General features: G+C 43.6%; 1 protein-coding gene and 4 long non-coding RNA genes across 12 annotated transcripts in view; 2 read left to right on the plus strand and 3 right to left on the minus strand.

Moving 5' to 3' along the window:
- Positions 1-5,313: 5,313 nt before the first annotated feature.
- On the minus strand, positions 5,314-191,035 carry Gm26843. Of its 6 annotated transcripts, XR_003947433.1 has the most exons (10): positions 184,374-186,346; positions 127,217-127,287; positions 124,808-124,897; positions 97,578-97,732; positions 91,611-93,592; positions 74,966-75,759; positions 72,584-72,901; positions 66,808-71,026; positions 27,537-27,658; positions 5,314-6,789 (listed from the first exon to the last, which is right to left on the minus strand). It is a non-coding gene; the product is annotated as a predicted gene, 26843 (long non-coding RNA). The 6 variants fall into 6 exon arrangements; XR_003947432.1 differs by lacking the exons at positions 5,314-6,789; positions 27,537-27,658; positions 66,808-71,026; ... (1 more) ...; positions 74,966-75,759; positions 184,374-186,346 and adding exons at positions 83,489-87,917; positions 93,731-93,809; positions 121,666-121,695; positions 139,639-142,679; positions 142,830-144,651; XR_003947435.1 differs by lacking the exons at positions 5,314-6,789; positions 27,537-27,658; positions 66,808-71,026; ... (1 more) ...; positions 74,966-75,759; positions 184,374-186,346 and adding exons at positions 83,489-87,917; positions 93,731-93,809; positions 121,666-121,695; positions 190,311-191,035.
- Gm30606 (predicted gene, 30606) lies at positions 146,344-159,304 on the minus strand. Its single transcript, NR_154559.1, has 3 exons — positions 159,088-159,304; positions 151,644-151,708; positions 146,344-146,908 (listed from the first exon to the last, which is right to left on the minus strand). It is a non-coding gene; the product is annotated as a predicted gene, 30606 (long non-coding RNA).
- Gm39224 lies at positions 171,033-186,545 on the plus strand. The gene is made up of 3 exons (XR_879102.3): positions 171,033-171,216; positions 176,998-177,105; positions 186,009-186,545. It is a non-coding gene; the product is annotated as a predicted gene, 39224 (long non-coding RNA).
- Positions 191,036-249,481: 58,446 nt separating the features above from the next.
- The window catches only part of Gnao1 (guanine nucleotide binding protein, alpha O), a 159,236-nt gene continuing 120,359 nt past the window's right edge, over positions 249,482-288,358 (plus strand). For 2 of the 3 annotated variants that reach the window (NM_010308.3, NM_001113384.1), the window contains exons 1-2: positions 250,167-250,782; positions 250,980-251,022. In NM_010308.3, coding sequence (NP_034438.1) covers positions 250,665-250,782; positions 250,980-251,022 — 161 coding nt within the window. In that variant the 5' untranslated portion in view covers positions 250,167-250,664. Of the gene's footprint in view, positions 250,783-250,979; positions 251,023-288,358 lie in introns of all 3 variants that reach the window. The other variant, XM_011248311.3, reaches the window with a different exon arrangement.
- On the minus strand, positions 251,023-252,884 carry 4930488L21Rik (RIKEN cDNA 4930488L21 gene). Its single transcript, NR_026888.1, has one exon. It is a non-coding gene; the product is annotated as an RIKEN cDNA 4930488L21 gene (long non-coding RNA).

The following is a 288,358-nucleotide window of genomic DNA, read 5'->3' on the forward strand; positions in this document are numbered from 1 at the left end:
AGATTTGGACAGGTTTGGGGCACACAGAGAAAAGGTAGTTAAACTGGGGTAAATATGTTAGTGACTTTATATTACTATAACCATCTGAGATAATTGACTTAGAAAGAGGGCGAGTTCATGTTAAGTAGCAGTTTTGGAGATATTTTTAGCTTCCCATGAGTTGGCCTGGCTGTTTCATGACCTGCAGCAAGGGAGTGCATCCTAGTGAGAGTGTAAGGTAGGGCTAGCCACATGCCTGCCATATAGCAGCCATGGAAGCACAAAGAACGGGAAAGAGACTCTCGGGTCCCAAATAATCTCAGGACAAATAGCCCATCAAGGTGCCTCTTAGCACACCCAAGCACATGCTGGTCTCTAGGCTTTCTCAGCAAGTACCTGTTACAGAGTCATACTGGCTGGTAATAACCAGCCCCTACCCTAAATGTCTACAACACAGAGGCTTTCATTTTGGTCATGCCCTCCCTTGGTTCTCTCTTTCTGCCCTCTCTTCCCTCTACTCTCTCAGTCCTCAGCTTCCTTCTTGATCCACATGACCTCTTTCCCTTCTCTCTTGTCTTCTTCTTTTGCCACCCCTTCCATGCCATGTCTCTCATCTCATGGCCCAGTTCATACTGCTGACTTCTTTCTCTCACTGCTCTGGACTCTTGCAGATGCCTCTGGCTTTACTCTCCCCTCGAGTCCTACAATAAATCCTTCTCTTTAGACCTTAGCATGGTTATGTCCTCATTTCCATGCAGAGACAGTCTCCTTAGAGGACACACCTCCAGTGGTTTAAAGATATCCTACTATGCCCCACTTCTTAAAGGTTCTGCCACCCACGGGTTGGAGGAAGCCAAGCCTTGAAGCAATATCTCAGATCCAATCTAGAGCAGAAACCCAGAAAATCTGTTCTTGGGTTCCACACTCCTACTAGTAACTACCAGATCCATGGCTTCAGGCTTCTTTCGTAGGAAGTTCCCAACCCCAGGCAAGTTTTACCACAGTCTTGAGGATACTGACCATTCCACTTGACCTCTTCAGCTTCAAAACTCAGAGGTTTCAGAACCACATAAAACAAGAAAGTGTGTTTCAGTATGTATCTAAAGGGAGGCGTTATGGTTTAGATGCAGTGTCCACTAAAGGCTTGTGTATTGAAGACTTTGTCTCCAATGTTGCAATATTCAGAGGTGGGGGGGAGGGGTCTTAGGAATTTATTGCATCATGGGGACTCTGACTTCATTAATGCTATACATATAAAAATTGATGGACTATTGGGTGGTAATAGACATTCAGGAGGTAGGACCTATTTGAATGGAGTAAATCCCTGAGGACTGCCCCCTCTCCCTTCCTCCCTCCCTCCCTTGTTCCTTTCCTCCCATCCTCTCTCTCTCTCTCTCTCTCTCTCTCTCTCTCTCTCCTAGCTTCCTTGCTTTACCGTGTTTGTTATGTCCTGCATGGTCACAGGTCGAGAAACGGAAAAACAGAGTCAAATAACCTTGGACTAAAATGTTTGGAATATGAGTCAAGTCTTTTGTCCTTAGGTTGACTCTTAAAGCAGCAGCATAGAGCTGACTAAAACGCATAAAGATCCTGGGTCCATGGGGAAGTTTCGAGCTGAGAGTATTGAAACTCTGAATGTACAGAGTTTGAAACTCTTTTTCCTGAAACCCTGGTTCACCAGAAGACCACTGAGAGTGGGCTTTTGTTTTTAACTGAAAACCTTTAATTAAACTCAACCCCATCCTTACAGATGTAAGAATGTGGCCCAGAGAAGGCCAGGGATGTCCCAAGATCACACAGCAGAGAATATGGATGCAGATTCAAAGGCACTACCCCTTGCCCTACTTCCTTGGTGGTAGTCTCATTCACCAATCACAGGCAATGGCCTCTTCCCCACCAGCAGTTTTAATGTCCTGCCCAGAAGTTTTCAGAGAGGGAGTTTTTCCCTAAAAACTGCAGATGACACCCACCCAGAACTCAAAAAAAAAAAAAATTACTTGCTTAAAGAAAAAAACAAGGGAACAAAAGAATCATGTCTTCCAGCAGCCGTGCTGAGTGAGGCCAGCTGCAGGGAATTAAGGGCGATTCAGACCCTCTCACATATGTTGACAGAGAGAAAAGGCAGCTGAGATACTCAGTGGGAAGTCCACGACTCTCCTCTCCAGGAATAAAAGTTCTGCCCCAGATAGACAAGGAGCCTCGAAGTCTGGAAGAATGAGCTCAGTGCCATCCCATAATAAAATCTGGGAAGGAGCCTGACCGAGGAGAGGAGAGAGCTTGAGTCTAGGAAAAATTACTATGTGAAGCTATAGGTGCTTCCAGGGGCTTGAGCCCAAAGCCCAGGGCAAAGTCTGGTTCCCAGGGGAAATGGAGCCAGCAAACGAGTGGGGTTAGGCTGAGGAGATACAAGCTCACCCTCCTTCAGCCAAAAGCCAGGAAGAGCTGTGTGGGTGCTCACCTACCAGTGTGAACTCAACCTCTGTACCTTGTGCTGGCACCAGTATTGAATCCTGAGTACCAGTATCTCTGTCCAATAACAGAATATTGTTTTTAGAAGTACACTTCTAAACACTAAAGTATACTGGCAGTGTAACTAACTATACACATTCATGGAATGACAAGGAAACCCAGGAAATAAAGAGGGTCTTTCCCCAGACAGAGAGATAGTACATACTATGTTGAGAACACTGTAAGAAGTGTATTTTGTGCAAGCTCCAGCACGCACGTGTGTTGGTTGGCTAGACTAACCGCCAAGCTCCAAGGATTTCCCTAACTCTGCCTGTTCCCTCTGCACTGAGGTCATAGGTGCACCACCTGGCTTTGATATGGATACTAGGGATTCAAACTCAAGCCCCACTTTACTGACAGGGCCATCTCTTAAGCTCCTCACTTGGTTTTTAAAGCTTCAATGGGGAGCTAAAATTAACCCCACGTGTCCAAAATACACCAAGCTGCCCAGCCTTACAGTTTGGAGAAGAGATTTCCCCATTGCTGGTAAGATGCACCTGCTGTTTGGATCTGGCTCCTCCAGACTTCTCAGGTGTCACTCATCTTTCCTGTGCACTGGGTGCCAGCTATACTGTAGGCTAGAATCACCTGCCAAGTTCTACATCCTCCCAGCTTCCCTCCGGCGGTTTCCATGGCAAACACGGGCATCTCATGTTCTATGTGGGATAAAGGCAAACCCGGAATATCTGAAAACAGTACGCTGACCCCGCTGGAGCTGTCCTTCTTTAGTTCTTCCATATCAATAGCTTTTATTTTAGTTTTGAAGCCAACAATCAGGTTCTGGGTGTTCTGGGACTGTCTGCCAGCACAAGACAACCAACAGCAGCCAAAATTCCTCATCCCAGTTCCCGTAAATGGCAGGACCGCTGTATGATGACCTGAGAATTGACTTCAAACAAAATGCCTTCCCTTTGATTCTGAGCCTTCTGACTCTACATTTGGATGCTGAGTACAGCTCTGATCCTTCGCCTGCCAAAAGCTACTAAAGATGCCTGATGTTCTACTTATAATGAAGCAGAAAAACCTCACCAACTAACCAGCCAAGGCAGGTTCTGAAAAACGTGCACATCTACTCCCGAAAGGTGGCTGCGCTCACCTGGGGGGAGGACATGGTCACTGGGCGTGGATTAGCAATAGGGACTTTCTTACCCGATACTTGATGTGACATTTGGCAAGTCCTAAAAATGGCTGTCGCCCTTCCTTGGGTAGGAAGAAATGGCATGTTGGCACCACTGTCTACCACTTTCCTCCCCCTCAGAACTGACATCTTAAGGACCTGCCCATAGAAGACATGGAAGAGTTTGGGAGAGGAGCCCACTTGGCTTTTTTTCTCTAAATCCTGATGCTATAGTTTAGATCTTAAATACTCTCCCGTACCTCAAAGGTTGGGGGAAGGCAGGGCTATTGGGAAATGGTTGTGACCTAGCAGAAGAACCTCGGATTCTCACCCAGGTCCCTAACACATTCTCAAAGAAGTCTCAGAGACCTCAAATTATGATCGCTATCAGGTGCAATCTTAACATCCCTTAATTTATAGGAAACATGAAAGGCACCACTCAAATGTCCGTCTCCCATCTGAAATGCCAACATTGACAACTCCTTTTTTACAAAACAACCTCCCAGAAAGGGCATGTGGGTGGTGGAATCCGAGGCCAGGGCATGAGTGTACCAGCACAGATCATTATCAAAGTACTGGGGTCAAGGGAAAGGTGCAAGTGCAGAGACAAAGAATATACAGGAAGTAGAGGCAAGTAAGAAACCTGCCTCCATCAGGGCTCTGGCACCAGACCAGCCTGGAACAGGCCATTCTACTTCTGTTGAGAGAGCTTGAACTGGGAGTTCTTGACCACAGAACCCCGAACCAGTACTTCTTTTATAGGATGGGGAGAAGGCAAAAGTACATTTACTAAACTCAGGGATAACTGCCTTTGGTGAGAGAAAAAATAAGTTACTGCCTGAGCTAAAAACCACCAGGGACTTGCAAGCCCCTCTGTCTGCCAGAGTCAGTGTTTTGCATATGTACAGTCTCAGGGGATATCTGCTCAGCTTGGTGTATGGAATCAGGACAGAGGCCCAATCAGCATCTATTTAATTAGGGACAGCATGTAACTCAGTAGTAGACCCTTCCTTGTCTACCACTAGTCCTAGACATATCTGGGATGGAGAACTCTCAACTGAAAATGTGCCTCCTTCAGATTGGTCCCATACCAGTGAGACTTTTCTTGATTATTGATGGATTGACATGGGAGGGCCCAGTGCACTGTGGGTAGTCCCACTTCTGAGTGAGCAGGTGGTCCTCGGATATATAAGTAAGGCAGCTAGGGAGGCTAGAGAGATGGCTCAAGGATGGAACAGTGGATGTTCTTCCAAAGGACCCAGATTTGATTCCTAGCATCCACATGACTACTTATGCTCTTCTGTAACTCCAGTTCCAGGGGATCCAGTGCCACCCTCTGGCCTCCCAGGGCACTAGATATATATGTGATACATAGGAACACATGCAGGCAAAGCACCCATATACATAGAAAAAAGTAAACAAATATCTAAACACAAAATAAATAATAAACAGGCACCTGAATGTAAGCCTGGGAAAAATTCAGTAAGCAGGTTCCTCACTTGTTCCTGACTCTGCTCCTGCTGAGGGCCTCCTGACACTTTCCTAAGTGACAGGCTGTGACCTGAAACTCTAAGTCAAATAAACCTTTTCTCCTCAAATTGCTTTCTTTGGCCATGGTGCTTCTAACAGCGACAGAAAGCTAAACTAGTGTACTACCTCACATATCACCCAGCAGAAGGGTGACAGCTTTGTCTTCTCTGGGTCCCCAACTCCCCATGCCATCTCTCACCCAAAGTAGACAGGAGAACGTTTTACTAAATTGAATGGAGCAGATTTACAAGAGTGATTTAAGCTCCGTGCCTAAGCCCCATGCATACACACAAGGTTGCCTGGCTGCTTGCATATACGTTTTTATAAGCATTTTTATTTGTTGCTTTTGAGGTAGCATGGTCAAAATAGCTGGCAGAAACAGTGTATGTAAAGGGTGAAAGAATTCTTTGGGCTCATGGTCTCAAGACATTTCACTATGACAGAGAAGGCTTAGCATGGTGGTTCAGGCCACAGCAATAGGACCCCATCATAGGAGCATGTATGGGAAGCTATTCGCATCACGCAGATCAGGAAGCAGAAAAAGTCAGGAACTAGGGACCTTCCCATGAAAACCTGTCTACCAGCTAGACCCATACCCTTCCAAATTTGCTCCACCAGCTGGGAACCAAATGTTCAAATCAAGAGCCTATGGTGGGCATTGCAGATTCAAACCATACCAATGTTCTTTCTAACCAAGCCACCAGGAACCTAGGCAAAGAGCTCTTCTCCACTAAATTTCTACAGGGACAAGGTCTTTCCCTCACCACCCATGATTCCTCCCAAAGTAGTGTTCTAAAGTTGGTGGAACTTCATGGTTGTGTGTGTGGAGGTGTCTTCCAATTCCCATTGCTCCTGCCCTTTTTCCCACGACATCCCAGCCCCCTACAGAATCAGTGTGACTCGTCCTCACACTCCAGTCTCTCCAGGATAACCTCCCTGCACACATTGCTTTTGGGTTCCAAAGGAGGCCTAAAATGTAGACAAATGTGTAGCTTAGCATCCACCTGCTGATGCAAAGCCACACCTCCAGCCGAGGACAAAGAGCTGGTGATTAATTGCTGAATGAGGAGGAAAGGAAGTTCCATTAACAAATCACCATAGATCTCTTTTGGCACTTTAAACACTCTATCTTGCTGAATCCCTGAAGTCTCGCATCACTCATCAGAACATGGAGATGTGGAGAGGTTAAGCCCGTGTGTAGGTTCACAGAGAGAGGAAGTAGCATGTGGGATCTGAATTGGGGTCTGCCTAACTCTGGGGACCTACAGTCTCAGATCATACAGGTTATACTCTTCAGACTTGGTGACAGACGATCAGCGCTGGTTTCCCTCTGGAAAAGCACACACATCCTGGTCCCCAGAAAGACACTGGGCTTAAACCAGACAGCATCTTTCAGAGAGCGTCCCTGTTTCTTTATGAGAGCATTCGAGGAGAAGGCTGCGCTGATTGACGTGGGTTGTAATAATACTCATTTGGCTGTAATTACTCCTTGAATTCCAGCCAAAACGGGCCACGCTGAGATGCAGCTGTACACAATGTCTGGATTCTCCTACACAGCACAGTCAGGAACAGGATGGTCAGCAATGAAAGCTGGTGGGGGCTGAAAGAAGCTTCCATGTAATGCCCGTCTGTTTCATCTTAATCTGCTCAAGACCCTAGAGGGAGGGAAAAGAAAACTTGAGGTTGAAAATGTAGTTCCTTTATGTCTGCTGCTTATATTAGCGGGAACAAAAATAAGAGAGTGGGGCTTTGCTCCTTTGAAAGAAACCACAGGCTCATGAAGGAAAACCAGCAATGGGATGTGATTGGGCTGTGCCGTGGGAGCTGAGGAATGTCCCCAAATCAGCCTCACAAGGGTGTTGACATAAACTACTCACTAGGTGGACCAGCTTGGGAGTAGTAGGGCAGATCTTAGCCTTGAGAGAAGCATCGGGAGGGCTGAGAGGCAGAGCCAGTGTCAAGTCTATCTACTGTTCTGGCACAGGCTAGCAAGTGACCTCGGGCAAGTTAGTAGGCCTGTACCATTCCAGTTTCTCCTACGGCACATGGAAAGGTGAAGCACTCATCCCAGGTCTTCCTAGGAGAGGAAGTAGAGGGATGTTTGGATTCTAACCAAGTTGAAAGAGCAGTTTTCATTTGACTGAGTTTATTTTAAAGCTACATTGTCCTCTCACCTATGAGAGCCACTGCCCTCCACTTCCATTCCATGCTGAGGATGACAGGCAACTGGGGAGCCTACCTGAAGTGCCTTCACACTTTCTTACATGTCTCAACCTACAGGGGGAAGCAGGCAAAGCTGAAAGCTGTGAATACCAAGAGTCTTTAACTACAGGCCCTTTCCCATGAAACAGAACAGCAAATATGGAGGCAAGCCTCCTGACTGAGTTCAACCCTCTTCCAATCATCACACCAACCTGTGCCTGGAAATTAAACCAAATCAAACAACCAGTGGAGCATCCAGGTACCAGGATGAGTGGGAAGAGCACTGGGGTAGAACAGAGAGCAGCTATCGGTTTCTCAAGGAAAGTGAAAGGCATCACGGGTATCCTGTGGACCCACTAACCTCTATGTTGGCTGCACTGATCACCTGGAGGTCAGGAAATATGGATTCTGTTATGTCTTCTAGTTTCTGAGCAAGCTGATTGTTTCTATGAGCTCTGTGTCACCATACTAAAAATCGAAGGACTCTATAGGCTGGGAGATTCCTAAGGGTGTGACTTTGGGCTACTGGCATTCACTCTGCCCATAGCATACAGAAGACTAGAAGTTGCAGGGTACAGATACTCCCAGGAACTGATGAGTGGTAGGGTAGGATTGCTTCAGTTTCCTCTCTCACCCCTTAGGCAGCAATTAGAGCCAGGTGCTTCCCTATTCCCAGAGATTCCCTATAGAACACACCTCTGCCCATCCATTGTGGTACCTACCTGATAACCCACCAGTGCTCAGACCCCTCACAAAACACACTTTCCCTTCATCCTACATGGGTTGAGAGAGTTGAACTAAGTCCAGCACAGCCCAGGTTCCTGCCATCTTCTTGCTCTGCCATCTCATCCGTGTCCCTAGCACTGCCTTCCACTTTGTTTCGTCAATGGGTGTCCCAGGCAGAGCTATGCCCTGGGTTACAAGAAACTCTAAGAGAAGCAATTTCCTGAAAGTGCATGAGATAGCAGGGGTACCCTTCTCATTTCTTCAGCTGTCTTTGGTGGGAATTTTGTTACACGGAAGGCTGGAGTCATGCCCAGGTTCAAGTATGTTAATAAGACAGAGGATAAGTGGTTACAGAAAGCTTACCTTCTCTGCTTTGACATTTATTGATATCTACCTATTTTCTGTGTTGCAGTACACACTTAAATCAAAGTACTATTTTCTGAATTCTCAAAGAACGATAAGAACAAGTCTGTCTTTCACAAAAGAGACTGTGTCTCTGAGGCGTCCCTGAACTCACTCACAAGCCATAAGAGGCAGAGGGAAGATCCAATGCCAAGTCCTAGTGACAGATACCTGTACTGTGATTGTTTTGCCTTCCTTTATATGATTGTGTTCTACATGGTTTGACACCCTAACTTTGGATAGGAGACAACTAGAGTCCAGAGAAAGGCAGACAACTCAGACAGAGAAATATAAACCAAGTTGGGCGAGAGCCCAGGAACCCCAGCCATCTGCCTCCTGCTTCATTCCAGGGTTCCTGCTCTAGACTGACCGTTTGCCAATAGCCCATGTCCAGCTCAGGCCCATCCCTGCTGTGCTGTGGCTGTGCTATATCTGCTCAGTGAGTGCAACAGCACCTGACCTTTCTAAATAAAAGCCCTACCCACCAAAAAGACATCAGTACCCACTGTCTTTGTTGCCTGGACAACAAAAAGACATTGGTTCCCACTGTCCTTGTTGCCTGGGCAGTCCCCTCTGGGCTCAGCTCAGGAACTTTGAACTGAATTGAATTGTACTCTCCCAGGTTAGGAGTGTTTATTCTCTTGGGCCCGACTGTTGTCACATAAGAACTAAACAGTGCAGCAGGACTGAGCCACTAGAGTCCCCAGATCCTCCCCTTGCTGTCGTCAGTGTCAGTTGCTTAGCAACTGCCTTTGGCAGATGGTGGTAGAGAGAGCATGCCAATCTCTCACAGGGCTAAAAATACATTCCAACAACGACTACAACGACGACAACAGGTCTATTTTAAAAGATACAAGGCGCTCCCAACGTCCTCCCTTGTCTGCGAGGAACCGCAGTATACCAGTCCCTCCAGGCTTCTGGTTCCATCTGACAGTGTGGAAGGGGGCGTTCAAGGAAAACAACAACGACAACAAAAAGCAAAATGAAATAAACAAAACTGAAAGGCCAAGCACAAAAGGGGTGCTCAGAACACTGTCATGGGATAGGAGAGATGGGAGGAAGAAAGGAGAGAAGAAATAGCAGAGTGGGAAGAAATATCTAGGAGCCAGCAGCGAGCCTCATTCAGCTCTATTTTTAACCTATTCAAGAGGGTGGGGTTAAGGAAGCAAGATCATAAACCAGAGAAACTTAGCTACGGGGGAGACACAGTTTCACAGCAGAGGAAGCAGAGGTGCTAAGCATGAAGATGAGGAACTGGCTCATAGCCCATGCTCATGGGGTGCAGTCTCTGGAGACAGGAGACCTCCAGCTCCTAACCAGCCTAACTGTTTAACCACCATCAGTGCAGAAGCCAGTCCTTCTGAGCATGTGCATAGCATTTACTTATTAACTGTTCGTCTATACATTTATGCATGGAGCCCTCTTTTATACACTCACTCGCACACTCATATCTGTAGTCACCCATTGATATACTAATTATACACACACACACACACATACACACACACACACACACACATACACATATACTAGTTACTCGCTTACACACTCATGTCCGTGGCCATTCATTTGTACACGTTCATGGTATGTGTATAATGCCTGTGGCCATTCATACATTACATACATGCATGTGATTCTTTATACACTCATATATACATTCATGCTCATAACCATTCTATTCATACATTTGCTTGTATAAGCACTCACGCGTGTGACCACTTATTCATGCAGCAATTATTTATTAAGTCCCTGCTGCCCTATTGTCCCTACCCTGGAGACACGGTAAGGGACAACTACACATGATCCTCCTGTTTCTTGTGGCCTCCCAGGTAAGATAGGCACTGGGCAGTTAAGCACTGGGGTACCTCTTGCTACCTCCTTTAGTGGCATGCCCATATCTGAGTCTACAGTCTCTCCAGCCACAGGCCATTGCTTAATTGAGACTGAAGATAAAAATAGGAGCTTTGGCTACATTTGACCTTCCAGTGTGAGTAAAAATATTAAAATATATTCCAGTACCATATCACCTGAAGTCCAAATTTAAACATGCCTCTTACATTTTCTTTCCTAGTTCTGCTCTATAAAATGAAAAGAACCCTGATCTCCTTGCAGGGTTGTTCTATGGATTAAAGGACAACATCAAGATTTCTGCCCAGGCACAGAGGTCCCAGTCGCTGGCCTCTCGAAGGAGAACTTGCATGGGGATTTTGCTCAGGCCAACTGTTAACCACCTCAGTGGTGGAAAGGGGAGAAATGCATGCAATCTGAGCCCCTTCCCTACAGATCTGGCTAGGGGTGATGGCTGGAGAGAACACAGCTTTATCCTAAGGCTAAGCCAAAAGATGAGAGACACCACATGGTGCTGGTGACAAGTGAATTGGCAAAGAAATGGAAGAACCCTGAGACAAGATGACTGTGCTTGGGGGTAGGGCAGGGTCGGCATCTCTCTGTGGGCTGCTTGTTAAGGGTAAGGATGCCAAGCCTGTAGCAGAGACTTCCCGAATCGGAATGTCTACTGAAGGATGTGCCCTTTAAGCAAAATCGCTGGTACAATTATGATGTATGAGAGCCACTGGCTTGGGGACTGGGGAGGAACTGTTCTCCCTGGGGAATCAAGATCACAAAAGGCCGCTGTGGAATGTGAGGTCCTGGCCTGGATCCTAGAGCCGGAGGAAAAAAAAGATCTTAGTGAGAAACTGGGTGAAATCCAAAACACATCAGTAGCTTAGTTAATGGGATTGTGCCCATGTTAATTTCTTTGCTTTGATCGCTGTTCCGTAGTTACATAAGACGTGAGCATCAGCAAAAGCTCAGGGAAGGTTATGGGGACTTGCTGTGCTAGGATTGCTACTCTTGTGTAAATCTCAAATTATTTCCAAATTAAAAGTCTGGAGGGAACAAGAAAAAAAAAAGCCTGCTTCAGCTGAAAGCCCATCGTGGGCCTTCCCCCAATCCCCTGACCCACCACAAACACTGTGTGAAAGCTACTCCAAGCCAGCTTTAGCTAAGCAAGCACAGGTAGCCGAGAGCCCCCATCTCAAAATGCAAACAAAGCACCTGAGGGTGTTGTTTCTCTCCCCTGCTGCTCCCACTGGGGCCTAAATGTCAAGCCCAATGAATTACATTTTAATCTGTCTGTGTTATCAACCTGGCCAAGGGCTTAATTGGATGCCAGGCACACCCGCTGGAAGGGTTTGCATAATTCATCAGTATGGAGGCTGAGGAGGCCTTTCATCATAAGCCAGGGAGGGAGGAAGAGAGAAGAGGGAGAGGGGAAGAAAAGAGCAGGCCATCAGGAGAGGACAGAGAGGAGAAGGGGAGAGGGGAGGGGTGGACAGGAGTTGGTAAGGGAAAGGCCTCAGAGGAGAGAGAGGAGAGAAGCTGAGGAAGAGAGAAGACAGAGAGGAGGCAAGTCAGGGAGGGAGAGAGTAGGGAGAACAGGAAGAAAGAGAGAGAGGGGGTGGGAATAGGAAATGGACCCCAAATGACCTCCTCCTCTCTGCATTGAGATCTCCTGGGAGTCTTCATTCACTGCCAGGAAGACTTTCCAGGCTCTTCTATGGGACGCTAGACAGACTGTTAACATTTTACTGAAAATGTAAACCAAAATATCTGCTTGTGCGGCCATGAATCCTCTCCCTCTGTAGATATCTATTACCTGGAAGGAGTCTCCGTTCAATGGCTAAAAGGTGATTTTTTTTTTAAAGTCAGGCTGTGAAAAAAAAAAAAGTAAAACAAAAAATGTCTCCATCCACTGACCCATTACAAAAAAAGTATCTCCATCAACTAGCTCAAACAGGATGCGAAAGCCTTCTACCACTCTGCCCTCAGACCTGCCCCAGCTCTGTCCTGTTCCACACTGGCCCACCACACCGCCCATTCTTCTTTTCTATGGTAGACGTCTCTGCCCGATTACACATCTACGTTTGTAGGAGGCAGCGAGGTCATTATGCTCACAGAAAGAAATGCATAGCCTGTGCTCTGCCCAAAAGGCTGGGTTATGTGTTATCTGCGGACAAGACCATACTAGGTTCTCCCTCAGACCCTTGATGTAAGCTTGTTTTTCTCAGTCTACAGAGTCCGTCATTATAGAAGGGGTCGTGTGAAGTCAAGCTGTAGAACACATCTTTAGGGAAGGGGTCACTTGGACCTACAAATAGTTTTGATGTCATGCATACAATCTTTATTTAGCTCATTTGGTGCTTTGTTGTGCACAGCGGATTGAGTTAATTATCACCAGGAAAAAATCACCATGTTATGCTTAAATCAGCCTAAAATAATGCCAGTTACCGAGTTGTATTGAACCAAACTATCTTTGTGCCTCCTGTGGAATGTTACTTTGCTACAGATGCTAATCTGTTACAGAAATTGTCTTCAGAGCAATACTTGTAGTCACGCTAGGTACGAATGTAGTTGATTGGAGGAATAAACCTTATTAGCCTCCTGTATATGTTTTCAATGTTAAACAAAAACCAAGTCACTAGAAACAGACAAGTTATACACACATATATCTTGAACAAAAATTGAATCATGTATACAGTATGTTGTAGCGAATATTAAATATTAAATTCCTGTCATGTCAACCTAAAATATTTGAGACTTGTTGCTTTTTGAGTCTAAAAGGGGATACTCTTAATCCACTCTTCTTTTCTCTTTCATTGCCCTCCCTGGTTTTACCCCCTAACACTAAACAGGAGAGAAAGAAGGATAAAGGGGAGAGAGAAAGGGATTCCTTTCCTTTGTTTTATCCCTGACTGTAACCATTAACAACCCCATCATCCCCCTTCCATGACATCAATTATCCATGACCCACTGACTGAGCAATAACCACCTACCCCACCTCCTGGGAATGAGAGTGTTGTGTTCTTTAGATTACCTCCTGCTGTCTGGGGGCAACTGCAGGCTGGCCCAGGAACAGCAGGTCTTGGGCTTGACTCATCACTCTGCTTTCCTTGTCCAGACAGAGTGAACAATACCAAGCCAACTGAGAACCCAGGGATACCCTTTTTCATAGCCAGCAAATACAATATTTGCAGGTCATCTCATAAGTCTCTAATCAACCTGAGGCCTGAAATGAAGACAGTACTGAAGTGAAGTTGAGCAATGCCCAAGTCCACCTTCGGCACAAGGAGGTCTTGCAATAAGGTGACTAGAGTTATCGAGACAACAGGCAGACAAGCTTATCTATTTAGGTATACTTTAGACATGTAGGTAGTCCTCAAATACTTCCGTGACCTACAGAATATGCTATTTAAGACGTTTTAATAAAAGAGGCTTTTCTAACGGAGAGACACATCAGCTCCTGGAAGCACCCCTAATCTCCTCCAAAGAAGATGACTGGCCCAGAAGAACCCCCACCTGGATCTTGCTTCAAATGTGGTAAAAGTTGGTCACCGGGTTATAATCTGCCCTTTACCTTCTCTGCTAACAGCATGCTGTCCAAACTGTGGACAAGCAGGACACTGGGCAGTTGATTGCCCTACCTTGCCTAGACAAAGTGGGATAGTCCACTCAAGTTTCTGCTATACACACACACACACACACACACACACACACACACACACACACACACACACACGCCTGTTAGATCTCTTGGACCTGGCAGCCAAAGATGGATGCCCCACTGAGGAACCTTGGGTGACTGTCTAGGTAGCCAATAAATCTCTATCATTTTTATAGATTTGGAAGCTGCTACAATAAACCCTTTCCAGGGCAGCATCCCGAAAACCTCATCACCTTTCACTGTGCCCCACCACACTAGGGGTCGAAACACTGATCTTTGAGGGGCACATTCACACTCTACTCAAACTGTAGTGCTCCTTGGAGCTGAGCGCGTGCATAATCATCCCCTGATCTCGTTCTAAAATGAAGCAATACGTACTTTCATTCTGCAACCTGAGGAAAGGCCTGAGGTGTCTGTGTCTAACAAGTTCCTAAATGATGTCAATACTGCTAAACCACAGACCACACACTGAGTAGTCACGGCTTTACATTGCACTGGCTCTTTAAAGGGCCCTCCTCCTCCATTTCCCATATGGGGCTCACATGGGTATCCGGGCCCACATAATCAAGAACCATACCTGCTACAACACTCCACAGAAAACTCAGATCAAATCTTTGCTTAAGACAAAGAAAAAGAAGAAGAAAGAAAAGGGGAAGAAAGAATAGAAAAGAGACAAGAGAGCAGTTTACCGGCTGGTAATCAAGAAGTCCTGGTTGCATCTTGGGGTACCATTGGAGTATCCAGATTCCCTCCCTTATAACTGCTCAGCCTCGTGCTTCTCTTGGCTTCACTTTCGGATCAGCATAGTCACAGGAAGGCTGTTCCAAGCTTAAAAGCACAGTGGGATGTGCCCTGAACAAACTGAAGCCTAGGCTGGGGAACTGAAGACATAGCAAGAAAAGATCCTAAGGAAGTCTGCTGAAAGTGGCCCCTGAGGACCTCTGAGTGCCTGCTCCAGCACCGGGAGACTCCAGGTGTGTCTCTATCCCTTCACCTGTCCAGGAAATCCTTGAAGTCCAAGTTGAATACAAATGTCAAGGCTGTCATCAGGTTGAAGACACTCAGCTAAGGAATGGGAAGTCAGGAAATTGACCCTGGTAGATTTTTCATAAACTGGAAGCAGAGATTCCCTGGGCTGTAACTGCAGTGGATCAAATGGGTACTCGACAGAAACATGTGAAGTCCAATACCTTAGAACAACCCAAGGTATGCCCAAGACAACAGGACAGGCTTCTTTCTCACCCTCCTGACAAAGTGGTTCCTCAACCTCACTGAGAAAGTAGGTGCTTGGCTCAGGAGCCTGCTGGCAGGCATGCTGTGCAGACGCCATGCTGAGAGCACCCCCTCCTTCCAACCCCCCTCCTCAGAATCCTCAGAATGGGGAGCTAACAGCAGGTCTGTCTACCAGCACATCCCTCCTACCTAAAGTGCTCAGAGCCTGGCTGCATCTCAACCTCAAGTAGTTATAATGCTTGGGGTGTGTGTGTGTGTGTGTGTGTGTGTGTGTGTGTGTGTGTGTGTGTGGTATATATACATGTGAGGGATATAAGTACCTATGTAGTTTGCATGTAGGGAGATCATAAAAGGATGTTGAGAGTCCTAGTGTACCGATCTCTGCCTTATTCTCTTGAAGCAGGGTCTCTCGCTGAGCCTGGCGCTAAGATCAGGTGTTCAGAAAGCTCCAGCCATCCTCTTGTCTCTCCCATCGAACTATACCCCAAGTGCTGGAGTTCCAAGGACACATGAGATCACATCCAACTTATTACATGAGTCCTGGGATTACATGAGTTCCTCAGGCATGTGCAACAAGCTCTCTTCCCCACCCAGCCCCTACGATGCGTGATATTTTGATGGTCCACATGTGGCCTCACCCTATGCCAGAGTCTTCTGTGGGCACTCTGCTCCAACCACACTGGTACTCTCAGTGTCACTTCCAATTGTTGATCCATCTACCTGTCCCTGCCCTGGTTCCAGCCATTCCCATCTATCCACTGGATGACTGAAAAGTAAGAGCCAGTGGGGCTGGGGAAGGGATGGGGTAGTGGGGGAGACTTAAGCTAAAATAAGACCAATTTGATCATCCCTCTGCAAGAAAGTTTCAAGTTCTCCTATCTGGAGATAGGATTGTGTAACTTTCTTTCTGGTATATATTGTATGTTGAACATATCCCTCCCCCCTCCAGGTCCTACTCACCCTACCTTTTCTCCCCTTCTCCCCTCCCCCTAATCCACTTTATTTCCCTAGGCAATTTCCCACCTGCTTTATAGATACATACATGATTTTATGTATAGGAACAACAACAAATGAGAGAAAACATGTTCACCATTATGAGACTAGCCTCATTCTCTTCATATGATGGTCTCCAGCCCTATCCCATTTCCTGTCCCCAACATAACTCCATTCCTCTTAAACCTCATCTCTCCCAGTGTTCCACAAGGTCCGGCGTGCTCTGACCTCTCTCACTTCTCTTCTTGGACTCACCTCCGTTTCCATGCTCATCCAGCCCCACCAGATTCATCCCATCCCCCTCCTCAAATGCACGGACCTTTGCACGTGCTCTTTCCTCTTCTAGGTCTGCTCCCTCCCTCACATCCTTCTTAATTCCCTGCTCACATTTCCTCTTCAAAGCGAGGGCTCCATGATTAACCTGTTTGAAGTGGCAACCTAACCCCAAAGCTCAATGCCCATTACTTAACGTTATTACTTAGCAATAAACTACCCTCAAGCATGCTTCATGCTTAACTTGAATGTTTTTTTTTTCCATTTTTTATTAGGTATTTAGCTCATTTACATTTCCAATGCTATACCAAAAGTCCCCCTTACCCACCCACCCGCACTCCCCTACCCACCCACTCCCCCCCTTTGGCCCTGGCGTTCCCCTGTACCGGGGCACACAAAGTCTGCGTGTCCAATGGGCCTCTCTTTCCAGTGATGGCCGACTAGGCCATCTTTTGATACATATGCAGCTAGAGTCAAGAGCTCAGGGGTACTGGTTAGTTCATAATGTTGTTCCACCTATAGGGTTGAAGATCCCTTTAGCTCCTTGGATACTTTCTCTAGCTCCTCCATTGGGAGCCCTGTGATCCATCCATTAGCTGACTGTGAGCATCCACTTCTGTGTTTGCTAGGCCCCGGCATAGTCTCACAAGAGACAGCTACATCTGGGTCCTTTTGATAAAATCTTGCTAGTATATGCAATGGTGTCAGCGTTTGGATGCTGATTATGGGGTGGATCCCTGGATATGGCAGTCTCTACATGGTCCATCCTTTCATCTCAGCTCCAAACTTTGTTTCTGTAACTCCTTCCATGGGTGTTTTGTTCCCACTTCTAAGGAGGGGCATAGTGTCCACACTTCAGTCTTCATTTTTCTTGAGTTTCATGTGTTTAGGAAATTGTATCTTATATCGTGGGTATCCTAGGTTTTGGGCTAGTATCCACTTATCAGTGAGTACATATTGTGTGAGTTCCTTTGTGATTGTGTTACCTCACTCAGGATGATGCTCTCCAGGTCCATCCATTTGGCTAGGAATTTCATAAATTCATTCTTTTTAATAGCTGAGTAGTACTCCATTGTGTAGATGTACCACATTTTCTGTATCCATTCCTCTGTTGAGGGGCATCTGGGTTCTTTCCAGTTTCTGGCTATTATAAATAAGGCTGCTATGAACATAGTGGAGCATGTGTCCTTCTTACCAGTTGGGGCTTCTTCTGGATATATGCCCAGGAGAGGTATTGCTGGATCCTCCGGTAGTACTATGTCCAATTTTCTGAGGAACCGCCAGACTGATTTCCAGAGTGGTTGTACAAGCCTGCAATCCCACCAACAATGGAGGAGTGTTCCTCTTTCTCCACATCCTCGCCAGCATCTGCTGTCACCTGAATTTTTGATCTTAGCCATTCTGACTGGTGTGAGGTGGAATCTCAGGGTTGTTTTGATTTGCATTTCCCTGATGATTAAGGATGTTGAACATTTTTTCAGGTGCTTCTCTGCCATTCGGTATTCCTCAGGTGAGAATTCTTTGTTCAGTTCTGAGCCCCATTTTTAAGGGGGTTATTTGATTTTCTGAGGTCCACCTTCTTGAGTTCTTTATATATGTTGGATATTAGTCCCCTATCTGATTTAGGATAGGTAAAGATCCTTTCCCAGTCTGTTGGTGGTCTTTTTGTCTTATAGACAGTGTCTTTTGCCTTGCAGAAACTTTGGAGTTTCATTAGGTCCCATTTGTCAATTCTCGATCTTACAGCACAAGCCATTGCTGTTCTGTTCAGGAATTTTTCCCCTGTGCCCATATCTTCAAGGCTTTTCCCCACTTTCTCCTCTATAAGTTTCAGTGTCTCTGGTTTTATGTGAAGTTCCTTGATCCACTTAGATTTGACCTTAGTACAAGGAGATAAGTATGGATCGATTCGCATTCTTCTACATGATAACAACCAGTTGTGCCAGCACCAATTGTTGAAAATGCTGTCTTTCTTCCACTGGATGGTTTTGGCTCCCTTGTCGAAGATCAAGTGACCATAGGTGTGTGGGTTCATTTCTGGGTCTTCAATTCTATTCCATTGGTCCACTTGTCTGTCTCTATACCAGTACCATGCAGTTTTTATCACAATTGCTCTGTAGTAAAGCTTTAGGTCAGGCATGGTGATTCCACCAGAGGTTCTTTTATCCTTGAGAAGAGTTTTTGCTATCCTCGGTTTTTTGTTATTCCAGATGAATTTGCAAATTGCTCCTTCTAATTCGTTGAAGAATTGAGTTGGAATTTTAATGGGGATTGCATTGAATCTGTAGATTGCTTTTGGCAAGATAGCCATTTTTACAATGTTGGTCCTGCCAATCCATGAGCATGGGAGATCTTTCCATCTTCTGAGATCTTCTTTAATTTCTTTCTTCAGGGACTTGAAGTTTTTATCATACAGATCTTTCACTTCCTTCGTTAGAGTCACGCCGAGATATTTTATATTATTTGTGGCTATTGAGAAGGGTGTTGTTTCCCTAATTTCTTTCTCAGCCTGTTTATTCTTTGTGTAGAGAAAGGCCATTGACTTGTTTGAGTTAATTTTATATCCAGCTACTTCACCGAAGCTGTTTATCAGGTTTAGGAGTTCTCTGTTGGAATTTTTAGGGTCACTTATATATACTATCATATCATCTGCAAAAAGTGATATTTTGACTTCCTCTTTTCCAATTTGTATCCCCTTGATCTCCTTTTGTTGTCGAATTGCTCTGGCTAATACTTCAAGTACTATGTTGAAAAGGTAGGGAGAAAGTGGGCAGCCTTGTCTAGTCCCTGATTTTAGTGGGATTGCTTCCAGCTTCTCTCCATTTACTTTGATGTTGGCTACTGGTTTGCTGTAGATTGCTTTTATCATGTTTAGGTATTGGCCTTGAATTCCTGATCTTTCCAGAACTTTTATCATGAATGGGTGTTGGATCTTGTCAAATGCTTTTTCTGCATCTAACGAGATGATCATGTGGTTTTTTGTCTTTGAGTTTGTTTATATAATGGATTACATTGATGGATTTTCGTATATTAAACCATCCCTGCATCCCTGGAATAAAACCTACTTGGTCAGGATGGATGATTGCTTTAATGTGTTCTTGGATTCGGTTAGCGAGAATTTTATTAAGGATTTTTGCATCGATGTTCATAAGAGAAATTGGTCTGAAGTTCTCTATCTTTGTTGGATCTTTCTGTGGTTTAGGTATCAGAGTAATAGTGGCTTCATAAAATGAGTTGGGTAGAATACCTTCTACTTCTATCTTGTGAAAAAGTTTGTGCAGAACTGGAGTTAGATCTTCTTTGAAGGTCTGATAGAACTCTGCACTAAACCCGTCTGGTCCTGGGCTTTTTTTGGCTGGGAGACTATTAATAACTGCTTCTATTTCTTTAGGGGATATGGGACTGTTTAGAAGGTCAACTTGATCCTGATTCAACTTTGGTACCTGGTATCTGTCCAGAAATTTGTCCATTTCGTCCAGGTTTTCCAGTTTTGTTGAGTATAGCCTTTTGTAGAAGGATCTGATGGTGTTTTGGATTTCTTCAGGATCTGTTGTTATGTCTCCCTTTTCATTTCTGATTTTGTTAATTAGGATTTTGTCCCTGTGCCCTTTAGTGAGTCTAGCTAAGGGTTTATCTATCTTGTTGATTTTCTCAAAGAACCAACTCCTCGTTTGGTTAATTCTTTGAATAGTTCTTCTTGTTTCCACTTGGTTGATTTCACCCCTGAGTTTGATTATTTCCTGCCGTCTACTCCTCTTGGGTGAATTTGCTTCCTTTTTTTCTAGAGCTTTTAGATGTGTTGTCAAGCTGCTAGTATGTGCTCTCTCCCGTTTTTTCTTGAAGGCACTCATAGCTATGAGTTTCCCTCTTAGAAATGCTTTCATTGTGTCCCAAAGGTTTGGGTACGTTGTGGCTTCATTTTCATTAAACTCTAAAAAGTCTTTAATTTCTTTCTTTATTCCTTCCTTGACCAAGGTATCATTGAGAAGAGTGTTGTTCAGTTTCCATGTGAATGTTGGCTTTCTGTTATTTATTTTGTTATTGAAGATCAGCCTTAGTGCATGGTGATCTGATAGGATACATGGGACAATTTCAATATTTTTGAATCTGTTGAGGCCTGATTTGTGACCTATTATGTGGTCAATTTTGGAGAAGGTACCATGAGGTGCTGAGAAGAAGGTATATCCTTTTGTTTTAGGGTAAAATGTTCTGTAGATATCTGTCAGATCCATTTGTTTCATCACTTCTGTTAGTTTCAGTGTGTCCCTGTTTAGTTTCTGTTTCCATGATCTGTCCATTGGTGAAAGTGGTGTGTTGAAGTCTCCCACTATTATTGTGTGAGGCGCAATGTGTGCTTTGAGCTTTACTAAAGTTTCTTTAGTGAATGTGGCTGCTCTTGTATTTGGAGCATAGATATTCAGAATTGAGAGTTCCTCCTGGAGGATTTTACCTTTGATGAGAATGAAGTGTCCCTCCTTGTCTTTTTTGATGACTTTGGGTTGGAAGTCAATCTTATCAGATATTAGGATGGCTACTCCTGCTTGTTTCTTCATACCATTTGCTTGGAAAATTGTTTTCCAGCCTTTCATTCTGAGGTAGTGTCTATCTTTTTCTCTGAGATGAGTTTCCTGTAAGCAGCAAAATGTTGGGTCTTGTTTGTGTAGCCAGTTTGTTAGTCTATGTCTTTTTATTGGCGAGTTGAGACCATTGATGTTAAGAGATATTAAGGAAAAGTAATTGTTGCTTCCTGTTATTTTAGTTGTTAAAGGTGGCATTCTGTTCTTGTGGCTGTCTTCTTTTAGGTTTGTTGAGGGATTACCTTCTTGTTTTTTCTAGGGCGTTGTTCCCGTTCTTGTATTGGTTTTTTTCTGTTATTATCCTTTGAAGGGCTGGATTCGTGGAGAGATAATGCGTGAATTTGGTTTTGTCGTGGAATACTTTGGTTTCTCCCTCTATGATAATTGAGAGTTTGGCTGGGTATAGTAGCCTGGGCTGCAGTTTGTGTTCTCTTAGTGTCTGTATAACATCTGTCCAGGCTCTTCTGGCTTTCATAGTCTCTGGTGAAAAATCTGGTGTAATTCTGATAGGCTTGCCTTTATATGTTACTTGACCTTTTTCCCTTACTGCTTTTAGTATTCTATCTTTATTTAGTGCATTTGATGTTCTGATTATTATGTGTCGGGAGGAATTTCTTTTCTGGTCCAGTCTATTTGGAGTTCTGTAGGCTTCTTGTATGTTCATATGCATCTCATTCTTTAGATTTGGGAAGTTTTCTTCAATAATTTTGTTGAAGATGTTTGCTGGACCTTTGAGTTGAAAATCTTCATTCTCATCCACTCCTATTATCCGTACGTTTGGTCTTCTTATTGTGTCCTGGATTTCCTGGATATTTTGAGTTAGGATCTTTTTGCATTTTCCATTTTCTTTGATTGTTGTGCCGATGTTCTCTATGGAATCTTCTGCACCTGAGATTCTCTCTTCCATCTCTTGTATTCTGTTGCTGATGCTCAAATCTATGGTTCCAGATTTCTTTCCTAGGGTTTCTATCTCTAGTGTTGCCTCGCTTTGAGTTTTCTTTATTGTGTCTACTTCCCTTTTTAGGTCTAGTATGGTTTTGTTCATTTCCATCACCTGTTTGTATGTTTTTTCCTCTTTTTCTGTAAGGACTTCTACCTGTTTGATTGTGTTTTCCTGTTTTTCTTTAAGGACTTGTAACTCTTTAGCAGTGTTCTCCTGTATTTCTTTAAGTGATTTATTAAAGTCCTTCTTGATGTCCTCTACCATCATCATGAGATATGCTTTTAAATCTAGGTCTAGGTTCTCAGGTGTGTTGGGGTTCCCTGGACTGGGCGAAGTGGGTGTGCTGGGTTCTGGTGATGGTGAGTGGTCTTGGTTCCTGTTAGTAAGATTCCTCCGTTTACCTTTCGCCATCTGGTAATCTCTGGAGTTAGTAGTTATAGTTGACTCTGTTTAGAGATTGTTCTTCTGGTGATTCTGTTACCGTCTATCAGCAGACCTGGGAGACAGATTCTCTCCTCTGAGTTTCAGTGCTCAGAGCACTCTCTGCTGGCAAGCTCTCTTACAGGGAAGGTGCGCAGATATCTTGTATTTGGACCTCCTCCTGGCCGAAGAAGAAGGCCCAAAACAGGACCTTTCTCAGACACTGTGTTGCTTTGGCAGTTCCCAGGTGGTACAGACTCTCACCTAAGCAGACTAAATTCCTAAGTTCCTTGGAGTCCCGGGACCAAGATGGCGACCGCTGCTGCTGTGGCTTAGGCCGCCTCCCCAGCCGGGTGGGCACCTGTCCTCCGGTCCGGAAGGTGGCCGGCTGTCCCCGGCCCACACAGGGTGCTGCCTCAGCGCCTTTGTGCTTCTGCCTGTTCCAGAAGCTGTCAGGTTCTCTGGCGCACCCTCTCACCTGTTCAGACTAATTTCCTAAGTTCGGCGGGTCTCGGACCAAGATGGCGACCGCTGCTGCTGTGGCTTAGGCCGCCTCCCCAGCCGGGCGGGCACCTGTCCTCCGGTCCGGACGGTGGCTGGCTGTCCCCGGCCCACACAGGGTGCTGCCTCAGCGCCTCTGTGCTTCCGCCTGTTCCAGAAGCTGTCAGGTTCTCTGGCGCACCCTCTCACCTGTTCAGACTAATTTCCTAAGTTCGGCGGGTCCCGGACCAAGATGGCGACCGCTGCTGCTGTGGCTTAGGCCGCCTCCCCTGCCGGGTGGGCACCTGTCCTCCGGTCCGGAAGGTGGCCGGCTGTCCCCGGCCCACACAGGGTGCTGCCTCAGCGCCTCTGTGCTTCTGCCTGTTCCAGAAGCTGTCAGGTTCTCTGGCGCACCCTCTCACCTGTTCAGACTAATTTCCTAAGCTCGGCGGGTCCCGGACCAAGATGGCGACCGCTGCTGCTGTGGCTTAGGTCGCCTCCCCAGCCGGGCGGGCACCTGTCCTCTGGTCCGGAAGGTGGCCGGCTGTCCCCGGCCCACACAGGGTGCTGCCTCAGCGCCTCTGTGCTTCTGCCTGTTCCAGAAGCTGTCAGGTTCTCTGGCGCACCCTCTCACCTGTTCAGACTAATTTCCTAAGTTCGGCGGGTCCCGGACCAAGATGGCGACCGCTGCTGCTGTGGCTTAGGCCGCCTCCCCAGCCGGGTGGGCACCTGTCCTCTGGTCCGGAAGGTGGCCGGCTGTCCCCGGCCCACACAGGGTGCTGCCTCAGCGCCTCTGTGCTTCCGCCTGTTCCAGAAGCTGTCAGGTTCTCTGGCGCACCCTCTCACCTGTTCAGACTAATTTCCTAAGTTCGGCGGGTCCCCTTAACTTGAATGTTATATCTATTGTTTATTGTTCAACATTGCCTTAGCTACAAAGTGAACTTCGAGAGCTCATGGATTCTTATCTTGTTCAATGGTACATTTCAGACATTCAGTAGACAGACACCCAGTAAGTGTTTATTGATTAAACAAATGAACACGTAAAATACATCATCACTGCAGAGCAGACTAAGTACACAATAAATATTTGTTATTTATTGATCCATGGGCTAGATGCAGAAATGTGGCTCCTGGCCTGAGCCTGGGGACTCATAAGATATACAGAAAGTGCCAAGTCCAGGGCTCACTGTGTCTTGGTTTCCACCATTACCTTCTCCATCTGATTGGCTGGGGTTCTTTAGAGAAATAAACAAATAGAAATGTGTGTGTGTGTGTGTGTGTGTGTGTGTGTGTACATGCATGCAAGAGAGTGTACACACATACAGAGAGAGAGAGGGGGAATAGGGAGAGGAAGAGGGAGAGGGGGGAATTTGGAAGCTGAGAATCTGAGATGTTCTGAGATCAGCTACTGGAGACCCAGGAGACACCACACACAACCCCCATCAGTCTGGAAGCCTAAAGATGAGGAGGGTTGTCTGAAGAAAGTTCCATCTGACAACTGGCAAGCCAGAGACCCAAGAGCTGAGTTTGAGCTTATCCCAGAACAAAACAGTCAAGAGAGGAGACCCCTGCTATCTGTGGTTTATTTACACTTTCAACTAACTGGACAAAAGCTGCCCACATTGTGGAGGACTAACTTTCATGTAAAAGCACCTTTGCAAACACATCCAGAATGATATTTGACCGAATATCTGAGCACCCCGTTGTCCAACGTGATACATGAAAGTAATTGCACATCCTTCTTGGGCTCTGCGCCTTCCCTTTTCGCTCACCAATGTCCTGCTAATCAGCAAGGCCCTGCCAAGAATCACTTCTCCATAGCTCATTTGCCTCAACTCTGAGGTCTACATCATTTTAAAAAAAATGGCAACTCAGATTCTCTCGCGACAATTGACTGAAAACTCCTTTTGGGAGTTTTCCCCCTGAGTTGTTTGGCCAACTGGTTTCATTGATTGGCTTCATTGATTAATTTCTCTCCTCTTCCAGAATATTGTCCCTCCCAGACACACTCCACCTCCTCCTCCTCCTGGGATTCTAAAAGATGTGAGACTGGTGTGCTGCTTGACAACCACTTCACCACAAAGTTACCAGGGACAGAATGTAGTAGACAGAAAGCCACATAGAAAAACCCTGAGTCGGAGGTGACAGGCAAAAGTGGAGGTTGTCACTGCTGCTTGAATTCCAGTCCTTCACAGTCACTCAAGTGCGGAGCCCTGGGCTCAGGTCCCCATCCTCCTGGCTTCAGACAGCATTTGCTACTGTGTACTCTGCTCCACTACCTGCTTTGGGCCTCTCTCACTTCCCTTCTTCTCAAGGCCATCCTCAGCAGCATGACTGGATCTCTGCAATATATGGGGACAGCAAGGGGAGTCGTGGCATGGCTTTGCATAATCCTGTCATTGCAGCTTTGCAGGCTAGAGCTTTCCCTTCCTCTGTGTACTTGCTAGAATACGCATTTGAGACTCCGCTGGGTTAGTTGTGCCAACAGATAACTCCCCTTTGTACAGCCTCCTTGGGATGATGTTCAAGGGTAAAGCATCTGGGCCAGCAAGAAAGGTCGTCCCGGTCTCTCCTTATGAATAGATCCAATCACACACTGTGTCCCTAGCTGGCCCTGGTGTCTTCTGCCAGCACTGAATCATCTTCTTTGATGCCCAGGGCTTCTTAAAGCCTAGCTATTCTCTATGCACTACAATGCCAGCATAGTTCAGACAAACCAGCCTACTCACGTCTAAGTAGACATGAGCTCTAAGTAGATGCTGCTACATGCTGGGTATTTGTCCCCTCTAAAATTCACATTGCAACTCGGTCCCTAAAGTATACATCAGTGGATCTGTAAACAGAGCATTTGGGCTGCATTAGGATGAGATGATATTATAAGACTGGACCCTTGACGAATAATGCAGTAGCTTTATAAGAAGATCCAGGCTAGCAACTTGCTGTCTCGCCACGGGAAACCCCGCAGCACCTGGGGACTCTGACCCCCACCAGTAGTAAGCTCTTCCCTGGATGTGCTCCCTCCATCTCAGACCTCCCAGCCTCCAAAACCCTGAGCAGAATAATAAACCTTTATGCTTTATTAATTACCCAGAGTATGGTATTCAGTTATAGTAGTAGACCAAGGACTAGGACAGATGCCCTCTGGGAGTGGAGCATGAAGCTGCTAGAGGTTTCCAGCAGCCAGAATAGAGACTTTACTTCAGACAATGAATGTCACTTGAAGTTAAGGAACATTTTAATGAAGAGAAAGGGGGTTGAACACCATTTGTGCATTAACTATTGTAGTTCATTTTTCACGGGTGCTGGCAGAAGACATCAGGGCCAGTTGGAACCAGCCATAAGGAGATACTGGGATAACTCTTCTGGCTGGCTCAAATGCCCTTGAACATCACCAAGAGGCTGTGGAAAAGGGAGTTATCTATTGGTTATAGCTAACCCAGAAGAGTCTCAAATGCGTACTCTAGCACGTATGCAGAGGAAGGGAAAGGTCTGGCTTACAAAGCTGCAATGATGGGATCATGCAAAGCCATGCAAGGACTGAGTACTTATTGTACATAGAATGTCTTTCTATATGCTTTATTTATGTCTCTACACACTAAATAACTATCGAGAAGGAATGGTGTGATCATACTCTCTTGACAAAATAGAGAAATGAGGCACATGGCTGTCCAATACAGCTACAAAGGGGCTTTGGGAGACCAAACAAACTGGCAGTGTTGACACAAAGGCCACTGTAAGATAAATGTCACAAAAAAAGCAAGAAGAACATTCGCCTGACTCGGATTCGGTAACATGCCCCACTAACATGGAAACCTCAGAGTGTACTTCAAGATCTAACATGAGACCTTACCCTTCTGGAGAAGTCTCTCTAACCAGCCGCTGTCCCCAGCAGGGCTGGGCATCCCCTTCTTTGACTTATCCTGCCAGGAGCATAACACTAGTCCAACCATAGCCCTAAGTAGCATGTGCCTCTGAGTCTCACTCTCCCTGGGCTGGGAACTCCTGGAAGGCATGGACCATTGATTGGGCTGCCAAGTTCTTCCCAACACAGTGTAGGACATGGAAGCGCTCAACCCACCCCCTCCCCTACCCCCCACCCTCCCCTGATGATGCTGCCAACACCTTCACACCTCAGACCTTGCCTGACAAAAACTCACTTGTACCTCAGGGACTGCCTGAGGGAAGAGTGACAGAAGGAAGTGACTGTACCACAGGGGAATATCCACGGCAGGAAGATCTGCTGCAGAGCATAGCTGCTACTCTGCAGTTAATTCCCCACATGACCTTGAGAAGAGTCATCCCCCAAGGGCCCTCCTCTCCATCAGCAAAACTATCCCTATGGTCCCCGGCTCCTAATAATCTGCTAGGCACATGCTACACCTATGCACCAAACAAGTCACCTTTCCCATAATTTAAGATTTTAATTTAATTTTAACAGATATAGCAAAATACGATGGAGAAACTATATTCCTTTTCCCATTCCTGTTGTCTTTTCCCCCTCCACTTCAAATCATTTCCCTCTTTTTGAATATTGAGTCCCATGAGTAAATACACGTCATCATCTCTGAGCTGCCAGCAATGTAGATTTTGTAGGTACCAGCAAAAGAGGGAGCAGCCATCCTTTCGGTCCATCACTGGACACTGTCTTACCTTTCAAAGTAGGATGAGTTCTGGCCATCGATAATAGGCCCTGGAGCACCGCTCGCCTTTCATGTCAACCTCGCCAGCTTCTCTCTCTGCTCACTGTTCATGCTGAGATTCTCCAAGGACAACTGTGTTTGGAGAACCATGAAATAAGTTATTTGCCCTTTCAAGGAAGTGAGCGCTATTCTCAGGCTTAAAGAAGGCAATGGATTCCTGGAATCCTGGCTGGGAAACTTACGGAGTTGAAAGGAAACTTAAAACACACAGATGCAGTCAAGGAGACTGAGACTCCTTTATATGAAATGATAGAAATACCAACTAATTTTGGCTAACTTGGAGAAAATGGTTCGTTGTCCGATCTGGCTTGGTTTGGTTTGGTTTAAAAGCCAAAAATGTAAGAAACATCTACTGACGTCAGGAATGACATGAAAGGGAAAGAGTGAGAGAGAGAGAGAGAGAGAGAGAGAGAGAGAGAGAGAGAGAAGAAACAGTGTGGGGGTGGGTAGAGAGGTACAAAAAAAGGATCTCAGAGAAATTTGGGGAGGGGAAATGATTAAAATATATTATATGAAAAAATCTTTTCAAAACATAATAAATAAAATCAGAGGAGAGTCTGATTTTAAATATGAAGAAAATAAAAAAATCTTCAACAAATGGATAGCTCCCATGAGTGGTTACAGTAACGTTCTCCCTAACAAGGGAAAAGATGCATTCTTTTTAAGAGTGCATTAAGCTCATGCCAGTGGAAGCCAGAGGCATGGATCTTGGAACACACACTAACCAGTTCAGAATAACGGCCACATCAAATACATTCCAAGCTGTAGCAGAATTTATTTGGATTATCAGTAAGAAAGATAAGAGAGGGAGAGAGGAAGGGAGGGAGGGAGGGAGGGAGGGAGGGAGGGAGGGAGGGAGGAAGAGAGGAAGGAAGGAAGAGAGGAAGGGAGGAAGGAAGGAAGGAAGGAAGGAAGGAAGGAAGGAAAAGAAGAAAGGAAGGAAGGAAGAAAAAGAAGGAAGGAAGGAAGGAAGGAAGGAAGGAAGGAAGGAAGGAAGGAAGGAAGGAAGGAAGGAAGGAAGGAAAAAAAGACTGTCAAAAAGAAATTGGAAAATACTTGAAGTGAATTGAAATTGACATACAGCATACCCAAGTTGGCAAAAGGCATCTAAAACCTGGGGAGTGTAGGGTTGATGGATGTTGTCTCCTTAGATGTGTGTGTGTTAGGAAGAAGAAGCATCTCAAAGAGGTAGCCTGGGAGTCTACAAGAAATTTAAAACAAAACAAAACAGACTAACCCCAAAAAATCAGAAAGAAAAGAGCACAGTATGAAGAGAAGGCTAGAGAGACTGCTCAGCAGCTCTGAGCTCTTCCAGAGGACCTGAGTTCAGCTCCCAGCACCCACAGAAAGTCCTCATGGGCACCTACACATGTGACAAACAGACACTTAAAAGGAAACAAAGATAAATCTTTTGGAAGAGCACAATAAAGCTACTGTAAAAACTAAAAATTTAAAAGGAATACAATAGATCGATCAGGCTAAGAGTTCTTTAGTTAATGCCTCTTATGCCCTGATCTTGGGAGCTACTGTATGTTCAGTAATCTAGGCAATGTGGGTCAATCAGCGGGCACATGGGTCACGGGCTACTGTAATGTTCCATGTTTAGTCTAGGGGGTATGTGTCAGCCACAGGCTGACATGAAGACAGTGTGAAGGAGGTTTGAGGACATCGGACTCTTCTGCATTTGATTATGGCAGTGGATATATGAATCTATACAGGAGTTAAAACCCATGGGATTGTATAACTCCTGAATAGTTGGTGCTGCTGTGACCTGTATAGCCTTGGTTTCCATTTAATTTACTTAGCACAAGCTTTTTTTTCCTCTATTACTTTAAAAAGATTTTATCTTAAAAATCAACTCCCAAAGTGTTAAGCCAGCTCAGTGGGGATAAGAAAATGTTTTTGACAAGTGATGCTCGAAGGACTCTCATCCGTGTGGAATCCTGAGTCCCCCTTCTCTACCCATGAAAATAACTTCAGGCAGATCACCGGCCTAAGCACAAAGCTGAAAACCATGAAACTTCCCAAAGAAAACGCCAGGGGAAATAAATACCTGCAGTCTGAGCCTGAACAAAGATGATCTGAGAACATTAAAAGAACCCTAAATGTGAATCAAAACAGTAGATCACGGGACTTAGTTCTTTTTTTTTTTAATCCGTGCTTTTAAGAAGACATCATCTGGACAATGAAGTAGGAAACCTCAAATTTGGAGAATGAGTTGTAAAACTGTATACCTGACAAAGTTGTATCAAATATATAAAGAGCTCCGACAAATCAATAATAAAATATCAGGACAGCTTTTTTAAAAGTGGGTAAGAGCATGGAGGCTACCTCACAAAGGAAGATTATTAATAAGATTAATAAGACACAATTAAATCCATGGCATTTTAGCTGTGGGTGTGAATCCTTACCCACCATTAATGATTATCATGGAAAACACTGGCAACACAAATATGGAGTCTGTGGGCCAAAGGGCACTGCCATGCCTCTATTAAATGAATACTAAATGATGCAGCTGTCTCAGGCAACTGTTTGACAGTTTCTTCTGAATGTATGCTTCTAGGGATCACGTGCTCACAGTGGTGAGCCGGACTGGAAACCCTGAGAGGAGAGCAGAGCGTGGTCTCCCATTGAGGATGCTCTATCTCGGGTTTTGGTTTAAGATGATTACAATCAGCCTGGCACGCGCCACTTAAGAGACACAAGCATCTGGTGACTATTAACTAAACTCAGTCATGAAAAAGGAAATAAGCCATTTGTGGATACAGTGCGTTGTGCAAATCACTTTACCCATTCTCCAGTACTCTCATTGGTTCTTCCTAAGAACCCAGAGATGGTTTTACAAACACAGAACCTAGAAGATCCAAAGGCCAGCGTGATTCCCAGAGCCACACCCCAAGCTTTGGCCAGAGGACCGCAAGAAAGTAGGAGCTGGGACCCCACATCTGAAGTCCCTCACATATTGCCTTGGTTTCCAAGCTGCATCTCCCTCGCTCTCGGGTGTTGCAAGTTTGCCCAAGGGGCACAGTAAATATCATTCTCCGCAGTTTCCATTACTTGACTCTGTCCATAAATTCAAATTCTGCGTAGTTTCCCTGAAACGTTTGAGAACGGCAGCCGCCGGAAATGCCAAAGCATGAACAGGTGTGGCTTCCTTCCTCGTTTGAAATTTCCCGTTTTCACGCTTGCCAAGCGCTAAGAGACTCCCGACATAGCTACTAATGCTGAGTGTGCATGAGAGAAAGAGGACTGGGAAGGGACAGGCTAAAGTCAAGGTCTGCCGCCAGCCACCAAGTGACGTCATCCTAGGCATTCCCCATCTTTGACGTCACCCTAGGCGTTCCCCATCTTTGAGTGTCAGTTTCCTCACCTGCAATGCAAGGAGCCTGGACCGGAGGGGTTTTCTGTAAGCATTTGTGGCTGCAGGTTTAGTATTCTGCTATAACCTCTCATACTAGCATTTCTTAGACCAAAGGAAAAATGAGGTGCCATTGGGCTGAAAGAGACTCGCCTCTGTATATCCTTGATTGATCATCTTCCAATCCCGTGTCCAAGGAGAGATAAGGAATCAGGCAGTCTCACTGTGTTGTGTGGGCAGGAGGGGGGAGGGTTAAGAGAGAGAGAGAGAGAGAGAGAGAGAGAGAGAGAGAGAGAGAGAGAGAGAGAGAGAGAGACTTGGGGGGATTTATTTGGTTTGTCTGCCTGGATAAAGCCTCTCCCCAGGCCCAGAGCATCTTTCTCCATGCCGGTGCAGTGCCGTCTTTACCACTAGGTGGCAGTAGCCGTCACTTGACAAAGAAAAGGGTGTGGGAAGAGCCAGGGGACCTGCCTGCTTGGAGAAAACTAGGCCAAAGCCTGCTTGTTACATCACTTCTAATCGAAACAGCAGGTTACGTCTGGATTTTTCTTTATTACAGGCAACAATGCTAGGAAGCTTCCTGGCTCCTGTGCATTTCAACACTAAATGTTCGACCTGAAATCAGACATGCAATTCCCAGACCCTGGGCTTGGCAGCAGCAGCCCTGCCTACTTTTCCCTGTGTGCAGGTTTCCCTTCCCGAGGCTTCTTGCTGCCTGCCCCATCACGCTCACAGTCATACTTAAAATGTAGCTCTTGCCTTACATTTTAATCGGTTTCCTTCACCAAGTACTTACTGGCTAATACCACTTAGAATGGAGTAGTTATTTACTGAGCACTGAAGTGATTTGAATATAAAATGTCTCCCACAGGCTCCTGTGTTTGTTAAATGCTTGGTCCTCAGCTGGTGGCACTATTTAGGGAGCTCCTCCCCCTCTCCCCAAGTAGTAGGTCACTGGGAAATGCCTTTAAAGGTTATACTGGTACCAGCCCCTTGCTTTCTCTCTGCTTCCTGTCTATCAGGAGGTGTACAGCTTCCTCCTCATACATTCTAGCCATCACCATGCTCAGAACAAAGTCCTTGGGACCACACAACCATCAACCATCGGCTGAACCTTCTAGAACTATGAGCTAAAACACATCCTTCCTCCTCAGACAGTGTCCTCTCAAACAGTTGGTCAGTGCTAACAAGCTGTCTAATAAGTGTTCTTACTAGGTGCAGAAGCATCATTTGAAATAAGGTTCATATTAATGGCCCTGAGATCAGTAGCTTCCCTATGGCCCTACAATAAGGCAGTGTTTGAGCCCTGCTCTGTGTGCTTCCAGGGACTCGCCCCCTCCCCCCATCTGCTCTTCCTACAAAGAGAAATTGGGCTGCCAAAGGCAAGGGGGCATCAAACACTCCGGGAACCTATAAGTTCCAATGTGGCTACAATTCGGCCACCTCAACCCATGCCATTCAGATCTCAGTGGGTTTGTTCTGTAGTTAGATCCGGTGCTCACTGAGGCCCTGTGATGGAATTCACTGTTTGTTGAACCTGAAGCAGCAGCACCCCTAAAGCAAAGACAGTTTAATTGGTCAGTATTTGCCATGCCTGCCTAGTTACCTAAATGACCTGGGGGGGGGTAACCTAAAAGTGTCGGTCTTTGGACCCCAATACAGATCCGCTGAAACCACATCTGCCTAGCAATCTAATTTTTTTAGCAAGTGAATCAGATGATTCTAAAGGATCAGAAAGTTAGGGTACCACCCTGGGTGGTTGTCATGGCTCCCAGCCCTGTCCCAGTCGATCCCACCACCACCACTGGATGGACTCTTGGCCCAACTCTACAGACTCTGCAAACCTGCCCTCTGCCTCCAGCCCAGCTCCTCGAGCCTCCCCAGCCCACAAGCATGTGAAAATGCCTTCCTTCCTGCTGGGCACTTAAGTTCTCAGGGGAGCTGAGATGGCTTAAATAATGAATGGAATTTTCAGCAGCATTTGGAATTCACTTAAGCAAAGGAAACTCAATAGCCAGAGCGCTCCTTAAGATCCATCCTTTCTCTGGGTGGGAAGGAAGCCGGACAGCTTCTCCCTGATTTCCTAACATACAGATCAGGATACTTCAGTCAGACTTGACTCCTGGCTTCCATATTGCTCATCTGGAAGCTATCATTTCTTCCACTGCCCTAGTGGAGATTTTGAGAATCCCTGAGTTCAGATGGTATTTCAGACCCTGGGGCAGGATGACTGACCCCTATATCTCCATGGAAATCTTCATAGAAACAAACAAACAAACAACAAAGAAGCCCCCAGGCACCACCTAGCCCAGTCCTCTGTCTTCTGATCGAAATCTTTCTTTGCTGTTCCTAATTAAAGTTATCAGAAAGCATTAAATGAGCACAGTTTGCTGGGTGGTGTATTTGGGTTGGTTGGTTAGTTGGTTGGTTAGTTGGTTGGTTGGTTGGTTGATTGATTTTTTTGGTTTGTTTGTTTTTGGTTTTGTTTTGTTTTGTCTTTTGATTGTCTTGTGTTTTTTGTTTGTTTGGTTGGTTTTTTTGATTGTTTGTCTTCTTCCTGCCACAGTCTCTATCTCAGGCCCCGGAAATAACCTCACTCACCAGAACCAGACCTGACCTTTATATCGCTAAACCAAGCCTTTGGGTTAAGGAAGTAATGTGTGAAGAGTTAATATCCCTGCCTGGGCTGAAAGACTGCTGTATCAGTCAGCAATTGATGTAATAACAACACATAACAACTACCCCAATACCTGGTGACTCAGAGCACAACACAAACCAGCCCCAGTCCCACTGCAGTGCCCTCCTGGACATCTTTCCAGCCCTTGCTCCCCTCCTGTTTGCAGACTCATCAAATAGTATCACAGAACAATCTTGCCAGCCTGGTGATTCTCTTTCTGGTTTCAGGCACATGACAAAAAATTCTAAGACACGATGAGACCATATAAAATTAGAAAGAGGCTGGAGAGAAAAAAAAGACAAAACAAAACATGTAAGCTGCAGAGAAACCAAGGACAGTGACAAACTGAAATGCACAGGAAGGGCTGGAGGATGGAAGGGGGGAGCACTGTACCCAGATCTTAATTAAAATATACAAATTGTAAAAAATAAAATTTTTAAAAAGTCCTAAAAGAAAATTCTAACTAAAATCCTAAGGTATATAAGGATGTAAATGCTCAGACAGAGAAGAAGGATAATCCTGTCAGAAAGCAAGAAATAAAAGAAAAAATAACGGATTTTAATATTTTCACCAGAGAGAAACTGGACACAAGTCAGCATAGGTCAATAGCTCAAAGTGCATCAGCCTTTTACGATGGGTTAAATGTACGAGAACACAACTTAATATGAATAAAATGTGCTCAACACTGACAGAAGGAAGTGTTTCAGTAAGTGTGAATGGGTCAAAATTCCTACTGAGTGACAGAGATTGTTAAAGTAGAATCTTAATATAAAATACAGCTAAATGTGGCTTATTAGTCATATACAAAGCAAAACCTCACTAAAAGAGTGGAAAATGTATTTATGCCAATTCTAATTAAAACAATGTACTCCGAGGATAATTATGAGTTAAGGTGAAGATGAAAGGAGCTAGGGAAGAGCTATTCCAACTTGATGAAATAAACTATCAAGGGGTTGGGTGTAACTCAGAGGCAAAGTGTTTGACCAGTATCAACAGCGGCCTTTGTTTAATCCTAGCACCACAAAAGCAGATATGCAAAGAGCATGTAATATTCATAAAGACAGCTCTACTCCTGCGCACCTGAAAGCATAGATTTACTACATAAAGGAAAAACTAAAATGTCACGAGGAGAAGGTGGCCATTTCTCACTATGGCTATGTGTCTTATTCTCTAGCTCTGAGAACTATACATCAAACAGCTGTAGGTCCTGCAAAGAAAGGGGAGACCTGAATATCACAACTTGGAAGTGTGACTAAGAGCCTGGGATATAGGTCAGTAGTGGCAGAACACCTGCCTGGTGTGCACAAGGCTCTGGGTCCAATTGGCAGCACTGTAGGAGAAAAAAATTACTCATATACTAAGTTACAAAGGGAATGTCAACAAATCCTATCAAGAGGCAATCAGATAGGTTGTCTTCTATGGTAGAAAGCAGAAAATATAACAAATAGCTAGCCAACCTGTGTGACTTAGACTGTTAAACACTTTTTAAATGACCCCTGGTTAACAAATAAAAAATAATAAGCTATCTATAAATGCATAATGAGGAGAGGTTGTGTATCCAACAATATGAAGGTATATACCGAAGCTAGGAAAACATGGTCTTAAATTTCATAAAGAAGAGAATTGGAAGAATGAAAGTGAGCCTTTTTCTAATTCATTAAGTTAGAGGAAAACAAGTAAACCTAGTAGAATTGGAGGCAAAGAATAAAAAATATAAAATGCACAATTAGCAAGCTATGAAACAAAAAAAATAATGGCATAGATCAATTAAAAAGCTGGTTCTTTGAAAGTATCAATAAGCTTGGCGTATAGCTTATGAAAGACTGAGGCCATAAGAATAGGGTGGAAGATAATAAAACAACATTAGGATGAAGTAAAGGGGTATAACAGGCAAGATATTTTTATTTTAGAAAGATTCATTTTTATTTAGAAATTCATATAGCATACAACTTACCCCCTTACACAATTCAGTGTGCCATTTAGGATTGTTATGTATATATGTGTGTATACATGTTCACCTATGTGTGTTGTATGTACGTGGGGGCACACATATACATGTACACCCATATGAATATAGGTGTGGACACCCAAGAGTGTCTTCTTCAGTCATGTGCTGCATATACTGAGATTTGGTCTCCTGATGGACCTAGGGCTTTCTGTCTCTTCTAGTCTGACTAGCCAAATTGCCCTAAGAAGTCCCTGTTTCTGCCTTCCATCAAAGTCATTGGCTTTTTCATGGATTCTGGGAGCTGGTTCTCACACTCACCAACACTTCATTTGGATAGCCATCTTCCCAAGCCCTCATTGATTTTGTTATGCTATTGCCAATACCAATTTTTCAACTTCTTGACAATGCCATAATGTAAACCATGTATTGTGGTCACAGTGATCATAGCAGGCACCCCCTTACCCTCTTATGTCTTCCCATACATGCTGACTTCCTACTTCCCAACCAGTCCCCCTCCCACTTCTATGTCACATTTACATGTGTGCATGTGTGCTTGTGTGTGTGTGTTTGGTCCTTCACCAGTACCCACAGCTGCTGTGTGTGTGTTGATGGCGGCAATGGCCACGTCCTATTCAGAAGACAGTGTTCCCGATTCTCCTACCTGTCCTCCAGCTCTAACAATCTATCTTTCATGATGGTCCCTGGACCTTGAAGGACATGATATAGATGCCCCCACGTAGGATGGATCACTCAACAGCCACTTAGTCTCTGCAGCACTGTGTCCAGTTGAGAGTCTCTGCATGAGTATATGGTGTCTTCGCAATGCACCCTTCACCATTGCTTTGTTAGGCAAACAATAGGAATGCTAATAGGAATCTCTGAGGCCTCAAAATATATTTCTTTTTTTAATTCAAGAGTGAGTGCATACTAATTTACACAAAAACATTTCATGTGTAGATGATTTGAAAGCTTTCTGGGAAACAGTACACCAAGAAAATTGAGAAAGACCACCATCAAAGAACAATAAGTCAAAGCCATGGCAACAAGAGAGGGTCTACCCACACCCATCCCACGCTGAGGTGTACAGATGGGAAGAGTTAATGGTCCTATTCTACCAAACATTCAAGAAAGCTGTAATTCCATTCACTGCACTATACCAGGGAAATAAAGGCTACTCAGTTCATTTCATGTGTCTAGCACAACGAAGTACCAAAACTAGACAAGGAAAAGGCAGTGGATATGGGGTGAAAGACACCATTTTGTTTAGGAGTAAACATATAAAATCCCTACATAAAACATCAGAAAATCAAAACCAGTAGTTTATTAGAGCCAGGATGTAAGGCGAATACAAAATTAAAAAACAATCCAGGTGACTCAATAGACTAAAATCATCTCAGCGAATGATTTTAACACGCTGAAATTTGATAAACTTTTAATACTTTTTTTTTTATTGAAACAACAAACGACGCTTGTTTGCCCTGGACTCACAGCACAGGTGATAGCTGGAGACAGGATCAGAGCAGATGCTCAGAAGCACTGCTACTTATTAATGTTGTACTCAAAGCTTGCTCAGTGACAGACAAGAGAAGGAAATAAGAAATTCAACACTCAACAGAAAGAGACAAAGCTGTTGATATTTGCAATCAGTATAATGACCTACATCAAAAACATACAAGCGCCAAGATATTCATGTAATTAAACATGAATTCATCAAAAGAAGTGTGTGTGAAATTAGCAAACAACATTAATAGTTTCCGTGTAACACGGAGATAACTAATTAGAACACGTATTGTTATAATTTTTTAACAACAACAACAACAAAATAAAACAAAACTGAAAAATATACCAGATGTGAGTTTAATAAGAAATGTCAGCAGGAAAAAAAGGTGGACTACTTTAAGATGTGAAAGAAAACACAGAGTGAAGCCTAGGATTTGAACCCAGAGCTTTGTACACAAAGTGCTCTACCACGGAGCTCCGTCCTCAGCTAAGATACTATCCTAAGTCCTATTTCTCTTACAGTGTGCCAGCTTACATAATCAATGCTGAAAGCAAAAGCCCACCTTTGAGCCAATCCACTACGATCTACAGATCTGGTACTTCATCAGCAGTTGAAGAAGTTGAGAAAATGTCTTTTCAAAAAACCAAGATGAGGCTTTGCATGGGGAGCAGAAAGAGAGGCTGAGGTAAGTAAAAGACAAAGGTTGCAGTCTTGGAAAAGTTTCTCCTTGCTGGCCCTGACCAAGGTGACACCCAGAAGTGGGAGATGAGGCTCCCCCCCCAACCCCACGCATGCCCCACAAAACCTCTGTGGCCAAACAGATGGTGCAGCACATTTTTTAAACTGCTTTTAACACAGTAACTGTTCTTTGCTGCTTGCTCTTTATGCCTTTAGTCAAAAGTCTCACCAGCTGTCACCATCAAGGAAAATGTCAGGGGCTGTGTCTGCCTATGCCTGTGCTCAACGCAGGGGGGACAGGGAACCAGGAGCCTCACCTCGCTGTAGGCACAGCTGGTAAGGTGGTAAAAGACGTGGGATCCTCACAGAATGAATGTAAATAAGTACGTGGCAAATCCTTCCCCACCTTTCCAGGGACTAAATGTATCTCCTTCCTATTCCCGTTCTTCCCTGGCACATCTCACTGAGGCCAGTGTTAGTATTCCCACTCCGTAGAAACAACAGTGGCGAGGCCTGGCAAAGAGCCCCGCAATCGACCCTCGTGTGATCCTTTCCTAATCTGGACCTCACTGTCACAATGAAGCTGGCCAGATGTCCTCTGAAGGCGCTCTGAGCAGGGCTCTGGATTCTTGCCTGATGTCAGCAAAGTATTCCTGAGCCCTCTCTGACCACCACAAGGACAGCCTACTAAATCCCAAGAAATCCAAGCCTCGGGACTGCAAGAGGCTGCCAAACTCCTGCCCCTTGTTTCTTCCACACCCATCACTAGCATGTTGAAATGGCTACCAGACAGGGAAAAGAAAAGAATCTCGATTAATAATTTGCTGAACCAAATCCCCACAGCCTTTCAAATTACACAGACTGATGGAGAATTTGGGAGATGTGTTTAAAATTTCCCGTTTAACCATGTAATTGTTTTTACTCCCAGTTATCTTCTCTTGGAAACGTATGCTTGACTTACTGAATAAATCTTTCTCCCCATTTGAAATCATCCATTAGCAGTAAGCAACTGACACTCCATTGCGCACAATGAATTTCATTGCCGCTAAGTTGCCACGTGCTATGTGGTGGAGAAGAGGCACTGCCGGCAAGATCTCTCCATGTCAGGGGCAGGCTCGGAGCTCAGCCCGGAAACCTGCTTCCAATCTGCTAATCTCTGCTCATTATGCTAGCTCTGGATTCTTCCAGCATCGAGGTGGCCATTCTGGAGGGCTGATCTGAAGAGACAGTCTCTAAAGATGTTTCTTTCTTTCTTTTTTTTTTTTTTTTTTTTTTTTTTTTTTTTTTTTTTTTCTGTTCCAGGGATTGAACTGGGTTCCGGGCAATAGCTGCGTCTGGCTACCTACCTTTGGACCAACATACACAGTAAACCTAGCAAGAACTGGGCTTGCCCTTGGGCTTGATGCGAAGCCTCAGTGAGCCTGCTGCCTTGACACAGACATCCGGTCTTCTTGAGCATCACATATGCGGCATTGTCAATAGAGAAAAGTCAAATGTGTTTACTTCTTTCTGCACTGCTGCCAGCTGGCCGCACTCTCGGGGGACACTGATGCTGAGCTTACAAACAGTGACTTCTCTTGAGCTTACTGTCAACAAGTGGCTCCAGCATGGGGAGGAGGGACTGAATCATTGCCCCTGGGGACCTCCGAATCAGAGCTGAAAGACCTCAGCAGCAGCAGCCAGACTCTAGGATTTCTCAGGCTGCTGCCCTTGCATCATGTATGAAGCCTTCCGAACACATTCACGCCCCTTCACATGATGGGAAATGCTGACTTTTCAATCACACATTTAAACAGATCAGAGAACCTGGAAGGAGCATTTAAGTCTCTTCACACCTAGTCCAATTATAGTATTATTTACGCTCATTGTCTTCATCACTTGGAGACGGAAGCTTGAATTACTGAGTAAATCCAAAGCTGTAAGCTGGCCCTGCCCTTCTGACTCTCCAAGGATCACACAGCCATTGCTGGGGTATCCTTAGTTCTGAGAACAGTCATGTGGCTGGCTTGCTGGCTATCAACACTGCCTATAAGGGAAACAGAGGTTAATGGAATTAGAGCTAGATGAACTACTATAAATTTAAGTTTATTCCATAGATGTGATCTACCAAACGTGCCAACTTAGCCACACAGGCCACTCCAAAATATTTTTGATTTCCTTTGTCTGACACCATGATAAGAAAATACCATCATTGACTTGAAAAAAGGTCGGAAATGAAAAAGGCTATTTTTTGGTTTTGTTTTTTGTTTTTGTTTTTGTTTTTACTAAGTATATATCACTTTTTGCACCATCAAAAGGTCAAAGCCATATGTCCAATCCAGAAGTCAGGGATCAATTACTAAGATGTGGGAAATTTATCATTTAACACAGATTTACTGGCTGTGGACCTTCAGATATCAGAATTACTTTAAAAACAAACAAACAAACAAACAAACCTCTGGGCTGTAACAATGGGCAGCTAAGATTGAAAATGGCTGATTTGGGCATTTTACAAAAGGAAAATGACCCAGGGAAGTATTAGGAATTATTATCCCAAGTCACAGAGGAAGGCAGTGGGGAGTGTCAGACCCCAAGTCTCCATCAGCTGTGAGCTCCCGGCGTATTCTGAGATACATGTGGACTATGAACTAACTCAACTCCAGAGCGTTGGCACCATCCAAGGTCTAGCACAAGACCCTGGAAACACCTGTCACCTGGCAGGAGACCAGCAGCTGTCAGTGCAGCAGATCTGATGACAGTATGTTTAGCAAAAAGAATTCAGATCCTTCCTGTTTTACCTCCTGCCTGTTAAATCGCACCATCGACCCAGCAGGTAACAACTCCTGGGTTTACTAGAAATGTTTTGAGAGTGAGTCCGAGGTCCTTTCTCATATCCCTCGCTTGGAGCTAAATACAGACAAGCAGATGAAGACTGAAAGTGTTCAAGGTTCTCCCCTCCTCTCTCAGGCAAGTTGCTTCCTTGCAGAAATCTTGTCTATAAACCTGGCACACCGCAGGCTCACTTTATGCATCTATAGCCTCCAGGGCCTCGAGCATCTGCTTGGAGCTAAAGGGCCAACAGAACACTGCCATCTGACTCTGCTGGTCCTTTACTGTCATATGAAATCTCGACTCTCTGCTAAACTGTACTAGAATGTTTCAGTAGGGTGGCTCCTTTGCCCCAGCCAAAGACCTGAGTTCTGAGCCATTTATCTTGCCTCTCCTTCAAGAGGCAACATAAGCAGATGAGGAAAGCATCCAACAGAAGTCCTGCAGTTCTCAGGATGTTCATGAGTTGGGCTGTGAACTGTCATAGAAGTAGTTTGGGAGCGTTCTATGAATGGAAAAAAACAAAACAAAACAAAACAAAACAACTGTGGCTCTTCAATTAAAAGGTCAGTAATCTCATTAAGAGAATATTTTGTCTACTTCCTGTGTTCCAATAAAACTTTATGGACACTGAAATTTGAACACTATTATTTTTGCCTGTAATGAAACACTCTTCCTCTGATGTTCCAATGAATGCAGCAAAACTACTGAGTGTCTGGGATGCACACAAAAGATGGAGACTTAAGGGACATTCCTTCCTTACGACAGTCTTTTGAATGATGATAGTTCACCATCGTGGATACTTGAGCACCCACGAACTCTAGAAGAACAGAAGACCACAAGACTACTTAAAAAAGACTCATAAAAAAGCAAGGGCCAGCAAGTGATCAGAATGTGCTAAGCTGAGTCTTCTATCCCACTGTGCACTGAGCATGTAAGAGAAGCAAAATACAGCCGGAGATGTTTAGATGGAAGCACACATCTCCATGACTCAGGATTGCTGCGAGGAAGGGGAGCCCTGGAATCAACCCTAGCTCTGCCCAGGCTCATAACCATGTCTTTTTCAGATGCATACCCCCAGCATCAGATACAAACTTGCTCCCTGGCCATCATGGATGCTCAATGCTTGTTTGAGGGGGTATCTATGAGAGTGGACTATCATAATGCAGAATTGTCTTGAAGAAGTCTGAGAATGTTTCCCAGGGACTATCAAAATACAGACTCCAGCTGCCTGTGTATGTCCCACAAACTCAATAAATTTCTTTTTTGCCTTATTGGAATTGAAACATCAAAGGAAGAAAATTTCATTGAAGGCAAAAATGATACCATATTCAAATGCCAGTGTCCACTGATAATGTTTTATTGGAACATAGCTACACCCATTTGTTCAAATACTATCAATGACTACTACATCAAGAGATAGCCGTGAAGGCCCACAAAAATCTAAAATCTTTATGATTATGCCTTTTATATTTAAAAAAATTACCAATAAAAAAGACTTTAAACTATGTGAATAGCTAGCCAAGAGGTAGAATGAGAGTGGGTGAGATTAAACAGAGAGGAAAACTCCTCAGGCTACTATAACACATTACCATGGGCTGGGCGACTTAAACAATAGGATTTTATGTTCTCAGAGTTCTGGAGTTTGAATGATGAAGATCAACGCACCAGTAGATCCAGGAGACAAGTTTCTAGCATCAGAGAGATCTCACTAACTGGGGATGGTATGAGCTTTTAAAACCTCAAAGTCCACTCGAAGTGACATGCCACCTCCAACAAGTTCACATCTAGTCCTTCCCAAGTAATTCCTCCTTAGGCTGAGACAAAATGCTCAATCATCTGAGCTTATGGGAGCATTCTCATTCAAATCACCACAAGTCTGGAGAAGAGTTGAAAACTCCATGGGGACCAGGACTCTTTCAAGTCTATGTGAACCCCAAGACCTGCAAGGATGAATGTAAAATGGAGCACAGATGGGGGATTAATGCATGCAAGTCCAAGGGGCTGGGAACAGACACAGCAATGGCTCTTCTATCGCTGTGGAATGACCCGTCCAGCAGGTCCAGTTATTCGAGGATCTCAAGGGGACCTCCTCCTAATAACCAAATGGGGGGTAGAGAGAGACGAGGGTCTTGTACGAATAACGACACGGAAACCGTTCTGAAGTTGTATCAAGACCCCCATGTATTGAGAAAGGCCCAAGGTTTAAATGCACAAGCAAAGGGGGAAGTACAGATACCTATCAGTGGGAGGGGTAGGGCAATACAAGCAAAAGGAGAAGTACTTATGGGAGGGGGGGCAATAGAAATTCTTTCTTTTGACAGCTACACGGGGAAGCAGGAACTTGGTGGTGTCAGGGTGTGGTCAGGAGAGCAGTGATGACCCAGGGCTGGAACATCCCGTAGTTCTCGGAATTCATGTGTCGGTGGCCCGCTTTTGACCCTCTTTTCTTCTCAGGGGGAGAGGCCCAATTCAGAGATCAGGACAATAGCGTTGCCTTAATGGCTCCCAACAGTGGAACAGAGACTTTCTACTGGTGTTTCACATTTAAGAATTTCAGGTGAGTACAGTATTCACATCATAGATATCCCATCTTCTCTTCCTTCCAACTCCTCCCATGTCTCCCATTCTCTCTCAGATTTATGTCCCCTTCCTTTTTAATGATTGCTGCATATATACATGTATGTATATGCATATACACACATATATGTATACATAAATTTAGTGTTGCTTATATGTATTTAGAGTTGACCACTTAGCATTAGGCAGTCTACAAGAAAGTTCATCCAAGGAAACAGCTAATTCCCCACCCCACAAGCAGCTCTGAATTGCATATAGCTTTTCTTCTAGAGATGGAGCCTTGTGAGATTTTGCCCCCCTCAACACTTGAATGTCAACTGGTTTGTCCTTGTGTGTGCAAGTCTTGTTTAGGGAACTGTCATGTTCTGATTTCATGGGTGCTTCTTTGAATAGGAACTTTGGGAAGGAGATTTATATCTGGGGCTGGGCTGCTGATGAGACAAGTCAGCTTCAGCACTGGTGGGAGAAGCTCGCCACATGCTACAGGCAGTCACAGAAAACACCATCACTTGACTTTTGTGCTCATTTCCTGTGGCCACCATCACAACACACTACAATCAGGGTGTCTTAAAATTTCACACACACACACACACACACACACACACACACACACACACACAATCTATTCTCCCACAAATCTGGAAGCTAGAAGTCCAAATATCAAGATGAAAATAGTGTATCCTTCTCACCAAAAGATGTAGGTCTAAATCTTTCTTCACACTTTTCTAATCTACGGTGGCTGCTATGGACCATTGGCATTCCTTAGTGTGTGGGTACATCTCGACACTTACAGTCTCTGCCTCTAAATAGCCATTTTCCTGTATATCATCTTCTCTGCCCAAATCTTACCCTTCCTACTAAGATAGCCATCATGTGGCTAGGATCCACCTCAATCCACTAAAATCACATCCTTACTAAGCTAAAATCCTATGGCAAAAGAAACCAACACTCTGAGCATCTAAGTAGATGAAGGTTTGGGGGAAGGGGCATAATGAACTTGGCACCGCCTCCAAGAATTTCAATGGGGTGCTATCCACTTAAGGGAGAAGCTGGATGGGTCTCATAAAGCCAAGTCCTCTGTCAGAAATGTTTACATATTTATTCTTCCAGTACTCCTGGATACCTCTCCCTCCCCCTCCCCCTCCCCCTCCCCTCCCCCTCCCCCTCCTCTCCCCCCCCCCCCACACACACACATTGCAGTTACAGGTAAACAGTAGACTGGTTGATTGAGGAGTTGCTTGCTCTTCTCCATCTCTTCGGAGCAAAGCATCCCATGAAACGTTTATACCCCAGAGAAAACACAAGGGTTTGAAGCTGCCTGAACTCATATGAATGAACCCAAGAGAGGAAGATCACTGATGTCAGCAACCCTGTTCCCCACTCCCTTGATGTCTTACCAAGTTCCTCGCAAGGGTATCCTGGACCCTGGTTCCCCTCACAAAGTGAAGCAGTTCTTGCTCTTTCCTATCTCAACAGGCAATACTCACAGTCAATCTTAGAAGAGGTGTGTGTATGTGTGGTACTTATATATGTATATATCCGTCAGTGTATCACTCCCCCACAGCTTGATTTGATGCAGGTAAAAAGGGAAAGAGTTGGAAGAATCAGCATAGAAGGACCCAGCCATCTCCAGTAGGCAGTGGAATACTATTCTGTGGGTTCCATGTGATTAATCTGAATTGCCTCTTCACTGTGAGATGAACAGGCCTTAAAAAGCCAGCTAATGCAAGATAATGACTCCAACAAAATGCAGCCTATGAAAAGGGCCATAAAAGAAAGTGAGGTTAATGGTTAATGATTGTGCTGCAGAAATCGAGGAAGCAGCTTCCAAGCCCTTCAACTGAGAAAACCTCCATGCCTCTTCTGACAACCTTGGGAAGGAGACAGAGCAGCAGGGTTCGCTCTCCCCACTTCACAGATGGAGACATAGATCCTTGGAGAGTGTAATTACACCAGACTAGAGTCATATAGCAGACAAGGTTCTCAGTCAGAATTTTGGCTCTAAGTCCAGGCCTCTTATCATGGTAGCATCTAAGGATATAATCTTGTGACTCTTCCTGGTTCCTATCATTACCAGGATTTAAATACACTGGGCTTCTTCCCATTTTGATCCATCCTCTTCCCCAATACAAATTCCTGGCCTTAAAAGAACATGTCACTGCTCTTATATAGTCACTTCAAGCACTTGGCAGATCTATGTAGGAAGGATGAGAGACCCCTTGATAAGCACCCACTGGAAGAATGAGCCCTGACACTTACCATAGGATCAGGCTGTGTTCTCAAAGTGGGCCAAGCATTTGTTGTTCTGAATCCACTCTGAATGCTGAGTAGCAAGAGAAAATGGGACGCTTTGGAACTAGCTTGCCTCTGTGCCAACGGGGTGTCAGTATTTTAACTTCATTTGTATGATACAAATGAGGAGATAGTTGTCATATCCCAGCAAGAGTTTACTAGTGCCTATCAACTACGACATGGAAGGATCGCACATCCTGACCATGTTAGAGGCTGGATGGAAGAGCTACACCCAAAATCTGAGCCTACATTCTTTCTAGCAGGATCCCTGCATTGCGCATCCACTGGTTTAGACATCTACAATCAACTGAACTATTTTTATTTTGTTGGCACATGTCTATGTTTGTGAGTGAGTATGTGTGTGGGTGCTCTCTTAACCATTAAGCAATCTTTCTGCCCCTGGATTGTTATTTGTTTTCATTGATGAATTTTTGTAAAGCAAACTTACTCACAGCTCTAGAAATTCAGATGAACACATTACCAACTCCCTCATTCCCCTTCCCATTCACTACTATGCCTCAGCCCTAAGAGAGCCAAAGTTTTCACCTATAACAAATAAAATTTCAGTCTTTTAGCTTTAATCAACAGAATCATTCACACACACACACACACACACATACACACACACACACACACACACACACACACACACACACACTTTCTTTGTGTCTGGCTTCTTTCAACTTTTTCTTAGATGTTGTAGAATTGTCCTGTGCTGCTCTGTCAAGCAGCAAGGCATTCCTTTTTATTGTTGTATGTTATTATGTGAAAATACCTTAATTTTTTCATCTATTCTTCTATTGAAGAACACATCAATTGTTGTCAGTAGAGGCTGAGAGAAACAGAGCTATACAGAGTACTCTGTACATACCTGTAGATAATCATATAGATTTATATCCAATATATAAAAGACAATAGACTGCTAAGTGATAGAGTAACTTTATCAAGTATTGACAAGCTCTTTCTAGAGGTCTAAGTTACACTTAAGCTAAAGTATGATGTCCAAACTGCACCCTTGCTTGACTTTGGAAGTTTTATTATTAATATCAGCTCTGTTGGAATAAATGATTAATGTATTAAAGTATTATGTATATTAAAGTATTATGTATATGTAATCAATATAATCAAGTGGAATGCATACCCCAAGCCACTGATTGGGGCAATAGCCTCATCTCAGGCATCAAAAAGCTAATACTACATCAGTTAGCTCTTCTCCTAGTTCTTTTTAATTCCTTTCCCAACCTTCTGTTTTTAAGTATGTAAAATTCATAGAAAACTGGAAGACTCAAGTAACGAACCCATACACAACTTTTACCTATTTGAGAGTCATTGATTGCTAACTGGTCACTTTTACTTTGTACTGTATGCTAAGGTAGGTGACACGCACCATAACACTTTACTCCCTAATATGTAAGTGCATATTTTACAAAAGACAAAGCATTTTCCCATATACAAAGAACATTATCTTACTTACTTAATATTGACACTATTCTAAAACATTTAGTCTATATTCATATATCCTTCATTTTTCCAACTGTGCTGTTATTGCGTCTTTTATCCTAATTTTCTTTAAAAAATTTGTGTGCCTATACTATATTTACATCATTTCCTCCTATCTCTCTTTTCTTCCCAATTCCTTCTCCTGCCTCCCCTTTCAAAACCATGGTCTCTGCTCCTTTAAATATTATTACACCTATATGTAAACAAATTGATATACAAATGAATAAATACCACCTGCTGAGTCCATTTTGTGTTGGTCATGTGTGTATGTTTTTAGAACTGAACATTTGGTATTGAATAACCAATTAGCTGGCCTATCCCTGGAGAAGACAAATCCCCCTTCCTGGAATCCATTACTTGCCTGGAGCTCTCCGTCTAGGGGTCTTGCTAGAGTTCCCCCACCCACATTAGCTGATCAACTGGTTTGTCAACAGCATCTTCTCAGATAGTGCTGGGAAAACCAGACATCTACGTGTAGAAGAATGACATAAGAGCCATGTCTATCACCCTAGCCTACACAACGATTGGCACCAAATGGATCAAAGACCTCAGTGTGAGACCTGAAACACTGAAAATGACAGAAAAGGAAGGGGCACTATTCTATAAGGTGTAAGTATAGGAAAGGACTTTTAACATTTAAGATTTAAGACTTACTCAGTGATCATACACTGGATTTAGTTGACAACATCCATTTCTTCTCTTTCCATCTAGAACAGTAGTATTATTTTCTTCTATAAAGATTACTGATATTCCCTTGTCCCATGGAAGTGCCATGCTACAGAGTTCTTTGCTTTCTCATAATCAGCCTTATGAAAAATAGTTTTGTTAAGCACACCCCTACATTGCTTCTACTTAGACTTCTTGTATTTCCTGATGTGTGACCACTAAAGATGGTTTTATTCCACCAGGATGATTTTAGATGTTAGTTTAAATACAGATTTTTTTTTTGTAAAAGAAAAGCGTTAGTTTTTGGACATAAAAATTTTACCAATTTAAAATACACAATGCAATGGATTTTAGTGTGTTCAGAGTTGTTCAGCTTTAACCACAATCACCTTTAGAACATTCTTTCCACCCCTGTGAGGATCCATAGGGGACTTACTCTTTACCCATCAATCCCTATCTTGCCACTGCTCTTCTAGCTCTTTAAAGCTATTCCCATTTCCATTCTTAGTTCTAGGCATTGATCTACTCTATCTTTACAGCCTTATGTAGTTGAGGCCTTCTATACTCCTATCAGCACTGAATGAAGTTCCTAATTTCTCCAAAGTTTCATCAAAGCAACTCTTTTTGTTTTTTTGTTGGCTGACTGGTTGTTTTTGTCTTGTTTTTGTCTTTTATACTGAGGTCTTCCTACTTGGTATGAAGTGACAGCTCCCTGTAGCACCCATCCGTATTCCCTGATAGCTGGTGATGTCGGCCATCTTTTCATATTCTTTGTCCAAATTTTAACTCGTAATTGAATTATTGGAGAAAAGAGATGCACTTGCCTATTTATCTGTTTACAGTTGAAAAAAACTCTTTCCTTCCCCATTACTGTGTCCTTGGAAATTTTACTCTCACACATAATTCACAGAGATTCTCCAGCCATTGGTCAATTGCAAGTTGGGTTTTTCTCCTCCAAGCCCTGGGTCCTAGAGGTTTCCATTCATGACTTTAAGCTGTGCTGAGCTGTGATTCACTGATCTCATCTGTCTTCCCAGATTTGGAGGCAATAGTTTGACCAGTGATCTTCATTCTCTGAGAATCTAAGAAGAGTTGTTGGGTTTTGTTGTTGTTGTTTTGTTTTGTTTTGTTTTTTGGTTTGGTTTGTTTGTTTTTGTTTTTGTTTTGTTTTTACAGCGTGTTCAGGTTTTTACTTACTGTTAGGATAACAAGCTCCAGGCTTCTTTTCTGGCAGGAGACTAGAGATAGGTAGACACATACCAAGATGAAAATATGAACAAGCCCAGTTTTGATGGCTATTCTTGCTTGTCAACTTGTCCACATCAGACATTAACTAAAAGGCAATGCAGCAGGACACCTGGGAGAGGAATTTTTCTTGATTGGATCATTTGATGTCAGAAGACCTTCCAGAACTCTAGGCTATACCTTCTTGTAGAATCTGATATAAAGGATGTAGGAGGGGGACAGGGGGTGGGGGTGGGGAGCTTTTGCCTTTGCTTGATTTCCCTCACTGTCATTGACAAGATATTACACACCAGCTACTGAGGCATCCCTTCACTTATACTAGAGCCCAGCATTTACTGAAGACCAGATAAGATATCCAGAACCATGGACTGAACAACTATTGGTCTCTTGGCTTCTTCTCAGGAGATAGCCATTGTTGGACTAGCTGGACCACAATCTGTAAGCCACTCTAATACATCTGATATGTTGAACCTAGGCAACATGTAAAAAAGTACACCTGAAAAAAAAGATCCCTGTATACAATTTGGAGAGGAGACGGGTACTAGGCACCCCATCTATAAGGGTCACAAGGCCTTGGACGTATGCCTTTCCCTAGCTTGCTCACCCACTCCCAAACCCAGGAGTATCTTTCCTTTTCTTTACAGAGTGTCTCTGTTTCTATACTATGAATGTTTCATTCAATTCTCTGTCCTGGGACATAACAACCTGGAAGACCTTCCAGAACTCTAGGCTATACCTAGCTGGTACCCTCAACTCATATCCATGCATATAACAGTTCTTTATAGAATCTCTGCTGTCAATATTTTCTTAAGTAGCTTCTAGAAGGTTCTTCCACCGTTCCTTTCTACACTTTCGTATCCATAGTTAACATTCTAATCCATCCTAATTTGCTCTCTATTGCTGTGATAAATACCATGATGAAAGACAACTAAAGAAAGAAAGAGTTTTATTTGCTTAGATAATTCCCACTCCATCATTCAATGAGAAAATCAGAAATTCGGACAGGAACCTGGTAGGAACTGAAGCAGAAGCCATAGAGAAATGCTGCTTACTGGCTTGCTTCTCGTAGATTGCTCTACTTGCTTTCTTGTACAACTCAAACCCACCTACCCAGGGGTGGAATCACCCACAGTGAGCTGGGTCCTCCCACATCAATCATTAAAGAAGAAAATGAACCACGTGCCCCCTTACAGGCTATATGATGGACGCAAGCCCTCCGTGAAAGTTCTCTTGTCTCAGGTGACTCTACCTCATGTCGAGTTGACAAAACACCAGCCAGCACAAAGACTTGAAAGCTGGAATATTTCAAAGTGGTGACATGAGTTCTCCACTTCCATTTATTGAATTATCCTCTCATTTGTGATGTCATCTTTGTCATGTTTTGAATCACCACAGAATTTTTTTATCTATTATATTAATGTCTCTTGAACATGTCTGTTTTTTACATAGTGTCTTGCCTTATTACATTTTAATATGTCCTTATACCTGATAAGACTAATTCTTATGTATCTTTGTATTTTATCACTATTTTAGTGTATTTATTTGTCAGGTTAGCCATGAAATCAGCTCATTGGATGTATAACCAGCCACATCACCTACAGACAGGGACAGTTTTACTCTCTCCTTCAAATCTTATTGTTGGTTTCTTTCTCTTTTCTGTTTGAATACAAGGGTCCACTTGGTATAATTCTCAGTGAAAAAGACAGTGATATAACACTTCTAACCAGCCCTTGCCTGTAACCAAAGAGCTGGTTGCCCCAGTAATCATGCTCATGGCTTTTGGGATCCATTTCGCCACATTAAGAAAGTGGTTCAGTTAACCAGCGATGGAACTTTGGAACATACTCCTTCAAAGCTGTAGAGTTTATCTCTGGTACCATCCTTCAAAGGCCATTTTTGGTTCTTCTTCTTCTTCTTCTTCTTCTTCTTCTTCTTCTTCTTCTTCTTCTTCTTCTTCTTCTTCTTCTTCTTTTTCTAAATTCTTATATGGAAGACAGTTTATTTAGATAATTTACCTCTTCTAAAAGTTATTACTGATCCAAAAATTCCTATCATTTACATCTGCCTAAAGCCGAAATGAGCGATTTCTTATTGTTTTAAAATCGCTTTTACCATGTTGGGTTCCCTTTCAGCTTTTGTGGGTAAGCATTTCATCTTTCCTTGTTGTGTTACCGGATGAGATTGGACTATTGATCAGAACTGTCAATATATTTTATAATCAGTTCCCACCTGTGTCATTACTAATGATTCCATTCTACTATCTCTGGACTTTTGTAAATATGATACTTAATTCATTTTTCCCAATTCTTGCTGTGTTATTTAAGGCAGTGGTTTTCATGAGGACAAGAGAGAAATTGACTATGCAGTTTGGGGACCCCCAAATTGGATCAGTTCTTGTCCCTGTCCAAAGCAGAAAATGCTCTTGGTTCTGTCAGCTCAGAGGCCAGAACTATCCTGGGAATGTCTGCTTTCTTACCTCTCATACCCTAAAACAGTACTTACCCAAAGGCCATGTAGGAGGGAATGGCCCAAACTTCAGTCCAGACACTCAGCCCTTCCAGTAAACAGCTTTGAAACTGAAAATATCTTGATCTTTTTTATAAAAATGGGTTACCTATTCCCCAATTTCAGCCCATTTCCTGAATTATTTTAGGATCTCAGTTCTTAATGGTTAAAAGCACAGTAGCCTCTGAGGCCATTAAGGATGGATATCAAGGCTCTATGGAGGAAATTAAAGGAATAAAATCTACCTCTGGCCCTGGGTTGATGACATGACATCCTGATCTGCTCCAAGATTAAAACATTATATGCTTCGGTCTTCTCAAGACTTAATCCAGCTTGGCTTGTCAATCACTAGGAATCCATCTCTGTCACCAACCTCTATATCTCTCACACACACACTCCCACTCCTACCAAAACCTGACTCACCTAAAACCATGCTAAAGAGATGGAGGAATAATGACTCCTCTTCCCAAGGTAATGGACTTGTCCTTCCCAGAAGCTCCACCCTCAATGCAGTCACCTGGAAAGACTCCACTATGCAGCAGTGTAGACTTTCCTGAGTTACTCAAAGGGTAACATTTTCTATCTGTGCCTTTGTCCCTCTCCCTTTCCCTCCCCCTCCTCCCTTTTCTCCATGCCTTCTCTCCCTCTCCCTTTATCCCTCCCCTCTCCTCACAAGTGACTCCATCTCCAATGTCTTCCCTGTGGCTGCTAACAAATCCTATGGGCTTTATTCTCCTCCTGTCTCTTCCTGTCTTCCTCCTTCAAGCATCTTGCTCCCCCCCCTTGTTTTTCTCTCAAGCAGTGATGCATCTGACCTCAAGCTTCCTTTCAAGTCCGTGTTTGGAATTATTTTATCAATGAGAATAAAAACCCACAAACGAGGACTGGAAATAGTCTTTTCTCCATATATGGCTTTAACTTGAAATTAATTGGTTTCAAAATTTCTGTCATGAAATACCACAGGCAGGGTGACTTACTACCCGATCGTTCTGGAAGCTAGAAGTCCAAGATGAAGATGTGGGAATACCATGCCTTTTAAGCATCCCTCTGCTGGTAGAAGCAATCTTTCCTCTCATCTTCTCATAGTTACTGTGTAAATCAGCTGTTCTCAAACTGTGGGTCACCACACCTTTGGCAGGGAGGTGTGTGTGTGTGGGATGTGGAATGACCCTTTCATGGGAATCTCCTTAGACCATTGGGAAACGTGGTTATTCACATTACAGTTTGCAACAATTGTAAAATTGTTATATGAATTACAGTTATGAAGTAGCAACAAAACTAATTTCATTGGGGTCACCACAATGTGAGGAACATTATTAAAGGATTGCAGCATTAGGAAAGTTGAGAACCACTGGTGTAGCTATTTCCTCTGAATGGAAACATTATTACCACCTAAAGAGACCAGAGAAGCTCAGGAAACTCAGAAGATAGGACCGATGAGTCCTCCAAAGTTATAAAAGAAAGAGCCAAGACTCTGATGGGGCTGCCTCCAAATCTGCCAGGATGTAGCTTTCATGGGTTGTCACTCATGCTGGGGCAGACTTTTCACCCCTTTGAGTCACCCAAGCTCCTGCAACTACTCATCCAGGTTTCTATTAGGTACCATAATAAGCATAATAAACTCATTGGTTCACCAAGTGAGACCTGAGGAATTCTAGCTTTGATCCATTGATGGTGCATTATCTAGACTCTCAGACAGATATTCGTTGATGTTTCCAGGAAAGACACACAGGGTGATGATAAGGTGGGTGAGTGAAGAGGGGGAGTAAGATTTCTCCCCTTCATAAGGACACCAGTCATTTTGGATTACCATCTCTTACTTCATTCCATCTTGATTACCCTCTCTAAATAAGACCACACCGGAGTGGTAAGGATTGATCAGGACTTGATACATAAATTTGGAGCTGGAGACACATAACGGGTTGCATCCTGCAGATCCTCATAATGAATAATACTTTGTCATTGTTATCTCCTAAAATGACTTCCCATTTCAGTTTTTAAATTTCTTTTCTGGGTTACCTAAGAAAGAGAGCCTGTAATTTTCCATACGAATGAAGGATTGCTTTTGGTTTGGTAAATCAGTATTTATTTTTGGTAAATTATAGGTATATAACAGGATATGGATGCCATATATACATTTTGGAATTGATTCAAGATTTACTCATGTGTTTATTTGTACATTAGAAGCCAGGCTTTGATCATAGATCCCCTGTCACTCTCCACTGTATTTTTGAGACATAGTCTCTCACTTAACCTTACTAGAAGCAGTAGTGAGTATTCATACTTTCCTTTTCTTTCCCTGTTAAGATTCTTAGTTTAAACATATAGCTTAGGGATGAGCCATCATCAATAATCAATAAACATTATTTACTATTCCTTTATATAAACAAACACACAGAGATATCAAGAAAAGGGTTTCTTCCCCATCTTTCTGGAATTCCAAGTTGCTTATTCATACACATCCATCACTTCTTACAAATCCTTCCTAGACCTTAAGACAAAATCCTGAAAGCAGTGGTTTTCCACTGCCCTACACATGTGTACACTATACATGGGCTCCATGAGAACAGCAAAACATGTGTGACAGATCCAGAATCTGAAGGGGCGTGTCAAAGGCACACAGAATTCTACAAGCACATGACAACTTCAGATGACAACTAACATATAGGACACTCTAAGGGCCTTCATTAAAGGGCCAATCAGGGTTTTCAGGTAAAAAGACTTGACCCAGAATTATATAATGTACATTAAAAGAATGCATGGGTCTAGGGATTTAGTTCAACATCAGAGTCTATATTCATCATGCACAAGGTTATAGGTTCAGCCCCTGGCACCAGAAGTCTTGATCTGGGTGGAATTAAAATGTATGGAAGCATGCAGTTCTATCTCTCATGAATAAGTAACAAAGCTGATTCACAGACAAAGATCATTAAACTTAACAAATAGCCCAAACTGTCACCAATCAGCAGGTTGGGGTCCTTTAGATCTGCCTGGATATTAACTGTGGGTGTGCATGCTGGTCCCTGGCAGTGTTTGACTGGAGGGAATGATAGCCAGTAACCTACTGGCCGGGGGACCCTTTGCCCCTTGATCTCAGCCAGGATGGTAGCTGTCAGCCCCATAGCTGTGACCCTTGGCCCAGTCTTCAAACTGGAGAGCCATAGGAACTCTTCTGGTGACCACAACCTGAGATTCTGTTCTCTGGCTCCTTGCAGCCTTTTATCAGCTCTCATCATCTCTTTACTCTCACCTCCTTCTTCCTGCCCTGGACACCCTGGAACACCTGATATTGCTCAGAATGGGGGAACCCAGAGATCCACTGGGTATAGCTGTAATCATGCAACTGCAGGCATTCACTCTTACAGGGACAGGACCCCAAGAGACAGGATCCTCAAAGAGAATCAGCAAGCTTTCTGCTGTAGTCACCCCATATAGTACTTCCTAAAAGACTTGGGCCTATGGATGTTGCCTACAGTTAGGCCCCAGGCCTCCCTGGGCAGCCATTTCCTTAGCTGTCCAGCAGCCAGACTAAGGTCTCCACTAAATCATTTCTTCAATAGTCAAGAAGCAGCTACCAGTACTTTGCACTGAGAAGCCAGGGCCCGAGGCTAAAAGCACCGAGGATTGGGAGCCAGGCAGTACCTGGTAGTGCTGTAGCCAACTGGTCTACCTTTATGTCCACACCAGGAGCTGCAGGGTCTTCAGCTGCCTGTAGGTTTCAGTCCCTGTGATTCTACTGCCCTTCTCTGAAGCCTGCTTACTCAAGACACACACATAGACATCATTATCTTTTCCACTGTCACCTTTCCACTGTCTTCTGCTGTCTGAGCTTTCTTAGTGTTACCACCTCAACCAGCACTAGTTAGTGTAGGCAAAGAAAGATGGCTCTAGGGTCGCTATTGAACTTGGTGTTACAACACTATGACAGGTAGGTCAGGAAGTATCTCCCAAACAACTCACTCAAGGAGTCTAAGCAAACTTCCTATATAGCCTGAAGAGGTATATGTGTGTGAATCTTTCAATCACACCATGTAGGCTTGTGTTTTGGACCATTAATGGCCATGCCATCCATCAAAGTAATTCCCTCCACTAGAGGAAGTGAGAACCCTTTGTCCAAAACAGAAATGCTTCATCAAGTCAGAAACATTGTTTTAAAGGAAAGAAAAAAAAAAAAAAGAAAAAAAAATCTGGTACAAACATTTTCAAACAATCCTAGCATGGACTGTGTCTTGGATAGCTAAATGAGCAGCTGCAAATTCCTATCTCAAGATATTTGTAGAGGGTTGAAGATTCCTGGTGCTGACATAAGGGTAGACCAGTTGGCTATTAGGCTGGCAGTCCTTTTTCTCTAGGAGGCTTCATCACCTAGACTTAAATTATCTTAGACCCAAATCTCTGCTCTCTTAACTGGAAAATGCTCATCAGAAAGAGTGTTTATAAATATACATTGAAAAATTATTATTCATTTCAACATTGCTTTTCATAGAATTTAACAGTGCTTTCTATCTGTCCAATATTCAGTTGGGTCCTCCTGAGCCGCCTCAAAACTATGCCCTGCCCCAGTCTTGCATCTTTAAAAAAAAATATCTACTTTTAAAGGGGAAAACCTCTTGAGAAAACTCAGCTTTGAATATTCCTCTAATGTGGGGAAATCTTCCCTGTATCGACAATGGTTTGTCCGTTTGCCTAATCCTTCCCAGGCCCCACACTCTCAACAGTCAGGTAATACTATCTCAAGCTCTACAAGCTGTATCATCTCTGTTGCATCTCTTCAGTTCTGAGGTTATAGCGTAAAGGTTGCCACAGACAACATTTGAAGTGATTGGCTGTGGCTGAGTTCTAGTATAATTACCTTGATGGTCAGTGAAATTGAATTCAAATTCATATAATTTTTTCTTACTCACAAAATATTCTTTAACAATTTTTTTTACCATTGGAAAATGGGAAAAAAAATCTTAGCTCAGACAAAAATGTCAGCAGGCTAAAGTGTTGAACCAGCCCCTCCTCTGCAGCATGAACAACCTGAGTGTAGAAATAAAGGTACATAGACTTATTTTTAATCTAAGGTCCATTTCACTATGGATACAAAGAGAGGTAAAAGCCATGGGATAGCATGTGCCCATCATAATGAAATATACCCTGTATAGCTTCAGCATAAAGGAAGAGAGAAATTATGGTAGTAAGGTTTGACTATTCCATCTGATGACATTCCTAACACCAGTTATATGAAGACTATTGCCTGTACAAATTCTCACCGCTCTCTGACACTTAGTGTCCAAAACCACAATTCTGCTCTGTTCATTTTTGCCTGGAGTTAGCATTACACTCTCAGCTATGGGACTTAGCCTCGCAGAATGCCCCTACTAAAGATGATAACAACAGGTTCCAAGCCAGCTATACTTCTGACAATAGCTAGAAATTAAGAGTTCCCACAACCTCTTCCTCAGGTTCTGTGTTTGCCAGGTGATCTCACAGGACACAAGGAGGCACTCCACATGCAGTTCCTGGCTTGTTAAAAGGGAGATAAGTGGGCAGCCAGATGAAAGGTAGGGCAAAGTCTAGAAGTGTCTAAGTGTAGGAGTCTCTACTCTTTGGAGTTATGGATCTTTACTCTTCCAGCGTGTGACTATATGTACCAACTCAAAGGTTCACTGAATGTCATCATTAGGGGGGTTATGGGACCATTTGAGGGGTTTTCTTATGCACATACAATAAGTTAAATCATTTAGACTGATGATTTAATTAAATTTTCACATTTTCCATATTGTCCAGAGAAGATGGGGGCAGCTAAAGGTGAATGTTCCAAGCTTCATTCAAGACAAGCTAATTCTGCTGACTAGCCCCCATCTAGTGGCTCTCTGAGAATAGCTTCATTAAAACGAAGTATGTTCCTATCATCCTTACCACTCAAAAAATCCCAAGAGCTAGTAACTCTATGCCAGGAGTCCCCATCAGGGACAAGAACCAAATACCTTTCTTATTATCTATCACGAGTAGCTAATAACACAATTTTGGATAACTTGGGTTACAATTCCAGCTCCACCATTTCCTTGCTTGGCCTTGGGCAAGAAACTGAACACCAGGGTGTATTTGTCTGCAAGAAACAGAAAAGATAACTCACACTTGTCAAAAAATCTTAACATAATGAGTCCAAGACTGGTACAATAACTCAGCTTTGCAATTGAGGTCACACTTTTTCTGTTCCCTGCTCCTGACATCTAGAACCCTTGGCTTTCCATCTTTGTGCCTGTCATCTATGGTTGGAAATGGAGCTTTGGTTCTCACACCTGCCATGGTTAAGCTGGGAACAGGGGCACAGAGGAAATGCCAGGCTTACCTCTTAAACACTGTTCCTTCTCACAAGAAACTGGCATCTTACCTGTAACTCTCCCATACATGTCAAGATCTGAGTTTTATGGTCGCCCTAATTATAAGGGCAGTCTTTACCTGAGGAATGGGAGGAGAAAATTGAGAATGGCTTGGGAACTCCCCTCCCACCACATTATCTACATCACAGACTGCTCTGAGGACTCGTGAGACAAAGTGTACACAGTATGGACATATAAGCGCTCAGTCGCTGAAGCTACTGTTATTAATCAGATAAACATGTCTTCTCAGAGCTATAAATCTCCTCCCTGGCTAGTGTGAAAACTGTAGCGTCTCAGATGAGGTCAGAGAACCTAATAACCTCACTTCAAAGTACCCCATTTCACATACAGTTAAGGTAAATTTAGTATGCTGTGGAGCAGTATGTGTATATGGGCATGTGTATATGTGTATGACTACGTGTCTCTGTGTATATATGTGTGTATGGGTGTGCATATCGGTGTATGTGTGTGTGTGTTTGTGTATTACTGTATATCTCTAGGTATTTGTGCTTATATATGCCTCTGTGTATGTGTATGGGTATGTCTCTGTGAATATATATGTATAGATATATGTTTGTATATGCATGTGATGCATGTGCATATGTATACTGGCATGGTATGTGTATATGTGTGCACATTATATTACTGATATATACTATCTAAATGTACACAAAGCTGCATATACACCCATATATTTGCATGAGGAATAAATGAGCACATCTTGATAATGATAGCTATGCTTATCTTCTGTGTGTTACATTAGCTAACTCACACACTTCCACTTTCTGCAGGCTGAAAGCCTGAATCATCCTTTACTCTCCCTTCCCTTCTCCCAGTCAGTGGACAGTTCCTGCAGTCTGAGTACCACACTGTGTCTGCCATTTGTTCTTTCCTGTGCCCATCTACAACCTTTATCACCTCTTGTCCAGAGGAAAGCAATAATCCATGAGCATTCTCTTGTCTCCACTTGTTCTGCCCCCTCTGGAAGTAATCCATTCTCACCTTCTTGCCAGAGTTATCTTCCTGAAGCAAAGCTCTGATTGTCTCATTTCCTTGCTCAGAAACTTTGAAAGGCTTCTTATTACTTTGAAGGTAATGTTATCCACCTGCCACACCCAGGTCCTCTCTTGGCTTCTCTTTTCCTTACACATTTGACTTAGGAAATGTTTCTAAGTTTGATGAGCATAGCTTGATGGCAGAGGACCTTCTGGCTTTAATCTCTAGCATTCGAAAAATGTTTTCTGAATAAATCCCTTCCTCTGCCTTCCCTACATTTGTCTTAGTTCATCTCATTTAGAGTCATCTCTGCTCCTCTGCATCCTACATACAGGGATGATGGTACTTTGCATCTTCAGCTACATGGACGCACTGCCTTATACAAGACAATAGGAAGCCTATAATTTTATGAACCATAATTTGTGTAAATATATCTGATTAAATCAATAAAGCAGTCAATAATTCCCCCTGATATTTTCCTGGTTCTCGGATATGCTGACAACTGACAAGCAAACTGGAAAGGAAACATGTTTCTTTGGGCCAACAGGCTCAGCCTCTGGACTGAACACATAAGGGATCCAGTTGGGGTTCAGATTGGTTCTTCCTTCCTCTTTATAGCAATGTGCTGTGCTGCACCACAGGGAAAGGATCCATTAGAGCTGTCATCAGGCACCGGACTGGGCATGTACCATTTTGTTATCCAGCTAAGCTCCTAGTAGCTTTATGAGTTGGGCATTCAAACTATTTCTGTTCATTTTTAGCAGAGATGACTCAGAGACAAGTATGCCCTGAAGGTCACAGAGCTGTGATTCCAAGACAAACCAGACTCTGAAATGCTAGTCAGAGCTCTTGAGATCAAACACAGGAGCTGAACTTCGACTATTACCTGGGGAAATGCTATAGAATGCATTTGTGCAGAGCTAGCTATTCCACCTGTGCAAATCTCTCCCAGTGGAGTGACCTAAGGGTCATGCTAGACAGCGGTGCTCACAAAAGCATCTCTCTTCATTCTCTCCATTTACACCTGGAAATAAGACTTAGAAAAATAAGTTCAGTCACAATCTGTCATCTGACATGAGTTTTGGGATTTCCCCCTTTCCATTATTAAAACTTCCCTCATTTCTCAGCAATGGTGCACTTTACATCTTTGACATTGTATATCCGTCTCCTGTTTACATACCTAATTCTTAAAACCAGACCGCAAAACCTAGGTGATGGTACTCAGTTCCTTCCAGAGAATGGCATCATCTTGAGGCTATTCCATGCATCATGAGAGCATTGGAGTGGCCAAGATATTTCACTCACATTCCAGAAGAAAAGTTCTTTGAAAAGTAAAAAATTATCTGTTGAATACCTCCTTTATTCTAGGCTCTGTGATAAGTAAGCTCCCCCCCTCCAACACACACACACACCCCTCCAACAATCCTGTGACTGGGCCCTCTGAACATCCTCGTTTTTTAAGACCTAAAGGCTAAGGTCCCATAGAAAAACACACAGCAAACAGAAGAGCTAGGATTTGACCAAAATTCCCCCAAAACTCATGTCCAGACAGAAGAAAGGGTAGCACAGCACTGAAGCAGAGACCCAGAGAACCACAGATGTATGAGATGTTTTGGATCAGCCATGCTCCACACAGAAGAACCAATGCCAAAGTTTGTGTAGAGTCTACCAGGTGATTAAGTCATGGGAGGCACATGTGGAATGGCCAGATGAAGGCAAGGGGAATGAGACAATAGGGTGTGGTAAAGAACGAAGCCAGAAGTGGTGGAAAGTGGAAGAGGAGGAGGCAGCCATCTGGTGGATGTGATTAAAAAGCCCTGTTACCAGATGAGCAAATTTGCACTTCTTGTCTTTCAGGACTGGGAAACTCTGTGCAAGGAATAATCTAGTTGAACTTGATCTGTGGAGAAGGCTGGCTTGAGTACAGCAGCCAAGGGACTGAGTGTGTATGTGTCCAGGGCATCAGTCCTGCCTGGCTGGGAAGTGAGCCCCATTTGGATCTACATAAACAGTAGCAAGCATGCTAGGAGTAGAGCAGTGTCAACAGTCCCTAATCAGGGCCAGCGCACACTGCCACATTGAAAGTCACCCACAGACACGGCTGTTTATAAAGTTTTTAACGAAATCTTGACTTCTAAAATATAGTATCCCTTTGGTTTTTGCCATCCCCAGTATTGTCTAAACTCTAGAACTAAATAAAGAATTGTCCTCATGCTTCATGTGAACTTGTACTGACTTATATGAGAGACAGGGCAGATTCAGATAGTGCAATATCTGCAAGCAACCCAGCTGAGTATATATAAAAACTTGTCTATATATAATACAGCTATAGGTGCATATATATAAAGTACATAAATATATGTGTAGATGAACATATGTGCAAAGAGGCAGCTGCTGTCATCACCAAACCACAGGTATATCATACCACAGAGTAGCTAGATCTCTCAGGAACCCTGGGCTTCTGCAATTCTCTTACACATTGTTCTTGGGAACAGAAAGACTTATTGCAACTTGTGGTCAAATGCAAGTTTCCTCTTCAAGATAGCTTCACATTTCTTGATAGATCTCAGAATCATCCTTGGGAAGGTAACCAAGGAATTAACAGTGCAGGTTAAGTATTGCAGCTAAGACTTTCAACTTGCCCTACTATGTGGTTGTCTTGAAGAAAGAAGCCCTCTCCCTCTCCCCCTCCCCCCTACCTATCCCCTCTCCCTCTCCCTTCTCCCTCTCCCACCCTCCCCCTCCCCCTTCCCCCTCCCCCTTTCTTTCTCCCCCATTTTCTCTGACTAGTTTCCTGACTACAAGATGAACGCTTCTTCACACTGTTCCAATTCCCCATCTACTGTTCCATTTCCTCACACTGGAAATGTTCCATTTCCTAGCACTGACCAGCTCTTCACAAGGGACGCTATGCATACTCTTGTTCTGTTTCTTAATTATTTAATGTGTTCACAGTCAATTTTCTGGACCTGGAGAGAGTGCCATGCAGGGTCCCTGGGCACTCTCAGAGTGCTCTTCTGGAAGCCAATGCCTCGCGCCTGGCCCTTGGGTGGGGGTAAAATCTGCTGGGTCTCTCATTGCCTCACCCTGAAGTTCACCACTGCAATTATCTTGCCAATAGCCTAGGACTCGGTACAGATAAAGTTCTGAGCAAGATACTTTGCAGTTTTAAAACATATCTCTAAGCTGTAAGTAGCTCATTTTATGTCATGGCTATAGTAAATAACCCAAACACCCTTGCTCTGATCTGTCTTTGTGGGTATCTTTCTGTATCATTCACAAAAGTTGTTTGCACTTCAAATAATTTAGCACATGTGTTTATAAAACCTGCATGAATTTGGGTGTAACTCTATAGTCAAGTGATTACTTAGCATGCACAGGGTTCTAGGTTCAAGTCCCAACAACAACCACAGAGAAAGAGAGAGGGGAGAGGAGAGAAGGAGAGGGAGAGAGGGAGGGAGGGAGGGAGGGAGGGAGGGAGGGAGGGAGGGAGGGAGAGAGATATTGAGATTTGTGTTCCAGGAACTAGTAAATTAACCGAACAAACATTCATTGTGTACCTACCATGTACGAAGCACAGCTCTGGAACGGACAAGCCACTCCTTCAACTATTTTGTAAATAAAGTTTTATTAAAACAACATCATCATTCACTTCATATGGTCTTTAACTATTGTCAAACTAAAATGACACAGAGCACTGGAAACAGAGACCTCAAAGCCCCAAACCAGTAAAGTGTTTACTTCTGGGTCTGGGCTTCACGCCAGGCACTTTACAGTAAGCTTTCTAGCTATCCCAGTTCTCATGGTGTTCAATGTCAATCTCTACTTGAACCTTTTACCAAACATTGTGGACCTCTTTATGTGCCATCCTAATGTTCTTTGATATCTTCATATAAACCTCTTTTTCTACAGTGTCTCTACTCTTTTACATCATCACTGGCCCCTAGACCCTGGGTCTTGGCAACCTTGGACCTTCCTGAGCTAGGCATGAAGTGACCACGTGTTCCTCTTACCCATTCCTCAAATCTGTCTCCTCTACCCCTCAGTGTTATCAAGCCGACCTTAGACTCCTGTGCGGACCAGTAAAGATGGTATCCTTTCCACATGTGGAGTCCTTTCTCAGTGAATGGAAGAGACACTGCCAAGCAAGAAACACAAGCTACAGAGCAGGCCTTACTTCTCCAGTAAAGTGACAGCACTGTCTGAGGAGTTGCTCCAACTACGACTGCTACTCCAGGCAGAGTTCTAGATGCCTGACCTAGATCTGTCCAGTGGTCTTCATTATAAAGCTTATAAAATTTCAATTATAAAACTTAGGAGGTAGGCACACATCACCCCCAAGCTACTGGTGGAGAAATCAGAGAAATTGAGACTTGATGAAATTTAGTAATGTGCCCAAGGTCACAAGCAAGCAGGGTGTGGGGCTAGAGATAAACCCAGGCAACTGGCCCACCCAAGCCAGTGCTCTTGTCAGACATTTGTGCTGACCTGGCTTCCCTATGCTTTATCTGTCATGCTAGGGTCACCAACACAGAAGCCAAAGCCAGCTCATAGGACAACTTCCTCATGGGGTGGACCACCTATTAACAGAATATAGAGAATTCTCTGGAATGGAGTTTATCCAGTTTAGACTGGCTTACAGAGCCTCTCCCCCACGTCAGGAATGAACACCAGGGCCTCTCACAGGAAGAAATCCCACACTGCAGAGCTGCCCTTGTGGAAGATGTTGGAATGGGACTGAGTAGCTAAGGCAACTATAACCTTAAGCAGGCCTTCTCCTGCATTTGTCTGAGATGAAATCCATTATTGAGTTACCTCTCTGTTCCTAGATCTGTCACTCTACGAGCTTTTATCGTGAATAGCAACATACTTAAATATTCAGCAAGCACCCTGCAGAGCACTAGATACTGAAGGCACATGCAAAGGTCACGCTTTCAGCCGCCTCCCTACTCTCTAGAACATACAAGATCCCCAAATCTGCACTCTTGATAGAACAGTGCTTTAAACTTAAAATATAGGATGTTTTGTTCTGTTTTCTGCATGATTGACTTTTTCTTGTCTTTGTTGGATAAAAATCAGAAGCAAAAGGCAAGTAAAATAGTCCATTCAATTCAGTTCAGTTCAATTCAATTTAATACAATTCAATTTATCTGAACCAAATATATGAGTTTGCTTTACTGAAATCTCGGTGCTTAATGTTGAAAGCCAATGGATTTTCAACACTGAAAACAAAGGATTGCCAACCAATTCCTACCCTCAAGAAGCTATCAGTTTAATGGGATAAATTTCAACCAGTGAGATTTTATGTTTGCATAAATAAACTCTGTTAATGGTATATCCTTCCATTTCTGTTACATAACAAAATATCCAAGGCTGGGTATTTTATAAATCAAAGAAGTTGATTCAGCTCATAGTTTGGAAGACCAGAAGTCTAAGACAGGCTGGTCCCATCAGTTTGTCCTCTAGTGAGGACCATCATAATATAGCAGAAATGTCTTTGTGGAGGAGGTGGGGGACACAGGAAAGTGAACCAAGAGACTGGTGACATGGTGAAGCAAGAAGCCATTGACCAAAGAGACATGAATCTCGCTTGTTTATAAGAACTTGCTCTCCGAGGAACTAGGGTACTCTACAAGACTAGTACTAAGACTGTAAGACGAGTTCCTTTCTAGAACGGTTCTTCCCAATGACCTCTTAACATCTGCAGACAGGGTTCCAAAGCACTAACCTTTCGAGGACAAGCCAAGCCAAAGCAGCTCTACCGTGTTCCATAAGAGAGAACCATAAGGGAAAGGACAGTAAATGCTGCTCGGAGGGCCCCTGGGTGCTTGATACCCTGTTTAGTGCTGCTAAGTCTCCTGCTGTCACTTGTAATTCTCACTACAACCCTGTAAGGCGGGAATTATTAGCTTCATATTACAAATAAGAAAATTAAAGGCATTCAGAGAAATTAGACAGCCTTCCTTAGAAGGAGAAAACTGGGATTTCATCCTAAATTATTCAGACTCCAAGGCCCATCATTTGGTCCCAAAGAGTGAATGCAATGATAACGGTGATCATTTGGGCCTGTGCATTCCAAGCATAGAGGAGAACATGGAAGAATATGCGGGAGCTGGGAGGATAAAGTGGATACCAGCAGTAGAAAGCAGAAGATGTGGAATGGCTTGCACAGTTGGGGAACATGTGATCGCCACTGGCTTACCACAAAGGTGGCTTCCCCCAAATATATAGAACATAAAAATGGATTTAAGAATCTCTAAGGTTTTCTGATTTTCAAGCCAAATCGTGTTCATCTCCCTCAAGACTGCTTCTATAATCTTTGTAGCACAGCAGAACCTTGTACAATGTTGAAGTAAGCAAAATATCGACTCCCAGGGCTGAGCGCTCGTCCTTGGGGCTGTTCTTCATACTCTGGTGATAGAGCTAGCAGGGACTCCGCAGCCCTCTAGCTAATCACGGCTCCCTCCAAGAGGGTAGTTATTGCCTCGCATCTGAGCCTCATCAAAGGAGAACCAAATCGGTCTGCGGGCATTCTGCCGGGATTGGTATACTGCGTGTTGCGTTAATAGAATGTTTGAAGTTCAGGCTTCAGACAGTTGCTTCCATCTGCTGTACTTGATCCTAAGAGATTTCAGAGCATCAACGGCTAGGAAGAACAGTGTGAGCCTACTTGCCAGATGAAATGTGAGAGATAAGGGACAAGACAGGGAAAGGAGAGCCCAATCCATGCTTTCAGTAATAACATACATCTCCACGTTGTCTAGAGATGGTGTCTTATGAACAAGAACACTCAAGGTTATTGGGAGGAGATGAACATAAATGAACCTGGTTAAGTTGCCAGAATTCTATAGACTTATGTCAACTGTAAACTCTAAGGTCAAAAGGAAGAAACTAAAGAGAATCGGTCTCTTGTTTTTTTCAGTCTAGAGAATTTGGAGTTGGGAGGTGGCGGGGGGGGGGGGTGGGGGGTGATTGCAAATACTTAACCAAGGTCATGCAGATGGGAGAGTGAATGGGTGGGGCGCTCTGAAGTGCCCTGGTTTCAGCCCAGGGTCCATTCATGTTACATGCCATCTTCTGGGAGACTGACTGAGCAAACGGGTTTAAAATGTCTGAAAGTGGCTGTAGGGAAGCTGCGAGGAGGACAAGCAACCATGCGACATGGGGGTTTTGAGGGTCACACAGGGGTGCAATGGCACACAGTAGAGGACACTGCAAAGACTCTGGGGTGTCCAGAGTATGCCAAGCCTGGCATCTCAGCATCCGAAAAAGAAGCAAGCAGATTCTTGCCCTAAATACTGCTATAACCGTAAAATGAAATCCCCCTTCCCGGAAGAAATGTGAGTCCTTACAGAGACAAGAAATCAAAACCTTGCTGTTTGGGTTAGTGTTTAAAGAAACCAGCATGCTCCTTGAGAGGTTAAAGCGAAAAGAAAGCTCCTCCTCCTTGCCTTCCCACTTAAGATGGATGGGTCCTGCTGGCAGTGATAAACATTCATGAAGCACCCTAAGGGCTTCGTCCCAGGCAGCATAGCCAGGCCATGACAGAATGGGAGGTATCGAATCCAGCTTCCCTAGAGCTTTGTCCACGCACCAGTGAGGGCTACACAATGGGAGTCCTGAGTCACCTCCCTAATCAAGCACAGCTCGCTGGCCCTCCGCCAAGCTCCCTCAACCTGAATGAGACACAGGCAAAGGCGGCAGCTAACGTTGGAGAGCATTTCTGAGCCCAGTCCAGACGAAAGGCATAGAGCCCCTGCTCAGCACAACAGGAGGCCACAGATGCAAAGCGACGCATGCGTGAAAACGAACTCAACTCGTTCAGGTCCAGTTGGTAGGGTAATTTTCGTTTAGAATAGATGAAATTAAAATAAAGGACATTTGCAAAAACTCTGTGGCCTGTGCTCACGCCACCTTTCTGTCTTAATCCACACCAATACACGCTGAGCCAGGGAAGGGAGCAGGTGAGATTTGTCTGCAGTACTCCCCAACCCTCCATCTCCCAGTCTCATTTTATATCCTGCATTAGCTCCATCAAACCTAACTTTTACCCATGATCACACATACTACTGTTTCACCCCTTCTTTGCTCCCACTTACCTCTGCTAGATCCGGTTGATAGTGATTGTCGCCAGTGCTCAGCAGTATAGTGGATGGATCACGTGATAAAGGAAGGCTCTTGCAGAGATAGGTTGTCCTTCAGGGATAACGCGTTTGAAGTTTTGTTGTTGTTTGTTTGCTTGTTGTTTGTTTTTCAATTCCGGGCCATCCTACTTGCTAGGCAGGCACTCTACCAAGTCCCCAAGATCATATGTTTGCTTGTAGCCATATGCTATGGCCCCCAAGGCTAGATAATAGGAAACCTGCTGTTCGTTATCAGCTCTCTCAGAATGCTCACTGACAGATGACAGATTTGGGCACCCAGAAGCAATTCTGTGAAAAACCCAAGCCACGTGGACAGGCCAAGTGTTATAAACTGGTCCTGTCCAGTTGACAAGTGTGGGTAATCCAGCCGCTGACATCAGCTGTCCTCAATGTATCTTGGATATCCGCCCAGTCGAGCCTTCCAATGACTCCAACCCTGGCTTCTCTGTTCTAAAACTGCATGACAGATCTCAGGTAAAACACACACACACACACACACACACACACACACACAGAGAGAGAGAGAGAGAGAGAGAGAGAGAGAGAGAGAGAGAGAGCTGAGCTTAGTGCGTCCACAGAACCAAGAGAGGCAATGGCTTGGTATTTGAAGACATTGAGTTTGGAGGTTGTTTCTAATGTAATTGGTTAGGACAGTGTTCTAAAGGACATTTAACAAAGTAAAACCATAAGAGGATTTCTGTTCCTGTGGTCCTTGATTCAGTGACAGATTCTAGGAATGTCACTGTTTTGTTTGATAATTATCCAGTCATTCATTTGCTAATTTGCACCTCTGTAGAAGGTGTTGTGCCAGAAGCCATCAGCACAGCAAGGGAGATCAAAACAAGCCCAAGAAGATGCTCTACTTTATCATAGCAAGGGACAGCTCTACAATTGATCAGAAAGTAAAGGTCTGAGAGAAAACTGCAGGTGGTAAGGTTGGCTGTGAAGGTTGGAACCTGAACCTGTCACAGGCCTTCTTATCAGGACAGTCTTCTGGGTGGCAACCAGGAGCTGGTTCCCAAGGCCCCAGGCTCATATGGTCTACATTCTTCACATCAGACAAACTGTCAGTTGCTCAAAGCTGCAAGCTCAGTACTTTGTAGAGACCAGAGACTAGGATATGCAGGAACCAGGACGAAATAAACCTCCAGGGGATCCAAAGTGCATGTTTTTATACATAAAGTGCAGATCCAATGCATTTAGATGCTGTATTGAAGGCCACACACCCATAAGCACTGATGGACCCAGAAAGGCATTAGGTGGAAGAGCTCAAGCATAGCTCAGAGCTAATGGGCGAAAACAATGAATGAATCTCTTTTCTACCTCGAGGGAGGGGCTTCAGTTGGAGCTAGACTAGGTTCTCCTGTCTCAGTTCTCAGTTCTCCCAAAACTGACCTGAGTCCCTGTCTTTGCTGGTAATCTGTAGCGTAAACTTCCTCAATAATCAGATGGAAGGGTTGAAGGGGATCTGGTTCTCATATGTAGGTCGTCAACTTCAAACGGGATTTAGATGGAGTTCTAATGGTCTAAATGTCTTTCCGGCAGTGGGTGTGGCTCAAATCGCTGTGCTGAGAACCTGGGAACGTGTTTTCAAGTTTCGGTCATGGATTTACCGTCTCTGATATCAGGCTTTCTTGGTGTATGTTGAAATGTAACACATGTTGATTTAGCCTCACGAATAAAACTCTGAAAGGGGACCACTCTTCAGACTTTCTTCTCTTTCTTCTTCAGGATGCAATGTCTCTTCACTCCGCAGCACCATAAATTCACTCCAGTGGGCCGGGAAAACAATGTTCAGCTTCTCATCAATATTTAAACAGCTCACTTAGAGCCTGTATTTTACTCCGTACAAGAAGCCATGAGGCTCGGAAAAAAAAAAAAAGAATGACTAGCTCGCCAACTATTAAGTTGAACGTGCTCAGCTTTTAATTTGAGGAGACACCAGCAGTTTATTTAGAATAATATAAAACTTCACAAGAATGAAAGGTCTCATAGCCTAGGTTTGAGATGTGCTGTCCTATTCACCACCAGTATTTCCCTAACTCAGGGGTTAAGGGCTAGAAAGGACACCATGTGCTAGCACGGGGTGTGGTCAGACCATTTAGTTCAGTTATGACACCTTCTCCATCTACTTGGGAGCTACCATTCCTCGCCTTGTTCTTTAGCTAAGATGATGTCACCAGACAGGGTGCTCCCTGTCATCCTCCTTGCTTCTGGATCCCCCATCTTCCTAAGTACTTAGAACCTTCTGGGACTCCACAGATCACAGCCCATGGACCGTATCCCTTTTGCCTTTAGTGAGTCTTTTCATGGCAAGCTCTGACCTAAAACCATACTTCTCCTTCTGCCCTTACCAAAATAACAGCATAGGTTTTCTAGGCTATGTCAGCTCCCTGAGCTGAAGACACTTGCGAGGAGTCAAATGTTCTCAGTGCATGATGTGGCCAACCCCTCCTACCCTCATCTTCCCTCTTCCTTCCTCCCCCTTTCTTTTTCTCTTCCCTCTTTCTCTCTCACTGAGCCTCCAGATAGGATTTAAAGAAGATCCTGCCAAGGTACCTATTTTTTTTTTAATCTTTTCTGACATTCAGAAAATAGTGGCAAAGTGGAATTGTAAGGTAAGTTTACTTTGGACCCCTGACACCTTGTGATGCACACCCTGACATATTCCCAAAGATAGCACCTTCCTTTGAGCTGGTGAGATTGGGGGAGGGGAGAGGCAACCATAAGGGACAGCCCAGAGCCTCAAGAATTAAGAGTCTGGATGGCACGGACACTGAAGCATGACAGTACAGGTTCAAGTCCCAGGTCTGTCTCTTACTGTCAGTGTGAAGGAGGCAGGTTCACTGACATCTCTTTCATAGGTTTCCTCATATGTAGGCAAGGAGAGTAACAGTCCTTGCCACAAGGGGATGCTGGGATATTGAATGATGTCACACTTCTCAGCACTTGCCTTAGGTCTGCTTTATTGCCATAATGGCAGTTTCTATAGCTACCGAAGCGACTATGAAACAGAGCCGATTTCACATCCACTCACCTCCTAGCAGCAGACCGTGCCTGATTTTTAGTCCTTTTCTGGGGAATTCTGATGGTTGTGAACAGCTCCTGACCTTACTCCTGAGTCAGGATGTGGAAGGAGAAAAATAAGGGACCAGTGATCGAGTCTACCACACAGGCAGGAACCAACTGCTCCAGACCCACTCTTACTTGCAACATGCTTGTGAGCTTGTGCCAGATGCATCCATGGTCCCTGATCACCCTAACAGTTATACCTCACTCATAGAAATAGGCACTGATCTCATGGCTGCCCTTTGAACATGAGGTGTTGGCATTCCAACGTCTCTGCAACTGGATCTGGAACCCCAGAGCCTACTTGTCTCATCCTTCCCAGGCCAGTGCTGCCTTGGCTCGTTCTTGCCTCTCCTTCTGTCCTGGATGGGGTACCTCTGCTTCTGCCCCAAGGTGACAGCACTGGACAGGGTGCTGCCTGTCATCCTCCTTGCTTCTGGGTCTCATCTTCCTCGGTACTTAGGACCGTCTGGGAGACCACAGACCACAGATCACAGCCCACGGACCGCATCCCTTTCGCCTTCAGTGAGCTTAGGTCTTTTCATGGGAAACTCTGACATAAAACCATACTTCTCCTTCTGCCCTTACCAAAATAACAGCACATTTTTTCTAGGTTATGTCAACTCCCTGAGCTGTCGAAGACACTTGGATGGTGTGGCCACGCCCCTCAGACTCCCTCCCTCAGTCACTCTGCTCTTAAAATCCTTGCATAGGAACGGTCAGGGGACATGGTAGATTGGCGTGCAGGAAGAGAATTTTATATGTGCTTACCTATTGTTCCCCTGGGCTGAAGCTTCAGCCCTTCAATAGCGGAGTTACAGTTCTTATCCTCATCAAGTTAAATACGGAGTCTGGATGCTGGAGTTAAGTCAGCAGCTTTGCTGACCCCACTGCAGGCTTCCTCTGCTCTCCTGTCTCAGCAATTGTTAGTAGGCCACAGGTGGTGATAGATGGGGACCCAGAGTGATAGGCAGCATTGATGCAGGAATGTCATATGCAGAGAGCATCCTTGAATGCCAGGCAGGTAAGCAATTGTCTTGCCATATCATAAGCTCTTGTCAGGCATCTCCTGGCTTACTAGTGTGTTCTTCAGTTTTTAGACTCCCTAAGGAATACATTCAATAGAACAGAACAATGCTGATTTCACTTTATTAGATATATTTCCTATATAGTTGGAACACTTTGATAAAATACACACACACACACATACACACACACACACACACACACACACACACACACACACACACACACACATATATATATCATGACCATTAATTTGAATTCTCATAAATGACACTAAAATGGGCTTTGTGTTTATATCTTATAAGTATAAATACTAGGTATAGTTGGATCTTTTGATCACCGAGCTCTAGTTTTCTTAATCTACTCTACTATCTAAATCTGTGGGTCTTACCTCAGAGCTATTCCTAGACATTTTAGGAATCTCTTGAAGGCTATCAGCTGCCCTCTGTCAAAATGCATCCATGAAATCATTTGCCTACAGTTTGTAAGTCTGCAAAGACTCCCCAGTGCCTTCTCTTCCTACCCACAGTATCTACAGAGCTAGGTGAACCACCCTTGAGTTGGTTCTTAGCCCTGTCTTAGCCTAAACACTATGCTGTCCTTTCCTTGGATTGTTATAACGTCAGGATTCCATAAAAATATCTTCCAATAAGGTGATAATTTAGAACCTGTGGTATATCAAATGTTCCCCATCAAAAGTCCACATGAGGTTTCCTTATTATACTGTTAAAAGCCCTAGCAAAGGTTTCTCCCAATTTAATGAAACACAACCCTTTATTTTGGTCCCTATCTTCAATGCCTTGGAGCCTATTTATTTTGATTCTGTTGCTAGAGAAAAGGAAGAGAGAAAATTATTAATGATTAGAAAGGTCAGGTTGATGTTCACAAAAAGATTCATGGTTTGGTTTTCCCTGGCTGAGGAGTTAATTCTTCTTTCTCTTCTAACCTAAATTTTTTGAGGTTTATACAAGCCTTTCTAATCAACTGTATGAAATATAGGTAAACATACTTCACCTTTCTCATCAAAGACTCACTCCTATTAAACTCTCTTACCTTCAGGATACACCCACCACCACCTCCTCTACCACCTCCACTCTCAAACGGGACAATATACCTTTAATAGATAAAAAAAGGTTCATTAAACTCTTCCTGGATGTTAGGACAGAAACTTTCAGGCTCTATCCTTACTCTATTGTTTAGCTATCCTTCATTTCCTGGGTGGACCATGGCCTTTCTCCATGTCTTCCTTGGACTGGTATGTGGGTTGGGGGGCACTCTCTTGCTACATTTGGGACATCTAGCTCCCACGAGGGAAAATGCCAGCCAAGGCACAGTCTAAAAAAACACTAAGAAAATGTTAGCAGGCGTCTTCGTCAGCACAGGGCAGGAGCTGCAAGGGGGTGCCGAACAAACATGGAGATGTGCTCTTTAATGACAGGCATCAGCTGCTCAAGTTTCTACCACATGCTCCGCGTGGCTGCCCACGTACAGGCAGGCATATGCACACCCTGGGCCCCACCCACCCACCGAGGCCTGTATCTTGACACCTCTATGCCAGTACCATTGGTGGAAATGCAAGTGGGCCCTGTCATTTCACTCCTGGAAAAAAAAATACTTGTGAAAATCAGAATCTTACAAAGTCCTTGCTGCTCTGTGGCTGGGTGGTTCTGGGACTGAGCGCCTCCTTTTCATTTCTGACTGAGGTGATGCATGGTCATCGGACGTCAGTGGCTCAACATATCTTACTCAGTTAAGCTGACTTCTGTCAAACGGGCTCTGTGTGATGTCGAGAGCTTGATGTGCATCCAGGCTTTTGTCAGTCAGGTCTTAATGCTACCTCTATGGATGACAATAGCCTCGTGTTCCCCTTCTCACCAATGTCAGCCCAGTTTACAATCCACTGCCAGACAAGCAGAGCATGGTGTTTGTGATCCCAGCACTCAGGAGACAAAAGCTGGAGAGTCAATGCAGATTAAGGTTAGTGTGAGCCAGACTGTGAATCCCAGGCTACCTGGAGCCACAGTGTTTATTATTGTTGTCTCAATAATAAACAAACAAACAAATAAAAAAGGAAGGAAGAGAAGGAAGAAAAGCTTCTAGGTGAATATTTGTTAAATTTTCTATAAATATACATAGTCCTGTTTAAATCATTTTATTTGTTTAAGATTTGTTTATTTTTATTTAAGTGTGTGCACGCATGCAAGTGCAGGCTCTCTTGGAGTCCAGAAAAGGGCTTCAGGTCTCCTGGAGTTGGAGATCCTAATTGAACCTGGGAGTCTCTGGAAGAGCAGCAAGAACTCTTAACTGCTGAGTCCAGTTCCCCTGAGTTTGAGGGGGATTTGGTTTGCCTTGTTTTATTTTGAGACAGGGTCTTGTTATGTAGCTTTGGCTGGCCTGGAACACTTTACATAGACCAGGCTGGCCTCAACTCGCAGCCCCTACCTCAGCTCCATCAAGTTCTGGGTTTAAAGGCATTCCCCTACCACACCTGACTCTCCTTAATTTTTTTAATACATATTTTATGAATTCTTTGAGAACCATATGTTCACAATGTATTTTGATCATATTTTGACCGCCTTCCATCCCTTTTCCTAATGCCTCCCATATCCGCTCACCCCCAATTTCCTCCTAAGCCCCCTCCCCATTTCTCATTTTATTTTTTCTGGATGAGGTATGGTGATACATGCCTTAAATTTTAGAACTTTGGAGGTAGAGGCAAAGGAATCCCTGTGAGTTTGAAGCCAGCCTGCTTAGTGAGTTTCAGGACAGCCTGAGCAACATAGAAAGACCCTGCCTCAAAAGGTTGTTTTGTTTATTTTCATATGTATGGGTGTTTTGCCTGTGCATGTCTGTGTGCTGTGTGCATACATGGTACCCAAGGATCCTCTGAGACTGCCGCATGCCCTCTGGGTCCCTTTGTCTGGATGGACGGGTCTCTGGGTGCAGATGGGCAAGGAGTTGGCGGGAATGACAGACAGATGCACACAGGAGGTTGTGTAGAATCTGACTGTATTTTGTCAAGTTGAGTCTCAAACTTTTTATACAGAAAAATAGCAAGAAAGCAGACAAGACACAATCCACCAAGTGACACAATACAAAAGGAAAGTATACATCAAAAGAAGGCGGGGACCAGGCTGCTGCCACTAAGAAGGGAGCCAGGTATAAAGCTAGTCTATTGTTAAGCCCACCACCAGGGGTTCTACTTTAGCAGACCTTCTCATGAATACTGCAATACCGCAACCCCCCTACTTCCTGGGCCCTGATAATTTCTAGTAACTTTTAGGTATCTGTGGAGAATCTCCATTTGTCAGAAGAATTCACCAACTTGCTTCTAATATGCAATGTAGCCTGTACTGAAGATTTCTATCTCAGCGGATTCCCTGGCTCTTTCATGGTAAACACTCTGCAGACCAGCCCTGAGCTGCTGTCCTTAGTAAATACTCTGAAGACCAGCCCTGAGCTGCTGGCTCCATCTTTTGTGATGCTTAATTAGTTACTGAAATAGGTAACTTCCTTACTGCATTTCTACTGGATTCCAAGCTAGTCGGCTTCTGGCACATTGGAACACTGGTGGGAGACTTAACTATATTAGAATTCAATCTTAAAAGGCACTTATAATAAAATAATACTAAAAGAGAGCATGTGGGTTCATATACACCAGACTAACGTGGGGATAGGGTATGAGTATATGGGTTAATGAGGACACCAAAGCTCCAGGAGGTGAGTTTCTGTGAAACTCTTTGCCTCTGAGTGCTCCCAGGCTTCTCAGCCTGTCAAGCAGACTTCACTGGAGTGTGCGTGGCATGAGACCACAGTTGCAGGGAGTTGTGAACCACCTTGTGGGTGCTGGAAACAGAACCTGAGTCCTCTGGAAGAGGAGCTAGTGTTCTTAAGGGTTGAGCCACCTCTCCAGCTACCCACCCCCTTTAATGTCTCTTCAATGGCTATAAAATATCTACAGGCACTTCATTTGGTCTTAAGTGGTATATGACTCATGGTATGACAACAGCCTACTTACCCTGTTGTTTTCCTAATAAATAGTCACCTTTAAATGCTGCATTAATAGTTCATATCATGCTTATTTTGAACTGTTAGATGTGTGTGAGTATTCTAGAATGATCTCCTTCTTCCTATGCACTCTCCCCATTATTCAAGTCTTCTACAAATCCCATTTCTTTGTGCAATCTTTGCCAAATTACAAGTTAAGGAAGGGCCAACCTGGGCAACTTAGCAAAATATGTATTAGTTTCTTTTCTTGTTGCTGGAAAACAAAAACCAACAAATAAAATTACAAAGGCAATATAAGGATGAGAGAGTTTACACTGACTCAGAGTTTGGGATGATGCAGTCTCCCATCATAATGATGGGGTTGGCATCAAGGCAGGAATGTTAGCTGGTTGGTCACACTGAGTCCCCAACCAAAAGACAGAGAGAGTGTCTAGATAGTAAGCTCAGAAGTTAAGAGCACTGGATGATCTCCCAAGAGGATCTAAATTCAACTCTCACCACCCATGTGGTGGCTCACAATAGTCCAGTCCCAGGGACTCTGCCACCTTCTTCTGGCCTTATCAGGTACCAGGTATGCACTTTGATCTGCAGACATACACCTATAAATAAAATAAATGAATAGTTTTAGAAGAAGCAAAGAAAGATGACTGCTGGTACTCACCTCACGTTCTGTTTAGTTCTGAATTTCATCCCAATGGAACGGTGCCACCCACGGTCAGGGTGAGGCTTCCAATTTTTGTTAACCACTCTAGAGGCCTCCTCACAGACATGCCCCAGAGCTTATCTTCAGTGTGGTTCTAGATCCTGCAAAAATGACAATCAAGATTAACTGTAAGGGCTGAGGGGAGAAGTTAGTCAGTAAAGTGCTCTGCACATAAGCACAGGAACCTGAGTTTGATCTATGGAAACAGAGAAAGGCAGATCCTTAGGGCTTGCTGATCGGCCAACCCCAATCTGTATGCTACGGCTCTCAGAGAAAGACCTTATCTCAAGGCAAGGTGGCCAGTGTTAAGGGATGATAGAGAGATTAATCTCTCTCTCTCTCTCTCTCTCTCTCTCTCTCTCTCTCTCTCTCTCTCTCTCTCTCACACACACACACACACACAAAATGATGGTTACCAAAAAGTAGAGTTAAGCAACCCAGAGATATAATTCAGTGGGTCACACTTATCTAGCACAGGCGAGACTAAATCCCCAAAGCTATCATGAGGCATTTGGGTTATGCCAGATACTAGGCAAAGCACAGTGTTGGTGGCATGTGTCACCAGCACATGGTCCACCAGCACTGACCAGTATGACTGTCTATGTTTTGCAGCTGAGGAAACAAAAGTTTAAGTAATAGAGCTTCTTGCCTGAACTGCTAAGAAGTGAACTAAGACATCCCGAGTCCCGTGCTCTCCCCTTTAAATAGCTTCCTGTGCTGCTACTGAGGCTCTGAGGGAAAGGCTCTCTGCAGTGCTTGCTTCACCGTGTCCCCAGTTCATATTAAACCAGCATCCACGTATCCTATCTGTCTCCTTCACTCTCTCCTGGTGTTGAACACATTACCGGCTTTGACCAATACATTACTTTCTATCTGTATCAATAGCCAGGATATGTGAATCTTCAGTGAGATATAACTATAAGGAGTGGTAATGCCAGAGGAGATATTGTGGATAAAAAAAAAGAACCTGCCATACTCACAGATGTCTGTGAACATTGAAAGAAACTGTCCGAAAGCCATTCTAATATCTTTCCATCCTTGGAAAAAAGCCTGCTTGCTTGGTATAGGTACTCCAAACACTCTCATCTCTTTATCCAGGCAGCGTCCAGACCCTAGCTATGTTAGGTACTTTTCTTGTCACTGTGACCAAACCCCTGACAAAAAGCAAAGGGGGGGGGGTGTGATCTGTTGCTTTACTAATAGTGTGAAGGGATTCAGCCACTATGGAGGGGACAGGCATAGTCAGGAGGTTCCAGAGCAGCAGTTGGTGGAATAGAATCAGAGGTCAAATAAGAAGTAGGGTTAGTAGGGTTGGGCTATAACAACCGTAGGCTCACATCCCAGGGTCCCTTTACTTCCTCCAGCAAGCAACCTCCTAAAGAGTTCCATAACCTTGCAGTGACACCAGCCAGGGACCAGGTATCCAAACCTAAGCACATGCTGGGACATCTCACCAAACTGCAACCTCAGCTGAGAGGACCACATTTTCCAGCCGGTTTTTCCTCTAAGAAAGGCTGTGATGGTTGCTGGTAGGTGCACTGAGAAAGCGAGAGCTGTGATGTGGTTGACCTCAGAAAGAAAGTGTGTGGCCTGAGGGAAGCTAGCCAAGCCTCCAGGCTGGGGTAGAGCTGTCTATAACCTGAAAGGAGGGGAGGGATGCTGCAAAAGGAGAGAGGGATTAGGAGGAGGCATCAATGGGACTCTTTCCTGGGGCCACACCAGTTAAGGCTCCAGCACCTGCAGGCTGGGTGATTTGAGATTAGTGTAATAAAAAGTAGTGGGGGGGGTAGGAAAGTCCTAGGATTAGTCATAGAAGCATTACCACCACAGGACTATTGGGGAACCTGGAAACAGATGCTTGACGACAATTGATAAGACCTTGAAAGGACCTGGTCAGCTCATGGCAACCTCTCCCAATCTCCTCTCCCGTTCCTGTCCATCTCTCCGTCCCTTTCCGCCTTCCCATCCCATCCTCTGGCTCTCTTTGGCTCTCTCTCTTTCTTTCTCTCTCTCTTTCTCCTATTCTTAGATTCCTTCTGAGCCAAGTCTAACCAAAAGCAGAAGGCAGGTAAGTACAGTGATCCTGTCTATAAAGACCAGAGACAAGGTATGGAGTAGGGCAGAATAGGGTAGAGGAAGGACCTAGAGGGACAAGAGGAAGACAGCCAGGTTGAAGTAATGGTCTTGCTGCCTGTTAGCAAGGTGTAGACATGAGAGCATTTCACAGGCTGAATGCTTTTTCTTCATGCTTGGCAAATGCAAACACAGAAATCCTAACCCCAAAGTAACTGCTTTAGGGAGGCACATGAGGTTAAATGAGGTCATAAGGGTGGGGTTTAACCCATATACATGGTGTTGCTGTATGAAGAGGAAGAAAAGACGGGGGAGACAGCTCACTGGGTAAAGTTGCTTATAAGCATGAGGACCTGAATTCAGATTCCCAGAGCCCACACAGGAAGGCTGGATGAGTTTGTGCCATCTGTAATTCAAAAATAAGAATGGATGAATACACTTCTTTCAAAATGAAGATGGGGAGGAAGAAGAAAAGGAGAATAGGAAGAAATATCTGAGAAACTTGTGCATACAGGGTCTTGTGTAGGCACAGAGAGAGAGAAGGTAGCCAGCCGTAGATAAACTATAATGCAGAGGTGAATTCAGCCAGATTTCCATAGCTTACTAACTAGTCAGTCTAGCCAATTAAAGAACACCAGGTTCAGAGAGATACCCTGACTCAAAGGTAAGTTGGCGAGTGAGCAAGGAAACACCCTGTGTCCACCTCTAGCCTCCATGTGCATGTATCAGAAACTAACAATTCAGAGCCCATTGTCGGCTATTACTATTGCCATTGTCTTTAGTTATACTTGAGTCATAGGACATGAAGGAATCAAGATGATACTGAGATAGAAGCTTCATCCCTGCTGCTAGCTTTCATAGTGCTGCAAGGTCTATGCATGCAACCAGAGGAGAAAAGTAATCATTGGTCATGCCCAGGCATATCTGCAAGCCACAATAAAGAATAGATTAACAAGACCAGCTCACTAGTTCAATAGTGGCACAAATATAATGGGAGTAACCAACCACCATTTCTGAATGGATTTAAGTCCTAGTCCAGAGATGAACTCATACCTGGAACTATTATTGAGATAAGAACTTATGGGGACACAGGTCATAAACACCAGGGCAACCTACTACTATTATTTTGGTTAATGAACACAGTATTTAATCAACTCCTAATGACTTACCATGATACCCATCAATCCATGCATCCCTCAACCCCTTGAGAAACTTCGATTTACAGTAGATAGTGATTAACTCAGAGACATACAACTGGCCAAGATGCAGAGAATAAGTCTGTGGAATTCTCAGTCCCAAATAAATCCTGCATCCCTTTCTCCAACAGCTGAGGGATTGTTCTGTAACAAGTATAAGAGCCAGATGTGGTGGATGACTGCGGATTCTTCCAGACACAGCAGGCAGCTGAACCTACAGCAGTTGTGACGGTCTACACAGGACCAGTACAAGCCCGAGTCACACCAAATCCCAGCATAAGATGGGAGTTGCACTATTGGCAATTGTGAGTTGCTGCTGGGAACTTAAGCCATTTCCTTTAAGTCTCTGGTAAGTCAACCACACTCCAGTCAAAGTCCATACATACAAGAATATTTAGACAGCACAAATCGCTCTTCATGTTTCCCTTTACAGGATTCAGAGCTGGGTGGGTAGAGAAGAGAGGGGTGGATCTGGGAAGAGTTGGGGCAGGTGAGTGTGATCAAAACATGTACAGGAACTCTCAAAGAACTAGTGAAACTTTTAAAAAAAAAATAGGAAGAAGTTTTTAAAAGAAGGCGGTGGGAATGGGGAAGAAATGGAAGAAAGGAAGGGGTATCTGGGATACCTATGTACAAAAAAGTCATGTGCAGGCCCCAAAGACTCAGCCATCTACCATCCAAAGCAACTGATCTCAGAAGACCAAAGGTTTTGTTCCATTTTTCTGAACTGTGAAAAAAAATGAGATTTTATTTTGAGCACTTAGTTTATGGTAAGTCAGCCCTAGGAGACTAATGTCAAGCAAGAGGAAATCTAAACCATCAGCTCACTGACACTCAATTCCCAGAGTCTGAGGAGGAAGAGGGATGTGCCTTCTGCAACACCTGTGATTTACTTTCAACAAGAACCCAAAGGAGCAGGCTAGGACCTCCTACAGTAGCCAAAAACTCTAAACCTTAGGTCAGGAATTAAAAACAACTTATTGGTATATTTTAGTAGGTTTATATCATACTAATTATGCCATATTTTTTTCTTGCAATGCAAATAACTGAACTAAGGGTCTTTCATATGTTAGACAAACACCCGATCACTGAAATATGTCTCCAGCCCTAGGACCACATTTTAACTAAATTAATTTCTGTCTTTGAAAAATTAGTAGATTTGTTAGATTTCCATACTTGTGATAAAATACTTGAGACAATCAACTTAAAAGGAAGAAAAGTTTATTCTAACTTCTCTTTTCAAAGTTTTAACCCGTGTTTGGTTGGTTCCATTATTTAGGAGCCTGTGACAAGGTTCAGTAGGAAGGGGGTGCTGGAACAAACTTGCTCACTTCAGGGTGGCCAGGAAGAAAGAAAAGAAGAAAAAAGAGGAGGAGGAGGAGAGGAAGGAGAGGAAAAAGAAGGGGAGGAGAAGGATGAGGAGGAAGAAGAGGATGAGGAAGAGGAGAGAATTAGGAGGAGGAAGAGGAGGAGAAAGAGGAAGAGGAAGAGGAGGAGAAAGAGGAGGAGAAGAAGGAGGAGGAGGAGCAGCCTGTGTCCCAGCATCCTGCCCAGGGACATACTCCAATGACTCCAATGACTTCTTTCCATTAGGCTTAGTCTCCTAAAGGTCCCACCACCTCCTAATAGTGTCACCGACTGGGAACCAGACCGTTAATCAGGTGCTCTGGGGAGAGATGTCGTGATCCAATAAGCAGCAGATTTCACAGTAATATCCAGGTTATTGACTTTTTCTTTAGGAAGAGCTGGTGACTCTGGTCCCGCATTCCAGCCTGTCTACCCACAGTCTGAGCCGCAGCTGTCCACTTCCAGGTGTGTCAAAGCAACGATGCCAACACAGGTTCCTCATTACATTATTGGTTGGCCCCAGTAAGCACTTCGGTAATAGGTCTCTATGCCAAAGTACTTATCAAAGGGCACACGTGACTATTGACATCTAACCTGTGTACTGCTCCCCACAGGTCGTGGAAACAGTCAGTACTTGGGGTCTCCAAGGATTTGGAAACAACAAAAATGTAACAGCAATTCAAAGCTATACAGGCTAAGTAATTTTTTTGAGATTTTTCTCTGCATGCCTAGCAAGTGTGCAGAGAAATCCAGGAAGCTCACTATATGAATAATACAACTAAAGGATGTATCAGAGGGTACAAAAGACTGAATATCTGTTAACTGTCCCCCAAGTTTACACTGAAACTTGATTCTATATGTGATGGTATTAGGGGGTGGAGAATGTGAGATTATGAGAGAGAAGACCCAGGCACCCTTGTTTTCAGTCCCCTGAAAGCTCCTTCGTTCTTGTAACCAGATGTGGACATAGCTCTAAAAGCATGGCTCTTTGTGAAGCTGAGGTTGGTCTCACCAAATGCAAAATCTAAGATATGTGGAGCACGCCTTTAATCCCAGCACTTGGGAGGCAGAGGCAGGCGGATTTCTGAGTTTGAGGACAGCCTGGTCTACAGAGTGAGTTCTAGGACAGCCAGGGCTACACAGAGAAACCCTATCTCAAAAAATTGGGAAGAAAGAAAGAAAGAAAGAAAGAAAGAAAGAAAGAAAGAAAGAAAGAAAGAAAGAAAGAAAGAGAGAAAGAGAGAGAGAGAGAGAGAGAGAGAGAGAGAGGGAGGGAGGGAGGGAGGGAGGGAGGGAGGGAGGGAAGGAAGGAAAGAAGAAAGAAAGAGAGAGAGAGGGAGAGAGAGAGAGAGAGAAACAGCTTAGTGTTGACAATAAGGGGAAACTTTCAATGTATATGTTTCTCAGACAACTTCTGTTAAACCAAGCAAATGAGCTAAAAACAACCATAAAGGTTAAAAAAATAAAGTGGAAGATAGAAGCAAGCCTGCTGTGATAGCCAGGCTTGGAGATACAAATATGCGCCTCTAACCACAGGAAGCCAGAGGAACATTAGTTCAAGGCCAGACTAAGCCACAAAGCAAGACTCTATCTAAATAGCATGCTCAAGACAGAGAGGACTATAGTCGGGAACAGCTGCCTCACTCCCAGGACACATAAGATCTGCTGTACCTTAAGAACACCCCCATCAGCCGTTTCAATGATTGCATGTTACTTGATCAGGGTGCACACTCACCAAGCTACCCTCTACTTCAGACCCCAGAAGTCCTCTCACCCAGTGCCTAGCAGGTTGAGGCTTCCCAGTCTCTATGCGCACTGACATGTTAGCTTTCTGGCTGACTGCATCCATTTGGGGAGCTTGATTAAAGAGCTCTCACCTCAAAAGATCAATTTGATTCTCCGTGCCCTGAAAAAAACTCCTGTTTCTGAACCTGAAGACAGAGCCAGATGTTCTCTTAGGGGTCTCCTGAGAGCCACCAAGCTGGCCTTACTGGCAAGCTTCCTCTTGTCTGCCCTCCCTTGTCCCCACACACATGCCAAAACCCATCTTTAGCCATATGGCCTTGCTTCAAAATAATAATAACACAGAAGCAATTGAACAGTGTTCTGCACGGTGAAACTTAATGAAAAGAAGGATTCTGGTCCAGGTGCCCACAGGTGGCTATTTAAATTAATGCAGATTAAATTAAATTAACAATTCAGTGCCTAGTCACAGAAGCCACATTTCAAGCATTCAACACCTACCTGTGGCTAGTGGTTGTTTTGTGCTAGGCAGTATAGATAGAGAACATGTTTTCCTTGCTGAGAGCTCTTCAGGACAAGGGTAATGGTGAGATCCAGAAGGACCAGAGACAAGTGTAACCAGTCCTCTCACGAGGGCTTGCATATCACTGCCCTTGGTCCACCTGCAGAGGGAGAGTGGGCCAGAGGAGTGTGGGCAGGTGCTTCTGATGAGAGTATGCTATCCTGACCTAGGTACTTTACCAACCTTCTATCTGGATGTGAGTTTGACCTTCCATTGGTCCACGTTCACAGATGTTTCCTTCTTGGAAAACTGGGTCCTCCAAACTTCTAAACTTCAGGCAAATCTCAAAACACTTCCTCCCAGCATCTGAAACCTCACCAGTGAGACCAAAAGACAAGGAGAGGAACAGCTTTCCTGCCCAGATAGCCCTGCAAGTCTTCCCTGCCAACTTCTGTAGACACAGATGGTGGGGCAAGATGACTAAGGCATTTTACAGAAGGAAAACTGGGCTCGGGGATCTGAATGTATTGCTTTTGGCAAAAGGCTAAGAAGTTTTAGGTGAAGCTAGGATGTGAGAGTCAATTCTCTAGCTTCTGAATAAATGTATCTCTGATACTGTGTTGCCCCTTTAGAAAAGAGCTCTCAAGATGGCAACCATTGGCCCAAGTGTTAAAGAGCTGGGATACATACTAGAAAGAAGAGATGATTCTGCATTCCCTGGTCCTTGACACAGGCAGCGGATGAAGACACAGGGGAGTTCCAGCTTAGGAGACAGGAGAGGATTCATTTCACTTATGACAGGAGTTCTGCTGGCAGGAATGAGGCTAATGCTAATTGTCTCTTCCTAGCTGTCTAGGAGGCTAGGATGATGGATGAAGTCATAGATGGGAAATCGTTGGAAAGATGGTAAGGAGCCAGAGGATTATGAGCCTCCTGCTTCTCAGAACCCAAACAGAAGTAAAGCTAAAATAAACAGACACTTCTTGCAGCCTTTTATTCTTATGAAAGAGAGAAATGTCAAAGAAATCAAGATTACATCAGACAGATTATATATAAATTTCCCCTCGGGGGGGTCCACGTGTCAGCAAAGGCTCGGCTCAGCCTCCTATATCTACCCAGCTGGTGTCCTAAATAATGAGAATCACTCAGAATATAACAAGTTAACAAACCCACCATCCCATGATGGACCTTTGGAGACACCAGAAGCGCATGCTCAGACTTTTAAATACACTTTCCCTGTATTGCAATGAGCCAAGCATTGGCAATCCACAGGAAGTCTATATAATAGCCCCCTTTAACAATCCTGTAGTTTTCCTCATGGATCTGAATAATGGGAGTATTGTTCTATTAGTGAAGAGTTATTTGGACTTGGAATGTATTTATTTTGAAGAGGACAGTGTAGTAAAAAGGAAAAAATTATCCAGTTTTCCTGAGGCTTGCCTCTTGGTCTACCTCCTGCTTTCTACTCTGTGAGTTGCTTTGAACCATGCTTCAAGGAATTTGGAAAGTTTCATGAAGTGATAGACTTTGTGGTAATAATAATAATAATAATAATATAGAAAGCAGAGGAACAGAAAAAGTACATATGGGGTTTGGGAAGCCTAAGCCACCAGAAATGCTTCTTTTAGGAGAATATATAACTATCAAGTTCTTACCTGTGGTTAAAGGGGTTCAGAAGCCCCTAGAGTTCACAGGGTTTAGTTCTCACAAAGGGAAAGTCTGCTCTTGTGGAATGGCTTCTCCAGCATACTAGTTCCCATCTGACAATGCCTGCCTGAATCAAAGACAGGGCAGTGGAGGACAGGACCAAACTATATCGAGTATAACACCGTCTAATGCAATTCTGCAGGCAGTATTTCTTCAGTTTCCTGATGGGTCCCACTGCAGCTCAAGCTTATTGATCCCCCACAGATGAGCTGCTGTGAGTTTTGAGCTGTTTCCATCAGTGCCCTGGACCAAGCACCTGCAGCCAACGGGAGTCCTCTCCTTCCTTCTGCCATCAGAACTGAAAGTGTAGCGAGGGGCTTGCAGTACACTTCCTGGGAAATGAGTCTTTCCTTGAGGCACCTGTTTTTCCTAAGTCAAAATGACCCCACTGGTTTTGTTCGAATGATCACTAAGAATTTAAGCTAAAGCGATTTCTCTCAAGGCTCAGTTTTCCATGGGGTGTGGTGGGGTTGGTGACAACCACATGCAAGTATAGCTTACAGTCTGAAATAGATGAGGCGTCTGTGGGTGTGTCCTTTTACACTCAAAATGCACACTTTTGTAACACATCTGGATTCCAGAAAAGAGAACCAGTAGTCCTTCTCTGGGAGGTTGCATCTGTCTGATGATAACATTTCCCTTCAGAGATCCAGCTGGACCATGTAAAAGGATGTGAAACATTTGTTCCAGGAGATGTCTAGACTTCACTAGGGATCACTAGGGATCACGGGGAGAAGACAGGTAATGCAGATGCCTTGCAAGTGAGTCCTGAACCACATTCTATCACCAACAGAGCCCAAGAGCCAAGCCACCAGGGCTCCATTGCAGGCTGGCCACCTACTCACTAGTGATTCTTCCTGAACACACATAACCTTTCTGAGATTGTTCTGCTCTTCCAGAAAAAAATACCATCATACCTGTAAAAGCCCACCAGGCCTCGCTGTTGCAGTCATGTTTGGCTAAAGTATATTGTGGCAACAAAAAGATCCCTGAAGTCTCCTTGGTTCCACACTATCCATGGCTGTTTTGTTCATAGTGCATTGCCTGTGACAGTGGGCTTCTGGTAGTCCAGGGAACCCAGGCGATGGGAACTCTGTGCTGACAGCTGCTTCTACAGTCCCCACGTATGGTAGATATGGACACAACCCATCACACACAGGCTTGGAAATCTTTTACTGCAATGTGGCAGGTTTCAATTCTGATTATAGTTCAGGTACTAACACAAGTTAGACAGCCATACAGAGCTTTCGAAGAGAAGAAAACACAGGTTTCTACCAGCAGCCGGGAATGGAAGTGCTCTGAGAAAGTGGTAAGGATGAAGCCTCAGCCCCTCTGTGTGCATAGGGCTCCTTATATGCCCAGGAGAGGCCAAAGCAATGGAGCTGTTTACAGTGGCCAGGAGAGGCCAAGGCAATGTGTTAACACAATCGCGTGCCTTGTGAACATTGTAAATTGAGGGATTTTTTGTTTTGTTTTTTTTTTTTTTTTGGTATTTTATGTTTTCATATATTGCTTTAGGTCCCACATAAACTAAATCTTTTCTGGACAGAAAGGAATCCTTGAATATTTGTCAATAGCCACAATGACTAGCAAAGTACACATGACACTACTCGTCTAAGCTAATTCAGAAGAGGAGGGAGATGTCATTGGGCCATAAGAGAAGGCTTGGAAAGAGGGTGAAGATGTCTACTGCCCCTTTCTCCCCGTCATCCTTCTCTTGGTCTCTTCTATGTCACCACCTCTTGCTTCATGGAAGCCAGCATCCTACCTTCTAAGAAATCCTAAACTCCCTGAGAACACAGCCCGACTTATGGGCTTCTAGGATTCCATCATAGAAGTGACCTTAGAGGCTGAACTGTCATTCAACCTCACTCAAGAACTTAAGGAGGAGAGAGCGGCCACCTTAATACAACCAGCCTTTAGGAACACATCTCCAAACTGTGACCCTCTGTACTTTTCCTTATAGAGTTTCACACAGCTCATTAAACAGGTATGGCTTGACTCCAGTGCCAACTGAACTTAGAGCCTGCATTCCTGTCACCATGGAGAGCTGCCATTGCTTTCTGATTCTGCTCCATCAAACAATATCCCAAGTCACACCATGAATTTCTCTATTTCAGTGCCTTCCCCCCCCCATCCCACAGCATATGCTAATACTACCCATATACTACACACCACACTCTCCAGTCTTCACTCTGCACAAAGTGTTGTCCCTGTTCCTAAACTACACTATGGCTTCCTTCTGTGCCCAGTTAATCACATAGTCTATTAGAGCTACAAGTTGATTAAGAACCAAGGGGCCCAATCCCTAAATTTTATCAATGAGGAAAGGATGGTAAGGATGGTTCATAAGAATTAAGAGGTCTGTTTTTCTGGGCCACGTGTACCAAAACAAAGACCAAGGGTCCTGATTCTAGAATATTTCTATTGTATTTTTCCATACTCCCCAGTATTGGAAGTTTGGCTTACTAATGTTTAATGTTACATTTGAAGGAGATGATGAACATAAGAATTGATTGCTGGTAAGAATTGATTGTTTATGGTCTGACTTCTGTACTCTTGATGATGAAGTTGCAATGAAATTTGTTTTGAAAAACATTTTTTAAGAAAGAGGTTTTGCCCAGAGACACTGGCCAGTTTTTATTTTAGAATATTTTACCCTACCTTCTACTTCTTTAGACGTTCTCAGAACTCAGAAAGAGGCGCACATCATACATCCTTTACTTTACCTATTTAGACAGGTGGATCTGTCAGCATATTGGGAAAACTAAATCTCTCTCTCTCTCTCTCTCTCTCTCTCTCTCTCTCTCTCTCTCTCTCTCTCCACACACACACACACACACACACACACACACACAGAGCATGCATGCACACATATGCACACATACATGCACAGGCTGGTTGGCTATAGTCTAGCAAAGGGATTACTTACAACACTGCAGCCAATAAAGGGAACAACAAGATGCAGAGCAGCCAGAGACCCAAGATCAGCAGCAATAGCTGAGCACCTCCCACCTACCTCTAGGCTTCAGCGGTGGGAAAGGACAGTGAAGACTCAGAACCAGCACACTATGCCTAGAGAGATTAAGGAGTGCGGTTCATGAAGAAGCCACAGGAGCCACAGGAACAGAGAGATTCAGGATGAAACACCCTGGCCTCATTTGCCTCCTTCCCCACCATTTCTCACAGGGCTTTCCACCAGACTGAGGGTGCAGGAGCTCTCAGGTTTAGTCCAGATCATTCTCTGGAGTCAGAAGATGCTATGCAAGCCTCCCAGAGAGGCCAATGGAAACTATTCCACACAGCTTATTTCAACAATCAACATTTCCAGAACTGTTCTCGAATGACTACTCGGAGTCATTGATTCTGAAGTCTCAAAGGCCATGTATGTAATCTTCCCACCCAGTCTCCAAAGTCTGAAATTCCCTTCTCGATTGTCTGGCCGGGTTCGATGTCTCACAGGTATCACTTACAGTGAAGCCCCTTCTGAATTAAGCCTCCTCAGTGTACACGGAGATTAGTGATTTTGCACCCTGGGAGGCTAAAACATGGCAGTCCCACTGGCAATCCAGTGAGCAGAGGGAGGGGCGTTGGTTCTTCTCTTCACCATACCACAGTCCGTAGCACCAGGCAAAGCCCCTCCTCCTCATTCTCTTAGCCTTCAGATATGTTGCCAGAAGAAAGTTGCCACCTGATGGATGTAATGGAGAGCTGCTTACAACAGGAAAAGTTTTGTTTGTTTGTTTGTTTGTTTGTTTGTTTTATTTTGTTTTGGGTTTGCATGATTATGTCCTAAAACATAAAGTTCCTCCAAGGAAACCTTGAAAATAATTGTGAATACTTTCTCCCTCCAAGCCAACTATCTTATATGACCCAATACCACCTTCCTAAGTTTGACCAAATAAAGATGTATTTTCAGCTTTCTGGAATTTTCTTTGCTCTTCACCAAGGCAAACCTACTCTTCATGAACTCCCTTCCTTTTTTTGGTATCATTTCTAAGGAAACCAGCCTTATCTGCTTAAAGCATGGGTGGTGTTGCTGTGGAGACCCTGCAGAGCACCGACAACCCTTTATGTCCCTCTCTGAGATACACATATGCACTTAAAACAAGTTGGCCTTCAGCCAACCCAGCCAGCCTGGACCCCCATACAGACCTGGGTATAAAAGTATCAGCAGAAGTTTGTGACTTGTTTACACCCTCCAAACTGTCCATCTACTCTCTTCAATGGGGCAGAGTCATTCTCTCTTTTCAGCCATGTATATTTCTGAAGCCCACCTGGCTCCCCCAGCTAATTTGGCCATGTTGCTTATACATGAAGGAAGCGAGCTGACAGACACCCAGAGAAGCATCTTTGTGGAATGATTTCCTCAACCATAACTATTCACAAATCCCTCAAATCACTTAAAAATATTTTTTATCAAGGTTGAGGACTTGGCTTAGTAGTAGTGTGTTCACCTAGAGTGTATGAGACCTGTGTTCTATCCCCAGCAGGGGAAGAAAAAAAAAACTTGGTAAATGAATCAGTGTTGGGGGGCAGGGATGAAGGCAACATAAAAACTCATGTGTGATAAAACAAACCAAACAAACAAAACAAAACAAAGCACCAAAGTAAAAATGTATCATGTGAAAATCTACGTAGCAGGATCAACTTGAATGCCGCATAGAATCAACTGTAGCTGGACTTTGGGGTACTTTGTGGGTTTGGGTTCTTTTTTCTTCCACCCCTTCCACCCCTAACACCAGATAGGAGAGAAAAAAGGAGAGAGAGGAAAGAGAGCATCACTACCATTAGATTACTTAGTGCTGATTGGAGGAATCGAGTTCCTTGGGGCAAGTTTGATACACGCTATCAGGATATCTAATTTCTTATTATTTCTTCTTTGCACATGACTACTTAACAAACTGCAGCCAGAAGCATACAACCAACAACCCATCAACCAGCCACGACCTATCTGGGCTCTAGGATTTATATGTCCTCTGACAAGTTCCCAGAATTCCATATTTCACAGGAAGAAACTATCTGTAGCTGGTAAAACCACACCTCTGCTAGAGCACAAGACAAATCTCAGTCACCTACTATGAAGCAGCCTCGTATCCCCACACCTGGGATTAAAACAGAAACGCATTCTTACAATATTGCTATGTTGTTTAAAGAAACCAAAATCCTCACTACAATCAGCTGTCAAATTGGCAAATAAAATGTGAGCTCTATGCACAGTGGAATATTATACAGCCATGAAGAATGAAATCCTGTCATTTGTAGCAACACAGATGGACCTAGGCAGCCAATTTAAGTGTGTAATACACTGACTTAAGTATAAAGTCAGAGACTGACAGGAAGCTATTACATGCTCTCCTTATGTGTAGAATCTATGAAGCTGATCTCAAGAAGTAGGAAACCAGTCTCTGAGAAGAGTAGGGAGTGTGAGGGGAACAGAGACAGGATGGATAAAGGTGAGGCTGGCAGGGAGAATCGCCTCTCAGTTATCTGGAGCACGTTAGGATAGTATGGCTCACCACAATGAGTTGAATATCTTGAAGTAGCTAGCAAAGAGGCTTTCCAGTGTTCCCAACACAAAGCAAATGTGTTTGCCTGAGGACATAGATATGCCAGTTGCCATTAGCTGATCATTACACATAATATATAGATGTGGCAATATCATACTGCATACATAAATATGCATAACTGCTGTATGCCAAGTGAAAATGAAAATATTTTTAAATTAGTGAATAATTTTTATAGGGGAAAGGTTGTAAAAAGTAATACAAATAAAACTGTTCATTTGATTAGCTAATAAAATCATGCTAATTTCAAATTCCCAAATTCAAACTCGAGTAAAGGATGTACTGCTGGGCCAAGATTGCATAGACTTGTGGCTTCCTAACACTCCCAGCTAGGGACAGCTATAAACTCAGAAGGAAGACTCGGTTGAAGAAATCGTAATGTTGGAAAGAAGGACTAGTTCGAGAACTCAGAACTGTTGAAGAAAGAAGGGGTTGCTTTTCTTGACTTCCCACCCAATGGGGAAAATGCATTCCCAACAGAAATTTGTGGCTACCAACAGAAAGTCATCTGGGTGCCTCATTTCTCCCCTGGATCAAATGAGAGTCAAACACTCTTACGGTGATCAATAGCATCACAAAGCAAAGAACTCTTGTTGGCAATCACAACGGCCGGAAGAGGTGGTCTTCCCCACGGAGATTGTGACTCTCCTCCTCTGTGGGAGATAGGAGGTGCTCAGGGGACACCAGCAAGAAGAATTCTGTCACAACAGGTGGCTCAGCCCGGAAAGCCTTTACTCACAGGCACCTGAGATTTTTCCACCTCCTGACACAGTCTCCACGTCCAAAAATCCAAACCAAAAATGCAATGTGGTTAATGTTCTTGAATATAACCACAGAAAAAAAAGTATTTTAGAATAATAACCCATAGAAAAAGAATGTCTCTTAAAAAACTGAGGGAGGTTCTTCAAACAGAAGAAATGATGAAAGTCAGAAACCTGAGGCTTTCTGAATAAAAGAAAAGAAGTGAGGCTTACATGCAATGGATTATAATCTTGGTGAGTTGTACTTTTAGGGAGGTGCCCAAGAATCAATGGGAGTGACTTTAGCGGTGACTCACTACTTTGGGGATATGGAACATGAAGAGGCCACTTTCTGTAGCCATGCAAGAACCCCAGTGGAGGAATGGACACACTATCCCACCCCCAAAAAAATTTCAACCCAAAATTTACCCTGTCAACAAGAAATCCTGGCACAGGATTCTTCTAGCTTGGCTACCTTGTCTGACCTAAGTGGCAGAGGAAGCGCCTAGCCTCACAGGGATTGAAGTGCCAGGATGGGGGTGATACCCAGGGGAACCCATCTGCTCAAAGGAGAAGAGAGAGGCGATGGGGGAAGGACTGTGGGAAGAGTGACTGGGAGGGAGCAGTGAGAAGAATGTAAATTAACTAAATAGAAGATAAAATTAAATTTTAAAAACACTTTTGAAATAGAATTACAACCCCTGCAACACTAGTATTGGAAACCAGTAAAGATAAAGGGAATTAAACGGAAGGCAGGATTTCACGGTTCACTGGAAATAGTAAAATGTTGAAATCAGTACACGTTAGCCACTGAAACAGGTATTAAAATAGCAAAGGAAGCTGCATCAAATACATCAAATCATGTTAATAAAATCCACAAGGTAATCATAAGCAATTTTCAGACAAGTGAAAAGAGAAAAAGAGGAAAAAAAAAAAAAAGAAAGAAGAAACTTAACAATTGGTTTAGGCCTCGGATGGAACAGGAGAAGGCAATAGCCCTGCCACGATGCAGGGTTAGAGCTGCTGAGATTCATATTTGGGTCGCCTGTGAGGTGAAGAAATCCCCAAGCTGCCCACCTTGGGGACTAGGACTGCTGGTCTCTACAGCCTTCCTTGGGAAAGAAAGGAAGCCATGCTTTTAGTTATTGGCTTGCTGGCCTGCTCGGGTTGTTTGTTTCCTCGGTACTGAGAGTGGAGTCCATGGTCTCTCGGATGTCGGGCGATGGTTCCTCTACGGAGCAACAGCTTCAGGCCAAGGAGATTGGGAATTGCCTTGCGCTGGTAATTCTGCCACTGATTCCCACTGGGTCCCCAGATTGATCGATGTAAAATCGCTGTCACAGAAAGCACTGTCAAGCCAGGCTTCGTGGGATCCTCGGAAGTCTCACTGAGGATAAATTGACAAAAGAAAAATCTGTAGCACTGGATGCAACAACTACCACATGAGAAAGAAGCTACAATCAGCTGCGGAATCAACTGTCTGCTGTTCTGGCTTATGCGTTTTGATTTTGATCCATGGTTCTTGGCTCATAAATTCCATGTCCCTTGATATTTCCTGATGCACTAGAACAGTAAGAATAATAGATGATAGAGCAGTATTTGTCCTTTTGATCTTGCTTGTATTTTTGTTTGTTCGGTTGGTTGGTTGGTTGGTTGGTTTTTTCCGAGACAGGGTTTCTCTGTGTAGCCCTGGCTGTCCTGGAACTCACTCTGTAGACCAGGCTGGCCTCGAACTCATAAATCTGCCTGCCTCTGCCTCCCAAGTGCTGGGATTATGTGCCACCCTCACCTGGCTCAGAGTGATCATTTTTAATTACATCTTAAATAATAGTTAGTAGTAGTACTATATGCATGTGCATGCACGCTTGTGTAGCAGGCAGTGCATGTATGCGAGAACTTAGTAGTACTATATGCATGTGCGTGCGCGCTTGTGTAGCAGGCAGTGCATGTATGCGAGAACTTAGTAGTACTATATGCATGTGCGTGCGCGCTTGTGTAGCAGGCAGTGCATGTATGCGAGAACTGGTTCTTCCCTTCCTACATGTGGGTCACTGCGGAGTCAAACTAAAGTTACCACTAAGCGACTTAGTTACACTAAGCCTTGGCACCAGCACCTTTACCCACAGAACCATCTCATGGGCCCAGGGTGATTCTTTTTTTTTTAAGTTGGCATACAAAGTAAAGGGTTTAATTATGACATAAATATCAAAATATTTGTTCCTATTTATTCCTATTTATTATTTTATCGAAAAGTGACGCACAGTGGGTCCTAGAAACTAAAAGTGCACTCCAATCACCCACTCCCTGCCTTCCTGGTGTGAGTAGGCCAGAAACTCTCTGGTCTGCCTTGCCACACAGCAGATTCTAAGACCCTCATTCAAGAAAGGGGTCCTGTTATGTTCCCTGGAAGAGGGGATGCTGGACAGATGGGCCCTATGGGGTGTCCCTCTAAGTCTGTTGGCATTAGGGCACACCCTTCTGTCCAATCCCACTTCAGCACAGTTGTCCTTGCTTAAATCCTGGTTGTGCAAAGACATCTCTGTAAAAAACCCAAAGAACAAGTTAGATGCAGAGAGCATTTAGCCAGCCAAGCACAGAGGGGCTTGGGGACAGGAAACAGAGCTCACTTACATGCTGGGAGGGTGTTGTGCTCCGACTGCAAAGAGCAGAGGCTCCTGACCCAGGAATCTCCCAGACTTCACTTTCACCCGATGCTCGTTAGCATTTTTGACGCATCCTTTAGGATAAACCCATCAGTAAAAGCCCCATTGTGTAGACATGGGTCAGAGGTTAAGAAAGCCTGGACTTGGGGCTGATGTCCGACATGGGATGGGTCTGAGGGACTGAGTACTTAACCTGTGAGCTGACACCATCTCCAGGTGCAGAGCAGCAGGTGGGAGGATGAGTGGGAGGCCAGCCAACTGGTCTCCTCAGCAGACCTGCCTGCCTGCTTGCTGGTGAAGAGCCATCTCTGTGCATCTCTGTGCATTCCGGCATCACAAAAGAGCACCGAGTTTTCATTTACGTGAGGAGATGCTGAGGATGAGCTGGCTCTCCTGCTGTAACATCAGAGACTTGGAATAAATTAATTAAGCTACAGTAGATAAAATATATATATTTTAAATCATCAAGGGAGCAGAAGGAAAATAATGTGAGGGAAAAGGAGGGGGTGGGGCGCAGCAGATAGGAAGACTCACCTAAATAGAATTGTGACAAATGGCAACTATATCCCGAGCACACAGTAAGTAGGGTGACGTGACTCACGCATGTGAAGCCCTACAACCAAGGGGGAAGGTGTGAAGAGTCGCAGCACTGCAGGCTGCCAAAGGGAAGGCCTGCAAAGACTCAGAGGAAGAGGAATTGGATGGCACACATCAGAAGACGGTGGCTAAGTGTGCCATGTGTAGTTGGTATTTTGAGAGTCTCACTATACAGCTCAGTTGGCCTCACACTTGCTATATATACCCCGAGCTGGCCTTGAACTCAAAATCCTGCTCAGTCTTCCAAGTTCTGAGACTAGAGACATGAATCCTAATGTCTGGCTTAGGAGATGGACACACACACACACACACACACACACACATATTGGATTTATTTATTGTGAGCATGTGTTTGTGTGTGCATTTATGTGTACCACAGTGCATATGTGGAGGTCAGAGGTTAACTTATGGGAGTTGGTTCTCTCCTCACACAATGTGGCTTCCAGAGATCAAACTCAGGTCATCAGGTTTGGTGGCATTAAACTTGGTGGTAAGCACCTCTAACCACTGAGCCATCTCTCTGGCCCCACGAGATAAATTTTAATTTGGGATTCATAACATATTCTTTAATTTTTTTTTATTTTCAGACAGTTGTTACTCATATGCAGCTGTAAAAAAAATAGTGTAAAGGATTTCCATGTATCCTTCACATAGTGGTACCTGACCATAATATCCTGCATTACACAGTCATAATAGCAAACACATCTATCATCATAACATGGGAGCTCTTACATCTACATTTAGCGCTTACATCTACATCTATGGCCAGATTAACTTCATTCCATCTCTAACAAAACAATATATTTTAAATCATTAAGGAAGCAGAAGGAAAATAACGTGAGGGAAAGAGGAGGGGGGCAGAAAACAAAACAGTGAGTGAATTTTTCACTCACTGTGCCCTTCTGGAAATCCATCCACACTGGCATATACCATTAGTTTGTCCTTTCTAATTTTTTTCCCTCAATAGTGTATCATAATAAGTAGGATCCACAGAACAATTGCTGGGCTGGGATACAACTGCATGTTTAGAGCATGTATACAAGTGTGTGTGCACCTGTGTGTGTGTGGGGGGGATATACATGTGTGTACACATGTGTAGGTGCCATGTGCTCACATGTAGAGTCAGAGATAGATATTGCCTGACTTCCTCAGTTGTTCTGTTCCTTCTTTTTGAGACATCCTCTTACTGAACCTAGAGCTCAGCAGTTGCTCAGACTGGCTGGCCAGCACGTTCCCGCCACCCTCCTGTCTCTGCCTGACATCACTGGGCTTACAGACAAGTGTCACCACCCTTGATTGTTTACGTAAGTGGGGATGATTTGAACTCAGGTCAGCACTTTGCACGGTAAGCACTTTATCCACTGAGCCCCACATTCAGTAAGTAGTGTATTTTTTTTTAGCTGCCCAAGTATTTCCCAAAATGCCACACCATTTCACGATCCCACTTGCTGTGTGTACGTGATCTAGTTTCTCTGCAGCAACAGCATTTGAGAGTCTTACTGCTCTATTATTAGCTGCTTCGATGGTTCTGTCAGAGCATCTCATTATGGTCCTCATTGGAATACTTGCCTGTGATCCACCCATGGGTCCTCTTCACTGAAATGCCTGTTCATTCCCTTCAAATGTTTTCTAATTGTTGCGTGTCCGGGCTTCTTCGTGTGGTGGGCTCTCGGTTCTGACCCCCTTGGATGTGCAGTTGCAGTCCCTCTCCTCCCAGAGAAGAGTTTCTTTCTTCATCTTCCCAACAGCCTCTCACAGAAGTCTTTAATTTTAATGAAGCCCAATTTATCAGCGTTTCTTTTTATGGATTGTGCTGTTACACATTGTCTAAGAATCCTGCTTAAACCTACATCCTAAACGTCTCTTAGATTTTGTTCTAAACGTTTCATAGTTTTACATTTCTCGCATTAAACTCATGATGGGTTTGGGGTTAATTTGTATGTGTGATATGAGACAAAGGGAGAGTGTTGTTGTTGTTGTTACACTATGTCTATGTGCTATGGCATGGATATTGGAAAGGCTTTCTTCCCCACTGAGTTACTTATAAATCTTTGCCAGAAATGAGTGGGGTCCGTTTCTGCAGGTCTGGTTGTCTGGTTGTCTGGTTCTAGGTTTCCTTTTCAGTCCCATTGACCTGTGGGTTATTCCTCTGCTGACGTAACTAAGATGCAGTCTTAACACCGTTGCTATATGGTGAATTTCAGCATTGGATAGACTGAGTCTTTCGACTTTATTCTTCTCTCCCGAAATTATCTTAGCCAGTTTGGTTCACTTGCTTTCCATGAACATTTTGGGAATATTCTTACCTATGCCCATAAAAGATATTGCAGGGCTGGTAAGGTGCTGAGAGGTTAAAGTGCTTACCACACAAGTATACAGACAGAAGTTTGGGTCCCTACAGTCCACGCAAATGCCAAATGGGCATGGTGGCCCAGCCTCGGGAACCAGAGTGAGGGGATCCCCAGAGCAAACTGGCTGAGAACACCAGGCACATGGTGGGTTCTAGGTTCCCTGCATGTACTGACTAGTTTTGTGTCAACTTGACATAGCTGGAGTTATCACAGAGAAAGGAGCTTCAGTTGAGGAAGTGCCTCCATGAGATCCAGCTGTGGGGCATTTTCTCAATTAGTGATCAAGGGGGAAAGGCCCCTTGTGGGTGGGACCATCTCTGGGCTGATAGTCTTGGGTTCTATAAGAGAGCAGGCTGAGCAAGCCAGGTGAGGCAAGCCAGTAAAGAACATCCCTCCATGGCCTCTGCATCGGCTCCTGCTTTCTGACCTGCTTGAGTTCTAGTCCTGACTTCCTTTGGTGATAAACAGCAGTATGGAAGTGTAAGCCAAATAAACCCTTTCCTCCCCAACTTGCTTCTTGGTCATGCTGTTTGTGCAGGAATAGAAACCCTAAGACACTGCCTCATTGTGTAAGGTGGAAGAACGATCAAGAATAATCTTGACTTCAACCTCTGGCCTTGACTTGTACATGTGCCCATATACACATATACTCTTCACACATATGCTTAACACTCAACATACATACACACACATGCACACAGGCAGGCAGGCATGCATTCTCACACACATACACACAAATGGAAAAGAAAAGAAGTATTGTATAAATACTGATAGGAATTTTGTTAAACCTGTATGTCAATATATCAGTTTGGGATGAAGTGAAGCTCTAATGCGCTAAGTTTCTAATCCAGAGGTATGCTTGTCTCTATTTATGGGGTCTTTGTTGTCTTCCTCAGCACTCAGAATTTAGTCCTGTCTATGTTTTATTCGATTCACACCCAAATATTCTACCTTTGGGTGACTGTATCTTACATTTTTCAGCTTCACTGTCCATGTGGCCACTGCTAGAAGCCTTTAATGTTTATTTGATTTCTGGTGACCTAGCTTAATTCATTTATTAGGACACGGAGTATATTTGCCTTGGCTTGGTAGATTCCTTAAGAGCTTTCAAAGAGTCAGTCATGCTGCCTACAAAGGACAACTTTTCTTCCTTTATGCGATTTCTTTTTATTTCCTTTTTCTGTCTTAAGACACTATTGTGTGGTCCCAGCACAACACTGTGTTGGATATAGAAAATGACTGCGGCCATCCTTGATTCACTGTTTCCTTCTTCCTACAGTCTTTCTTTTTGCCCAATATCCTCCTGTCTCATGGCCTTCCTGGAACTATTTTTTTTTCAAATCATATCTTTTGTGCATACTGCTTCTGGGTTTATTTTTGCATGGTCTTCTACTTATTAACAATCACTTAGTAGTAACATTACCCATACATACCTTGCCAATGGGTATGCCGCTGGGGAGTCCTTCCTTTCTGCAACCTCTCCAGCACCAGCCCAGCAAAAAGGGAAGGGCATCCTCACTGCTGCAAACAGAAGAGAAAGCCCACGTGCACACGTTCCCCAAGTGGTCTCCACTACTGGCAGAGTTGCCTGTGGGAGAAAAGGGAGGCATGGTTGGTTGTTTCTCCTACGTTCACAAAAGGCGAGTTGCAGTTCTCCTCTTGGTTTTGTCTGATGAGGTCTAAGCAGAGCTGCTGCTGCCTCTGTGGACGAAAGCCTGGCCCTTCCCTAGCATGGGTGGGAGAGGAGCTACACAGTTTTTCATAATATTTGACTTGAGTTATTCTGTCTGAAAGCTGCTTGTGCCGAGGGATAGTTTCCCTTCCCAGTGTTTGGCCAGAAAGAGAAAGCTTCCATTGGGACTCAGCTTTTCCATGCCTGTTGGGGTTTCTGGTGTGCTCTTTGGTTTCCCACCTAGAATATGTGACATAAGAAGAAAACCTAGCGAGCTCATCCCCGGGTCTTATCCTGGATCCCGTGGCCCCTAGATTTCTATTGCCTTGACATTGTGTCTGAGATGAACAGATCGAAAGGAAGGAGGTTTTATTTCGGTTCATGACTTCAAAGTCACTTGGCTGTCTTGTTTTGAGCAAGTAGGGAGGATCATCATGGGTTAAAGCAAAACTGTTCATCCTTGGTAGCTAGGAAAAAAGCAGAGAGAGGAGGAAAGGGCCAAAGTCCCTTATACCTCACTTTAAGAGCCTGCCTGGTACCCTGACTTCCTTGCCTTGTACTAGACCCCACCTCCTAAAGTTTCCATCACTCCCAATAGTGCTAAAGGCCAAAGACTGAGGTGTAGGCTTATAAGCCAGTGGGGGCATTTATGATCCAGACCATAACAGGTTCTAAAATCTTGCTTTCTTATTTCCACTGTTCAGAATCATCTTCTATTACATATTTGTATATAAACATGAATATGTGTACATATGTGTATATACATGAATGTGTGTACTATATGTATATATAAACATACATATATGTACATATATATTCTACAAAGCACCACATCCCCATATATGCATAGATATGCATACATGTACATATATACATATATATGTGCATTTAAAGAATGTAAAGAATATAAGAATGTATCTATTCTATCTTCCTAAAGGCATAAGTAACCACTGTGTATATTGAAACTTTGAATTGTTGCCAGTACTTTTAAATTAGAAAATTTCAACTTAGAATTCAGTGATTTTTTTTTTTTTTTTTTTTTTTTTTTTTTTTTTTTTTTGCTTCTCTTGAAAATACCTGGCAGTCTTGGGTCCATATTCCGTGATGCAAAGAAATAGCATGGGCTGTGCTACCCACTGTGCTTCCCTACTAGCTACGAGGGCTGTGTGTATTGGCTTCTTTTCTCCTCACTGACCAAATGCCCGACCAAAAGCACATTAAAAGAGGAAGGGGCTATTTGGGTTTAGAGAAGGGATACAATCCATCGTGGAAGTGGAGACAAGGTGGCAGAAACATGAGGCAGAGAATGTATAGGAAGTGGGTCTAATCTGTAACGCCTCAAGGCCCACCCCTAGTGATGGACTGCCACCAGAGAGGCTCTACCTCTTAAAGGGTTCACCTTTTCAAACTTGCACCACCACCTAGGGACCAAGGGTTCAGGCACAGGAACCCATGGAGGACAAATCACGTTCAAACCACAGCACTATGTAAGTTTAAGTTAAAATTAACTGAAAATCTCCAGTTCCAGATTACAGCAGCTAGGTATGACTAGTCGCTATTCTATTAGACAGTGAGGTCAGAGTACTGTCCCAGTGTAGGCTTTTCTGTCAGACAGTGCTGGGCTTGAACATGGCGCGTGGGGGGCAGAGGGGCATGCTTCAGTGTGTGAAGACCCCACCACTTGCTGGCATCATCTGCCTCATTGACCTCATCCGTTAAAATGTGTGTGTCTATGAAGGAGTTAGTAGCGTTTTTACCTGGGGCTGCAGGTGGAAGCCATTGCGCTGTGGGGAGCACAGCCCGAGCAGAGCCTGGGATGGGAGGAGCTATGGTCCTGAACAACCAGCGTTTGAAAACAGAGTAGCAAAGTGGGAGAAGAAATAGCAACTCCCGAAGGAAAAAAAAATACGGACTGTTTTAATCTCCACTGTGCCTTAACAAGCTGTATTTTTTCGGCTAAAAAATTAACTTCTGCCATGCAGATCCCACCAACCACACCTTGGGCCATTCTCTCTTTGTTCTCTATACTCCAGCTATATTGGGTTTCTTGGGTCACTGAATGTCCCAAACAACTCATTTCTTCGGGACCTTCACAATACCTCTCTGCCCTGACTACTCTGCACCTGGTGCTAGGCCAACTCCGCAAAGCCTGTGGATTCCAGGCAAGTGTCTCTTGAAGCCTTGGCTAGACAAAGCCCCGCCCTTAGAGTCCACAGTGCCTGGTCCCAGTCCGTGGCACTCGACACAGGATACAGTCTCTATATACTCAAATGGGCAGTGTTCTGTGTGTCTCTCTTCCCTGCTTGGCTATGCGCTTCCTGGGCACCAAAACCAGATGTGCTTTGGCCACTACTGTATTCCCTGGGCTAACAGAAAGCCTGACACAGAAGGAACACCAAAGCGGACACCTATTGCCGAAGGTCGGGTGGCTCTTCTGAATTCAACTTCAGCAGCATCAAAATGGAAGCAGCAATAACTGTTGCCCTAACTTTATAGATTAGGATAGCTTATTTTAAACTTGAGACCAAAAATTCATAAACATTTTTATCATATAAAGAAAAATGTTAGTTAAGTAAGTCTCTGCCATGAGGCTCCCTGGTGACCCCATTAAAAAGAGACATATCTTAGATCTCAGAGTCAGCCATAAGCTGGGGCCTCCGAGATATCGGGAATGAGACTCAAGGAACTGCAATAAGCTTTGCCCTCGTATCACCCAGTTAATTACTGAATGCCTTGTTTGTTGCTACTTTGAAGTTTAATTTGTTTTCATCTAACGCCTGATGAATTTCATTCCAACCGGAGGAACATTTTCTGTCTTAGCGAATCACCTCCAAATCAATCAAAAGGCAACAAACTTGCCAGGCCTTCCCTTCCCCATCTCTTAAATGAGAATAATTACCATTCTACGTAACACACAGGTTTATAAAGATCATGTGAGGTGACTCATGGGAATTCAGCCAACAAATCCTGCAAGGCGCGCGCGGGGGGGGGGGGGTTGGGGGGGACACGACCTCTTTCAGGAAAGTAGTCTTCTGGCTTCTTCTCCCAAATCTCTGTGCCTACAAATGAGAACTAGCCCAAGGCAAGAGGGAGCTTTACCTTTAAGAAGCATTCTGATATTCTGAGCTTTGACCCCCCAGTAAAGCCAGAAAGATAAAAGATAGAATTGCCAGAACTTTCAGCCTCTTCAGACTGGGCCTGGGGGGGGGGGGGGGGGGGCGGGGCAATGGCTGACTTTACTCACAATTGAGCCCCGGAGCACCAGGTGCTCCTGCCCTACCTAGCCTGCCGCTAAGAATGTCAAAGATGTCGGGGAGGGGGCGGGGTGTGACCTCAAGAGACACAGATCAGCTGGTGTGCAGCTTTTTACTCAGTACCCACCTCCACCCTGGCCAAGGGGAAGCTGCCAAGGAGCAGATTCACCTCCGTACAGCAGAGGGCAGTGGTGAGCTCATCTCGACCCATACCTAGCGCGGAGGGGAGGTTCTGCTGGGTGTGTTCAGAGCTCAGGAGCCTGGATCTGAGCTGAGCCCTCCTGCCCGTCCTCCTTCTCCCCAGACGCCGTGATCCCTTCACCCCAATTTAAATATTTACGCACACAGGCATGGAGACGCGGGGAGGCACATGCCGCCATATATTATTGTTAATAGAGTCGCTGTTGGCTCTCTCATGCAGACGCAACATAATAGCAAGCGTTGTCCAACGTAATCCCCATGAATTACTTATACCATTTAGCATCTAAATTGACCACTTCCTGTTTCTCCAAAATAAGACTGTTGCTTAAAGTTAGGGGGCCATGAGTCCATTTCACCAGGCACTTGGAGAGTCAGTGTGATTCAGTGAAGTATTCTGTTCTAGGCCCAACTCTGACACCGGCTGATGATGCTTGGGGCTTGTTGCTTTTAACCATGTGCTCCAGTTGCCTCTAACTCCTCCCTCCCCAAAAGAAAACATGGACTCTGGCCTCAGCATTCTGTTCATACTTTAGCCTCTGTGGCTGTGGGTTTCTCAGCCTCCTTCGTCATTCAGCGACAGGCAGGGGGGGGGGGGGTGTCCTGTCCCACTTCTAGTCCAGTGAGACCGAGGTGCTGCAGGGTAGGAACTTGGCAGAGCTAAGAGCTCGCTTCTTTCCTTTCTTCAGCCAGTGCTTAAATGAGTAATGGCACCTCGGTGGTCCAGGGCACCGTTTTAAGGTATGTGGGTTTATTTGACTAAATTAGAATGAGGAAACAGGTCAAAAATGAAGTCGGATGATGACTTGAAAGGAAACTGGATTCCTTCGGTCTTTTTTACCTCTGGTAGGTAGGATCCCAAAGGAGCCAGAGTGTCCAGAGGGATCTACAGCTGGGATATTAAACCTGCAGTTTGGCTGCAGGAAATAGGTTTAAGAGGGATGGGCTAGGGAAACAGCCAAATTATGAGGTTGATGACATTTCTGCTCTGTGTTTCTCCTCCCCATCCAGGGCACCTTCACGACCCATTTTCAGGGCAGCTATCCAATGGCTTCGTGGCAGACAGTCCCTCCTGACCACTCCCAGGCTCCTCAACCCCGCCCCCACAAAACTGCCCTGGTTTACTCCAGATCTCCACTTGATTGCAATGTAGGGGAATGCCTTTGGGTCCCTAAAAGACACTTTGTCTCAACAAATTAGGTGTTACTATCTATAAGGGCCAGTCCTGTGCTAGGAAACACTAGGTCATGGCCCTGCCCTTCAGCAGAGGAGTAGAGTGTGTGCCTTCCTGTGTTTGCTTCCTGGCTGTTCTTTACCTCCAGTAGGGGATCTGACCATTTTGGGTAGACTTGAGATTCAAGTTGGATGTAGGCCCTGCCCTTCAAAAGTCCCACACTGGTCCTGAGGAAACACTCACTGCCAAAACCATGGCTGCCCCACCTCCTTTACGCATTGACTTGAGCATCTGCACCCAAAAGCTCTGCACATCTTGTCCACATTCTATCTCGGGGCTCAAATGCCCTACTTATTGATAATGCATCTGAAAGTCTGTTTTCTTCCCTCTCCAAGAGAATTATGTAAACTCTCCTCAATGGAACCCTTTCCAAGAGAATTGGCCAATCCGTTGACTTATTAAAATTAACAACATGGTAAGGGAAGACACTTGGACTTCACAGGGGATAATCAGAAAATTAACCCTTTACAGGTTTTTTTTTTTTTTTTTTAATGTTCAAAGTACAGTGTCCTAGTGGGACAGAACAGGGATACACTCCTATATGGTACAACTACAGTTCCCCTCTACCCACACAATAGGACTCCATATTCCATTGTTGCTAGAAGTTCTAGATTTTTACCTCTTTGTTTGTTGTTAGGCAAGGCCTTACTATGTGGCCCAGGCTGCCCTTGAGGTCACCATCCTGCTGCCTCAACTCTCAAGTCGGGAGTCTACAGGTATACACAGCAATGCCTGCCTAAAGATGATTCCACCTAACAGAGCCATTGGTCTGGGGATTACCACGGTGGCCATTCTAAGTAAGCTTGACCTCGGCTAGGGTACTGGCAGCCATTCCCAGTGGCTCTGATCCATACATGTTAGCTGGGAAGAACAGGGGTGCCAGGTCTGTCACCAGAGCATTATATAGCAATATGAGCAGACATCCTTAGAATAGATTCTGGTCTCAGCTCTGCTAACTCAATAACCAGAGCCAAAGACATTCCCTTCTCCAAGGCTCAATTGCTTTTGACCTTGCCTTGGACGCTGACTACTGTGTAACTAGAATTTAATGAAGCAAGATTAAGGCTGTGAAGCAAACTCCTCTTAAGCCAATACTCTCACCATAATAACTACCCTTGGCTTTATTTCAGGTCTGTTCTGTATATAAAATGCAAAACCTTTGTTTAAAGATCTATTTTCATTTCATGTGTATGAAATGAAAAATGTTCATTTTGCTAACATACATGTATATGTACCACATATGTGCCTAGTGACCTCAAAGTCCAGAAGAGGGTGTCAGATCCTCCGGAATGAGTCACAGGTGGCTGTGAGGCCACATGGGTGCTGAAAACTGAGCCTCGATCCTTCCAAGCAGAACACGTGCTCTTACTTCTGAGCCATCCCTCCAGCTTGTTATCATTTAAAACAAGTTACACAATGGTGCAGATAAATGGTGCCTGGGTTGTATTTTGTTTTCAGTGCCTTAACTTAGCAAAATAAAAAGTTGGCAATAAATACGTGAATAAACGAACAAACAAACAGCAATTTTGTCAGTCCTAAAGGATCTTTTGCAATGATCTGCTCTGAAACAACTAAATGTTGAGGACCCTCTGGGTCGAATGACCTCTGGGCCCCTGATGGCAAGGATGCTCAGTATCAGGTTGTCATAGCTGCAGGTGTTCATGGCATCACTGCCTTTACTGAGGAAAGGAGTAGTTGACTGTCAGGTTTTCAGTCTTGTTTGGTTTGGTTTGGTTTTCTGGTTCTCTACTACGGCTACACCTAGATTCACTGGCCGCCTGTAATGCTGAATATGCACAATACATACTACATGATTATAGACAAACTTAAAAATAAATAAAACTTTAAAAATGCATGATGGTGGCTCACACCTTTAATTTCTGCACTTGGGAGGCATAGGCAGGTGAATTTCTGAGTTCAAGGCCAGCCTGGTCTATGAGAAGTACCAGGACAGTGAGGGCTACACAGAGAAACCCTGTCTCAAAAAGAAGGAAGAGGAGGAGGAGGAGGAAAAGGAAGAAGAAGAGGAAGAGGAGGAAAAAGAAGAGGAGGAGAGAAATCAGAGAGGAGAAGAGAAAAGAAGAAGAGAAAAGCCTCCAACTCTCTGGAACCTTCTACCCAGATGCATGGAATCAGCTTCTGGAAGCACAGCTGAGATGCAGCCAGCAACGAGCCCTGACTGAGAGCATCACAGGCCCGGCTTTCTGGGAGAATTACTTGGAGAGAACTTAAATAAAAACTTAGATTCTTCAGCTGTGCTCCAGACTTTCTAAGTCAGAAATCCCAGAGCCAAAGAACCTACATTTTCAAGTTTCCCGAATAAGCCAACTGCTGCCATGATTCAGGCTAGTATTTAGGAATCTGACAAATTTTATTTTATTTTATTTTATTTTATTTTATTTTATTTTATTTTATCTTATCTTATCTTATCTTATTTATTAGTAGTAATAGCTAGTGTGTGTGAGTGTGCCTTTATGTGTGTGTGTGTTTGTTTGTACACGTGCAAGCATGCATGTGTACAGGTACGTATATGCCACAGTGTGTGTAGAATCAGAGGACAACTTTCAAAAGCCAGTTTTCCCCTCATACCATGTGTTCCAGGCATTGGACTCAGGCCTTCAGGGTTGTATGATGGGTTCTTTAACCAACTCAGCCATCTCATTGGCATTCAGAAATCACAGGCAGCTGTTTCGAGTTAAATATGGAAGAATCTCATGAAGGTTCACTATTCTGTGCATCTTACTGGCCCTGGAGTCAATGTTAAGGAGTCATTCATTTCCTCATGGCACTCTTCATTTGACTGTCCTGCCTGAGACCTCAGTGATGTCATGGAATCCCTTCCAATCCAGCATCTCTGAAGTCATGGCACTGCGGAAAGATGGGTAAGTGACACAGAAAGGCAGGCAAATGCCAGAAACATGGGTATGTATCTGCCTTGCCTGGATTTGGATATGAGTCATACATGGATGGCTTTTCAGGAGTTATTGGTCATGGCCTACTCACACACTCTCATATGGAGTTCAGGATCCACACACAACACAGCTAGGCCACAGGCCATCATGGATAGAGGAAACATCATAACTTTTTGTTATCAAAGGATTTAGTAGCTAGCTCCTCCTCTCTATATAAGAAACATTCATTTCCATGTGTAGTTTTAAATTCAGCTCTGAAAGTTATCCTCAGTTCGGATGCATAGAAAATCCTTCCTTCTCTTCTGTTACTCTTGACTGGTGTGTTCAGATTGGCAACTACCTCCTTTCTCACTCATAAAGCTCGGGACAGTAGGGTCCTGTCAAAGACTAACAGCCATAGTCATTTCCTGAGCGTCATGAAGGTACCAGGCCCTGTGTTAAGTAGTTACCCCATCACCTCACCTAAATCTACCCAACACAACTCCAAAGTTTGTGCTCCGTCCCTTGAAGTGAGTGAGAACATGAGGCTTGGGTGAGTCAGAGAGGCACTTGAGTACAGAATGAGAAATGGGACGCAGCAGAGATGATTAAAATACAGGGCTCTAGTCATCAGCCAGACCTCTCTACAATAAGGTTGTTTCTAGAACATTCTACAAAGGTGAGAAACGTCCAGTGCTGAGGAAAAAAAAAAAAAAAACATCGCTAGCCAACCTATATGTAGAGGGGAAAGACTACCCCCTCATCTCCAAACTATCCTCCTTTACCATCTCCTCCTCCACTCCCATCCCACCACCTAGCATCCCGGAAATCCAGCACTGCCATCCTTACGACAGCATTTAAGTGAAATGAACAGAAATGCCAGTGTCCTCAATCCATATCTCTGTCAACCCAAGCCTCCCTTTGAGATGCTGAAAATTCTGTTATCTTCCCAAGCAAAGCCTGGTAGGCTCAAGATCTTTCAAACTTTATACTAAGCATCCAAAGGCTTTGGCATGAGAGAGCAGCTGAGACAAGATCTCCTAGAACACAAACTGGTGATCACCGAAAGCAGCGAACTGTATCCAGAACAGGGTCTGTGCTTGTGCTTTCGAATCCCCATGGAATCCTCATGAGTGGTCCTCACAATTAGGTTGAATGGATATCCAGGAGGAGATTATTATGCCCCAAAGCCTTCTAGCTAAAGCATCAGCCTTTACAGGACTGCTCTTAGCTCAGCTTCCCAGCACAAAGATTTGGTTGTGTAGACGAGGGTCTAATAAACTGAAGGATATTGTACTACCTCCTGAGGGGGTGCTCCTATAACTCAGGCATTCATTCATTCATCCAATCAATCAATCAATCAATCAATCAATTAATGTTCATGAAGCCTTATTGCACAAAAGACACTTTTCTAAATCACTGCAAGTCCACTAATTCACTTACTTCTTACAAAGTACATGTATCTGAGATGGTTGCCCTCATTAGCTACACTTCATCAAGAAAGTGAGAGAAAGATATTCAAGTCTCTCCACAAGCAGTACTTGTTGGGATCAGTATTCAAAAGGACACAGACTGTCTCCAGGAGTGTGTGCCAGGCACTGAACCAAACATTTGGAAATAGAACAGTAAACAAAACCCCACAATCCCAAGGTAGTGACGTCTGAGAGCAGAGAGGTGTGGGAGGCAGGTCCTTCACTGATCTGCCAGCCTTAAGAAGGTCTTTTCCATCTCTAGGCCCTGTGCACTCTGTAAAATGTAAAAGAGCCTCTGAGATATCCCTAGCTCAAAGAGGATCAAAAATACAAAAGTATTGGGGAAGGACATAAAACTCAATGGGTTAAAGGTTTCTGCCTATGTATGGAAGAAGTAGTTTTAAAATGGGAAGCAAATCCCTACATCAAGGTGGAAGTAGTATCCTATAATGTGGAAAGAGACACAAGACACCCTTCTCTGAAGGGCTCCTGCCTGACCCACAGGAGAGTAGCAGAACCACTTTCCCCTGCGTTCCCCTGTCAGTTTCTCTTTAAATGATATATCAGCTGTATTACAGAAAGAATTAGAGACACAGGGAATCTGAGTCACAGACTTTGCTGTTCATTTGAGTGTGTGTGTCCCCAACAGCCAACAGCATCAAATATCCGTCCCCATCTGAGAGCAACCGTGCCAAGGCATCAGAAAAGTGCATTTGCTAAATACATGAACATCTGGACAGAGCCTTTCCAGAGGACTCAGAGCCAGAGCTCAAAGTGACAGTGTAACTAGCTTAAGCAGATGAGAGGACGAAAACGGTCAGAAAGCATGAGCCCAGCCAGGCTTGCAGTTCTGTGGGGGGTGGGCTGGTACGAGGACAGGCTTGGCAATGGGTTGCCTGTTTGCGGCAATGGTCTAGACTAAGAGACCCAATGTGTCAGCCCCTCCCCAGTGTGTTTGCCCCAAGGTCAAAAAATGAACTTCCTGTTCCAGCCTCATCCCAATCAAAACATCTGGGACACTCCTCAGCCTGGCAAAACATAGCCAACACTCTTTGTGCTTTGTTGCACTTCCGTAGATTGATTTGGCTCTGTTCCCGTGACAGCAGTCAATCTGGGACCGGATGCTTTGGCTGAGCATACATTACAGTTCCTGGGGCCTTGCCACCCTGAACCGCTTTTCCATCCTCTCCCTCTCTTTGGGTACATTCTCCACCTCCACCTATCATGGATTTCTTTTAAATGAATATAGTGAAAATAGTCTGGAAGTTTCTCAGAAGTGTAAGATCAGTGTTACATGCAGTCTAACAATTACACTCCCACGTGTGTGCATATAAGAAATTGGAGGGCCAGCAAGATGGCTCACTGGGTCACCAAGCTTGACAACTGGAGTGCAATCTGCAAGATCCATGTAATAGAAAGAAAAAACGGACTCTTAAAAATCGTCCTCTCACCTCTGCATATACACCATAAAATGCCTGCATGAACATGCTTACACACACACACACACACACACACATACACACATACACAGACAGAGAGAGACAGAGAGAGAGAGAGACAGAGAGACAGAGAGAGGTAAATAAAATTAATTTAAAAAACAAAAAAATCCTGATAGCCTATGCCCACAAAAAACTTGATACAAATGTTCCTAGTGGCCCCGGTCTGTCATCATAGCCACAAAGGGGAAACACCCCCAATATTGGTGGCAAATGAAAAGAAAATGTGGTCTATCCACACAATGAATTATTATTCAGGCAATTACAAAGAACGAAGTAATGATATATATGCTACAATACAGCAAGCCTAGGAAACATTAGAAGCAGTCTCAAAGACCATGTATAGCATCCATTTACATAAAATATCCAGAGAAGACAAATACCTAGAGACAAAGTATATGTGAATGCTCATTGGTACAGGACTTAGGTTTGGTTGGTTGGTTGTTTGGTTTGGTGGTGGTAGTGGTATAGAGGTGGTAGTGGTATAGAGGTGGTGGTGGTGGTGGTGGTGGTAGTGGTGGTGGTGGTGGTGGTAGTGGTATAGAGGTGGTGGTGGTGATGGCGGTGGCAGAGGCTGCAGCGGCTGTGGTAGTGGCTTCTTTTTTAAAGCAGTAATGCTACGTAGCTCAAGCTAATCTAGAGCTTGCAATTCAGGTGGCCTCTGACTCTTGATCTTTCAGCCTTGGCTGAAATTACAGAAATGCACTGCTGCACACAGTGAGTGTTTCTTTTGAAAGAAACACAAATGTTCCAAAATTAGTTTTTGGTAGTCTATGCACAGCCCCTTGAATGAACAAAAAAGCACTGAATACTGAATACTCTTCTAACAGGTGAACTATGTGGGACATGAACCATGTCTCGATAAAGCTACTTTAAAAGCACGCATCCCATGCACCTTACCCTATGGTATATTCTTACAGGCCATTTAAGTAGATGATGTTCTTACACATCTTTAGAGGAATAGAAGCCAAGCTTGGGTTACCTCTGTCTTCCTTTTCTCACAAGAGAGATGTTCTCTTCAAAATGAGAGATTATTGCCTAATGCCTTTCACTTCAAGCTTCAGTCGCAAGCAGATGGAAATCGGATATTTTTACAGCTACAGAGAGTCAAGTCAAAGAAAGGACACGAATTTAACAAGAAATACAGAAATGGTAGCAACTGGATATGCTAAGGTACTTTTAATTTTTTTCACTTAACATGATAAAATATAGAAATTTAGTTGAGCTATAGAAATTTTACCCTAAAGAATAGCTGGAAAGGGGGAGAAAAATCTATCGTTCATTGTTACATATCTATCTGCTAAGAGGCAGAATAAGGGTCCTTTCACCTCAAGGACTTTCTTCCCTAGCCACACTTCTCTGAGACAGGGACAAAATGTTCAACTTGTTTCCCAGGGCTACTGAGATGAACAATATCAGTACACTGAAGGGTTGGGCACTACCTGCACTGTGTCTTTCTTTCATGTCCTCTGTGGAATGGCTTTCAAGAAACAGAGGCTATTTGGTGCCACTAATGCTACAGAACCATGGCTCGTGACCTCGGCTGGGTTAGCCTGAGATGATTGCTGGACTTCAGTGAAGAGCAGCTTCTAAGTAGGAAAATATAGCCAACCTCTGTATCTGTGGGTTCCTTAACCGAAGATTCGACGAAACAATCAAACACGAGGAAAAGCTTGCGTCCCCACTGAGCATGTTCAGACCTTTACTCTTGTCATCATCGCCCAAATACCATGTAACAACTACGCTGTGCTATGTGTTGTAGATAATCGAAAGATGATTTGAACTGTAGGTGGGATAATTAGAACGATGCCCCCTAAACAACAGATATCCTTCAGCAAGGACTCCTCAACAACTAGAAACAGGTCTGGGGAAATGACTCAGCAAAGCGCTTGTCGTTCAACCTGGGGTCAGCTTTCTAGAACACACATAAAAAGCCAGAGTAATGGGATGTGCATGTAACTTCAGCAATGATGAAATGGGGGGCAGAGACCGGAAGAACCCTGGCACTCACTGGTTAGCCAGCATAGCCTACTTGTCAAAATCCCAGGCCAGTGAGAGACCCTGTCTCAAACCAAAGATAGAATGTGACCTAGGAAGGATTCCGGAAGTTGCTTCCTCAACTCTGTAGATGGAATCCACACAAGTGTGTGGTGGCTTTGAATAGGAATGGTTGATGGGCTTATATATTTAAATGCTTGATCATTAGGGAGTGATATTACTCCAGAGGGATTAAAGAGTGTGTTGCTGGAGGTGGGACTTTCGTTTTCAAAAGCCTAAGCCGGGCCCAGTGACTCTCTTCCTGCTGCCTTCTGATCTGGTTGTAGAACTCTCAGCTACTATTTCTGCCTGCATCTCAGCCATGCTCCCCTCCATGAGGATAGTGAATTAAACCTCTGAAACTATAAACAAGCCCCAGTTCAATGCTTTCTTTTTATAAGAGTTGCCATAATAATGGTGTCTCTTTATGGCATTAGTATACACACACACACACATACACATACACACACACAATTCACACCTAGAAAAGATTTACAACGTAACCCTGAAATTCTTCTACTTACTATATATCCAAAGACATTGCAACTGGAAGATGAAGAAACACTGGCCCCCAATGTTTGTTGGAACATCCACTGTTCGTTATATCAAAAAAAGAGAGAGAGAGAGAGAGAGAGAGAGAGAGAGAGAGAGAGAGAGAGAGAGAGAGAGAGAACTGACCAAAGTGCCTATTGACAACTAGATGAATAAGAAAAATGTGTATATTCACAATTGAATATTATATAGACATAAAAATAATTCTGTCATTTGAAGCAACTGAGGGCCAGGTCCTTAGTAAAATAAGTCAGCTATGGAGACAAATATCACATATTTTTGCTCACCTGTGAAGGCTACAGACTTGATCTCAAATAAATGGAGAGTAGAATAGTGAGACTTCCAGATGCTAAGAAAGGCATGGGGAGGAAAGGACAGGGAGGGCGTGGCTAAAGGGTTCAGGGGAGCAAAGTTATACAGCAACAACTTCTAAAGTTCAATGGCACAGTAGATAACACTGACAACAGTTAACTGAATGGTTCAAAATAGCTAGTGTAGAGGGAAAATCGCTAGTATAGAAGGAAAATCGCTAGTATAGAGGAAAAATAGCTAGTATAGAGGAAAAATAGTTAGTATAGAGGAAAAATCGCTAGTATATAGGATTTTGAATGTTCCCAACACTAATAGATGCTGTATGTCTAAGGAGGTAGGTATACCGTTAACTTGATCCTATCATTCTGTACTGTACTTATGTGTCAAAGCATCGAATTGTGTCCTAGAAACATAATTGCTGGCTGCTATAACAAATCACTACAAATACTTGTGGCTTAAAGCAATATGTCTTTATTCTCTAACTGTCCTGAAGACCAGAGGTCTGAAACATATTTGCTAGTGAGGGACTGGCAGGCCTGCAAGCCTTCTTTGGCATATGGTGGCCTCATCCAATCTCTGCTTCTCCAGCCATGTTCACTGGTCTTCTATACTCAAATCTCCCTCCATCTATGACTTCCAAGGGCATCTGTGGTTGCACCTAAGGCCCACTCTGAAACCAGAATAATCTCAAAACCCTTGATTTAGTTTAATCTCCTTGGCAAATATAATTAATTGTATATAATATACTATATATTATACTATATACTATACTATAATATAATATTATATATAATTAACAAGTCACAGGTTTGAGAGATTTAGCACGGGCTTTTGAGGAAATTTTTATTCAGACCACCCTGTCGCAGCAGCCACATAGGCAAAGCTCAAATCAAAAGGTCAGAAATATCTTTCTGTTGAGGCTAGTCTGTTGATGCTTTGTATTCAAATGCTAAAGTCTGTACCCCAAGATCCGGTTGCCTCAAGACCAGTGAATTCTCATGAATGCCAGCTTTTGTTGTACCAAGCTAAGTTAAGTGGTCAATAAAAGGCTAAAGCCCATGACTGGGCAATAGATAGAGAAAGGCGGGACTTGAGGATTGAGTGAGACCAAGGGGAGACGAAGGGAGGAGGCCACCATGAGAGGAGATCAACCAGGAATATGAAGTCAGGAGAAACAGCAAGAAAGGACATATGGGCAGGATAGAAGTTAGAATAGCTCCAAAATCTGCCAATCTAGGCTTACAGTTTATTAATAAAAACACCAGGATTGTTTGTCTTTTATATAGGCTCGATAGAAGATGTAATTCCATTTATAACCCCTCTCCCCATCTGTAGGAACGACAAAGCAAAGGTTTTCGGGGCATGGGAGGTCTAAAACACTGGGGACATTAATGTAATCTTTCACACAGTGGCAGGTCACAGAAAAGAGCTTGGCTTTGGCCAGGAAAGACGGCATTGGAACAGACTTGGGGGAAACTTAAATAGAGATCAAATTTCATCAGGAAGAAAGGAAGGAAAACATTACATTGATACTAAGAGTAAAAAATATATTAATTAATGAGTCATATTCAGCACCATGTGTGAGCTTTCACTCATGCTAGGTTCTCCATCTGCAGGGAGACCTGCTTCTCGAACACTCTCCACCCATGGCCCAACATACCTACGATGCTGTAGGAAAGGAAACAAATATGCATACAAGGTGGTGCTACGCCTCCTAGGGCTTTCGGTGAGAAGAGAAGCTCGGTGCATGGATTTCCACAGGCCGTACATTCCTCCGAGTAGCCAAGAGAGTGTGTGCAGAGGCTGAGCAGAAGGGAAATGTACTGGACCTCACTGGAAACCTCAGCTTCAGTAGGTTCAGTAGGTCTAGTACAGTAATGGAACCAAAGACAGAAGAAACATAAATAGGAAGGACACAGAGGTGAGTCACTGGTTTTTCAGAACACTCCAAGGGGTGGGTTTTCTTTTGTTTCAAGTAAGAGAGGAGAAATCTGGCCAACTCTAAAAGAAAATATCAGAAGAGAAAGATAAATAAAGCTAGGGAATGAGATGGTATGCAAGGACTTGAACTCACTAACCGTCTTTGCTTTGGCTTACTATCCCTAAGACTAGCATGGTAGCTGGGAACATGGCCCTGAGACCACTCTCCCCTCTTCCTTGGTCCCTGTGTGAGAACAGAGAGAATAAATCCTGGCATATTACTTTGACATTGTCCTCAAGTTCTCAGGGTTCCATTAGAAGCAGGTTTTTTGTTGTTGTTGTTTGGTTGGTTTGGTTTTTTTTGTTTTGTTTTATTTTTTTAGAGGGCTACAAGTGCAGGGATGGTGGGAGTTATCTCCATAGCTATCTTGCCTCGAACTAATTCTAATGAGGTGCCAGCTCATTAACAGGTAAAATGCTTTATTTGCTGTGGCTTCAAGTTCTTAATAGACAGTAAAACAGTGGCCTTGAGTTCATGCATTGGCAATATTCTTTTCCAGTTCCCTGTAGAATACTGTAAGGTATGCTGTCAGACACAGAAGAAATTAGGAGATAATTGGGAACAGATAGATCAGTAGATGTTCTAGGATCTCTGGTGATGGATGGAACCCAAGCTTATATCTCCAAACCTTCAGCCTCCATACCACTTCAGGTTTCAACTCAATTCGGTAAGCCTGTACAAGGACCTACTATGTGTCTGCCACTCTGCTGGGGATTAAAGAGATAAAAGTGAATAAGACTTAGTTCCTGGTCTTTATGTGGAGGTTGTAAAAAATAAAAATGAAAACAACTATATCCATCAGAATTGCATGTTCTGCCTTCATCAGACCCTGGACTACACAGAGGGAGAGGTATGTGGGGCTCCCTTGGAACACTGACAAGCTGAACAGAATCAGAATTTGTATCACGAAGGAAGAAGGAGAGAATACAGCTCTGGGTATCTAACTAGGCAGGACAGCAACAGCTGACTCACTGTTTGGGGACTACACCAAAAATGACAACAGAGGGTTACAGAATCAGAAAGAAAGCAGCCATTGATCATTGTGACCTTGGAATGAAGCAACTGATGCAGCAAGCTGAGACTTTCCTCGTGGTGGGGATGACAGTTGAACTAATCCTCCCTCTCCTAGCAAGAAAGAACAAGCAAGCAAGAGGAAATGCCACACACTTCTTAAACCCCAGGGCTTGGAACTAGCATGCCATCGTGTTCACTATGCTTTATCGGCCAACACCATGGTCAACCCTCAAACCAATAGGGGATAGTTTGCTCCACTCTATTAGTAGCAATTAGAAAAATCTAAGCTTTCCAAAGGGGTCTAAAACATGGAGGATGGTGATGTGACCTTCACACTAAGATGTGTCATTGAAAGCAGCTCTGTAAACAATGTAAAGAGTGAGAGAGTGGGAGGGAGGGAGGAAGAAGGACAGGTTGAGAAATGAGCTGGGATTATGACACCACAGATGTCCCACTTATTCCACTGGCAGTTGAAAAAATATCCTAAGTGGGGAGTGTATTAATGCAACTAACCTAGCAAACAACATAGCTTAGCAACACATAACACCGCAGAGTATCAGTTGTTTGCTCTCGTGATCTCATGGCTAACTGGGAGCGACAGGCTCAGGACTGCTGCCTGGCATCTCCTGAGAGCACCACACCACCTATCACCAGCCCAGGAAAAGATCAAAATTCAAAGTTCAGCTTCTACTGAGCACATATTGCTCTTGTACCTTTGTGAAGTCAAAATATTCTAAGGTAAGTCAGGGACCATCTGGGATTCGCTTAGGAGATGAGGACAGCTTGGTATTGGCAGTAGAGAAGAGCAGGACAAGAAAGATGTCTTAACTGCCTCTCCCTGGGAAGTGTGTTGGCTCTGAGAAATGACTAGATGAAAACCCAGCGATGCACACTGCCCAGGGGTATCGATTGAGCTGCACAGGGCTCTTAGTTGCTAACATTTCTTCCTCAGATTACAAGTGACATGACTGTTTATCTGCTGTCTTCCATCCTAGGCAGGATAATTCTTTGCTTGAAAAGTCTTATAGATGTACCACACAGCAAGAATCATAACAGAGCTATTGCTGAGGTTAGAAGGCATAACAGTTCTTTTACTTCTCCCTTGATAGCTTTCCCATGTATATCTCAGTCTGTGGTACTGTCTTGACCACACTTTATAACTCTGATTATATTTTTTCCTCACTATTCTGTGGGTGAGCCTTTTCCCATTAGATATCTTAGGTTTCCCAGTTACACAAATTCCTGCAACTTTGGTTGAATACAATTGATTGCTTGACAAATATTTATCATAAGCTCTCCTGTGTTTGTTCAGTCACCCTCACTATATCATACAGTCAAATCTTATTTACTATTTCCCACTTCTGAGGCACCTGTTGGACTCAGTAGCCATGTGCAATGCCTTGGGTAGATGATGATATGCTAGTTTGCCATTATTTCTAGTAGTGGTACTCTCAACCCTACTGTGCAAGCTCCAAAATCTACATCTCTGTGTCTGATGCAAAACGCTCTTCAGAGCTCCAACTCCTTTCAACTTTGTTGACTGCAATACACTTCTCTCTCTTGGGCTGGTTCCACACCCTGTTAGCAGCTCTCCTTGGCAGGTATCCCACAACTCTGGCATCTCTACCATCTTTGGGTTGCCAATGAAATCCAGGCTTCACCTTCATAGCTTCATGCAAACACCTCTTTGGGCCTCCATACGGAGATCCAATGTTTGGAACAGTTAGTGTGAGCCATGACAGAAGTTTGTTCCTACATTATTAAGTTGCCATAGTCAGTGTGCTATTGCTCAGAAAAGTCACTGTGACCAAACAACTCTTATAAAGGAAAACATTTTATTGGGGTTGTCATATAGTTTCTGAGATTTAGTGCATTATCATCATGGTGGGAAGCATGGCGGTATGTAGGCAGACATGGTGCTAGAGAAGTAGCTGAGAGTTCTACACCTGGATTGGCAGGCAGCAGGAAAAGCAAAAGACACGGGCCTGGCTTGAGGATTTGAAATTCCAAACTCCACTCCCCAGTGACACACTTCCTCCAACAAGGCCACACATATCTAAAAAGTTCACACCTTCTACTACCTGTCAGGTTGGCACCACTCCATAATGACCAAGAATTCAAATCTATGAGCCTCTGGTGGCCACTCCTATTAAAACCACCACAACTGTTAAATGTATTGGAGGGTTGGTATCACAGGAATGTTGGAGATGGGTTCAAATCCCAATCAGTCCACTCATCAGCTTAACAAGATATTAAAGGCACTGAAAATCATTGAACTGTGTATGAGATGAGAAAAATCACCATTTGCATGGCCTAGTGTTGTTAGGGTCGAGTAAGATAACACTGAACAGAATGTTCTAGATGCAGTAATGTGCACCATGCTCAGATTTCCTTTCCTTCTAAAACAACAGAAAAGATGACTTCCAGTTACGATTCTTTAAAAAGCAATACTTTTATTGTGCCTGACATTCAATTCTCAGCAGTGAAGTTGAGAGGGGTGTTAACAAGCACCCAGTTTAGAGAAGAGAATTCCAGATGGAATGGAATAGATGAACACTTAAAAATAAGAAGAAAGGGGCTGAGACATGACGCAGTGGTTAAAGTGCTTAATACACAAACACAAGCAGCTGGATTCAGAGCTCTAGCACACAGGTAAGAGTTGTGTGTGTCGGCACTTGGGTGTAGCCCCAGGGGAAAGGAATGGAGGTGGGTGGGACTGTCTGACTGAAATGATAAGCTCTGGGTTCAGCCCATTAATGAGGTCTCAAAAAAATAAAGTGGACAAGTAATTGAGGACATGACATCCAGACATCAACCTCTGGCCTCCACCCTTACCTGCTTGAGCAAGCCTAACACTACCTTGCAGGGAAACATTCAATGAGAACTAAGTCAGACTCTCAAAGGACAGATCTGGTCTGAAGGGCCAAGTCCTGAGGGCTTTTGCGGTCCTCATTGCTGTTGCTAGTTTCTCCTATGGTATCTGTCTTAGATCAAAATTCCTCTTCAACAAAAAGCACAAGATAAGAATTAAATGCTTAGAGTCTATTTGAGAGGTTGGATTTCCTGACACTGAGAGTAAAGGAAAATAGAATCAGAAGCCACATGACATGTAATACTGAGTGAGGGTTATACACTGTGTGAGGTCATGTGTGAGTTTGCATCGTGAGCTATGAAGAGATAGGGATGGTCACTTGTTCAGTGCATTTGTCTGTTCATGAAGGATGCTCCTAAGAAAGCATGTTGATAATCTGTGCCTTGGAACAGTCTGAGAGAGGAGGGGAGGGAAGGAAGACTTCAGACTTCCTATCATTTGTTGTCCGTTGGTAGAAATTCGACAGCTTGAGAAATTACCTTCCCTCCATTTCCAGGTTGAAACAATGTCCCCCTTGGCAGTTACTAGTAATGGTGTGTCATGCGCCTCACAGCAGTGGCAGGGGTATTAAAGTCTGTAAGTATGCAAAAGCTTAGCCAGACCACAGATCAACAGCCCAAGGAGAGGAACCAGATCCTAGACAGGCAATAATGAAACTCAGGCATGTAGTACCAAGCTGCAGAGTGTTTGTAGTGCCTTTCAGAGTGATGTCTGTGATTAGTGTCTCAGAAGAGGAGGCACAGTGTGGGAGAGGCTGAGGTGAACAATCAAGGGGGAACCAAGAGAATCAGAAAAGAAAAAATATAAGAAGTGTTCCATATATGCTTCTTTGTTTGCCGCAGACCCTCTGGGTCCCTGTGTCTGCATGGAACGGGGTCTCTCGACGTGGGTGGGCAAAGCGTGGATGAATGACAGACAGACGCACACAGGAGAGTTTGTGTGAAATCTGAATGTAATTTTTCAAATCGAACATCAGACTTTTTATGCAGAAGACAATAAGGAAGTTGGGTGACATACCCGCAAGGTACAAATGAGGTAACCGGATGCTTAATGACTCTTACACAGAACAGAGGAATGAAAACGCAAAGACTGGCAGGAACTGGGCAATAAAATAACTGAGACAGAGTCAGCCCTATCTAAGGTCAGCTATAGTCTTAGAAGCCAGGTGTGAGAACTTTTCACTCCTAGGGCAAGGGCTTTCACATCCAAGTCATGGTTCTAACTAGGGAGTTCCGTTCTAGCTAATCATCTCATGAATAATGCAATACTCTAAAACCACAGCCCGATCTGCTTCCTAAACCATTGTAAATTCCTGTAAATAGGTGTAACTCAGCTATAATCTTAAGCATCTATTCTGGTTTCCCCTACGGTCAGAAACTTCTTTCTTCCTAGGTGATGGTAGATTCCTGTGAAGGGCAGTGACCTAACTTTTACTCAAAGAGATAGTGTAATACCAGGGGCAGTACTGAATTCCAAGCCCAAGGTCTTGCCAAGGATGAACTAGGACTGTTGGAACACTAGCGGACGGCTTTAGCTATGTCAGAATTCAATCTTAAAAGGCACTTATGATAGGAATATTGAAAGAGAGCATGTGGATCCATACACTAGACTAACTCGGGAATGGGACGCAGGAATGAAAAATTACTGTATGGGTAGGGAATGCTAGACTCCAGGAGGAGAGCTTCCTTGAAACTCTTTTGCCTCATGAGTGACTTTTAAGCCTCTTGGCTTGTCCAGTTGACTCAACTGGAGAGTGTAGCATTTGTTGTCTTTTAAAACTGGCTAAACTGTGAGAATTTAAATAAATAAATAGACAGGTATATAGGATAGATAGATAGATAGATAGATAGATAGATAGACAGACAGACAGACAGACAGACAGATAGATACATAGATACATAGATAGAGATAGATAGATAGATAGATAGATAGATAGATAGATAGATAGATAGATAGATAAGCAGGCAGATAGGCAGATAAACAGGTGGGTAGAATGTGTTAAGTAGTCATGACTGCTTCCCCAAAGACACCCATGGTTCTATGCATATACCAGATGCCATCATTGCAGTATAAAGTCAGATATATATGTAGTCAGGGCATAATAAAGAGATACAATGGAGAAAGTGTCGCTGCTTTTGTAGGTAGGCAAAGGATTCCACTAATGAGGGCTGGACTCCTTCACCAAGTGGTGGATGTCACATCTCTAAGGAATTCTCACAATTGCTGGCCAGACATAAAACTAATGTGCCACAGAAAAGATAAAATCACCCAGAAAGGAACTAGATGACTCCTGAAGTCATCCTAGTTCAGGAGCTCTAAGTTCTTGTGATGTGTTGACAGCTGACCTCCAGAGACATAGAGCTCAGTTGGCAAGAAATTCTCATTAAGTGTGTAACTTGAGGGTCCCATATAAGCTGACAGTTTTATTTCAGTTTTGCTAAGACTGTATCTTAGACAATGCCCACTTATGTCACAAGCATATGCCTTTGTCATCAAAGTGACAAAATGCAAGGGTTACTTCATATCAGCAAGGACCAAGAGAAAATAAAATGACAGCCAGTCCAGCAACAAAATTGTAAAGATCTCTAAATTAGCCTTTTAAAACTGCATGACAATGCCTACACTTTTTATGTATTCAAAAAAAGTTAGAGCTGGAGAGATGGCTCAGTCAGTAAAGTACTTATTGCACAAGCATGAAGTCATGTGATAAAATCTTCAGCAGCCACATAAAAAGCCAGGCCCAGCAGTGAACACTTGTAATTCCTGTGCTGGAAGGAAGAAGCAAATGATCCCAGGGCTAACCGGTTAGCCAGTTTAACTAAAGCAGTCATCTATAGGCTCTGTGAAAGACTTTGTTTTAAAAAAATATTATTGTAGAGAACAACTAAGGAAGACATCAAATGTCTGTTTACCTTTGACCTCACAGGAATGTATACCCCACTCCTGGTACCAACTTCTGTCTTTAGTTACTTTTCTGTTTCTGTGAGGAGATACCATGTTCAAGACAACTCTTAAAAGAAGGAATTTAATTGAGGGCTTGCTTACACTTTCAGAGGGTTAGTCCATGATCATTCTGTCAGGGAGTATGGCAGCAGATAAAAAGGCATGGTGCTAGAGAAGTAGCTGAGGGCTTTACATCCTGATCTGCAAGAAGCAGAATGGGGGTGGAAAGAGAGAGATTGGGCCTAGTGTGGGCTTTTGAGACCTCAAACTCCACTCCCAATGACACACCTCCTCTAGTGTGATAGGTCACGTTTATAGCTCTAGCACTACAGAGGCTAAAGCAAAAGGTTCATGCGTTGGAAGTCAGCCTGACTATATAATGAAGCTTATCTAAAAATAATAAAAGATATCAAATAATATATTTTAATATGTTAAGAATTATGCACTTTGTCAGACAAAAGAGCTTAGTATAAAATATCAATTCTTATTAAGTTAATCTATAAATTCAACGAATTCTAATTTTAAAAATGCAGACTACTTTGAAGAAATTTAACAATTTGATTATAAGATCCATGTTGAATAAAAATATACATGAATAACAAAATCAACTTTGAGACAAAGAGGAATTATCTGTACAATATGATGGTAAGATGTACTCTAAGTCAAAATATTTTTATAAAGATATGGAAACAGAGGCTGGAGAGATGGCTCAGTGGTTAAGAGTGCTTCCTGCTCTTGTAGAGGACCCAAGTTTAGTTCCTAGCACCATATGTGGTGGCTCACAACTTCCAGTAACACCAGTTCCAAGGGGTTCAACTCCTCTGACCTCTGTGGACACTTGCACTCATATATACACACCCATACTTATAAACAATTAATAAGAAAAGAAATCTTTAATTTCAAAGTGCACAAGAACAGAGTGATTGATGAAACAGGTTAGAGAGCTCTGAAAAGAATTCCAGAAAATGAGAAACAACCTGAGCCAGGGAGAAGAAACCCTAAGAAATCAGAGGGAATATGAGAACTAAAACCGAGGAAATGCAGAAAGAAAGGGATGGTGGTTGGGGGGACGACTCAAGCCATTGTTCTGCATAATCTGGGCATACAGTTACTTCTGAGTTAGTAAAGAAAAACAAATTTATGCTCCCCTACTGAAAATAGGATCAGAATCTCATCCTTAAATGTGACAGCCACTCCCAGGGACAAGGCAGGTACCATTTAAGTTTCTCAATTTGAAATCAGTATCAAAGCCGGGCGGTGGTGGCGCACGCCTTTAATCCCAGCACTTGGGAGGAAGAGGCAGGTGGATTTCTGAGTTCGAGGCCAGCCTGGTCTTACAGAGTGAGTTCCAGGATAGCCAGGGCTACACAGAAAAACCCTGTCTCGAAAAACCAAAACCAAAACCAAACCAAACCAGAACAAACAAACCAAAACAAACAAACAAACAAAAAAAAAAACCCTCTGATTTTTCTAGTTAGTTTACCCATCTGTATGGTCAGGGGCATTAGGTTTCACAAGATTGCTCAGTGTTCATTCCTCTGGGGTGGAGGAAATTGCTCAGTAAAAAGGCTCCCAGCTGACTGGTGTACTTACAAAGATGACTCTTGTCCTATCACCGAGGACCTGGGATTTAAACAGAAACAGGAAGTGTACTAAAGTCATATCACTTAAGACTCCATTAACTTTCTTTCTACTGCATAGCTTGGAGGTTTGATTTTTTTTAAAATAGAGAATGTTAAAAAGTTTAGCTGGAACTTAGATGCCAGCCTCCACCCTTTGTCCTGTGTCTTCTGTATTTTTGTCTTGTCTTGTCTTGTCTTGTCTTGTCTTGTCTTGTCTTGTCTTGTCTTGTCTTGTTACTGGGACTCTATGGGACTAAAATCGAAGATAGCCAGGAGCCAAACACACTATCAGTTGAAAATACAACCAGATCTCAGATTCCCATTTCAGGACTTCCCATCTTACCCTGAAGCTATCTTAGAATCAGCCAAGAGTCTCTTTAGCCCCACACACTAACTACATAGACTCGTGAGCAGAAATTAAAATCATATTATAATCTGTATTCTCCCTCAAAAGTATATCTCCTAGTCCATGGCATGTTTAGTGAGTTTATCAAGGTGAAGACCCCAGTCAAGTGTGCTTTAAAAATTCTGCTGATGCTCCAGCTGGCTCTCTGACCTTCCCCAGAAAATTCCTCTTAGGAATTAGTGAGAAGCTTCCACTCTGCGCGATGCTTCCTCCCCATCCCAGTAACCAAGAAAGCACTCACCTGTGTTCAAGCTTGGTTCTACTCAAGATGGTAGAGTAGAAATTCTAGAGTTGAAAGATGACCCGGAGGTAGGCCATCATGCAAACCCCTCCAATTTTACAGGTGGGGAAACTGAGGCACACGAACAATCAAGAGGTCCAAAGAGAAAAACCTGCAGGGTTGCAAGTGCTCTGATACCCTTCAGTGTCCTTGCCATAACTGTAAGCAACCTGATGCTATCAGAAGCAAAGGGCTTAACCAAGTGAAATCAGCCACAGAAATCCACTCCTGGTTCTGTTATGTTTTTTTTTAATAGTTTATAAAGATGCTGCTGGTCCCCACCCATGTTCTGGGAGGCATCATAACTTCAACACGTTCCAGCCCAGTTCCAACTGCCCTTGTGTGCCTCTTCCCCCATCTGCCTTAGCCTGGGTATCATCAACCTCTTGGGCCGGGATATTAAACCCCTGGTTTCCAATAAGCCTGCGATCAAAGATCTGCAGAAAGTGACGCATTCATACACTGGCCTCCTCCCCGCGGGAGACTTTAGAGGTCTGCTTTCTACTCTGGTTCAGTTTCCCCGCAGGATTAAGCTCCAGTTGTGCACGGAAAGTAGCTGGCCCCATAAACAGCCTTTCTAGCTCCTTCCGGTTCCCATCTTACTCTCTCCATTTACCCTCCTGAAAGTATTTCCTATGACTCCCATACAGATACTCGTACTTAGGTTCGTGCCTCAGGGCCTATGTCTAGAGAACCCAAAGAATGACTCTTTTATGAAATGTGAATTCCTTCTAACCTTGGGAACAAAGTGTACTCTCAGGTAGGCTGAGGTGTGTTACTGCAACAGAAAGGAACTTAACAACTTAAAAAACAAAACAAACAAACAAAACATTCTCGCAGTCTGGGTGAGTTCTCAGTCTCCAGAAAGCCGTTCTGGGGTTCCTGCCCCTTGCATCACGTGGCTCTAATGTCTTGAACCTAGTCTACGCGGATGGTGGAGGAAAGTGAAAGCAAATGGAAATTTCTGAGACTTGCTTAGAGCCAAGGCTTTAAGCAGTACAAACATTGTCTATTACTTCCTTCAGCCTTGTCCTGGACACAGGTCAGTCATGTGACCTGATTTCAATCAGGAGACCAGGCTTTATAACACTTTGTGCGTCTGGGGGAAGTAAGGAGCTTACTGCAAACACTCTCGTCTTTATGACCGGCTTTCGGCGCATCCAACTGGAACTTAGGATTGTGGACTCTGATTGGCAGGGCATCACCCCACTCAAGGAGAAGTGTTGCTCAGCAACAGTAACCTTCCCCAGCCTTTTCTCCATCTCCTGAAACTTCATCTCCTGCCCATTCTACTTACAAGCCTTGGATAGCTTTCAGTCGTTCACTTGACGTATAGTATTTGAATACCTTCTACGTGCCAAACCGAATGCAGGTCATTAGAGAAATGCCAGTCGCTAAAGTGAGCGATGGTTTTGGCTATAGAAATAAATGCACTGGGAGCTAGGATCTATGTGTCCAGCTCTCTTGGGAGCTCTGGGCCTTCCTCCAGCCCTGCTAACTCTGGACTATCGCTAAGCTTCACTCTCAGGGTTCTACCAGGGTTCTCCATTTCCTTTGAGATAAGCATCTCTCAAAACCTTCTACAAACCTACATGCTATCCAAATATTGCACCATTATTCTGACTCACTCTGACTCACTGGTCAGCACACTATGGCCCACAAACCAAATACCGCTCTTCTGCACCTATTTTTTTTCCTAGCCTGTGAGCCATGAATATAATTTTTTTCATTTCCAAATGGATGGAGAACACAATCCAAAGAGAAATATTATTTCAGGACATGTGAAATTCTATGAAATTCAAATTTGCCTGTCCATGATAAAACTTTAAGTCAAGCTATTAAAATACAACTATGCCCATCCATTTACATATTATCTGTGGCTGCTTTCACATGCATCGGAAGAGTTGAATATTTCCTGACAGGGACCATATGGCTCAACTGATTATGATCAGGACCTTTACAGAAAAAGTCTGACGACCTCTGTTGTAACTAAAGATTAGTATTTTCTTCAACTATGAATGAAGGCAACAAACCACTGGACCTGTGACATTTTTACCAACAGAATGTTCAAACATCTTCAGGTATTATGTGTCTTAAGATGTCACTTTAAACCATTTTTAAAAATTAGAACAATTGTTGCAGCATTGACTTCTTCTCATTTTTATAAAGGATCTCACGCAGTCCAGTATAAGTTTTCTGCACAGCCAGGGATGACTATATATACACATTAGGTGTGCATTCTATCAGCCAAGCTATAATACCACACCTACTATTTTATCTAGCCACTTTAAAATGTTAAAAATAAATAAGTAAATAAATAAATCAGTACAGGCTGAGATCAAGAGATCAACTTAGTGATGGAGTGTTTGCTTAGCATCCTAAATCCAGTCCATAACATGCAAAGATAAATAAGTCACATAAACATACCTGATTATAGCATAGAGTTGAGGGGCTGTTAAACATTTCTATAACCATTTCCAATCTGATTGCAATCTTACATCTTTTGGTTCTGAGCATCTGAAAAGAATAAAATATTTCTCTCCTTAGACTCGTTAACACGTGTCTGAGAACTTGGGGCATAAGCTCAGGAGGGCCACTTCAGTCCAGAAGGTTAAGCTACACGTGTCTCAGAACTTGGGGCATAAGCTCAGGAGGGCCACTTCAGTCCAGAAGGTTAAGCTAGCCTGAGCAGCATCATGAGATTCTGTCTTGTTAAATAGTTCCTCTGCAAGAGGAAGAGAACTCATCTGTCAGTGACCCGATTCTCTCCAGCCATGGCCAGCGCCACACACCAGGCTCAGGTCATCTCTCTGCATCCCGACTAATCGCTGGGAGTCCAAAGTGTTTCCAGAAGCACAGCTTTTGTGAGCTCTCTGATTCCATGTTGTTACTTGACATTTGGAATTATCAGCCAAACTCATTTCTTCCCTCCAACCGCATTGTGGTTCCCATCATTGCCTGGGTCATAGTACTCCTGCCGTGCCCTTTGACCTTAGTATCTTTAACCTTCCAGCCACCTTTATCCAGAAAGACTCTGAAGACCTTTAAGACTAGAATCCACGGACTCTAACAGAGACCCTGGAAGTTCACTTTCAGGATAGAATTGAAGAGGAGTAGCAATGTCAAGGCCCAGAGACTGATGTCCCAAATGGATTCCACCTTCAGGAACATTTCCGAGACAAACAGCATCTTTATTCAGCGAATCAGTGTTCCCTGGACAGCTGACACTCACAGGGAGTTTGTTTGTTTGTTTGTTTGTTTGTTCTTCCTAGGGCAGGCCAGGCTTTCACTGGCCCAAGCTTCACCATACACAATAGGTATTGGATATAAAAATCTCCACTTGAAAATGATAAAAGGGTCAAGGGAGTACTTTCAAATGGTCAAATGACTACATCAAGCTAAATACATAGGGAACTTTCAAAATAAATATGGGCCATATCAGTGATTACACACAATGCTCAAACTGGTAATGTATGTGTATTTATATGTGTGTGTATTGATTTGTATATGTGCATGTGTTTGTATATATGAGTATGTTTGTATATATTGATGTGTATGAATATATGTGTACGTGTATATGTGTGAATATGTTGATGTGTATTGATGTCTATGTATATGTTGATATGTGTGTGTGTTTGCATGTGTGCATGTATGTGCATGTGTGTTGATGAGTGAACATGCCTGAACCTGGTGTGCATGTAGAGGTCACAGGCCATCTCAGTTATTGGTCCTTCCCTTCTACCTTGTTTGAGTTGGAGCCTCTTGTTTTCTGCTGCTACACATGCCAAGCTAGCTGGCCCAGGAGCTTTCAGGGATTTTTCTGTATCTCTCTCCTACCTCATCACAGGGGTTATCTAATAGCAGAGATTGGCAACCTGAGGAAGTAGGCTGTTGTTGACAGAGAGCCTCCTCTGCCCTCCACCCCCAATTCTATAGTAACAATGTCTTCATAGATCTCAGTGTCTTTCTGGAAAGGAGAAACTCCTAGAAAGGTCTTGAATAGAAATTGAACTTGGTGAACATTAAGGATGACCAGGTGTGGTGGCACCTTTAATGCCAGAACTTGGGCGATAGAGGGATGTAAACCTCTATGAATTTCAGGCCAGCTTAGTGTACATATAAAGTTCCAAGGCAGCCAGAGCCACATAGGGAGACCATGTCTGAGGAAGAAAGAAAGAAAGAAAGAAAAGAAAGAAAGAAAGAAAGAAAGAAAGAAAGAAAGAAAGAAAGAAAGAAAGAAAGAAAGAAAGAAAGAAAGAACTTTTTTTAAATTCCAGCATCCCAAAGGATGGTGATGTAGCTCAGTTTGTGCCTGCCTCACACTCACCCAGAAGTTGACAAAGAATCTTATGCTCCACCTTAGGTGAATCATTTTTGAGAATGTTACCCATGATTGTCATGAACATTCTCAGTCTTGGAAGGGTAAGGACAGGGGGCTCTAGACTCAGGGACGGTCAAACACCCATGGGATTCCCTAGGAAACCCTAAAACTACTGAGATGAGCTGCTCTGCTGCTCCCATGGCCTTAGGTTCTGCCCCACAGGCTTTGCCATTTGTCTCACTAAAAGACTTCAAGTAAATCTTCATTTCTTCATGATCAGATTTTCATCTTCTTTTGCTTTGTCTTCTGAGACTGGTCGACTGATCTATGTAATCCTGGCTGTCCTGGAACTCACTATATAGATCAGGCTGGGCCTTGAACTCGCAGAGATGTCTTCACCTCTGCCTCCCAATGGGTGGGCTTACAGGCCCGCCCCACCACGCCCAGCTCAACTTCAATCTCTTTGAAACTGGCCATCTAAACAGATGCTCGAGTCTGTTTGTTTGTACTCTGACCTGAGTGATGCTGTTCCTGTTTTGTTGCTTTTATGGACACCTTTTCCACTTCTCACTTCGCCCCACCAGTTCTGTAAAAGAGAAAAGAGAACAAGAAAGTTAAGGTGGCTTCCCAATCTGCAGAGTCTCTAACAGAATCTCAGGAAGAAGGGATGTTGCAAGGTCACTGGGTGAGTAGGCAGGTGGTCCAGTTCCATGGCTTGCTGCCTGGGGCACCTTCCACGGACTCCTTAAATTCTGACAATGTTCAGCCACCCGGTATTTCTTGCATCACCTGCCTGAGTTCTGGCCTCACCCGTTCTTGTGAGAGCAGTGTCTCGTGGATAACACAAAGTCACAACCACAAAGTGGGATATTGCTACAATAAGACACTGATGCGACTTTAAAGATGGACTAATTGGCTGGTAGATAATGAGCCTGAAAGTGGGTAATAATACCGTGCACTAAAGGGGATAATAGTATTGATCTGCCTGCCCAGGCCTGTTGGGAAGATTGGCTCACTGGCAACTGTAGAGATCTTCACCACCACGGAGGAACATAAATGATAGCTCATCTGAGATCCACCTCAGCCCCTTTGGGATGCCTCTTCTTGGAGTGGGTTAAATGCCTGTCTGGATGCTATGGCAACCAACGTCAGCAGCCTGACAGAGTCTTCACTCCTGGACTCCATGTGAAGTTCTATATTTTTGACTCAATCATAAAATAAAGACTTGTCTTTCTTTAAAAAGGAAAAGTTCGGTGAGAAAACATTTGGCTCTCAGGCTCCTCTTAGGAAAGAGGGGCACAGAGAAGCTCCCGGATGCCTTCAAAGATATCAACTATGTTCAGCATTCTTGCCTGTCACTTCAGAAACCATAGACAGAAAAAAATCACCCTAAAACAATTAAAGATGGCCAACAGAGACTCAGCATAGTGGGGGTGGCAGACAAGCCACCCAAGAGGTATGAATTTAATGGTTCTGACTTAAAAGTTCTCTTCACTACCATTAAAAAACAAAACAAAACAAACAAAACAAACAAAACGCCCAGCTCCCTCTCACCCTCACAAGGACAGGGTTCCATGGGCTGTTTACACAATGTCATTGTGACAGTAGTGCTATCTTACCAATGTTCTGAGGTTTGTGTGGGCACCGTGTGGTCGCCAAGCAAGGCTTCCTGATTTCTGCTAATATTTGTGCTGAGCCATGCACACCCTGTCCCAAGTCACTCGTGAAAAGCAAACAAATGAATGAAATGATTTGTTCAGGGTCACATGGCTTTAAAAGTGGAAGCAGCAAGATTGCCCCAGCGCCTCCGGCCTCGAGCCTACAACTCTGTCTGCTCTTGCATCCTGCCCTCCACTGCTATTGTGTTTGTTCTCCTTTCTCTTTGCGCTAACCAGCTAAGCTAAGCACGCACTTAGCCATAGAAACTGCCCAACCAGCTAAGCTAAGCTAAGCACACACTTAGCCATAGAAACTGCCCAACCAGCTAAGCTAAGCTAAGCATGCACTTAGCCATAGAAACTGCTCGAGGAAGACTGTTATGGAGGCAGGAGATTCTTCTGATGGTACCCAGGGCAGCTCAGCCTTGCCAGTGTCCTGAGAATACCTCTAAGAACACATGGGAGTCTTTTGTCAGAAAAAAATTGAAGTTCACCTTGGAATTCTAGGTGCCTGCATGTCCCTCCCATCTCCTCGGCTCCTTCTTCCTCAAGGCATTTTTAAAAAAGAAAGATTTAAAATTGCTTGAAAATTGAAGCAAGATTGCCTGGTTATTGATTCCGATTCTGCCAGATCTGACTCAGAGCTGTCTCCCCTGCTACTGCCACCGGCTCTGATGGCTGAAGAGGGATTTTGAGGATTTGGTTTATAATCAAATGACCCAAGAATTCTTCCTGCTTCCCCACTCCAACACAGAGAAATGTAATATTTTCCATTCCAGCTCAGCCCTCGCTGCCAGGATGGTAATTGAGATTTCAATTGGTCCCCCTGCTTTCAGAAATTCTGCTTAACATAATATCTCTAGCTATTTCTTTGCTTTTGTTTCTTAACAGAAAGCAATAAACAACATTTGAACAGCCACAGCATAATGGGGTAGGTTTACCCAGCAATGTGACAGATAAGCACAATGATACTGGCCCTGGAATCACTGGTACTGGGGCTGTGGTGAGGACTGTGCTGTGGCAAAGAAATCCTATATCTTATGTCGTCTTCCTCATAGAAAAGAACCCGGCTCTGTTGGATCATATAAGAAAAAAACAGATATTAAGTAAACAATACAATACTTAGAATAGCAGTCTGCTTGTGTGCTAAAGGGCTGGAGAAATAATCACACAGACCTGAATCTACCTATTTTCTAGGCTTCTTTTAACAAAATTTCTCTGCTTGGTTTCTATGGAAACTGGAGAGTGCATATGAGCTAGAGATGCTCAGTAGTCCTTCCCAGCAGATGTGACCATTGCGGATTTCTCTAAGTGATGTCATATTTTAACCACTAAGATTAAAAGAAAAGAAAATTATCCATACATCAGTGATGAGAAAGGTCAGTGCTGACAGTCGCTATCTGCTGGACACTTGCTGTGTTCTGGAACAATATTAAACACTTACATACCTTAACTCAGTCCTCCTTGGGGATTTGATATCTTTAAGAACCACTCCGGTTACCTCCAGGAAAATGGAAACATCTTCAAATTTTTCCAATATACAGAATTGAATAAAAGGATACAGTTGTGGCAGAAATTCCGAGAGCCCTGAAGTCATGAGGCAACTCGGAGAGGAGGAAACTTGGGAAATGCCATCAACCCTGAGGCTAGGGAACCAGTGCATGAAGACAAAGTCTGTGATGCTCAAAACGTGGAACCAACCAACATTAGACACAACTACCGTGAAGACTGCACATAGAAGCTGAGACCGTGGATACAGGCTATTTGATAGACATTGGTGGAAATTACAGCCAGCTCACCACATGAACAAGAAGGGATGCCTACCTTCTCTCTTTCGCCTTTTCAAGTCCTGACCAGGTCCAACCCCACTTAGCTTGTAAGATCGGGCATGCTCAGGGTGGTGTGTGCACAGACCTGACCTTCCCTCTCTGTTGCCTGCCTATCTTATGTCAAGGCTTCCTATTGGCTAACCCTGTATAAGGGGTCAGATGACCAGAGGTCCTGGGAAATGAGCTCTCCCAAGAGAACAGAGAAATTCAGGAATGGACTCAAAGACAAACCAACAGTTAGTTGACTTGCAGAGTTTTACCACACCTCTTTCATGGATGAGAAACTGAGCACACAGATAATTTTCTATTAAACAAAACGTATTAGCAAGGTAATTGTGCATGCCACTAGTCAACCTATGCTATTTTTCTAAAGAAGACTACTTCTACATGGCACTTCTACATCATATGCCCTTCACATAAACAAGCTCAACTAAACGTCACTTGGAAGAGACTGGAGTCTGAAAGCTACCCATCTGAGGGGGGAGGGTTCTAGGCATTTATGTGTAGTTACAATTCTAAACAATTCATCCTGATGAAGCCAGTCATAAAGATATGAAAAAGACCATTGGGTTACTGGTAGCATAGATTTGGGAGTTTGGGGGAGACGCTCTTGAGGAGAAACCTCACCTCCTATCCCATCTGCTGGAGGACTAGACTGTGAGTCTAGTGAGTTAGACTTGCATAGATGATGGCAGGGAAAGAGTAAAATGCTCAGTTCCTATTTTTTTCTCCTCATGCTTGACCATCTGCTACTGCTAAACTAGCTAGAGAGCTACGTAAGGGGAAAGCTAAGATTTCTGTGGACTTCATCTTTTCTCTGGAGTGGGGTGAGGAAACTCATTCAGCTGGAGACACCTTGTCAAACATAGAGAGAACTGTTCCATCTGATAGGTCTTGAAGGCATTTGTATTTTAAGACAGTATAAAAAGATTTTTTAGTTGCCACCAATGGAAGGGAACCTTTTCTGATAAATGGCAACATTTGTTTTCCTTTCAATCCGTGCTATCTGTGGAAGAACTCCTGTTTGGTAAGGTCAGCTCTATCTACATTAGAAGATGAATCCACAAGTGTCTTAGTTAGGGTGAAACACCATGACCAAAAGCAAGTTAGGGAGGAAAGAGCTTACACTTTCACATTGTAGTCCTTCTCTGAAGGAAGCCAGGGCAGAAACTCAAACAGAGCAGGAAGCTGGAGGCAGGAGCTGATGCAGAGGGCAGGGAGGAGTGCAGCTTCCTGACTTGCTCCTTTTCATTATAAAGTTATATAAGCATGGCCAGTAACGACCAAGTAACACAGTAGAAACAGTTCAGACAGTAAATGTCTGAAAATATCTTCTGGCAAAGGGCAAAGCTCTTAATCCAAAACCTTTAAATTTAGTCTCAAGTAGAACTTTATTTATTTATTTGTTTGTTTGTTTATTGAGAAGGGAAGAAAGCAGCCACATTCTTCCCCAAATTATCACAAGAATAGTCTCTAGACCATATAATAATATTCTCCTCTGAAACCTCTTGATCCAGGCCTCCACAGTTCAAATCACCCTCAGAACCACTGTCTTCCGTGCTCCTACTTGTATGGTCCACTAATCCCCACTAAAAGCCTTCAACTGCTTTCCTAATCCAAAGTCCTAAAGACCACATTCCTCCTAACAAAAAGATCATGCCTGTCACAGCAATTCCCGACCCGCTCCCCACCCCCCTCCAAGAGTCCCTGGTACCAAGTTCTGTTTTAATTAGGGTTTCTCTTGCTGTGAGGAGGTGCTATGTAATTGAGGCTTGTTTATAGTTCATAGTTTTAGTCTATTACAGTCATGGTGGAAAGCATGGTGGCATGCAGACAGACATGGTTTTGGAGAGGTAGCTGAGAGTTCTACATCTGAATCCACAGACAGCAGACAGAGAGAAACCATAAGCACTTGAAACCTCAAAGCCTACTCCCAGTGACACACTTCCTCTGACAAGGCCACACCGACTCCTACAAGGCCACATCTTATCATAGTAGTGCCCCTCCCTATGAGACTATGAGGGCCATTTTCACTCAAACCACCACAACAGGATGTTCTGTCTTCCTTCCCAAGAAATCTAAGGTTAATAACCCACAAAGGGGGATGTTTTTATCCCACTGAAATCCAAACACTATTCAGGAAAAAAAAAAAAAAAAAGATTTAGCTTTCTCCTTGCAGGTATGGGGCAGTTTGAACCAGCAACCTAACTTGATCCCAGAAAGCAAGCAACTTCTGGGACTGAGTTAGACAGCATACAATTCCCCCACCAGTCCTTCAATGTGTGCCAGAACTACTGAAGTCAAAAGTTGCTTTGCTAAAACAGGAATGGATGTTTAAGGATAAGGGAGACCCACTCTCTCACATTGATGCATAACACATTTAAGGACCAGAGAGGACCTTTTAGGTCCTTCCACATGACTGACTGACTGACTGACTGACTGACTGACTGACTGACTGACTAATGAGAGAGAAAACCCACAGCCTCTACCTTCCCTGAGTTTCCTTCAGGGCTACGTCCAGTTGTGTAGAGTCTGATATGGATGAAGACCAGGGGAACTGTGGGTGCCACTTAAGAATGAAGCTCTTATTCACTCAGAAACAGAAAAGAGAGGCTGGTGCCGCTTTTGAAAGCTGACAAATGCCGAAAACTTCATACAACCTTGAGGGTAAAACTTTTGATAATGACCTGCTGACACACCTTTATAATGTGTTTTCCTCTGTTTTTGTGCTTTCAACTATGCCTTCATAAGACAACAACTTTTAAATTTTTTTCTATTAATCATCAGAAAAATGAAAAATACAAAGACAGCCCAGCCACTTTAGCCTAGCTGGCCAAATTCACTTTCCTACTCTTGATAGAGTTCAGAAAAAAATTTCCTTCAGCATTGTGACTTGATATTTATAGCGAGGTATCCATTCTTAGGGCTGTGGTCAAATATGGAAAATCCTCTAAGGACTCTCTTTTCCATGTGAGCTAAGCGAGTTTAGAATACTTGGTGTTTTCTCATGATGTGATTAATCTTCAATTCACTCTGAGAGAGCAGTACCCACCAATCACTTGTTGATGTACTTGTTTCTGTACACTGGATGACCTGGCCCCGAGGACAGTAGGAATTTCCCTAGATGCTGCAAGTGTGCCCACTGCACTCAAACCAATGTATCTGCACCCAGGTTCTGCTAGGGAGCACAGTGGATCTATTCATGGTCACAACAAAGCCACATGATAGAACTGAACTCTGACAAGGGGAGAGTTGGCATGAAAAGGGGCAGCAGACCTCAGACTTTAATGAAAATACTTTTCCTTGGCAAAGTTCACAAAACATGAGACCTTGTATAGACGCTGCTGGAGCTCCTTCCAGGTCCTTGAGTGGGAATTCTGCAAGCGAGTTAGCCTGAAACTTAAATCTAAACTTCTGAACTCATCATTGCCATAATTGCTATTGTTGTTGTTGTTGTTATTATTTATTGATAACTATATGAACTTGGAACACAACAGGCCATCAGTGTCCCATCATCTTGATCACTAGAAGGCTTCCTGGAGGAGGTAGGCTGGGTTTTGGAGACTACTATTTTACTTTAAACACTGTGTCTAGTTTTTGTTTTGTTTATTTTGACTTTTTTCTGGCAAGGATATATATAACTACAAACTGTCAGGATATAGAAGTCAAGGTGAGGCAGAGGATATTTGATTCATATTTGCCATGGCATTCAGACATGAAGGAACAGAGTTTGATGGTTAAAATAACAGGCAAACCAATTTAGTTACTGAATGGATAAGATTGACATATTTTCTGACTTTGTTTTGGTTTAGACCATGTTTGTTTTTTAAAGGAAATAAGAAAGAACTACAAACCTATTTGTTTAGGGTATTTTAGTTTCTGATCATGTTGGTAAAGCGATCTGTCTGCCTGCATCAAATTATTCTATAGAAGAAAGCTTCCTTGGTGTATACACAACATCAAAGTTAAATCTTTCTTCCTCAGGCTAGTGAAAACTAGAGCTTTCTTTTTTCCCTTGTGGGAAGCTGCTCATCTTAACCCACTGAACTGATACACACACACACACACACACACACACACACACACACACACACACACACACACAAATGAGACCGAGGAGGGAAAGTCTAGATTTTCCTATGACAAATTGTAATAGGAGGAAGATCTGGGACAGAGGACAGATTCCTACTACAAGTAGCATGCAAGGCTCCCAGAAGGTGAACAGGGTACCAAAGCACCCCATAAGCCAGCATCGATCCCTTGCCCACAGTGAGCCCTGAGAAGATGTGTTCACAAAGATGCCACCAGACCTAGGGTGGAACAAACATGTGGTCTTGATTGAATCCTGTCCCAGGGTGACACTAGCAGGTCTCCCAGTTGCCGAGTCCATGACTCTTCCTCTCTTCTTGGGTCTAACACTACTGTGTAAGCCAGTGCCTTGGGCTGAGGATGGGAGAGTCCTTGTTCCATGAAGACAGAGCTGTGGACATCCTCCCTCCCTTCTCAGCACCGTAACTTAGTATAGATGACAAGACAACCCAGCCAGATAACAAGGCATGAAAACTGGACCTCTCAGCCCTGTACAAGCTGAACTTTCTGCTGGTATCAGTTTCTCCCTGCAAGAGAAACCACACCTACAGCCAAGTCTGCATGCTTTCCTTCTACCCTATAGGCAGAAGTCCACCTCTTTACCTATCCACAACTCCCACAGGGGTTTTCCAGATCTGGCCATAATGCTCACACCTTCTTCATGACTCCCCGTTTGTTTTAGGAAATGAAAAACAAGGTTCCTGGCACAGCTGTGTGAATAAAGTATATAGACGGTCCCTGGGGAGTTGAGGGTCCTCAATGGATCATAGTCGGTCATGTCCTTGTCCACTCTCCTGGTTTCTGTTGCCATCGAATCTGCACTCTTTAAACATTTGCTGGACACAATAGTTAATGCTCATCGTCAGACTGACCAGATTTGAAATCACATAGGAGACACACCTCTGACTGCCATTGAAAGAGGCTCCAGAGACTTTCAACAGTAGAGGGTGGACGGATCCTGAGTGTGAGCGGTACCACCCCATGGGCTGAGGTCCTGGACTGTGTTAGATGGGGAGGGGAGGAAGCCAGCAGAGTATCAGAGTTTGTCTCTCTGCCTCCTGGTTGAGGACACACGTGACCAGCTGTCTCACATGCCTGACACTAATCCTTCCTCATCACGGTGGGCGGCACCTTCTAACTGTGAGCCAAAATGACCCCTTATTTCTAATTTACCAACTCTGTCAGATGTTCTGGTCACAACAATGAGAAACGTGAGTAATACAGTGGATAAATGAACAGATGACATTTTAGGGTTAAGGGAGAAGATCCAGGCACAGCTGTGGGGAAAGAGTGTATAGGCTCTAGGGACCTTGGAGGGTCCCTGTGATCTAGGGTCATCTTAGTAAAGGCTTTCATAAGACAGGGGGCTGTATGCGCATGCTGACATCTAACTATGCCTGGGAGCTCTTGATTAGGGGCTGGAACCCTACCACTCACAAGTAAGAGATACCTTGGTTTAAGAAGGAAGGAATTGATGGCTTCACTTGGGTGCAAAGGACACTGAATTGACTCACAATAAAGGAAGAAATTCAAGAAACCAAACCCCAGAATGGGAAATAGAACCCACTAAGGACCCAGAAATCCCTCTTCTCCTCTCTCCTCTCCTCTCTTCCCTTCCCTTCCCTTCCCTTCCCTTCCCTTCCCTTTCCCTTTCCCTTTCCCTTTCCCTTTCCCTTTCCCTTTCCCTTTCCCTTTCCCTTTCCCTTTCCCTTTCCCTTTCCCTTTCCCTTTCCCTTTCCCTTTCCCTTTCCCTTTCCCTTTCCCTTTCCCTTTCCCTTTCCCTTTCCCTTTCCCTTTCCCTTTCCCTTTCCCTTCCCTTCCCTTCCCTTCCCTTCCCTTCCCTTCCCTTCCCTTCCCTTCCCTTCCCTTCCCTTTCCCTTCCCTTCCCTTCCCTTCCCTTCCCTTCCCTTCCCTTCCCTTTCCCTTCCCTTCCCTTCCCTTTCCCTTCCCTTCTTTCCCTTTCCCTTCCCTTTTCCCTTTCCCTTTCCCTTTCCCTTCCTTTCTCTTCCCTTTCCCTTCCCTCCTCTCCCCTCCCCTCTAGTCCTGTCTCTTCTCTTCTCTTCTCTTCTCTCCTCTCCTCTCCTCTTCTCAGCTTTTCTTTTCTTCCCAGTTCCCCATAGATAAATCTCAAACACCTCCATTTTCTCTCTCTCCTCTTTGTACTTCATTTCCACTGTATCTATTTTAACCTCATTCTATTTTACATCAGAGAATTTTTCTCCATATATCAGAGAAAATAGCTCCTAGCAACTCTAGACAAATGCTTAATGTTTTCGAACTAAGAAAAAAAACTAGCTTTATACATCCAACTGAGATATTCCGCAAGAAGCACCCAATTAGGCCTGGATTCTGTGCACCTCCCTTTGGAGAATCACTGTGCTCAGGCATGTCACACAAGTCTTGGCCAAACTGTGTGAAGAAGGAAACGAGCCATCATTACTGACAGCTCTGTCTCGGCAATGTGGATGTTTGAAATAAGACCTTTGGCAGTTTGCCCCACTAGCAAAGGAAAGAGCAGCGAGGAAAAGTCTTTCTGGGTGATGGGAAGCATAGAAGTGATTACAGGTATTACATCAGTGTGGGACAGTACCAAGGGACGCCTTCTGAGATTCCGTGGGCTTCTGGCTTCTAGGGTTGGCCTGTCTCAGATGACCTGTGCTCAACAGCTCCTGTGAGTCTTCAGTTCTGGCCTGAGAGCTGAGCTTCAGATGGCAGCCTCACTCCCTGTGAACGTTGACTGTAGGCCCCCAAGACCCTGCGCATCCCAGCGATGCATGGAAATTCTCTCTCCTGGCCTAACTATCAAGCCTCACCTGACTGAGTCTGAGGGCCTGATGGTGATTCTTGCCTTAGTGTTTGATTTATAAAGTGACTGCGTGAATGATCACCATTCCCCGGAGGTCACTGTGAGAATTACTGAGAAGGTGTGAAGCGGAATAATGCAAACTGTCAAGTGCCAGGCAAGCTGAATTGGCTATTTTAAAGGTACTCACCTCTCTTCCCTTTGAGAATCTCACTCGATTTGTTTACACTGGTCTCTTCTCTCTGATTAAAAATAAAGCTATGCTTTCTAATTATTTGCCCAAACGGTTGCTCTTTCTAAAACTGATATGTATATGTAGTTTTCAAGACCACGTAGTTGAATAAACAAATGTATGGTTAAACCTAGTCTCCAAGTCACGAAGAAGATGTGAGACGTTTAATTTGAATGCATGCTAATGCAAACATCTATCACATTATTGGTGCCATTGCTGTTCCAGTTACGGGGGATGTTTTTATATCTGATGTGACCACTTAAAACCTCACATAACTGTGTCACTATGTTATCAATTATTTCAATGAAACTGGTTCCCTTACATTTCATATAGTATTCGAAAACATTACTCTGCTTTTAACCCTTTTATCTCCTTCCTTCCAATATGTAAAAAACAAACAAACAAAACAAAACAACAAAACTGTTCTAAGAAGAAAACCTATTGATGTCAAAAATGATTTTTTTTAACTAAACAAAAGACACTTTATTTGAGGAGGGATCCAAAGGCCTTATCAGATTACCAGAGGAGTCTGTAACACCTCCAGAAAGATTCAACCCAAACCTTTGTTTTCGTTGAATGTCACAGGTTATACCTGTCATTTTCTAGTCATCTTTTTCCATTTGGCTTTTTATATGTGTACATACAGAGTCTCCCTTTGCAGCCTTGGCTTGATTTGAATGTTTCATCTTCCTGCCCCAGCCTTCTGAGTGTTGGGGTTGCAGGTGTTCCCTACCACATCTGGCTTCTGTTCTTGTTTTGTTCCACTTTCTGCATGGTATCCTAAGACTATTCTTCTGGCCCATCTGATGACTTTTCTTTTTGCTGTGGTTCTTTCTATTGCTGTTGCATCTTTCCGTGTCTCTTAAGCTGACAGGGGTAGGGCTTGGTTATTATGCCTGATGATTTTAGGCCATCTTTTACGAGGGAAGAAGTGTTACTGTGCTATGAGCCCTGAGTTCAAGCATAGAGATTTCCAGTGGGTGACTTGAGAAGTAGTTATTAAGCAGGGACTAGCCGTTTCATGCTTAAGTCTGTGGGGTGTTCTTCTTGGGATGCCTAATCTCCAGGAGGGACATACTAGGCCCCTGCTTGTAGGCTGTGATGGCGTATCTTGAGTGTCAAGTTAACAAGATTGAAACACACCTAGTGGCTTAATAGGAACCACTCTTAGGTATGTCTGTGAGGGACAATTTCCAGGGATGATTGGCATGTGGTACAGCAACTGAGGGAGGATCGCATGCCCTAAATGTGAATAACAACACTCAGTAGGCAGTTGCGGGGTGGGTAAAATGGAGAAAAGCAAGAGGCAGAAGCCTACTAATGTAGGCATACTGTCTCGTTGGGTCCTGTTTGCAACAGGCAGAACTGTTTTTGCTTAACCAGATGTTCCCTGCCATGAAGCTCTACCAATCTACAGACACAAACCAATGGAGCCAGTCAATCGTTGACTGAAAGTTCCGAAGGCTTGAGCTAAAATAAAGCTTCCCAGATTTTCAATTGTTTTTCTCTGGTATCTGTCATGGTGACAGAAGACTGACTAATAGGGAGTGGGGATTTGGGAATCAGATCACAGGAAACACCCAGCAACAGATTCTTAGACCCGAACCATCCAGCTCAAAGCTGGTCTCCTTGGTTGCCACCATTCCCTCAATTCTGGTCTCCCTCTGGTTCAGCTATCCAGTAATGGATTGTGTGTTGGAAAGGAACAGGGGCAGGATAGCTGTTGGCTGTTGAGACTGGAAGTAGGGATCTCCTGTGATGAGATCTTCCACCATCTACTGATGTTCCCTCTACCTGTTGCTGGTTTCTGCATGCACAGCTCATTGTTATCTCCAGACAAGCTAAGGGACATTCTGCTGCCCATCGGCTCAGTTAGCTATCTGTCTGGAGAAGAGACTAATCTCGTAGCAGTTACTTCAGCCTTTGTCCAGTGTCTGCCATATTCCTACCCAGCAAGGGAGGTCATGAGCTTTTTCCTCTCTTACGAGTCCCTCCAACTCTTGAGAGGTTCGCTTTTCCCTAATTTCTTGCTTTCATTCTTACCTCTTAATAAAGCTTGGTTCTACTTTGCTTGTGCCCATGAGTTCCACAGTCTTACTCATTGTTGGTGAGAGACAGAGAGCTCAGGAGCTACTGTCTCAGGTTCATCTTCCGTAACCACAAGTGTCTCTCACCCTGGGTCTTTGGATGGAGCACAACAGGTCCTAGAAACATCTACCACATTCAAAGAGTCTTAATCACCGTCAGATCCCCCGCTCATTGCCAGACAGCAGACTGCCAGGCATGAGGGAAGAGATGTGACCCACACACATGCCAAGACATTCACCTTCATAATCTTCTGACTGCTCCAGAAGCCACCAATCTACACTTCACCATGACACAAAGTCTTGCTTCCTTCTTTCCATACATTGGCTTTGTAGTGGTTATTGGATGACAACGGACCACTGGCACATCTGAGTGGCTACTCCAGAGTCTGCACAAGGAGGCTCCTAAGTGTGCTGGATTTCATCATCATCTCTGCAGCGCCATGGAAAAGCCAACAGACAGCACAGGTTTTGATGAAGAGATCAAATTAGGTTGAGAGGGACAGATGAGAAACCTGCCGGCTTCCCTTGCTAAAAAATAATGCAAAAAGCTGGAAAAAAGTGAGAGAGACCTGGGTAAATGTATAGGTTTCCTGAAAGTGAGAAAGAAAATGTGTTTCCACAGCACTTTTCTTCCAAGGGATGACACCTCTTTAGTGTTTTTCCACAAAGAAAGCAAAGGCATAAGACAAGGCACTCTTGCCCTGAGCCACAGGCCCGTGGCAGCCTAGCTCATACTTAAAAACATGAAGATGGGGCTCTGTAGATGGACACAGTTGGATATATTTCAAAGGCTGCAGCTAGAGAGATGGAAGATTTCTTCCAAAGCCCCGTGATGGACAGCTCTCGTTGATGGGTTGTTAAGCAGCTTCCAGTTGCTGGTTCCCAAATCTACTCCTGCAGCCCTGCTCAGTATCCTCCTGATGCTGAGTTTAAGAAATGAGAGATGGACCAAGCAGAGAGAAATGAGACAGGACACTGGGCCCAGACACTGTGCCTATTATAAGCAAACGTTTTCTGGTCCAGGATTTTACCTAGCCCTATATGTGCTACCCAGACACTCTGCTTCTGAGCTATCTAGCCCTGGCCTCATTTTTACTTTTCCTTTATTTTTAGACAGGGACTTGCTAAGCTCCCAATCTGCCCTGATTATACTCACTAGGCCACACAGCCTTCAAATGTGAGGTTCTCTGGTATCAGCCTTTGGAATAACTGGGGTGACAAGCCTGCATCATGACACTGGCTTATAGGTTTTGTATAATAGGTTCTATAGTTGTAACGATCACATTCTTGGAGGGGAGGAATTTTTATAAATAATACTGTATTTGGTTGAAGGGCTCTTTTGCAAATATCGTAATGGTCTAGCATCCAAAACTGAGAAAGAAAATGTCCTGATGACAAGGTGCAAGGCTACTAACTCTAACCTGAGCCTCAGGCAGGCCTGCTTTTACACAGACAGAGCAAAACCAGCTCAACTGGCCATACCACCTTGGGGAACTCAGTTGTTTGTGATGTACCTATTCATCTCTTCTGAAATGAAACATTTCTTCCTGCCCAGAGGGAGGAGGTTTACTCCACTCAGGGAACCGAGGAACTCAGTAGTTGGAAGAAACTCAGAAAGCATAGGCCCCCTCCCCAAGGACATACAACCAGCAAACAGTTCCTGGGGAAGAGACTCTGCAGTGCAGCTTCGTGCAGGTGGTGCTGGGAACTCTAGGGAAGCAGTTTTTACCCATGCTGCAGTGGATTCGGGGTCATACAGCTGTCTTTTGAGTCACTGTGGTCTTGTAAGTAACCCAGTAAACTCATTAGCTTACCAAACTAGATGTGAGTAGAATCACTTCTTTAGTCTTTATTCATCTTATCTGGAATGAATAATCATTTGTTCACAATAGGTTTTCTGCGGATGCAATATAAACCAAACTAGACCAGATTAGAAGCAGATAAAGGCAGGTTTATTAGACCTTTTCACCAGTCCCAAGGAACAGGCCCAGAGAAACTGTGGACCCAGGCTAAGGGAAGGGGGCTTTATAGGTCTTAGGTGAGGAGTGATGACATATCAGATAGGAGCTGGGATTGTGCCTAAAAGCTGATCCCCTGATGGGCGCGCTTAGGTGGGTTGCTGGAAATGCTGAAGAAAGGGGTGATCGCAATTATCCTGGAGTTTTGTTTTGTTTTGTTTTGTTTTGTTTTTTAACATGGAGGCAGGGGGTGAGGGAAGGAGAACACAGTAGGGGTTGGGAGGTCCCAGTTTCTGTGGGGTGAGTAGGGGTTCCAACCAATCAGTTCACATCTCCTGCAGGAGAAGCCTCACACACAGCTCAGCTGCCTCGGGACCCTTTTAAGACTGCCTGACCCTCCAACAGAGAGATGCAAGTGGAGAAAATTCACAATTCTGCCAACACACTGGAGGTCAGTGAGAACTGTGGACAGGACAGCAGACACGGTTAAAAATCTCCTACAGGAGTAAAGCCTCTTGTCTGCAACACCAATCTTAGGCTAAATGACTGAGCTTTCTCCTACCCAAGAAACTCACTCCAAATACAAGCTCTACAAGTAGCTGCTGATGCTTGGTAGTGTGGATCACGATGTAGTAAAAGAAATGATGTTTCTCCTTTCTATCATGTTTCTCCTTTCTATATTTAGGTTTACTTTATTAAATTTCTAGCCAAAACAGATTCTTTCCCAAGACCAGGGATGCCATGTAAGGATATGTGGGTTGAGCAATGAAAAACTCTAAGATACCTTCACAGTGTAGAATGCAGAAAAAAGGAATCCCTGCCCAGTTTTGCCTATTTCCAAAGCACTCTTTAAAATATCTACAACCAACAAACAGGCTACCCCAGTTGATGTGGCTAACTCCTGCGCCCTCCAGGCCTCTGAATAACCATCATTCCATTGTCAGAAGCAGGAGGCAGGTACTGCGGATGCTGCAGGTTCTTGTCAACTTGCTGTCTCATGGAAGGAGTGGCTTTCTCCCACAAGCACAAGGCCACACTGGCTTCTCCCACCTGGCTGATTCTGTAATACAACTTCAATAAGAATCCAGAAGGCCACACCTATCTCTGAAGACCCGAGAAGAACCTGGGATCTCGGAATTCTTCCCTATTCTCCATTGTGAGGACGGACACCATTCCTGGCTCCATCCTGGGGCACACAGACTACATTTCTGCAGGTAGCATTTGACCAAACCTTGTCAGCAAAGCTGAAGGGAATCCATTTTCACCAGAGCACACTCCTTCTGCACCTGATAGCATACCACCATGGGGCTCCCCAGTCCTCTCTGTGGAGTACCAAGAGATGTGATCAGAAAAATAAACAGCACCTACAGCACACCCCACCCATGCTTTGTCACATGCCAAAGATCCTTTTTCAAACCCAGCCACTCTTCTCCTCAACAGTAAATGCCACCTATGGGATGAAGGGTTCTTACCCCCTTCTTCTTCTTCTTCTTCTTCTTCTTCTTCTTCTTCTTCTTCTTCTTCTTCTTCTTCTTCTTCTTCTTCTTCTTCTTCTTCTTCGAAAAGCAGTTTGAAATAAGCAGTCAAAATTACCTAAATATCCATTTAGACTTCTCTGTTGGAAGCTAAAATCTCTTTGTTTTCCTTCTTGATTTCTCTATGTATAAATTGTGTTATATATAGTTGCCTTTCCTGATTAGAGATAATGGTGATACTTCCCTGAAGAACAAGAGAGAACATTGAGGACAATGACATCAGTGAGGACAATGACAGCAGTTAGGCCTCGCTCCCTTCAGACTGATCCAACTCAGTGTCACTTTACCCGTATCGGACACCCAAATGCCCTGGATTCAGCTTGACCCTTAGTCATATTAGTACGGTCATACTGTTATGACAAATAGTCATAATAGCAATAGCAGCTAGCTCCTTTGAGCATAGGATACCCGATTCTAAGCAGCTTCCATATATTATTTTATTTAATCTTCCTGAAACCCCTCTGAAGTATAGGTACCATTCGTATCCCTGCTTCATACTAAAGCCGTGGGAAGTAATCACTTACCCCAGGTCATACTGCAAGAACTTAGACTTTATGCAGTCTAGCCCCAGAGCAAATGGTTGCTACAATCCTATAAGCTTTAACAAGCCACACCTAGCTCAGCTAAGATGCATGTGGAATCACATACAGCTCTTCAAAGTCTATCTCCTGATAACTCCGTAGGGTTTAGAGCACATAGTCTACTCTGATTGTTATAATAAGCAGGAACTGGTAGCTAACCAACCACAGAAATGTGTTAACTCTCTGGAGGCCGGGAAGCCCAAGATCAAGTTGATAGATGGCACCTTCCTATTGCATTTCTCACAGCAGAAGGGGTGAAAAGGCTCTCTTGGACTTCTTTGATAAGGGCGTGCATTTGACTCATGAGGATTTTGTGTCTTAATTGCCTCCCAAAGGCTCCACTTCCATCAAGGCATGAGGATGCAACATAAGAATTTTGGGAGGTCACCAACACCCAATCTACAACATGGAGTCTCTGGATATAGTGTTAGGGGTGACACTGGCTTCTCCTTCATGGTGGCACACTGCTGCTGCCATGCCATTCCCTCTGCACATGCTCAGAAGGTTATCAAATGAAAAATGTCTCCCTGGGCTCCCCAAGGTGTCCCCACATGTGCAGTGACCCTGACAGCCTCCCTCCTCCCTATTGCTCTTTAAAACTGGGTTGGCATAGTTGACACCAGGCAGCCACAAGTGTTTTGATGGTCCATTATCTCTCTTCTCCCCACCCCACAATCCTCACACTCCCAACCATTCCACATGTCCCTATGCTAATTGCCCTTTCCAAAGTTAACATTTCCAAATGGCAAGGTAAGTTCAGTGTCATTTAAAAGAAAAAAAATACGCATACTTGAAACATACCATGGAAATGTTGCCCCTCTCTTCTTTCTTCTGTAATGCCATCCTTTCCCTCCCCCCAGAAATACTGAGCTCATGGGGCCTCTGGCTTCTCATTTTTCCCAGGGAAGTCAACTTCGGTTCCGTTCCCAGTGTTTTATAACATGGGAGCTCAACTTACACGCTTCCCAAACAGAGGAATGGCTGCTTGGTTTTGTTTTTCTCTTCCCTCAAGAAAAAGCAGCAATCTCAGTTGAAGGCTTAAGCAGACTTAGCAGCCATCAGCCTCATAAGCTCCAGCCTGCCATAAATAGTCCTTTTCATCAGAAGCTGCAAATCACTGCACGACTATAAACCAGAGCCACTCGGACAGCTGCCCAGAGCACCAAGCATGGTGCCCTGCATTTAGTGATGTTTAATGAAGATTTGTTGACGGACTGGTTGAGCCAGGTCTTCTATATCAGATGCAGACTCTGTTTCTTAAGTTTTTGTCAAGGGATTGTAGCTAAGATTTAACACCAACTCTTTATGCTCCCCAAAACTTCTCTATCCCTACAGCCTACTGAGCCTAGAATCTTGGAATCTCTCATGCTTTGTTTAGAAGGTTCTATGATCCTAAAGACTAGGAATAAAAATAAAGAAGACCCAGTCAGTGCCCCTTAACCAGTAAACTATGACTCAGTGGCAGTTTGACATGGCTGCCTGGAAGAAATAAGAAAGCCTTCAGAGCCCTCTAGATCATAAAGGGAAAATTAATTGATAATTGATTCATGGAGGGGATGGAGCCATACTTCAGTGGCCGAGCATGTGATCAGCATGCAGGGGAACTGAGTTTTAGTCCCCAGCATGGTGGAGGGAAATGTATGTGATAGTTAAGGGCTCTGGAGTCAAAAATTCTGACCCTGCTATTCTTAGTCCTGCGGACTTATGAAGGTAGCATTTCTGTGTGATGATTTCTTTATGCAGATCACCTTGCCACGGGATGTCTGACCAGACTACATAAGAAACCACGTGACAGTCCTTGCACAGGGACCGGGCATCGGGCATGCATCCCTGCTGTTTTGAACAATTGACGTTGTGTGCATTAGCTTTTCATCCCCGTAACCAATGCCCAGGGTAACAGCTTGGAAAGGAAAGGTTTGGCTCGTGATTCTGAACCATGGTCAGCTGGCTCCATTGTTTTAAGCCTGTAGCAAAGCAGACTATCATGGCAGCATGAGACTGGTAGAAGAAAGAAGCACAGCCCATGGCCATGAAGCAGAAAGAGGGAATTCCTGTTGTGATGGCTCTGCCCCCTCCTCTTTTTGTTCCAACTGGGGCCCAAGCTTATAGCATGGTGCTACCAACATGAGAGATGGGCCCTCTCCACAGAGTTAACCCTCTCTTGAAATGTCCTCACAGGCACTCAGAGTCTTCTAGAGGTCTCTCAATTCAACCATGTGGATAGTCAAGATTAACCATCATAGAAATACCATGGGAGAAACTGTACTGTGTGGATAATTTTTATGAAAGTCAAATGTATACCAGTTATAACTCAGATAATAAGAATATTCAGTATAGCAGAACACCCTATTCTCCCAATAAGCCAACGAGATTAGTGCACACAGTACGGATAAATATGCTGAAGCGAGCAGAAATGACATTGGAGTGTGTAATAAGCCAATGCCATTGGGATCCCGAAGCACCAGTCGTGCTAAATCATTGCTATGAAATCATTGCCAAAATGTATAAAGTAAGATCTCAAAACAGGCATACCATTCTCTCTCTCTCTCTCTCTCTCTCCCTCTCTCTCTCTCCCTCTCTCTCTTTCTCCCTCCCTCCCTTTTCCTCTCTCTCCCTTTCCCTCTCTCTCTTTGTCTCTGCCTCTCTGTCTCTTCATTTCTCTCTTTCTTCCCATCCCCCCTTTCTCATTTCTTTGATATCCGTCCTACACCCCTGCACACATTAGGTGATCATTGTAGTCTTAAGCCCCGCCCCCAACCTTTTCTTGGTGATGCAGAGGAAGGGAGGCTGACTGAGTTACTATGTTCCTGCCTTGGCCATCAAACTCTAGTAAGACAAAATGAAAGCAGAAGAGTGGATTTACACAGGTTGGAAGGAATTAGATTTTTGTGAACACAAGAATTGATTTAAAAGTACAGGCAAGGACATTCTTAGAAAGGTAAATGTAACAAAACTGCAGTGAGCTGAAATGGATCCCAAGGCAGTGAAGACATGGGGTAATAAACTCATCAAACCACCAGCAACTCAGAAATCGTGAGTTAGGACATGAATCATTGTGTTACAATTTATAGGAAGTCCAGGAAAGGGACGGTTTTTGATGGCTGTGCAGGGAAATGATAGCAGTAGACATGGCGAAAGTGTCCCTTCTCAGCCCTTGGGTGGCTGAGACAACATGTTTGGAGAATGGCTCACAAAGACATGGACCATCTGAAGAAATTAGTTCTCAAAGTCTCTCTTGAGCCTTGGAAGTTACATAGATGAACAAGATCAGTCCTGGAAGTCAGGAAACATCTGGGATCACAAGGGCAAAGTTGCTTCAAACACCGTAGAAAAAGGAACAAGATGATTGCTGCTGGAGTGGCCATGATGCAGAGGACAGGAAGGCAGGGGATGGATTCCCACTGTGAGGATCAGAGAAGGCAGCATCCAAGCAGCCTGGGAAGATCAGGAAAAGAAATGAGAAAGGTGATCTGGGGCAGAGAAATTCTGCTACTTTCCATCCGTCCTTCCTTCTGGCTAGTTATCTACTGGTTCACAGTAGTTAGCAAGCATCCTTCTATCTACTGGCTAACAAATACTTATCAAATACCTCCTTTGTGTCTAATATGGGTACAAAGCAAGAATCCCCATCTTGGAGAACCACTGAGAAGACAAACATCAACCAAAGTATTCAACCTTCAGAAACAGATGCAAACACCATGAGAAGTGTTCAAACATCTGTCTGCAGAGACCAAGAAGCCTTACCAAGGAAGTAATGATAGGGCGAAGTTCCAAAGGGTGAATTTGAACCATCCAAACTCAAAGGTTGTCTTTAGCATGCCTGACAGAGAGAAGAGACAAGCTCAAGATCAGAAATAGTGCAGTGGGAATCAGGGGTTGCATACTACAGGATGGGAACTCCATGTGGAAGGCAAGCCAGCAGGAGCTAGCAGAGCAGAAAAGTCCCTGAAAGCATAGATGTGAGGCTCCTGTGCCTGATTCTAAGGACCATGGAAAGTTCTGGGCATAGTTCAGTTGGAGTCCCTACATGGAAACAAGACTTGGGGTGGTAATGTGAGAGAAATATAAAGATTGTAAGAGTTCTACAGTGTATGAATCAGGGATCCAGTAGGAGATACAGAGGAAGAGGGCTGAAAAAGTAGTTCTCAGTGTCTTAGTTGGGGTCTCATTGCTGTGAAGAGACAACATGACCAAGGCAACTTTTATAAAGGACAACATTTAATTGGGGCTGGCTTACAGTTTCAGACATTCAATCCATTATCATCATGGAGGGAAGCATGGAGGTATACAGGCCGGCATGATACTAGGGAAGGAGCCAAGAGTTTTATATCTTGACCCATAGGCAGCAGAAGGGAACTGTCTTTTGGAGGAAAGCCCATGCCCACAGTGACACACTCCCTCCAACGATGCCACACCTACTCCAACAAGCCTACACCTCCAAATAGTGGTGCCAGGCATTCAAACACGTGAATCTGTGAGAGACAACCCTATTCAAACCATCACAGTCAGGCTGAGGGGAACTTGAGTCAAGAAATAAATGGGGTAAACCAACCAGAGTAGAAGATTGTGGGGAGTTGATAGTGGGGATGTTAAACATACTTCTGACTTCTAGGACTTATTAGATATCTAAATACCTAGACAAGAACAATAGGAATGGGCCATTATGATAGAAAGATGAGCCGTGGGGACTCAGAGGTATTAAAATTTAGTCTTTTTCATTAGACTATATGTCCCCAAGGGCAAGGATTCTCATTTTGCTCAAAATTGTTCCCTTGATTTATCGTTCACTGATGCAAGTACTAACTTAACAGGCAGTAGGGTAAGTAAATGAGTCTAGTTTGGAACATGTAACATCTGAAGACCTGTAAGACACTAGAGAGGTAAAAGCCAGAGACATGGACAGTGCCTCGGGCAAACTTCAAAGAGAAAGCACAAGATTAAGGTAAGAAACTAGAAGGAGAACAGATCCTGAACAGGAGATGAACCTAGACAGGCCAGGAAGAGGAAGGAAAGGAAACAAAGAAGACCAAGGATGAGTTTCCAAAATCGGGGAGAGCATTTCAGCCAGAGGGAGTCAGTCATATCCACTGCAAATCAGAGAGACCTGGGATCATCCACGACCTTGGAGAGCTGCTTACGGAGTAGTGGAGTGGAAGGCAGAGTGGAGGTGGTGATCAGCGAGAGGTAAGAAAACCATGACATGGAGTAGACACAAGTCATGAAAAGCACCAAGGAGAAGAAGAGGAAGAGCCTGGTGCAGGAGCTGCAAAGACTGGCATGTGGGACCTGGAGAAGGGACAGCACCCTTGCTGGCTACAACAGTGGCTCTTCCTCTCTCTCTCTCTCTCTGTTCCCTTTTCCTTCTCCAGTATCCCTTGGTGGGAGACAACACAGACAAGAATCAGGAACATGTTAGTCTCGTCTTGAATAAAAGAAGAGTTCTTGAGAACTCTGGAACAAAACAGAGAAACATGTCTATACAAGGCCTGGAAACACAGATCAGGGATAGAATCTGCCAACTACAGCCACAGGGCAGATCCAGCCTTCTGTTTTTCTGCAGCTAGCCTGTGAGATAAGAGATCTTACATTTTCTAAATGGTTGAATAAAAAACAGAAGAAGAAGAATAGTGTACTTTATGGTGTGATAAGTATAAGAAGTTGGAACTTCAGTGTCCATCAGTAAAGTTTATTGAAACATTACCAGTATAACTCATTATCTACTCTCTGTGGCATTTGTTTAGAATTGTATATTAACTGTACAACAGAACGCTTTTCCTTTTCGTATGTACTGCTCTGAGCACATGCCCTTCTGCTTCCCTCTGCTGTCTGCTTTCATGATCTGACTTTCTTGGGTTATTTTGCTTCATTCTTTTTTTCTTTCCCTTTTCTTTGTTTTTCTGAGTCTGGCTTATTTCACTAAGTGTGGTAAGTTCTGCTTCCATCTGTTTTCCTGCATAGGACCAGTGTTTTCTTTGTGTCTAAGCAAACAAAGCACTATGTGGTGTGTGTGTGTGTGTGTGTGTGTGTGTGTTTATGTATGTATATATGTGACATATATGTGTATATATATTTGTATGTGTGGCATATATGTATGTGTGTGGCACATATATGTGTGTGCAATATATATATATATTTTTTTTTTTCTTTATCCACTCATCCAACAATGGGCATCTTGGCTTAGCTTATTCTATGAGGTGCCCCATGTGAATACTGTGGTGACAAATATGGATTGCTGAAAACTTTATGCTTATATACCCAGCAGTAATATAGCTAGATTACAGAGTAACTCTTGGAGAAACCTCCATACCGATTTCCACAGCAGCTGGCCTTCCTTATATTTCTTTCTATGGCTGCTTTTACATTATTACAGAGCTGAAAAGTTGCAGCAGAGACTATTTGGCCCACATAGCCTAAAATATTCTTTATTTGGCCCCATATAGAAAAAGTATGTCAATCCTTGGTCCAGGACACAGAAAAGAAACCAGAGCAGTTGCCTATTGGCCAACAGTATGGAACAAAGTTAAGTTTAAAGGGACCAGGTCTCATTGTGCAGTATGAAGAGCAGGGGACTGGCCATCTAGGGGTGATCTCTGTGATAGACTCGCCATTCTCTGCATAGGCTTCCTGCCACTGATGTCAGAAAGAGTCCTGCAGGCTGTGTCTGCCATCCCTTCCAGAAGGCTGCCTGCTGCTGATATCATGAAAAGGGTTCTGCAGGCCGTGTCAGGAATCACTTTCAAGGAAATATTTCCTTTACTGACTGAGGCAAGCAGGGCTTCTTGACTTCTTTTTTAAAGTACTCATCACCATGGTAATTAGATGGTTATCGGTAAAATTCTTGGTTCAGTGCCTATCTATCCCACTACACCGGAGGCACTGTGGGAGAGAGCATGCTGCTTGATTCAATCTTGGCTCTGCTGCTTCCTGGCTAGGAACTGTGACTCACCCTCCCCTGGCCTCAGTTTTCTCATCTGTAAAATAGGACAGTGAGAATGTATACCTCTAGGGTTTTGATTCAGTGAAGTGATTCGTGCAAAGCACTCAGGACCTGTTCTGTCTTTAGTAGTTATTTTGTTGGGCCCTGTGTGGTAAAAGAATTGCACACACACACACACACACACACACACACACACACACACACACACACAAAGTATGAGACTTGGATTTCAGGGCCAATAGGTATGTGGTAAAGCCTTTCACAAAACAGAAGTATGGAGGATTTCCCATGTCGGGGTGTTTGAGAACACTCAAGCGAGCTTGCAAGGCTGATAAGTAGAACTGAAGCGAAGCTGGGTGAAGAGCAAGGCAGGGGATGTCGGGCTGTGGAAGTGTCTGAAACATCTGAATGGGAAACAGAAGGGCTGGGCTGTTTGGGGCCTTGGTAGAAACTGCCTGGGGTTGTTACTGTTGTGTAAAAAAAAAAATTTTTTTTTTTTAAAGAATCTGAACCTTGAGAAGTGAAGCTGGTTTGTCATTTTAACTGCCAGGTCTTCAGAACTTGTAGAATGATACCAAGAATATCATTATAGTACATGCTCAACAAATACCCCAACTACATGTTAACTTAGAAATCACCTGGGGGTTACCACAAAAAGTACCGCCAGCCTTAGATATCACCAACAGTTTCTGTTTAATGGAGGTAGACTACTTCAAATACCTGTGTCTCGTTGCTCAGAAGAATACTCTAGTGACAAAAGCAGGCTAGCCCATTCGTGGGTCAGAATTAATGTTCAGGGAAGAGCCACTTTAAATCACTGAGGGATAACAATTGGTGGGTAAATATCCGGTACCTCCAGTCATCAATTAGATGTTCCATAAGCCATGTTTTTGGCTAGAAGATTTGGCTTCGTGGTCATCACACAGCAGCCAGAATGCAGGTTCACAAAAGGTAGAAGCTACATTTCAGTCAGTAAAGGGGTTACCGAACAGATGAACCCCAGGAATCTGAGGCGAATGAGAGAGACGGGAGGGGGAGAGAAAGGGGAGGGGGGAGAGGGAGGGGGAGAGGGGGAAGGAGAGAGTAAGCAGCTCTTGGGTCACCTGGTCTTCCAAATCTGGGCCTTTGAGAATGTCACTTCCTAGAAGCAGGGTAACAGATGATTGGCTATTGGTGACATCATATTAAGGGATGACACTATAGTAAAGGGCTTGGCAGTTAAGAACAAGGTACCTCAGGGATATTTTTCTCCTCTGGTCCAAAGGATGAAATTACCCAACTGCTTGCTTCAGATAGCCCTAGAGAATCAAAGACATGGTGGTTTAGAACAGAGATCTAGAAACAAAAACAAAACAAAACAAAAGAGGTCTACCAGAGCATCTTTGGGTCTTGGGTTTCATTTCCTCAAAAGTCTTTTAGTGGGGCTTTTAACTAGTTCAGCAGTTAAGAGCACTGACTGCTCTTCCAGAGGTCCTGAGTTCAATTCCCAGCAACCACATGGTGGTTCACAACCATCTGTAAAGGGATCTCATGCCCTCTTCTGGTGTGTCTGAAGACAGTATCAGTGTACTCACATACATGAAATAAATAAATAAATCTTTTTTAAAAAACAGCCTTTTAGTAGACAACTCTAAATGCCATGTTCCCTGATATAACTTCAGAGAGGGAGAGACAGAGACAGAGATAGAGAAAAACACAGAGAGACAGAGTCTGAGGGAAGAGAATGCATTTTCACACATGCTCTCTTTAATTCATAGCCCTCCTCACCAAGAGTCCTCAGTCCTGTGTGATTTAGTGAGGGTCAAGGAAGCACGGAAGGAAGGGCTAGCGATGTCTACCTGTTCCACGTTTAGCAGTCGGCCCTTTTCATATCTCTCTTTTGACTTTCTACCAAATTCTTAAAATAACTCCACTTTACAGGTAATAAATCTGGGTTCTGGGTAGATGAATAACTTATTCTTATAGCTAATGAGCATGCATGCTGAGGATTTGTCTCTGTGATTCCTTGGCGGTCAAGAACAAGGTCCACGGACTTTTTACTACACCCTACCCAGCCCTGCCTGAGTCAGGAAATCCTCCCGAGTGATGTCATAAGATGCTACTGGTCCTAAAATGTCCTTCCTGGGACACAGAAACCAGTATTCTAAGACTGTAAATTGTCTCCACAGGGTGAATGGAAATAACCTGACTTGGCTCCTAGAGCCTTTTTTTCTGATGTAATCCACCTTCACCACCCTCCCCCCCCCCCATGAACACATTCTATTTCTGGAGTGGTAAAGGGGATCCCCCTCCCCAGACATTAAGGCCATAAGGAAAGGAAAGCCAGGCTGAGGATAAGGAACTGAAACTCACCAGGTTGCAGACAGAGAATAGGACGCAGCCATGGAAACCACCCAGGAACATATGCCATTTGGTTTCTTCCCTAATTACAGGGAAATGCATGTGTGTCAACACTCTCTCTCACTGAGTACACTGGAAAGTGCCCATGTCAGCGCTTAGTAAACTACAGGCACAGAAAATATTTAATGGATGAATAGATTCTCCCTCTCTCCCATACCCTCTAAACCTAAGTGGTTGTCTCATTTCCCTGTACCTAAGAGACGTCATGATGGCACTGTGAGCCCTGACTATTTCTTTGGCTTTGCATCTCTGAAGGCTTCCTTTCAGTCTGAAGGTTGGTCCGTCACCAGCCTTTTCTTTTACCCTTATCTTTTCTTAGTTCAAGTGCTCTTGCTCCTGTCACAGTATTGGCTCAGGAACTCTCTGAATCTCCTTTGCCAACCTTTCAGCTGTGAAGTTCTCCAAAATGATTGGTCTAGCATCTCTAGGGCTTTGATACCTAAAAGAACTCCTGCTTCAATATCATAGTCTATCCTATAAACATTGCAGATGAGCAGACTCATGTGGTTTCTCTATCTTGCTTTGGTCCAGCCCTTGTTAACTCTATGACAACCATAACAATTTACCTTAAAAGTGATTCCTGAAACAAACTCTGGCTGTGATGGAATTAAGGGAACCAACTACCTTTGTCACTAAAAGTTGTATATATCCAGTACTGCAAAATTTTATGAAATAATTGTTTTTAGGCACTAGAAAATAATTTAAACGAGTCCCTGGGTTTCTACTTCTAACCTTGCATCAGACCCCAAAATAGGAATGAGGAATACATGCAGAGGATGGGGCCTCCTGAGCTGAAGAAATGTGGATCAAAGCTAAAGGGGAGCGTAGTGGCTGGAGTTTGAGGCACAGGAATACAAAACAAAGAGCTTCAAGGAGAAAGCATCTGCTAGGTCGCCGGGTGACCCTGTATCTTTTGATATCTGTACACCACGACTACCTAGAGAGCAACTACCAAAGAACATTTACCAGCGGTCCATGAGCTGACGAACGAATAGATCCTACATGCGCCTGGGAGACATTCCTGTTAATAACCATCCAGAAGGAAGAAAACTTGCAAAACACCCAGGGAATTCACTAAAAACATTATTACGTTCCTGTCTCGAATTCTGGTAGAGTATCTGACATAAGCAATCTACAATGAGGAAAGACCTATTTTGGCCCCCCATTCCGGAGAATTCAGTGCATGGTTATTCGGCCCCATAAACTTCATCAGACTACTATGGCGTGTGTTACAGAGGTTGTTCTTCGTGAGAAGCAGAGTGAGACAGAAAACTATAGCAAACAGTCCCACAGTCACCTGCTTCCTCCAAGTAGCCCCACTTCCTAGCCTTCACCACCTTCCTGGAGTGTCACCATATTATGATGGCATCAAGGAATTAGCTAATTCGTTATTTCAGAGTACTCATGATCTAATTATCTCTGGAAATGCCCTCATAGGAGCACCCAAAGGTGGGTTCACAAGTGGACCATCACAAAGACCCTAGAAAACCCAACCCTTAAAGCGTGGGGTTGTTTAATAATAGCAAACTGTCTAAAGTCAAGGGACCTTAGAGAATACCAAACAGTCTAACATGGAATTGGAGTCTCAGAAGAAGGGAGGGAGGGAGATATATTTTTTGAAGAAATAGTGTCTGGAAATTTTTACAAACTCGAGTGCTACATATTCACAGATCCCAGTTCACTCAACATTAAGGAGGTTAAATATAAAGACAACGACATCGCCACACCATATAGCATCAGCACATGGCATAAATGCGGTACCAGACACTAATCAGAAAGGGGAAAAAAAAAACTTCAAAGCTGCAGCAGCAGCCAAGGGAAAAGATGAAATACCATAAATAATGTAAGTGACAAGACAATCAGTGACATTGTTTAACTCTGAAAGGAAAAGGTGTCAATGTAGTTTCAGTGGACAATGAAAATGTCGTCGTTCAGGAGAGAAGCTTGCAATCCTGAAGCAGCCAGCAGACCGCAGCATCAACGTACGTACGTGAAGCGAATGTCTTCAAGCCAAAGGAATGTGGGTCCAAATAAAACGTCAGGTCTTTGGAACACTCGGCCTTAAATGGGGTGTCTCCATCAAATCCCTCCCCTCAGAGCTCAGGGAGCCCCGTGAAAGAGGGGAAAGGGGGACAGAAAGAATGTAAGAGCCAGAGAGGATGGAAGCCACCGAGAAAACATGACCCTCAAAATCAACATGAGCAAAGCTCATACGAACTCACAGAGTGTGAAGTGGCGTGCACCGGACTGGGTCCGCACGGGTCTGCCCAGGGCCTCCCACTAAATACTACAGCTTCCGGTGTAGCATGTTTACCGGACTCCTGAGCGTGTGAACAAGCGTGTCTCTGACACCTGTTCCTTTTCTCGGGCTCTTTTTCTTCTGTTGGTTTGTCTTGTCCAATTTTGATATGATAGTCTTATTTTCTCTTATCATATATTTTATTTTTAATACTTGATTATCATCTCTCAGACGTCTGCTCCTTTCTAACGAGAGACAGAAAGGGAGTGGATCTGGTTGGGAAGGGAGGTGGGAAGGAACTGGGAGGAGTAGAGAGAGGGGAAAAAATGATCGGGATTTATTATGTGAGAAAATAATCTATCAAAAAAAGAAAAGAAAAGAAAAGAAAAGAAAAGAAAAGAAAAGAAAAGAAAAGGAAAGGAAAGGAAAGGAAAGGAAAGGAAAGGAAAGGAAAGGAAAGGAAAGGAAAAGAAAGGAAAGAAAAGGTCTATGCAAACAGTAAGCAATGCAGGAAATTACAAAGAATAAATAAATATACTTTTTTTCACCTAAAAAATACTTTTGTAAGGTAATTAAACAAAGAAAAAAATGACAGCAATGTTTTGGAACATAAATGTCATGGAACATAGAAGGGAGAAAGGATAGTGCATGTTTAAGGGTCTTACACTGCATGTGAGGTAGTCTATATACTTTCTGTGGGTAGAACTTGGCAGTTAAAGATACACAGTATAATCTTTGGCACAACCACAACTCTATACACAGAAAAAAATTAATAAATCTAAAACAAATTTGAATTAATTATGAAAAACATAATAAATAAATGTGAAACTTCATATAAAGAAAGGCAGGGGCTGGGCATGGTCCCAGCAGGCAGGAGGCAGAGATGCTGGATCTCTCTGAGTTTGAAACCAGTGAGTTCCAAGATAGAGAGACGATGTGTGTGTGTGTGTGTGTGTGTGTGTGTGTGTGTGTGTGTGTGTATGAGAGGGAGGGAGAGAGGGAGGGAGGGAGGGAAAGAGAGAGGAAAGAGGAGGAAGTAAGGAGACAGGTGTAGAGAAAGAAGAAAAATGACTTGAATATCAAGATGACAGACAAATAATTTCAATAACTGCATTTCATACAAGTAAAAAAAAGCATAGAAAATATTGGGCAGACATTGTCAAACTGGACAAAAAGAAAAAAGAAAAGAAAAAAAAAACGCATTCTGTATACTTCAGGGAATCCGACTTCTACACCAAATTGTCCACAACTTAAAGGTGCAATCGTGAAGAGATGGCACACGGAGCAAAGCCTGAAGTGGGGGGGGGGGGGGCTGTATTCATACCACACCATGTGAGCTTTGAAGCCAGGGACCATGAGAAATGGAGATGTGCTACTGCCTTAAGGAGCTGGGCTAACAGGGCAGGAAGGTATAACAAGGCTAAACGAGCGGTCACCTCATAACAGAGCATTAAAATATACCGCACAGCGCTGACAAGGAGCAGAGGAGGAACAGATACGTTTAAATTAAAGTCGGAGTTTCCAACACTCCTCTCAATAATTCATAAGACGGGTGGACAGAAAATCAATGAAAACATAGGTGGTTTAAGCACCACTGTCAGACAACCTGGCCTAAGTGGCATTCGCTCCCTGGATACAAAATGCACACTCTCTTCAAGTGCACATGAAACATTCAACATGGCAGGCCATGTGCTGGGTGTATGGCAAAAGCAAAACTGAAACTTCTAAACTTTAAAGAGAAAATTAGAAAAACCTGAACAACTTTGGGTCAGAAAAGAATTTCACAGGGTCAAAAACATGTTAGTCATCTTAAATGACTACAATCAATAAATTGAATTTTAGCATCATCCTCACAGACATGATTAAGGTAGTCAAAAAGACAAGCTGGGAAAAATACATTATATATGTCTGGTGAGACTCAAAAATGTAGAAAGAACTCATAACTGAAAAACTTAAAAACAAACTATCAATAATACAAACAGGTATATCTTTGAGTATATTCTTCAAAAAATATGTGAATGGCCAATAAGCACATCTTATCGAGGGTATTCAGCATCTTTAATTATCAAGGAAATTCAAATTAAAGCCATAAAAATGAGAGTTCTGTGCCTCACTCTCACATTCCAAACTAAAAACAACTAAAGAAACTCCAGAGATAAAATACACTGTATATGACTAGGTTAACAAATATATACTAATAGTCCACCTAAAGAATACACACTCTTCTCAGGGGCGATTGAAACCTTTCCAAAACTGATTACATCATATGTCATAAACCAAGCTTAATGAATACAAAAAGGAAGTGATTTCTTGTATCCTATCAGACCAAAGATAAAAAAAAATTAAAAATAAATAAAAATGTTTAAAAAGCAAGAAAAAAGCGATAGAAACTATAGGAAATTATATATTGTTGAAAAATCTCAAAAGAAATTCCCAGAGTCAAATAAAGGAAAACTTACCCTAGCCAACCTGTGAGGCACAGCCAAGGCAGTCCTAAGAAGAAATTTGTAGCTATAAAGTCTCACATTTAAAAAGTAGAATGATGGCTGGAGAGATGGCTTAGAGGTTAAGAGCATTATCTGCTCTACCAGAGGACCTGAGTTCAATTCCCAGCAACCATGCGGTGACTTATAACCATCTCTAATGAGATCTAGTGCCCTCTTCTGGCATGCAGGTGTACTGCAGGCAGAGTGCTGTGTACATAGTAAATAAATCTTTAAAAAAAAATAGAATGAGTTCAATAAACAACCTAATGATTCATTTCAAGACTCTAGAAAAAAAAAGCCAACTCCAAACTCCGTGGGTAGCAAGAGACATTAAATACTGAGATGAAAACAACAGCACACAAAATCAAACACAGCATTAGCTTTTTGAAAAAGTTAAGATTGAACTGAAAAAGACAAAGAGGAGGAAAACTCAAATTAACGAAATTGTAACAACAGATTCCAGTGACATTGAGAGCATCGCTGAGGAGCACTTTGAAAACTAACACTCTAGAAAGCCGACAAACCTAAAAGCAGTGAATGACTTGTAAGTGTATATGATCGATCTACCAAAGAAGATGTAAGAGACTTAAACAGGCCCATTACTGAGATCAAGACTGAAATCAAGTCTCCCCGCATAGAAAAAACCAGGATGATGTGGATTCTCCACCAAATTCTCTTAAGGTCTAATAGCAGCACTTCTCGGTTTGTCAAAACTCATCAAACTGAGCACTTAAAGCCAGTACATGCTAGGGTATGTAAGCTCTACACCAATGAGGTTAACTCTTTTCCTAAACGACTTCTTGACCCTTAGATGGCTGTGATCCTGTAATCCAGATAGAGAAAACGAAACTGGAAATACAAGGAACTCCCCATGGTCTCACCCAAGCCTGAAGTTATGCCTCATATAGTATACGCGGATTTGAGGAGAGGGAGAGAGGGCAAGCAACAAGTCGGCCAAGTCCCATGGGGAACTCCGGCAGGATCTTAAAGGTAAGCACAGAGAAAAGGCTTGAACAGTGAGATCGAGGTTCAGCATCCTGATGTAAAGATGTCTGTGATTTGTATATTCAGGCAGAGATTGGCTCAGGAAAGGAATAAAGCCTAGGATTTTAGAAGCAGGAGTGTGTAAGCCCAAAAGGGGTGTGCTTGTGAATCCAACATGAAATCTGAAAAGCCTCCTGAAGGTGTATGGATGTGGGCTGATGAGGTGAGGTGGGACCACAAAGAGAAGCACGGGGCCCCCAAACCGTTCTGACGAGCATATGCCTACAGAAATCTCTCTGTTGAAGAACTTTCTTTCTCTTTCTTTTCCCTTTTTTCTTATTTAAAAGTGTTCTAAATATAAAATGACTGTTTTGTTTAACAAAATAAGATATACTAAGACAAAATGAAGACCATCGTATTGAAGTTGGACAAGACAAACCAACAGAAAAATAAATGAACCCCAAGAGAAGGCATAGGAATCAGAGATACACTCGTGCACACATTCAGGAGTCCCATAAAAGCACTAAGCTGAAAACTACAGTATACACGGGGAGGACCCGGTACAGACCTTTGTCGGTCCTGTGTAAGCTGCTTCAGGCTCTGTGAGTTCATATGAGCTTTTTTGCTCGGTTGTTTTAGGTCTTGTTCCCCTGGTGTCCTGTCTCCTCTATCTCCCCAGCTCCTTCTGTGGGGTTCTCTGAGCTCTGAGGGGAGGGATTTGATGGAGACATCTAGTTTAGAGCTGTGTTCCAAGCTCTCTCTCTCTCTCTTTCTCTCTTCCTCTCTCTCTCTCTTCCTCTCTCTCTCTCTCTCTCTCTCTCTCTCTCTCTCTCTCTCTCTCTCTCTCTCTCTCTCTCTCTCTCTCGTCTCTGTATGTGTTCTCACCTATTACAGAATCTTCTAGCCTAGAAGGGTAGCCACACCCAGAGCATGGAGCTTGGGATCTGAAGTCCATAACCCTAGAAACAAACTTGATTCCACCTCAGCTCAACAAAGCAAATTACTTAAGCGTCTCAAACCGTGGTTTCCTCGCTTGCAATATGGTGATAATGTCTATCTTGCAGGCTGGTGAGAGAGTCAGAAGTGTTGTGAGCAAAGTCACTGGGATAGCCTGTGTAACTGGCAGCCCGAAAGCACATCAGACTTTTCGGGGACTACTGTCTGAGAGTCTCCACTCTTTGGCCCTTCAAGATCAGGTCACAACTAACCTGTAAGAACAAGAAGAAAGAAACTAAACGTAACATACACATGAACCCAAACATAACTGTACTCACCACTGAGCAATATGCCAGCAGCAATTTGCATAAACATCATTAACATGAGGCCTCACATTAAAGGTAGGCCCTTTCACTGATTGGCTATGATCGGGGGGGGGGGGGTGATAATGGAAATTTGAACCAAGGAGTTCTTTCATAGTTTCAAACTGACCAAGAAGAGCCTGCATCTCTGTTATCTCTGGCTCCCTTGGTACTCTTGACATAGCTAATGGGGGAGGGGGGGTCTCAGAGAATCCCAGATCAATGTTCCAGAACCCTACTTTTAAGAAGAACTATGCATACTCAAGGGTGCCATGTAAGTATGGAGTCAATGCCGATGCTCAGACCTGAGGAAGATTGTTTTCCTGCATTCAGAGAGAAGCATTTCCTGAGCATCTGTTGTTTACGAACAGGCTCCACACTGGAGGCTTTACCTGGATAATCTGGCACAGTCATCCATTCACTCATACGTTTCTGAGTTCCAGGGTCATACGTCACGAGTGGCTTGGGATTGTACAGGTAGTTGACAGAGCATACCCACAAGATGACCAGCACTGACAGCCTGGGGCCACCACCTGGTCCTGGGAGGCTAAAGACGAAAGAATTTCCTCCAAGGAAGTTGGAAGTGGACGGACTCTCAAAGCACGGCTGAGAAGTGTGCCAGGTAAAGGAGACGTGCAGATAGGACTCAATGGTGTGGGACATCTGAGGAAGAGAGAATATCTGCGAGGGACAGCAGCAGGACAGCCAGCGGAATTTGTTTCATCAGAGGAACGGTCCATAGTCGAGAAAAACAGAAAGAAGTCTGCAGCACGGAACAGGGGGCCTGGTCAAAAAATGAGTGATAAAAGGAATAGAGTTTCCTTAGTTGGCCAAACCCCCCCCAAACATCCAGGAAGCTAGATCTGATAAACTGTCCAGACCGAATTGTCAAGCTCAGCGTGGGAAATGATCATTCCCGTGGGTGGTACCCACCCTGACTATGCAGGATAAGAATAAGAAGCTTTGCCTCTTCATCTCCCAACTTACTCCACAGAAAATCATCAGACCCAAAATAAGGGCTGCTCTATAAAGCATCTTGACCAGTACACCCCAAAGCTGCAAGGTCATCAGAAATGAGGAACATCTGAGACACACGTCACAGCTGAGAGGAGCCTAGGGAGACAGGACAATTGGGTTGTGGGGTCCTGGATGGGATCCAGAACAGAACATGATGTCAGGGGAACAATGGACACACTACTTAGTGATAATTATCTCAATATCCATTCAAAAAGCAAGAGAGTAATGGGGAGATCAGGGTGTGGGGTACGGCAACTCTTCATATCATTTTGCATTTCCTGTAAATGTATGATGAACCCCAGATCAAAGTTTATTTTAATGAGTAGGTTATTCAGTCAAACCCAATGACTTTGGTGGTGGCAGCGGAGCTAGAGGGTAAGTAAATCCCACGAAGTACTTGAAACATGGTTGTAGTAAAAAAGTACCCACAGCTGATATGAAATACACGCTTTACTGGGTATAGTGGAGACTCTACCTGGGAAGAAATTCACCCTGAGAACACTTAGGTCAGTAAGGAGGATCATAGCTAGGAAAGAAAATAATGTACGTCCTCTGAGGTTGATGGGCAGGGGAGGAGACTGAGGTGCAATGATCGTTTTCGAATCCTCCAGCCAGCTTAGTGGGCAGCTAGGATCTGGACACAGGCCTGTCTACCTGTTAAATCTCTATGCTTTCCTCTTTCTAGAAACATCCCCAAGAATTCATACTTGCTGGCAATGAACAAAGGAGGGTCGAAACCAGACAATAAGCCCAGAGGACTCCACCAAAGGCAATCAAGTGCTCCTAACTATCCAAACTCAAAGCCTTCCCAAGAAAAAGGTGGCCCTTGCTAGAGAGGCCTCAGTAAGATGAGGCCAAGAGACCCACGGAGGTCTCCTTGCCCCTCCTCTGGGGTCCTGGTTGTCACTGTTAAACTAAAGACACACAGGCACTAGAAGGGTCCTCAGGAACCACTCAGCATCTTCCTGGGAGTGAGACCACATTCACGTTTATCCCATGAATGTGACCTTCTTGGTCTCTTCCAGTACTTTCTAACACTCTCTTTTTGCCTCTGTTCTGTCTCAGCAATCTGTTGGCATGTCAGAATTCAGCTTACAAAGCTAGTTAGAAGTCTGGACTACTCAGCTATTAAAAACAGTGAATTCATGAAATTCGTAGGCAAATGGATGGAACTAGAAAATATCATCCTGAATGAGGTAACGCAATCACAAAAGAATACACATGGTATGCCCTCACTGATAAGTGGATATTAGCCCAGAAGCATGGGATACCCAAGATACAATTCACAAACCACATGAAACTCAAGAAGAAGGAAGACCAAAGTATGGATACTTTGGTCCTTCTTAGATACCCATGGAAGATACCCATGGAAGGAGTTACCAAGACAAAGTGTAGAGCAGAGACTGATGGAATGACCATCCAGAGACTACCTCACCTGGGGATCCATCCCATACATAGTCACCAAACCCAGACAGTATTGTGGATGCCAACAAGTGCTTGCTGACAGAAGTCTGTTATACCTTTCTCCTGAGAGTCTCTACCAGTGCCTGACAAATACAGAGATGGATGCTTGCAGCCCACCATTGGACTGAGCACAAGGTCCCCAATGGAGGAGCTAGAGAAAGGACCCAAGGAGCTGAAGGGGTTTGCAGCCCCATAGGAGGGACAACAGTATGAACTAACCAGTACCTCCAGAGCTCCCTGGGACTAAACCATCAACCAAAGAGTACACATGGTGGAACTCATGGCTCCAGCTCCACGTGTAGCAGAGGGTGGCCTTGTCGGTCATCAATGGGAGGAGAGGCCCTTGGTCCTGTGAAGGCTCTATGCCCACATGTAGGGGAATCCACAGCCAGGAAGCAGGAGTGGGTGGGTTGGTGAGCAGGGGGCGGGGGTGGGGGTAGGAGTGTTTGGAGGGGAAACCAGGAAATGGGATAACATTTGAAATGTAAATAAAGAAAATATCTAATAAAAATAAGAGGAGAACAGAAAAAAAGAAGTATTTATCCAGAAAAAAAGAAGAAAGAAGGAAGAAGGAGGAGGAGGAGGAGGAGGAGGAGGAGGAAGAAGAAGAAGAAGAAGAGGAGGAGGAGGAGGAGGAGGAGGAGGAGGAGGAGGAAGAAAAGTCTAGACTAAGTGAGCACCAGAGGTCTCTGAGACAGACCCCCAAAGGCTTGTCTGCCCAGAAAGAGAAGTGTGGAAGGTGGACCCTTATGGCTAAGGGGCATCTCCTCCCTGTCTTGTTCCATTTAGGGGAGGCTGCTTTATAGCTGGGGTCCATGGAGATGAGGCTAAGAAGCTGAGTTTAGCTCAGCACAGCTCAAGTGTTCCAGGACTTATTTTTAGTAACACCTGAGAGAACTCAGAAGGGAGAAAGAAGAGTGACGTGGGCCGAGTCTCTTGCAGGAAATTAGTGACACCAGCCAGCTGGTCCAGGGCCCTTGCTGGGCTGTTTCCTCTCTTCCCCAAGCTCTCAGGGGACAGCTATCCTGCTGTGGTCTGCCAGCTCTGGAAGACAAAGAGGTCAACACCCAGCCTGTTGTGTGCTTACCTTCAAAGTGGACCTTATGAGACCACCCGCAATCGAAAACATAGCTTTGCCTGAGTAGGGTGACGATGGGGTGGCGGAAGTGTCTAGCAATCCTCTTTTCTCTAGAAATGGGATTGGAAATGGGGTAATCGCCTAAATGGGGAGCCTTGATGAGTCGCTAAGCACAGGCTTCCATTTTATTATGGTGATGAGGCCCACTGAGCTAACATAATCCCTTTCCTGGGCTCTGAGAGATTGCCAGGCAGCCAGCCCCTGCCCCACCCTCCACCCCAGTTGCATTAGTCTGATGGGAAGAGGCCCTGAGCTCTGTACAGACTGCATTTCATAATGGCATTTAAAAGAAGTGACTGAGGATCTTATCAGGGGCTGGGACACTGCTGTACTGACTCCCTCTGCCCTTTGACGATGCCCTCCTTCCCTCCCAACATGAATGGGACATATGTCGTCAAAATGCAGGGTCATTGAGGTGAAAGGGCTGCCAGGGGAGACCTCAACTTAAAATGGCTAGTGGGAACATGTCATTACAGAAAGATCATAGGTGGTCATAGGTGTCACCCCTTAGCAATTCCACTAACTCTCGGGGTCTCTTACCCATTCATATGTGCTCTGTGATTTCTAAGGCTCTTTTTGGTTCCCCATGTAAAGAACATCAAAATTCACACTTCACCAACCCAGCCAGGAGTTCCACCAAAGCTATTGACCGATTTGTTTTATCTTCTATTATTTATAGCATATATTATATAATAACATGATACCTTTTATTCTTAGAAATTGCAATATCATTTATTAGTGAACATCTTGTAGAATAGGGTGACCTAGCAGTGGCTGAAAGAGAGGCTCTAATAGACTATGACAATCAGGGAAGGCATAAGCCTGGCAGAGGAAAGGGACTTAGGAAGTAGGAGAAAAATACCCAAGGCCACATCATCTGGAGCTCACCCTGGCAGGCAAATGAACTAGAAATTTGGGCAGCTGGTTCCTGCTGCTGGGACTCAGAGAGAGTTCAGCATAAATCACCGCCGTGTGTGCGCGCCACTTAGATCCTAAATGGAAGCTTTGCTTCAACCCTGCTCGCTTACTTACTCAATCACTGAACAGCCAGGACTGCAGCAGAATTACGACAGGATTTAGATTTGGAAGCGGGGCCCTGGAGGCAGTGCCAGCGTTTCCTCGTTCCACTATATTGAACGAGGCGTTGCACCATTATGAGCCAGCAAAACGAGACTTGGTCCTGTTGAGCACACTTTATGGGACAGGTTGCCAACTTTTGCACAACTCCATGGAACTCCATGCCTGTGTGAACAGTGCTGGCTGAAACTGGGCGACATTCGACTTGCTCAGCCAAATATAGCATGCCTACTTGTAGTCTCCAAATGTCAGATGACATAAGACACATTAGCCATAAACACTAACTCGGCAGTATTATTATACCAGTGACATTCTAGAAGAGGATGTTACATCAGTTTGGGGAAAAAAATTGCAAAAAGGCTAAAGTTTAGCAGCCTCCAGTTCCACGCTGTACACATCCCACCCTAGAGTCAGCATTGTGACTCAGACTGTAATAACCAAAGAACAGCAAAATAGGATGTGACCCTAAACCCAAGGAGAGGCGAGTATCTGTTTAATTCATCCATGTTTGCCCTCCACATTATCCTCCTCTCCAAACCCTCCTCTATAGGACACCTGAGATGTCTCTATTAAGATGTGCCATCATGGACATTCCTGACCAAGGAAGTAAATAAAGAGAAGAACTGCCCAGCCCCCAAGAAATGCCCCTGAATCCCATGTGCCCTCACATGACAACCCACCATCTATCTGCTCAGGACAGCTAGGCTTATCATGGTCCTGTGCTGTGGGTGGGGAATGTCTTGTTCCCTCTGAATTCCTATGCTGAAATGAAGTTTTCAGTGTGATTTGGAGGCAGGGCCTTTAGGGGGCAATTGGGTCACAGGAGCAGAGCCTCATGGATGAGCTTAATACTCTTAGAAAGAGGCCCAGAGCCAGCCTGTGCTTTCTGCCATGGAAGGCTCTAAAGTCTCTCCACTGTCTCAACACAGCAGAGCCATCACCAGAACCCAGGCAGGCTGGCTCCACCATCTCAGGTTTGGTAGCCCCTAAATCTGTGAGGAATGCATTCCTGCTCTTCCTAAGTCACCTGCTGTGTGCTACTTTGTCGGAGCAGCTCAGACTCACACACCTTCCAACCTTGCACAAACCGCATATTCCCAGGAGAGGAGAAAGTGACACAGACTCGTGATTGCATCCCGGTGTTCATTGCCCACCTCGAGCTCTTCCCCGTGGGCAGTGGTCAGGTCAGGAAGACTGAAACATCTAAACTCTACAATGTCCACTGATAAATGAATGCCTCTGCTAAGGGAGCAAAGGGAAATTGAAAAAAAAACAAATTCTAAACGCATTCATCCTGCTTCTCCATGTCTCCCTCGGATTGTCAGCTCAGGTTGTGTCCGTCAGACGCCCCCTGTTTTGCGTCCCAGCCCCCAAGATGCTTATTTTCTCCACACCCCAGCATACTTTTCTCAGAGCTATTGCTTTAGAGCTCACCTCTTGGCTGGTCCAGCCCTTGTCATTACACAGTATATCTTTCCCTAGAGGGTTCTAACTCAGCCAAGCCAATTCCCAACCTCACCTCTGGTTTCTTCCTCCCAACTTGCTTACCGTGTGGCACCACAGGGTAGACTTTCCATTCCAGAACAACCTTCCTGCATCCATTCATTCAATACAGGTTTAACTTAGCCTAAGGTGTATCGGGCACTAAGACGGTCATGGAAATGTATTGGAGAGCAAGCTCAGCCAGCATCCCAAAACTCTTAAGCTTCCAGAAAAAGCCATCCATCAGATAGACACAAAATCGATGTCTGATGTGTTTATGTAAACTATGATAATTGTTTATGGAATTGTACTTTGGCATATGTATAAAGCAGAAGGCTGAGACTAGCTCAACCAAAGGGGAAGAGAAGTGATATTTGGACTAATATCTGAAAAACTGGAAGTGACAAATTAGGCAAAGCAGGCTGGCTGGCGGTAGAGTTGCCAAGCCACAGAAGAGCACTCCAAGCTGAGGAAGTTCTCTGCCTTTGGCTTGAGAGTAGACAGGGGCCACTCAAGACTCTCTGACTGGAACTATATGAGAGAATCTGGTCCTCCAGGGAGCTAAGGGAGTTACAAGGATCCAGACCATGAAAAGTATAGAGTCTATGCTAAGGACTTAAGTTTTGATCCTAAGAGAAATGGGAAGGGCATTAAGAGGTTTGGGAGTGCTGGCCATGGGAGCATACAACACAATTACATTTTCAAACAATCATTCCAGCTGCTCTAAAGCGAAAAGGCTAAAGAGCCAGGGGAGGAGACAGAGGGCCACTATGGAGGGAAACGCATCCATTCCAGGAAAGAGATGAAAACGTAAACCTGAAAGCAAGAAAATTAATTTACCAAACTAGAGTTTGCCAGATGGAAAGGCGCAACATCATTAGTGAGATTTTCGTGCAAGTATCCTGACATCAGTTTGGGACAGGGCGGATTTAGAAAACCTTCGAGGCTTCCAGGTTGTTGCACTGGTTGGAGACAGAGACATGAATTCTGCATCTGCACATGGACCTCAGCAGAGCCATGAGCAAGATTGCTTCATATCACCAGCTGAAGTCCCCTCTCTCTCGGACAGTTCTACCTGTGCCTTTCTCCAACAGGGAAAGCAGATGTCTGGGGCCTCATAGTGACCTCACGGCTCTCTCTGGACCTCTTCTTGTTCTGCTAATGCTCCTTTGAGCCATTATGGCCAATGTCTTCCCCACTGATGATCCTTCAAGACTTGAGCCAAAGACATCAGCTTTCCCCCTGATGCCCTCAAAACTAGACTACAACCTTGCTGTTCAGCAAGGTCCAGGCCTGGTTTTCTGACCTGTCATGAAGTCCCAGCATGGTAAGGCTCTAGAAATAGATAAGAATGTCTTCTTCCCTCACCCAAAATCTAGCCTCAAGCTGAGAGGGAATCGGCCAGCGTCTCTTAGCACTTCCTCCACCTGAGAAGCAGGGATGGGTACCAAGGACTTTAAAAGGGAAATGACATTGCTGTTTTCTTACCGTTTACAGTTATATCAGGAACCATCACTCATCTGAGGATGTATCTTTCAGTTGTTAAAGACCTCCTAGGTGCACAGGACTGACAGGGGAAGATGAGCTATCCTCAAAGGGCTTCTATTGCATTCTCTGGCTGATTTAAAATAGGCGTGCTTTACTGAGAGTGAACTATCCACTAACATATCAAAGCATACATCTATGAGATGCTTATACTTGCCAGAAAACACAAGGCAAAATCACGTGTATCAATACAATTGTATCAACCTTTTCCACAGATTTTTGGGTTTTATTTATTTATTTTAAACTGTGGAAAGGTACTTTCTTCCACGCAGATAGTCCCTCAGCAGAACATACAACCTTGGCTGGATTTAAAATCCTACCTTCCTTCTCTGTCAAGGGTCCTTGTAAAGTGCACAACCCCCCTCTTCTACATGTGACACCATTAACCAGTGGCATTCACAGGGAAGTATCAATACAGAGAGGTGATGCAGGGAATAGATAGAACTGGTTGAGTAAGAAATGAACTAGAACAAACAGCCACAAAGGAGGCCAGACGCCCACAAAATGGTCAGGTTTAAAGAAGGCACGGAGCCCAGGGATCGGGTAAGGAACCGAACACTTAGCTAAAGAACAACAGTGGAAGGGCCCAACCCGGGCTGAGGATTTTACACTTGACCTTGCAGGAACTGAACACTCCCTAGGAACACTGCCTTCTTTTCCATGGTGAGCTGGCTGCCAGCATCAGGTCTCAGCAGAGAAAGTGCCTCTTGTCCTTAGAATACCCACAAAGGGTTCCATGAAACAAGAAGGAAAAACAAAAACAAAACTAAATGTTATTCTGCTACCATGGCTCTTCAATGAATAAGGTCTAATCCTTTGTATCTATACATAATTCAGGCATTTTTTTCTTTATCTTCCATTTTCTGTTATCACAGGCTCATTCCATTACTAAGAAGAGAACACACAGGAATCAAGAGCGTTAAAGAGAGTCCAACATGGCCAAGTGGCGACTTGAACCCAGGTCCCTCGTGTAGAATCCGGTGCTAATGGGTCCTCTGCCTGCTTGCTTCACAGAGTGCCTCTGTCACCGGCCACCACGCTGGCTTCTTCTGTCTGCCAGCCCTGGGTCCTTTCCAAGAAAAGACAAAGCCTCCAAACAGGCAGTAATGACATTGATTATTCTAAGCCAGAGGCAGGGGACTGTGGATCATTTCCTTAAAATACTTGCTCAGCAGCACTGAAGTCCTCACCCCAACCACCCTTAGTCCCAAGAAATAAATGTGCAGTACTTCATTATCATGAAGGGGAGAAAATTCCCTGTGGAGTTCTGCAGTCTCATTTTCCTAGTTTGTCAAACGCCAGCAGCAGCCAACCAAGCTGGCTGCACTGTTTGCTTGTCTGTATCTTATTGTGGTAATGTTCTGCAGATTGCAGAAGCCCCCCTCCTGTCCCCAAGCTAGGCAAAAACAAAACAAAACGAAAACGAAAAAAAACCACTTTACCTCTGAGCCTCCTAAAGCAGCACTCATAGGTTCCCCTGCTGTCCTTGGGCTTCCTATAATATTGACTCCGGATGTGATATACTGTGGTACTCTGCCATCAGCCATATTTTGTTGTCTCACACACACACACACACACACACACACACACACACACGGAAGAACGTGCAATTTATTTTTAACATCCATACAAGATATGTGACCGAAATGTAATTTAAAAGACAGACAAATGGAAGACTTTCCCGTGTCATGTGAGGCGTGAAAAGCATTGTGTTCAAAAGCTAGTCTTCTGTTACTATAGTCACAGCCTTTCCTGTTTCACCCTTTGTCACTAAGGAGGTTGAAGTGAGGGGAGATTTGTCTCTTTTCTCAAAGACCTATCTCTCAAGGCTGAGTTTCTCCATACCTGAATTCACACATCCCCCACACCATGGCAATCACACCCCACTGTAACCACTCATGATGTCAGACACAGGGGACTAGCAGAAGAATGACAGCTCCTGAGACGAGCCGAAGACCACTCTCTCTGTGACCTAAGGACTCCGAAGTAATAACAAATGGAGGGATGTTGTTGTTTTGTTTTGTTTTGTTTTGTTTTGTTTTTTAGCAGAAAAGAAACTCTTGAAAACTATTCTTGAATATTTGACTATTTATTAAATTTCAGAGCTTCTAGATCCTGAAACTATGGTCTGAGGCATTTCCTAGATAACCCTACAGCAAGCTGCATGCTTGTTCAGCTGCATCTTATTTTTGTAATGTTTGGCAGATTGCAGAAGCTCCATCCACCACCCCAGCTAGGCAAAAACCTATCACCTGTGAGATTCCTAGGGCAGCATTCAAAGATTTTTCCCTGTTATCCTTGGGCTTCCTATATAATATTGCCTTTCAATACCACGTGGTGGTATGTATACTCTGTGTGTGTGTGTGTGTGTGTGTGTGTGTGTGTGTGTGTGTGTGTATGTGTGTGTGTGTGTGTGCATGTACCACAGTTTATCACATAGCCCAACTGCAAGCTGCATAGGAAAGATACGATGAGACCAACAGATCTCAGATCTCCAGCAATCCTCACCCACAGACCTCACAGGTATTTCAAACACGGGGCTTTTAAAAATACTTCCATGGATGTACAGAAAAACAATATGTTCCTGGAAAGTCTTTTTCCTACCTTTTCTTACCCATAATAAATGAAACCTCAAGCCAAGGTTAACAGCTATAAATAAATTTGTGGATGGCAGCCAAAAGAAGAGTGGACGCATCACGTTCGCGTGGCGTGTTCACCACACAAGCATTGCCTACACCAAAGGGACCGGTTTATTATAAGACGGACAGCTGGCATGTGAGAGGGGAATCCGCAGCCACTCTATGCTGGGCACTTTCCTCTACAAATGGCCCCAGCTTTGGATGCTTAAATTTTAGTCCTAAATGCTATTTAGATCCATCAGGGCTCTTGGAGATGGATTTCAAGTTGCAGGCACCAAAGTGCATTGTTTACTAAAACCACTGCAGCCCCACCCCACCCCCACCAACCCTCACACATGCTTTGGTCTGCTCCTTTCACAAGATGCTGCTGTAATGCGGGCTGCCTTAATCTCTGTGGTTGGAGGTGCAGAAAGAAACAAGAAACAGAAAAGAGCAAGTTGAAGAGAACCTGAACTCACAATCTGGGAGCCAGAGAGGAAACATTGAACAGTACGCCCCTTGCTTTAATTACTGGCCTGAAAATTTCAATTTGCATGTGTTTTAATTAGCCATGGAAGGGCTCACCTATTCATCTCTGAATACCAAGATTGAAAAGCAAACAGAATGGGAACGGAAAGGCCTTCAAGGATTAATCCTCACATTCTTCTCATTTTTCCCCCAAATTTGAGGCTAACATTTTTGTGGTAGGGGAATTTGATCTTAGGAAAGGAAATACTGAGTTTGCGTGGTAAACAGACCTCTGTGGTACTCTGACCAGTGTTCTAGCCAACAGGATTTAGTAGGCCAAGGGCCGGAGCAAGAGGGCTACAGAAATGACTGTTCTGACAAAATAACACAACTAGGTCCCCTTCCACAATGCAGGAAATCAAACCAGGAGAATTCTGTTTGCCAAGTGGGTGGGCTGAGGAAATGAGAACCCCAGGTTCCCTTTACTCATCAGCGTCTTCATGTCCTTCTCTTTTATTTGCATGTAAAAAGTAATTTTAATAGTTTTTGCTTATCCATCTAGGATCATCAGTTTCTGCCAACAGAAAAAGGTAAGAAAAATTAATTTCAATTGACTTTCCTTTCAGAAATGTGTCCTGCGGATATCTTAAAAAGTCAAAACAACAAGACGTTGCCAAAGCTTTAAGTAGCCCTACAAAGGCCATGAGTAGAGAAAGGTGTTAGCCAAGGACTCACATGGCACCCATGGCTAAAGCTCTCTAGGGATAAACGTGGGTCATTTTTATTGAAACTTGAGCTCCTTACTTCAAGCCCACCAGCCAGCCAACAGCAGCAGAACTGAGTCTAAATGAGCGTCTGAAACACAAGGGACTCTGATAACTGCTCTGGTGGTTAAGACATCCAAGAACATGGAACTCCTTAAAAGAGTTGGGGCCACAACGCATGAATCGATCATCCTCAGTTACTGCTGGTCCTGTCTTTGGAGGTTCTAAGGAACTGGAGAGGACTAATGTGGGCTTAGCAGGGCATTGTCATCTGTGAGCATGGGGCAAGAGTCCATGCATGGACATATATATATGGTGGCCTTTTCAGCAACAGGCCAGTGATCTGAGAGAACAGCTTAGGGTTTATTTGGGCTCACAGTTTCCGTGGGTTTCATTTCCGGTCCACTGGCTTGGTTGCTGTGGGCCTCAGGCAAAGCATCATGGCATCATGGTGGAGCACACTCGTGGCATGGCAAGGGCAGGAGGAGCATAGGATGCTTATGTTTGAGGACTTCATCCCTTTGCATCCGTGTCCACAGCCTATCTAATGGTGCTACCGTGCTCACTCACTCTCTCTCGCTCTCTGTCTGTCTCTGTCTCTCTCACACACACACCCTTACTAACTCTAGAAATACCATTATAGACAAATCCAGAAGTGCTTTTTAAGCCCCCTAATACTGACAGCACTGGCCATTGCAGGCACAGTATATGTAATGATCCAGAACCAGAGTCTTGGACATATTTAAATAAAGCTAAATAAAGGCCGGTTTTCTTATGTGTTTGCTGTGGCTGCGTCTTACAAGCCAAAGCAAAACCCAAGACAGCAGGTCAACCTGTGGTCCGAGATTCTTGTTGGGAATCCGAGCAGAAAACGCAAGGGATGGAAAGAGCCTATGATGACAGCTCAGAGGAAACTGCCAAAGCCTAGGGCACCGATACACACCTACAGCCCCAACGATCTGCAGTCAGAGGCAGGAGGATCGCAAGTGTGAAGCCAGCCTGGTCTACATGGTGAGTTTCAGGCAAGATGATATGGTAATATTTACTCTGGAGACTTAGTTAACTGGGGAGTGCTGAGCCCTAAATGAAATATCTATACAACACTCTCTCCCTGTCTCTTGGCTCAGAGAACATGGCAGAAGAGGGAAAAGAAAGGTTCTAAGAGCCAGAGATCAGAGTGGACTGCCGTGAACCAGTCTTCAAGACAGAATAGAGCCATTGCCCTCATGAGTTCCCAGCAGCTATGGTGGCCCTGCACAAGAGTTAAGCCAATCAAAATTACAATATAAATACAGAAGGGGCACATGGAGCCTTGCCCCTAGCTGTAGAGCTTTAGCAGTTGGATATTACTGCAGCAAGGAGAGCAGGTTTTCTTTCAGAATGTGGTCTCTGGAGGGCTGAACATACTTGAGTTAGATTCTGTATTGGCTAGTTTTGTGTCAACTTGACACAGCTGGGGTTATCACAGAGAAAGGAGCTTCAGTTGAGGAAATGCCTCCATGAGATCCAACTCTAAGGCATTTTCTCAATTAGTGATCAAGGGGAAAAGGCCCCTTGTGGGTGGGACCATCTCTGGGCTGGTAGTCTTGGTTCTTTAAGAGAGCAGGCTGAGCAAGCCAGGGGAGGCAAGCCAGTAAAGAACATCCCTCCATGGCCTCTGCAACAGCTCCTGCTTCCTGACCTGCTTGAGTTCCAGTCCTGACTTCCTTTGGTGATGAACAGCAGTATGGAAGTGTAAGCCGAATAAACCCTTTCCTCCCCAACTTGCTTCTTGGTCATGATGTTTGTACAGGAATAGAAACCCTGACTAAGACAGATTCCCTTACACTCATGTACACAGGGACAGCGCTGACTGCTGGGCTCAGTAAGTCATGAGGAAGACTTCAAGTTAGAAAGGAAACATGGCTAAGAGGGTGTCTGAGAGGAGTTTGAGGGAGAGTAGAAAGTCTGTCCAGAGAGAGAGAGAGAGAGTTTTTCCTGTTAGCTCGACTGGGCTGTTCCACCTATGTGGTAACTTACAGTAAGCATTTTATTTTATTTTATTACTTTTAGTTTTTACCTTTTCTTTTTAGTGCTAGGGATAGAATCCAGGGTTTCGTGCATGCAAAATGCATCCTATACTGCCAAGTTGTACCTCCAGCCCACCATGCTGTAGCATTTCACATGTGCCATCTTTCTTCTGGTACTTATAACATCTGTGAATATTGGAATATGCGGCCACAATCCTAAGGGAGCATAAGGGGCCACTCTCTTTTTGATCTCAGAGTCTTCAAGTCTTCAGCAAAGCTAAGGATTCTTGGCGAGGACTTTTGTCTCCAAAGTAATGATGGAAAGCTCTGGGCTAGAAGTCAAGAGAGTGGTGCTGGCTCACCCTGGCTAGACATTGGTGCCCTGGGGACTTTAGGGGAGGCTCTTCTTCACTCAGACCCTAAGTTCATTTGTAGGGTAAGGGTGCTGGGCCACAAGCTTGCTTCTTCTGTGTCTTGCATTCTATGCGTTCCGACCAAGCGACTGTTTCAAGTCTGTGCAGCCATCGTGAGGCTCTGAAACAGATTCTAGGTCTCCTGACCCAGCACAGTTAGTGTGTTTCCATTGTGTTGGGCTCCATGACCAGGAGACATGAACACACCAGGCAGCATCAGTAAGAGGCTACTGAATGCCAAGTGCTGCCTCTGGTTAGTCTCCAGATTGTATATAGTTGGTTCTCATGTAAATCAGATAAAATTCACATTTTATAGAGAGTAAGCAAACGTAAGATTTAGCCATTTACTCATAATCAGACCGTTAGCATATACAATGCCAGGATTTGAAGTCAGACATTCCAATTCAGAAGCTCTTATCTTCAGCTATACAACCACACTATACAGTAGCATAAGGAGCTGCTTGGTGACACAAGGGGCATAGAAACCCTAAAATAGAAAACGTGGCAGCCTTCCAAGGGTGAGATCACGTTGGGAGTATGCAAGCTTTCAGAAGAATTACTTTGGTCAGTGTTGCTTGCCTGCACACCTCTGCATCTCCCTCCCCACAGATGACCACATGACCAGCCCCTGGGGGAGCATTTAAGAACCAGTGGTCTTCGGTGTGGTCTGAATGGAATATGGATAATGACCACACAGAAAAGCAGGAGACAGTGGCATCCTGGCTCACTCTGCCAGCTTGCAAGACAGGGAAAACCAAAACCACCACAGATTATTTTTATGACCAAATAAAACCCAAGAGGAGCTACTCTCGTGAGTCTCCAGGGGACCTCACTGACATCACATCTAGGCACATGCGTAGGCTTATTCACTAGAACACAACTCAGTTCACAGCTGCGCAGAGATATTAAAAAACAAAAGGGGAAGGGACACTCAGAAACTCTATTCTTCAGGGGGGGTAAACATGATCTGTCTACCACCTTCTGCCTATCAAATGATCTCTATCCCAGAAGCTTTTGAGTCAATTCTCATACTGCTAAGAAAATGTGTTTACATGGTGGTGTTAGCCTTGTGCACAGTCTGTTCAGTTTGTGTCTAGCTCAGTGCATTGAATGGCTGGCTACTTGACACAAGCTCATCACCTGGCTTCCAACATCCCTGCTGTCTTGTCTGTTGAGAAGGAGCTGATCTCTGAGTCAATCACGAACCGGAAATCCTTGAATCATGCATGCACTTTTCTCACTGGGTTCACCCAATACAATTATTATCCATGGAGTTTAAACTCATGCAAGAAACAGTGAACATGTTGTTGAAATCGAAAATAATTTCAGGTAGCTAGTAGGACTTCTGTCCTAGGAGTCTGGCTTGCAATTGACTGGCTGCCAGGCCTGGAGGGCATCCCAATCTAGTGGCACAGCAGGGAGAGTTAAGGCTCCTTCCCTGGGGGTCTGTGTGCATGAGGCAAAGCTCTGCAATCTTCCTGACCTCCCTGGAGGGAAAGTTTGCCTCTTTCCTGGTGAGAGTGCAGATCACCAAGTTCAGGAGGTAAGGAGCTGGGTAAACAGAGCTGAGGAGAGAGTCCTAGGAGAAGGCTGGCCCCTCCTGGAGTGTCGATAGGAGCCCTTCTCCTTAAACTTGGCAGCTGTGCCTCCATATTGATGTTTTGAAATAGGCTGGTAAAAATCAAATCAATAAATATGTGTCCCACATACTATTCAATTTTTGTGGTAAAACACTGAAAATCAACTACACAATTTTCAAGAATATATTATTGGCTGGCATGGTGGCCCACTAAGAAGGAATAGTGTTCTCTGTGACTTTAAGACCAACTTGGTCTACATGGTAAGTTCCAGGTAGCATCATGAGACTCTGCCTCAAACTCTCTCTCTCTCTCTCTCTCTCTCTCTCTCTCTCTCTCTCTCTCTCTCTCTCTCTCTCTTTCTCTCTCTCTCTCGCCCTCACTCTCACTCTTTGTGTGTGTGTGTGTGTGTGTGTGTGTGCGCGCGCGCACGCGCGCGTGCGTGTGTGCGATACATTATTAATTACAGTTTGATAAAATTACCTTTAAAATAATGATAGCCACCATTTGAGGATGTTTGGATATGTAATTGCATGCTGCATATCTTAAATGCACTATGTCTTTTTATCAACAAAACAAGGTTATACTACTTAATAGATGAGGAAACTGAATCAGAAAGCAAAGGTGCTTTTGCCCCAAATGCACCAGCTGTTAGGGGATGGGGCTGAGCTTCCAACATAGACAGTGCAGCAGTGAGACAGCATTCCTAGGCTCTGGGCCTATTATGTCAACTTCAGTCCTGCAGGAAACTAGAGCAATGATCCCAGCTCTCTCAATCAGAGAACAAGATGTTCAAGGCCTGGCTTCAGCATCACCTAAAGCACATCATGGCCCCAGTCTCTCTGGTCCCTGCTGACTTCCTCTCACAAATTTCACCTGTTCTTCATAGGAAGATTGGAAGGACATCAAGTCCATTCAGAGCCAGATACAAAACTGTACCAGTTGAAACTGGCAGGTAGAGGGGACTCCATCCAATTAGATGCTCACACAAGTCTTTGCTGTGCAACAGCTGTTGTGTCTGGCCTGTAATGGATGCTCAACAGTTGTTGGGTTAACAAGCAATTGATCATTATATTGATACATTTCACTAACAGAAATATTCAAGATGTTATTGTTGTCGTCGTTAGACAAGAATTCTGCCACATGTGATGACACATATCTGTTATCCTAGCATTCAAGAGGCTTAGGCAGTGGGACTGTGAGTCTAAGGCTAGCCTGAGCTACATAGCCAGACTGTGTTTAAAAAGAAAAGTTATTGTTCTTTTAGAACAGATGTCTTCAGGATCTGCAGGGGGCTTTACTTTGTTGGCTCCCGTAGCTGACAGAGGACTTGTCATAAAGCCCCTAACTAGGGAGTTTCAATTGAGACAAGAAGGAAGATTAGATCCTCTGAAAGAACTAAACTGTTTTATATGTATATATGTGTATATGTGTAATGTACATATGTATAAATGTGTATATGTATATACATATGTATATATTGTTTTCCCAAGAACATCTGGTGCGGATCCATGTTTCAGAATTAAAAACCCACTTTGAGCATTTAGAAATTTGTAATAAACTTAAGATGACCAATGTTAGGTAAAAATTCTCCCATCTCTTTTGCAGGTAGAAAATGAAGCACAGAAGAGTTGCCCTTTGCCCACAGACACACACCAGGAAATGTTACGTCAGGATTTGAAACCAATCACTGTGACTCTAAAGGTTTTTTTGGAGGTAGGTTGGGGTTCCCGAGGTGTGAGTCTGAAGCCTTAAGTATGCTAAACATACATTCTTCTACCGGGGCAACACTTCCAACCTCACTTCATAATCTATAGTCTCTGTACTACATAGTATAGTAAGAATAGATAGCTCGATGTCATGGATTATTACCAAGTTACGTACAAGTGTGTTCTCATGCACAGCTTGTATGGCTTGTTGAACTTTTGTATGATTTTGTTTAGCATAAGTGGGCTCCTAAACACTAAACTATTTGTTGAATTGATTTTTTAAGCACCATTTGTCTTGAAGCTGTGCTATACAACTGCAGAATACATCAATGGCCGTGTATCCCACTGTGCAGACAGTTCCTTAATTTTCTTCCTACTAGTAAAAAATTAATATTGTTTCCAGCATTTTAATAACTGTGTTGGTTGACACGTGTTTCTATATGACCTGTATGAATAATGGAGCATATGTTTCTAGTAGTGAAATTGTTTAGTCCAAGGAAATTCACAGAAAAACTACAAGGCTGATGTAGACTCCAAACGCAGTCAGGCAGCCTGAATACTAACTAGCTCGTATATACATATAGTACCTCCCACATCACAAGAAGTTCTGAGAGAAGGAGACTGAGAACTAGCAAAACTCAGACCTGTCCAGGGTCAGCCTATGAATTTAAATCAGACCTGGGGAAAAGGAAAGGAAAAAACTCACTGTTTTGAAGCTGTTTTTACTAAAACGGCATTGGTATAACAGTTTGGGTTTAACGAAACTTGTTTTGTGTCAAGCATCCCATATACCCAGGTAAACAAACTTTTAAAGGTAGATGAGGTGAAGACATAATCAAATATCACCAAGTTCTGAGGACAGAATTGGGCAAGAGGACTCTGTGTTTTCCAATTCAAAAGTACCATGATCTTCTGATCCCAGGTAAATAAAAGGGAAGGAAAAGCTCTATGCTGTGTGGGTTGTGGGAGGTGCTGTATGTATATAGGAGCTCGTGAGTGATCAGGCTGCCTGCATGCTTCTGGAGTCTACATTAACCTGGTAGCTTTTCTGAGAATTTCCCTGGACTAAACCATTTCACTACTAGAAACATATGTTGCAGTATCCATACATATCATACAGCAACACGTGTTAACCAAAGCAGTTATTGAATGCAGACATTTAAGTAAAAAGAGACCATAACCACCAGAAAGACCTAGAATCCACGCAAAGGCTTGCCGAAGGGCCATACTCACGCTCCTGCAGATGCTGGGGCATCTGAAGCTTGGCCTTCCTGTTTAAGGATGGAACTCTGCATAGAAGATTCCTCTCCGAAACCAAGGGGGGGAGAGATGTCAACTTCTTGATCAACAGAGAATCCCAAGTTGAATCTTTCTCAAAGATAATTTACTCCAAGTAAAAGATTTTCCTGTTAAGTATTACTTATGATTGAACAATAGGTATCATTAGGTAAGAATTTTGAGGAGGGATGAGTAAGCTCTTTGCAAAAATGAATACAAAACTCTCTTCTGATCAGCCTGATTAGAACACTGACAGAAGGAGGAGGAGGAGGAAGCTGTGACGATGTTTTGATAAACGCCCTCACTCAGGTGCCCTAACATTTACATGTTAACTTTCAGCTAAGGATTCTACACACACTGAAGATACTTTCTCTCAACCAATGTCAGAGACAGCCTGGGGCCCGCAAGATGGGTCCGGGAAATGGGCCTGCCTTTGAGCATGCAACCATGTGAGTTCCCTTCCTGGGGTTCACACGGTGGAAAGAGAGAATTGACCCCCTCAAATTATCCTCTGACAAGTATCCACATGTGCATGGACACATACATGTACAGATGTGTGTGCGTGTGCATGTGCACACACACAAATCAAAGAATGAACACATAGTAACCTTTTAGAAAGATATCCTGCCCAGGCCTAGAAGCTTTCCCTCCTAGCTAGTATGGAATCTATCTATAAATCCTCCTGTAGTTCAGCTGCATACATTACAGGTGACATAATTTAGGACATGACCTCAGACAAGAACCCACACCAAATAATACCCTCAAAGACAGATGTCTATCTGTAACAACAGAAGCCTCCAAAAGCATCTCACCTTTCTTTGTCAGAGCCTGGTTGTGCATTGGTGTGTGTGTGTGTGTGGGGGGAATGATCCCCTTAAGAACCATATTGTCTTAAATCTGTATTGTTCTGAAGAAGATCTTGGAATATGAGAGAGCTGGCAAGAAACTCCACCCTGTTCTTGCATGCCACTGGGAGTTTGAGCTAGAATTTACAATGTTGGCTTTAATCAAGACACTCAGTGTCCTGGCTGCCCCGCGTAAAAGATTGGCTGTGAACTTTGCCAAGGAGTTATTCACATTTCAGCTGACCCGAGATTTTTAATTATCATCTAACTTCCAAACCATCCATTCTTCCGAGGCAGCCCACAGAAGATAAAAAGCCTCCGTTTTCCTGTAGGTTTCTTCTTTGGCTGATTCCAGACGTGTCTTCTCTGGGTGGGGGTACTCTTGGAAAATTTGTAGCTCAGAAGGAGAGCAAGAAAGAAAGGGGTCCAGTCTGAGACAGGAGAGAGAGAGAGAGAGAGAGAGAGAGAGAGAGAGAGAGAGAGAGAGAGAGAGACAGTGACACCTTTGCAGGGTTCTCAACAGATGCTCGGTGCACAGAGACTTGAAGGAACTAATGTTGTTGCTGTGGCAACCATGCATGCCTAAATGAACAATAAAATTAATAGTCCCTAATAGGCTTTGCTGGCATCAGTAGGATGGTAACACTCTTCTTTACTGGGAAACGTGTGCTCTCTATAGTGACCCCACTTAGCTTTGGTTTTTCATACAAAGGAAAATGGTGTTCAGTCATAGCAAATGGAACAGATATTCGCTCTGTAAACTTCTCCATGCCCAAAGCAGGAGATACATTATCCTGCCTCCCTGATGAAGGTAAGAGGCACCTCCAACCCCACCCACCCACCTTTTGGTGTTGTGCTATTTAATTTTATCATGCCAGTGATCGTCTCCTACTGCACTTTTGTTGTAAGCACATCAGGCTAAGGAGGAGCAGGGAAGCAGGATGTGATACAAAGAAGGGGTAAAATTAGCTATAGCCCATAATTGGGCGCTGCTGGCCTTGAAGAAGACCCAGTACATATTAATTAAATGGACTGATATGTTGCTGAATGAATGGGGCTATTCTAGACAGCAGGGACAAAATTATCCTGACCTCAGGTAACTTGAGCCATTGCTCTGAAGAATCCAATGAGCTTTATCTTTGAATAGAGACAGGAAATAAGGAAAGCTTTCTTGGGACATTGGATGTTATTAAAAAAATCTGTTGGGCTTAGCAATGGATGTGGTTCAGGGTAAGAGTGACTGTTTAGCATGCATGAAGTCTTGGGTTCAATTCTTGGTGCCCTTAAAAGTCTGTTAAACTAGAAACTTTAGCACCATGAGAACTATTAGAGACATCTCTCATTGATGTTGTAATTAAACTGTGCAATTAAAATGTGCCTTTCAAATAGGAGTAACCATCTCATCCAATTTCAAGCAAAAGTTCAATTCTTCCAAATGTTTGCTATTAAATATATGAGAGCATTGCAATAAAAAATATTTCTGCATAAATTATTTCTCTAAATTTCTAGGCAATGCTAACACTAGACAAAAAGATCTTTGCCAGGTAATGTTGGTAGCGTTGGCTTAAATGTTTAAACCCTGGTGTTAATGGGCTAAGTCAAAGGTTTGGGGTACCTGGCTGGGCGCAGAGTCAGGCTGAATCAACAGTCAAGACATCCTAGTGCCAGTCAGTGTGCTCACATATGAATCCAAACAAACAAGAAGAACTTCTCTGTTGGGGAGGAGGTGGCAGGGGTGGAGGGCAGGCATGGGGGAGGGGAGATTAGTGAAATTGGAGTGCATGATGTGAAATTCACAAATAACCACTAAAAAGTTAAACAAAAAAAGGCAAAATCGCAGTCATCTCCATGGGCACCCATTGCAGCTCAGAGAGTGCATGCAGCTAATGAGAGGTAATGACACTTTCTTTTAAAGAGAAGAGACACCAAGAGACACCCAAAATAATTGAGTGGAGCATATTTGAACATTGCAGAATGAGTGAGACTCACACAGGAATTGCTCTATATCACTTTACTATATCAGCTTGATAACATGTTAACTTTTTAGAAGAGTAAGGTGTGCCTTTGTTACACAACGGAGAGATGCACTTTAAGCACTGTATGATAAGGTTATGAGTCCTACACGTGAAAATAAAACTCATCTCAAAGCTTCCTCCTATCACTGGAATGTGTCCTCCAGGAGTTCATGTTGGAGGCTTATTCTTCAGTACAATAGACACTGAAAGGTGGCGCCCAGGAAGTGACTAGGTCCTGAGGGTGCATGGATAAATTTAGCACAGCAGGGTGTTGACTAGTAGAGGGGATTTGTCACTTTAAAAGGAGAAAAGAAGCCAGGCAGTAGTGGCGCATGCCTTTAATCCCAGCACTTCGGAGGCATAGGCAGATGGATTTCTGAGTTCAAGGCCAGCCTGATCTACAAAGAGAGTTTCAGGACAGCCAGGGCTACACAGAGAAACCCTGTCTTGAAAAACAAAAAACAAAAGGAAAAAAAAAAGACTCTTGATGTTCTCTCTCCCTTAATCATCTGTGCTTGGAATGTCTGCTATGGCATGACATAGGCTATCTGCAGACATGACATTGGGTAGAGAGATGGGGCAGGTGAATCTTCCTGCTTCTTGTTTTCTACCAAGGACAATCTGATGGGGGGAAGGGGTTGCTGGAATGAGCAATAGCCTTGAACCACATGACTAGGCCCTACGATCCACAAGAAGGTCTTGATCTGCTCTCGCAATTCTGGATCCCCTCCAAAGAGAAGTCACTAATTTCTACTTGAATCTGAAATCAGTAAGAGAAGTTAACCTTTCCCTGCACTAAGAATTGCACAGGATTTCCTGTGGCATGGCGTTCAAACGAGGTGAGGATCAAAGCTTACCACTCTAAAAGCTCTGGTGCCTGCTGAACTCTAGGCTTCTCAGGAATAGAGTATAGAGACAAGAAAGACATGTGGGATCTGCTCTGGGGGCTTCTAAGGCAAGTTGGGGGACACAGACAAGAAAACGAGCAGTTTCAGGGAAGAATAGCTGGTAAGTGCTATGAGCGGATAAATGGAATTTGCAAGATGAGCTTCTGGCAGCAAGCCTACCAGAAAAGCTTTTTAGAACAAGTGATACCTAAATAACCAGGAGAAGTTTGCCATGTTTAGTTAGGATGCTAGGGGGAGGGGCAGCCTGGACTGAGCTCTCTGTTTTCCTACCTGTGAAATGGGAACAGTCATGGTGCTTCTGGTTTGTTGTAAGATTCAGGAAGAGAATCCATGTCTGACCTGTTCAAACACTAACAGTGAGATAAATGTGGGAGAAGACACTTAATAGTCCAGGCAGACAGCATGTGGGTAAGGAGGCCCAGTGGGGATGCTCGGTATCCTAAATGTAATCCAATTTAGCTGGAAAGGAGAATGGGAAGAGTTTGTGAGAAGAGGCAGGCTCAGAGCAAGCACCAGAGGCACAGGTCCTCTGTGGTGTGTGAAGGGCTTTGGAGTTTCTCCTGGATGAACGCCAAACACTAAAGTATTATAGGAGAGACTCCTGACATTCATTACCTACATTTATTAGTAGGTGAGGAGTGTGCTTGGACATATAAAAAAATGTTTGTTTTACCCTAAAGCATTAATACTGTTCACCTATCAGCCAGTTTCCTCCATGGTGGAGAAAATCCTGTTGGAATTCAATAACTCGCCCACAATCAAGGATTCCCTTCCTGTAGTAGGTTTGTGATGCTGGAGCTCAGATAACAGCAGTTCATTCAGAAGAGGCATTACCCAAATAATATAATTCAGCCTAAGAGACCCAGCTTAAAAATTAAATAGTGTATCTTTTCATGAGTCATGAACTGCAATATACAGCCAGCCTCTCTTGAGTCATTAAACTTGCTCCATTGGATTACAGAAAGCCCCAATCAACTGACCATGCTCTGGCTGGATTTTTGTTTTTAGAGCACAGATCTCATTTTTTATCTAGTAGAGGAAGAGTGAGCATAAACCACAGACACAGAGCTTTATGTAATCTGGGATGCAAGATACACACCTTCTATCTCTTCAGACCATGCCTCCGAATGGAATTTTAGTAGGTCAATCTACGTTCTCTTGGATGATAGACATTCAAGTGAAGAGATGATGCATTTCAACACTTAGAAATGACCTGAGCAAGCTAATCGGCACAGGTTGATGCAGATAGCCCTAAGGGCTTCTGGGTAACTCAAGCCAAGATGGCACAAACCACTCATAATAACAGTAGGCAGGAGAATGGCAGATAAGACGTCTTTGGAAGAGAATAATTAAAATATGTCTTTTAAAGGGATGAACTACTAGTTGACGCCCTAAAACGGAATTGTTGTGTGATCCTTACTGGGCCACTGGAGCCAGAAGAGTTAACGCATCATGTTGAAAAGCACTGAAAGCAAGAGAGGAAGCAAGCATGTACCAGTCAGCCTCCAAACCATAGAGGAGGCACCCTTGCCTCAGCACTTTCATGTGGTTCTGTGGTCATGCCCAGGACATGTTAAAGCAGACCCGGCTGGCATCTCCACACACCACTTATTTCACATGTCTGTCTGGGCAGTCACTATTAGGATTCTGTATGCAGCAATGGATGTACATACCAGTGACATTTTAAAAGACGTATTCAATTATGTGTATGTGTCGATGTGTAAGTATGTGCATGTGAGTACGGATGCCTGAGAAGGCCAGTGACACCTAAGTCCCAGAACTTTGCTTACAGGTGGTTGTGCGCTGTCCAACTTAAGTGATGGGGCCTGAACTCCAGTCCTCTGCAAGAGCCAGTATGTGCTTTTATGGTTTGAGCCACTTCTCCATCTCCTCCGAGGACAATTTTAATGTATTCATTTATTGAGTGAGTGTTTATTGCAAGCCAGCTAAAAGTAAGGCAACCAGGAACAATATCAAGAAGCAAGAGGTATATACATTGACCTCAAAGAGATTTACTACTTACTAGATGTGACAGGCCACAGACTTCACCCGTAACACAAGGCACGCCGTAATAAAAAGCACCATAGAGAGTCTGATGAGGCGTTAGAAGATCATCACACACATACTTAAAAGATACTAGTATGTCAATAAATCATATATTCACAGGATCTGTTTTTATTAACCTCATTCATTTTAAGGATTAATGAGGAGCAATGCGATTTTACTTACTGACAGTTCCATTAAAGTGCAGAGCCAGCAACTGATATTGATCAGCAGGTGGTGGTGGCAATAGGAAGACCAGGAGTCTCTGAATGGTCCTGAACCCCAGAGCAACTCTCATTAGTGGATGTGCCGAGGATGCTCTTAGTTTTCCCTTTGTGGAGAAAGGTAGGGGCAAGGGTTGGCTTGGCGTTTCTGTGGTCTTCGCCTAGGAAACACTTGCTCTGTTCTGTCAGTGTTGCAAGGAACAAGAACCATGCCCTGAAATGCTCCTAAATGAAGGAATTCAAATCGGGAGTAAGAAAAAAAATCAGGCTCCTTGTCAAGTAGCTGTCAGCCGCTAAGCCGGCATAGAGAACGTTAGGACAATGCTGCCTTCCCATTTCCTTCCCCATTTCAAAGGTACTGGTTTGATTTAAGAGATTAATTGCTCTTCCGGCACTGCCAGCATTTCCCACCCTCACATCCAGAGTTCAAGGAGAAAATCTGTCCTGCTGTAGAAAGGCATTGGCAATGGATGCTTGGGGGAATTAGAATTTCCATATCCAGTAAGGAAGGTATTGCAAGGAAACCAGGTATTGCAAAAGGAAGTTTTAAATCTTGCTGCAGTTTTAAAATTCTAAAAATGTAAAGCTCTCTTTCTCCTCCCTGCATAGCTCTGACGTGAGAAATGCGTACATGCTGTTGGATACCTTTGCAGTTATCCTGTCTGCCTCTTTGTGAAGCCTCTTCAGTTGATGAAAATAAGAGATGGCCTCATCTTGTTCTCTATAATTTTCACCATGATATTTGCTTGTGTGTGTTACATGTATGTTACATGCATGCAAGTCTGTGTACCTGTGTACACACGTGTTGAGGCGAGAACAGGAGGCTGGGTGTCTGCTTTGCTGCCTCGAGAAGGGTCTCTCATTGAACCAAAAGTTTGCCATTCCAGGTAGGCTGTCCAGTGAACTCTCAGGATCGACAAATCTCTGCTCCTCCATTGTGAGCTACAGGCAGATGCAGCCATACCTGGATTTTTACATAATGCTGGGGATTTGAACTCAGATCCTCATGGGAAAAATATATATAATCTTACCCACTGAGCCATCCCCTTGAATCAAATTGAATTCTTAAATGTGATGAAGTCACATATTCAGAACACAGCAAATTTCTTAAGATTTAATGGTTAAAGAAAATATATTCAAGTCTAAGACATTAGTGAAATATTTAAGAATGAATTCGATGAAAAAGAATCAGCATGCTGAGCTGCTCAGGCACCAACATATACTAATATGCTATGTAGGATAAGAGAAAACATAGAACATATAAGCTTTATTCTCAAGCTTATATTCAGTTGGGAAGCTAAGGTTACACATTACATGTAAGGACTACATGTTAGGAGAATACCAAGAGGCTACTAAACCAGAGAGTTTAATGCATGAGAAAGAATGAATGTAAACAGAGGAACTTTATTTCAAAGACCCTGAACATTCTGGAAGATCACCAGGCGCTCCATCTGTTATCAAGGCTCTATGAGTTGCCTTAGCGTTGATGGGACTTACTGGTACAAATTTCAAGTTCCTTTGTTTTGTTTTGGCATTATTAATACCAAAATGTTTAATTTGGTGATTTATTCAAAATTTGCTTGACTTTTTTTTTAAGGTGTATTTACGCATGCAAGTGCACACCTTGGGAATCCAAGAGAGGGTGTCCAGTCCCCTGGAGGTGCAGTTACTCGCAGCTGGGATCCTCTGCAAGAGCAGTAGCAAGGTCTCTTAACTGCTGATGGATCTCTCTCCAGCCTCTCATGACACTTTTGAATGCTGCAGAACTATCCCCCACCCAAGCTCTCAACGTGACTAAATAGGACTTCAGTTCATTAAGGAATCCCTGTTTTATTAAAATCTTATGTGATTTCTTCATTTTAAGAATATGGATTCTCTAGAATTTTCTCTCTGTCTGTCTGTCTGTCTCTCTCTCTCTCTCTCTCTCTCTCTCTCTCTCTCATGTGTGTGTATGGTGTGCCAGTCTATATGTCTGTCTGTCTGACTCTGTCTATCTTTCATTCTCTTACTACACACCTTATACCACATAAATAGATAAGAAATTTATTTTGTAAAAGTTGAGATTTGATTTTGTGGGTGATTTAATTAACAGTTAAAATTGTAACTTTAATAAAAGCAAATTTTGTTAACGAAATTAGCTCTCCTTTTGGCTTTATTTTGTTTTTTGTTTTTTTTTTGGTTTTTTTGGGGGGGTTGTTTGTTTGTTTGGTTTTGGTACTGGGATTCCAACAGGGGCCTTGGGCATGTTAGACAAATATGCCACCCTCAAACCTCAAGTTGGCAAAACAACTTTTTTAAACTTGAATTTTAAAATGTCGTAGTTTAGAGTTCTTAGTTCTTTTCTCTCTTTATTAAAAAGGACATGATGACACTCAAAGTTGAGCACAAGGATTACATTGCAGAGGAAAGGTGAAGATTCTAGAGAACAGCAAGGATGTGACTATCGTCACCGCTCTAAGTTAACTAAAGCACACACTCATGCTGAATGAGTACCTTGCCTCATTTCTTTTATTTTTGATAAATACAAAGCTAGAATCGTAGATGCGTAATACAGTTGCTGATAATTGTTTTAGTTTTATAATTGGGAGTCAGCTATGTACCAAAATGGTGCAGCAACAAGTCATTGTAAAGACAAATCACTCCATGCATTCAGAAAGGATGTCAGTAGCCGGCACAGTGGTGCATGCCTGTAACTGTTGCACCCCAGAGGCTCAGGCAGGCGGATCTTGAATCTCAGGCCAATCTGGACTGTCAACACACACATGAATACAAACACACACACACACACACCAAAAAGCCACCTTTACAGCAAATTCTAACTAATAAATTAAAAAATACTCTAGTCAGTAAACACTAGAGTATTAATTTCCACTAATTGCAGAAACTATTGGGGAAACAGGTGAGAAAACAGTATTTGTTACATTCTGAGACATGGGTCTCATGATGCCCAGCATTTGCCTAGAGTTTGTCATGTGATCCAAGATGACCTTAAACTTCTAATCGTTCTGCCTCTGTCTCCCAACTGCTGGAAATACAAGCATGAGCCACCTGGTTTGTGTGGTCCTGGGGGTTGAAGCTGGGGTTTTACGCATGCTAGGCAAGCACTCTACAAGGTGAGCTATCCTCCAGACCCTGAAAAATAGGATGCTTGCAGGGTCTCAAATAGCTCCCATAAAGGTACTTAACTACAAAGGGGAAAAAAAACTTTTCAAATAATAGAGTTGGCAGATACCATCTTAGCCATGTTGTCCAAGTGAGCACGGCCTTCAGTAAGACACATTGCCATGACGGATTCAGCACCAGTTCTTTGATCTGCTTCTCAAGCTGCATGAGCTAAAACCAGTCACGAAGAAATGCCAGACAAACCAGACTGAGAAGCATTCAGATCACTGGTCCATAGCTCTTCGAAAGCATCAAGATTATTCATTTTAAGCAAAGACTGGACAAATGTCCCATTCCAAAGAGGATTAAGGAGGCTTGACAAATAACCAATATTCCAAACAGGATCAACTTTATAAAGTGATATCAATGGGACAACCACAGAATTGTATGGACATATTAGGTTATAATAATAGATCAGTATTAATTTCCTGATTCTGGTGCTTATATCAATCATGTAGTAAACACCTTGCTGTGTAGGGAATGAAAATGAGTGTACTCTAACAGAACATCAGATCAGAAGCTTATTTTCAAGTTGTCTGAGAAGGGGCTGAGGAGATGGCTGTATTGCTAAAGCAACAAGCATAAGAACCTGAGTTCAGATCTCTAGCATCCATATAAAAGCAGAGTATGGCAGCATATGTTTATAACTTCAGCACCGGCAGGGGGGACAGAGACAGGGGATCCTTGGAATTCATTGGCCAACCAGTCTAAGCCAAACTGGTGTGTGCCAGATCCAATGAGAGACCTTGTGTCTAAAAATAAGGTAGAGAGGGACTGAGGAAGACATCAGTATAAACCTCTGGCCTCTACATCTGTGTGCACATATGCTTGTGTATCTGCATATACCTGAACATACCCCCCCACACACACACACAAATTGTTGCTTGGGGAGTATTAAGTTATTTGTACTTAAACACACAAATTCAAGATCACTCAAAATTAAAAAACAATGACGATTATTTTCATCTATGGTAATTAATAAAGATAATAATTACAGAAAAGTCTGGAAATTGTAAGTATGGAAGAAAACCCAACATGTGTCTCAATGAGAAGAAATAATTCAATGAGAAGAAAAGAGCGGCCAACCAGAAGGATAACAGTAAGAAAAATAACGGATGAGGGCTGGGAAGAATTTTCCAGGCTGAGGAGTAATGAAAGAACAGAGCTCTCATATCAAATATTTATGTCAACAGCCCAGAGACAAAAACAAAATTAAATCCACATCTAAGAACATCATGGTGTAAATTCAGATTCATAGAGAATTATAGGTGGAACCAAGTCACTGTTCTCCCAACTGCAGTAGATCAAGAAGGGGTGTATTTCAGCAGGACAAAAAGGAGAGTCGGCAGGAAGGACTGGGATATGAGGGACGTGAAGGATTGCGTGCTAACCATAACTGACCCGTGACTTGCAAAACAGCTCGAACCAAAGTCCTACCTAACCGTGAAGTGGCATGCAGGGGTAGACATTCTGTGAGAAAAATAAATAAAACATGAAACGCTTTGCTATATTTGAAGAGCAGAGAGAGTGGGGAACTAAATAAAATGTGAAGAAATTAGGGGAAAATCACACACACGCACACACACACACACACATACACACACACACACAATCTCAAATTTAAAAATTACCAGTGTGGAAGTGAGAGGAAGAATAATTAAAAATATGTGTGATTCTAAAATAAAGCAAAAAAGAGCTTGGTAAATAGAAAGTTACATGATAGGAATAAATTCAACTATTTAATGAATTGTAGCCTCTGGAAATAGATTAAACTCAGTTCATTGAAGTGGTTACTGTAACTGTCGATAAAGTAGCAAATGTCAGCAGTTGGCTACTTCTCTGCCCAAAGCAGAGAGAGTTCTGGTAATAAAAAGATGGAAGGAAGACAGATCAGACAAATGTCAATTTTAAAAAGCCATTTAAAGCTAAAATCATTAACATAGGCAAACAATTTATTTTTAAGTGTTTGGGTTTTTTTTTTTTTTTTTTTTTTTTTTAAAGTCAAGCTGAACCACGTAGCCCTGGCTGGCCTAGAACTTGCTGTGCAGACCAGGAGAACCTCAAATTCACAAAGATCCATCTGCTTCTGCCTCTCAAGTGCTCCACCATGCCTTGTTATAAAGTGACTTTTTAAAGTCTACAAGAAAATATAATTATCATTAACCTATATGTACCTACTAGTACAGTACAAGCATATATACGAAAAGCCAGAATCACAGCAAAACTTGAATAAATGCACATTCATAGGGGAAGATTTTAACACAGCTCTCTCGACACTAATATATAAATCAAATGACCAGAAAAAAATATAAAAATAGTATCTATTGGATACATAGATTAAGAGAATACAATGCCCCACCCCCAAATAGAGAACATATATTTATTGTGTTATATTTATAAAAAATCATAGCTACAAAGGAAATCTGAATGAAGCTTTTAAAAAATAATTTCTTATGTTTAACACTGTGCAAACAAATTGGATCAGGGAGAAAAAGTGAAAAAGTAAAGACACTTCTATGTTTGGAGATAAAGTTGTTATTTCTATATAATCAAAGGTTAAAGAGAACATTATAATGGGAATTATCAAATATTTTGAACTGAGAACAATCTAAGTACTCATTTCTGAAAATGCTCTTTCAAAAACTTTTAAGACACTGGAATGTTAACTCAGGATCCTGCCTACCCTGAGAACAGTCACTTGCAGCCATGGTTGAAAGGAACTTTCTTCTCTGCCTACCTTGAGATGTGGGAGAGTAGAGAATTTTCTTCTCTGTTGACTCACTAACCAAGTCATTTTGCAGGTCTGGATTTAAGCTGGAAGGCTCTGGGCCCATTGCCCACCTGGCTTTGGATCTTAGCTTTGTCCCCTGCACCCAATTAAGAGATATTAAAACTGAAGCTCAGAGGATGGATGTGACAGCTAAAGAATCCAGGGCTTGCCCTACTTCTTTTGCAGGCTCACAGTTCATTTAACTCTTTTAATGCTTTATTCAATCTTTTGATGTCGTGTATTAGGATGGTTTGGGACGAACCCAGTCTACCATTTTGTCAAAATGAAGTGCTGCTGTTGGGCAAGTTCCCTGAGGAGGGTTCCGACTCTGCACAGGTAAATGAAGATGAGCATAGAATCTACACACAAATCGTTTGTAGGGAGTCAATGAAGGAACTGTGTGCTAAGTCCCGGGGTGTTTGTAAGCACTCGATAACAAGTGCTATTAGAAGCGAAGTCTGTTGTATGAGCTGGATGCCAGTAAAGAAAGTGAAAAAATCAATACTATAGGACAGTCTCCTCTGTGAAAATGGGGGAGATTCCTACGCAAAAGTCGAATAAATGAAATTCAAGATGCTGTAAAGGAGTGCAAAGTGGCCTGGTGGATTCACTCCAGAATACACAGATAAATATATAGACAGACAGATACATACATATATACATGATAGATTATAGATATAGCTGTGTGTGTGTGTGAATTACATGAACATAGAAAAAGCACTGAGAAGGAAGAAAAAGATCCCTAGGAAGGGGAGGAAAAAAGAGAGAAAATAGAATACATATGACATAAAGGAATAAAAGGAATGGAAAGAGACCAGCAAGAGGTGGGGGGGGGATATGAGACAGCAGATGGGGACCAAAAGAACAAAACATAACAATATAGATGTGAAAATGTCTGAATAGAAGTCCATTACTTTGTACACTAACTAAAAAATGAGTTGAGGAAAAAAAATCAATCAATATAGTTGATCACAGCCAAAGATTAAAGGAAGAAACCTCACGATCCTCTTTATACATGGGGTTAAGTGGCGGAATGGAACCTTCATTTTTTGTCTTTACTCACACAGTAGAATGAGATCTAAAGATGACCTTCTTTAACTGAGTTCACAAACCACATAGGTCCACTCTCTGTTACTCAACAAGGTCGTATAGCTTCTATCTCAGGGTTAGCCAATAGAAACGCACTGGGAACCATATCTGCATTTAAATTTTTTCTTGCAGGGACATGTTTTAAAAAGCAAAAACCCAGAGGTTAATTTAACTGACATAGAAGGTCCCAAGTTCACATCAGAATATAATCAATAAAAAGTGTTGATGATGAGATATATAATATCTTTATCAAATCTTCAGAAGCTGGTGTCTATTTTTCCCAATCCAAAATGTCTCCATCTTTATTTAAGATACTTTTCATAGATGGTCACGGAGCATGGTGGGATCATCGTTATCAGCATATGAGAACTTTCAAACTCCCGTCTTGCACAGACCACAAGATCAGAAAGCGACTAGGAAGTCTTCGCCCAGGAAGTCTTCGCCGGATGCTTTGGAAAGGCGCAAGTAGCTTGGAGTGAGGGTTGACATTTCACATTAAGGATGGTGTTTAACAGCTTTCCACAAGCCAACCCTGATGTTCAGAAAATGAAATGAAAATGGCAGAATTATTCATCTGAGGATCTACAATCCTTTAGAAAAGGAGCCGCTGCTCTTTGGGGGAACACATATTAATGTCACTGCAAAGGCAAATTTTAAGGGGGTTGGGTGCCAACAGGTCTCTGGTTTCAAAGGAATTAAATCTTCATCCTCCCATTGAGGGTAAAGGGAGAGGCGGGTATAAAAATGATACTTTTCCCACACCACAGGGCACTGTGTGCCTTGATGACCACGTGTGTCTTCAACATCAGGAAGTCCCTCCTGGGTGCCAAGAGTAGTCTCAAAATTAGCAGGGAAAACCGTTTTCCCTCAACTCGGCTTGGAAGACATTGTGTTAGTGACACATGTTCCTGCCTCCAAAACAACGAAGCATTCTGTGTGCTAAAAACAGCTTTCTTTTTTTTTAAGTAAAACAAAATTCTTCCTTTGTATAAAGCATGGTAAAAGATAGTATTTCAAACTGCATTCGCCAGAAGCACAGTTATCTCAAATGCACACACTCACTTGGCATCTCCAGCACCTTTGGCTTTCTGTGCCTGTTCTATGTTGGTGTCTCCATCTTCTGCGAGATCACTCACATCCTTCCTACATTAGCTTTTCCCTTTGCCCTTGGGTAAATCCTCTTATTCTTTGTCTTTTGGGTGCTGCCTTGGGAGGGGCAGGTTTGACAATGACACTGTAGAGCCCTGTGTCTCATCTCTCACTCCTGCAGTTATCTCCTTTAGCATCCATCCCCTGCAGCCTTCCTTATGGACATGAGGTCAGGGTGGGAGACCAGGGTACGAAATGCAGGGATGCAGCTTTAATCTCCCCAGAGATTAAATGTCTCCTCACTGCTTCTTCCTGGTGCACATCTTATACTCAGACTAGCTACATCTCAGATGTTCAGAGGGCACATGTGCTAAGACAAACCCATTATGATCAGCTTAGCAGGCTGGCTAGTAAGTCTGCGAGCACTGAGCATTGACTCTGTACAGAAGTTTCATGCACCGCTATTAGGAATATCTTGCAATTTGGAGAATAATATTCTGTAAAGATGGAAATGTAAGTAATATTCTGCCTCTGAGATATTTACATTTGAGAACATTATCCTTAAGCATTTAAATCAGTGATTTCACATGTCCTGTTTCTACCCCAATCAGGGTGTCCCAGTCTGCTTCTCTGTTGCTGTGATAAAGCACCAACCAAAAATAACCTGAAGTGCAAAGGGTTTGTTTGGTTTATAGGTTACAACTCCATCATCTAGGGATGCCTAGCAGGAACTGGAGGCAGGCAACTAGCTGCAAGAACTGAAGCAGAGACCATGGAGCAGTGCTAGATACTCTCTTGCTCTACATGGCTTGATCAGTTCGATTTACTATATAACAGAAGACCATCTGTCAGGGGTGGCACCACCTACAGAGGGCTCCTATAGCAAGCATTAATCAAGAAAATGATCCACAAACATACCCACAAGCCAATCTGATGGGGTGAATTCCTCAACTGAGGACCCCTTTTCCAGATGACCCCAGCTGGTATCAAGCTGACAAAACTAACCATCGCACAAGACGGGATAGTAAGACATGAAACCTCCTGTCTGCCATAAAAATATGCCAAAAACAGGATGGCTCTGGTTGTTTTACTGTACTCAGCGTTTGAGAGGTTGAAGCAGGAGGATTGAGAGTTGGGGGCTATGTAGTAAAGCCCTGTTTCATATATAGTTTAAGAATGTTATTTGTTTCTTTTTATGGGTTTTTTTTTTGAGACAGAGTCTTTCTCTGTAACAATGTTGGCTATCCTGAAACTCACTCTGTAGACCAGGCTGGCCTCGAACTCACAGAGAGCCATCTGCCGCTGATTCCCAAGTGCTGGGATTAAAGGTGTGCACCACCACGATCTGACTTAAGGATGTTCTTTTAGGCTTTGCTTGAACTAGGAAAAAAATTATAAATACCTATAGACAGAAGATAGAAATATGGGTTAAAATAGATTCATATAAGGAAATAATATGCAGCAGTTTAAAAATAAGCTAGAGCTAACTATGAAGCCAAATGGGTCAATGGGTCAAGTTCAAAAAATAACTATAGAACATGCAAATAATGTAACATTCTTATGTAGAGTCAAGCAATACTACATCTACTTTGGTAATATCCCATATCTCATAAAAATATAAAAGATACAGTGGAGACCTACAGAACTATAGGTAGGACCATACCAGTGGTACTCTTGGAAGGAAGTGAGGATGAAAAACAAACTGATCAATGCTTTATCAGTAAAACACAGTTTCCTTGAGTTAAAAAGAAATCTGAAGTACACATCACATGTCATTTGGAAATTCTGTTTGCTGGTCCTAGACCTTCATGTTACAGGATGTTGTCCCTAGTGCTTTTTGGCATTTTTAAAAGTTTTTATAAATAGAATTATATTATATAATGCTTCTCAAATGATATACCATGGACAGAAATTGCTAAGGACAGAGAACACCTTCTATTAAAGGAAAACTGAAAGGAAAGCGAATCCTGTGCATGAAGGATCTGTGTGCACAGCTCCATGTGGCATCTTGTAAGTGTACATGCTGGTATCAGTGCTTGGAAGACAGTTTACTACGCAGCACCTCCGTGGTCAGCGGTGATTCAGTGAATGTAGGAAGCATACGGCCCTGGTGGGTGCAAGCTTCCTGAGTCAACATTTGAGAGCAAAGGTTTGCCACATCCATTACATTGGGATTGTCTTGAGGACTTGCTATTAGGTACAACCAAAGGGTAAAAGTGGTCATGGGTGAACACAATGTGGTACCTGACTCGGAAACTAGGCTTTGGTCCACCACCAAATGATAGGAAGTCTTTGCATTCTGGAAAGAGAAAGGATATTTGGGCCACAGAGGAAGTGACTTTCCCCCAGTGTTACTCCAAACAGGGGGTTCTATTTGACACAAAATATGACACAAGATAAATGAATAAGGACAGTTGGGGTCTCAACTCCCTCAGACCCAGCATGGCTCGGACTCTTCAAGGAATCCTTCAGCAGATTCTGAATTATGTTGGTGTCTCAAGGAGTGGCCACATGCAGCCATGGGAAAGCAGTTCTGCCCACTGAGTGAGGTCCACTGTCACTAGACCCGCCATTCTACCGTGGTCCACACCAAACCACTTTCACATACAAAATATTAACCTACCATAAAACCAATCTAACTGCTTATAGCAATACGGATGAGTGACTGAAGAGAGGTAAGAGATCTCTCTCCTGTTTGCTGTTTCTATCCAGTGGACAATAATTCAGCTGCTCAAGGGTTGGACCAATATGCCAAGACTCATAAGAATTCTCTTCTCAAAAGTATGATCCTTGGGAATGTTTTGCAATTAGCTATGCTCCAGGTATAGAAAACCTAAAAATGAGAATTGGCAAGGAAAGCGACAGAAAGTGGAAAGCAGGGAGCATTTTACATTCTTTCTTGGCTCCAACTGAAGAGGGCCAGGATGTGGTTGCAGTTTTGGATGTGCTAATTATGTTTGTCAATTGTAGGTTTTGCTTAATTAATTAGTCATTCAAATTTAGCTTGAGCATTTTTTTTTGCACATCTAAATCATTACTACAAGCAATTAAAAGGATACTTTGATCAGCTCCTTCCACAATATAGAGCACAGCATACTCCTGTCGAATTCTTTTGGACAATCTAACATTTTGGTACTGTTTCGGTGGGGGCAGGGGGCGGGGAGGCTGTTCTGTGTGCATGAAGGAATGTACATGCAAAGGCAGGAAACAAGAAAGATGGTCAAGACAGAGGTGATAATAAAACCATTGGCCCATGTAATAACTGAGTACAGACGGGACCCAGTAATAACACATGTTCAGGGGAAGTTCCCACAATGTACAGCTGGGACACTGAACAGATCAGAAAACATGTTTCCTTAGTACACTAAGGTGGTAAGGTGTGACAAGTCAGAGATTTATGCTTTCGGCCTAAGATCAATGTCAAAATAAGGTTTGTCCGTGTCTAGAAGACTCATCCCAACTCTCACCGTCAGCAATAAAAACTGTGGCTAGAAGCCACGTGAATACACCCTCGAGGGCCATTTCCTACTAACAAGCCCAACTGTCAGGAACAGTGCATTGTATTAGGTTACCATCTCGTAGTTTCTAAATAGATATTTCAGTCCCCCAGGAACCACCTGTAGACGCCAATTGCTCAGCCTTCTCAAGTGGGAATCTGACACGGAGTGGCATATAATATGTTTCTCCTACCCAACGCTGGCAATTACTGCAAGTGTAAGAAAGAAATTTACATGGTTTGCACCCCTTCAGAACTACTTCTCAACCTTTTGCCTCACCACCAGCCCTGGAGATGGACTGAAAACAGACAACAGCACAGGCAAGAACTAATGGATTGTTCTATGTCCTTGACGCTTGTCAAGAACAGCATCAGCAGCGGCTATTTAAACAGCGCGACGCCATTGCTTGTTTAAAGTCACCCCTCGAGGCTAGTAACTTTACACATCTGGTCTGCCTTAGAGGGTTCTTAGCATCTCTAATAGCATCCGATTGTGAAAAGGAAGATAAAATTTCATCTAAAAAGTGGATATGAGCAAGCAAATATAAAGTCATTGTTGAATGCTATAAAATGTGTTTTAACACTCGTGAGAGCCTTATAACTTAAACTTTCATGAAAAACTTAGGAGCCAGCAAGAACAAAAGTATAAAAGGGTGAAAGAAGAAACCTCAGAGCATTTCCGGGGGGGGGGGGATGTGTGTATATTCCAAGCACTCCAGAGCTGATTATTAAAGTATCAATTAGATTTTAACCAAAGTAGCTTTGATATTCAGAGATTTAAATGACTTAGAGAAAAAAGTAGAAGTTACAAAGAAGTGCATTATACCCACAATTCCTTAAAATTACCAATCCTCCAAGTATCTGGAAAAAAACCTGAAATTAATTTTCAAAATTCTCTCAATAAAATTTTCTCAAAAATGCTCCTAATATGTGACTATGTAAGCTACATACAATGGAATGCTAAGTACATTCCTACTAAGTGCTCAAATATTTCATGCTTCTCAGTGAAAATTTGTGCTGAAGACTCCCACATCTTCAGGGACCTCCTGTAGTAATCACATGTGAACAAACACACACATACACATGCACACAAACACACACTTATGCACACACTCACACATGCCTGCACACAGATCATGCACACACATGCACACAAACACATACAAGCCCATGCCCACATGCACACAAAGTACACTCACACACATACACACTCATGCCCACACGTACACTCACACATGCACACATACATCACACTTGCACGTGCCTGCACACAGACTATGCACATACATGCACACAAACACACACATACACATGCACACACACACACACACACACACACACACACACACACACACACACACACACACACCACTCTTGTCTCCAGTTTTCAGACCTTTTGGATTCCTCTCCTGCACATATTGATAAGCCCATGCCTCCCGCTCAAGCACCCTCTCCAGCAGTCACTCTCTCCCTCCCACTTTCACAACCATCCTTCTAGAAGCAATATCTATTCTCACCATCCCCGTGTCCTGCTACACACTTGCTTCCACTAAAACCCATCCTACCGAAGTCTCCCAAACCCTTACATTTGCCAAATGGAGTTAAGACATCTTGATCCGCATTACCAGGCCTCCCTGAATTGCCGTACACTGCTGATGTCTGCTTTCACATTATTCCCTTGAGATAACATTCTTTCTTGTTCTTCTTTGCTCGTACCCCCTCACCCAGCTCGTCCCTGGGACACTCCTCTCCCCCCTAGAGTCCCTGTGGTCAACAAATTCATCCAAACCAGAAGCCTGGGACCTGCCTAAAGAACGCTGTCTTCATCTCCTCAGGCAATATTGGTTTCATACATTTCATGTCCTGCCCACCCCTCTGCTGTCTAGCCTGTGTCAAACAGATACACGTGCCATTTATCATTGATGATGCTACCTTCCTCCTGGCTGCCTACCTGTATGTCCAGGCTCTAACATTCAGCACTAGGAGTTAAGCTCTGGGCGGGCGATGGGAATGTGTCAGGCCAGCACCGGTATGTGCTCAGGAGACAAGTGCTGAGTGAGATGAAATCTTACACTAATGTCCAGTGCAGAAGCTGAGAAATCACGCTAAAAAGGGGTCCAAGGGGACCCCCTCCATACCTCACCAATACCCCAGTAGACCCTGGTGAATCCTTTTTAAAATCAGAGACAGTCATGTAAAAGCTACATTTTCCTAAATTGGGCTACAGAGTGACACACTGGTCTGTGTATGCCGCCTGATGTCACTTCCAACTGTTCTCCATCACTGTCTTTCACTTCAAACTCACCAGACTGCAGTGTCTCCGCACAAGCGTTCTCTTCCTCCTTGCCTGCCTAGAAAACTCCATCTTAGGACCACCTCCAAAGGGAAGCTTTCAGACAGGCATGATGGTGCACACTTTTAATCCCAGCATTGGGGGGCAGGGCAGAGGCAGAAGTGTGTTTGTGACCGTTGTGTCTACATAGCAAGTTTCAGGTCAACTGGGGCTACATAGTGATGAGGCTCTATCTCAAACAAAACAAAACAAAAACCAACCAAACAAAAATAAAACAGTGAAGCCTTTCTAACTCCCTAAGCACAATTCACTAACCCCGTGGTACCATAAATACTTTCTGTGCACATAATTTATCACACTTCAGTAATTTTTGCTCCTATGATTTTCCTCCACTGGGCTATGAGGAGAAGATTCAGATTTATCTCTATAGCCCATCGCCAGGCAGAATGCCTTGCATTGTGGAGATCCACAGCACACTGTGTAACAAGGGAGAATCTCCCAGAGCGAGTCATTCTTCCATCTCATCATTTTATAGTGACATTTTGCATGTCACAGGGTGTCCCATGCTAACCACTGGCCAGTTAATAACCTACTGTCCATATTTCAGCAGAAAGGAATTAGGATTAAGCCTATGGCTTCATATAACTATTTAGAAAGAATTTTAAATGTATGTGTGTGTGTGTTATTTAAAGCAATTTTAATTTAAATATACTTTGATCATAGTCTTCCCCTCGCCAAGTCCTTCCAGATCCTCTCTCACCCAACTTTAAATTTTCTAAGTCCTCAAAATTAAAACAAACAAAAATCCAATACAATAAAATGACAAAATCAAAATGATGCCCCCAAAGACCAAATTGTAACCAAATTAAAGTACACACACACACACACTCACACACACACTGTGGAGTCTATTATATGTTGGTCAACTACTCCTGAACATGAAGCCCATCCTAGAGTGGTTGATGTACCCAGTATCACTCTACTGGAGAAAAATGATTGTCCCTTTCTCAGCAGATATAAGTGACAGCTCAGTTGTTAACCTTTACCCGACTGGCTATGTTTTCACTCATTCATTCATTTTCAATTTTTCTTTCATAGATTACATCCTGACCACAGTTTCCCCTCCATCCACTCCTTCTACTGCCACCTCTCTCCCTTCAGAAAAGAGCAGGCCTTCCAGGAATGTCAACCAAACAAAAGCATGACAAATTACAAAAACACTAGGGATAACTCCTCATATCAAAGTTGGATAAAGCAACTCAATAGGAGAAAAGGGGGTCCCAAAAACAGGGAAAAGAGTCACAGACAGACCTTAATCCCACTGTTAGGAGTTCCATAAGAAGATCAAGCTACACAACCATAACATATATACAGAGGGCTTAGATCAAACCCATATAGGCTCCCAGACTGCCGGGTCAATCTCTGTGACCCTCTATATTAATTCAATTTTCTAAGACTAGCAAACTACAGATGGTTTTAGTGCAGAATTCTATCAGACCTTCAAAGACCTAATACCAATGCTCTTCAAACTATTCCACAAAATAGAAACAGAAGGAACACTACCCAATCCATTCTATGAAGCCACAATTATGTTGATACCAAAACCACGCAAAGACCCAACAAAGAAAGAGAACTTCAGACCAATTTACTTACGAATATCGATGTAAAAATACTCAATAAAATTCTTACCAACAGAATCCAACACATTAAAACAATCATTCAACATGATCAAGTAGGCTTCATCCCAGGGATGCAGGAATGGCTCAATGTACAGAAATCCATAAATGTAATCCACTACATAAATAAACTCAAAGGAAAAAAAAACCACATAATCATTTTATTAGATGCTAAGAAGGCATTTGCTAAAATTCAACATCCTTCCATGCTAGAAGTCTTGGAAAGATCAGGAATTCAAGGCCTAAACCTAAACACAGTAAAAGCAACATATAGCAAACCAGTAGCCAATATCAAACTAAATGGAGAGAAACTTGAAGCAATCCCACTAAAATCAGGGACTGGACAAGGCTGCGCTCTCTCTCTGTATCTATTCAATATAGTACTCAAAACCGTAGCCAGAGCAATTAGACAACAAAAGGAGATCACAGGGATACAAATTGGGAAGGAAGGAGTCAAACTATCACTATTTGCAAACGATATGATAATATACTTAAGTGACCCCAAAAACTCTACTAGGGAACTCCTACAGCTGATAAACAACTTCAGCAAAGTGGTCGGATATAAAATTAACTAAAACAAATCAGTGGCCTTCCTCTACTCAAAGGAAAAACAAGCTGAGAATGAAGTTAGGGAAATGACACCCTTCACAATAGTCACAAACAATATAAAGTATCTTGGTGTGACTCTAACCAAACAAGTGAAAGATCTGTATAACAAGAACTTCAAGTCTCTGAAGAAAGAAATTGAAGAAGATATCAGAAGATGGAAAGAGCTCCCATGCTCGTGGATTGGTAGGATTACTATAGTAAAAATGGCCATCTTGCCAAAAGCATCTACAGATTCAATGCAATTAGAAAGAGCAATTTTCAAATTCATCTGGAATAACAAAAAACCCAGGATAACGAAAACCATGCTCAACAATAAAAGAACCTCTAGGGGAATCAGCATCCCAAACCTCAAGCTGTACTACAGAGCAACAGTGAAAAAAAAAAAAAAAAAACCTGCATGGTATTGGTACAGTGACAGGCAGGAATATAATTCAAGACCCAGCAATGAACCCACACACCTACCATCACTTGATCTTTGACAAAGGCGCTAAAACCATCCAGTGGAAAAAAGGACAGCATTTTCAACAAATGATGCTGGTTCAACTGGTGGTGGAAGAATGCAAATCTATCCATTCTTATCTCCTGTACAAAGCTCAAGTCCAAGTGGATCAAGGACCTGCACATAAAACCAGATACACTGAAACTAATAGAAAAGAAAGTGGGGAAGAGCCTCGAGCACATAGGCACAGGGGAAAATTTCCTGAACAGAATACCAATAGCTTATGCTCTAAGATCAAGAATTGACAAATGGGACCTCATAAAATTACATAGCTTCTGTAAGGCAAACGACTCTATCAATAGGGCAAAAGGCCAACCAAAAGGTTGGGAAAAGATCTTTACCAACTCTACATCTGATAGAGGGCTAACATCCAATATATACAAAGAACTCAAGAAGTTATTCTCCAGAAAACCAAATAACTCTATTTAAAAATGGGGTACAGAGCTAAACAAAGAATTCTCAACCGAGGAATATCAAATGGCTGAAAAACACCTAAAGAAATGGTCAACATCCTTAGTGATCAGGGAAATGCAAATCAAAATAACCCTGAGATTCCACCTCACACCAATCAGAATGGCTAAGATCAAAAACTCAGGTGACAGCAGATGCTGGCAAGGGTGTGCAGAAAGAGGAACACTCCTCCACTGCTGGTGGGATTGCAAGCTTGTACAACCTCTCTGGAAGTCAGTCTGGAGGTTCCTCAGAAAATTGGACATAATACTACCATCCAATATATACAAAGAACAATATATACAAAGATCCAGCAATACCTCTCCTGGGCATATACCCAGAAGATATTCCAACTGGTAATAAGAACACATGCTCCACTATGTTCATAGCAGCCTTATTTATAATAGCCAGAAGCTGGAAAAAACCCAGATGTTCCTCAACAGAGGAATGGATACAGAAAATGTGGTACATTTATACAATAGAATACTACTCAGCTATTAAAAACAATGAATTCATGAAATTCATAGGCAAATGGATGAAACTAGAAAATATCATCCTGAATGAGGTAACCCAGTCACAAAAGAACACACATGATATGTACTCACTGATAAGTGGCTATTAGCCCAGAAGCTCAGAATACCCAAGATACAATTCACAGACCAAATGACACTCAAGAAGAAGGAAGACCAAAGTATGGATACTTCAGTCCTTCTTAGAAGGGGGAACAAAATACCCATGGGAGAAGATGCAGAGACAAAGTGTGGAGCAGAGACTGAAGGAAAGACCATCCAGAGACTGCCCCACCTGGGAATCCATCCCACATACAGTCAACAAACCCAGACACTATTGTGGATGTCAACAAGTGCTTGCTGACAGGAGTCTTGAGAGGCTCTGACAGTGTCTGACAAATACAGAGATGAATGCTCTCAGCCAACCATTGGACTGAGCACAGGGTCCCCAATGGAAGAGCTAGAGAAAGGACCCAAGGAGCTGAAGAAGCTTGCAGCCCCATTGGAGGAGCAACAATATGAAGCAACCAGTACCCGCAGAGCTCCCTGGGACTAAACCACCAACCAAAGCTTAAACATGGAGGGACTCATGGCTCCAGCTGCATATGTAGCAGAGGGTGGCCTTGTTGGACATCAATGGGAGAAGAGGCCCTTGGTCCTGAGAAGGCTCAATACCCAGTGTTGGGGGATGCCAGGACAGGGAAGCAGGAGTGGGTGGGTTGGTGAGCAGTGGGAGGGGAGATAGGATAGGGGTTTTTTGGAGGGGAAACCAGGAAAGGGGATAACATTTGAAATGTAAATAAAGAAACTATCTAATAAAAAGAAAAAGAAAAAATAGCAAAATAAAATATAATAAGATAAAGCAAAAACTGTCCCTGGGTAGTTGGACAGGACAAACTAACAGAAGGAAAGGAGCACAAGAGAAGGCATCGTTTTAATGAAAATTGCAATGTCTGATATCTAATGGCTTCTTTATTACAGTTCCTTTTCTCCTTGTCATAGCTAAAATAATGTCTTGCATCTTAGAGTTTATATAATTAGATAAGATAGGAAAACCATATGGGTCATATTTCTTCAGTGTGGATGAGATCAATAGAGAACAAGAATTTAATCCCTTAACAGTTTCAGATGGGGGCCATCTCCCTAATGATAGAAAATGAGAAATGGAAAACAGATGCAGATTAGAGAACATTAACATAGCTTTTCCTCATGCCATTTTGATGATACTTTTCCCAGAGAACTGAAAATATCCTGAGTTCCCGGAGTTAATGCTCCACCAGTGTCCTCTCACTTCTGAGGGGGATGTGATATAAATCAAAGCAGAATTAAGGGCTAATGTGTTGGTGTCCTGTTAGATGATTTTGGTTTCCCATTTTAGGGCTCATTTTTACATATTATGTATGAGAGTCAGAGACAGACCTTGCTCCCACTGTTAGGAGTCCCACAAGAATACAAAGCTACACAACCATAACATATACGCAGAGGGCTTAGGTCAAACCCATAAAGACTCCCAGATTGTCTGTATTAGTCTTTATGTATGCCTCAGACATGATATAGTAATATAGTTAATCTACTTTCTTATTAACCAAAAAATGTGAGATGACTCAAGACCTGTGCACATACTATCAAATATACTGGATGTTGACATTGTAGGACCCTAAAGTACTCTGGGAATCACAGGAGAGAGATGGAATTAAGGGTTTTATCTTGTTTGAAATTCCAAATACTCCAGGGTATTTTCATTCCCTGGAAACCTGTGATTCACACCGAGTATACATGGAGGGTTGAGAGGAGAAAGCATGTGCACACAGCATCTGCTTGTAACATCTAGCTCACCAACAGTGACCCATAAGAGGAAGCCTCCACTCCGCGCACTGCCGTTCTCAAGTATGATCTAGAGATCCTTGAGGAACCGGGAAACAGTTTTTTTTTCAGGAATTCCTCAAGGTCAAACTGTACTTACAGCAATACACCATGTTCCTCTTCATTCTCATTCTCTTGTAAGCTAGTTGTTCCAAAGGCCTCATGGTCTGTAGTTGAAGGCAGAAGCCGATAATGAGAATCCAGCCGCATCCTATTACATCAGTCATTGAAGGGACTTTCATTGATGTGAAACAATGCCCACTCTTCTTGATGCTTCTTTTGTCGTTGTTGTTTTTGTAAACACAGTTCTGTTTCATTAGCGTGTCTTGTATGCCAAAATACAATAATTCCTGAATCTACAGAATCGCATCTTTCTTCTGGAATGCCTTACAAGCTGTCTCACCAGAGATATCCCACACCTCTTTCAATCTCCCTTTCTCCCTCTGCAACACATGTACGATGCATGCATGTCCATCCTGGACCAGTCATCCTCCCTGCCACGCAAACTTCCCATCCTCGTAGCTTTGTGCTGTAGCTTTGAATACTTCTCTCGGGTCTTCTGAATCCGTGTCTTCCTCCATGATGCAGTTTTGGATTTTGAATTGATGTCCAATGAAAGGCTACATTCATGGTAATCTGTAGCCTGCAGTTGCAGATGACTCTTTGGGAAGAATTCGCATTGGCCCATGTTAAGTACACAGCTACCTCAAGGGATTGTCTATTAGAACTCACAGCCTACCTTAAGGCAGGCTTGAGACCACAAGTGGTCAGGAGATATTCTTGCATCCCTGATGTTTAGGACAAGAACATGAAAGCTGGAGCTTACTGTCTGGATTATTTGTTTTACTTTTCTTCTTACTCATCTCTGGGTGACAGATGTCACACTTGAAAGTTCCTGCTTCTATTCTTTACCTTTCAAGCCTAAGACCTTATTCATGTGCCTATTAAAAACCCAAGTCTTGACGACACACAACCGCAAATGCCCCACTTGGACCTGTGAGCTCAGTGTGTGCTTCTCCTCATGGTTTAGAGCTGCTTCTCTGTTTTGATCCTAGAAAATTCCCTTAGTGTCCATCACTCTAACGTTCCAATTGAAATACTTATTGTATAATTTTTAAGTATTTGAGATGTATTTGGGGAAAACGTTTTCCAATTATCTAGTCAGCCCTATTGCCAGAAATATAAATTGGTATAGCATTTCTGTAAGATGAGATACATAACCCCATTAACTAAAAAAATTCTACTCTGAGGAATTTATCATGAGTGTAAATGTAGCAATATCTATCAAATTTTTAAATGTGTTTGAACTGGGAGTCCAAAAATTCTATTAAGAATCTATTCTTATATGGCTCATAATTGTATAAAATTCTATACAATTTGGTTTGGTTTTTTTTTTTTTTACATAGATTTGCAAGTTTTGAGTGTTAGGACTTGAATAAGGGGACTTTGCAAGCTAGACAAGTTCTCTAGACATTGAGCTATCCCCAACTCCATTTTAATGACAATTTAATGACAAAGTTTGAGAATGAATCTTGGGACTGTGGGTAGTATATACTTGTAATCTTAAGGAGGTAGAGACAATTGATAGCTAGCTGAGACTACAGAACGTCATCCTGTGTCAAAAAAATTCAAAAAGGAAGGGGAGAAATGCTAGGAGATATATATGTATATGTATAGGTATAGGTATATATGTATATGATGTATATGTATATATCAGATAAATGCTAACTAAAAGAAATTCACATGAATATCAAGCAAAAATTTAAAGAGACAAACATTATCATTAGGAGAATATAGTGACAAAAGGGTAATTCATTGGGCTGAAGAGATAGCTCAGTGGTTAAAAGTACCTGCAGAGGACCCAGGTTCAATTCCCAACACTCACATGGCAGCTCACAACCATCTGTAACTTCCATTCCAAGCAACCTGACTCCCCTTTCTGGGGACACGCATGGTGCACAGACATGCATGCGAGCAAAACACCAAACATATAAAATAGTAAAATAAAATAAAATAAAAATACTTTAAAAGGATGTACATGAGGTGAGATAGAAGGTCCAAGACAGGGAGACTAACATAAGTCTCCCTACACAGTGAGTTCTGGATCAGGCATAGTGAGACCCACCACCGCAAAATAATAAATAAATTAATCACGACAATTCTGAACTTGCGTAAAACCAGCAACATAAGGAAAACAAACTCGTAACACTAAAGGGAAAGGTGCACAGCCATAGAAAGGTCCCTGACATTATTCTCCCACAATGGGAGATCAAAAGACCAAAAATAAATGAAGCTATAAATGATTTAATAACACAGCAGCAAACTTGATGCAGTGACAACCATTACTCAGAAAGCTGCACCCAACAGTTAGAGAGCATGCATTCTCTTTCAAGCAGAACCGGCAGCATTTTAATCTGCTAGACTTCTGAAGGAAATCAGTCGTTTTTTGGGTTTTTTTTGTTTGTTTTTTCTGGTGGACTTTTCTTCCTAGTTAAAATTTACATATAAATTAAATTTTTTAACAATTTGATTACCATATTTACAGTTCTTCATATTAAAAACTCATTGCTTGTTTGGAAATTCCTTTTCACTTGGTAGATTTCGAGGACAAAAAGAGTTTAGAAACTTCCAGTAAGTACCCAGCAACCTTCCCTGGCAGAGACTCGGCTATAATCTAACGTGAAATACTGCAGCACAGCACTCCAGTAAAGACGCGCTCCCAGTTTATACTCAGCTTGATCCCTGGGGTTTCTGGCAGTTTTCAGCTTAATCCCAAAATGTGCTTGGTGGAAAATGCCTTGATCCCAGCACTTGGGAGTTCAGCACCTCTGAGTTCAAAGCCAGCCTGGTCTACATGGGGAAACTTGATCTCAAAAACAATGAAAACAACAACCACAATCACATGACAACCCCAGACAAAAATTATAGGAGTGTGGTCTGTGTGTTTTCCTGGAATATCGCACATCTATGAACGTGTAAAAATCAAGGCCTCTCATTGATATCCATCTGCAGCACTGAAAATAACTTAGGAGCCCTTGAGGGGATATATCCCGATTGCTGTGTGTGAACGACGCAGGAGTGGGTAGTCAAACAGTTGTGCTATGGTGTGCAGGGGCCATTAGAGGAAAGCTTCCAGTGTCCTACCTTCCATCTTGTTTGAGACAGAGTCTGTTGTGTTGTGTTGTGTTGTGTTGTGTTGTGTTGTGTGTACCCATCTAGCCGGCCCGCAGGGTCCCGGGGACTTCCTCCTGCAAGCTCTGATGTTACAGATCTGCTACCACGCCCAGCTTTAAGTAGATTTTTGGAGATCTGAGCTCTGGTCCTCAGGCTTGTGCAGCCAGCGATTTACCCACTGAGCCATCTCCTCACGCCCTATAGCTACAATTTTTTCTATCCACCCTCCCGATGCCGGAGTAGTCGTGAGATAGTTCGTACCTTCTCATTTCAGACTGAGCCAGCCAGCATCCGGTACTCAAGAGGAACCCACAACTGTTAATTAATAAACACTCCAGTGACAAGAAACAAGCAGGAGGTAACTACTTACAGGATTTTATTTACTTAATCTTACAAATAGGCTTAGAAGTTTGTCTAGGTAATAAGAAAATATATCGCCTGCATAGGCTTACTACTCAAGAGTATTTTCACAAATTTTATGTATCAAAAATTTATGCAGTGTTAATATTTAGCTACCTACTGAAATATTTAACACCTTAAAGAAAGGCACAACCTGCTAAAATATTAAGAATTCAGAAAAAAAAATAATAAGGAAACCGTTGAGGAGATAGCAGAGAGGAGCTCAGAAAAGACTGCAAGGGAACTGAGAGAAAAGGAAGCTGGAAATGAAAAAGAAACAGATCGCTCCAAGTAGGAAGAAGGAAACACCCTAGTGCTTGCCAAAGGAAAGGACTGTGCTGGGTGTGGATGGCGTGCCATAGTCAGCACCCACCCACCGGGCATGCGCAGGGCCCTAGCTTCACTGCTCCTCACCTAAACAAACTGACAAATACTTAACAGTCGGGGTGGGGGTGGAGCCTAGTAGGTAGACTTCGTGCCCCGTGTGCATAAAGCCCTGGGTTTGATTCCCCAGCATTGCATCAACCAGAAAGGGTGGGCTTTGGATAGCAAGAGCTGCTAAAATCATGGTGCGAAGTTTCAACAAGTACCACAGCTTTGAGGCAGAAACAAGGAAAGTCCACAACGCATTTGCTTGTCTTTGTTTCTGGGGCAGGCTGTCACTGTGCAGCCCAGGCTTGTCTCCAGCTCATGGACCTACTTCCATGCTCCCTCCCTCCCCCCCCCCGCCCCCCACCCAGGCGCGCACACAAACACACACACACACACACACACACACACACTACTGGAAGTTTGGCACACACCACCGCACCCAGCTTTCCCAAACTCCAAAGAAGAGAGAGGGGACTGTCGTTAGCTTACAATGTGTGTTTTAATAGTTGCTTTTCATCGCTAAATCGATTAGTGTCATGTTAACAGAGGGCATTGACCCTGACATAAACTCATGGTTATGACTATGCCCTTGATTCTCTTCCAAGATGGGGTGGGAAGCAATGTAAGAGCCTAGAACCAGAGTTAGGTCCCATTAGGTGGGGCCAGGTACAAGGTGAAGTATTTTGGTTTTTTTGTTGCTAATTGAATCCTTTAGAACACACACATACACAGTCACACCACACAGTTTTAGACTGACATTATCAGGTAGATTTTAGGTTTTGATTTTTTGTTGTGTGCTATTTATTTACTTTTTTAATCACAGAAATTGAAGTTGTATCTCATTCCCCAAAGGCAAATATTTTTTGCTATGTTCACTGTTTTCTTTTGTGGTTATCTTCAAATTTCTAAACAATGGGCTTTAATTGCTCTGTCTTAGTTCACTGATCCTGGACACTGACTATCGACTTACTACATATCATTTTGGTAACTAAAAATTTGGCTTACTTATATCTATTCAACTTCTTCAGCTCATTTTCCCAACATAACTGAAGCCTATCTTTTCTGTTTTTTTTTTCAAATTAAAAACAAAGTGTGTGTGTGTGTGTGTGTGTGTGTGTGTGTGTGTGTGTGCGTGTGCGTGCACACATATGCATGCACAAGTAAGTACACATGAACAGCTTCATGAGATCAGGGGCTCATGCTCAGGTTGTGTGACCTGGATGAGCGCACCAGTGCCCACTGAGAGATCTCACAGGTCCGTTTTTAATTATGCAATAGTCAGAGCTTATATTAACTAGGCATCTAAATATCCCTCTAACGAGTTCTCAACTGTGGCAGCTTCTCCCTTGTGCAAGTGTGCTGTGGCCTCTGCTTTCTGCTTTTCAGTCAGTACTTTTCCTCCTAAGAATCCACTTCCTTCGCAGTCATTGCACTGTTCCGATGTTCACAACCAACCCTTTAATAACAACCCAGCAGAGCTGTCAAGAGGCACCTTTGCCTGGAGCCCTCCATCTGCCCTTCCCAGCCTAGATCAATTCTCTCAAGACCCACTGGACAGCTGTCATCTGGAGTCTTCCTTGGGCACAATCCTAAAATTCCCCTCGTCCTTTCTTCTGCTTCTGGATCCCATGCCACCTGTCTGTTGGCCGAGTGCCTCCTCTTGTAGCTTTCTGAGAAAAGGCTAATGAGTAAGAGAAGAAGCGAGGGCCACCAATCAAAACACACCTTTGAGCTTACCTTCCATTTTCAGCCTAGCATCTCACACCTTGTCTCCCTTGCTCAGTTTTGATTTTTTTCTGTCACCAGAAATGATTACAAGCTTCACCACTCCACCCGCAAGCATTTCTGACTCAATAGGTCTGAAGCAGGACCTGGAAGTCTGCAGTTCTGAGGTTGATGGTCTGAAGGCCACACTTTGAGAACCACCACCGTCTTAAAAATGTGCTTAAGACTCAGACTGACATTTCCCTCACCCCTTCCAGCAGACTGCTGATGCTAAGTGATTGCGGCGCCTCCTGTGAACAGTGCTTTGGTCAACAAAGACAATATGGGATGTAATTATGTTGGAAAAAAATGGAGAGGAGAATGTGGATGTAAATGAGCTGCTCAGAGTATTAACTGTAAATAAGAGCATGCCTACCACAGCCAGCTCATGCCATGCAGGACTTCTCTGGCAGTTGGAGGATAGTTCAGTTTCCCGGGGAGATGATCAAGGCCTGGGTTCCTGCTGCATTTATTTCTATAGTGGTATACCACACGTTTCTGTGGTGTATTCCCACTGTGGTGGTGTGGTGTTCCTACTGAGTTAGGAAAGGGACATATGCAATGCAAACTCCAGAGGCAGCCCTGACTTCTTTAAAATATAGCTGTGATTCTTGATATGACTACAAAAGCTCTTATTATTGAAAAAGTCAATGTATTTCCCACATCAACCAAATTTGTGACTAACTGACCAAAACATGAAAGATAGCCTATGATCTGGGAGATGAGTAACGGATTGTGGTAACAGGCAGTGACCACTGCTATTGGAACATCTTAAAGCTACCCTAATTTGATACTGAACCCAAGGCCTCATTCACATTAGGCAATTACTTCACCACTGAACCACACTCCTAGTCCAAGTCTCCCTTGACTTAAACACAGTTTAACCTATACGAAGTCAAAGCAATAGAGTCAACACGCAGTAGTGTCCCTTGGGTCCCTATTCTTCCCTTAAGTAGCCTTGGATGAACACACAACCTTGAAAATAGCATAGTTTACAAGCATCACGTTTTACAGAGGCACAGTAAAGCTAAGCTGTGACAGGGAGGAGGTATACCTGATATGACAGTTGGCATTTTGAAGGTATGATGAGCTTTTTCAAATGAGTGACACATTGCTGATATGGCTGAGGACATGAAAACCAAACATGATTGAAGTCTGTCCATGAGATGGCCATTTTCCTGTACAGAGAATCCCTTTTTTTATGCTAGTCAAAACCGAGTTGCTGTATGACACAGTAAGCCAAGAGAAAAATCTATGAGCAAGACTTGGGTCAACAAATGCCTGGTGTCCCCTCAATAAGTCAGATGTTCTATCCCTTTGTCCTGAACACATATGAGAGGTCTGTGATTCTGAGTGCTGCCACTAGTGACCCATGTGGCAGCAGAAGGTGCACTGAGGTTGGAGCTTGCAAGAGCAGGTTCTAATCTCATTCTCTCAATGACCAGCTCTGTGACCTTGAATCAATCACATCTCTTTTCTCTGCTTTAGTTAGCTCATCTGTAATTGAGGGAGCTGAACTGGGTATGCCTTTGTCTATGGGTCATCTGAGTGCTTCAGCAGGAAAAACAGCTGCATATTTTTAGATGGTTAAAATGGACAAAAATTAGTTTTTAACCTCACCGCTGTTATCATTAAATGGCTACCTAATCAGACCTCTCTTTCATTCCAAATTAATCTGTAATGATTTACTTGCATAGTGCTTTCTCTACTTCTCTCTTTAGCCTGTGTGTAGTAAGTAGGGCAGCCATTATAGCTTCCTGTCCCTCTCTCTCTCTTACATACAGCCCTTACTCCCAGATGTCTATGACAGTAGTTCTTAGAGTGTGGTCATAGATCACCTCCTCTAAAAGGACACCTGTAACCCATTGTTCTGGACTCTATTCCAGACCTACTAAGTCAGAACCTCTGGGACAGGTGCCCTGGGTTTTGTGACAAAACTGTCCAAGTGATTGTTAAACACCTTTAATTTGAGACTCACTCGTTTAAGGGGAAAGGGAACTAACATTTGAGACCATTGAGTTGGTTGGGAGGAGATGTGCCTCTTAGTCTCAAGTTTATGAACATTTGGTGCTCAGTTGGTGGTACTGTATGGAGAGGCTTTGAAGGTGTGGCCTTCTAGAGGAAGTGTGCCATTGGGAGCAGGCCTTGAGAGCTTAGGGCCTCAGCCTTCTTCCAGTTTGCTCCCTCTGCTTCATGCTTGCTGTTCCGTATGTGAGTCCTCATCACCAGCCATCATCAACTCTTAACTCCCTGGAACAATAGATCCAAATGAACTCTTCTCTGAGGTGTCTTGGCCATGGCATCTCATCAACAGAGAAGTAACTAATACAACTGTGTACTAGCAGCTTTATGTATATCCTGCCCCCAGCCAAGCCACATAACAACTTGTGGAAGTGTGTGTGGCTGGGAAATGAAGATTTCCTTGTGAACGCTTTCAAGGTTCATGGGGAGGCTACAAAGTATTAGCATTCCTTCTGTGGAGACTCCTGCTCTTACATTCCTGTGCTTAGCTTGTCTAACTCAACATGGGCACTATGCTCCTGGTTAGACGCCACACTGCCCCTATTTCATCAGGGTCCTCATCAGTAACTTCCTTTTCCTTTCTTTCCTGGATGTTAATCTTACAGTCCGCATGTGATAGCCATGTCTCCTTAGTCTTCACTACCTTGTGACAGTTTCTTGGTCTTCCGTTTGTTTTTAATGACCTTTAATTTTGGAGGAGTATGGCCAAATGTTTAAATACAATGTTCCTCCATTGGTCTTTGTCTGGATTTCTCCACCACCCTGGTTAGAAGTGACTGTGGGCTTAAGGAAAGAATATCACAAAGGAAAAGTCTTTTTTCCATCATATAATATAGGGTGTGTGGTATCACTTAGTGACATTAATGGAATATGTTTTGTAATTACAGTTAAAGCAAATAAAACCACCAGCATTCTATAATTGTTAAAACACACACACACACAAACAGGACTGGAATCAGCTTTAATTTCTCTTCCTACCATTCTGGTTCCAAGTGACCACTCTAGGGTTACCCTTCCACCATAAAAACATCCGTCCCGTTCCAAGTCAACCCTCCTTTCCTTTGTGTGGTTTGATACTCCAGTTTACTCCCCAGCTCTTTTAAGTTTTTCAGTGTTCAATTCAAATCTAGTCTACACTTTGAAACCCAGGACAATCCCTAACCCACTCTGACCTCATAGTGTTCCATAGTGTTGACAGCCTGTCTCTTTAACTGACCGTTCCTCTCTGAGCGTCTTACATTAACTTCTGCTTTTCCAAGATACAATGGAATCATCATGGAAAGAGACCAGCCTGCCAGTGCATCCATTTGCCCCGAGTGAATGGCCTGGATAGTTTATCTCCTACATCAAGGGAGATCCTCATCCCTCCATCCCACCGTCACAAGAATGTCCTAAATTTCTGACCTAAGTATAATATTAATTGACTCAGTGCTTCACTGAGGCTGACGGGGTGGCACAAGCATGAGGACCAGAGTTCAGATTCCCAGTGCCCATGCAAAAGCCGAACAGGCATGGAACCTAATCTCCAAGGGTCAGGAGGGTAGATTGGGGTAGAGCAAGCTGGTTAGCTAGATTCTCTGAACCAACGAGGTCTGGGATGAAATGAGAGAGTCTGCTTCAGTAAGAAGGTAGCGAGAGCTTTTTGGACAGGGATAGTGTGAGAACAAGATGTAATTACAAGTGTCTCCCAGCTTCAATGGCGGATCCATCAGGATTCGCCACCAGAGGATTTAGATTTAACAAGGCTTACAAGTTAGGATTTTAGTTGTTTCTGAACAACAACAACAAAAAAAAAAAAAAAAAAAAAAAAAAAAAGAGGAGGAGGCAGAGGTAGTGAGATCAAGGAACACATTTGACATCAACCTCTGGCCTCCACATTCAGAGACATGAGCACGTCCACCTGCAGGCATCCATGTACCTACACACATGCCAACATGTATACATCCATTCCACATACACATGCAAAAACAAATAGGGTTTTTATTCCCCAGTGACTGTTCCTAGCTTAGAGAAGAAAGTGCAAGTATCTGATGCTCCTACATCTAAGGTCCCTCCCACCCGTGGTCTGAGCTCAGTCTGCTTTACTTTATCTCTCGCCATCCTCTCACACTCTACTTCCCAACATCCCACACCTCACTCACGGTAGCTGATTGGTGACTTCTAAGGGCCCTGTGACCTTTCTGGGCTCTGTGCTGCTGCACATGCTCTGTTATCAGTGAGGATGCCATTAGAGAAGACTCCAGCTAGTGCTGTCTGGCACAACAGTGACACTTACAACATCACGGAACAGCAATGGGAAAGGCAGACAGGGCCATCCCTTTGCTTTGTCGCCCTTGGAAATTTTGATACACCCTTAGGCTGTCTCCCTTCATTGTTACAGGGTGCCTGCGGTAGTTCTAATAAGCATCCTTTCTAAGCACACCGATGCTTAGAGGCAAAAAGAACAAAAGGTGTTTTCCCTTTAGAGTCAAGAAGCATTTCTTAGAGGGCATATCAGACTTTCTTTTATATCTCACTGGCACAAACTATTACATATTCTACTCCTAGGCTAATCAAACGAAATTACTAAGTCTACCCAATCTTCTCTTAAGGATTTTATGGACAGCGGTAAGGGTGTTCTTCCTTGGTTGAGCAGAACAGGTAACTAAGAGAAATCCAGAAATAAGAAACTTAATGGCTACTGAGTGAGCAGCAGGAGCACTAGCCACATCATAATTATGGCCTGATGCTTCTATCCACCAGGTGGACTCCTTTACGCCCTTTAACTTCCCAAGCCACAATCTGTATAACTACAAAGGTTATGTATAAAGTGAGGAACTGGGGGTGGGGTGGGCAGATAGATTGGCCTAGGAAAGGGAAATGGAATAGATAGTTATGGATAGATGAGAGGGCGGGAATGGGGTGGGGGTTGGGGGTCAGGGAAGGGGATGGAAGAGCAGGACAAGGGAAGGAATATAGGGAGAGACATAAAATTAAAAGCCATTTGAGCATAGTATCAAGCCTAATATAGAAGAAACTCCATGTGTGTGTGTGTGTGTGTGTGTGTGTGTGTGTGTGTGTGTGTGTATGATCTAAATGAAATCACTAGATGATAGTGGAGACAATGCTCCAATTGGATATCTTTCAGCACCAAATGAGGCTCCCAATACTGGGATTTGGTTAGATTTAATTGAATTGTTGCCCAAAGAGGTGTCATAGGAGCCACCAAACAACCCAGACTCTTGCCAAGGCTATAGGTTGTTCTCCACAAACTGATAGCTAGACTCCATTGCTGAAGACAACATCTACACAAGTCATTAAGAACAGAGAGGTCAAGCTGATGCCTACATAGAACCTTCACCCCTATGTGCTAGCATCTTTGGTACAGGAAGATCTGCTGCACACCACCAAAGAAGAAATATAAACACCCTGCAAGATATGCTAAGACAGTGGTGGCACAGGGCTTGTGGGAGTGAACAACCAATATCTGGTTCCACTTAAGCTCCACTCCACAACTCATACCCAACACTGCTTGGTTGACCAAGAATCTAAGACTAGAGAGTCCAGGGACCTAGGGAAAACTAAATGCTACTGTTCTAAAAAAGAAAAGAATAGTAGTAATAAAATTATTCTTAATGACATTTTGCCATACTTACAGATAGAGTGCCTTGCTCAGCCACCATCAGAGAAGCTTTTTCCTGCAGCAGATGGGAACAGATACAGAGACCTACAGTCAGATCTTAAGCAAAGAATGAAAGACCTTGGAGCACTCAGCCCTGAATGGAATGTCTCTATCAAGCCCCTCCCATCATGATACAGGGAACCCCACTGAAGAGTATAAGAGCCAGAAGTGAGGGATGGACGACACTAAGAAAACAAGGCCCTCTAGGTCAACATGATTAGTGTACATATGGACTCAGACACTGAGGCAGCATGCATGGAGCCTGCAAGGGTCTGCACCAGATGGAATCGGAGAGATGAAAGAAATGGACACATGTCTCTACCCCTAACCTAACCCAGAAGTTATCTCCAATTGATAACAGCTTGCAAATGAAAATTTAGTTTCTTTCAAGGGAATCTCAGTGGAGATATTCTTAAGGGTATCTCCCTTCTGCATGCCTAGCAGCAACAGGCCAACAGAAAATCTATTCAACAGCATCTTTGGAGTGGGGGTTCATTATCTCAAGATATCATGTCAGAGCTCCTTTTTAAATATTTTTAAATTTTAATTTATTTATATTTTCCTTCTTTTTGCCCTACATGTCCTTTATATATATATTATTGCTTCCAATTTACTGTTTTTATATGATTTCCAAGTGTGCAAATGAGTGTGTCACTGCATCTACATCTATTTCTTGTGTCTTCTCTTGGGCTCTTTTCCATCTGCTTATTTTGTTCTATTCTGATGTTAGTTTTTGTTTTGTCTTGTCTTGTCTTTTCATTATCCATTAGAAGCCTGTTTGTTTCCTAAGGAGAGACAAAAAGAGGATGGATCTGGATAGAGGAGAGGTAGGGAGAATTGGGGGTGGGGGGGAGGGACTGCAATCAGGATATGTTGTGTGAGAAAAAAATTATTTTCAAAAAAAGAATGATCTCTTCCCAGCAGCCTTCTGTGATAGCATCACAAGCAGAATCAAATGTGTCTCTTTCTGAGTTCCCTGGGATCGTATTTCTACCGTAGCACGGATTACAAAGCTGAGATTCTGCTGGCTTTAGACAAAATGAAACCTTGGAAGGAAGGCAGTGTGCTCTATTAATTCTTCAGCCCAACCTTGAAAGGAAGCAAAAGAAAGAAGGGAGGGAAATTGGGAAGAGGAGGAGAAAGAAAGGGGCAGAGAAGGGAAGGGAGGGGAGAGGAGGGAAGGAAGGGAAGGGGAGGGGAGGGAAGAAAGGAGAGGGGAGAGGAGGGAAGGAGGGGAAGGGGAGGGGAAAGAAGAAAGGAGAGGGGAGAGGAGGGAAGAAAGGGGAGGGGAGGGAAGAAAGGGGAGGGGAGGGAAGGAAAGAAGAGGGAAGGGGAGGGAAGAGGAGGGGAGGGGAGGGGAGAGGAGGAAGAACTTCCATGTTTGGAGAATCGGGGTAACTTTTTATTTTCTAATGATTCCTCTAAACTTTACATAGGATAATAGAAACCACCCAATTCAGCTTTCAATACATTCTGGACACGATGTGCCTCACCTTGGATTTTCACCTGTCATTTTTTCTCCCCACCCCCACACCTGCTTCCTGCATAAGACTTTACAGAAGCTGCCTCTTCAATATGTTGCAAATTTATCTCAATCGAAGACTTTTTTTAAAAAACACAGATCACGGAACTAATCAAACCCAGTTCATCTTGGCCTGTCCTGGTGCCCTCTGTTTGGTTGGTCTTAAAGGTTTCTCTAAAGACAGGAATTTTCTTCAGTTCTCTATTAGCAGACTTTTTAAGAGGTATCCTCTCTGCGGTGTAAGGCTCAGAGCTGCACTCTCCTGAACATCCTTCACAAACACCCTTGTGCCTTCCTCTCCCCTCTCCCCAGCAGTCTGGGCTTCATTTCAGATCTGTCCCTCTGAGATATGCCTCCCTCCCCTTCCTAACACTTCTTTGTTGCTAAAAATAGGTGATGTCCCTTCAGAGCAAAAACAGTTGGCAAATCAGCTTTTATAGGTACAGCTTTACACGGGGCTCTGTGAGACAGAGGAACAGATAGATTAAATACAAGAAGTCAAAAAAAAAAAAAACCCGCCTTCTCCTCTCTGTGGACCCCTACACTCCTCAAAGGAGTTTACAACGCCCATGTAAAAATAGCAACACCATCCTCATCAAAAATGCACACTACGAAGGATGCTAAGTGAGGCTTTGCAGAAGGCTGAACAGTAAATAAGACGCTGCTCTGAAGAGCACCAGAAAAGGCTTAAGGAAGCCTTTAATTAAAGGGCCCCAGGCTGGACACAAACGTAAGCTGTGGATTATGATATTTTAACAAATAGACCTTTCCATAGAAAACTGGACCATGTAATATGGCTAATTTCCTTTAGACAACAAAGAAAATCTTCTGTTCCCTAGATCTCTTACTATGGTTCTGTCACCTTGTGTTTGACTTCTGTTCGGTCCCCTGTATCATCTTGTGGAGCTTTCTAATGTTACTTTACCCCTGAAAGAAGAGTCATTGCACCACCTGAAACACTCTTCTCGGCTATTTCATATGCCTCTGCCTTCGGACAGTTTCTCTGCCTATGAAGGTTTTCTATCAAGCACAACATTGGATACACCTTACTAATGATATAAGTGAGTTAATACATTTGTCTAAGTGAATCCATGTCTCTTATGGTATCAAGTCATGAATGTACTGTGCAACATAGATGTGTATGTATATCTTCAGGCACACACTTGTCCATACACTCGTTTGCATTTCTGAAAATCATGTCTGTAATTGCATCATTATACTCTCTTTGAAGGAAAGTAGAGAAGCCACAGTTCCGAATACAATTACTCGGAGTCTACAGCTAAAGGGAAGGCACCAGCCCAACTCAATGCTCAATCAAGTCCTATCCTGTTCAGTCTGTGGGCAACTGTGCTGCCCTCCTTATCAACCAGTCTCTTCTGGGTCCACTCGTCTCCACTCAAAAGTCACCACCTCTTTCTCCCAAGTTCGTGACAAATCCCCTGCTTTCTAGTCAGCAGTGGTGTATCAAAGTGGTGGCTGGGAAGAGTATTTCAGGTACAACATGACCCTTCTTTTGGGAGCAACTTGAGAAAGCGCCACAAGATAATAGAGGGGACCAAATGGATATCAAACCTAAGCTGACACATTCTTTAGGCTATAGTTCTCATAGCCTGATTTGTGGGCCCTCTGTTATCTATCCAAAAATAAATAAATAAATAAATAAATAAATAAATAAATAAATAAATAAATGGATTCTTTATGAGTATAAATAGTTCAACATGTTAATCACACCAAAGTACACAGGGAGAGAATGGGTAAATGTGAGAAGTATTTTCTAATGTAGATTAATATCATCATAGAATCACAGTGGGAAGGAATATATCATCACAGCAAAGCTGTCATTGACGAGCTCCCACTTATTAACAGGATGCCTCTGTGTAAAGAAGCTGAGAGCCATCACCAAGGACACCTCCCAATCCTAGCAGTGCTCTCTCATAGACGAAGGCCAATATCTGACTTCTTGTAGTCCCTACAAGTCTAATATTCATCATAGGCCCGTGATGGTGATTAAAATCTAGAGTGGCTAACCACTGAGCCACCATTCTTGTTCCTAAGAATCTAGTGAAAACTGTAATTTTTTTTCCATCAGTGGCTCTTTGCCTTTGGGAATAGCATTTCCATCCACCTCACTGCATAATCCATAACATTTCTGAACCCAAAACATGTTTCGGATGAGTTAAAAACTCTTTCTCAAGTATACAGAACACTCTCTCTTCCCAACAGGCCCAAGTAGGAATAGACACCGGTACTTAGGTGTCAATTTCCTAACAAGAATATCTTCAGACAGAGTAAGTATACAGCTTTAAGAAGTGATTGGTTGTCTTTCAAATCCAGATCTTACTCTGCCTGTTTGATATGAGGGTGACTGGAAAGTTCCACGAGAGAATGTCTTTAAATTGGGCAATTGGAAACACCTCGTGGTCAGTTCAGAATCATTCCTGTTTGCTCTCTTAAATGTTCTAGATGAATTAAAAGGGCATTCTTCAAATGGAGATCGGGTCTTCATACAAATTGTACAGTGTAAGGATGCTGTGCATTTTGTGTAGTTTGTGCTAATGTAAAAAAAAAATTGTACCTTTACAAGACAAAATTTTACAAGAGAATCCAAGGAGTTAGCATTCTAACAACAACAAATGAAATGAATATCTTCCTTTAGCCCAGTGGTTCTCAACCCATTTTGAGGGTCTAATATAATACATCCTGCAGATCAGGTATTTGCATTATGACTCAAAACAGTAGCAAAATTACAGTTATGAAATAGGAGCAAAAATAATTTGAAGGTTGGGAATCACCACAACATGAGGAACTATATTAGGCATTAGGAAGGTTGAGAACCACTGCTCTAACCCCTCATGAAGTCTTTTTCCCCCGAGATAAAGCAAACAATTAGCACAATAGAATGATAGAAATATATCTGCTCACACCCCAACTCTAAAATAATTTCATGATCATAATCAAATCACTCAATTTCAATTTTATCACCAGAAAAAGGGAGGGGGCTGATAAAACTTGATGTGACTCTTTACAAGTGGAGTGAGGTTTCAGTGTGGCTCAGCACATGAAGATGGACTTTTTTAAGCACTGCATCAGGCAGTACAGTAATACACTTTTGCCAAGCAGTGACACTTACCTGGAATGATATTGAAGCTTGGCCTCTGCTTGTATGGTATCAAAGTCTTGAGGGACAGAAGGAGGAGCACTGAAGAAGCTAAAGTCCCAGCTAGTCCTACTTCTCTTTCACCGTTGACTACCTCTGTGAAGTACTGGTGGGACCTTAACCAGCTCACCAGCATCTAAGATGTCTCAGTTTCAACACTTCTTCAGAAAAGAAGTAAGGCACTACTGGACTAGAGAGATGGTTCAGCGGTTAGCTTCACATGCTTCTCCAACAGAGGACCTTAGTTTGGTTCCCAGCACCCACACTGGGCAACTCACAATCACTCCAGCTCCAGGGGTAACCCCAGCCTCTGTAGCTGCACCCACATGCACATACCTATGACGCGGACATATAATTAAAAACAATAACAAGGAATCTTCCTTTAAAAAAGAAAAAGGTAAACACACTAACAGACGTAGATACTTCCTCCCAAAGTCGGAGAAGAGTTCTGAATCCCTGATTTGTTACTCTGTTGCCACTGACGTTACTAAGGTGTACTGGAACGTTCCTACAACCTTGGGATGGGGTCAGTGAGTGGACTTGGTAAGGTAGGCAAGCAGTTCTTGGATGCAGAGGACAAGTTCCACGGGACAACAATGCTGAGGTACCGTGAAGAGCAGATGGTTGCTCGCCACAAGCTACCTTAGAAAAGGATGCTTTTCAAGGTGAATTGGAACAAATGTTTTGATGTATTTTGTACCAAAATATAAATCTCACAATAAGTATTTCCCATCACGACACGAGTTTACTAATCCCATTTCTAGACAAAGACGAAGAACTGGCTTGTGAACTAGTTTAAGGGAGTTACTGAAATTCTGCCACCAAATTCTTAGTTAACAGTGTATTTAGGTCTGAGTTTTTCCGGTTTTGTGTTGTGTTCTGTTCGTCATAGGGACCTATGTAGTTACTTCTAAGGCGTTCAAGGCATTTCATTTTTAATCCACCCATCCTACCTTCTCTTTTCCCAGTAGTTCTTCACATTAAGATGCAATAACCACCCCCTCTCATTTTTATCTTTTGGAACAAAGTCTCATTTTAACCCACCCTTGCCTTTGTGGCCTTCCTGCCTCAGCCTCCCAAGAGATACAGCTGCATGCCACAGGCTCCCTTTTCTGTTCTTTTAAGGCAAAGCTCATATACATAAGGCATGGCTTCAAACACAAATGCACAAACAGAAAAGCAGCACTCTCAACAAGACAAAATGATGAAGGTGATATGGTGTGCTCTGCAATACAAGGTTTCTCCAATTATGACCTATGGACCACTGGAAAACATGCAGCTGTTGGGGATCATGCCTAGGTAAAATTTTCTTAAGGGTTCTAAGTTTATTTTAATGTGTCAGGAAAAAAATACATCCATCACATCAAAGTTGTGGCTGATTCACTGGTATTTGCAAATGGATACGGCATAGTAGGAACCACTGTCCTGGTCTATGTTGTGGATGTAGCCCACCTGAATCACAAAAGCAGGATTCATGGTCACAATGTTCTCGGTTCTTCGTTATAGTTTTAGGGACATAGGAAGCCTGAGTACTGCTCATCCAAGGGTTCCAGCAATATAATCTCAAATCCTGAACTCCTATGTGTTATGTTGTGCTCTGATCTGAGATAGGCCATTCTGTCCCTGGAAATACAGTGGAATAGTTCTAGAAAGGACTAACTGGATCCGTGTGGGTTATTCAAACCGTTAAAGCAAGCACTGTACTCTGTGGAGTCAGCTTTCCTTGGAAAGAATTTGTGTTTTTACTCATGTGCATGTGTCTGTGCGTGAATTTATGTCAGAGATGTATGTCCCATGCATCCAGATGCTCAGGGAAGACAGAAGAGGACATTGGACCCCCGGGAACTGGACTTCTATCATTGTGAGATGCCTGACTCTCGGTGTTGAGAACTGAACTCAGGTCCTCTGGAAGAGCAGCAAATAGTCTTTTACTCCTAGGATGAAAATTTTAAATTGGCCAAAAATTTAAATTTGATTGTTCCTAGAATCTGGGGCTGAGAGCAGCCTTAATTAGACCATAAACACAGACGAGAGGGAAGGTATAGCTCTGCACAAGAAAACTGAGGAATTATCCCTCATCTGCATAATGAGAACAGTAACTCATACAATAGTGTCATGAGGATTAAAGGAAATAAACAATGTGTATTGATTGCCTGATGGATCCAGTGACTGTTAAACTAGCAGCCAATATAGCTTTTGCTACTAATATGATGATTTTTGGCTGGAGGAGTGGTTTTCTACACGCAGTATTAGGGTCACATTTGTTATCTTCATTATTTTATCAACCTACAAATGAAGGATAATTATTTGAATGTAACCTTTGCAGGGCCATTAAGGGAAACTGTTTCTTCCTGCAATTATGGCCTTAATTTGTTTATCATCCCCATGATAATTGAGGTACTCTGAATTACCACAGTGAAATGTTCAGCGTCTCACCAAGGAGCATTTTGCTTTGGCCTTAAATGTTTATCATGATACTGTCTTATGTAAATGATTGCTTAAATGTTTACCATGATACTGTCTTATGTAAATGATTGCTGAATCCAAGAACAGTTAAGGATGCTATATTTAAAAGGATAAACTAGGAGGTTATTTTCAGGGCACTTAAATGACTTGGTGATTTAGTGTAACAATTTATATGAATTGCAAAATTAAAAGTGCTAACAAAAATTAAGCGACAGTATTTTCAAGAGCCCACGCTGCTCTTGGAGCCAGGGCTCTTCTCCTTTTGGAAAGCATGCTACATCAGAAGACTGAAAGCAAACACTAAGACTAAGGTATAAAATAAAGCCGGTGTTGCCCTGAGCACTAGGCATAGTACCGCTTGCAGCCCCTTTTGCATTTTGTTTGTTCATTTTTGAGACATGGTCTCACTATGTAGCCTCAGCTAGCCTGGAACTGTCTATGTAAATCAAGCTGGCCTTGAACTTGCAGTTATCCTCCTGCCTCTGTATCTTAATTGTACTGGGGCTATAGGCACTCCCCATCACGCCCACTCAGGAAGGATCCTTGAAACTCCATACCTGAGCATAAATTTTAAAAGTCATCCATACTATTTGTACCAAAAGAATATATGAGTAAAATATATGTGGCTCATGTTTTGGAGCAAAGATTATCATCTATTGGGATTACCATAAAAAAATACACACAGCAAATTGAAGTGTTAAGCTTCTTTGTATATCAGGGTGTCAACAAAAGATAAAAAGAAGTCAAGTCTTTTGAAATATAGCTACATTATGTTTATTTAGTCTTCATCCAGGCAAACCCCAACAAAGATCATGAGAAATAAGACGAGGATAGGCAAACTGCTACCTAATTATCAGAAATTTTTAAAATGCAGACTAAATAACAGAATTATAACACTCTGGGACGAAATACAGTAGTGACTTAGGATTTTAGAAAATGTAAAAACAGTTGCCAAAGGAAACACAAAATGAAGTTAATTCTATCCAGTCTCTAGAATTAAATGATATATAAACAGAGGTGGCCCCTCCTTATAGTCACACAGAGAAGGCAGCTGTAAAGACCTCAGGGCAAAGTCACTTCTGTTCATCACATTTTTATATTTAAAAATGTCCTTGGATATCATTAGTGCCTTAGAGGGAACATGGAACACTGTAGATGGTATATAAATACAGTATTTATTTTAATAGAAATATAAAGGTGTGTGGCCTTCTAACAAACTCAGCTAAGAAAGCATTTGAGCTTTTGTTTTTAATAAAGGACTATGAATTTTTCCTTTGGAGCCTTGAATCTATGTTCATGAGGAATACTGGCCTATCATTTTTTTGTTGTTGTTTGTTGTTTGGGTTTTTTTTTCTGTTGGAACATCTTTATCTGGTTCTTGAATAAAGCTCATGCTGGCCTCATGGAATGAACTAGAAACTGTTTCTTTCTCTTTAGTTTTTGAAAGGATTTCTGACAAATTACAGTATCTTTTTTTTCCATTAAACAAAATTCCCAATGAAGTCATTTGTGCCTTCCATTGTTGTCATTGAAAGATTTTAAACTACAAATTCGGGGTGGTGGTGCTGTAAAGCATATATAGGATTATTCAGGTTATCTGTTTCTCTTGATTAAGCTCTTGTGTCTTCTAAAATCAATCTGTCCATTTCATCTGGGTGCTGAATTTGTTGGCATGGAGTGATTTGTACTATCCCTTATCATTGATACAGCATATCTTGTGGTAATGTAAATGTTTTCATTGGAATGGGAATTTGTAGCCCATATCATTTTTTTAAATCAGTTTCAAGAGGTTTATACATTTTATTTACCTTCTAATTGAACGAGCCTTCCGCTATCAAAGAACAAGTCTCTTCAACTTTTGCCTGTTATTTTTCCTTTTTAGTTCATGGATATCTGTTCTGTTCTGTGATGTTTCCTTCTTCTACATGTTTGGGTTTCGTTTACTCTTCAGGTTTCTTAAGATGAAAAGTAGTTGTTGATCTGAGATTTCTTTTCTAATTTGGGATGTAACACTCTAATTTTTATCTAAATGCTGCTATTAGTAGTATTCCACAAGTTTTGGTATGTTATACTTCTCCTTTTATTCAAGACAAAATACTTTCTAAGTTTCTTTTGTTCTTTTTTTTTTTTTACTTTGTCTTGTGTCAATTAAAAAGTATATTATTTAATTTCCAAGTACTAATAACTTTTACAAAATTTTTTCTGTTATTTATTTCTAATTAACTATTGTGGTTAAAGAATATACTTTGTATGTTGTGAATATTTTAAGTGTGTTAAGAATATTTTAAGAATATTTAAAAATGTGACTTATGGTTCACAATATGTATATTTTTTTCATAATTTATTTTTTATTCATATTACACCCCAATTGCAACCTCTCCTCCCAATCTTTCCCTTACAAATCCCTCTCCCATTACCCACATCCCTTCTCCTCAGAGAAAGGAAAACCCCCCTTGGGTACCACCCTTCCCTGAGACATCGAGTCCCAGCAGGACTAAGCACATCCTCTCCAACTGAGGCCCAGTCAGACAGTCCAGGTAGGGGAAAAGATCCAATGGCAGGTAACAGAGTCAGAGACAGCTCCAGCTCCATGTTAGGGGACTCACATGAAGACCAAGCTGCACAACTGCTATAAATGTGTGGGGACTTAGATCCAGCCCTCACATGCTCTTTTGTTCATGGTTCAGTCTCTGTAAGCCCCCATGAGCTCAGGTCAGTTGACTTTGTAGGTCTTCTTGTGGTGTCCTTGACCATTCTACAATATATTCTTTAAGAATGTATATTCCATATCTGCTGGACAAATGGTCCTGAAATTGTCATTTAAGGAACTCTATTAGTAGGAGTTTTCAAGTCCTTTATTTATTTGTGTGTGTGTGTGTGTGTGTGTGTGTGTGTGTGTGTGTAGAAGTGTGTTGCACATGAGTATATATAAGTAAGAAGGTGTGTGTGTATGTGTGTGTGACATGAATGTGGAGGCCAGAAACCAGTATCAAGTGTCTTTGTCTTATATTTTGAGACAGGATCTTTCACTGAACCTGAGCTCTGGGCGTCATCCTGTCTCTACTCTCTCCCCCCACTTCCCTCTACTCTTTCTTCTAAGCTAGGAATACAGACGCACCCTGCCACACCTGCATAGAGATCCAAGTCTCAGGTCCTCCTGCTTGACAGTAAGTAGTTTACCCACTGAGCTATCTCCCTAGTCCTGTTTATGTTTTTATTGATTTTCTTTTTGTCTTGAGTCACTGAGAAAAGAATACTGAAAACTATAATTTCTGTCAGTTTAATTTCCTGTATCTTGAAGTTGCATTTTGAATTGCATAAATGGGTGAACTCTTTTTATTAATCCATTTACCATTGTGAAATGACACTCATAATTCCTGGCGCTCTTCTTTGCTCCAAAATCTACTTTTATAGAGGGATTTTAACCCATCAATATGATTACTCTGGCAAGGAAGCACATCAAAAGATCTAGGTCTGTATAGACCTCTAATCCCAAACAATGCTGTCTAATTGAGGGGCAGACAAAGTGACAAATCAGAGAAAGATTTGACAGAATGAGTCAGAAATAGGATACACCCAACTCTCATGAGAAAAGACAGGAAAAGAGGCTACCAAAGGGCAGTTCAGGGAGAGAGGTGGAGGGAATTCAGTTGAGTTTGGAGTTCAGTTGCGTTCATGTAGTTCCACAATGTAGGCATAATATTATTGTGCACTGTGTGAAGAATCAAATGCTGATTTCTGTCTCCCCTATATCTAGGTGCAATCGTTAGTCAGAGAATCTCCTATCTTAATCTTGTGTAAATGCCAGCTCCCCAACTGTTCCCTGACTCATCAATAAAGAGAGCTTAACAGCCAATGACTGAGCAGAGGAGAGAATAAGAATGGACTTTCTGCCAGCCAAGGAGGAGGTGAGAAAGAAAGGAAGGAGGGATTAGCCATGGGGTGAGAGTCTAGGAAACACCATGAAAAAAATAGCTTGAGCAGAAAAAGCCATAAAATACACATATCTTGGGGATTTGGGCTGGAAGGTAGCCAGATTAACATAGAAGATTAAAATAGAGTAATTCTGCTCAGTTATTGTATCCTTAAGCTTGTTAAATAAATAACATAGGCTAGGCTCAATTATTTAGGAGCTATCTGGATAAGAAAACTAACACTTATTAAAAATCTACTAACACCATTCGGTTCACTCAGTCAGTGCAGTTTTTCCAAGAAGAGCAATTCAGCCAGAAGCTGAGAGAAGTCAGTTTGAATCAGTCAGCTTGGTGATTAGTTTGAGCCAGAACAACTGAGTTGAACCAGCCATCCAGTGTCCACAAAGAGCTAGAAAGACTGAATTTATTCAGTAGTAAGTCTCAGAGGCTGAAACACTCTAGACCTAGGTTAGCAGATGGAAACTGGAAGCTGAAGCCTTCAAGGTCCTGGTTTATAGAACATTGGATTGTATGAAGGCTAGAAGCTTCCAGGCCTAGGCCTAGGGAAAGTTAGATAGAAATATTCTGGGCTCAGCCCAAGCAGTGTATTAGTAAATCTTGGGTAAAGCTCTCATGTCATTCCTTCCTCTGAGGAAATAAACCAACTTTTATAACTTTTATATTATTTAGTCACTCCAACTTTCTTCTGAGTAGTATTTGTATAGACATCTTATTCCATTTTTTATTTACCTTCTAAGCCTACTTGTATATTGTTTCTTGTAATGAGCATATACTTTGGTCAAATTTTAATATAATCTAATCTATGCATTTTTATTAGGAGTGTCTGGTTTAAAGATAGGAGAGGTTTTTCTAATTTTTAAGGATTAATGTGATTTGATGCCCAAGCACAAATTCCCTTCTACCCCATTTAATTACTCTACAAACTCTCTTCTATAGCATAAGCTAACACATTCACAGGATCTAAGGGTTAGGTTTGGTCTCCATAGACTCATGTGTTTGAATTCCTGGCCCATTGGGAGTGGCACTAGTAAGAGTGTGTCCTTATTAAAGTAAGTGTGTCACTGTGGAGGTGGGCTTTGAGTCTCTATGCTCAAGCTCTGCCTAGTGAGGAATTCCAGCCTCCCGGCTGCCTTCATATCAAGATGCAGAACTCTCAGTTCTTTCTCCAGCACCATGTCTGCCTGTAGGCTGACATGCCTCTCACCTTGATGATAATGGACTGAACCTCCGAAACAGTAAGCCACCCCCCAATTAAATGTATTCTTTTATAAGAATTGTCTTGGTCATGGTATCTTTCACAGCAATAAAACTCTAAGTCATGTAGACATATTTGGGACCACTATTTTAGCTATTCCCACAACAGTGACTGTTCTATCCCCCTCCCTCTCTTGGGTTAAATGCTAATCCATATTAATTTGTTCAGAAAAAGTCTAGGTTGTTTTGGTTTGGGTTTTTTTTTTGCCTATTTTAAAATCAAGGGTTTTTATTAGTTGTACATACTCCATGTGTCATCTAGATAAACTTGATGTTAACATCTTGTCAGACTATCAAATATTTTCTTTATTCCATGGGTTCACTCTTGTTAGCGCTCTTTGATGTCCAATATTTTAAATATTTCACAAAGTCAAGTCTGCCTGTTTTTTCTTTTGTTGCTTATGGCTTTGGTGCTAAAATCAGAAAGTTATTGCTAAACTCAATATCATGAAGAATTTCCCTGTCTCCTGTTAAGAATTGTATAGCTCCAGATCTTATATTTAGGCCTTGGATCCATTCTGAATCATTCTTCTATTTTATGACAGATAAGGTTCAAACTTCATTCTTTCATATGGAAATATCACATTCCAGCCCCATTTGTTAAAGACTGCCCTTTCTCCCTCAACTATTTTAACATCAATATTATAAGAGTTTATGACACTCTCTATTCTGTTCCATTGGTCTGTCTATATATAAGATTGTTTTGATTACTGTAGAATTATATAGTAAGTTTTGAAATCAGAACTGTTGAATATATCAGCTTTGTTATTTTCCAAAAAAACATTTGGATTAATTGGAGACTCTTGATATTTTATAAGATTTTTGAGAAGAGATTTTCTATTTCTTCAAAAGTCTCTATTGAAATTTAAAAAGAGATAACATTATACCATAGATCCTTCTGGGTGCTTTGACTATCTTCACAATAGTAAGTCTAAAACTGATTCTTTAACAGTTGAGTAGAATTAATTTTTTTATAAATGTTTTTAATTATAATTATATCATTTTCTCCCTCTCACTTTCCCTTTCTCCCTATAATCATTCCCATGCTTTCTTTCAAATTCATAGCCTCTTTTTCTTTAGTTGCTGGTGGTGGTGGTGATGGTGGTGGTGATGGTGGTGGCAGTGGTGGTGGTGGTGTGTGCACATGTGTTCTTAGGTACACAGATATAGCCTGCTCAACCCATGTAATGTTTCTTATGTGTATATGATCTCACGGTTGATCATTTGGCATTAGATACCAATTGGGGTAACTCTTTTCTGGGGAAGAGCATCATTCCCCAGTTGCCCAAAGTTCTTTGCCTACAGTTGAGGCCCAAAGAACTTTTCCTCTTCCTTGTTAGCATGTCCATTGGTATCTTGGTTATTCAGGTCTTGTTTAGGCAGCCATGTTGCTGAGACTTCGTGGGTGTAGCCTCTGTGACATTTCTAGAGACAAAATTTCACATCAAACTTGATTCTCTGACTTTTATAATCTTTATACCTCTTTTTCAATGATCCCTAAACCTTGGGGATAGAAATTGTATTGTAGATGTGGCTACATAGCATAGTCTTTTGTACTCTACATTTTTATTGCTTGTTGTTTTCTGTAATGGTCTCCTTGGTAGAATTTACTAATGAAGCTACCAGGTCTGGACTATTCACTGGATGATTTTAAATTACGAATTGTATCTTTGTTAAAAATTTAGTCAGATTTTTAAAATTGTTTAGTGCATTAGTTTATCAAGTTACCTTGTTATACAATTTTATTAGTTTCTCTAGTTTTATATTATATAGTGTGTTGACATACAGTTTTCCATGGTAATATCATTTTCATTTGTAATATCTTCTTTTTCCCTGTGGCTGGTAGTAATATTCTCTCTTTAGTTTCTGTTTTTAGTAATTTAATTCTTCATTCCAGGCCAGTCTAACTAATGTTTGTCAATTTAGTTGACCTTCTCAAAAAAACATTTGTTTATTAATTTTTCACCCAGTTTCCCACTTTCTGTTTATGTATTCCTTCTGTGATCTTATTTTCCTTCTCTTCTTGCCTTTGTGCTTACTTTGCTCTTCTCCTGAAGCTTCTTGTAGTAAAATACAAGAGTAGTAACTTTAGAATTTTTTTTCTCTTTTAAATGCTGGAATTTTAATGATCACTTTCCCTCTATGCAATCATGTCTGCTGAATGTCACAGATTCTAGAATTTTGTCATTTACTTCAAAATATTTTCTAGTCTCCTTTGTCATTTGTTCTTTGGCCCATTTTTACATTGCTTTGTTGGTTGGTTGGTTTTATTAGGGTCTCATTGTGGAGCCCTGGCTGGGCTCTAGTTTATAACCACCATCCTGTTTCAGCTGTAGACTGCTAGGATAATAGATATATGTCACCATGTCTAACCTGGCCCATTGTTTATTCACAACTTGTTACTGGGGACTCTGATCTCTGGTGTTGTTCCTAGAAAATTTGGGGGTTACTTCTTCACCAAAAGAATTAGTAGCTAGCCAAGTAGAGCAGGGCTCCAAAGTAGCAGTTCTGAGAAGTCCTTGCTGGAGACTAGGAATGCTAGAAGAGAACTCTCTGTTTCTTTATCTCCTAAATGTGGGCCTCTGCCTACAGGCTGAGTCAGTGACTGTGACCTAAAGGAGCCACCTGGACACTGGATAGGTCAACTGGCCTGACCAGCCCAGTTCCCTCCACATCCAAGTTTCCAGCACAGATCTCTGAGAGGTCCCCAGACTGGCAGCTTTCTGGTATTCTACTCCTTGGAACCCTTCTTACTATGAAGGAACTCAGCTCTCTGTTTCTCTTTACCATCTTTCTCCCTCTTACCCCTCCCCATAAGAAGATACTTCCGAAAGTCATGAACAATAGAAGCCTGCTATGTATTTTTTCATGTATTTGTGTAATACTCGTGTTCCCTTGTTGGTTTTATTTTATTCTATTAAAGCATAAATTCATATATCCCAAACTGGCTTAAGCTTGCCATGTAGCCAAGGATGCCCTTGAACTTCTGATCCTCTTGTTTCTAACTCCCAAGTGCTGGGATCATAGGTGTGTTCCCTGACACTTGGTTTTTCTGACAATGGTAAGGACTGAACCCAGGATTTCATGCACGGTAAACAAGCACTCTACCAGCTGAGCTCGACCCTAGCTCCTTGTATTGCTGTGTTTGCCCTGCCTTGAGCTGCTGAGCTACACCACCAGCTCTTGGCTTTTAATAAGTCCATTGTGGCTAAAGGTGTACTTTGTTGGTATGAAGTCTTTTTAGTTCAGTGATTCTTATTTTATGACCTACCATTGATCTAGTCTAGAGGATATCCCATGTTTGCTCAAGAAAGTGGGATTCCTCTGTTGTGGAGTGGACTGTTCTATAAGTATCAGTAGACCTGTATGATTTATATGTTGTTCATGTCTTCTGTCTCCTTGCTGATCTCCCCAGTTGCTTTATCCATTACTTAGGATAGACATTGAGGCCTACTGTTATTGAATTGTCTGTTTCTCTCTTGAGTTTTGTTAGCTTTTAATTCATGTATTTTGATTCTTGGATAAGTTCAGATATGGCTGTAATTGTTATGTGTTCAAATTTTATGTTGTTGTTGCTGTTGTTTTTCTCTAGTCCCAAGATCAAGACATCAACACCCAGCATGGAGTGTAGGTCTAGGCTCACAAGCTTTCCCCCCTGACTGAGGAGCTAAGGGGAGGAAGAATCACTTGTCTTTAGGGGTCTGGCTGGTCCCTGGTGAGTCAGCCATGCTCCAGTGGATGGCCCCACACTGTCCTTTTATGGGAAACAGGACTTGGATTAGATGGGGTAGAACTTTTTTTAAGAGGACATGAAGTTGGGAAGAGGGCTGAATCAAGAAGGATTGCAGGGATTAAGTAGCTTCAAAATACACTGTGTGCATATATTAAATTCTCGATGGAGCAATAAAAAATATATTAAAATTGTTGTCTGATATTTTAGTATTTCATCTCTCTTTTGGTTATTGTTTGAATGATGCCTATGTTTCTCATCATCATCTCACTTTCAATATATTTGTACCTTTAATTTTTAAAATATGTTCTTAGCAGGGCACGGTGGTACACACCCATAATGCGCTAACCCTTGAGAGTGTCTGAGACAAGAGACAAGCCTGAAATACATAGTAAGATCATCTTTTTAAAAATTAATATTTTAAAGTGGTCTTGGAGACACATATAATTGGGCCATTTTTTAAAAATCTATTTTGTAAATATCTGCCTCCTATGTGAAACATTTAATCTATTTTTACATTTAAATGTAATTACTGTCAGTTATCATTTCTATCTGCCTAATCTTATTTTTGTATCTTTATCTTGCTGTGCACTTGCATGTGTGTGAGGGCACCTGTGTACCACAGCATGTGTGTGGTGGTCTGTCTTCACCTTACACCTTGATTAAGACAAAGTCTCTTACTATTCGTTTCTGTGGGGAGCAGGTTAGCTGGCCTGTGGTCTTCCCTGGTCTCTCCTGTCTCTGCTTCTTGTCTTACCATTGAAGCAATAAGATTAATATATCTTTCCTGTGTGGGCTCTAGAGACCTGTCCTCATGTTTGCACAACAGAATTTTACTGACTGGGGCATCTATCAAGACCTGTATCTGCCTAAATTTAATTTTTCACCATTCTCAAATTGTGCTTTTTTTTTTAAGTCTCTGCCACCAAATTCATTATTTTCTTAACATTAAACTTGCTACTGATCTTGTACATTGTATTTTTTCATTGAAGACATGGCAGTTTTCAGGTCTAGAAGACTGATTTGTGTTTTTAAGAAACACATTTGTGTAATGCATGATGGTGCAAGCCTTTAATTGTAGCATTCAGGAGACAGGCAAAAGAATTTGTGAGTTCAAGGTCAGCCTGGTCTAAATGGCAATTTCCAGGGCATCTAGGACTAAAGAGAGACACCCTGTCTTAAAATAAATAAATTTTAAAATAAAAAAATTGCTCAGTCTAAACTCACAGATAAGGTCTAGTTAGAATAACCGATTTTTCTTTACACTCTAATATTTATATTGGTTCTGACTTGGTTTTGGTTGATGAAGCTTCACCAGGAGTCAGATTTTTCTCCATCTTTTTGTTTATATGCTAGACAGTGGCAATGTTATGTTAGTGGGGACTGAATATTATCCTATTTATTTAATATATTTTAGCTTTGTTCCAGAACACAATTAAGTTCTTTGAAAATAGTTTGATCACTTTAAAACTTATCAGGCAGGATCAGTAGAATATTTTATCTGGAGCTGATTATTCTCACTGCTGAAGCAACTGCCCTTGACTCTTCCCCTAATCCATGGATATGAGACACTCTGGTCTGACTAGATGGGGCAGGTGCCATTGCTGGAACTTTGCAGAGGCTAGCACTGCTCCTTCTAATCTTTTTTTAATGATTATTTTTCTATTCCCTCCACCCCTCGTAGTACTAGAAATCAAACCCAGAGTCTTATGAAGGCCAGGTATGTGCTCTGATGCCTACTTGTGGTTTTGCAGTTTTAAGCAGCATCCTTGCTTTTCCCTGGCTTCTCGGTGTAACACAGACCAGGGATGCCACATCTCTTGCTGTAAATAAGAAGATGCTTGCGGCTGCGTCCTCTCAATACAACTCTATTCTCTGGTGCTTCTGGGAACTCCAGCCTCCTCCATCTCTCCAGGCTCTCAATTCCAACTGCCAACTCAGGGAGTCTGTTTCCTTCTATCTGGGTCCCACCTTATTGCACCAGAATCTAAAACATGTTTCAAGGCAGTATACCGTGGCCAGCATAGTCATTCATTTGTCTCCCATCTCTCAGGAGAGCCCTGGCACCTGGCACATGGCACCTAAGGTCCTTAGTAGGGTTGTTTTGTGCATTTTCTCATTTTTCTTTTCCTGGTTGTTCCCCACAACTTCAACATGTGGAAACCCACTCTTAGAGAGATGTTTAAGGGATCAGGCATTGACAACAGGCCAAGTACCAGGTAGACAGGTGATGGACACCAGAGATATAGCAGCTTGTAGAGATGATCTAGTCACACAGGCTGAGAGACTGGCTTCTTGGTTTCACAGAGTTAAAGAGACTGTGGTGGATCTATACATAATCCTAAGACAGTTTCATAGAACCTAAAAGAGGCAGATACTGAAGTCAGCCGAGACTTATTTCATGCCAAGAAACCAAGAAAGCACTTTATTTCCCTCCTTGTTCATGACCTGCTAATCTGTCCTAGGGAGCTAACTGAACCAGCTTGAAAAGATATGAAGTGCTGGCTCTATCTAACTCAACTTCCCACCCACTACCTGGACTCTGTTTTGGGGGTGAGCCTCAGCATGCCCTCATGATGCTGATTTCTTTTGGTGGTTATGATGACAGCTAGCTGTGAGAAAAGCTGATTCCTAAATAAAATAGCTCTCTGAGGAGGGTAGAGTGCAGCTGGATATGCAGTCAATAGCAAACTGTCTTTGCCCCTAAGGAATTCTGAAATGTCACTGCTTAGTCACCATAGAGGAGACAGCACATATGTTTTCAGTGTGATTCTGCTTTCCTTTGTAGTAGCAAATTACTTTCATAGTGAAATAATAACTTTTCCATGTCTACAGTAAATAGTGATTTTAACTTAAATGTGTAGATGTCCATTCATTTTGATATGAAGTTAAGAGTTGTTATTGTCTTTTGTTTGTTTTGTTTACTTGGTTTTGGTTTGTTTTTTCTTAAGATACAGGAACCCCTTATGTAGTCCAGGCTGGCCTTAAACTAGAGGACCCTTCTGCTCTCAGCCTTCCAAGCCCTGGGATTACAAGATGCATCAGGTGCCACGAACAATGTTATCATTCTAAGTTCTCTGGAGTTCAGCAGTCTAAGGTAAATTACACAATACTTATAACACATATTCCTGAAAACCTAACTTTCTGATCACCATTAGATAAACCCTTAAATTTTTTTGTTCCTTCACACTCAGAGCACTAATGTCTCTAATGCTGTGGAAGAACCATGATGAATTCTTCTATCCCCTCTCAACAAGTGGGAAGGAACAGGAAGTGATGTGAATGGCGATAGCCAGCATCAAGGAAAACCTGAAGCTGTGAGTAATGGCGCACCCTTTGTTAAGTTCGTGTACCCCCTTAGTTACGTGCATGTACACCCCTGGATCTATGATCCTTCAGCTATCCTTTCCAGCCCCCTGGGATGATACCTACACCAAAAAAACAAAAAAACAAAAAACAAACAAACAAAAAAAAACCTTTCAGAACAAATTGGATGGCAGTTCTGTGCCTGTTGTGCTGAAAAGGTTACAACTGCAAACTGGGGAAAGTCTTTCATGACAGGAAATAAACAATAACAGAACAGAACAGGACAGACAGACAGACAGACAGACAGAACCTCAATTATTTTCAGTCGCTTCTGAGTTGAAAAATCAAAGTCAAATCACATTGTATATTCTCACAATAATAGCCTGTTATGCTCAGCAAGGCGTTTTATTTCTAAAGCAAATGCTATCAATGTATAAAGGAGTCAGACTTGATTTAAAGGCACCGGTTGACAGTGGAACAGATGTACCCAGTGCCTAGGTAAATAGATTTGTAACATTCATGCTTTGCCTTCCAAGCCACTCACTGTGGCTCTCCCTGCTACACATCCTCTATGATTCTCTGCCGTTTCTCTGTCTGCTCGACTCGGATTTAGCAACACAGGTATGGAAAACAGAACATACCTAAAACCCAGTTTAGTTGAGGAAATTGAAGCCTGGGGTGTGAATTAAATCTCCCTGCGTTAGCTGAATAAACACTGGTAGTCCTGTCTCTTTGTTCTGTGCCCTTTGCTTTGAAAATGACCTTCATTTATTATTTATTCAGACTCATTGGGAGTGAAGTTTATCAACGTCTTCCCTTACTTAAACAACGGGGACTCCCAAGCTCTGTACGCCCAATCTCTCATATACTGGATTGCAATAATCCTGCCCTTTGTACTCCTGATCTCTGTACTCTGAGCATCTGTACTCAGGATCTTCATACTCTCGATCTTAGTACTCCTGATCTCCGTACTCTCCATCTTCGTACTCCCCATCTCCGTACTCCCCATCTCCGTACTCCTGTTCTCCGTTGTCTGGACCTCGATGCTCCTACTCTCTGTACTCCAGACCTCGGTGCTCCTGCTCTCTGTACTCCGGACCTCGGTGCTCCTGCTCTCTGTACTCCGGACCTCGATGCTCCTGCTCTCTGTACTCCGGACCTCGGTGCTCCTGCTCTCTGTACTCCGGACCTCGGTGCTCCTGCTCTCTGTACTCCAGACCTCGGTGCTCCTGTTCTCTGTACTCCGGACCTCGGTGCTCCTGCTCTCTGTACTCCAGACCTCGGTGCTCCTGCTCTCTGTACTCCGGATCTCTGTACTCCGGATCTCTGTACTCCCACTCGCTGTAGTTCTGCTCTCAGGACTCCCACTCTCTGTACTCCTGCTCTCAGGACTCCCACTCTCGGTACTCCGGATTTCATCACTCTCGTTCTCTGTATTCTGGATCTCAGTACTCCTGCTCTCTGTACTCTAGATCTCCCTACTCCAGATCTCTGTACTCTGGTTCTCTGTACTTCTGCTCTCTGTACTCTGGATCTCGGTGTTTCCATTCTCTGTATTCTGGAACTCTGTCCTCCTGCACTCTGTATTCTGGAACTCTGTCCTCCTGCACTCTGTATTCTGGAACTCTGTCCTCCTGCACTCTGTATTCTGAATCTCCGTCCTCCTGCACTCTGTATTCTGGATCTCCGTCCTGTTGCACTCTGTATTCTGGAACTCTGTCCTCCTGCACTCTGTATTCTGGATCTCCGTCCTGTTGCACTCTGTATTCTGGAACTCTGTCCTCCTGCACTCTGTATTCTAGATCTCCGTCCTGCTGCACTCTGTATTCTGGAACTCTGTCCTCCTGCACTCTGTATTCTAGATCTCCATCCTCTTGCACTCTGTATTCTGGAACTCTGCCCTCCTTCACTCTGTATTCTGGATCTCCGTCTTCCTGCTCTCTGTACTCTGGATCTCTGTACTCTAGATCTCCGTATTATGGATGTCAGTATTCCTGCTCTCCGTACTCTGGATCTCTGTAATCCTGATCTCAGGTTGGCACTGTTATGAGAAGGGTGCCACAAAGATATGTATAATAGTCTAATAAATACTCATTAAAAAGATAATCTAATCTTTTAAGACCTAGAAATTATTTGGCATAATAAATACCATAGGATCATTAATTTATTGGATTAAATTTATTTATGAAAGAGCATGGTGGCTCTGACTTAAAATCTCAAGAAAGCTCAACCAGTTACAAAACTAAACAACAAAAAATGATTATTCATAAGGCTCAATAACATCTGACCCAAAAAGGGAAAGATTACTGAATAAGAACTCAGTAAAATACAAATAACATAGTGCTATTAGTGCTATTTAGAAAACTAATTTAGAAAGTGGACATGGGAGCTTTATATTGTCCCCCCAGAGCTTCACTGTCTAGCCACCTCTCTGCCCTCCTTCACCAGGAACATCAAGGATAGATCCTCCCCCCTACCACATCCCCCTGCCCACAGAGTCCCACAGGTCATGCCCAGCTGCATGTGGTTCCCTGACTCCGCTCCACTGTCCAATCACTGCTCTGCCCACCTTCACCAGGCCTGCTACACCAGGAACATCCAGGTTAGACCATTGCCCCTGACCCTCAACCCCAGTCCCCTGCCTTCCAGTGTCTCCTGAGGCACACCTAGCTGCACTGAGATGTGCACTGCACCCTGAGTTCCATTATCCAGCCCAGTGCTGCCCAGTGGAGGCCTGCTGCACCAGGAACATCCAGGGACCACCAGATGTTAAAGGCTAGTATAAGAATAAAACCAACAAAGGCCAGAACAATATGGCACCTTTGGGTCACAGCTACCTTACTACACAGCAAGCCCCAGATATCCTAACACAACGGAAGCACACTTAAATGACCTTAAATCCAATCTTATAAAAGGGATAGAGGTCTTCAAAGAGGAAAACCCTTAAAGAAATACTGCAAAATACAATCAAACAGGTAGAAACTTTTAAAGAGGAAATGAATAAATCCCTTAAAGAAATACAGGAAAATACAGTTAAACAGGTGAAGGAAAAAAAACGAATTAAACTGTTCAAGATCTGAAAATAGAAATAGAAACAATAAAGAAACTACAAACCGAGGAAACTCTGGAGATGGAAAACCTAGGGGAGAGAACAGTAACAACAGATGCTAGCATCACCAACAGAATACAAGAAATGAAAGAGTATCTCCGGCATAAAAGATGTGATAGAAGAAATTGAAACATCAAAGAAAATGTTAAATCTAAAAAATTCCTGACACAAAATATCTAGGAAATTTAGGATACTATGATAAGGCCTGCCATAAAAATAATAGGAGTAGAAGAAGGTGAAGAAGAATCCCAGCTCCTCGGACCAGAAAATATTTTCAACAAAATCATAGCAGAAAATTTCCCCAACCTAAAGAAAGAGATGCCTATGAAAATACAAGAAGATAACAGAACTACAATTAGATTTGACTAGAACTAAATCCTCTCACCACATAATAATCAAAACACTAAATCTACAGGACAAAGACTACTAAAAGCTGCAAGGGAAAAAGGCCAAGTAACATAAAAAGGCAGAACTATCAGAATTACACCTGACTTCTCAAAAAAGATTCTAAAAGCCAGAAGGGCCTGGACAGATGCCTTGCAGCTTCTAAGAAACCACAGATCCCAACTGGACAACTATGCTCAGCAAAACTCTCAATCACCATAGAAAGATTAAGCAAGATATTCCAAGACTAAACCAAAATTAAACAATATCTATGTACAAATCCAGCCCTACAAAAATACTAGAAGGAAAACTCCAACCCAAGGAGGTTAACTACACCCAAGAAAACACAGGAAATAAGTAATTCCATACCAGCAAAAACAAAATAAGGGAAACACACACACCACCACCACCACCACCATCAAAATAGCAAGAATTAATAAATAACATCTTTCACATCAATGGACTTCATTCCCCAATAAAAGACACAGGCTAAGGGAATAATGTGAAAAAATAATCCATCATTCTGTTCCATACAAGAAACATACCACAGCAATAAAGGTAGACATTACGTCAGAGTAAAGGGCTGGAATTTTTTTTTCAAGCCACCAGACCCAAGAAACAAGATGTAGTAGCCATTCTAATATCTAATAAACTTTCAACCAAAATTAATCAAAAGAGACAGGGAAGGACACTTCATACTCATCAAAGGGAAAAAAAAAATCTAACAAGATGATGTCACAATTCTGAACATCTATGCCCCAGATCCAAGGTCACCTACATTTGTAAAAGACACATTACTAAAGCTTAATTTGCACATTGAACCCCACACATTATTAGTGGGGACTTCAATACACTACTGTTACCAATGGACAGATCATCAGTTAGAAACAAAGAAAACAATACAAAGAGTCTACTAAACTAAGAGCTAGTTCTTTGAGAAAATCAACAAGATAGACAAACCCTTAGCCAAACTAGTCAAAAGGCAGATAGATAGTTTCTAAATTAACAAAATCAGAAATGAAAAGGGGGACATAACAACAGACACCGAGGAAATTCAAAGAATCATTAGGTCTTACTGGAAAAACCTGTACTTCACAAAATTGGAAAATCTAAATGAAATGGACAATGGAAAGTATATTCTTTTGTGTTTGGGCAAAATGTTCCATTTTCTTGATAGATAAAACTTACCAAAGTTAAATCAAGATCAGGTTAACAACTTAAACAGTCCTATAATCCCTAAAAAAAATAAAGTCATTAAAACCTCCCAACCAAAAACAAACAACCAACCCCAGGGCCAGATGGTTTTAGTGAGAATTCTACCAGACTTTCAAAGAAGAGTTAATACCAATACTGCTCAAACTATTCCACAAAATAGAAACTGAAAGAACATTGCCAAACTCATTCTATGTGGCCACTAAAGGACTTGAAAAAGAAAATTTCAGACCAATTTCTCTTACGAACATTGATGCAAAAGCACTCAATAAACTACTCACAACCTGAATCAAAAAACACATCAAAAATAGAATCCACCATGACCAAGTAGGCTTCATCCCAGGGATGCAGGAACTGTTAAATATACAGAATTCCATCAACATAATCCACCATATAAAAAACATCACATGATCATCTTATTAGATGCTGAAAAAGCCTGTGACAAAATCCAACACCTCTTCATGTTAAAAGTCTTGGAAAGATCAAGTATAAACTGTGCATAATCTAAACATAATAAAAGCAATATACAGCAAGCCAATAGCCAAGATCAAATTAAATGAAAAGAAACTTAAAGTAATTCCACTAAAATCAGGGACAGGACAAGACTGCCCACTCTCTCCCTATCTAGTCACATAGCACTTGAAATTCTTGCCAGAGCAACAAGACAACTAAAGGAGGTCAAGGGGAAACAAATTGAAAAGTTATAAGTCAAATTATCACTATTTGCAGATGATATGATAGTATACATAAGTGACCCCCAAAACTCCACCAGAGAACTACTATAACTGAGAAACATCTTCAGCAAAGTGGCTGGGTACAAAATTAACTCAAAGAAATCAGTAGTCCTCATTTATACAAATGATAATCAGGTTGAGAAGGAAATTAATGAAACAACATGCATTTAATAGACACAAATAATATAAAGTATCTTGTCATAACTCTAACCAAGCAAGTGAAAGATCTGTATGACAATAACTTCAAGTCTCAGAAGAAAGAAATCGAGGAAGACCCCAGAAGATGAGAAGATCTCCCCCTGCTCATGGATCGATAGGACTAACATAGTAAAAATGGCCATCTTACCAAAAGCAATCTACAGATTCAATGAATTCCCATTAAAATTCCAACATAATTCTTTACAGAACTTGAAACCGTAATTCTCAAACTTCATATGGAAAAAATGAAATAAGCCATAAAAACTAACAATATCAAACAAAAACAAAACAATCAAAAAATAGCATAGCTAAAATAATTCTGTACAACAAAAAATCTTCTGGAGAAATCACCATCCCTGATTTCAAGCTATACTTCCAAGTAATATCAATAAAAACCACATGGTATTGGTATAGAAACAGACAGGTTAATCAATAAAATAGAATCAAAGGACCAGACATAAACCCACACACCTATGCACACTTGAAATTTGACAAAGAAGCCAAAAACATACAATGGAAAAACAAAAGCATCTTCAACATCCTGGTCTAACAGGATGTCTGCATGCACAAGAATGCAAATAGACCCATATCTATCACCTCTGCACAAAACTCAAGTCCAAGTAGATCAAAGACCTCAATATAAAAATGGACTGCCTTGAACACATTGTCACATTGACAAATTTCTGAACAAAATACCAATAGCTCAGGCACTAAGATCAACAATTAATAAATGGGACTTCATGAAACTGAAAAGCTGTAAGGCAAAGGACACTGTCATAGGACAAAATGTCAGCCTACAGATTGGGAAAGATCTTCACCAACACTATATCAGAGGGTTTATATCCAAAATACGTAAAGAACTCAAGAAATTAGACACAAACAAACCAAATAATCCAAATAAAAATGAGGTACAGAGCTAAACAGAGAATTCTCAACAAAGGCATCTGTAAAAGCCAAGAAGCACTTAAAGAAATATTCAATGTCCTTAGTCATCATGGAAATACAAATCAAAAAGACTCTGAAATTCCATCTTATACCCATCAGAATGGCTAAGATCAAAATTCACATGCTGATGAGGATGTGGAGCAAGCGATACACTCCTCCATTGCTGGAGTGAGCACAAACTTGTACAACCACTTTGGAAATCAATTTGTCAGTTTCTCAGAAAATTGGAGATAGTTCTACCCCAAGACCCAACTATACCACTCCTGGGTATACACCTGAAAGGACACTTCATTCATAATAGCCCCAAACTGGAAACAACCTAGATGTCCCTCAACCAAAAGAAAATGTGGTGTATCTACACAATGGAATACTGTTTAGCTATTAAAAACAAAGACATCATGAATTTTGCAGGCAAATGGATGGAACTAGAAAATATTATCCTGAGTGAAATAACCCAGAAAGACACATATGGTATGTACTCACTTAAAAATTGGAATTATCCATAAAGTACAGAATAACCACAGACCCAAAGAAGCTAAGTAATAAGTAATAAGGAGGGCCCAAGGAGGATTCCTAAATCTCACTCAGAGGGGAAAAATGGTCTTTGGAGGTAAATGGACAGAATAACTAGGTGGGAGAGAGGATGAGAGGGAATAGGGAATGAGGATCAAGTGTAGAGAGAGGAAGCATGGGGAGGTGTGGGAGTGAGAATGGAAATTGGTAGGTGGCATCTTTGGGATTACATGGAGACCTGGAACATGAAAGGATCTGGGAGCCTACAGTCTACATCCTAGCTGAGATTCCTCCAAGTAAGGTATATGGAGACTGAAGTGATCACCTCCTGTGGCCAGGTTGGACTTCTAGTGGAAGGGGGAACATTAACCTACCACAAAACCCAAAATTTGTCTTGCCTACAAGATAGACAGTGATAAAGATGGAGCAGAGATTGAGGGAATAGCCAACCAATGACTGCTCCAACTTGAGTCCCATTCCATGGGAGAGAGCCAACCCCTGACATTATTATTGATAGTCTGCTATGCTTGCAAACAGGGACTTAGCATAACTGTCTCCTGAGAGTCTTCAACCAGCAGCAGATGGAAACAGATGAAGAGACCCACACCAAACATCAGGCAGAGCTCGGGGAGTCTTGTGGTAGAATTGGGGATAAAATTGAGCAAGTCAGAGGGTTTAAGGACACCACAAGATGACCTACAGAGTCAACTAACTTAGATCTATGGAGGTTCACAGAGTCTGAACCATCTTCCAATGAGCATTCAGGGGCTGGACTCAGGCTCCCTACACATTTGTAGCTGATATACAGCTTGGTCTTCATGTGGGTCTCCTAACACTTGGAGGAGAGGCTGTCTCTGACTCTGTTGTCCTCTGGATCCCCTTCCCCTAACTGGACTGCCTGGTTGGATCTCAGTGGGAGAGGATGTTCTTAGTGTAGATGTCCCAGGGCAGGCTGGTACCTAGGAGGGGCAAGTTCTTATTCTGTAAGGAGAAGGAGAGGATGTAATGTGGAAAGGGATTTGTCAGGGTGGGACAGGGAGGAAGGAGGGGGCTGTGATCAGGGTGTAAATTGAATGAATGAATGAATGAGAAAGAAAGATAGAAAGATAGGAAAGAAAGAAAGATAGAAAGATAGGAAAGAAAGAAAGAAAGAAAGAAAGAAAGAAAGAAAGAAAGAAAGAAAGAAAGAAAGAAAGAAAGAAAGAAAGGAGGGAGGGAGGGAGGGAGGGAAAGTGAAAGAGAGAGAGAGAGAGAGAGAGAGAGAGAGAGAGAGAGAGAGAAAAGAAGGAAGGAAGAAAACATAGTAACATAGTATCACATACCAGTAATATAAGTGCGTGAAAATCAGAAACAGGAAGATATTGAGTTTAAATATATATGCATGCTGCAGAAAAGCCACTATCATGGGGTGCGGGAGGAGCTTATATATTCCATCCATGTAATATATAAGCTGGGTGATCTGAGCTAAGACACTTGTACATCTCTAATCTTAATTTTTCATGATGCATAAAATGAAAACTCTGTAAAAAAAAAGTTATGAGGATCAAATCAAACAATGCATGAGAGGTTGTTGCAGTTCAAAGCTCAGGGACCCCATGTACCAACCCAGCAGGGAGCGACATGTGTTGCATCCCAGGCATCTAACAGGGCCTGGCACATGGTAAGCTCCCAATAAACATTAGCTAAACCCATGTTTTCAAAAACAAAGATGATTATAGGGGAAATATTTATGAAGGGATGAAGCCAAGTGTACAAATAGAGCAGACGGGGGGAGGGGCACAAAAGTTGTATCTCTTCCTGAGTGAAAATGATTGACATCTCTCCCTTCTCAAACAAAGGCAAAGATAATGGACACAAAGAAAGGATGGTCAAGTTGGCCAGTCTGAAACTCTGCCCTTTCTGGTTCACTGCTCCAGGCTCCCTCATCTCTCAATCCCACTACTGCTTCTTCCTAAAGCGTGTCATTGCACATTGACCCACCCATTTCAGAATCATCATTAAGCTATTACATCACATGCTCAGACTCCTATGTCTTCTCCTTGGTCATTAAAAAACAGTACTGCCTTTCATTTATACTTCATGTAGCTAACCCAGGATTCTTTCTTCTGCTATCTCTCTCTGACATCTACGGTGAGCAGGGAGAAAGTCAGCAGACTGAAGGGACAGCTTAAGGATACAGTCAACAAAAATTCTTTTTGACTTCAAGTTCTAAATGATTACAGTCAAACGCCTTGAGGATGGGGATCTTTTAAAACTGTGTTTATCTGAACTGTTCTTTTTCAGTCTTATAGTCATGTATCATCATACACACAGGAATTTCATTAAAATGTTCCTCTCTGCCATACAGACCAGATTTTATAAGCATCTGGGGAAGAGATACTTGTCTAAATGTCAACTAAAAAAACCAAACCAAACAAACAAACAAACAAACAAACAAAAAAACAAACAAACAAACAAACAAAAAAACCACCCTGCCTCAGTGGGTTGCATGTTCTTAGTATTTGGCAAACATGTAGAACACCCCAAACCAAACATGTTTTGGAGTACCCAAACAAAATTAAATATGCTTAGTCTAGACAATCACTTTCAATCCACTTAATAAGTTTCAGCTAATTGGTAGCCCCTCACTCCCTCCAGTCCCAGTCGGTACAGAGTAGGCAAACTGGTCAGATAAAAATCTACCTAATTTTTTCAGGAACAAACAAAAACAGTTCTACTAGACTAGACTACTAGACTAGAGAGTTGGCTCGGTAGTTAAGAGCACTTACTGCTCTTGCACGGGACATTGGTTCACTTCCCAGAACCCACATGGTGGCACACAACATCTGTAACTCAAGTTCCAGATGAATCTGATGTCCTCTTCTGACTTTGGTGGCACCAGGCACACACATGGTCGCTGTATATACATACAGGCAAAACATGTTATACACATAAAAGGATTCTTTCACAAAGTTCTACTTGCAAAGAACAATATGGTAATGATGCTTTGGTCCCTGAAGGTTACAGAAGACAAATGAGATCATGTCTAAAATGTGTGAAAAGGCTCCATAGAGACAGGAAAGAGAAGAATGCAAGAATCCTTTGTGTCTGAAGAGTCTCATCTCCTGAAGAACATAGGAAATAAACTCCTTACAAATAGTGTATGTGGGAATTCTTTCTGTCAACCTCAGCCAAGATGGGTTGAAAAGTTTGTTGTTATTGCCATCATAGCAAATCTGAATCATAGCTTCAGATGAAAGATTTCCCAGGAAAAGTCCAACAGAGACTCAAGACTATTAGGTAAAGCATTCACATAAGGACAAACTTCAATGCCAAGCTCAGCTCTTGGTCAGTCTTGCTTGCATAAAAAGCAGAGTTCCTTGCCCCTTCCAACACTCTAAAGGCATCCTTGTGGCATTCCCTTGCTATCCTAAATTATTAATGATTTAAGTTACTTGATTTAATAATTAAATAATTTAAATAAAATAATTAAGATAATTAAATAATAAGAATAATTAAATAACAATTAAACATTTAAAAATCACAAAGTACATAGTACTCTTTGGAGTATCCAAACCATCAAAGTATATTAAAAAAAAATCTCATCAGCAGTTAACACACAGTGGATTTTCATAACTTAAGAGCTCAGTTCTATGATGTAAAAACATTTATCTTGTTTCTTCATGCAAATCCTTTCTCTTAAAGGTATACAAAAATCCTATTTCTTCCTGCATTATCTCTTACACTTAACAATTATACATAAGAAAATTAATCTCTCATAAACCCTACAAAATTAGAAAACAAGACACAGAAGTTTGCCAAGAATTTTTCTGATGGGGATGTCAAAAATATTAGGTATATCCCCTCTCACAAGTGCCTGTTGGTCAGTAAATCTCCCACTCGTAGGTTCAAAATCAGCATCATTCATGTCATAGAACTTTACTTGATGACATAACTTTCACTGAATCTCAAACATTTTCTAAAATAATCAAGTGGCAGAATTTGTCTTAGGGAAAAAACTCAAATGTCAAAGGTGGGAAGAGCTTTCCTATATATTACCTGATGAAGCCCTTGTCACACAGGGACTTTACTTAACAAATATTATGACAACCAGTGCACAAGGACCATTCTTGGTCTTTTCATACACAGTGGAAGCCGTTTTCTTTCTATGAGCTTATATCCCAGCAGCAAGCTTCCCAACAAATACGAGAAATGTGGTTATAAAAGACAATCCTCAGGTTCCACCTCAGGTTTACTGAGTGTATTCCAGAAGTGGAACTCTAAATTTAATTTTTAAATGTAACTTTAAAGCATCTCAGGTAATTCTATAGATAATAATGTTTGAGAGCCATGGTGGTAGTGGTCTGAGAGACGTGTGCGAAAACATGCCAGGGAAAAAATGTCAACTGGGGACATTTTTAGAGACATAGATAAAGAGAAAAGAAAGTGAGTATCTACCCAAAGCCCACCATGCTGGTTAACTGAGAGCTGGGGATCACTACTCTCTGGAAGCAGAGCAGCTTTCTGCAGCCTTTGCTGACATTCCTCTCATGGACTATGGAAGATATTCCAAGTGGCTTCCAAAATATGATGCATAGTGTGTGTGTAGCATGATGAACATTTGACTAAGGATGGGGTGAGAACTGTTTTCTGATAAAAAAAATTTCATCAGAAAAAATATAATTCTGAGAATCATATAAAACAAAACCAAAGGGAAACTGGCCTTGGTCTAGGAATCCTAGCTCCTAATGTTAGAACTCTAATTTCTTCGTTTCCACAGGAATTAATTGTGTAGCAATTTAATATAGTCAAAGGATTTTTTTATTACTTATACCTTTGGAGGAATCAAAATATGACTGGGTTTGAGATTTTGGCTTTCTGATCTGAGAATTCTTTATGTATGTATATAATGTGCTGTTTTCAACAGTTCGCAAAACAGCAAAGACTCGCTGACTCATTAATAAGTTTATTGACCATTAATAATTTATTCATGCCCCTGTGTGAGGGCTCAGCTTGCTCATCTGTAAAATGGATACCAGACTGCATCTTATTAAACCAAAATGCCCAAGGCCTTGCAAGAACTTTCTGAAATAAAGGGGTTTATTGAAGCTATTGAAGAGGCTAGGGAGAAATTCTACAACCGCCAAAGTGGGTGAATAGCTAGTTCCCCATATCTAAAAGGGCAGAGTACTTTACACGGAAAACATTGCTGCATACATACTATGTACACTGAGTTTACACTGGCTACTGATAACAAGGGTGGGTTTACCTGAAGCAATGAAGCCTTTGTGATGGGAGATCAAAGAGAAAAAGGCAGGACTTCTGGGTTGGTTAATGATGCAAGGGGCATAGACTGGTGCCTAGGCAGTCAGAGCAGCATTGAATGAAGCTTTTTAATGTACATTCAAGAACAGAAAAATGGTCTTTTGGGAGCCTGTAGCTTGCTACCCAAATAACATCCTATATCATTTCTCTTCTCTCATGTCCCCTGGCCCTTTGTAATCAAATGTAGGACATCTCAGAAGTTTTCTCTTATCAATCTGTCTTCCTGGTCTAGGCTCTTTCCACTCATCCATGATGCTTCCCACACTAGTACCTAACTGAGGTTTATGTGGGAGGATCACATGGGGGAATTTTTGTAAAAGTGCTCCGTAAGCTGTAAAGCACTATACAGATGAAGTGAATTATTATTAGTCTTTTATGGAACTCAGCCATAATGATGCAAAGTGACCCAGAAAAAGGAGAAGAAGAGGGAAAAGGAGGAGAAGAAGGAGAAGGAGAAGGAGAAGGAGAAGGAGAAAAGGAGAAGGAGAAGGAGGAAGAAGAAGAAGAAGAAGAAGAAGAAGAAGAAGAAGAAGAAGAAGAAGAAGAAGAAGAAGAAGAAGAAGAAGAAAAGAAGAAGAAGGAAGAAGAAGACGGAAGAAGAAGAAGGAAGAAGAGGAAAACAGAGTAGGCAAATCTGAAATACCTCCACAGTGCTGGAACATAATCTTACATACATAGTCAGTAGGTCAAGTACTGGGGGAACGAAGAAAAACTCAAAACACAGAGGCTTATACGTCTGCCATATCAGGACTGATAGCAAGGAGGAAGGCCAGGCACTTAAAAGTCAAGGATGGCTGCATCTTCCCATACACAACCAGAATGCCACCAGGAACATAAGGCCTTCACTTGAAAATCACTTGATATGAAAGAACACTAAATATATTTACTAGGGTATTGCCACCGCCACCACCACCACCGCCACCACCACCACCACCACCGCCACCGCCACCGCCCTGTCCCAGGGCAGAGTGAAACGGTGATCCTTACCTTCGGTCCATCAAATGCAGTCTTGTACAAATGGCAGTGAAATTTTTTTCTGAATCTGGTTCACAGTAGATCTAGGCAACTGTCCCCAGCAACCTCTGCAGGAAGCAAGGTCTATAGAATATTGGGCACCTGAGATCTCTGTTTTCGATCTGGAAGGACAAGTTTAATGATACTTGATTTTTAAGCCAAACCAGATTCATCTTCTAATAGTTTCCCCACCCAACACAAAGAGGAAAGAAAATAGAGGAGGGATTATTTATGTGCTGTATAAAATAAATCTATAGAATTTTTTGTCGGTTTCCTAGAATAGGTAGGTATGACTCAAATTTAAATATTCCAATTATATTACATATACTTTTGACACAGACATTTGTCGAATGAGACAAACATACATTGGGAAACACCAAACTTATGAAAAAAAAACATGCAGGAGAAAAAATATTTTCTTCTGAGTGGGTCTTAATTGCCCCTTTTCCCCCTTGCAAATATATTTTTATGCTGAGTGACATTTCCAAAATAGGATTTTCTCTCCATTGCTGAAATGAAGCAAACAAGTTTACTTTCAGAGTCACAGAAATGCCCAACTGTTACGAAAAAAGAAAGTGTTTTCCACTGGCCCCTTGCCTGTCTTTATCCTGGGCAGTCTTGCCTGTTGGCTCCTCCATCTAGGAAGGCCCCTGGGGCTGACTGGTGGAACTGATTGTAAAACTATTTTGTGCAGTAAGAATTAATGTCTTCAGGCTCTGAGACCACCCAGAACATGACCGATCTTTGGCAACTGTCTACTGTTTTCCCCAGTGCTGGGTTCGCTGTTTGCTGAATAACTGACCCTGGTTTCTGACTATCTGAGAAGATATGAAGGGTGTATTTCTTCTAGTAGTTTGTTATTTTAAGATGAAAGGAAGAAAAAAAATCTCTTATCACAAACCTATGAAGAATTCATTTTTACCGGATTATGTTCTGGGGATACAAGAATTCAAGAACCAAGGGAGGCCATCGATTCATCATATAGAGAAAAATTTAAGGGAACAAGTATTTGCTAGAGGCTTTCATGAAAGACTGTCCCTGGGCCTTTGGCATCAAGCCATCCTAGGATGGTAACCATCTCTAGCGACAGAGGTTGTGGGCATCTCGCGGTAAGGCTCACATTGGCTAAGGGAGGCAAAAACTCCTGCGGAGCAGGCCTTGCCTCTTCTCTGCCTGCTACTTTCCTCTCTACTAGCCCAGTCTCTAGACACTAGATGCTCAATAAATGCGGACCCAAATCCGTCACTGAGCCCCAGCGCGTTATTATGGAGTGAGCGGGTTTATCCTGACCCACTACCTCCTCACATCTGCGGAGGCACCATAGCTCGACTAGGGGCTACACCTCCAGCCGCGAAGGAGAACAATCGGTAAGGCGATCTGCCGGAGACACGACCCAGAGCCCGAGGGACCAGGAAGCTGGAGGCTCAGGCCCAGGGCTGGGGACCACCTGACCGCCGCGCTGGGGTTGACAGGAGGCGGGCCGGGCGCGCGAGACCCGCCGGGGTGGGGCGGGGTGGGGCGCAGGCGCGCGCCCGGCCCCAGGCCCCGCCCTCCCCAGCCCGGCACGCTCCGGGAGCCGCGGGGGGAGGGGGACCCGAGAGTGGGCGGCGCCGCGCGCGCGCGCCCGCTTGTCTGACGCGTCCCGCGGGCATGCGCGCCGCCCCCGCCCGCGCCGTCCCCGGGGCCCCCGGCGCGCGGCCCTGCTGACGTCAGCGGGCGGCTGGCGGAGCGCTGCGCAGGACCAGGCGCACTCGAGAGCTGCGCTCGCCTCGCCCCCCCCCTCCCCGCCCGCCCCGGCGCGCGCGCGCGTGCCCTGCCCTCCCTGCCCGCCTCTTCTCGCGCTCCCCGCTGGCCGCGGCTCCCTCGCGCTCTCCCCGTCTCCTGTCCGCTCCGCCGAGCGATGCGAGTTCTGGGCCCCGGCGACGCCGCCTCCCGCTAGAGAGAGCTGCACCCCCCACCCCCGGCCCGGCCCTCTGCCCAGCCCTGCCCCGCGCGCGGGGGTCGGAGAAGGCGCCGCGGACGCATCGACGGCCGAGGAGCGGCGATGCACATGCACTAGCGGCACCCCCTAACTCACTCCCTCCACACCCCGCGCCACCGCCGCCTCCACCTTCTCCGCCTCCGCCTCCTCCTCCTCCGCCTCCGGCAGCCGCGGCAGAAGGACCCACCCTGCCCCCCACCCCACCCTCCGCCGGCTCCGGCTGCGGATCCAGCCTCGACTCCTATTTTATTTATTTTGGGTCGTGCACTAGCCTCGGTGCCTGCAACCCGCGCCTCCCGGGCCCGCGGGCGCCTCCTCTCTCGGCTCCGGAGCCCCAGACCCCGGCTACCCTCACCTCGACACCCCCAGACCCCAGCCAGCCGCCGCTAATCTTCGCCGCTGGAATCTTAATAGAGGCTGTCCTTTTGGGGGGATTCTGGTCTTTCGACAATTTTGTTCCCAGCCAAGGAGAGGATATCGTGATTTTCTCCCCTTTGAGCCCAGGCTCTGCTCTGTGGGGGGGTGGGGGGCGCGCCGACCCGGGGAGTCGTGCCAGCCTAGTCGTGCGGGCTGTGGCAGGGAAGGGGCCACCATGGGATGTACGCTGAGCGCAGAGGAGAGAGCCGCCCTCGAGCGGAGCAAGGCGATTGAGAAAAACCTCAAAGAAGATGGCATCAGCGCCGCCAAAGACGTGAAATTACTCCTGCTGGGTAAGGACCTGGGTAGCCACCCCCGCCCCTCGACCCCCGCCACAGTTCCCAACCCGACTTGCGCCCTGGGAAATCTGGTCCCTGAGTTGGCAACACCTTGTGCCCAGGAGCGCCCACCCTGTGCATGCCTTGAAGCCCCCTTCCCATTTCCATGAGCTGACACTCACCAGTTTCCCCCCCTCTGTGTGTCCCAACAGGGGCTGGAGAATCAGGAAAAAGCACCATTGTGAAGCAGATGAAGTAAGTCCCTGTGTCATTGGGATTTGTACTTTTATTAAGAATAATTTATATCGTTTTTATTATCTTGCTCACCCATATTTGCTCTCCAGGCCTGGTTTTTAATTCGCGCACACACAGAAGAAACCCGAGGTTGCCTCCCCTCCCCCACTCCCTACGTTGGTTCTGGGTCCCCCACCCCAACTCCTGGGGTCGGTGTTTGCGGGGAGGGAATGAGAGCGCCTCTAGTTGTATGAATGACAGTGTCCGCCATATTGATCAGAACATCACACTATTGGCGTGCTTATGATCATAACTCTTGCTCGTGGAGTATTTCGTGTTTCACTGCCTCCATTTCTGTCTCTGCCTCATCTTCTTTCCCCTCCTCCTCCACCCCACCCCTCGAATCCCACTTCCCCCTGCTTCTCTTGAGGCAGTGATTTTGAACTTGACTAAAACATGGAGGGGACCCAGCCCTAGCAGATTGGGGTGGAGGATCAAGTGTTTGCTGTTCACGAGTTTGGTGCTGAATTCCTGGTGGCTGTGGCTTAGACGACCCCCCCCCCCAAAGCGAGCAAGGGTTAGGGGAGGGGGCGTGCACTGGGGAGAAAGGATGGGTTTCCAAGCGGATGTGACAGACACAGCCTTATCCAAGGCAGAGGTGGGAGGGTCTGTGGGGCTAAAAGCCAGTTTCATCTGCCCTCCAGCCCCTCTCCTCCCTGGCCCTCCAGCCTTTGCTCTTCTGACACCCGCAGGTTCCAGTCACTGTGTAGCCTTTATCGTTGTATTTACACTCTGTATTCTACCTTCAATGCGGATTTCAGGCCCTACTTGCCACCGCCCCCTTTCTGCCTTAGATATCAGTTTCCCCTCCTAATTAACTGGGGGTGGATTTGAGTGATGGTTGAAAATTAAAACAAAATGGGATATTCCTTCCTTTCCACATTTCCCCACTTAGGAGCCTCGCCCGTCCTTCCTCCTCTCTGGCTTGCTTCTTGCCCCATCCACTCCACGGTTCCCGGTGAGCCTCCAGGCAGCTCTGCCTGGGGAGGGGTGGCCGGCAGGGAACGGGTGCGTGCCTTCCGGGCCTCCTGGCCCTGTTTCCGTTGGCCTGTCAGTTCGGGACGGAGGAGTTCGTTAGGACCGTTTAGCGAGGATTCCATGTCGCTTTGCTGTGACACCTTCGTGCACACACAGCTCCTAATTAGAGGTTGCTGTGCTGTAAACAAAAATGATTATTTTTCAACTTGACAGAATAGCCGAAGTAATTGCATCCCGTAGGAAAACAATGGAAAATAAAAGCCCCTTTCGAGGGAAGGTGGGTGGGAGACAAATCGTGCTTGTGGTTTCAAAACCAAGAAGCAAAAATTCTTGCATGTGTAACAGGCATGACAAGCGAGTTCCAGGCGGCGCCATGATGGTAGGGAGCAGCGACTAGGAGACAGTTTCTCCCATCTGCTTGGCATGTTCTTATTTGCGTTCGAGAGCTCCCGGGGGCTTTCTTCTCACAGGCCCCTTCGGCTAGCCTCACCCTTCTGAGCCACCAGTAATTTGGCCTGGGGTTTCTCTGGGGCTTGTGCAGTCCAAATGGATGGGGAGGCGGGGCCTGGGGAATTGCTCTTTGCAACAAGGTGCATGTTGCATCTGCCTGGAGCCCTCGCGTGTCGGGAAATGCAAACCGCGCCACCTCTTTCTCCTTAGGGGCAGGTTTCGAAACTTCACAAGTCTGTAATCCACTGTGGCAGGCCGGGAGTCCGGTAGAAGCCTCGGCCTCCTGAGCCAGGGTGAGGTTTCAGGCGTTGTAAGTGGTGGACAGCGCCCAGCCGAGGCTGGAAAAGTCGATGGGGCTGAGCTTGGCTCGGCGGTGTTCGGCTCCGCTCGGCCTGACCTGGGAGCGGGGCTCGGAGGATCTCGACAGTGTTCGGAGCACAGTCGGGGTCCAAGCGGAGAGGGCCGAGCGGCTTCGGCGGCTTCGGAAAGGCCCCGAAGACATTCGGAAACCCTCGGCAGGAGGAGGGCAAAGGAGGTGGAATTGGGGGTGTGGGAGGGGATGGCAAAGAAACTTTGCATCCACCAAAGCAGCTTGCTACCTGCTCTTCCTGAACATGCCTCATAAATTAGGTTGATTTAATAAGAGGTTTAAAAATACGTATCGAGTCCCCAAAAGGGCAACTTGCCTTTTTTATTCAAAGAAAGCTTAGCTCTCTGAGGAGATCCGTGTGCCACTTTAGAATGGAAATTCCTGATTAAGTCCTGGGGCACGAAATCTTAAAGGAAGACTGAGGAGACATTCTGAGGAAAGTCCTGTGCGTCTGACTTATATTGGGTTGCACTGAGGAAGATGGGGTGAAGTGTCCGATGTTTGATTCTATTTAATCGGAAATCAGAACATTTTTCTCTTTTCCTGCATTTCTTCCTTTCTCTATTCCCACAAACACCTTTTCTGTGAAAACTGCCTGTCAAAACTGAGATTTTTTTTTTGTAATTGATTTTTTTTTTGTTTGTTTGTTTCCCTTTAAGAACAAAACGTGCCAGATCTCTTTAGGAAATCGGCTAGGTTTGATCAGAATGTCCACCAGAAATGGGTGTGAGCACGCCAGTTGTGCCACAAAAAACCCAGCTGACCTGCCCTCCTGAAGCATTCATGAATGGCAGTTTTTCCTATGAGCTGAGCCTGAAATAAATCAGATCAGGGACTTGTGCCAAGCCGAATGCAGGACTTGTTTTATTAACCACAAAATGTGAGGTTGGTGTCACTGTATCCCGGTGACAGATTCTTTGGAGTCCTCACTTCCAGAGATGGGTTTTGAGATCACCACTTGAGTGAGAGTCATTTGTAGCCGGGGAAGATTGTACTTTCTGGGTGGGGCCAGCCCAGAAAGCCTCGGTAGCATTTGCAGAAAGCAATTTCCTGTTTCCCTGTGCAATATGATTGGTGACGAGCCCGTCAGGCCATATGTGTAAGTTAATTCAGATGCTGTGTTGTTTCACCTAGGCAGATGAAATTAGATGGTTAGAGAGTCTGCCGTTGGTGACACCCTGTGAGGAGCCAGGGATTGGGCCTAGTAGCACAGCCCCTTCCTTTGGGTTGAGAGGAGGAATATTGCTATCCGAATGTTATCAGATCCTTTGTCATCAGCGTTTTCAGAAGGCAAGGAGCTGCTTCAGTCGGCTTGTGTCCTCGTCCAGGTTGCGGTGCTGCTTATGAGGAGGAATCAGAATATGCCTGTAGCAGCTAGTGAAGCCGTTAGGGACTGGCAGGCAGAGACACTGCCTAGAACAGGGCGTTATTACCCTCATCAGCCCAGGGCCGTTACACACTCAAACCTTTGGAATTTTTCTGCACAATGCAATAAGGGGGAGTTTGCATCAATTTTCAGAAGCCTAATTCTCAAGTGTTTAAAATCTTTTGGGGTGTGTGTGTGTGTGTGTGTGTGTAAAGGACAACTCCATGGAGTCTGTTCTTCCTTCTACCTTTGCATGGGTTCGGAGATCAAACTCAAATTGCCAGCCTTGTGACAAAGTGCCTTTATCCTCTGAGCTATCTTGCTGGCACCGCCTTTACCTTCATATTCTCTCTCTCTCTCTCTCTCTCTCTCTCTCTCTCTCTCTCTCTCTCTCTCTCTCTCTCTCGTGTGCATTTGTGGATTAGTGTCTGGAAGGTCTCTGTCATGCAATATACAACATTTAAGTTCCAAGACACGAACGGTGGTGATTGAAGTAGTGCAAGTGCAGCTTCACACGTCCTATGAGTAGGGGTGGCTCCTTTCCTCTGCGTGGCACTTTGCTTGTGTTTGGGGCCTGTGACCTCACGTGGGATATACCCTCATCATTGTTTCAGTAATTAGGGATGCTTTTACACAGACTAATAAAAATTTTAAGGCGAGTATAAGTTTTATTGGATTTTTGAACCCTTGCAAAGAAATGTCTTAGAATTATATTTTATGATGCATAGAATCAATAGTGTCACTTTAACTGACCTCCCAGTTCTGAACACTGGGTGACAGATGCTTGGACGTGGCACTGTAAAATGACCGCTGGAGTTGCTCTGAACATTATAATTTGCCTTGACTCGAGGTGCAATGTTTGCTGGGGTATTTACCCCACATTCTCTAGAGCATTAGGTTTTTGTTTTGTTTTTCAGTAAGTAGAGGTTAAAGTTTGCAAAAAGGCTTGGCTTGCTACCTAGAAGTCTATACCTGTATAGGCAGAATGAAATGGAACATTCATTTCTGGAGTGCAATTTTTTAAGAAATTTAAGGATTTGCCTATTGAAGATATCGCTGTTCATACAAACATCCCAGCCCTTACAACTGAGGCTTTAGCATACCACTCTGTCAGGGAAGGTGGCGGTTTTGAAAGGTCATTGTCTGCCAAAATGATGGTGGCTTCCTCCCAGCCGACCTTGACTTTATAACTGGGTGTCAAGACCATTTGTTTGGCTTCAGGCCTGTGGTGCTTTCAGCATCTAGTGAGTGACAGGCATTAACAGAGGGGGGAGGTGACAACTTGCAACCATTACTTTGTGCAAATAGAGCCATCTGAAAGGGCATTTCCTACCCTTGTCCAAAGATCTCTCGGTGACAGTAGCAGCCCACTGAGAGCTGCTCTTCAAGATGGTGGGCTTGCTGTTTCTGTAGTCACTTTGTCGGCTGCCCTCCCTCCCCACTTCTGTCTCCACATTTATTCAAGTAGATGTACCTTGCTCACCGGAGACAGTGTGAGTGCGAACAGAGTGTCAGACCCAGTAGCAGCAGAGGAATCCTCCCTCGATGACGGATGGTGCTCTCTCCCTTCTTGCTGTTCACTGAGGTGTGAGTACCAGGAGGACAGCCAGCAATCCACCAGATCTCATCAAAAATTGGCTGTGCAATTCTTGAACCTCAGTGGATTCTGAGATGGAACCTGTGTACTTGTGGAAAGGTCTGTGGTCATTGGATTAAGTAGGTGAAGCTTTTATGCAGACTGAGAAGGCTGAATAGGAATCCAGCATTTCTTCCCCCATGTTTGGGAAGCCGGTTCCGTGCTCAGGAACTGGCTTGCTTCTTTTGATGCCTGGGGTGCCAAGATTCTCTTGTGCATCTTAGGAGGCCATGTCTGTTAGAGTTAGGCCGATATCACTGGTTGTTTTCAGCTGCTTATCCTACACTACGTCAGTTAACTCTGGAGATCTGAGCAGAGTAGGGCCTACTTTCCTGACATGTACTTATGTGAATGCATTAATGTGGGTGTGGGCACTTGATTTCCCTGTATGCCAGCCTGTGTTCAGTTAGACCAGGGCTTCTCAACCTTCCTAATGCTGTGACCCTATAATACAGGTCCTCATGTTGAGGTGACCCTCCCCCCCACCAGCTCTACAGTTATTTTCATTGCTACTTGATAAGTGTAATTTTACTACTGTCATGAATCATAATATAAACATTTTTAGAAATAGAGGATTACCAAAGGGGTTGAAGCCCACAGGTTGAGAACCTCTGGAATCCATCTTAATCTGAAAGGCAACCAGCAAGCCTGCGATAGGATATGGTTTCATGCTGAAAATCATTTGGGCAGGGTTACCCTCCAAAGCTGACACTAGAAAAGAACAACTTTTAATTCTGAAGAAAAAAAAAGCATATATGTATGTGTGCTCATGCACAAAACTGCATGGGCTTAAAATCAGGTGCATGTTTGTTGATTGCATTACAGAAGGTCTTAACATGCTCAGATTGACTATATTGTAGGAATTGGTTTAAACTTATATCCCATTTGTATTTTATCACATTTTTCTCATTATGCCACCTAGCCCTGGTGGAAAGGACATTGTTGAACAATCAGCAGTTTGTACATGGGGCAAGAGGAGAAACAGTGGTAACCTGACTGGCCTGGGCAAACAGATGGCTTCTCACTTAGTGAAACCAGTTGGCATGCTTCTCTGGAGTGGAGAGATGTTGAGAACATTACTCTGCAGCCAGGCTGCTGACCTTAAAACATGTCAAGTCTAGATTCTATTGTGTAGATGTGTGTGTTACCTCTTGCCTATGAGACAGGGCTGACAATCAAAGCAACTATTCAAAGTTGGCGCAAGAATGAAATGAGTTAACATAGGAAAGACTTATAACTGTGCCAGGAACATAAAAATCATTATACAAAGGTTAGTTCCGTTTTTATTCCTTTGATTGATTAGCGGGTGTTTATTTCCCCTATGCAGTTCTCTTGGAAGTATGGACTTGGCTGACCTCTGAACCATAGATGAGGGACAGTGGTTCACGCTCTGCTCAAGGCCTCTTCCCCTTGCCTACTCTGCAGCACCAGTTACATAACACATCATGTCGTCAGAACTGAGGTGACATTTCTTTATGGCGCAGCTGCTTCAGCCCAAGAGACTGGGGTAATATTACAGAGTGGGAAAGAGCACTGAACCCAGGGTACAGACGGGCACCCCTGCTCCTGCTTGTGAGCGCAGCTTCTTGAAAGACTTGGATCAAGTGAGCCCAAGTCCATTAATGGGCTATGAAACTGAGAGTGCAGCCCAATCTCTCTCTCTCTCTCTCTCTCTCTCTCTCTCTCTGTCTCTCTGACTCTCTTTACCCCTCTCCCTTTCTTTCCCTTCAATACTACAGATAAAAGCATCCATTATGGTTCTATCCTGAGAGGGTATGCAATACCCATGAAAGTCTTTTAAGGGTCACATAACTATACAATAGAATCTAGACCATAAATCCTGCCAGCCAGCAAAGTCATAGTACTGAGAAGCATTCTGACAAAAACATGTCTAGCTGAACTTTTCATGGAAAATGGTTCCCAAACCAAAAAGTCCTGCTAGTGTGAAACATGATGTCACTGGTAGGAGAAAGAACCAGAGAGAAGTGGTAGCTTCTAGGATGTTCAAAAGTGGAGACAACCTAGACATTCACCATGAATGGATGCATGTGCAGGAACGTGTCTGGGTTCATATGCCAAAGAGCCAGGGAATAGGGATAGGGACTTGTGTTGTAATCTTTACTCATTCGCTGGTTGACTCTGGGCAGACCATTTAGCCCTTCTTGGCCCTGGGTGGTTTGTCTCTTACCTGGTGGATGGCTTTCACTGTGAAATTTCTCTAGTGTCTTTTCTAGCTCTAAGGCAACAGTAAATGCAAAGAGAAACCTGGAAGCTGGAAATACAGGAGGGAGAGTGGGAGTACCTGCCACCCACAGCTTTTATCTGCTGAGCTGTCTTTAGTTCTAATATTCTTCACAGAGAAGAGGAAAAATATTGTGCTTTTCATAGCACCAAAAAAATTAAGGTAAAATAAAATCCTGCAAGACTAATAGAATTTGCCCCTTGCTTTGTCAACTGTCTGAGAAGCAAGCAAAATGGAAACTGGAGGATGATATACAAGAATAAGACTCCATGGCCAAGGATTTACCCTGACTTCTAGGTTTGTCTTAGATCACAGATAGGTTTTCTATAGAAGCTTGTTACCTGTAAGTCAGGAGAGGTAGCATACACGAACATATAAGCTCAGAGGAACACAAGGACCACTTTGTGGGATCAGCTGGGTTTCCATAGGAGTGTTTAGAGCAATAGAGCAAGATTCTGTCTAAAAAGAAAAGGATGAAAGAGAGGAGGAACCGGAGAAAGAATGTTATAAGAATACTTCCCTGTAAAGTGGCTCAGGGTCATCTTCGACCCCCACATGCATACCACACATTGTAAATTAATTAGATGTTAATGTGTTTGTTCCTTAGTAGTCTGGGTGTCCCTTCTTCACCAAGATGATTCCTCATTCCCACAGGCACTAAAAAACTGATACAAAGAAACTGCTCACAGAATACTGACTGAAGAGAAGAACAAAAAGAAATAATGTGCATTTTTTCTTAATAATGCACGTTTTTCATAACGAGGAATATGCCTCGTTACTTTGCTTAAGTCAGAATAATATTGAACGCTTTTAGTGGCTATGGATATTCAATCTGTTATCTTCATTTGTGGTTTCACAGCAGTTCATGAGGAAATAGCATTTCTGTCCTACAGCTAAGAGGCAAGGATCAGAGACATTAAATAGTTTGTTCAAGGTCATACAAGTTAGTAAGTTAGTGACAGTCTCGTTCAGACACTGATTTTTTTTAATTCCAAACCTGTCCCTTCCATTGCTATACCACACTAGTTCTTAATAGGTGACTACCACCAGTATGGACAATGGGGAACTAGAATCTGGGGTCTGAAATCCATCTATAAATTGGATGTCACCAGTTTTGACCAAGGTTGGTGACTGAGAGACTAGCATGGGCCCAATAGTGCTGCTATTCTTTGAAATGTAGTAGTGCTGGTGGTCCTCTTGTATCACGTTGACTTGGACACCAGTAGTAGTTTTCCCTAGCAACCACCCTGAGAGCTCCTATCTTTTCTATCCCTGCCTTTGAGGTGTGAGCCATGCTCCCGTGGCAGCAGAGAGGAGCTGCTTCTGAAAGCGTTGGCTTTGACTCCTGGAGGTGGCTTAGCAAAGACTGTGGGAAGACAGGAAGGAGATACAGCCACAAACTCAACTACGGGCATGAGGCCAGGGTGCCATGCACATAGAGAAGAGAGTCTTAGTCCCTAGCCTTGAAGAACCCAGGGCTTCCTTGATGTCTGTGTGTGCAGTGTGCTATGTGAAAACAGGGGGTGGCTTCTCAGGCAGGGAGATCAGGGAAGTCATCTGAATAAAATGGCCCGTGGGACACAACTTCAGAACAAGTGGTAGTTAGCCTGGTGGGAAAAGGGAAAGCCAACAGAGGACCAGAATGTACAGAGGCTGGATATGTCACCCAGAAGATGCTAGGGATACGGGTAACTCTCTCTCTCTCTGACTGGGGCAGTCTGTGAAAGAAATGTTAGAAAACGAGGGAGGAGAGGTGAGGCAGACACCGAGTCATGGAAGATCTAATGTGCTGTGATAACAACTTGATTTTATTCTGAAGATACCAAACTGCCACCAAAAGGAAATGGGTGGCAGGGTCAGTGCATTCGAGTCTGGGAGAGCAGACGGAAAGTCACTTGTACAATCCAGGCAGGAAACCATTTGGAACTAAGTTAAAGCAGCTGGGGTGGGGCAGATGGGGGAGGGGGAGCAGGCGGAGGAGGGGCAAGAAGAATGCATATTTGGGCAATGAAGTGATTAAACTTGCCTGAAGATTGGTTGAAAGGTGGATTGAGGAAGAGAGCAATTTTTGACAATATTGACAAGAATGTGTCCAGGATTCCTGGTTGGGGTCTCTGATGGATGTTTATTCCCTCAGCTAAGAGGAAGAAAGAGGGAACGTGTAGGGAGAGAAAGACGGCAGTGTAAGCAGTGAGTGCTGTGGAAGTTGATTACCTCAGCAGGCCAAGTGAGCTGGGCAGAAAGGCGCATCCTCACAGAGAGATCCCCGAATAATAACTTCAAAAGAACGGCCTGAGATGGAAAGGAAAAGGGACCCCAAGGCAGAACAACATCATGAAAATAAAGGCAGGGACCATTGAGGATGGGTCAGGTATTCCCAGTGTAGGAGACAGTGAAGGCTGGCAAGTGTCATTGAGTGTAGCAAGTCGGTGACTTGAACAAGAACATTCTCAGTGGTGTGGTGGGAGAAAAGCCAAACTGTAGTAGGAGTTAGGTGTATGCATCTGAGGAACAAACACAGTAGGGTCATGAATGGAGACCTGCTTACCTCCTGCATCAGCCTTGGAAGAGAGGAGATGAAAGTGAGGAGTGAGGCAGAGGGGTGGGGCCCGAGGAGGGCCTGATTCTTTGCCTTCTCTTGGCTAACATGGGAAGGCTTAGGTTCCTTGCAAAGCTGGAGGTGTGGGGGGCTCAATGGAAGCAGAAATTAAAGGCACAGAAAGGAGGAGATGAGGGAAGGAGCAGAGCACCCTGTCCCCCACCGACCCCCAGTTCCCTACGATGCACAGCTTGTGCTGGACGGGGCCACACCATGCTTCCTGCTTCTGATGGGACCTCTAAGAACTGAGAGTGTGTGGAGGAGCGGGGAGGAACACCTCCACCTTCCCATTTCTTTTCCTCTCTGAAGTGGGAAAGAAAGCTGTGTACGCGCTTACTGGAACTTCAAGGACTTGTCTCCTCTATTCTGTTCAAACCATTTAGCCATTCACATATCCAGTACTTACCTACTTCCTGTTATATGCTAGATACAGCTTTGCGTGCTTAGAGATTCAGTGGTGAACAGGGTACATCTCCAGGACATCAAGCAGTCTCCATGTGAGCTTAGTAATAACAGACTTGAGTTTTTGTTGTTGTTTTGTTCTGTTTTTGAGTCACACCTTTGGAACAGATCTTGGGCTAATTGCAGAAGGCTCCAGTCCCTATTTTGAGACCTGGCTTCATCACAGGAGATAACCAGAGACATGAAGGTGGTGAGAGGCAGCAAGGGCAAGTTTAATTTGGGTGGGAGCCTAGGTTGAATTGGGATGGGGCTGATTGGAGAAATGAAAGCTCAGTAGATACCTCTTACTGGCTGCAGGCCAGTGGTGGAACTGGTTGTCACTGCTGCTCAGATATAGAAGTGACTCCGGCTTTCCCAAGGGTAGTGACCCTGGGGTGGGCATGTGACTTAAGCCAGGGCTTTCTCTGGGATGTGTATGAAAAGGAAGCTGTTCAGTTGTACCCAGTGGGGAGCAAAGACGGTGGGAACCTGGAGCTGTCTGAGGCCAGGTTTGCACATCTCTGTTGTCCACTACAGAGAGAAGCTTGCTTAGAGGGAGGCAGATGGGGGCTATGAGAGTTTGGGAGACGGGGATCAGGGAGAAGAGACGTCTGATGGTCCTACTGCAATCTAGGAAGTTGAGAGAACAAATCAGGCCCTGCCTTTTCTTCTAAGTGACTTGACAACTAGCTTTTCGTTGTTGTTTTAATGTGGTGCTGAGGATTGAACTCGGGGCCCTTCACATCCTCCTTTGCAAGTACTTCTTCCACTGAGTTGCTATCACGACGTATGAACTGGGCTTCTGTCCCTTCTGTCCCTTATAGCGTACATCCCACAGAAGGGAAGAGCTTGCAAAAAGGCCTAAGAATGAGTACTAGGTAAAGCATAAAATCAAGGCCTGAGCGTGGATGGACCCTCGTGTAGTAGACAGTTTAGTATATGACAAGGTTGGGGACTTCAGGGAATATGACAAGTGACTGGAAAGGAGGAGTAAGACTGGCTTGTAGGTTCTCCTGATCATTAGGTACAGAGGTAAAGAGAAGAGATTCTTGCAGGAAGACTAGTGTCTGGTGGGACTTAGGGCTGAGAACATCCTTCTGGGGTGAGTCTGTGGTGGAGCTTATACCAAACCAGCAGGTTGGAAAGGAGCGTTTCAGGAAGCGCCAAGGCTCAGGAGAGGAACCAGGTCAAGCCATGAGCTGGCGTCTTGGGTTCTTTAGCGTCAGTTTCTGGAAATGCTGAGCAACGAGTTTGAGAGGAACTTCTTTAGCTTAGAGAAGGGGTCTGGTAGGATCTTAGGAGTACATGCCATTCCCTGGGGTACTTATGGACAGGAGGAATCTACAAGGTGGACGTGAGCCAGGGCACCTACCTACATGGGCCCCTAGCAACGGGGCCAAGGGGTCAGAAGCCCTGGAGGAAGCTGAGAGTGTCAGGGAGGGAATGGGCATCTGGAAGACATGAGAAATGAGGAAAGACTCAGTGTTCGGTGACTCAAACTACTGACCTCTGAAAGAGAGGAAAGGGACAGAGGACAAACTGAAGAAAATCTCAGTGGCAGAAAGAAATCTGGACTAAGAGTCAAAACACTCAAGTCCCTGTGGCCCTGGCAAGTTCCCTAATTTCTCAAGGTCTCAGCATTCTGCATGTAACTTGTGGGACCTGGACTGATCTGTTAAGTTTCTGGTTCAGTCTTAAGATCATAATTTAAATCCTGCTATTCAGCAAAACAGACGCTTTCCCAGGAAGGGGAGGGGTCTCTTCTTCCTCCCATGGCCATTTCCAGCTGACATAACAAATATAGCAAACTTAACCTTTCAAGTCCCTTGTGCTAAGGAGAGAAAAACTGGGATATCCGGGATTTGTGGACACACACACCTGTTGGTCCACTTGTTCTCTGCCCCGAGGATGTGGAGATGTGTTGCACACTGTCGGGGTTGCCAGAAGGACCAGTGCTGACAAGAAGACAAAGGCAAGACAACTTCTGGAGTCCCTGAGTGAATTTACACAGAGAGGAGGTACGCTTGTCAGCCTGACATGCTGTGTGTGGAGCTCCCGCCAGGGCAGGTATAAACAAGCCTGGGAACCCATGGCTTAGGAGGTCGACTAGCCTGAGGACACTGGAGGGCAGGGACAAGAGCTCCTGACGTAACTTCACATTCCTTCACAGAACACCAGCCCCCATCAGTGGGGGGCATCTGGGGACAGGTAGTGGAATGACAGAAGGGAGAACTTAGTTCTAAGCCATCCCTTCTGCACTGCCCACCCCATGTGAAGCTCTATGGCCGTTTCTTCTTTGGATGTTTCCTTAGACCTGCAGCCATCAATGGGCCTCACTACTCTACTGTTGACACGCGGATGTTTACTTTTACAAATATCAGTGAAGGACCAGCTGCTTTTTGGCACTTTCTTCTCTCCCATGAGCTCAAGAGGATGGACAAACTTCTGTCATCAGGATGTGACAGCGTTAGGGAAGGGACACAGTGAATAAATAAGGACAATTAGCTTACTTCCTAGAGTGGTGTGTGTCCCCCATGAAGGAAATTGGGGTTGAATAATGGGAAATCGTTAGGGAGAGAAGGGATAAGAAAGCAAGCCCAAATGCAAAAACCCTGAGACAGGAATCAGCAGAGGCCACACGAATGAGGCTGGAGCACGGGGATGGAGGAGTGAGGCCTGGTAAAGCTGAAGGGGCTGAAAGGGCAGCAGTAGAACGTGGGTTTCATTATGAATGCCATGAGAGATGTGACTGTGTATTTAAAAGGCTGGTGAGATGGCTCAGTGGCTAAAAGTACCTGCAGCCAAGTTGGAAAGCCTGAGTTCAATGCAGAACTCAGTGGTGGAAGGAGAGAACTGACCACCACTAGTGTATATATACATACACACTACACACACGTACACATACTGTACTACACACACATACTACACACACACACACACACACACACACATACACACACACACACACTGGAGCGGGGAGGATAAGTGTAAAAATTAAATGTAAAAGTCTAAAATATCCCTCTATGTTCAAGAAAAGAGAAAACCAGGAAGACAGAAGTTGCGGCATTTTGGTTTTGAGGGACTGGGGTGCGGGTTGAGGGGAGGAGTGGACTGTGGGGGCACCTGGGAGCTTCTGTGGGAGGTGGAAACAGTCCATGCCTTAATTGTGCTCATAGTTATACAGCTGTGTATTCTTTCAAAAGGGTGGATTTACTCTGGGTTAATATACTTCAATAAACTTGTCTAGTAAAGTATACAGGATGCCATGTGTATATATAGGTGTACATATAGGTTATACCTGTAATCCCTGAACTCAGGGAGCTGAATCAGGAAGATGGCCAGTTGGAGGTCTGCCTGGCTTGTAGAGGGAGGCTGTCTCAGAAGTAGGGATGAGGGGAAGGGGATAAGAGAAAGTGGAAGGTAAATATGACTAGGAGGTATTATATAAATTGATGAAACTGTCAAAGAATCATTTTAGACTACAGTGTAAATTTAAAAGGAACCAGAGTAAGCTTGGACAGAACTGTCATGTCTACTGTGTAGAGGATGGTGACAGGGAAGTCTAGAGGGAGAGGCCACCAGGCAGATGGGCAGTTCCTTCATCCATGTCTTCTTACAGCTTAGACTGCATCACATGCTGTTCTGGAGACTTCCTCACATCGGTTTACTGATGTGTGTTCCTAGTCTTCCTGTTTACACAGCTTTCCTTTACAACTGTTGTATAAGCTCGAGTGGAGAGAAGCCAGCTGCCTCATGGGGCAGGCCCACAGGACGGGCGTGCTTACCACATCAGTGCCCTTACATCCAAGGGCTGCCTTCAAGCTCCTCAGCCCTCTGAGCCAGGTCTAGTCTAGCTGAACAGAGAGCATAGATACACATGTCACAGTATCCCCATTTTATAGATCAAGAAGTCAAAGTGAAAAGAAATGCATACAGCAGCATCCAGAGCTGTGGTAATATGGAGTTTGCCCTTTTCATAGCCATCATCGTGGTGTGGGTGGGAAATTAATCAGTTTTTCTGAATCTTAATTTAATCATTGACAAGAGACAAAAACTGAACAATCCCTGCGAATACACTGTAAGGATTGACTGAGGCCATGCAGCTGAGAATGGTTAGCAGTTAGCACCTAGCTCAAGTTTCCCAAACTAGCTATTGGTGTCACTTTACTTTAGTAACAAAATGGCTTCTTGTTAGTGACTAGTCCATAACCACTGTTGTGCGCACACTGGGATCTGGATGTTGGATCTCGGGGTATCTCCGGCCATGGCAGAGCTAACTCGGTTTAGTGTGTTCTTATTACCAGTTGCTCAGTTCAGAGCTAACGACTTGTTACCAACTCAGATACTTAAACACGCTATTAACTATGGAGCACTCACCATGGCAGGGCACTGTAGACAGATTACAATAGTGTCAATTCCACATCTGCCCCTTGTAGCAGAGCTGTTTTATGGCTGGTGAGCTCTGTCACCACATGAAATGGAAGTCTCCCTGGTAGCTCCCACCAATGAAGACATCTGGGAAGACTCCCTGGAAGTAGTAACATTGCAACTATTTTTAGGGCTGCAGAGAAGTCTCAGTGGTTGCTTTTCCAGAGGCTCCGGGTTCAATTCCCAGCATCTGTGTAAACTAACAACTTCTTGGAACTCCAGTTCCAGACCTGGCCTCTGCAGGCACTGCATTCACATGCTATGCAAATATATCTACAGGCAAAACACCTATACACATAAAGTGAAAATAAATAACTAAAAACAAGGAAAGAAACTGTTTTGCAAAGTTAATTAAGAGGCTGTAGGGTTGCCTCAGCAACTAAAGCAGTGGCTGATCTCACAGGGAGCCCAGGTTCGATTCCCAGCACCCACATGGTGGCTTACAATCACCTGTAACTCCTGTTCTAGTGGATCTGACACTATTTTCTGGCCTCTGTAGGCCCTAGGCTCACAAGTGGTGCACAGACACACATGCAGGCAAAATACCCTTACATATAAATTTTTTTAAATTAAAGAGTGCATATATATTTCTAATTTTTTTGTATTTTAAGACATCTTATTTTTAAATTATTCATATATGTGGAGTCCAAAAGAGAACATTTGGATCTCCTGGAGCTGGAGTGATAGGCATTTATGAGCCACTGATGTGAGTCCTAGGAATTGAACTCTGGTTCTCTCTGTTAAAAGCATTTACACATTCTTAACTCCTTAGCCATCTCTCCAGCCCATGTATATAACTGTTACATAAAACAGAATGCACACACGATGTAGTTCACATCTGTTTCAGGTGTGTTTGATAGGCAGTGCTTTAGTAATTATCAGTGTGTGAAAAGGCAGGCTATTGCTGGAACCCAGGAATATCTCCCTTCCCAGTCACAGCTCCCGCCTCATCCTTGGGACCTTGGCGTTTCTGACAGGTGCCTCCATTCTTTCTCTAGAGTTCACACCAGTGTAGGAAGCCTTTAGTCAGACTGTCCAGTTTTTGCCTGAGTTTGACATAGTTGGAACTATACCACTAGATACCAAGTCTTGTGATCTTTCTTTCAATGATATGTTTATAATATTTGCCCAAATTGGTATATATAGTTGGGATTTGTTCATTTTGATTGTTATATAATATTATTATATCACATACTGTATATTCATTTATTATTATGAATTTTAATGTTTTATGGAGCACTCAGAAATATTTGTGAACATTCATGAAAATGTACTATATATTACATATTTCTTTGCTGTGTGGTATTTATTGTTATAAATCAGCCACGACTATGCCATTTTTAAGTTTGAGCTGATTACAAAGAGTACTGCTTTGAATACATTCATGAGAGTGAGTGACTCTGTGTGTGTGTGTGTGTGTGTGTGTGTGTGTGTGTGTTCATTCTGGGGCATGTGCATTTGTAAAGGGTTCTGATGTGGAATTGGTAGGGATTTTAACTGCCTACCATGTTAACTTCCCACACTCTGTGACAGTAACGTCTTCTATCAGACTAGTGGAGGGACCCCTATGGTCAGCGGCTTCTGTTCTACAGCTTACAGGGCAGCGGGTCTTCACTGTGCATTTGCCTCCCGTGTTCTCGATGGGCTTAGAAGCAGAACAGTTCCAATGTCCATTGAGAAGTTCTTTCCCATCCTACTGAGCGGCTTGTTCTCTTGCTGACTTTGCCCAGGTTCTAATCCTCTCGTTGGTTTGTAGGCACTCATCGTCCTGGTTCTTCGTCTGGTCCTGTCACGGTTCTGGGTCCCACCCTCTTCTGTACCTTGTCCTCTCACCCTGCTCATGGTGGTCTGTGATAGAGATGTGTCCTCATTTTTAATGCAGCCGTGTTTTCTTTCTCTTATAGCTACTGGTTTTTGTGTCCTAATTAAGGAGCTTTCCTTTCAAGGTGACAAATGCTGCCCTCCTTTTTTGTCACTCTCTTCAACACACTTTGAGGCTTTTCCCCTTCCTATGGAGCTGTTTGATTTGCCTGTGTGCGCTCTATGATAGGGTCCAGTTTTGTTCCTCCCTAAATGGATGCTCACTTACTCCAGCATCAGTCATGGAGAAGGCCATTCTTCATGTCCCTGTTTTGTGAGATTGATTCTCTGTGCTGTGAACCATGTGTTTATACATAGCGGGGCAGTGGTCTTGACTGATTTTATTCTTAATCCATCACCATAAAGTGTCTTATATTTGATTTAGCAAATGTTCCTCTTTTGTGTTCACAGGCTATTGGCCCTCTGAGTACAAATGCTAGAATTTTTATATACAATGTGTACATGTGCATGCGCATGCACACGCACACACACACAACTTTCTTGTGACTTTGATTCTTTGAATTCTCTAATCTGTTAGATTAGAACTGATGTCTTGAAATGTCTAGAGTCTTTCTAATCCATGAGCATGTTCTCACTTGGAGTTACAGTTCACCTGCAGGTTTGCACTTGGTGTGCATCCTTGTGTAGACAAATGTGTAATGGCATGTATGTCTCATTATAATAGCATACCTGGAATTTTCACTGTCCTAAATCTCCCTGTGCTCCCTCTATTCTAATCCCTCTCTCTCTCTAAGCCCTGAAGACCACTGGCCTTGTCACTGTGCTCATCGCTTGCTCTCCTGAAAGTCATAGAGTTGTAGGCACATGGGAATTGTGGCCTTTGCAGACTGACTTCATTCAGGTTTCCTTCATCTCCTCTCAGGCTTTGGAAGTCCGCTTACTGTTAGTGCTGAACAAGATTCCGTTATCTGAATTACCATAGATTTCTGCTTTTTCTTCTTTTATATACATGGTTGGAAGTCTTCATTGCTTCCAAATTTTGGATTATTTTAATAGAGCAGTTATTAGCTGCTGTATATTTCTAAGTGCAGGTTTTATGGGAGACATGTTGTAAGCTTTTTTTTTTTTCCTTTGTAAATACCAAAGAACACAATTGCTTGGATCGAGTTTTAAAAAGACAAAAACAACAACAACAAATAACAGTTAACCACTAAATTATTCCAGAGTGAGTTTACCTGCCATGTCCCCACCAATAATGCATGGGAGTTCCTGTTGCTCTGTGACCTTCCCAGCATTTGGTGTTGTCAGTGTTGTAGATTTTCAGATCTGTGTGTAGTGGTTCCTCAGTAATGTTAATTCCCGAATGACGTGATATTGGGCACCTTTCTATTGACTCATTTGCCATCTCTTTGTCTCCTCTAGCAAGATGTCTTTTGCTCATTTTAAAAGCAAGTTGTTACTGTTCATATTGTTGAGTCTTCAGGATTAATATAGTTTGGAGCCAGAAAGATGGCTTGGCAGTTAAGAGTACTCAGAAAAGAGCAAAACTTAGTTGCCAGCACTGCTTGTAGGTAACTCCAGCTTCAGGAGTTCTGATGCCCTCTTCTGGCCTGGATGTGCACCTGCAACTCACATACACACACATACACACACACATACACACACACACACACACACACACACACACACACACTTTCATCTAATTTAAAAATAAAATAATTAGTATAGTTTGATGAACAGTATTTGTCAGCTATGGTCTTTGTAAGTATTCCCTCTTAGCCTGTGCCTTGTCTTCATTCTTTTGACTTTGTGTATTGATTTTTGTATTCATCAACTTTAAATTTTGTATAAACTCTAATAGTTAACTCCTATGACTGAAAGCAAAACAAAAACAAATCTGATCTTATTTCTCCTGATTTCCTAAGAAATAACTTTAAGGAGGAACTGGAGGAAGCCAGCTGTGGGAAAGAAAAATAACACGTTTTGGACACCTGTGGTTTGAGATGCTAAATAGAGATGGCCAGTCTGACTCTCACTAGAGAAAGGTCTTGATATTCAGAGAAATTATTCAGACCTTACTCAGGGTCATGCCTTGGCTGGTGATTGGAGAACTAGGGCTCCAGGAGACCTGTATGCCCTGCCGTGTGTGCCCTGGCATGTGTGCCCCACATGTGTGTGTGGCACAGGACTACATATAATCCATCTTGGAGTTCAGATACTCAGTAAAACCCCTCTCTCTGCCTCCTATCTTCTCCTTCTGTCTCACGAGGCCTTCCTTGGCTACTGACAGGGCTTCTGCTGCCTCTTAAAAAGCTGTGTCTACAGATCCAGGTTCCGGCAGCCTGGTTACTGTCAGCTCTTGGTTGAATTCCTGCCCTGAGTTTCTGCCCTCTCCACAATATTCCCTCCCCACGGAGGAAGTCAGTTACCAACTTGTGGGATTCTAAGAACCAAATTAGGAGTTACCTCGGGTATGCTATTCAAGTCTTGATTCCAGAACAGTGGTTGGGAGTTCACCACCTTGCTTCGTTATACAGTGGATTACAGAGACTTTATTTATGCATCATTCTCAGCTCCTCCCTACCAACTGGTGGATGTTGGAGCTGCTTACAAACAGGGGCAGGGGTTGCTGAGGGATCCTGGGGTTCTCTGAACACAGTCCAGGGGTGCTTGATTCAGTGTTACAGTGTCCTACTCTGCAACACATGGCCCTTCCCAGGGTGACAATAAATTACACAACTGCAGAATTAAACAATGAAGGAAAGGAAGGGACAGCTGGATCTTAGCCTGGCTCTGAAATGTGAGCATGCAGACCTCAGCTACTTGGCAGAGGAAGGTCTCTAACAACGGAGAACCTCCAGCCGGAAGTCCCGCACAGCACTGCTTGGGAGAGTAGGCCTGGCTGTTTAAAGAAGGCAAATGTTCTTTTCACTGTTTATCAATTCCAGGAGAGTTTTAGAAACTAGGAGGGACATTTACAAAAGAAATTAGTCCTGCGGTGTCTGGAAAATAACTTGAATGCTGAATATGGTAGCAGTATTTAACCTTTGCCCCAATGGCCTTAAGTCGTCATTTTTTATTATTGTCTTGTGCAAAAAACCAGTGTCCCTGAGGACAGCTGATATGCAACTATTTGTCCTTCCCCACCTCTAAATGGTCCCAAGTGCAGTTAACTCCTCTTTGATAGGCATTGTGTAATTTCCCTGTCTCTTCACTTGCTGACATCTGTCATACCTGGCTGCTTCCAGCGTTCCTCCACATCCACCATTTTCCCTCTTCTCTGTACTACTCTGAATCTATAATGGCCCAGGAAACTAAATGACCAGGCTTGTCACAGTAGTGCGTAGGACAAGAAAAAATAGCGTAGGCCCGTGGACACGGTAAAAAAAAAAAAGATGGGTGCTTATGCTGTGTGTGGGGGCTGTTTTCTTCCATTTCTGCCTGCTTGTGACACAGGACTGCATACACATGAGCTGGTGCTGGGGAGAGGCTACATAGATGCTCGTGGTGGTGGGTAGTTGCTGCCCCTTTGGTCTCTAACTGTCTACAGTTACTCTTTCTCCCTCCCAGCAGACTGTCAGTCAATTCACAGGAATTGCTGGGCAGGTAACAGAGAGCTGCATCTTTAGTCAAAGCTGCATCTTTGTTACAAAAGGTGCAGGCAGGCCTTAGAACAAGAAGGCCGGCATGAAGCCTCCCAAGCCCAGGTGCTGTGTGGGGCTTTCTATAAAATGGTATGGGTTCACCTTGGGTGGGCCTTCCTGACAGGCAGAGGCATTTTCAAGACCTTACCCATGGTTTGGCATCATGGCGTCTGCCTACCTGCGAAAGCTAAATGCTGAACCTGACCCAACTGCTACTTCTGGGTCCAGGTGCCTATTAGCAATTTTAGGAAAGTGAGCATAAGAATTTGGCTGTTTGCAGCTGTTACAACCGTCACATGAAAGTGGTTGGAGAAGTACCGTATGCCTACATCACTGTTGATTCATGTTTTCCGCTTTGTAGATGCATCCTGAGACCTGACTTTGTACCAAACACAGCCTTAGGTATTGGAACTGAGGTACACAAATCTCTGCCTTTAAGGATTGTCTTACATTTTAATGAGGGGAGGCAGGCAATAAACAAGTGAAATGCATAGGATCGTAGTTGCTGATCGAGGCTGTGATGGAAAATGAAGGGAGGAAGGAGAAGAGAGGAGCTATTAGTGTTTAACAGCAGTCAAGTAAGCCCACACTGAGAAGATGGAGAAGAGGGATCTCCCACAACACACAGGGGAAGAGTGTTCTCCCGGCAAGAATAGGAAGTGTATGGGCTCTGTGTCAGAAGTGGGCCTTATATGTGATCACACACACATGTGCATGCATGCACAGCTAGAGTTACAAATGAACTACAAAATGTGTGCTCTCATCATGGCTATCTGTGATGTGACTCATCTACAAACAGGAGTTGGAAATGAAGCATCATCACAGACTTTTGTCTTTCAGACATTCAGGATTGTTAGACCCTTGCAAGCCCTGCTTTGAGAGGGGGAGGGGAGTGGAGGGAGACGGAGAAGGAGAGGAAGAAGGAGTGTGGATCCTGACCCAGGAGGAGCACTGAAGGAAGAATGGAAGGGCTCTTACTATAAATGGACTGGGTTGAGTCAACAGTCTAGCTGGGCCAGGCTGTTCTGGGTGGTCTGTAGGAGATAAGTACAAAAATGCATGGGCTGCCTGGTCCAGCTGGTCTCCTGGTAGAGGAGGTTCCCACCAATGGCATCTCCCTCCCCCAGCTCTTCCTCTCCTCCCTCCCCGTTTTCCCTGGTACCATCACCAGACCACAAATACTGAGGCTTGCGGTAGACTGACTCCCAAACCTCATTCAGAATGCTGACACAGGTGTGGGCATGGCCTTGGGCATGCCTAGCAAGCAAGCTCTTAACCTAGTTGTAGATCCTGGTGCCCCAGAGCTACAGGACAAGACTCTCCTAGTGCAGCCTAAAGGTTGAGTAGTATGCAAGTAAACACGTATGTCACTGTGTCTCTCACACAACAAAATTATGGCTAAATTTATAGGTAATCTGTGCTTAGGTGAACTTAAAGGTATTGGTGCAAAGATGAAAATGACATATGAACAATGCCAGCATCAAGCCTGCTGTTGGAGAGGTTCCTACCCTCTTGGACATGAGAAAGTGCTTTAGAATCCTCTGCCATCCTATACGGATGCTATCTTAATCCTACCTTACGTCCAGGAGCTGCCACAGTTATCATTTCATCTTCTTAGCCCTTGCTTATTGGTTGATCTATCCCATTACCTGTGCTGGACCCCCGCTCCTCACTGCCATTCCCTGCCCAGTCCTCTCAGCTGTCTTCAGGGAAAGCTGTTCCTGCTTCTTGCTGCCCTGCTTAGCCACACCCCATGCTTCCTCCCCGCCACCCCCCAAGTTGACCCACTGCTGGAGCTCCCTTGGCTGTGAGGATGCACCACAGTCAGGCCCGCCATGCTGATCCCAAGCTGTCCTCTCTGCAGGATGCCTTTGTCCAGGCAGTTGCCCACAGCCCTGCCTCTGCAGCTGCAGATGCTGAGGCATAGTCGGATCCCTCTCTCCTCTTCTGCAGATCTGACCTGCAAAGAAAGATCAGCTCACGTCTCCTCTGCTCCATGGGCAACCCTCTGCACACTAACCCATGCTGGCATCACCATTCTTGAGGTGGTTTAATATCTGATACCTGTACTACCAAATGAGAGGGTCTTTTTTTTTTATGTGCTGGCAGGTGCTATTCAGTAGTGACGATGCCTTCATCTGTTTCAGCATTGCATACATATAAATATATGCATAAGCACAGAGAACAGTACCAAATGGGTCTGTTCACTAGGAGCCCAGCAGCAAGCTCTGCATAGAAGCTATTTACAGAGAAGCAGTTTCAGCACATGGTGAAGTGCCAACTCCAATGTCAGCCTTGCCTGGGTTGATCCTGTCTGTGTTACCTTCTAGCATTGTGACCTTGAGCAAATAAGTTTGAAGATGATAGGAAATAAGAGATGGGGGGGGAGGAAGAGGAAGAGAGAGAGACCTTATAATCCCAGAACTGAGGAATCTGAGGCAGGAGGATTGTCATTAAATTCTAGGCCAGCATGGCCAATATTCCCCATTTCAGAAAAATAAGTTTTCAACCCAGCACTAGGAACACAAGAATGAATAGCTATGGCTACTGCTGCTTTCTAATTAATAAAACCTTTGGTATGTGCAGAGCTCGCTTCCTCATACAGGCTTTAAATTTCCTGGGGTGAGAACCCCAATTCATATTCCCCAGACTCTTAGCCAAATAGGGCTGTGACACACAGTGAATATTTGTGATGATTTATATGAATGTAGTGGCCTTTGTTCACACTGCCTTCGGTTTTCTCATGTATTAGTGGTTAAAATATAAGTTGGTGTGAGATTTTAGCTTGTATCCATGACATACAGTTTACATCTCCAGGTTAAAAATTACTGAGCCCATGAGAGCACAGCTCTTTACTGAGTGTTTATCATATGCAGGGAGAGGGAAGGGCATTGTTGATTGCTCCCTCTCTTCTCTCCACAGCCGAAAACGGCACCTCCTTCCCTTTCTATGCAGATCTTAGAGCTTTCAGCCAGTTCCAGCAGGTGCTAGAGCTGACTCTAAGTCATAAGAGGAGACTGCAGTGGGTCTGAAGCCCTCATTCTGGTCTCCCTTGGAGCATAAAGTCTATAAGAAATGGCATTGTGAGCGAGGTAGTGAATGTGCAGGCGAAGCATCTGTCAGACCCACTGAACTGTGCATGTTATACATGTTAGATTCGTGTGTGTAGATTATATATAAATAATCAAATTATTAAAAAGCTAATAATGATGGGGGTTTTGTTGTTGTTCAACAAGGGAAAGCCTAGAAAATTAAGTGATACCTCTCTGAGCCCACTAATCCCTGTGAGTCCAGTTCTTTAGAAGGTGGAGGAGGTGTTGGTCAGGGAGGTTTTGAGCCCTCAGAAGGGCAGAGCAATCATTTCTGTTTTCTCTACTCAACTGCCTGGCCGTGGCCACCTTTGAGCTCTCTCAGCCTTTGCACTTACCCCTGAGAAAAGCTGACCAGGAACTGCCCAGCACAGGAGTTTATGGCGCATCGTGTCCTTCAGCACATACTTGGCTGGCTTTGCAAGTCCAGGGCTCAGTTTCTAACTCTGCCTGCCTTGAATGAGCCTTTGACCCCTACCCGTCATGGATGCTGAGAATGATGTAGATGTCTTACCAAGGCACAGAACATAAGCTAGCCACTCTGTGCCCTTCCAGACCTACTCAGTGACTGATGTGCGAGAGAACCAAGCATAAAGGGCTTTGGAGCGCAGGGGTTCTGGGCACAGGTTCTAGGGGACAGCCTGATACACTGGTCCAGACCTTTCTACTTACTTGCTCATAAGGATGGCCACCGCTATTAATACCCTCTCCCCCATCTCCCAAATGTAAAATGGAATTGATGGCGGTGGAATTGTACTCAGCGAGAAGTGAATTTATCCAGGAGAAATACTTGGCCCAGGGTTCAGTCTGTAGCTAATATCATCACAGGCAAGGAAGGCTCCCTCCCAGGCCTGGAAAGGGAATCTTTACCAGGCGGAAGCAGAGCAAAACAGAGCAAGTCCTGTTTGAACAGAACTGCTTCGTGTGTTTGCTCCAGTTTTTAAGACTTAGGACTAGAAATTAGTTATTTTCTGTATTTGATAAGTTTTCCCATGGCAAAATATTTTTAAAGATTTTTTTATTGCATTTATTTAGTGGTTGAGCATGGCCATGGTGTGCCTGCACAGCACACATGCACAGAAGACAGCCTGTGGGAGTCCGTCTCCTCCTGTCATGTGAGTCTGACAAGGTAGAAGTCAGATCGACAGGCTTGGCAGCGAACCCTTTTCCTGCTGAGCCATCTTGCCTGCCCCTATGCCAAAATCTTTAATCCTCTGAGTTAACCTAATAAACAGAAAGGCCCCTCTGACATGTCCTTGCCTTCAGAGATTTGCCGCAGCATCAATTGGGAGCTCTCTGATCTGCAATTCAGAGGGGGAAAGTGACAGCCTGGGTATTCTCATTCCGTTCATAGTGATTGCTGCATAGACATTTTTAATGGACACCCAGTTTAGCTAAACACTTTCAGGAAGGTAGTGTGCATGTTAAAGGCCTTGACTCCAAAGGGACGGGGAGAAATCCCCTGGGGCTGGTGTGGCTTCAGTGCTGGGGAGTGTCAGACCCTGGTTGTGAGACTAGAATGTTGATTCCTCACCTGGTTCTTTGAATCGTCTGAAACACACACTCCAGTCAGCTCTGTTAGCTGTATGCTATGGTCTCCTTGTCCGGGAATGCTTCTGCTGTTCGAGGACCTGGCACAAGTGACTTTGAAGCTGTGCTTAGTTTTGTCTAGGCCAGGAAGTCCTCGCAAATGCCTCACCACAGTTTCCCTCTCGCTTTCCTTCCTGCTCTTTCCTGGAGATGAAAATATGTCTCTTGGTATGAGGCTTGGGGCACTGCTCTGCCCCCTAAGCTTGATGTCCATCTGGCTTCACCTTCCAGAACAAGTGAGCCAGCCGACCTTTTCTGGTGGGTGGAGATGAACCAATACTTGTTCTTGCCCATGTGGAAGTTATGAGGAGGAAGAGGGTGGTGTGGTGACATCTCAGAGAAACCAAAGCAGAACATTAGTGCTTTGACATGGTAGACTTAGTGAGAGAGATTCCCAGTAAGTCCCATAAAGAGAGGCGATGAGAGAGCCAGGACCCCATCACACCATCTACCGTGATATCTGTCTGTGGACCAGAGCTTAGGAAGGGCGTTTCCTCTGCTTCCAGGAGAGCTCAGCTGTGGCTTATTGCCCTGCTGCCTGTTTCAGCCCTGTGCATCCTGGCTGCTCTGTCCAGCCTCATCCCTTGCTAGTTGTTAGGCCTTCTGTACTCGAGCCTTTTAGACTCCCCTCAGTGTTTACGGCAGACTCCTGTTGTCTCCAAGTGTTTGTTCGTGGAACTCTTCCCCCATCCTATTTGGCCAAATCCTCTCACCATCCTTACCTCTTCTTTATAGGTGTCACTCCACAGATGTCTCCTCAGAACCTGAGACTCATGACATTCCAGGTGTAGGTAGAACAGATCAACCCTGGCTTCACACTCCTTCTTTGATTGTCTTTCAGCTGTGGGCATGCGCACAGGCCATATCTGACCCATGAAAGACTGTGCTGATGAAGTATGCTCAGCTGTTTGCGCCCTCAGAACACACGGGTGTGTGTCTGCCTTGTGGCATGGACCTGGTTGCTGGTAGAGATGTTGGTGCCCTGAGACAGTTCTTTTCTGTCACATTGGACCTTGGGTTGAAACGACCACGTTGGATTTTAATCTTCCATCTCTACTCTCTTCTCTTCCCTTGCCTTCCTGGGGTTCCAGAGACCTTTGGCAAATACTCAGCCCTCTTGCCCTCTCTGGCATGTCCCTAGCAGGCAGGGAAGAGGTCTCTAAATGGTTGAAATACTCCAGAGTAAGGACTTGTTCAGGATCCCTCAGTTTGTCTGAGCATCATGATTATGTGACTTCCAGAAGATCAGGATTAGAAAACTAAGAATAAAATAAAATATTAGAAGATCAACTTTTCAATCATCTGCCCCAACCCCAGGTAAAGGCAGTAACAGACAGAGGGGAGGCCACTCCACAGCTGGGCGTGAAGACTGAAGCCCACCGCCTGGCCCTGGTGCAGGCTCGTCTCCATTGCACGGTTGCTATGTGTGGCCTTTCAAAGCTCTGACCTCTGAAATCTCTGCCCACAGAACCAGTATGGCAGAGGGAAGTTAGTGTCAGCCGGGTTGGTGTTGAAGAACAAGAGGTGAAGGGAACAGTGTGACAGAAAAGAAGCACAGGCGGCAACAACGCTCCTCTGCTCCTGTTATTTATGCAGCTTCCTGTGGCTCCTTGGACAGACAGACATGCAGGACAGATGTTTGCCCTCTTTTTCTAGGTAAAGGAGCAAATTGGAAACAGACCTAAGACAGGGACTCAGGCCTCCCAGATCCCAACTTGGGTGGAGGGGGTCTGCATATGCTTGTAAAAATAGAGAAAAAATCTGTTCCTCCTCTAAACATTACCAACCCCCTCCATCCCCCCACATCCCCCTGTGGGAGGAAACACAGAAACCACCTTGGAAGGCACTTCTGGGAACTGGTCTTGGAGAAATAGTTACTGAGAGCTGGCTCTCGGTGGGCTCCAGGCTTCCTGGGCAGAGTGATATCCACGGCCTCCTCAGGGCAAGAATGTTGGTTCTTACCAATCTGGGGTCACTGACTCCTTCAAGAAAATGGTGGAAACTATAGAGTCTCTTTAGGAAAAAAAATAATACTACCTTTTAATTTTTAATTTAAAAATGAATGATAACATATGGGGGCTGCCGTGGTTTAATGTTGGTGGCCCCTCCAAAATGCAGGCTGATACTTAATCCCTAATGCAGCAGTATTAAGAGCTGTGGTTTTTAGGAAATGACTAAGTCCTAAAGGCTCCATCCTCACAAAAGGGATTAAAGCTTTAATAAAAGACCTGCAGGGGCTGACATGACCCCTGTGTCACTTTTGGCCTTAGAGTGAAGGTCCTGAAGGCCTTTCTATCTTGTTATCCCCAACCCCAGAGCTCCCAGCAAATAAAATCTTTCTTCTCTGTACATCCCTAAGTCTCCAGTACTTTGTTATTCATATCACAAACATCTCCCAAGGCAGTCTGGAAAGAGACCTACCATTACCTAAACCTAGATCTCATCTGCTACAGATTAAGGAGCCCTGGACCAGTGACATTTTATGGACTCCTTTGAGAGGAGTTACTTGTTGATTCTCCAGTTGGCAGCTTGTCCTAGCAGAGGACCAGAGCACAGGCATGTGCTCTGACATGACAGTAGCCATCGGATGAGCCTACAGAGACGCGCACGTGCCAGTGTACTGTGGTGTTTGAATTTCCATGCCGTGGTGGAGGGGAAACCAAGGCAGAGAGGCTGACTTGCACCAGAGCCAGCCATGGTGCTTGGCAGGGTGTACTCATTGGACCCCAGGCCTCTGCTTCTGGGGTGGGGTGGCATAGCAGGAGGACGGGTAGGACGCTGGAGGAACTTGGGAAAAGAGCTGAGAGTCTAGCACAGAGGTTTTGCAAGGGGGGTTAGTGGAGTGCTTAAGAGAGCTCAACTTGAGATGAACGGAAGGTTCAGAAAGCCTTTATAAGGTCTTTCTAAATGATGCTGACAGCTAAGAGTGGCATGCCCCTGAGAGTCTATGATTATCTCGAAGGAAAGATCTTTATGGGAGCCTTATTAAGCACAGAGTATGTCAGTGGGAGGGAGGGAGGGAGCAGCAGTGTGCTCGCAGCTCCGGGGGGCAAGTGAGGCAGCTCCTCAGCCTGCAGAGCGCTGTGCAGGCCCTCGCTTTCATCTCTGCAAAGGACTCAGGATGCTGGTGAAAAAAAAGATCTCCCTGCTCTAATCGTGGAGTTCAAAGGTCAGAACCAAAGGCGGTGGGCTGCTGTCTAAACGTATCCTTAACGTAAATGCTTGGATGGTCCTGGGGTATGTCCCTCTGCAGCTAAGGTGATATCACAATCCAGATTAGACTGTTTCCCCTCTCCCTAAACCCTAAGTCCCATGCCCCTCCCTCAGGCCTCAGCCAGTGGCCTCCTCAACCAAGAACATTACATTCCACTGCACCTATCACCACGAGGTCTTCCCCCTCCTGTGTGCTTACCAAGTACGGGAAATCCAGCAGCCCGCTGAAGGTGGTATGTGAATAAAGACACACAGACCAAAGAAAGCCCAAGAGAGAGATGCTTCAGAGGACATTGAGTCCAGCTCCACTGCATGGCACTGGGGGAGCCACGTGACACCACTTTGCTGCTAGATTATGAGACCTGGTGATGGGGGCAACAGGAATGTGTTGGAATGCAGCCTGTACCAAGCATGCTGAATTGGTGACATTCTGTGCCTTGTCTAAGCAGAGCGTCCCCGCATGGCCAAGAACCTATGTTTATCTGTAAAAGTCCTGCATATAGTAAGGCTGGTACCCCCCACTTCAACACCGATTGGGTATATACAGTTTCTAATGCAGTTGTTCCAGGTTTTCATGGCGGTTGTGATTTAAGACAATACACTGTGCACTTTTCTCACAATTCTCAGAGTTCAGGGATCGGCAGGCTAGAGTCAAGGTATCCGGCTGCCTGTGCTCCTTTCTGGCCTGTAGAAGAAGATCCCCTTTACTGCTATTTGGGCGCACTCCTTTAATCCCAGCACTCGGGAGGCAGAGGCAGGTGGATTTCTGAGTTCGAGGCCAGCCTGGTCTACAAAGTGAGTTCCAGGACAGCCAGAGCTACACAGAGAAACCCTGTCTCAAAACAAAAAAAGAGAGAGAGAGAGAGAGAGAGAGAGTGTGTGTGTGTGTGTGTGTGTATGTGTGTTGGCAGAATTCAGTCTTTTACCTCTGAGTTCAGACTTCCCTCTTCTGAGGGCTACTCCCCACTTCCAGCCACAAAGTTCTTTTTAAGTGCTTTTGAGGACTCATGTGATTAGGCGGACTGACCTGGATGATCCAGACTAATCCCCCCTCTCGTAACCCTAATGACATCAAATCCCCGTTACCAGGAGAGGTCTGAGATTAGGGTGCAGACACTGCTGGCTGGGAGGCCATTAGTGTGCTCCTCACAGTGACCTGGAGATGTTTGCTTGACTCCTTGGTTTTGTTAACTGAGACCATGATCCTCCCGTTGAGGACTGGATATGGTGTGTAGCTAGGGGGCACATTGGTAGCTTGGTGTCTGTGGGAATTGTTCACCAAGGGAACCTGTTTCAACCGAGGACATATACGTAGAGGTGGTGTTGTTAATGAACTGCCTGAGAAACAAGATCAGAACTTCTTGAGAAGAAAAGAGTGAGTTACAGCCATCCCTGTAGCCCTGCCTCTGTACCACCAAGTGGGCACTGGTCCAGGCATGAGGCTCAGGGAATGTGTGTAGAATGAATGACCGAGAACTCTAAAGAGGAAGTGAGCTGTATCTTAGATGTGCAGCATGCCAGAATTGGAGGAGGGGCTCGAAGCCTCAAGCATTTCATTTTATCCCCTGGGAACCTGAGGCGCAGTGGGGAGGGAGCTGCCCACGTGACAGTGACTGGCAGAGCACCAGCATGCTTGCTTGTATATCTTCTTTTGCAGCATGCTAACCACTTTGTAAAGGTCTCTGTGCCCCGTGGCATAAGCCAAGCCAGGGATTACTCCAGAGGGCGAGGTATTACCTCTGTATCAGCCCCTGGTACAGCTGCAGAAACTGGAGCTAACACGAGGTGGGGAGAGGAAGAGGGAAGAGAGGGGGAGAGATGGAGAGGGAGGACAGAGAATAGCCAACCCCACTCTCCCCTTCTAAAGGCTTCTTCTCTGACTGGCTTTTCCTCAGGCTCCTCAGGCTCCCAAGGCAGCTTCCCGACAGCATGTCAGCAGATACCTACTGCCGACTCTGTGCCTGCACTAATTTCCCTCTGCTCTGACAGAAGGCCATGCAACAGTCAGGAGACTGGCAGTTTAGCCTGCCTGCTTCTATGTATCTATATGATTTAGAACCATTTTTCACCTCCAATCTCAGTTTCCCCTTCTGTAACTCAGCATCTCAAACGATGACCCAGAATTTTAGACCTCTGAGAGAAATAATCAGAGAGCCTCAACTTCAGCCTTGAGGACAGAGCTGTCCTGTTATGCCAAGGGGCTCCCTGGCTTTACTGAGACCAAATAGTCTGATAGCTTGTGAGATCTTCCTCGACAGCTGATAGCACCCTCCCATGGGATCCAGCTAAGGTGGGGCCAACTGGTGCCCCAGATCTCTGGGCCCTGATGTGGTGCCAGTCCGCCCCTGACACGAGTTCTATGAGAAGCCGTCCTGTTACTGCAGAGCAGGATATGGTATTTAGTCTGTGGCTCTGGAATCATGTCTGTTTGGTGAAGGCTGATCAAAATCTGAACTATATGAATAGGACCTGGAAAAGGAACCGGTGTGTGTCCCTACTATGCACAGTCCACTTGGGACGTTGCTGTTGGCTCCTTGCTATTTTTGCAGATGAAGAAGAGCAGACTGGGAAGCGAGTGGAGAAATGCTAACAGAAATTCCCTGGGCCCTCAGAGGATGTGCTGGATCTGGCTCAGCTCAGTCTCCACCCAGGCTCAATCCATCCTGTCTGCCTTAATGAAACGATGGTGGGGGTCACTGTAGCAGGTGGGACTCAGGGAAACGGTAGCATTCACTGCATTGGCAGGATGGAGAGTACTCAATGTTTGCTATATGCGCTGTCCTGGACACTGGGTATTCAGCTCCCCTAGGAAGCTGTGTGAAAGAGAGGCTGCAGCCGGGCAAGAGAAAGTGGGAGGCTGAGGAGGAAGTCATCCTGGCCTAGTCGCTGGGCAAGAGATGGTGGTCACTGGGAGCTTGATTGTGGCAGTAGATGGTGAGAAGTTTCTGGAGTCTGTAGTTAGAGTCAATAGGACCTGCTTATGAGAGGACCATCATCTGCTGATAAGTCAGCAGTGTTGACAGAGAAACCCTTGTCTGTAGAGTTCCCTGTGTCCCCACCAAGGCTCCATCCAGTCTCCTAAAGGACTAAGAAAGAACAGCGTGCACTCTGCTCTTACAAGTCAGCTGGAGCCAGCCAGAGCCAGCCCAGCATAACTCTGTATCAGGCTGTGGAAGCAAAGCTTGAAGAACAGTACCAGGTCTTTGGCCTCAGCACTGGGATGGGCGGCGTGCCCTCAATGGAGGTGCAAACAGCTAGACGTGGTGAGGGGGAAGGGGTAGTAGGAGGAAAATGATCTGTGTGGACTTATGCATCTTTTGATGCCCAAGTATCTGCTTAATATGTTCTGGGCACCTGCATATTTTGTCAATAAATGGTATTTCTTTCAGGACGTGAGAGCTTGGTTTCTGCTGTTATAGGATGATAAACTGAGGAAGAAAAGGCTAAGAAATGTCGCCACATTTGTATGTACGACCACAAATGGCAGAGTTGAGGTCTTGACTGCCCCCAACATTGACCCTTGGAATCCACGTCCTCTTTAGCTCTATGCCTTACTTTAGGGGTTTTAGGGGAAAGTGAGGCTTTAAGACCGGAGAAGAAATAACAGAATATGTCCTAAGGCCACTCAGACTAAGGCCACACCCCACACTCAGACTGTTTGACAGTTTAAAAAAGATGATGAAGAAGAAAAACTAAGTGTAATTCCCTCAATAATGTCCCCTGCCGTGCCACCACCACTCACCAGTTCCTCAGGTCACTGCTGTTCTCCACCTGACCACTGGAATCTGGTTTTGCTCGATCCAGGAGGCATTTATAGCATCCCTCACTCTAGAGGAGCCAGGGTTTAATGGCCTCTGAGGGCTGCCCCTTGGCTTGTTCCCTGCACTATCTCAGGACATAAGCACCCGCCTCCTCTGGCCTGAGCCTGGCCTTGGGTCTTGCTGTGCGTTACTGATCGCCATGCTTAGCTGCCTTCTTCCAGTCCAATGCCAGTTACCAACGTGGTAACAACTGACCCGCTGATACTAAGACCATAGCACCTCTTTCCCTGGCTGAATCCTTACTATTTTGCTTACAAGTGAAGGCCTTTTTCTATTGGCAGCTTTTTGACCTTCTGGTAAAAGTAATGAAGATAATGGCCCATCTCAGCATCACTGGGTGTGGCTGGTGCTGAGCGAATGCTGCTGTCAGGTAGTCTGAAAGGAGCCTGCAGTCTGGCTCTCTGGGCAGCAGAGGCCTGTACTCTCTCCTGGGACAGTGCCTAGCTCTGTTACCCAAAGTGGCATAGCAGGACTGACAGGTAAGTCTCTCCCCAGCATGGCATGACCAGGAAGCCAAGGCTGATGGCACTTTCCAGAGGCAGGGAGAAAAGGCCAGCTTGCCTCATCTAGACAGTGTCTGGGTTCCAGGTGAAGCCGTAGAGGAAGGTGTCCCCAGGTGGACCAGGGCCACACGCAGGCTGGAGTATATAGAGAACCCCATAGAGCAACAGGCCTTGCCAGGCATCGCCACCTAGGGGCCTCTTAGGTGAAAGATTTTGAACCTCTGCCTGTCTGTGTCGTTAGATTATGCACATTAAAATGCATAAGACAAATAGAAAATAGAGAAGTTAACCAAAAATTACTGTAATTAAAAATGCGCTGGTTTTCCTGACTCTGCCGGTGCTGCTCCACCCCCACTCTGCCGACTTAGCCTGCTAGGATTGGACAGCCATGCCGCAGGAAGCGTCGAGCACAGCATGGCCAGGAAATGCAGCAGATCTGCAGTTTTCTTCAGACAGTCTCCCTGCCACACACACACACACACACACACACACACACACACACACACACGTGTCGTGTTTCCTAGCTGTCTTATCCTACTCTGCACTCTGTGAGAGCAGGGATTGTCTATTCCATGATCCCTGGCACACAGTGAGAATTTAGTTAGGTACTTGGTGATTGGATTAACCTTCTCTTTACAAATGCTACTTAGTAAACTTTTGTAATGGAGGATTCCAAAGATGGAGGCGGGATCCTTGGAGGAATAGCTGCTTTTTTGGGGAAGACTTCCCTGTTATCTTTACCTGTGGTTGGGGGCAGGCAGATACAGTGGTTGGCTATCAGCCAACTAGGAGGCACTGTTCTAGGGTGGACAGAGGCATGGAACTTGACCTTCAGGTAAAGTGACGAAATCAGTTCTGTTATCTGTATTTTGGAGATTCAAAACAAAACAAAAACCCCATATGGCCCAGAAACTCAATTTTATCTAATTCCAATGTGCTAAAGCCATGGCTGACAGGCAGCAAGCCTACTGGGAATGCCTGTGGAGTTGGAGAAAGGCAGCTTCTTTGCTCTCCTAGGGCTATCCCATTCTCCCTCCAAGAAGCCCTACTGCAAAGGGAAGGCAGTTGAGCCAGGGCCTCTGAACTCATCACTGGGGTGACCCACATCTGCCTGAGTTCCTTGGGTATCTGCTTACCTTTTTCTTTTAAAATTTCATGTGACTTCGTGCATTCTCCTTATATGGTAAAACAGATCCCTTCCGTTTTATCATAAACATAATGCTTTTGATTGTTTAAGCACTTGGCATAAATAACTTGAAAAACAAACACCAACAAAGAAAACAGAAAACTTCATTAGGGCTGCTGTCTTCTGTTTACCTCTTGGAAAGCTTGCTCCTGCTGTGAGCTCTGCAAAGACCATTGCAGGCTGGGTAGGCGGCCTGGTTTCTTCCATTGCCCACAGTGGGATCTCATGCCACTTGTCCCCTGTGCAAACACAGCTTGTCTGGAGGAAGCAGGACATTCACTTCTGAGCCTGACCATCTGTTATTTCAGACCTGGATGATGGCAGCACCAGGGTGAATGGAGCCTTTAGCAAACAGTGCCTGGCCTGACCCAATGATAAAAGGCTACCTCTCAAGCAGGTTTTATAGCTTGGCCCTGTTGCTTTACTCTGAGAGTTGGTAAGGAGAAGCACATAAAGTAAGAAATATCTTTTTTTTTTTTTTTTTTTGGTCTTTCGAGACAGGGTTTCTCTGTGTAGCCCTGGCTGTCCTAGAGCTCACTCTGTAGACCAGGCTGGCCTCAAACTCAGAAATCCGCCTGCCTCTGCCTCCCGAGTGCTGGGATTAAAGGCATGCACCACCACTGCATCTTGATACGTCTTGAAATAAGCCTTGTGGTTGATTTCATATGGACAGAGTTCTGGTGTGGTATGCAAAACAGACCAGTGAGACTCGACCCAGAAGACCATGGTTCCGATAGCTGAGGGCTCTATGTTGATGCTTCAGTGCCGGGTTCCCCCTTTGACAAGAGAGTGAGATTCTAAGACTTTGACTGACTCTTAGATGGGTTTCTTCACAGCTTTTCTTTTCCTCCTTCTGGGACTCTATTCTAGAGTCATGCCATGGTATCAAACCAGGCCTCTTTCAGAACATCCAACCTAATGTTCCCAGATGGAAAACTGAGCCCAGAGACAGATAGGGAAGCCCCCACCGCAGCATCACCTGACCATAAAGTAGCAGACTGTCAACTTTCTCAATTTCCTAGCCATGGTTAATCTCCACCCTGTGGCTGTATCATGAAACTAAGATTTGGAGACACAGGAAAAGGGGAGGAGATTGAGGTGCACAATTCAAAAATAGAGCAAGCCGATTACGGGGCATTTGGATGCGTTCATGAAAGTGCTTTCTAGACCAGTTCCAGATCCGGCTCAGCCTCCTGTGCAGCCAGGCAGGGCCTATTCACAATGTATCTCCAAGGCCTCTGAAACCCAAGATGGTAAGTGGGCCGGAGGTCTTTCTTACCCAAGGGATAGACTCCCTTTATTTAGATCTCTGACCAAATGCTACTGTGTAACTACTTGTCTAAAACTTCAGCTTATCACTGTTGTTCTGGTGTTTGCAGACTTCTACAGGCTCCCCCACCTCTCATAAATTCATCTTATGTCCTTTCTGGTTTCTTTTTTTTGAATAAATGTTTGAGTACCCAGCTGGGTCCTCTGCTGTGTCTCTGTACCTAGGAGAGTACCTGACATATCCCCTACAAGTATACTGGATAGATAGAACATCTGGGGAAAACTAAGAGGGACTTGGAGCATAGGGGATGGAATTGGAGGGTGAGGTCTAGAGGAGTGGGAACTTTCTCAGAGATGCTTTGGAGGCTCATCTTTGAGTCTTTGAAAAGTCACCAAACTGAGCCCTCACATCAAGGGGGACTTCTGCTCCTTTTGGGCTCTTGTCTTTCCTGTCCTATGCAATGGGGCTCAAGGAAGGTGGTACACACTTAGTTAGAGTGTAGCTACCTAGTATGCTTAGGCAGATCATAGAACAGAGGACAGTGTGGAGGCTGAAGAGCCACCCTCCCTCACAATCATCTGTTTCCTTCTTGTCTGTTGAGTGAGTAGGAACCAATGCTCACACAGGGTAAAACCCTACCCAAAGACTTACAACAACAAGGAATTAATAAAGAGCTTTGTTTTTGGCTAAGCGTTTTGTCTTTTCTCACTCTGATCACCTCCCCTACTGAGGAGAAGATAGTGGAGAAGTGGGGGGGACTGATTGATCTTCCCCAAGGCTTGGTAAGAACCTCCTAATGTTTATACTAAAGTGGTTAACCATCTAAAGCCTTGGAGCTCTGCAGTAGCTTCTGAAGGTATTTTTGCATCCTCAATAGTTCCCAATGAGATAAGATGGTGTTTCTGACTAGAAACAGAGGCTCTGGTGAGCCAGACATTTCCCAGGTTTGTATTCCTTCAAATTCTGATTCTGTTGGCTTTAAACACGTTGTACACCTCTCCTAAAACATTCTAAGGCCAAGTAGAAAGTGTTCTTACATGTATGAAACACCGTGCACTTTACTGTGTTGAAGGTTCTGAGAAATTCTGCAGTCAAGAAAAATCCCTGCAGCTCGTTTTGTATAATTACCAGTTTCCTTTGCTAGTTTGGTCTCAGTTCTCTCTTTGCACGAGATGCTATTAGCCAATGGTCTTTCTCTACCCACAGGAAAGCTGAACTGTGTACACAGGACATCCTGATGTTTACCTTTTAGCGTATACCGGCCTGCTGTTTCTTTATCGCAACAGTAAACTACTCTGGTGGAAAAAAAAATGATATCCAGGCCCTCTCAGAAGTGATGGAGGCCACATTGATATCCAGGCCCTCTCAGAAGTGATGGAGGCCACATTCTCTCCTAACAGATTTTTTGCTTCTTGTACTGAAAGGACAAAGGAAAGATGGGTCTGTAAAGACAGCCCTTTCTTTATAGACTCTGATTCTGGTTTTGTTCCTCTATAAGCCTACAGGCTCTTTCCATTCTGTGGGTACAAGAGAATACAGCTGCCACTACACGAATGGCTTTCACATGTCGGAAAGAACTCACCATTAGGAAATAGCTTCATTGGTGCCCCTGTGGCTAGAGAGATTGTCATACCATGAAGTAGGTTTGCATACACTTGTCATCAGAGAGCATGGCATAATATAGTCATGCCATTTTGTACCTATAAAGTGGATGCCCATAATCATAGGATCAGCCATGGCCTCATAGGGTTTGAGAACTGCCAGGTCCACACTTAGCATTTAGAAGGGTGTTTGTTACAGAGCAGGTTCTGATGAACACTTGACTGCTAGTATAGCTGCGCTATCTCTCAGTATGTGGACAACATCTTGGTTTGCCTCATGGAGAGGGGTCTCTATGTAGTCTGGCCTCAGACTTGCTAGGTAGCTGAGGGTGGCCTTGAACTCTTGAACTTCCTGCCTCTGTCTCCCAAGTGGTGAGACTTCAGCTGTACACAAACATGTCCAAAAGCACCTTGATTCTGAACACTCTTATGCCCCAGTATTTTCTAATACATAGTAATAGATGCATATTGAAGATTTACAAATGAGTGAGTGAGGAAGATAGAGGGTCTTCTCAATCTGGAGAGCAAAGTGCATGTCTGAGTCAGGTTCCCACAGAACTGGCACCCAGGGATCTGCTGTCTACAGAGAAAGCCTTATGCTCCCTCCTCCCTCCCCTGTGTGTGCGTTAATGAGAAGCCAGCACCTAGCTGCTGTACATCACCAAGTGGAGCTCAGAAAGAGAGCGTGAGATGATTTCCTGGAAGGTGACAGTGTCGTCTGAAGGCTTTGGGCCTCGAGGTTCCAAGCCATGTGGATTTCTATTCCTGGCTACTACATAGTTGATCTGGGGCTACCCTAGCCATGGAGTTGCCAGCGAAGGGAATACCACAGGAAAGGTGCTACCTGTGGGACTGCTTTTAAAGAGAGAAACACCCATAGCTGGCAAAGGGAAAATAGAGCCCCTCAGCCACCATGACTTCTTGGCCCCTGAAGGCCCTACATTCGCCTTTCTGTGGATTGTTGGTACCATGGGACAGCCTGTGAACTTTTGGCCTTTCCAGTGTTGATTTTGCCCTCTCTTGAGGAAACATAACCAAGGCACTGGACC

Source organism: Mus musculus, chromosome 8 (assembly GCF_000001635.26).
Source record: "Mus musculus strain C57BL/6J chromosome 8, GRCm38.p6 C57BL/6J".
In the NCBI taxonomy this organism is placed as follows: domain Eukaryota; kingdom Metazoa; phylum Chordata; class Mammalia; order Rodentia; family Muridae; genus Mus; species Mus musculus.